The sequence below is a fragment of the Bactrocera dorsalis genome, chromosome 3 (assembly GCF_023373825.1).
Source record: "Bactrocera dorsalis isolate Fly_Bdor chromosome 3, ASM2337382v1, whole genome shotgun sequence".
NCBI classification, from domain to species: domain Eukaryota; kingdom Metazoa; phylum Arthropoda; class Insecta; order Diptera; family Tephritidae; genus Bactrocera; species Bactrocera dorsalis.
This window is the reverse complement of record NC_064305.1, coordinates 41,049,342-41,337,699: the sequence shown is the minus strand read 5'-3', so window position 1 is coordinate 41,337,699 and position 288,358 is coordinate 41,049,342. Positions and strand designations below refer to the sequence as shown.

The window sequence follows — 288,358 nt, the reverse complement described above, 5'->3', positions numbered from 1 at the left end:
ATGGCTATCATACCCAGTGTTATAAACTTTTTACAGCGTTTAAAATACCATCTGATTTTGGAAGACAAATTCAAATTGGTACAGAAAGTGAGCAGGCACGTGTTAATGTACCAGAACTTTCTGGAGAGAGTCTCGAGATATCTACTCCTAGCACTTTCATAATAGGGGCTGTTGATACAATAGACGAGTAAGTGTTAATGTAATAGATTATTTATTATATTGTATTAAATTGTGATGTTGAAAAAAAATTATTCCTTTCATTCTATGTATCTATATAAATAAAAATGAATCGCCAAAATGTATGTACGCTCATAATTTTCATACGACTGAACCAATATTGATGAAATTTTAAGAGGTTGTTCGTAGTGGATTGGGGAAGGTTTAAAAATAAAGAACCTATATGTCTTTCATGAGGAAAAGTCGGAAAATTTAACAATTCCAAAAAGTTAATTTTTTCCATACAAATGTTTTTATTCAATTTTTTTGTTTTGTTCTTCAATTATTTAAATCTTTCAAATTTGGCGTTTGCTTCAAAAATTTTTGAAAATTATTCCGTGAAAATGTTATGTGTTTTTCACACAAAGTGATCAATTACAGCTTTAATGAAAATCAATAAGGTTCATGGACCTTGCGGACACCACAACCCCACTTCGGTTAAGAGACATTTTTGGAGAAAATTAAATTTGGTACGGCTTTTATTGTCAAATATACACGATTTATCCATATTTTCAACATAACGCCAAATATTTAAAATCTTTATTTCTTTTCATTTTAAAAGTCTCACAATAATTTTCAGAGCGGGTCCATCAACCAACCCTGAACCATACTCGGATGATTTTGATGATCCGTCAGATGCGGATGAGCAGGTCACGAATGAAGATTTGCTATTAAGGGAGTGTTTTATTTGCAACAAATCACGGAAACGCCGTCTTGGCCGCGTTGAGCCATTGGCGGTTAATAAAATACGGACAATTGAATTGTTAAAAAGTGCAGCTACAGAGCACAGCGATATTGAAATGTTGGAAAAAATCAGTTCTTTCGCGGATACTTCTACAATTCCATATCATAAATGCTGTAAGGATGTTTACTTGCGAGAAATTAACAAAAAAGCAGAAAGCGATTTCGTTAAAAAACGAAAGGCTTCAAATACAGCTTACGAATTGTTATGTGAAATGTTGGAAGAATACGTTGTGAAGAAAAACGAATGTCTGTTTTTTCATCACGTTAAAAAAGAATATCAAAAACTATTGATTGAACAATGTAAGTTATTATCAGACTCTATAAGCAGCACTTCATTTTCAGATCGCCACTTAGAAAGTAAAATCATGGACACTTTCTCAAAGACCATCAAGATTATTTATGCTGAAAAAAGGAAATTTCTTGCTCCGATTTCAGCTGATATTGTGGCGTACACTGATTTATTTAAAATCATGTCTATGAAAGAGACAATTCGCTCAGTTGCAGCACAACTTCGAGAAGAAATTTTAAATTGTACGACAACAAAACTGCCTGACGATTGCACTGCTGAAGATTTGATAAAAGGTGAATTAGATTACGTGCCAGAGCTTTTAACCTGTTTCTTGGAAACATTTGTTATGGGTGATGTTTCGCATTTATCCAGGAAAAAACGTCAAATGAGGAAAACAAATAACGATCTTACGCTTTTTTCAATTGGACAGGATATGATCTACGCTGCTTCAAACCATAAAATCAAAACTTCCAAGCATACTACTTTGGGTCTAGCAGTCAAAAGCTTATGTAACAGCAAAAAAATAATAAACTTGCTGTCCAGATATGGGCACTGTTGTTCATATACTGCATTAGAAGAATTGGAGACTGAGTTAACTTTTTCAACGGCTAACAGTAATTACGTGTGCCCCGAAGATATTCTACGTCGTCCGGACTTAAATACGGCAGTTGCCTTCGATAACTTTGATCGCTTCGTTGAAAAACTGAATAGAAAAGATACTCTTCATGACACGGTGGGGATAATTTTTCAAAACATTACTCCAAATGAGGATACCTTTAGCTGCTAATGAAATCGAAAATCTACCTCCTAGTCAAACTGTATCCAGCAATACTTCAGAATCTACGCTTTCGACGTCGAGAAATCGAAAACGCCGAACTTTTGAAGAAATAACTTTCGAAATGCATCCATTCACAAAAAAATTAAAAATAGCAACTTGGCATCAGCTTGACATTTCTGCACTCAACAAAGTTCCTGGAAGTTTAATTACATCAAAGCAATTGGATGTAATGTGGATGTTATCGCATAAGCTCAATGTACGTGATACTCCAAAGTGGGTTGGATATAATAGTAAAATTGTTATTGACAATTCACCTGTCCCAAAAATTTCGTATTTGACTCCCATAATCGAGTCTCCCACTAAGCATTCCACCGTTTTGAAAACTTTAGAATTGTGTCAAGAAGTTGCAAACGAATGTAATGCTCCATACATTCAGGTTACATACGATTTAGCAATAGCTCGAACAGGTTATTGCATTCAAACTCAAGAATCGATAACATTTTTATTCACTTGGGAACTTTCCATATCGAGATGCCTTTTTTTAAAGCAGTTGGCACTTTTATTGAAGAATGCGGACTCACTAATATCATGACAGAATCCGACCTAATTGCTGAAGGATCAGTTTCAGGTTTTATTACCAGAAAAAATTATAATAGGTGTAAAAGATTACACTCTATAATAGCGTTATCGCTGCAAATATTTCACTTTAATTCTTTTATGTTAAACACAAATTTCACTGTTGAAGATACCGTAATTGATTATCTTACTGTCTTGTCGCAACTGGAATATAACTCGCCTCAAATACAGCACCCTGAAACACAAAATCTTCTCCACTTATATGATCAATATACAGCAGAAACATTACAAGGCAGGCACGGCAAAACGGCCCAATTTTATGCTATGTATATTGATTTCATTAATCTTTACCATTTATTTATCAGAAGTATAAGAATTGGAGACTTAGACCTGTACATTTATGTTCTTGGGAAAATAGTGAATTTATTTTTCTATTTTAATCAGCAAAATTACAGCCGGTGGCTAGTGTTTTATTTAAATCAACTTCAACACATCAGCGATACACATCCTGGCCTGCGAGAGGAAATTGCTAAAGGATCGTTTGGTATTAGGAGAACCCAAAAACCTTTCTCGCGGATCCCAGTTGATTTAACGTTGGAGCAAACTATAAATGGTGAAGCAGCACGTCGGCTCACAGGAATCGTGAATCTCACAAATTCTATTTCTGCCAGACAACGTTGGGCACGAAATCACGGAGCTCGAACTAAAATTATTTCGCACGTTTTAAAACGTGCAGGGATGAGTAACAATAGGGAAGACGTCGCCGCAGATCTACATCCAGATAGACTTAAAGAACATGAAAAACAAATCGAAGCTTTCATGCTTAGCATCGAGCAGACCACAAATCCATTCACTTTCTCGATAGATAAAGATCACCTGTACCAATATCTCTACTGGCCAGGCTACTACCCCACAAATTGCTAATTGCTTGCTAAACGCTGTTTCGCCTGGAATGTTTCTTCGCGATCAGTTTATAACGGAATGTAATATGAATCCGGATAGATTTCACAAATCTCTAAAGAAAAATCCGATACTTATTTTTGCAAGTTTAAAGAAGAAGAAAATTATGAAGATTGGACAAAAAGTTCATGAGGTCAAACTGCAGCGGGATTTATTCGGTAGATTATTAGCTCTGTCTCTGATTACTAACTTGGATCTTGAAAAAGTACTGTGTTTTCCAATAACACCAGTCCCGTTATCGCTATGTCATATAGATGGTTCTTTTAATAAGACTACAAAATTAGTCCTAGTTCAAGAACTCGAAAAAAAAAATTGAAAAAATGGATCAACCGCCACTTCAGATAGACTGTGTAATTGTAGATGGATTCTTCTTTTTAAACACCTTCCAACAAATGCCACGCAATTTTAGAGACTTATCAAAGAAAATTTTACAAACACTTGTAAAATATTCAGCAGATAGTGTAGCCATTATATTTGATCGTTACTTCATACCTTCGATCAAAGATTGTGAACATGCTCTCCGACGCAATGTAGATGACAAAGATTTTTATATTGCTGGTCCTCAACAAAGTAGAACTTCTGATTTCGCTAAAGATTTAAAAAACATAAAGTTTAAAGAAGCATTAGTAAAATTTTTAATCGAGCATTGGGCTGACCAGGAGATGAAATCGATAAGTGGTAACAAGAAAATATTCCTAATTCATGATTTGTGTTACGTATACTCTGTTGATAATAAAGTATCACGCATGATTGATCATGGACTATCATGTCCCGTTCATGAAGAAGCGGATACGAAAGCTGTATTTTTTGCTTGTCAAATGAAAGAAGACTCTACTGTTACCATTAGGACTTCCGATACAGACATCATTGTTATTATGTTAGCCAATATGGAACATATGAAGTCTTCGGTAAAAGTCTGGTTTGATCTCGGAGTAGGTAATGCATGCCGATATATCGACATTTCCACTCTTTTTGAGAAATAAGGCCCACTTGTGTCACAGGCACTACCAGCTCTGCATGTACTGACGGGATGTGATTACAACCCAGCTTCTTACAGGCGAGGAAAAAAAAGACCTTTTGATATTTTAATGGGATCTATAACTTTGCAAAAACGCATTTGCAAATTTGGGTTCTACAGATTATGATATTGAAGCATTATTTCCTACTGTAGAATCTTTCATCTGTCATTTGTACGGATTAAAAAAGCTATCTGATGTCAATGGTGCTAGAATGGAAATTTTTCATAAAACCTACAAGGTAACTGATACGTCTCAACCCTTCTCATTAAATGTGCGTAACTATGACGCTTGTAACTTACCACCCTGCCGGTCAGAGCTACAACAACATTTACTGCGAACGAAATATATTGCGTGTTTGTGGAGGAACGCGCACAATCGTATTCTCACGGAGTTGTCGCCAACAGATTACGGATGGAAAAACGTGGATGGAAAGTTGGAGCCGACGTGGTTTGTTGGAAACCAACTTCCTGAAGCGTACGAGGACATCGTCATAACACCTAATATTTTAGGAGATACTTCTGATGCAGGTAAGACTTTTTTGAAGATAAAAAAAGTTTTTTGTCATAAAAGAAGTAAAAAATTGTAAATTCAAATTTTTTCTTGGTTACAGAAATGCAAAATTTCGAGGAAGCTCAAGAAGTGGAAACCAACTTCGACGATGACTCGAATGACGAAAATTGACATATTTTTTTGTATTTTATGTTTTCTATTTTCATATTAATAAATTATTAAATTTTCTATACATATATATGTAAACAGAATTCTTCCACTTTTAAATCGTCAGATTAACGATATGCCTCTATATAATTGTCAGATTATCTTTTGGGAAGACTCTGACATCAAGTTCATCCCACTGTATAAAAATCTGACGCGCTCGAGTATCTCAAGGTCACCTTTTTTTTTTACAAGTTTTAAAATCAATAAATGACCTTTGTCCACGTCGAAATTGTCAGAATATTAAATGGTACACTTTTTAGAGGTTCATTAACATTCGCTTAGAAAATCTGACGCGCTCGAGTAACTTATTTTTTTTTTTTTTTTTAACCTGTCATTACGGCCTTCAACCCTGACTTGATTGTCAGATTAATATATATCGACTATCAGAAATACAATGCGCGTATATACCATAAATTACTGACGCGCTCGAGTATTTTCATGTGACTGTTTTTTTTTACATTTTTGACACCAATTTCCCGCTCTTATCCCCACTAAAATGGAAAACTTCACATAGACTTTCTTTTTTTTTTAATGTTATCTTGACAATCTAGTAAGTCTCCATGACGCTCCAGTAACTGCAAATTTAGCACTCCGGCTACTATTACGTACAAATACAAAAGTTCGAATAAATTGTTTAAACTGATTTTATCTTTCACCTGTTGGAGACAATGCAGTATCAATAATGGGAAAAATTAAATTAATTTTAAAATTTTGCTTAGCATCACGAACACGTTTTTCTTCCCCGTCATAATTGAATTATATTTTCTGATTTCTAACCTGATTCTGCTACTATTAATAATGTTTGCAATTTGTATAAGAATACGAATACTATGATTTTTGTATGTATGTATATATTAGGTTGTCAAAAAAATCTTGCGGTATTTTTATTGATTTTTATTTTTTATTTTGAAATAGAAATGAATTTTTGATGACTCATGCCCAGCTCTTGACCGATGCTACGGCTGCTACTACGCCGACCTCTTTCGACCAATTCAACGATTTTATCGCAATTTTCGACGACAGGCCTTCCGGAGCGTGGCGCATCTGCGACCACCTCTACAGAACGAAAACGTTGAAACCATCGTTGTGCGGTGGAAATAAAAACTGTATCGGGTCCATAAACTGCACAAATTTTATTGGCGGCTTGAGAAGCATTTTGCATATGCCGTATTTTCTCTTTAATTTGCTCCATGTTTGCGATGCTATAACTCACGAACGACTTAAAAGAAACGAAAATCAATCAAATACGTGTTAGCGCGTGAAATGAGCATGACCCGATGCGACGAATAAAACTAGAACTACGCGCCAACTAGCGAAAATGCCGCAAAACTTTTGTGACAACCTAATATAAAAATGAATCGCAAAATGTGTTGCTAAGCGCATAACTCAACAACACCTTGACTAACTTGGCCACTTCTTTTTCCTATATGTTCGCTGAGGCTCAAAGATGGTTTTTACGGCGAGAAAAATTCGAATAATTGATGGAAAACCCCTAAAAACAGCCCTTTTCTTTTTCCCATACAAAAATATTTGTTTGTTAGTATCGGCTCGAGAACGGCCGAACCAATCTTGATATGTTCAGAGGTTGTTCGCTGTGGATCGGGGAAGGTTTAGAAATAAAAAAATCGTAAGATTTTCTTGAGGAAAAGTCGGAAAATTGGACAATTCCAAAAAGTAATTTTTTTTCATAGAACATTTTTTTAAATTTTTTTGTTTTGGTTTTTAATTGTTTGAATCGTTCAAAATTGTCGTTTACTTTCTTTATTCCGGCTATTCAAAAAAAAATATTGAAAATTATTCAGTGAAAACGTTATGTGTGTTTCACACAAAGTAATCAATTACAGATTAAAATTTGTTACGATGCCACAAAGATGTCGCTCTAATATCGGTCGGCGTTCTTTTTGGGATCAACATACATTAGCAAATGAAGGCACATGACCGAGTACTCCCAGGATGCGATGATATGTGGAATTATGACTTTTGACGATTTGACGACTTTTCAAAAAACAGTTACGATGTTCTTCTTTGGATGGTGGTTACACCAGATCAAATTGATGAAATCATTTCTGCGGAAATTCCTGATCCAGTTTTATTCAAAATGATGAAAACCAATATGGTTCATGAACCTTGCGAGCACCACAATCCCTTTTCGGTTTGTATATCTGACAATAAATGTACGAAATACTATCCACGTGCTTTTCTTTCGGAAACACAAACTGGAAATGATAGATATCCACTCTATCGGCGTTGCTCACCAAACAACAATGGTAGAACATTCAGCATTCAATTTAGAAGAGTGAATATCGAAGTTGACAACAAAGGGATCGTACTATATTCACCATTACTGTCTAATTCACATTCAAAACTCATATCAATGTTGAGTATTGCAGTTTGGTGAAATCGATAAAATACGTTTGTAAGTACGTCACCAAAAGAAGCAACATGAAGGTCTTGAACGATACGGTGCGTAGTGTGAATGGTACCGAGTGTTCAACTTTACAATTGCTGGAACATGATAATCATTGGAATCAAACGATGGACGTTGCGATAGCTACTTCGAATGCAAGTGAAGTTCGCACACTTTTCGAGAAGATCATTTTAACATATTAGCCTTCAAATCCGCGTCAATTATGGGATACAAAACACATTGGCATGGTCGAAGACATTTTACATCGTATTCGCTAAGAACATTGTGATAGTAAAAAAAAAAGACAAGACCAAATTCGACGGTTTCTCCCTATTTCGGAATCGAACTGCATCATTACTTTTTTGAGTTACAATCATGGTTTCATAAAAATTTTTGTTGAAATTTTTCATCAAAGTGGCCCATTGTAAGAGAAAGGCACATTTTTCTTCGGTCTCTAACTTTTTTAATGTTGTTTTTTTGGTGAACTTTCTTTGGCAAAGCTTCTCAGAATAAGTCCGTCTTTAAGTTCTTGGATGACTGTAAACCCCAAAATCAATGTTTTTTGTGTCCTTATAGCCAATATGTAGAAAAAACTGAAATTTAATCCATTTTTTAATGTTTTTTTCGCTCAAGTTTCGTCAATATTTTAATTTACCCTTTGATACTTATACATTAAGTGACATCTTGTAATAGTAAGAAACTTAAGCAGAGACAACGTTCTGAGCAAACTAACCATTAGAAAAAAAACTTAACAAAATTTGTGTTTTTTAAAAAAGCTACACTAACTATGTTTGTGTGCTGTTTTATTTTTTTGTATCTTATAAGTGTTATCAATAAGTATCATAAATTTGTACACAATATTTAAATTAAATTTAATAAGACTCATCTATCAATGTCCAACACAAATCAGCAAGCAACGAGTCAAGCTTTTAACCACTGCACTGATAATAAATAACAACAAGTAACGTTTGAAAGAAACGTTAAATGCTTGCCTAAGAGTCAAAATTTAAGCATAGATTGCAGTAGTTAATATGACTTTGACATCGCGGAAAGAACATTGTTTTAGTGCCTTGTATATTAAGAAAATAAATTAAAATGAATAAGTGTCCAATTGGCCTATCGTTGTTCTGCTACGTATGTGGAAAATTTACAAGCCATCGGAGTAGACGCAAAATACCTTCGGGAACTGTCGGCATCTACGAGGAATATTTCGATTTGCCCATTATAAGAGACGTAGATTGGGTGCCAAATACCATTTGCACGCAATGCAACAACAACCTGTATAACTGGTCAAAAAGACTGTGCCTAAAAATGGGGTTCGGCATCCCAATGATTTGGATAGATCCACAAGGGCATCATACTCGTAATTGCTACGCGGGCAAGAACTCAACAAAAAAACACAGTTTACAAAAGTGTTCAATCTGCACAGTTACCAGTATCTCACTCAGAAAATGTTCCGATACCAAGATGTCCAAGTCCAACTGACAGATATATTTCGCCAACATTTTCCACCGAGCCTACAGATCTACTCTCAATGTATAACCCAACCGAAGTTGAAAGCCCATGTCGTCACTTGGAGATTTCCCAAGCCCGTTTGAATACGATGGTACGACAGCTGAAATTATCGCAAAGACAAGCGATTTGCCTAGCACATCATCTTCGATCGGTAAATATATTGTCTAAAGATGTGAAGGTGTATGGATACCGCAAAAGACAGGAGGAGCTTTTAGATTTCTTTGAGGTTAATGGCGACAATACTTTTTCGTATTGTAAAAATATTCCTGGTCTTATGCAATACATGAACTGTGAGTACAAACCAGAGCAATGGCGCTTGTTTATTGACTCGTCGAAAAATAGTTTAAAAGCAGTATTGCTGTATGTGGATAACACAAAAAATCCGGTTCCAATCGCCATAAGCTCCAACACAAAGGAAACATACGAAGCAATGAAATTAATTTTGGACAGAGTTCAGTATCAGCAGCATCAATGGAAGATATGTGCGGATTTAAAAGTTATCGCCTTGCTTACTGGTTTGCAGACAGGATACACAAAAAATATGTGCTTCATTTGTCATTGGGACACAAGGTACCGCGGAAACCAATATAGAATGCGTGATTGGAAGCTTCGCACAGAATTTCATTTAAATGTGGCAAATGTTATCCATATTCCGCTGATACCAGCTAATAACATTTTGCTACCACCACTGCACATAAAATTGCGAATTGTCAAAAATTTCATAAAAGCAATAAATCGAGATGTCGAAGCTTTTAAATGTTTGACAGAAATATTTCCAAGACTAAGTGTTGCGAAAATAAAAGAAGGTATTTTAAGTCGTTTAATAGAACTAAGGCCAAATGAAAAAATTGCCTGGAACTCCGTTATGACCGTTATAAACCATCGCTTAGGAGTGCACCGGTCTGAAGATTGGAAAAAATATTTGGATGACATGGTAGACGCTTTTGAAGAAATAGGTGTGAATATGTCCTTAAAATTCATTTCCTTCACCATCACAAGGACCATTTTGAGCAGCAAGTTCCGACTGAATCCGATGAGCATGGAGAAAGATTTCACCAAGTCGCCGCCCCCTTTGAGCATTGGTACAGTGGCAAAAAGCTTGACTCGTTGCTTGCTGATTTGTGTTGTACATTGATAGATGAGTCTTATTAAATTTAATTTAAATATTGTGCACAAATTTATGATACTTATTGATAACACTTATAAGATATAAAAAAAAAAACAAAACAGCACACAAACATACATAGTTAGTGTAGCTTTTTTAAAAAATACAAATTTTGTTAAGTTTTTTCTAATGGTTAGTTTGCTCAGAACGTTGTCTTTGCTTAAGTTTCTTACTATTACAAGATGTCACTTAATGTATAAGTATCAAAGGGTAAATTAAAATATTGACGAAACGTCAGGGAAAAATATTAAAAAAAATGGATTAAATTTCAGTTTTTTCGACATATTGGCTATAAGGACACAAAAAACATTGATTTTGGGGTTTACAGTCATCTAAGAACTTAAAGACGGTTTTATTCTGAGAAGCTTTGCCAAAGAAAGTTTACCAAAAAAGTCAACATTAAAAAAGTTAGAGACCGAAGAAAAATGTGCCTTTCTCTTACAATGGGCCACTTTGATGAAAAATTTCAACAAAAATTTTTGTATGAAACCATGATTGTAACTCAAATGCAGTTCGATTCGCAGGATCCGAAATAGGGGGAAACCGTCGAATTTGGTCTTGTCTTTTTTTTTTTTGAAAAAAGCTATCACAGTGGAATTGGTAACGGGTCAGTTCCGATTGATATTTCCGGTGGTTTGATATCAATTCAATCCTCTGTTTATCAATTCACGAAAGATGAATTCATCACGAATGTTCGGACATTGGCCAAATTATCGTAATTGTTATTCCTTGAGTGCAGGCACACTTTTAGCTACCAAAAATACCGATGTTGTTGACTTAAACTGCAAGATTCAAAGTCAAATTCCAGGAGACTTGCACTCATACAAATCAATCGATCGTCTTGACAATGAAGACGATGCCGTGCATTATGCAGTGGAATTTTTAAATTCTTTGGAGGCTCTTGGTATGCCACCACATCATTTGCGTCTCAAAGTTGGATCTGTAGTTTTTATGTTTCGCAATCTTCATGCGCCGAAACTGTGTAATGGAACCCGACTGACAGCTATCGAAGAGAAGGGGGCAGAATGCTTGATTCTACGAATTCCTTTGAGTTCCAACGAATTGCCATTTCAGTTCAAAAGTAGTCCGTTTCCAGTGAAAATTGCGTTTAAGATGACAATCAACAGGACACAACGATAGTCGCTAAAAGTGTGTGGCATAAATTTGGAAGTGCCATGTTTTTTACACGGCCAGATATACGTGGCGTGCTCACGATTTGGAAAACCATCTTTTTTGTACATTTGCGCATCGGAACAGAAACTAAAAAAAGTTGTTTATCAAACTGCGTTACATTAAAAAAAATTAAACGATAAATTCAATTTTGTTTTCATTTCAAAACATATAATTTTACGCAGGAAAATGGTTGCGGGGTCAGCTAGTTAGATATATAAATGAGTAAAGTAATTTTGTAAATTATTTTATTTAAATGAAACATAAACAAATAAAAAAGAGTTAGCGTATTAATTTAAGGGATAACCAATTTCTCACACTTCAAGATATACATAAGTACATACATAATGCAATTGAGAATCTGGTGCAAATGGTCTTGCATCTTTTCAATTGCAATTTAGCGGGCATATTTTTGCTTTTACACTAACAAAATGTATAGCGATGCACCTGATACACCTTTGCAAATAACCATCACTACAACGATGTATTGTTTGCAACACTGGTTTGCAAATTATCAGCCGCTATCAAAAATAAAATCATTGTAAACAAAGAGAAGAAATAGAGCAAACCGGTTTGAATAAAACAAGGCTAAAACACGAAAAGCCGAATAAAAACTGGATTTCTTGGAGGAAGCTCTAGAAGTAAAAGTGAAATTTGTGCTAAGTGCCGCATAAAAATATTTCTTACCTTCAATGTCCATAATTTCTTCAGCAGCTACATCAAATAAAGCGTCAGTTTATTTTTCCCTAAAACTTTTTTTCGGCATATTTTCCAATTTGTGCGAAAATTTTGTTTACAAACAATGGTTTTCTTCACCGATCAGCGGTGAATTAATGGTCTTTGCCAGGGTTACGCAGAAACCACAAAAAAAACGTTCATTGTCGATGGCAAATATTTGCAATTGCATAATTTTGCAAACTCAGATGCACAAGATTTTTTATACTTTTGCAACCAGTTGCTACGTAGTATTATTTTTGTTCAGGTAACGGTTGTACGTATCACCTAAAACTAATCGAGATACATAGGTTTAGGGTTATATACTATATATAAATGATCATGAATGATCAGGATGACGGGAAAAAGTTGAAATCCGTCCGTGCTAGCTGTAACTGACTAAAAATTAAGATATCTTGATGCAACTTGGTATACAGGTTCCTCAGTACAAAAAAATGGAGTTCATAGGTTGGCGTAATCGAACCACTGCCACGTCCATAAATCGCCATTAACCTAAAACCTATAAAGTGCTATAACTAAGCACTAAAGTAAGATATAAAACTGTAATTGGCACAGGAGATTGTAGTAGCCAGGTCCACATGGGGGCAAATAATTAAAAAAAAAGTGGGCGTGTCCCCGCCCTCTAATAAGATTAATGTATACATCTCCTAAACGACTAAAGCTACAACAACAACATTTTGCCAAGCATGAATATTACAAGAACGCCTACCGATAGTGTCGGATGAAAACTCCACTCACTCCTTATATAACGGTACTGTTCAAAACTACTAAAGGCGCGATAAATCAACAACTAAATGCGCAATAAACGTAAGAATTTGCGCCGGGATGGTATGATAAAGCTTTATAGGAGCTGGGATAAAAATTGAACGATGGGCATGGTACCGCACACTTTTTGATGAAATCCCATACCTCTGGACCCTACTGTTCGGTTTCGACAAAATTTGATAGGTAACATTGTTTTCATATTCCTATAACGTTGTGAAAATGAGCGCAATCGAAATAATTACACGTACTTCTCATATAGGAAAAATTCAAATTTCACTTGATTCTTCTACTTTCCAGTACACAAATCAAGAACTAATTAGTATAACGGGATTAAACTTTGCACCATTAATGCCTTTAGTGAATGCCACCTTATGACCAAAAATTGTTCAAAATCCAACAAAACATGTTCAACCCCCTAGGTACCGAATATTTGGTCCCCAGTACTTATAGTTGAGTTCCTGAGATATATAATTCAGGGATAGTACTTCTCTGATCATGGTATGTCCATATGTCAAAAATGGTTTGAATCGGACTAATACTTCTCTTAGCCGTCATATACCTAATATGAAGATAATGCAACTTCCGGGTGACTTTGTACCGCATACATACATACATCGTCCAATATGTGAGTTGTCTCAATGAAAATTACGTAGTTTGTTTTGATTATAACAGTGACATCAGAATTTTCGAACATCCGGCTGACTTTACTCTATGTTGATAGTATGTGGTATTAGAGGGGATTTTTTGTTTGTCAATCACTAACGTTTGAGAGGGTAAGAGTTGAAATAAAAATGTAAAAAAAAATTTTGAAGTACCCTAATCAACATAATTAAATTTTGCAATAAAGACAAATCAAAATATACCCTTTGCTTTTGAATTGCTGTTTTCAATTTCAATAATGTTTGGTATTGAGCCTCATTGGCATATATTTTCTTCGATAGAATGCACGATTAATTTTCGATGGGATTATGCCCCAACTTGTTGCAGTTCATTCCAATACAACAATGTCATTGTTTTCCAATCATGGAAAGTCCACGTTTCACACCATAATTTGTCACTAAACTCCTCGTACACCTTATCCAGAAGTTCTATGTACTTTTATGAGTTTATTATGTAGGACGCAAAACAAATTGCACTCTTTCCATGATGCCCAAATGCAGCCCACATCATAAGTGATCGTCCGTGAAAGTTTCTAGGGAATCGGATTTCTTTCTTACTACGAATATAACGGTAATAATATTAAAGTCCATATAAATTAACCTTACTCTTGTCACTAATAAATATAGTTTAAAAGCAAAAAAATACGGTTTTAAAGCACATCAAACTAAAAAGTGAAAAATAATTATTAGCATAAGCTAACAATTAATGAACCAAAACTTCGTGTATTATTGTGGAAATGGCGTGGGATGCTCGATATATGAAAAATATGTCACAAAGCACCCCACGCTTTTCATACAATAATCCACAAATTGTTGGTTCGTTATTATTGTTAATTATGCTCAGAATTATTTTTCACATTTTAGTTTGATGTGAGAAACCCCAAATTAGTTAAAATATTAACTATGACATGTTGTAAAGTTAAAGAAAATCGATAATTATTTAATCCTTACTCTGAACCTTTCAGTGACTAATTGTTATATTATTTGCGAACAACTTCTATTGACAATTTTATGAATTCTTACTTCTTAATCGAACCATTTCTTCAAGTGGGGTTTTACTTGTCAACGTTAAGCAGTTAAGTTCTTCAAGTCGAATACCACCCAAAGATCTACAACGAGTAGGTGCTACATAAGTTTCTCCAGCAACAAACAGTCGAGAACCCTGATAAATTCCTGCATGATCGACTGTAGTACAACCTTGCATCTCTTGTATATAATATATACTTATAGATGTGAGGTTTTTTTTTATTGTTTTTATTATTATTGTTTTTTTTTTTTGTTTTGAAAAAATTAAATATTCAAATGATTCCTACAAACATGAATTTTGAACAAATACTTATTATTTGAAATAAAATTTTTGTATTTATGAGTTGTATTAAATTTTGACATAAAGAAATAAAGGGAGTCCTATGTCCTTCCCCTGGTTCTAAGCTACCTCCCCACCAATTTCAGTCAAATCGGTTCAGCCGTTCTAAAATGTTATACATACAAGTACATATGAGTTATAAATGGTTTAACTAACACAATTTTCTTTTTTATATATATGTAGATATAAATAGAAATTCAACGTTTTGCTATAACTGGCGCATCTTCAAAAAATTTTCTCGATACAAAAAGACCTCTTTTGCATTATTCAGTTTCCATGCCACTTCTTACGGTATCATATGATGCATTAATATCATATGATACAAAGCAATACTCGTAGAATACGATGAGCGACAGGAGTGGAGGATGCGGTATAAAAGCTAGCAGATCCGTCAGGCCCGTAGCCAGCTTTTCATTTCGGGGGGGGGGGCTGAAGTAAAAACATATATAAACTTTAAATTTTCTGTTTATTAAAAAAAAACAATATAAATTCATATACATATTACTTAAATGATTTGGTAGTTGTAACTTAAATAAGTAATATTTTTCTTTTCTTCTTCTTTGCCATATCATTAATTACTTCATCTGGATCTATTTTAATATCCCAGTGCACTGCAATAACAGCAAATGCACTCAGCCGCTCATTGCCCATCACACTGCGTGGTAAAATTTTTATTCTTTTTAAGGTTGAAAAAGTTCTTTCAACGGAAGCGGTCGTCACTGGAAGAGTTGCTAAAATTGTAAGCAGGTAGTGAATATTTTTAAAATACGTTGCATCGCAATGTTGCAGTAATTTCAACACTTCTATGGTTGGATCTATTGTTGATAAGCTGGCACACCACAATCGATACTCTGATTTTAATGCTGTCATTGATATTTGCTCCTCGAAGTAAATAGTTAAATTTTTTAATTCTTCGGCATTATCAATTGCAGCAAAACCTGGGAGTAGAATTTGAAATGACGAGAGTATATCCTCATTCACTAATAAACGTTCTGTCATGTTTTGAATCAGAGCACCAACGCATGGAATAAATATTGCAACTCTGAAGTGGCTTTCAGGGCTTGTGCAAGGTGGATTAGCACGAGTAGTTTGACGCGAAGCCACTCTAGGAAATACAAGATGTATGTCCAAAAGATCTTTAGACATTTTTGATGCTGTTTGGAAAATATAGTTGAAGAAACCATAAGCTGTTTCTCTTATCTGGTGCAGAGTTCTTATAAATTCTTTGGCTCGGTTCATTGCTGATATAAAATCCAAAGATTTTTCTTGGAGTTGCACAGACAGTGGCAGCGTTAAGCTGAACAATTGCTCACAGACGAATAGACTAAGCAAAAAATCGTTTTTCTCTACCGCTGCTAAGAAGGCTGATGCTTTAGACGAAATGGACCATGTCTTACTCGAAATTATTTCCAAACTTAGTACAATGAATTTGAAAAGCTCCACAAAGCTTATAATGCTTTCATGCCTTTCTATAAACCTTGTTTCACAAAGGCGAACAAGTCGTCTTTTTTTGCTTTCTGGTGCGTGCTTCTGTATAACATCCTGGAAAGTTGTGTTTGCATTTGAATGGTTTCTAAATAAATTTGCTATTTGCTAAAAGTTGACCCAATTTATTGGGGAATACCAATCACTGTATCTTGAAGGTTAATTGGCACTCACACTCGCGCGAGTCTTTAAAAAGAAAAGATGTATTTGAAAATTTAGATGTACAATTTATTTTAAAATGATCTTTTGTTTAAAGTACAATAGTTTAATTAGTAGTGTTGGATCGCTGTAAGTCGGCGCGGGTGGAACGGTGTTGATCGAAGCAAGTGCGGCACAGGGTCGAAAAGGAAAGTCCAAAAAAGATGCTGATGTGCGAAAATGTAAAAACCGAATGTGTCCGCTTTCCCTTTTACCCATCCTTTTAGTTGAGTGGGTTGATTGATGTAGAGGAGTGGTGAGTTGTGTTGAGTGGTAATGCATTAATATGGTGTCATCAGATGGTGAATGGAGCTGTCTTTTATTAGAGTGCGCCAGTTGTCCCGGATAGAGTGGGGGCAGGCTGAACTCATTTAAACATCCTGGGCCCCCTAGGCGAATATTTTGCCTAGTATTCTGTATTTTGGCGTACTGCTGTTTGAGTAGCCGAGGCGCAGAATACATTCTGACAGCAGAGGTATTTGATGATGGAATTTTAATATACTCTCGTTTATCCGGGTGTGCAGACAACGGATTTTGATTTAAACATAACACATGTATTTTGGATGCATTTTAATTTGCGTGCAGGTATTTGAGAAAAGCAACTTTATTTTGAGTTTGCGGTTTTGACTCATTATTATAGCAAACAAAAGTATGCGTTGTTTGCTTTTGTTTATTTCATTAGCGGTTATTTGACAATTGTTTATTATTTGTCTGTTCTTTACTATCGGCTTATGAAGGATAGTAACCCCACGCCTGGCTCAGATATGGCCAGAATGGGTACTCCCTAGCCCTGGAGTTAGGGCTGTGCCAATAGAGGGATCTTGCGAGAGAGTGGCCGGTAATTGCGAACGGCTTCATTAGAATTAAAATTTTTTAAGTGGGATGTTCACAACAGATTCTTATGTAGGGGCGATAAGAGCGATATCTGCTGTTTTTAGTTTATTTTCTATTTTACAATTTAGGCAATATTGTATGAAAAGTGTCGATTTTTTTTGTGTTTTTACTTTTGAGACACTTTTGCTATATTTTATGTTTAAGTGCTTATGCACTAATTTGGCGTTTAGTAGCCCGCCACCGCTCTAGGATTTTTTCTCATTGGCGAAAGCCATCCTGCGGGGCCGAAAAGTTGTATGTGCTTTTAATAATTTGAACTGTCAGAGGTAACTCTGACTTTGTTTTTTGTACCAATTTGTGGAGTATTGGAAAATTGTGGCTCTAGTGGTAGTCGTACGACGTACCGGCCATTATTCGATTGAGCATTTATGGGGGGAAGTTTCCTTATATTTTGATATTTCCTTAATTGTGAATTAAGGTATTTGTTTTTATTATACTCAACTTGAGTTGGTATGGTGGTGACCAGTTCTGTAACTAGTCCATTTTGTATTGTACTGTGTAGCGTTTGAACTTTTTGAGCCTTTGAGCAACATGGTGTCTCTTGGCTATTTTTAGAATTTTGTTTTTCGGAATTTGCTTTTGCAATTAAACCCGTGGTTCTTGATTTATAAGCGCTTTTATGGGGTGGTATGTTATATGTGCTGTAATGAAGCATTGAGTGATGTCTTTTATGACAATATATGCAATTGAATTTGCTTTTGCAATTTTTATATGTGTGCGCATGTGACAAGCAATTTGTGCATAATTTTTTTGATCTCACGAAATTGTTTCTTTCATTAATTTTAAGTTTTTTAAACTTCTCGCAAGATATCAGTTTATGCCCTCTTGTGCATAGTTCGCATGACGTTTGTTTCTTTTGTTCTGATATGAACGTTTGCGTTTTGTAAAAGCTTTTGATTAAATTTTTGTTGCTTCTAGCTTGGGGTCTATTTAAGCTTCTGTTCTGGTCGTGTTTGTTCTTAGTTTTGAGTATTTTTTCTTCTAACCTTTCCGCAATTTCATATTGGGTGGTGAGAAAATCTTTCATTTGTTGCCACGTTGGGCACTTTCTTCGTGATGAGAGCGATTGCTCCCATAGAAGTAACGACTTTTCTGGTAATGCGGCGGTGCAAATGTTTACCAGAATTGGGTCCCAGCTGTCTGTGGGAATATTTAATGTCGATAGAATCGACAAACAATTTGAAACAGTGGATTGTAGTGTTACAAATTCTTCACTTGTTTCTTTCTTGATTTTAGGCAAGTTTAATAATGTCGTTACTTGCTTATCGACCAGTATTCTTTGGTTTTCATATCTCGCTTTTAGAGCTTCCCAAGCAAAATTGAAATTATCGTCATTAAGAGCGAACTGTTTTACTATAACGCCTGCTTGACCTTTAGTTTTGTATCTGAGGTGATACAATTTTTGTGCTTGTGATAGTTCTGGATGGTTGATGTAAACGGCTGTAAACATGTCCCGGAAGGACGGCCATTCTTCATAACCTCCATAGAATGTTTCTGTGTCACATGGCGGCAACTCGAGGTGGATGCCGGAACTTGCCTTTTGACTTTCTATTTGTGGCAGCTCTACTCCACTGTGGGGAGTAGGTGCAATTGCTTTAATGAGTTTTAATTGATCGAAGATCATCGCTTTTGTTTCTTCGTACTGGTCTAAGCAGTTTTCGTATATTGCGTAAGCCGAGGATTTGAAATTGTGTGTATCTGAATCGTCAGAATCTAGAATGGCGTCATGAGCCACTTGGAGCCGAGTCCAAAAGTTTTCAAGATTTTGAATTTTGATTTCTAATAACGATTCAGAGTTTTCATTAATCGGCAAAGAGGCAAATCTAGTGCAGTATCTTAATAAACTGTCACTTTGTGAAATGAATTTAACAACCTGTTTTGAGCGTGTAGCTTCTACAGGTGTATTTTGATTTGTGTCGTTATGAACCATTTTTGCAAAATAATATTATTTAGTTATATTTTAGTTCGAAAATATATTTGAATTGTTAATTGGTATTCAAAACCGCGCTTTTTATTAATTAAAATGTTTGATGTCCGAATTATTTATTTTTAGGTACACCCTAATAATTGGATTGTATGTACTTGTTATTGTGCAATTGAGAGCTCGTCGCAGAGATCAATATGCTTTGTACATAAGTATGCACGAATTGTTTGTGCTTATGAGTATGCTTCTGTTCTTAAGCAATTGAGAGCTCGTTAGAGAGATCAATTAGCTTTTTGTCCACAATCCTGCTTGTTTTTGTTTGCCAAAGAACAAGAGGTATTGCTGGATAATTGCAAATGTGGACTTTGAACTTTTGGTTTTTTTTTGGAGATTTTGTTTTGCGTCACAGGCAGATTTTGCCGTATGATTATATGTACAAATATATTTATATATGTAAGTTCGAATGTATATTGTTTAAATTTATAATTTTTTTTGTTTATTGTATACCCAAGCTTTTGGTATGGTTGTGTTCACAAACTTATATTTATTTTGTGAAACTGTTTTTTGTTGTTTTATTCGTTTCAATAAACGTATTCGGTGAGTTTTACTTTACCGGATTGTTTAATTATTTAAGAAATATAACGATCACCTTTTTATGAAAATTATTTACAATTTTACATAAAGGACCCAGTGTAGGGTATAAATTCAAAGGTGGTCTCTTTGAAGAAAATGAGCGCGAAAACGGATTCGGTAAACCAGATGTTTTCCGTATGCACTATTATATGTATATACTTATGTTTATATGTTAATAAGCAATTTAATATGAGTTCTAATATGTATGCTAGTACCAAGTAGAGATGCTTATACATATGTATGTTTGTATGCAAGTCTGTTTTTTTTTTTTTGTGTTGCTTTTTATGTTATTCTTTTAATTTTTGCCTTCGCTTACAAATTTAAAGCAATCCTGCTTATTACTTGATTAAAGAGGTGTTGGCGGATACTAGTGCAACTAAAATCTTAAATATTTATTTTGGTGGAAGGTTTATTGTGTTTGGAATACACGAACGTAAGCATACTTATTTAGGCATTTAATTTAACACTTATTATGTGCAATTATGTGTATACTGTAATATTAGTCATGCATATTTGCATAGTTGTATATTAAATTAGGATGACCATAATACGCTCACTTGGTACTTCATATATGCATGTGCATATGTTGCCTTAATGACTTCTTCTTGGTTGTTCCCCGTCTTGTGCTCCAGCTCGCTACCTCCTTGTGTTGTTGTTTTATTGTAAATATATTTGTTTTAATGCTCGCGACCGTTTTTCCCGTTTTTGTGTATTTTTGTTGAATTTTATTGTTTTATTGTATTTTTGTTGTGTTTTATTGTTTTAGGCATTTTTAGATTTCGCGCCCGATTTTTGTTTTGTTTTTAAGTTTCGCGCGTTTATTTATGTTTTTTTTGTGTTTGTACAGTTTTGTATATTTTGTTTTTGTCACTACAGTTTTGGTTTTTGCACATTTGCACTTTTGACTCTTTGTTTTTGTTATATTTACGAATTGTTTTGTTTTGTTTTTTTTCTCAATATTTTTTCTGCTTCTAATAGCACTTAACATGAATTAAATAATAAATCTATATTTTATTTGAATTTAAATCAAATTCACATTTTTGTTTTTAGCATTCTAGTTTACTGTTCGTAACAATTTACATATATGTATGCATATATTTTTGGAGTCACCACTTTTTTTTTGTTTTGTTCCACTACACTTTTTTGTTTTCTGTCTGTTTGTTGTATATGTTACAATGTATGTAAAGTTATTAGTTATTATTTTTATCACTTCACCGCACTGCACCGGTTTTTGTTTTGTTTTAGTTTGTGGTTTGTTTTACCTTTTTTTTTAATTTTGTCAGCACGATTTTAATGTATATTTTGTTTTCTTGGACGAAACCAATAGTGCCATTCGGAATGGCTCGAAGGACCATGAATAAAAGTTGACCCAATTTATTGGGGAATACCAATCACTGTGTCTTGAAGGTTAATTGGCACTCACACTCGCGCGAGTCTTTAAAAAGAAAAGATGTATTTGAAAATTTAGATGTACAATTTATTTTAAAATGATCTTTTGTTTAAAGTACAATAGTTTAATTAGTAGTGTTGGATCGCTGTAAGTCGGCGCGGGTGGAACGGTGTTGATCGAAGCAAGTGCGGCACAGGGTCGAAAAGGAAAGTCCAAAAAAGATGCTGATGTGCGAAAACGTAACAACCGAATGTGTCCGCTGTCCCTTGTACCCATCCTTTTAGTTGAGTGGGTTGATTGATGTAGAGGAGTGGTGAGTTGTGTTGAGTGGTAATGCATTAATATGGTGTCATCAGATGGTGAATGGAGCTGTCTTTTATTAGAGTGCGCCAGTTGTCCCGGATAGAGTGGGGGCAGGCTGAACTCATTTAAACAACTGACAATACCAAGGCAGCTCCATATTGAAGGTAATGACATAGTATTAGAAAGCGCAAGGTTCAATCGGTGACTAGCGCAATGAACATATCGTGCTTTTGAATACAGTTGTCTTATCCTGGTTTGCACTTCACTTAAATGCCCTGACATGTTTGCTGCCATATCAAGATGGAGATCTGTACAACGCTTAAGTATGACTTTTAATAAGTTTTCAGTCACGGTCTAGTGTAGTTGCGTACGACTGTTATAGGTTTGACCTGAGTTGTGTATAAGAGTTTCAAAAGATTCAGTCAGTGATAAATCTTTTTTATTTGCGATTTATTTAAAAAAAATTCCTTATTTCGCCTCTTAGAAATATGTGTCCCCCCTCAACACGCATAGGCGTGATGAGTAATACAAAAATCCAGGCGCGACGGAACCATAGTGGACGGCTCCCTGGTCAGCGTCTGTTCACCAGGTTAGGTGCGGCTGTTAAAAATCTTAAGTTGACCGGTACACAGCGTGGCGCACTGGGAGTCCCTTGAAACCTTAACAACGACTTCTCTGTTGTTAGTGTGAAAAGGGTGATGTGAGCTTGCTCTACCGAGGTGTTAGCCACGCTGTCTACCTGTAACCAGCCCCTTCGGGCTCTGGTCAAGAAGTGTGCATTGGGCGTAGGATTAGTAGCCTGCGTTGCCCCGGGCGAGCGCCGGTCCGTCCGTGTTTTCCGGGACTGGTAAAGCGAAGGACAGGCCTCAGGGAACTGGGGTAGGGGTAGTGTCCCCGAGGGTACACCCGTTCCTGTCTATTTCGGCCCGCCCCCCTGCACACGATGCGCTGGTAAAATAAACATATGGAGCTTAATACGAGAAACAAAAACAACAGTAACAACAACAGCAGCAACATCGCTGGAATAATAGGAAACCTGAGCGAAAATAATAATAACGTGCAAAATTCTTCCCAGAATACGACGATAATGGATACAGACCCCTTTAAGAGGGCACCAAAACTGGGTAGGTCCCCGGTAAAAAACCTTGGTGTTGAAAAACCTCTGAGAGCGAGGTCATCACCACCAGCGTTAGGCGACACCACTCCCTTGGCAAAGGCGATACAACCTCCTGGAGACTGTATGGCTGAACTAGGGAATGCGATCAAGAAGCTGATTGCAACAATGCACCCACCCCAGCGGACTATCAACAACACCATGAGGGATCTTCTCGGTGTGATAGCGAAACTATATGCAAGTGCTCAGGAAGAGTGCACTGCAATTATCATGCCAACAACCGGAGAGAATACACCTAAGAGGCCTCGCGACGAAGTTCAACCAAAGCGAAGAACACCGCCGAAGAAGAATAAAATCACCCATAGAGAATGGCCGAGCAAACCTGAAGTTCCCCTGAAAGAAACAAAGAGTGATAACCCCATAAAAGACAATAATAAAGACATGGGAAAACAAGATGGTTGGATCACAGTCAAACGGAAGCAACAAAAGAAGGCACCATATAAGCCGCCACCTCGACCTGAAAGCACCAATGTGCCCAGCACTACTGAAAACCGTTGTGCAGACCTTATTCCCCGCACAGCCCCCAGAGAACCGAACGCTTAGCGTGCAAGAATCTGCTGAAGCAGAAGAAACAATAGTCACTGATGTGGAGGCTATAGAAACAGCAGAGAGATTTGGCAATGCCAAAGCGCCAGGCGTGGATGGTATTCCAAATAAGGCATTAAAGATTGCTATTAAACACAATGCGAAACCCTTTGCTGAATTGTATACGCGGTGCTTACAAAAAGGTGTCTTCCCGAAAATCTGGAAAAAGCAAAGACTGGTCTTATTGCAGAAGCCAAATAAACCAGCAGGAGAGCCCAATTCATATCGACCGCTCTGCATGCTGGATACGGCCGGCAAGATACTAGAGCGGATAATCTGTGCACGATTAGAGCTGCATCTAGAAAAGGAAGGAGAAAAAGGTCTGTCTGACAACCAATATGGATTCCGCTAACAGAGATCCACCACTGATGCGATTAAAAAGCTTACTGACATAGCTAACAAGGCAATAGAGGGTAAAAGATGGCTGTATGGCACTAAAGAATACTGCGCAGTAGTCACGTTTGACGTTAAAAACGCGTTCAACTCGGCGTACTGGCCACATATTATAAGAGCACTAGAGCGTAACAAAACCCCGGCTTATCTGGTTAGGATCATATCCAGCTACTTGTCTGACCGGTTGTTACTGTACGACACGGATGACGGACAAAAAACATATAGGGTAACGGGCGGAGTTCCACAAGGTTCCGTGCTTGGCCCATTGTTGTGGAACGTTCTGTACGACGAGGTGCTGCGTCTCCCTCTACCGAAGCAGGTACAGATAATCGGGTACGCGGATGATATTGCCATAACAGTGGTAGGAAAAGAACTGGGACAACTTGAGTACCTCTGCAATCAAGCGGCGTTAACGATCAAAGAGTGGCTCACGGCAACAAAACTTCAACTCGCTGGGCAAAAAACTGAAGCTGTCCTGATCACTAGCAGGAAAAAGCTCGAAGACATAAAATTAAATATTGACGGCCACAGTATAATGACCCAGAAGGCACTAAAGTACCTAGGAGTGCTTATCGACAATAGACTTAGCTACAAGACGCACATCGAAAAGGTATGTGAGAAAGCAGCACGTGTAACGGCCGCCCTATCAAGAATGATGGCCAACATTGGTGGACCAAGCCAAAATAGACGAGCACTATTGGCCAAGGTGAGCCAATCAATTCTGATGTACGCAGCGCCCATATGGGGACCAGCACTACAGCAAAAGACGTATGCTAAGAAAGCGAAATTTTCAATGCGGCTCAGTGCCATAAGGGTCACGTGTGCATTTCGTACCGTATCCCACGAAGCGGTTGGGGTTTTAGCAGGCATCATGCCGCCAGAGATAATGGCCATGGAACTCAAAAGAGTATATGACAGGTCTACAAGACTGGGTAGGCGACTAACAGCTGAAGAGCGGAAGGAAGAGAGGCAAACAAGCCTCAATGAATGGCAAAGACGGTGGGATGCAGCCACGACGGGGAGATGGACCCACATGCTAATAAGAAATGTACAAGCATGGGTAGAAAGGAAACACGGGGAAACAGATTTTTACCTGACTCAATTTTTGACGGGACATGGGTGTTTTAGAGAGTATCTCTATAAATATGGACACGACGACGGGACGAATTGTTCCTTCTGCGGCAGCAGCGGAGAAAACGCACTGCACATCTTCTTTTTCTGCCGACGCTATGAAAAGGAGAGAGTCGATCTACAAAAACTGACAACGGAACAAGTGACACCGGATAATATAGTGCGGTTTATGACTGAGTCAAAACAAGTGTGGGATAGTGTGAGAGCGTGGTGTGCTATAGTTCTGAAAGAATTAAGAAGGAAAGAGTGGCAACGCAGTGAAAGCAGAAGGATGAATGAGGAGTAGGTTTGAATGACGTGACTGACGAGCCGAATGGCTAAGCTTGGCCCCACTATGTAACGCATAACAGCAGTTCCGTGGGGAAAATAAACAAGCAAAGACAATGGAGTTAAGGGTTTAGTACGTAGGCGTATTGGCCAATGGTTTCAGCGGTCAATACGAATCGTGCATACCGTCCGGAAAAATGACGGTATCTTTTGAAGATTCCCCCTCCAAAATCAAAAAAAAAAAAAAAAAAAAAAAAAAAGAATACGAGTACTACACAATCTATAAATCGCTGAGAGTGCGACACGTGTAGTGGGAAGCGCAGCATCAACAAACTCCATACTCGTTGCAGCGGCAAACGTAGGTTTAGAGTTACATAAGTGTAATTAATTGTAAAATGTAGTTCTTAAACAGAATTCAGTAAAGAGCATCGCTCCCAAATAAAGGAGTATACATAACTCCCATAAAATATTTTTTTATAAAAAACTAAATACAATTTTTTAACTGGCCCCCGAGCAGGGACCAACGCGCGAATGTAGTTAACAGTATGAAAACCCAAAAGTAAGGCTACGCGAGTGGCGAATGACGAACGGTATCAATTGTGAAATTAAAGCATAAACAAAATACACGAACGCGAAACGCAATAAAAAAGCCTGAAAACAAAAAAGTAAGGCTACGCGTGTGAGAACTAATAACAAATACTATGCTGACGAGTGGCTACAACGCAATACCACGTGGGATTTGTCCAAGTATCATGAGAACAAAAGACAACCCCGGAAAGTCTTAAAAAAATCCTATGGAAAGCTAGAAACCACTTCTGTCAACTTTAACATTTCTTATTTATTTTCTATTACTAAAGAAGGTGCTTTACAAAGAAAAATAAATTTAATTAATTGACATAAAAGTAAAAGGAAAGAAATCGAGTGCTATTATAAATTAAAATAAATTTATTTAATTGACATAAAAATAAAAAGTTTAATATAATGCCAGACACTGCTAAGGAATTGATTGAACAACTAAACCAGATGAGGTTAGATTATGGGCAAACCACCCATCCTTTAAACCCTCCCACCCCTTACCCCACTTTAATAACAACAATAGTTCGGGAAGTACTCGAACGAATGAATAAGCAGACTATAACTGATTTAACCGAACCCGACCACAGCGTTACACTGAACACAAACAATATAAACGAATTAGACAAGATTCTGGACATGGTTAAATGCCTTAGAGAATTTTCGGAGGAAAAGCGTCGACAGAATTTTTAAAGCATATGAGAAAGTCAAGAATACCCTTAAGTACTTCGCGATACTCCATACGATCAGGCATAAAATAATTGGCGATGCCGACACCGCTTTGGAATTGTACAATACTCCACTTGATTGGAGTCAAATCCGAAAATGCCTTATGATGCATTATTCGTATAAAAGGGACATAGTTAACCTCATATACCAGATGACCACTCTGGTCCAACCCCACGATGACATTCCAACCTTCTTATTATATATTAGACAAAATTTCATGTCTTGAATTAAGCGATGAGTCCATACGGACTATGACCAATTCATATAGTGTTAAAGCCCTTGACACATTCATTAGAGGGCTAAATGGCAATTTATCTCATCTTCTCAGCATGAGAGAATCGACAACCTTGCCCCAAGCTCTACATTTATGTCAAAAACTTGACAACATTACATATAGAATTAATCTTGCGAATAATACACACAAAGCCAAGCCAAAGCCACCACCACAACCTCCCCGAAATAATATTTTTATAACAATAAAGCTTTTTACACCGAACTAATACGGGGTATGACAATTAAGTAGTGAGACTGATTCCATAAAAACCGTATATTTGAAAATTATTCTACGACTCTGCCATCACCTTCAAAGTAGTCCCCTTGGGCAGCTATTCAGCGATTCAGCGCGTTTTCCATGCTTCCTAACATTTCTGGCCCCGTCACGGCCGCCTGGATGTCCGTAATCGACCCAAAATAGGTTCCTTTGACCACCGATTTTGTTTTAGGAAACAAAAGAAAGTTACAGGGTGACATGTCGGGCTAATAAGGCGGCTGTTGCAACACGGCGATTCCTTTAGAGGCCAAATACTGGGACACGCTGAGGGCGGTGTGGCACGGCGCGTTGTCGTGATGAAGGATCCAGTTACGAGCGAAGTCTGGGCGCACCCTGATGACTCGTTTTCGCAATCTTTTGAGTACTTGGCAATAGTAGACTTGATTCACAGTTTTCCCGGTGGAACGAATTCTTTGTGGACGATTCCACGACTATCAAAAAAAGCATTTACACTGTGATAGTCAAAAAAAAAAGACAAGACCAAATTCGACGATCGAACTGCATCATTACTTTTTTGAGTTACAATCATGGTTTCATACAAAAATTTTTGTTGAAGTTTTTCATCAAAGTGGCCCATTGTAAGAGAAAGGCACATTTTTCTTCGGTATCTAACTTTTTTAATGTTGACTTTTTTGGTAAACTTTCTTTGGCAAAGCTTCTCAGAATAAGTCCGTCTTTAAGTTCTTAGATGACTGTAAACCTGTAATCAATGTTTTTTGTGTCCTTAAAGCCAATATGTCGAAAAAACTGAAATTTAATCCATTTTTTTAATGTTTTTTCCCTCACGCTTCGTCAATATGTTAATTTACCCTTTGATACTTATACATTAAGTGACATATTGTAATAGTAAAAAAATTAAGCAAAGACAACGTTCTGAGCAAACTAACCATTAGAAAAAAAACTTAACAAAATTTGTATTTTTTAAAAAAGCTACACTAACTATGTTTGTGTGCTGTTTTATTTTTTTTGTATCTTATAAGTGTTATCAATAAGTATCATAAATTTGTACACAATACTTAATTAAATTTAATAAGACTCATCTATCAATGTCCAACACAAATCAGCAAGTAACGAGTCAAGCTTTTAACCACTGCACTGATAATAAATAACAACAAGTAACGTTTGAAAGAAACGTTAAATGCTTGCCTAAAAGTCAAAATTTAAGCATAGATTGCAGTAGTTAATTTGACTTTGACTTCGCGGAAAGAACATTGTTTTAGTGCCTTGTATATTAAGAAAATAAATTAAAATGAATAAGTGTCCAATTGGCCTATCGTTGTTCTGCTACGTATGTGGAAAATTTACAAGCCTTCGGAGTAGACGCAAAATACCTTCGGGAACTGTCGGCATCTACGAGGAATATTTCGATTTGCCCATTATAAGAGACGTAGATTGGGTGCCAAATACCATTTGTACGCAATGCAACAACAACCTGCATAACTGGTCAAAAAGACTGTGCCTAAAAATGGGGTTCGGCATTCCAATGATTTGGATAGATCCACAAGGGCATCATACTGGTAACTGCTACACGTGCAAGAACAAAACAAGACTCAACAAAAAAACACAGTTTACAAAAGTGTTCAATCTGCACAGCTACCAGTATCTCATTCAGAAAATGTTCCGATACCAAGATGTCCAAGTCCAACCGACAGATATATTTTGCCAACATTTTCCACCGAGCCTACAAATCTACTCTCAATGTATAACCCAACCGAAGTTGAAAGCCCATGTCGTCACTTGGAGATTTCCCAAGCCCGTTTGAATACGATGGTACGACAGCTGAAATTATCGCAAAGACATGCGATTTGCCTAGCACATCATCTTCGATCGGTAAATATATTGTCTTAAGATGTGAAGGTGTATGGATACCGCAAAAGACAGGAGGAGCTTTTAGATTTCTTTGAGGTTAATGGCGACAATACTTTTCGTATTGTAAAAATATTCCTGGTCTTATGCAATACATGAACTGTGAGTACAAACCAGAGCAATGGCGAGTGTTTATTGACTCGTCGAAAAATAGTTTAAAAGCAGTATTGCTGTATGTGGATAACACAAAAAATCCGGTTCCAATCGCCATAAGCTCCAACACAAAAGAAACATACGAAGCAATGAAATTAATTTTGGACAGAGTTCAGTATCAGCAGCATCAATGGAAGATATGTGCGGATTTAAAAGTTATCGCCTTGCTTACTGGTTTGCAGACAGGATACACAAAAAATATGTGCTTCATTTGTCATTGGGACACAAGGTACCGCGGAAACCAATATATAATGCGTGATTGGAAGCTTCGCACAGAATTTCATTTAAATGTGGCAAATGTTATCCATATTCCGCTGATACCAGATAATAACATTTTGCTACCACTACTGCACATAAAATTGGGAATTGTCAAAAATTTCATAAAAGCAATAAATCGAGATGTCGAAGCTTTTAAATGTTTGACAGAAATATTTCCAAGACTAAGTGTTGCGAAAATAAAAGAAGGTATTTTAAGTCGTTTAATAGAACTAAGGCCAAATGAAAAAATTGCCTGGAACTCCGTTATGACCGTTATAAACCATCGCTTAGGAGTGCACCGGTCTGAAGATTGGAAAAAATATGTGGATGACATGGTAGATGCTTTTGAAGAAATAGGTGTGAATATGTCCTTAAAAATTCATTTCCTTCACCATCACAAGGACCATTTTGAGCAGCATGTTCCGACATGAATTAAAGCAGGCTCTCCCCTTAAGCAATGCGTTTCATCATTTCCGATAATCCCTTTATCCCTGGTGGGGTACAGGGGCGGATCCACAGTTTCTCTGTCCGTAGTTCCAACCCCCAGCCCAAATAATTGCAATCCAATTCACTACACTGAAATTGATATATATTAATATATTAATTCTATATAGTAATTTATGTATGGAAAACAAACAAGTTACAATGAATTCAATAATACATACCAATTGTAATACTGGATATTTTTTTTTAATTTTTGAAGGCATCTTTTCCACCAACCCCATCGATATTGTACACCAAAACTACTGGATTGGTTTTAATATTTAGAACATTTCTTAAAATTCTCACATTAATTATAATGTATTTTATATTTGATCACTATATGTGAACAAAATTATTAAGAATTTTAATTAAAAGATTAATTATTTATTTGCCTATTTAAAACATTCAGACGCTCACGATGTGAATAGGAAACCTGCAGACCACCTTGAATTTAAATAATCAATAACACACTCAACTCTAAAGGAACGGGCTTGTTTGGTAAGTTCGAACACTATCTTCTCAAGGCACTCGATAGTATTACCACACTTATTGCTTGATTTTTTATCTAAAAATTAAGAGATTGTTGCACTTTTCCCTAATTTGCAGGTGCTAAAAAACTCCAGTTGTTTAGTTTTTCTGTGTATGCTATTCGACATACATACATATGTATGTATTTCATTTTATTTATTATATAAAATTCGTTTATTACAATACAGTGGTTCTCCAGTATAACAAACGCCGATATAACGAATGTTCAATATAACGAAAGCTGGAAATTGGATGAACTCGATATTACGAATGTATGGTTTTGGTTGTATTACAACAAAAAACAATGCAGGCAGTTAAATACCCGTTAGTTCTTGTTATTATTGAACTATTTTTTTAAAGAATTCTTTTTATTTTTTTATGCACGCTTCATTGCGCGAAATACATATCAGTTTTGAGTTCAAAGTGGTAAAGTGAGGATAACGCATAAATTATTTAAAAATGCCTTCAATTCGGAAACGGCTTTGCTTGGGTGACAAATTAAAAATAATTGACGAAAATAAAAAAGGGAAAACCCTGAAACAAATCTCTTGGAAATATGGTATTCCAAAATCGAGTGTTTGCACAATTTTAAAAAAGGTACACATGCTGGCACATTGAGACTTCAACATAGATGATTTGGAAGCATGGAACAGTGTAGACAATGTACTTGTAGAAGAGAACTCGAGTGCTGAAAATGAACTAGCTATAGAAATTTCAGAAGAGGAGGAAGGTGATACCGCTACAGTTGTAGCTGTGCCGCCAATAAAGCATCCTGATGCCATCGATTGCTTTGAGAAGTGTATCAAATAGTCTGAAGAAAACAACGAGGAACAGGAAAAAATATTTTTATTGAAAAGCCTACATCAAAAGGCACAGGATCTCAAAATTTCTCGCCCACAAAAGCAAATGAGCATAACAAATTTCTTTTCAGTTGAATAATGCTCATATTTTTGTTATAAAATTCAACTTTTATTAATTTTATTGTATGCATTTTCCATTGTATATGTATTTATTTCAACCAATGCTTATGAATTCATGAATAAATAGTTATTTTTAAACATATATGTACCAATATTAATTTAATTTTCGTTTCCGATATAACGAATATTTCAGTTTAACGAACGGTCCCAACATTATATCATTCGTTATATTGGAGTACCACTGTATATGAATATTATACATTTCTAGTCCTAATTTATTTAATTTCACTCACTTGATAAAATAGTACTTGCTCTGCTTCTCCGAGTCAACTGAAATTCTGACAAAAAATTCGCCAACCGGCAGCTGCGCTTGAGCATTGCGAAAATTTTGCCTATGGCCTTTGCACAAAATAACAAAAGCAAATCTGATGCTTGACCCTTACTTTTCGCGTTTGATTTCATGCGCATCCATTTAACATCTTACAAGACCAACGGCCAGCAGGATGTATTGAAACGTAGTCGACGAAATTTCAGACGTGACAGAACACTGCAGTCCGTAAAATGTCATGATGACTCCTAACGTCTTCCTTTCAACACCTGTATTAGATTAGATTAGATTTATAAATGAGGAAAACACCGCGAACTTGGGTCTGTTGTGCCCTCTCCTAAATCACAAAAACTCACATAACCCCATCATATTGATAAAGTCCAATATTCTGCTGGGTGCTAGTGAGGCGATGCGATCTCTATTCGGAAACATGGATTCAAGGGCCTTAATCCTGCGTCTACAGACTGTGTATAGAAACAACACGTTACCTGGCCCTACAGATTTCGATGACAGCTATCCTTGAGCCTTGCAACCGAAACTGAGATTACACAACCTTTACTTATTATCAATATCAGTGATTCGGATTCTGCAGAGGTCGCATTGTCGTTACAACAGGATTCTGTATCCATGTATTCTGCAGATGTGTTAAACAATAAGATGTAGTGAAATGATTTCAGCCTGAATATAACACTACACTTCAGTCAATTGGAAGGGAATCTCTCCTCTCAAATAACTCTCTCAAATAACCACTTAACGAACGAATCATATCTGGATAGACTCTAAATCTTAAACCAAGAGGCGATTTATACCATCAGAAAGTGCTGGCGTAACACTATGAAATAAGAAATAATTCTTCTTTGGGAGATTTAATTTAATTTATTAATACTAAGCGAGCTATTTATAGTAATGGCATTATAACAGCGTCTGCTTAAGAAACTGAATACATTCATACATTTATTTAGGCTCTATCTTTGTAATACATTTAAAAATACGTCTTACAAGAAATTATATGTCTCTAGAACTTTTCGTTACATTTCTGTCGCTTGGTTATAATTTACATAAACACAGGTAGAGAACAATTATCATTTACTAGTTATGGTGAATTTTTTAAACATATGGTTATCTTTAGTATAAATATGCACACACATATTTTAATTTCTTTTTAAAATATCCATACCATAAAACAACAATCGACGATTTCTTGACATAAGTTCATGTCTATATTTAATGGAAATGTAACAATTCATCAGTATTTGACTTATCTTTTTAAAAGATACATACATACATATGTATATGAATAAGTATATCTCATCATTCTCATAAAATAGATGCATTTGTAATTGTTATGTTCGAGAAAGAAAGAATGGATAAATAAGAAGTAGTTCATTTTAAGATAATTTATGACCTTAAAATAATAATGTCGTTTGCAACTGAGAGACCTTCGATCCTAAACCTTCATTTTATTATAGTAATTTAGATATTATGTTGTTTAATTTTCTATTTATTACACAAGTATTTATAAACCAAAAAATAAAACTATGGACGAATCAGGATAAGAGGCCGTGAATATTATTGCAACAAAATATGAACTTTATACTATTTTTACTGTTTTCACGTTGGTCGACTACTTAGACTTAACTCCAATGAGATGGATTCGTTCATTCTGTTGTTTTGATTTGTTCGAAATGAAATATTATTTCTTTACCATTTGTTTATATTAACTCTTTTGTACAAATCAAAAGAACATGAATTATAATGTATCAATTAAGAAGGGATATTGTAAGATATTTCAAATAAGTTCTTATAATATTGACACTTTCTATTTATCAGCTCTTTGCGTTCAATATTACTAAAAATCTCCAGAATATGTAAGAATGAATGTATTTAAAGAACATCAATGTCTTATCTATGTATGTGAATAGGTTTTCTTTAATGAATAAAACCTCTCTTTCAAATCTTAGGTCTAATTCCATGGTTAGTAAAAGAAGTTTTAAAGATATATATTTTTTTAATTTTGTGTCGGTAACACAAATTTCTCTATCCAAATTGTCCTAATGGAACTCCATGGTTATCATGTTATTGATTTTCCTTTATCTTTCGGACAAACAATATTGATAATAACAATGGAAGATATGTGGTTAGGTTAATTTTACCCAATTTTATTAAAATAATAATGTTATACTATATAAAAAAATAATAATAATTCAAGTTGTAGTTATACCCTAATTATTTGCACTTAGTTAGAACTAATTTCTAATATAATTTTATAAATGTATATTAAGTGTGCGTTATTGTAACTACTGTAAAACTTAAAAAAATTTCGTACTAATTCAAAAATTAATATCAAAGTTGCGCAATATATTAGTGAACTTCGCTTAACTCTATCAGTTATATACATAGAAAGTATATCGGTAAACAAATTTGAGATCAACTCAACCTCAATAACATAGAAGATAAACCAAATCTCAGTTATATGTCAAACCTGCTGTGGTTAAGTATATAGAAGCTGTTTGCCAAATATGGCGGTACAACAAATATCAAATGCATTCTCATCGAACTGCTTACAATTTGACGAAATATATTTAGAAATTTTAGATCCGCAATAATGCTTTATCTTAACTTGAACTAATCGTCACCTGCCATGGATATTGTTGGTCATCTGAGCCTTTGCCTGTTTACCACCAGTGGATGAAGATGCGTTAGCATTAGGCCCACCGTTTTCACTGCCTCGATCACGGTCTCGTTCCCGTTCACCACGATAATGGTGGTGATGTTGCTGATGACGCCTACCACCTCTATAATGGCGGCGATTGTGATGATAATTGTTGTTAGTGGGTTCACTACTCATTCTATTTGTGTCATGGGTAACGGTTTCACAACTTGTAGTGCCTGAAGATTTAGAACAAGTTGGTTCCTGCAAAATAGAACACTTTAATATCTCCTTAAGGTATAACTAATTATATAAGTACTGATAACATAATGATTTATTCACTTTCCTACTTAAGGTATTATTTTTGTGTTTCTTTAAATTGGCTTGTTCATCGAACTTTTTACACTTTCAGTGATATTTTAAGAATATAATTTTTTTGTAAAACATATTTCTAAAATTATTTGAGACAACTTACCCTTTGATCAGAAAACAATGATTTTGTAGAAATATTCTTACGCCCTCCAACGGCTCCACTTCCTTCAATGTTTAGTACATCTTTTTCTGCAGAAATGTTCTCAGTGTTACTTTTATCGTCAAATGTTTTTTTACTTTGTAATCGCATTCTAATCTCGTCCTCACTTTCGATAGATATCACTGTTCCACTTTCCGCATCTACGTCTATAATCCCACCTTTATTTTTTTGCTTTAAAAATAAAGCCGACATGCGTTGTTGAAGATCCCGAAGTTCGTGTGTTAACTTGAATTCCGGGGCTTTTTCCAATTCCGATGGAGGCATGGCACAACGCAAACTATCCTCTTCATCTTTAATGGGCTCTCTGCATACGGGACATAGAGCTTGAAATGGATCGACAGTTTTTTGGAGCCAACTTGGCAACTTGTCGTATTCTTCTTTATATGTTCGTCGTAATGAATTTAAATGTCGTCCCAAACAATAACTATGTAAGTAATGAAAACATTCTGTGCGAGTAAATTCATCACCGTCACTAAATCCATATAGACAAACAACGCATTGCCCACTGGGTAAGTTACTTCCAGTTAAATGCTCCCGAACAACTTCAATTAAATCAAAAACTACCGGAAAACCAACAGATTCTTCCAATTTTTCGTTACATGCATGTTTAATTTCTTCCAAACGTTCATCATCTAAGCCTCGTGGCCTTAATAGTTTATAATGGGGACTTGTTTCAGGATAATCCGATGATGGGCTAACTTGAAGTGTCACACAGATGTATTGTTCAGCGTCGTCTCCAACTTGGGGAAATACAGTAGTTTCAATAAGTTCTGGCAGACCGCTGAAAATGTATTTTTATTTGGTTCAAGATCCTAAATACATATAAAGTGTAAGAATAAAATTAAACTCAGTACCTTTCTGAATTCCTTGTTATTTTCACATCATCCATTAATATAGCTTCTAGAGATTCTACTTCATCTATTAACCTGAAAGTTATATTATATATAAAAAAAACTACTTCATACACTTGCTGTTGAATTTTTTCTTTACTTACGCATCCATTTCAAACTTCTACTGACTTCTTTAGACTGAAAGAAGAGCCTTTTCACCAGCTTTCTTAACAAAATCGATACCTATCAAATCTATTATTTGAACGTGTACCCCTCAAATTACCGAAAAAAGGATATCTGAATTTAACCCCATAAAAATGAGACAGTGAAGTAGATTAACGGTGTTGCCACAGTAACAAAAACTTTTTCGATGATAGAACACTGCAAATTCTAGATAAGGCTGTGTGCTAAACGGAAGAAGAAGAAAATTCTGACAGTCAGAATTTTATAACACGCCCCTGCAAGACATAGGTAACAGATTGCACAAACACATTGAAACATTTTCAGCTGTTCACTAACACTGTTACATTTTCTGCAATTTTCAATTGCATGGCAGAATACGTAAGTAAGATAGAGAACAACTATCGACATTCTAAGCATATTGCAATGTTAACTTATTGGAATAGGAAAGACGAATACTAAATTTTTCAAGAAGAAGAAAACGAAAAGCGCAGTTTATTTTGGATTTTAAAGAGGTAAGTACGTTGCTTGAGAATTTGATATTTTATAACTAATTTCTATTATATACATACATATATATATATATATTATTAATTTCTTTTATATAGAGAAAACGAAAAAGCTTGGAGAAAAAGATAAGCATTGAATTGAATCATCACAAATTGTGGTACCGTCACTATCGCCGGAACGCACGTGCGCTTCGTGGAAGACAATCTTTCACAAAAGGAAAGCACGGATGCTATGGTAAATATTTCGTTTTTAAATATTATGCGATTGTATTTTAATTTAATGTAATTTGTTTTTTACAGATGCGGCTAATATTGAAATCAAAGGGCGCAAAAGGTAGTGTGGACAGTATGTTTTCTGACGATCTAATATACCACTACAATTTACAGGGGCGCAAGGAGAAGGAATCCCTACTAAAGCTAAAGTGCGTAGGGTTAGTTTTTGGTAGGTCTTTTTACTGATATATATTTGAATTCCTTAACTTATAACTTTACATTTTAGAAATATTTCCTGACAAAGACAAAGACGCTATCTGTGGAGAGCTCTGGAGATTTGTGACCTTTGGCCACAATCGTTTTTAACAAAAAAAAAAACATAAACTTAAGGCTAAATGAATATAAGTTTTCTTATTATTAATTACATATACATATATATTAGCTTTAAGTTTTAAATATTAGTTTTAAGTTGAACATTAGTTCTAAGTTGTACATATTAGTCTTAAGTTGATGTTTCTAATATCACTTTTAAAAATATGAATTATTATAATTTAAATTTTTATACTGAAATAACCTTAATCTAATGTTTAAGTAAATGTTTATTATTAAATAAAACGAAATAATAAAAAAACTGAATTTTATTTAAAAGAATTAAATTTGCTAGAAGTAACAAATGGGAACAGATAGCGTTGTTACTGCTTGTTCTTACTAACATGCTTATATTGTTACGAATTTACTCTTGCTAGTTTACTTTGTTAGGTTCGTATCTCTGGATTGACAAATAAAATCAACACTGTTTAATTTAATTCAACAACTCTTTATTTCACAACTCGTCTACACTATAGCAGTTTACTCTTAGCACTGATTGATTACGTTGGCGCTGCCACGGCTTATATAGCCACGCACTTCTCGCTGATGCCGACGTGTCCTTCTAGAATATGGCGTCTGGAAATTACCAGAACATACGGCTATACGGCGCCAGACGTAAGCAGACAGTCGCGGCGCCAGACTCAGCAATTGTTTACCTAGACAAGCAGACAGTGCGGCGCCAGATGTCTATTGTTTCGACAAGCAGACAGCCGTGGCGCCAGATGTCTACAACAAGACAAATGCTATTCCATATACCTACAGCTATTGTTCATAATCAGGGATGCATATAGCAATACAAATAAAACTTAATACTACTTTTTGTAACAATATGTTAAAGGTAACAAACTGATAACCAAAATAATAACACTAACAGATATTCGGGTAACAAATTCTTTTTGTTATCAATAACATATAGGTAAGCTATGCGCTAACAAAATAATTTGTTACCCGTAACATACTGTGAAGAGATTTGCTAACAAATGTGTGTCTTCTGTTAGAATAAGGCAGCATGCGATATTTGCCATTGGTTAGAGCGAGATAACCATTGAAAATCAAATAGCTATGTGTTACTTTTTTCCCACTCTCTGAACAAAAGTAACAAATATTTTAACGAATGCAAAAGTGAACAATAACAAGTCGCTTACACGTTTGGTAACAGCTACCCGTCTTGCAGGGTAGGCTGTGTGCCAAAGGTAGAAAAATAAAAGTTCTGACCGCTAAAAGTGAAATTTTGATATTTTTCGGTGAATCCGGATACCTAGGCAAAATTTGACAACTATAAATAAGTATACATACATATACGCATATAAGTTTCCTGCAAGACAGGTATCTGTTAGCTGCTTGATATTCACTTTTGCATAAGATAAAATATTTGTTACTTTTGTAAAGAGAGTGGGAAAACAAACACATCGTCATTTGAAGTTCAATGGTTATCTTGCTGTAACCAATGGCAAATACACATTTGTTATCAAATTGAAAGGTGAATTTTGTCCATTTCATCTCCTTCAAAGTAATCCCCTACCGCGGCAATACACCTATGCCAACGAATTTTCCAGTCATCATAGCACTTGGAAAAATCCTCCGTCGTGAATGCCATCAGAGCACTCTTAGGATCTTTTATATCCTTAATTGAGTCAAAACGATGTCCTCGGAGTGGTCATGTGAATTTGCTAAATAGCCAGAAGTTACACGAAGGTAAATCAGGCCAATGATCACGAATAACCAATGCAGTATGAGATGGAGCACTATTACACTTCTTAGTTCAATTAATTCAGACATAGTAAAAAACGAAGAATTCACTTTTAGAGCCTCACAAATCGACGCGTATCTTCAATACTAATGAATATATAGACGTGTAATTTAGCATAGATGTTACTAACAGTACTAAAAACTTATAGAAAAAAATTTACCGATTCGAAAACACGCGAAGTATAAATTAAGAATGCACCTTTCAATTTGATCACAGTAGTATATTAGTTCTAAGTTGTACATATTAGTTTTATGTTGTAGTTTCTAGTTTTAATTTTATACAAATCTGAATTTTTAGTATTATAATTTTCATACCGAAATAAAGTTAATCTTGTATTATATTTTTTATTTTGGTTTAAATAATAATTTGAATTGACATTTTCTACCGAACGTATTAATAATAAGCAAATTATTTTTTATTTTAAATTTGTTGCTTAAGAATTCCAATGTTTTATTTTCAACTTAGTTTTTTAATGTTAAATGTCGTTAAATGTAACGAAATGCTAACTAAAATAAGAACGCTAACAGAAATTTGAGTAACAAATACTTTTGTTAGGGCATAGCTTACCTATGTGTTATGCATAACCAAAAATATTTGTTACACGTAACAAACAATTTGATCACAGTAGTATAAAACTTAAAAGTAATATGCACAACTTAAAACTAATCTATACAACTTTCAACTAACATATTATATATGTATAAGTAATAATAAGAAAATCTGTACTACTTTAACCTTAATTTTATGTTTTTTATTGTTTAAATCTCCGGAGCTTCTCACAAATTGTATTTTTGTCCTTGTCAGGAAAAATTTCCAAAAGAAAACGTTATAAGTTAAGACATTCAAATATATTGGTTTGTCAAAAAAGTCTTGCGGTATTTTTATTGTTTTTTTTTTTTATTGAAATTGAAATGAATTTTTGATAACTCATGCCCAGCTCTTCACCGATGCTACCTACGGCTGCTACTGTGCCGGTCTCTTTCGACTAGAGATGAGCGATATTGCGATTTTTAAATCACTGTGATTTTATATTGCTATTGCGATCGCAACTAAGTCGACGTTCGAACGTCGTTGTTGTTGTTGTAGCGGCAGATTCTGCCAATTTGACACTGTTCGACCGAATAAAAGTCCGAGTCTGTTCCACTTACGTAGACCCGACTGTCATTGGAACGACGGAAACATTTTGTCGTTATTGGCGGCAAATTCTCTTTTGGCTCCTGTAACTCGAGTCAAGTTTTTCCGCCTTTCTTTCCACTACATTTTCGCAAATGTTGGAGTGGTTCGGCTACCTGACACTTAGAGCGTATTGCATAGTTCATTTATATGTTGGTATGATGGTTTCACACATTTCTTAGAAGGAATTACCATTAGTGTGGTTAATAATTTGTTTGTTTAGTATACCCGCTTTTAATATTTTCAAGACCAAATAATTAACGCGAGTTTCCTAATCTTTGGGAAAATATTAAAAACGCGTAATTTTTTTATTCCATCATTTTTTCTGAAATTAATTAGTTACAATTCTTGTTTTCATCACAAAAAGCTTTCAAATTTGGTTTTAACAATAAGTAAAATTAAAAATTTTATGAAAACAAATTAAAATATTCCATTTTGATTATATTTCATCTACCACTTCAAACATCACACTTCACTTCTTTTCCTTGATACATTTCCTGCCATTATTAAAAATTATAAGAACGTTACACTCAAAACTTCAAACCGCTATGACGAAAAATAGCATATACGATATATACAATACCCTGAAGAAAGTTGTTACTTTTCTGCTATTTGCTATTGTGGTCGTAATTCACAGGTTCGAACTGCTATCGTAAATCACAGGTTCACAGGTGAAATATCGCTCATCACTACTTTCGACCAATTCAGCGATTTTATCGCAATTTTCGACGACAGGCCTTCCGGAACGTGGCGCATCTTCGACCACCTCTACACCAGAACAAAAACGTTGAAACCATCATTGTGCGGTGGAAATGGAAACTGTATCGGGTCCATAAACTACACAAATATTATTGGCGGCTTGAGATGCATTTTTGCCTTTATCGTAGTAGTACTGTAAAATATGCCGTATTTTCTCTTTATTTTGCTCCATGTTTGCGACGCTATAACTCACGACCGACTTAAAAGAAACGACAATCAATCAAACACGTGTTAGCGCGTGAAATGAGCTTTCCAAAAAGGTATAGCATGACCCGATGCGACGAATAAAACTAGAACTACGCGCTTTCAGCGCCAACTAGTACCGCAAGACTTTTTGACATGATGGAGTCATGTGTAGAAGTTCACGCAAGTGAGGAAAGTTCTCTGATCGCCATTCACTTGGGAGTGGCCAGAAACGATTCTTTTACATATGACTCAAGCAGCTCACGACTTCCGGCCTTTGACCAATTATCCTCTGGGTAGCCTAAGAACATCCGTTTGAAGGCGAGCTAAAGTGAGAAGGCGAAATATCCCCCCTACTTAGGGTTGTGCGCTGGGTTTGGGCCCGCCACGTAAAAAACACCCCCATGAAAATCAACTATAAGCCTCGGATGAGAGACCCCCCTTTTGATGACGGACCATGGCAAACGAAATAAGGACTACGAACTAAGGGCATGCACCTGGAATGTCCGGTCCCTTAATTGGGAAGGTGCCGCTGCCCAGCTGCTTGATGTCCTCGTCAAAATAAAGGGTGACATCACCGCCGTCCAAGAAATGCGATGGACGGGACAAGGACAAGATCGAGTAGGCCCTTGTGACATCTACTACAGTGGCCATATAAAGGAGCGCAAGTTTGGTGTTGGATTCGTGGTGGGAGAGAGACTCCGTCGCCGACTACTATCATTCACTCCGGAGAATGAACGTCTAGCCACAATACGCATCAAAGCGAGGTTCTTCAACATATTGCTGATTTGCGCTCACGCCCCGATGGAAGAGAAGGACGATGTGACCAAAGATGCCTCTTATGAGTGCTTGGAGCGCACTTATAAGAGATGCCCTCGCCACGATGTCAAAATCGTGTTTGGCGACTTCAACGCCAGGGTGGGGAAAGAAGGTATCTTTGGCACTACGGTCGGTAAATTTAGCATCCACGATGAAACATCCCCAAATTCGTTGAGGCTGATCGACTTCGACGGGGCCCGAAGTATGGTTATCTGTAGTAGTAGATTCCAGCATAAGATACATCAAGTTACCTGGCTGTCTCCGGATCGAAAATCAACAAACCAGATCGATCATGTTGTGTTAGACGGAAGACACGTCTCCATTGTTTTAGATGTGCGTGCGCTCCTTTACGTACAGCTGCAACCGAAACCATTGGTTTTCGGAAAGTGCAAAAGAACAGCTGGTACGACGAGGAGTGCCGTGTCGCAGCGGAGAGAAAACAGGCTGCCTACCTCGCAACGTTACGATCGACCACAACACGTGCGGGATGGGATAGATACCGAGAGTTGAAGAGGGAAGCGAGACGCATTTGCAGACAGAAAAAGAAAGAGGCCGAAATGCGTGAGTACGAAGAGCTTGATAAGCTGGCCGACAGGGGTAATGCTCGAAAATTCTACGAAAAAATGCGGCGGCTTACAGAAGGTTTCAAGACCGGAGCATACTCTTGTAGAACCCCAAAAGTGATCTAGTCACCGATGCCCAGAGCATACTTAAATTATGGAGGGAACACTTCTCCAGCCTGCTGAATGGCAGTGAACGCACAACACCAGGAGAAGGCGAACCCGATTCCCCAATCGATGACGATGGAGCAGACGTTCCATTACCCGACCATGAAGAAGTTCGAATAGCACTTACCCGCATGAAGAATAACAAAGCGGCGGGGCCGATATATTGCCGGCCGAGCTATTCAAACACGGCGGCGAAGAACTGATAAGAAACATGCATCAGCTTCTATGTAAAATATGGTCGGACAAAAGCATGCCCAACGATTGGAATTTAAGCGTGCTCTGCCCAATCCATAAAATGGGAGGCCCCACATTCTGCGCCAACTACCGTCGGATAAGCCTCCTCAACATCGCGTATAAAATTCTATCAAGCGTACTGTGTGAAAGATTAAAGCCCAGCGTCAACAAACTGATTGGACCATATCAGTGTGACTTTACACCTGGCAAATCAACAACCGACCGGATAGTCACCATGCGCAATATCTTGGAAAAGACCCGTGAAAGGAGAATCGATACACACCACCTATTCGCCGATTTTAAAGCTGCTTTCGACAGCACGAAAAGGAGCTGCCTTTATACCGCGATGTCTGAATTTGGTATCCCCGCAAAACTAATACGGCTGTGGAAACTGACGTTGAGCAACACCAAAAGCTCCATCAGGATCGGGAAGAAACTCTCCGAGCCGTTCGATACCAAACGAAGTTTCAGTCAAGGCGACTCCCTATCGTGCGACTTTTTCAACCTGCTGCTGGAGAAAATAATTCGAGCTGCAGAACAAAATAGAGAAGATAAAATCTTTTATAAGAGTGTACAGCTGCTGGCGTATGCCGATGATATTGATATCATCGCCTCAACACCCACGCCGTTACTTCTGCTTTCTCCAGACTGGACAAGGAAGCAAAGCAAATGGGTCTGGCAGTGAACGAGGGCAAGACGAAATATCTCCTGTCATCAAACAAACAGTCGTCGCACTCGCGACTTGGCAGTAAAACACCACCAACAATGTCAGCCTAGAAATCCAAAGCAGGATAACTCTTGCCAACAGGTGCTACTTCGGACTAAGTAGGCAATTGAGAAGCAAAGTCCTCTATCGACATACAAAAACCTTAGTCTATAAGTCTCTCATATTCCCCGTCCTGCTATATGGTGCAGAGGCTTGGACGATGTCAACAGCGGATGAGTCGACGTTGTGAGTTTTCGAGAGAAATATTCCGCGAAAGATTTATGGTCCTTTACGTGTTGGCCACGACGAATAACGCATTCGATGGAATGATGAGCTGTACGAGATATATGACGATATTGACATAGTTCAGCGAATTAAGAGACAGCGGCTACGCTGGCTAGGTCATGTTGTCCGAATGGATGCTCCAGCTCTGAGAGTATTCGACGCAGTACCCACCGGAGAAGCAGTGGAAGAGGAAGACCTCCACGCTGTTGGAAAGACCAAGTGAAGAAGGACCTGGCTATACTTGGAATCTCCAATTGGCGCCAAATAGCGAAAAGGAGGAACGACTGGCGTGCTTTTGTAAACTCGACTATAACCGCATAAGCGATGTTTACGCCAATAAAGAAGAAGAAGCTTAATTCTAATATTAAGACTAACTGTACGGACATTCTTTGTACATATGTATGCTTATAGTTTAGTTGACGTTCACATAACAGGAATACGCTCACTCTCAACTCAATTTAGCTGAATTTGGAACGTATATACATATTATTATGCTAGTACAATATTAAGCACTTACTATATTTATAATTACGACGTGTTTAGACTCGGCTATAATCGCATAAGCGGTGTCTACGCCAATTAAGAAGAAGAAGACGTGTTTAGAGTATGGGAATGTAACTCGCGGGTCTTCTTTCCTGTACATGCTTTTGTAACAGTTTTCTAAGATCATTTTCGTCATGTAACTCATGGAGAAGAGTCGGTGCTGACTCAAAGTACTTAGCGGCATTGTCTGCATGCTCGTTCCCAGCAATTCCGACGTGGCCTGGTTCCCAGAGAAAAGCTATTTTTCGTTTGTTTTTGATGCATATTTCTCGAATTTTTGATATTATTGTAGTGTTATTGCGTATATTACGGATTGCATTTAAACAAGAAAAGCTGTCAGAGCAGATTACGAACTTGCCTTTTTGTCGGGTGGTATATTCTAAAGCTTTGTGGATGGCAAAAGCCTCGGCAGTGAAAACAGATGAATGAGAAGGAAGAATTCCGCCGGTAATGATTGTCCCATTGGATGTTGCAACTCCGAAAGCTGTATTTGTTGCTTTGGAGCCATCAGTATAAATAGCCGAAAATTTTTTACACTTGTATTTGTTAGCGATTTCAAGAAAATATTGTTGGAAGGAGGCATTATTGGTTTTCAATTTTTTTAAATTATGCAATGAGGTAATTATAGTGACTTCGTTTATTAGCCATTCCGGTTGAATGTTGATTTTGCTCGTCTTGGATGGTAGAAGTATGTTTATGGCTGTGCCATACCCAAGGCAGCGTTGAAGCGTGGACTTAAGCTGGAATTTTTTTTTGAGTCTTGCGGCTTTTCTAAGCATTTTATGAAGATCAGCGTTCGGTGAATTTAGCAGTTTTGGAAGTAGTTGGGCCGTCGTTTCGTAAACTCTCTCTTTTATTGATGGTAGACCACTTTCACCCAAGATGCTTTTTACTGGTGATGTAGGAAACGCATTTATGCTACGGCGAATCGCAGCATGGTATGGAGCTTCCAATTGCTTTATATTTGTGTTGTCACACCATCCATAAATCGGTAAGCCATAATCGACTTTAGAGAGTATTATAGCTCTTGTAATATTAATTAGAGTATTTGTATGTATAAATGAACGCTTACTAGATAAGTATTTAATTATATTGAGCCTTTTGAAAAGGTTTTTTCGAAGACTAAGGCATTGGTATTTAAAATTGAATTTGTTGTCAAAAAAGATTCTATTGCAGTGTTATCAAATATAAGTTGAGGATAATTACAATTTTTCTTTTTGCAAATATGTAGTAATTTACATTTTGAAATGGAGATAGATGCTCCGGTGCGGGCACCCTATTTTTTTAATTCTAAAAATATTTTTTGAAAAAGCTTCGTTAATTTTCAGTGGGTCTTTTAAATTAGTATAAATAATAGCGTCATCCGCGTACAAAGTTAGCTTAATGTTCTTAATATTTAAACAAATGTCGGTAAGTTTATCAAAAGCAACGCTTTTTCGAAATCGATGGACAAGATTGTGGCATGGTTTTTGGTTGCAACAGTGTTAGAAACAAAATGCTGTAGCTGGATAAGTGAGTCAATAGTACTGCGCTTGTTCCTAAATGCGGTTTGATTTTGCTTGATGTGCTTGTTTTTTGTAACGAACCAAATTAATCTTTTTGCAATGATTTTTTCGAAAATTTTGCTGAGCAAATTGGTCTGTATGAGGAAGGCAAGTCGGCAGGCTTATTTGGTTTAATAATGGGTATGACCGTCGCTATTCGCCAAGAGTGTGGGTATGAACCTTTTTCAAGAATGCTATTATATAGTGAAAGTAGTCCTTGTTTGGCTATTGGGGGCAGATTTGAGAGCATGGGGTACGATATGCGATCGATACCCGGCGTTTTGCCTTTTGCGTGTTGAAGTGCTGATATCAATTCACAGAGTGTGATTTTATTTTCTACGCAAGCCGCAGACAAAGACAGACCTTGTGGAGCGTACACCATGGAAAGCCAGTGTTGCTTTTCCCTGACATATTCCTCACAAAAATTGTCATCGTTGGAGTATCGAGCCCAAAGTTGAGCGAATGTATCAGCGATTTCTTCAGAGTTGGTCAGGACTTTATTATTTGTTTGGATAGCTGTGACAGGAGTGTGGGGAATGCCAGTTATACGTTTTATGTCAGACCAAATCCTTTTTGGGATTGAAGAAGGATTAATTTGTGAGGTAAAAGCTTCGAAACTTCTCCTCTTTGCAGCCTTAACCGCTCTTTTAAAACACGCGTTAGACTTTTTGTAGTTGGTAAGGTTAGTGTCGGACATAGAATTTTTGAAAATCTTCCAATATTTATTTTTCTGGTCACGCACATACAGTGACTCACAAAATTGATCACGGTATCAATACGTACCTAAGCGATGATAAAAAACTCGTAAATGATTTGATATTTTCGAAATTTTTTATGTTTATTTTAAAGATATAATATGAAAGAATAAAACACAAGTAATATTTCATTAAGCAACAACAAATAAAAGCAATAAAGAAACTAAATATAGAATATTTCAGTGTGATCAATTTTGTGACTTAATATTAACAGGGTTAAAAATTAATAATAATACTTCGTATAACCACCTTTGGCATCTATCACGGCTGTGATTCTACTTGGCATACTTATACACAAATTTGCGCATGTTTCTGACGAAATAGAATCCCACGCCTGCTGCACCTTAGGCCATAATTCGCTCAATGAGCCGACTTCGCCGGCGACCGATTTTTTTAATATAGCCCACAGGTGCTCGATAGGGTTAAGGTCCGGAGATTGCGGAGGCCAATCTAGTGTACTAATACTATTGTCCTGGAGCCATTTGCGAGTCGAGTCCCCATACGGTAATGGAGACTCCTCCAAACTTCAGCGTAGACTTAACGTGGTGTGCCTGTAATTTCGCACCCTTGCTTCTCCAGGCCCATTCGCGCCCATCCGATCCTAAACGATTTATTTTGGTCTCATCCGGCCACAAGACCTTCTCCCAGTCACTTTCATTCCTGGTCTTTTATTTTTTGGCAAAATTTAGCCACAACTTCTCGTGTCTATCAGAAAATAGAGATGTTTTTTGACTTTGCATGGATTTTTAGACCAGCATTTCGTAATTTTCTGCAAATTTTCTCTAAATAAATCTTTAAATTATTATTCTTTTCTGGGCTGTGGCAACTTCAACGCCATTTTCGCATTCGCCACTTCTTATAGTCCCAACAACGTCCCGTTTCTAAACTGAGCTAAGAATTCTTTTACGGCCTGCTTTATTTTTAATGAATAAATCTGCAAATTTGCTGCGAATTTTACTCACAATGCCAACGGAGATTTTCAGCCTTCGAGAAATTTCGCGATGAGTCACACCATCAATCAACAATTTTTTCACCTCGCCTTTTTCCCATGTCTGCCAAAGATATAAGCAACTATAGCGGCGGAAAAACGTATGCATATTTTCTCTTACCTTTTATATCTACATTTTTCAAATAATTCAAAATATTCTAGTTTATGAATTCACTTTTTTGCGCACGTCCGAACACTTCGAGCGAAAGTCTCAAAATTGATCACGCTTGCCTTCTGCGCATTGTTCAAATTTTACTTTACCGCTAATTTTGGTGGCGACGTAAAACATATAGATAACGGTACATCAAACGCCAAGCAACATATGTATTCAGTCGGATTTGTGTTTGAGTGCATATGCAAGACGGAATGAAAGAAGAAATGAATATTCAACTGAAGCGTGATCAATTTTGTGAGTCACTGTATTTAAGATCGGCGTTCCACCAAATTGGAAAGGCCTTAGCAAGCTTCTTTTTAGATTGGGGTATCGATTTGTTGGCTGCAGAGCGTATGATTTTGGTAATAGAGGCACTTTCTTGATTGATATTGTCAATTAGAGAGCTTTTTATATTTTTTGTGATCTCTGCTTGAACTACATCCCACTTAGCGAAGTCTGTTTTGAATATAGGGCAGTGGTTATATTTGATAGGGTGGAGGTTGGTTTGAACAGTGATAGAGATGGAGAAATGGTCGCTGCCTTTCAGATCAGTGGAAATATCCCATTTAATTCTGGGAGAAAGTTGAGGGGAAGCTAAAGACAAGTCGACGTGAGTTAATGTTGAATGGGTTGAAAAATGAGTAGGGGATCCATTATTTAATAACACCAAGTGATGATTTAATATGAAATTTTCAATTATTGATCCTCTGGCATTAGATTTTTGTGAGCCCCTCAGATAGTTCCAGGCCTTAAAGTCGCCAGTCCACAAAATGGGGGTGGGTAATTGCTGAAATAAGTTTCTTTCACTGAAAACTTGTTGGGGGTGGATGTATGTACTTGCTATACGAAATGGCAAGTTCAGATTTAATTTTAGTGCTATGGTTGATAGAGGTGAAGTTATATTTATAACTTCATGTGGAATGTGTCTTTTTATTAGGATACCAACACCTTGTTTGTTAGTTTGGATGTTATTTAAGTTAGAGAAATAGCCTAAGTATTGTTTGGGATAAAAGGGATTGGATATTGGTGCTTTTCTCTTTGATAAGCAATTGCAGCTCGTGATAGTTGTTGGAATACCCGTTTATATTCCACTGGAGAATTTTTAACGTCATAAAACTTAATCAAAGTAAAAGGAGAGGCAAATATGTATTTATTAGTGTTTATTAGTTGTTGTTTTTCTTTTTATTCCATTTCATTATCAGACGTATTCTGGTTTATAGTAGAAGCTAATACTTGGGGGAGTGATTGGAATTGTGGGGAAGAGGAATGTGAATTGAAAGAAGAGAAATGATTGCTATTGTAGTTAGTATGTGTCTCGATACGATCAGTGAGATTAAGTTGGAATTCGGAAGTCGGAGAGTTAAAAGTTACATAAGTTGTGTTTGTTAGTATTTTGTGTTGTGGGAATATTATCGTTTGCTTTTGCTGTTTTGTTTGATTTAACTAAGTATATGGGAGTCAGAATAATTAATTTGTTCAAGGGGGGCAATTTGATTGGAAGAGGAATTGGAATTTTCAATACTCGTGTCTATGGTTGCTTCTTCGTAGTTTTTGTTGTTGATACTATTTGAGTTTTTAATGCTCTGTGAGTAAGTAGGAGAACTTTTATTGTTTGTTGTAGCTGCTGTCATTATTATATTTGTTTTGCTAGTATTTGCGCTCGATGCAATGCCGGCGTAGGAGTAACTGGGTGAATTTGTTATATTTAGTTATTGTTTGTGCTTTTTTATAGCTTCTCTCATTGAGCATTTGTCTATCGTTTTTATTTTTATTATCTCTTTGGCTTGTAGAAATTTTGGACATTCTTTAGAAGAGGAGGGATGTGGCTGTGCGCAGTTAACACAGAAAGTGCGTTCACAGTCAGATGGGGAATGGGGAGGTAGGGAACAATTTGCACAAAGAGGTGACCATTTACAATTGTTTTTCGTATGCCCAAGGAGCTGGCAAGATTTGCAGCGCATGGGGAGTGGTATATATTGGCGAACCAAAACTTTGCACCAAGCAATGTCGATCTTACTGGGAAGATGGTAAAGATTAAATGTGAGTAACACGACTCCGGAGGGGTGAAAGTTACCGTCGAAAGTTTTTTTAAACTTGTATGCTGCTACAACTCCTTGGGAGCTTAATTCCTTAACAATTTCTTCTTCAGCTATTGTTAAGAAATGGGGCAAACACTGTTCCTTTTACGTAGTTTAGCGATTCGTGTAGCTTGGCTGAGATAGAGCACACATTTTCGAGTTGTTTTGCTTTTATAAACTTTTCGGCGATTTTATTGCTTTTTACAAGGATAAGTAGTTTTCCATCACGAAGAGTAGAAATGGAGTGCACCTCACTACTAATTTGTTTGATACCACGATGAATTGCAAAGCACGAATAAGATGAAATAGGCTTGGAGGGATCAATTGATTCAATCACGACAAATTTTGGATCATTCACTTTAGTTTCAGGCAGAAAGGGAAAATCGGTTTGAAAGGCAATTGAATCACTTTGGTTTTTCTTTCTTTTTGGTCCAGTATCTAATAACGCAAATCGATTTGCGTTAATGTTTGGTGGCCCCGGGGCCATGGTGCACGTGTTTTTAAAGTTCACGTAAACAAAAGTATGCGTATGCACAGAAATAGAAAAAAAGAGAAAAAGCGGATAGGATGAGCTGAGAAAGAAAGAAATCCAAAAAACTCCGTGCGCGCAAAAACAAACGTCTATTTGGCAAGAGAGTTAGTCTTAAAAATGTATATTTATTTAACATAGAGTAGCGTGAGTATGCCAAATGATGTTTTTGTTGTTAAATAAAATGTAATCAAATAGAGAGTAGTTTTATTGCTACATTTGTAAAGATAAAGAAAAAGATAAATTTAACTGTTGCCATTGTTAAATACATATGTAACTCGTGTGAGTTAGCATCGTAAAACTCATGAAACGATGTTTCAACGCGTAACGTTTCCGTTACGTTTGATACGAATTTGATTAAGCTCTGGAAGCTGTGATACTTTAGCCATTCGCGGCAAAGATCATCAGGTAATGTTGAGTCCCAAGAGAGACCGGCAGACCACTGTCGCTAAAAGATTATTTTTCCAGTTACGATAACAGGTGATAACAATCCAGTAGGATTAAAGAGTCGTCTCCGCTATGTCGTAGACCGATGCGAAAGAATATCTGATCCGACCCATCTTAAGTTCAAAACAGAAGCGTCACCAGGATGTAAAATATAACTAAAAAAAGACGGCTCATTGGACTGACTATTGTTTGTTGTATGTCAGGAACCAAAGCACTTGTCTGAATATTTCCTTTATGCCCGCTGTTATCACCACAGGATAGCGACGAAAACGTAGAAGTATACTACTCAACGAATACTGAAATGTTTGGACCTACCAGTTGAACATCGTGTTGGTAGGTGTTGAAGCGTTGAGTACTACGCGAAACTTTGTGACCGTATGATGAGGACTGCAGTAGCTATTGGTGTGATTGTAAGGTAGTTGTGCTTTCTCCATGTGTCCGAGTACTGCACATTCCCTCATAAATAAAATGTAGCTTTTTGTAACTGTATAAGGAATCTTACGACGCTTTAGCCTTTGAAATCGCAGTAATGCCAGTGTGTAGGAGTCACCCAGTTCCGTTGCCTTTCGTTCGTGGCAAGAGTAGCTGTACAATATAACGGCCGTCTGAGGTACGCCGACTGGTCTTGAAAATCTGCTCACACTCGTTTTCTGGCAGATCGTCAACCACCGCTATTTTCTCCATTTGCCAACATTTGGACACTAGTTCCTTCAACTAGTGGTCCTCCCTGTCTAGCAAAATGGTGAGTGTGAGCAATGATTCCTTTGCAGGTAAGGTCAATGCTGTTGGACCAAACACCACCCATTCGAAGCGGGTACGCTGGGAAAAAGGTTCTCCTGTTCTTCCACCGATGACTTCACCTTCTATGAGACGCCTCCACACATCCACGCTGATAATTCCAGGCGTACCAAGCCGGTTGCCCGTCAAATCCATGACTCTCTACTATGGCCATTGGTTCATGTCAACAATTATTGCTGGTGACGGTGAAGTAGTGCACGATAAATCGAAGGCGTCAATTCGCATTAGTTGTTGTTGATATCAGAGTGAACGTAACGCTGCCTTTCATAGGATATTCTACCATCTTCTACCATCATGCAACATTTTTGTTTTGTTGTTAAACTTGTCTCAGAGTTGTATTATTTTGTGCTTGCGACCAGCGTTTTAAAACTACGCTACTCCCGTAGCATTTCATTTTACTCTTGCTACCGCTCTCACTTTGTCGGGAGCCACAGCATAGCCTTAGCATAACAATTTAAAAGAAGTGCTCTACTCTGCTTCGAGTTTTGTTAGGTAAAAAACTATAGCTGGAGCGGGAGCAAAAAATTGAATTCTGCGCCAGGGTTCTCATTTACTACTCCGTAGCAGCAAAATTTCTAGAATTATTGCTATGCTATCGCTACCGCTCTCACTTTTCCGGGAGCCACAGCATAGTCTTAGCATAACAATGTAAAAGAAGTGCTCTACTCTGCTCCGAGTTTTGTTAGGTAAAAAACCATAGCTGGAGCGGTAGCAAAAAATTAAATTCTACGCTATGCTCTGGCGTAGCGGTAGCAAAAAATTTGGAGCGGTAGCATAGCAGAGCTAATGAAAATTTTCATGTGCTACAACTTCCGCATGTGTTTGTTGTTTTTTTTTTATTTTCTTTGCTATTTTCTGTCGTAATATTTGAATTAATTGAATAATTCAAACAAAAAAATGTTCTCTACGAAAGTGGCCAGAGTAACAAAGTCGAAACTCACATCGGCGAGGTATTACGGGGCTCTAAACTTGTTTTTTGCAAGAAATTCGCATTCGCTCGAAATGTGAAGAAGAAGTGTGAACAATTCTGAGAAACATGCGTCTAAAGTCAAGCGATGCCTTAAAATACCTCTGATCTGTAGGAATTTAAAGATAAAAAATCAGGATTGTCGTGTATTTTCTATGGACAATTTTACATGCCTTGGTCCAGTTTTTAATGTTAATATTTAGGGCTAAACATTTCAAGGAAGTTTTTGTATGGTATATCCAAGGAAATTTTATGACGGGACTGAAAAAAATTAATAGTTAAAAAAAACACCCTAATGTATATAAAAAAGGCGAAAGGAATGTAGTTAAAATTAATTTCGAAAATTCATAGTAATTGAGTATTGTAATACATTTGGAATAGATGATGTTTTTGGTAATATAAAAATGGTAAATATTTTCCATAATAAAAAAAATATATATAATTTATTCAATTATTATCTAATTGACTTTATTAATATATTTCTTAAAATATTTGATTTTAGATTTATAAAGTCACTTGACGCAACAAGTGCCAAAATGATTTGCATAACATTTTTTTGTTTGAAATATTCAATTAATTCAAATATTACGACAGAAAATAGTAAAGAAAAGAAAAAAAAAACAACAAACACATGCGGGAGTTGTAGCACATGAAAATTTTCATTAGCTCTGCTGTGCTACCGCTCCCAATTTTTTGCTACCGCTACGCCAGAGCATAGCGCAGAATTTAATTTTTTGCTATCGCTCCAGCTATAGTTTTTTACCTAACAAAACTCGGAGCAGAGTAAAGCACTTCTTTTACATTATTATGCTAAGGCTATGCTGTGGCTCCCGACAAAGTGAGAGCGGTAGCAAGAGTAAAATGAAATGCTACGGGAGTAGCGTAGTTTTTCAAACGTTGTTCTGCGCTATGCTCTGGCGTAGCGGTAGCAAAAAATTGGGAGCGGTAGCACAGCAGAGCTAATGAAAATTTTCATGTGCTACAACTCCCGCATGTGTTTGTTTTTGAAGTAAAACTTCTTTAGGCGCGCTTGGCTTGGGGAGTAAACTAACGAACGCGTGACGAAAAGTGTGATCAGGCGAGGCGAACGCAGAGAACGTATAATATAGAGAAGGCTCACCGCGTTGCCAAATTTACGACATTTCATTTAACATATGTACATATTAAAAGACCAAGCGGTCGCGCATATTCACGTACATACATATGTAATTATGTGTGCATGTAAACAAATTTGCAAGAATCAGAGAACTTAAAAGTATAGACAGAGAACATAAAATGTGTTAACATTGTATGTATGGTCGGAATTCGCCTCGAAATTTTAACATTGTTTACAATTCTCTCACATATTCTAACCGAGAATATGAAGAGACAGAAATATATGTATTTACGGCATATGATGACAAGGCATATATGTATGCCGAAGAAGAGAATAGGAAGAGACTCCCAACGAAGAATTTCGTTTTGCTTGTTTATATTCTTACAAAATTAGTATTAAGTTGTATTTGTATTGCTATATGCATCCCGTATTATGAACAATAGTTGTAGGTATATGGAATAGCATTTGTCTTGTTATAGACATCTGGCGCCGCACTGTCTGCTTGTCGAAACAATAGACATCTGGCGCCACAGCCGTCTGCTTGAACAATTGCAGAGTCTGCCGCCGCGGCTGTCTGCTTGTCTGCATTTGGCGCCGTATAGCATTATGTTCTGGTAATTTCCAGACGCAATATTCTAGAAGGACACGTCGGCATCAGCGAGAAGTGCGTGGCTATGTAAGCCGTGGCAGCGCCAACATAATCAATCAGTGCTAAGAGTAAACTGTTATAGTGTAGACAAGTTGTAAAATAAAGAGTTGTTGAATTGAATTAAACAGTTTTTGGTTTTATTCGTCAATCCAGAGATACGAACCTAGTAAAGTAAAACTAGCAAGGAGTAAATTCGTAACAATATTTTGTTTCATTTTGACACCGAAAATGTGTCCAAAATACATTATGTTCTCTGTCTCACATACGCAAGAATATGAAGAGACATAAATAACTATATGTATGCATGAATATGTATATGAAGACATGAACACATGCATGCATGCTCCTTATCCAAGTTCATACATATGCATACATATTTAAGCATGTTGGAAGGCGAAGCTGTTACAGCGGCAAAGGAAGCGGTAACAATCGGCGATCGTTTGTTAGTTTCTTTCGCGTCTCGTCGCGTCAATGCTTCGACAGATTGATGTGCTGAACACATAGAACGCGACAGACTGCAAGCGCCATCTGAATCTGATACTGAAATACACACATTCTTAAGGACACAGTTATTTAGACAGCTGCACAACTACATAACTGTGTCCATAAGAACGTGTGTATTTTAATATTTGACAGATGTCGCTTGCAGCCTTTTTCGCTTGCAGCCTGCCCCGCTCTATGTGTTCCGGGCGTGACTCTTTGAGTTTCGCATTGATTGTCCGTGACAGCGGAGATGCGAAAGATGCGTGCGACACTTGTTATTATGAATGTATGTACATATGTACATATGTATGTGGCTCGCATTTGTTTTCGTAACATACAGACAAATGTGCCAAAGAAATAATATACATATGTATGTATATATATGCCATAGAAATTTTATTGGTACAATATGGAAATGATAACGAAATAATGCGAATATGCACATTTCATGAAGGTCATCAATTTTCTTTGAAGAAATGAAGTTCATTTTGCACATCTTCACTTTGTAATAGTGGAAATAAATATAATTTATTTGAAATATTACTTTATTTAAATAAAAATAAAGAGAAATAAAATTAAAATAATTTTTCCTAATTTTTCCGGGTTTTGGACGATGGAACAAACTTCATAATGGTAGTTGTTTACATGTCGCCCAATAACACAGTTAATAATATCATAAAGTTTATATACAGAAGACTTATGATTTATGGTCGAGTAGGTTCTGAAGAACTAGGAGAAAACTATCATACGTTGCCACTAATCTTAGCAAGAGATTTCAATATCAATTTCGCATCCGAAGATGGACAACTCTTGAGAAACTTTCTACGAGATAAATTAGAATTACAAATGAATAATGACCGTAATGAGCCAACTACAAGACATGGAACAACAATCGATGCAGTTTTTTCTAGATTTCTGTCTAATTTTAATTCTAAAATATATGTGTCATATTTCTCGTATCATAAGCCTATTGTCTCGGTTTTACAATCAATCAGTAATTTCTGATGTACCTAATAATGAAAATAACGAATAAAACAATGAAAAAAATAAAAGATCTATGCAAAAATATTAATTTACTAATGAAAACATAAAATAAATTTAAATATTTGTAGGAAATAAATATATGTACATATATGTGCTTACATGTATATATTGCACACACACATTCATATATGTATATACATATAGATAGGGAGAAAGAAGTTTTACACTCTCTTTTTTTTTTCTTTTTTGCTATTTTCTAAAAACAAATATTTTAAGAAATACATATATTAATAAAGTCAATTCGATTTTTTTTTTTTTGCGGGTGAGGGGGTGGAAAATGCCTTCCGCATCATCGGTGCTATCGTCACGGCAGTGGTATGTGTCACTTGCAGGTCACTAAAAACCCCCCCTCTAAGGAACCGTCGCCCACCGTGGGACCGCGTTTGCATTACTTAAGGGTGACTTTCCATTTTTCTCATTGAGAGATTAACATCTGCGCATCTGCGTCCAGGTCCCGCTTTTTGATGCGTAGCAGGATTGCTGCGTATTTCTTAATAATCCCCCAGTGTGCTTCACTCTCCAGCATGATGCTGATTATATTGTCAGCGGTTATTAGCCCGACCAGGTCTTCTACTGCGGTGCATTCTCCTTGCCAGCGCTGACATGCAAAGAATGTGTGTTCAGCATCGTCTTCTGTCGTTGTATAGGTATGACGGCTCTTGAACTTTTTCAATTCTGTGGATGTACTTTTTGAAGTATCCATGATCGGATAACAGCTGAGTGGTGTAAAAGTCGGCTTCCCAGAATTTACGACTTGTCCATAAATCTAAATCTTTTATTAGCCTGGCCGTCCATCTGCTGCGACTTCATTCTCCCATCTTTGTTGTCATGATGTTATGGTATCTTTCCTTATTTGTTGTATTACGCTCTTGTTATTGCCGAGTGATTTCTTTAGCTCCCACAGCTTTTTCCTTTCATCTGCCAGTAGGTCAATTGGAGCATTACCGCTTATAACTTATGTTGCATCGCCTGATGCTGTTCGGTGGAGGATGGAGTCATGTGTAGAAGTTCACGCAAGTGAGGAAAGTTCTCTGATTGCCATTCACTTGGGAGTGGCCAGAAAACGATTCTTTTACATGTGACTCAAGCAGCTCACGACTTCCGGTCTTTGACCAAGTATCCTCTGGGTAGCCTAAGAACATCCGTTTGAAGGCGAGCTAACGTGAGAAGGCGAAACATCCCCTGCATAGGGTTGTGCGCTGGGTTTGGGACCCACCACGTAAAAAAACACCCCCAATGAAATTCAACTATAAGCCTCGGATGAGAAACCCCCCTTTCGATGACGACCATGGCAAACGAAATAAGGACTACGATTTGAGGGCATGCACCTGGAATGTCCGGTCCCTTAATTGGGAAGGTGCCCCTGCCCAGCTGGTTGATGTCCTCGTGAAAATAAAGGCTGACATCACCGCCGTCCAAGAAATGCGATGGACGGGACAAGGACAGAGACGAGTAGGTCCTTGTGACATCTACTACAGTGGCCATATAAAGGAGCGCAAGTTTGGTGTTGGATTCGTGGTTGGAGAGAGACTCCGTCGCCGAGTACTATCACTCAGTCCGGAGAATGAACATCTAGCCACAATCCGCATCAAAGCGAGGTTCTTCAACATATCGTTGATTTGCGCCCACGCCCCGACGGAAGAGAAGGACGATGTGACCAAAGATGCCTTTTATGAGTGCTTGGAGCGCACTTATGAGAGATGCCCCCGCCACGATGTCAAAATCGTGCTTGGCGACTTCAACGCTAGGGTGGGCAAAGAAGGTATCTTTGGCACTACGGTCGGTAAATTCAGCCTCCACGAGGAAACATCCCCAAATGGGTTGAGGCTGATCGACTTCGCCGGGGCCCGAAATATGGTTATCTGTAGTACTAGATTCCAGCATAAGAAGATACATCAAGCTACCTGGCTGTCTCCGGATCGAAAAACTACCAACCAGATCGATCATGTTGTGATAGACGGAAGACACGTTTCCAGTGTTTTAGATGTGCGTGCGCTCCGAGGTCCTAACATCGACTCGGACCACTATATTGTTGCAGCCAAAATTCGCACCCGCCTCTGTGCAGCAAAAAACGCACGCCAACAAACACAAGGAAGGTTCGACGTCGAGAAGCTGCAATCACAACAGACAGCCGAACGATTTTCTACTCGACTTGCGCTCCTGCTCTCTAAGAGCACTCGTCAACAACTCGGTATAAGGGAATTGTGGAACGGCATTTTTAGCTCCTTACGGACAGCTGCAACCGAAACCATTGGTTTTCGAAAAATGCAAAAGAACAGCTGGTACGACGAGGAGTGCCGTGTCGCAGCGGAGAGAAAACAGGCTGCCTACCTCGCAACGTTACGATCGACCACAACACGTGCGGGATGGGATAGATACCGAGAGTTGAAGAGGGAAGCGAGACGCATTTGCAGACAGAAAACAAAGACGCCGAAATGCGTGAGTATAAAAAGCTTGATAAGCTGACCGACAGGAGTAATGCTCGAAAATTCTACGAAAAAATGCGGCGACTAACAGAAGGCTTCAAGACCGGAGCATACTCTTGTAGAACCCAAGGAGGTGACCTAGTAACCGATTCCCAGAGCATACTTAAATTATGGAGGGAACACTTCACCAGCCTGCTGAATGGCAGTGAATGCACAACGCCAGGAGAAGACGTTCCATTGCCCGACCATAAATAAGTTCGATTAGCAATCAACCGTCTGAAGAACATCAAAGCGGCGGGGGCTCTTGATGACAGCCAAGCGATTCAAACACGTTGGCGAACAGCTGTGATAAGGAGCATGCATTAGCTTCTTTGTAAAATGTGGTCGGATGAAAGCATGCATTGGAATTAAAATGTGCTCTGCCCAATCCACAAAAAGGGAGACTGCACAATTTGCGCAAACTACCGTGGGATAAGACTGCTCAACATCGCGTCTAAGGTTCTATCGAGCGTAATTGTGTGAAAGATTAAAGCCCACCGTCAACAAAACTGATCGGGATTTATCCAGTGTGGCTTTGGGCCTGGTAAACCAAGATAATTCTTATTCTTCTTCTTTACTGACGTAGATACGATTACCAGATATTCACCATGCGACACACACCAACCTCTTCGTCGATTTCAAAGCTATCTTTGACAGCACGAAAAGGAGCTCCTTTTATGCCGCAATTTCTGAATTTGGTATCCCCTAAAAACTAATACAGTTTGTGTAAACTGACGTTGAGCAACATTAAAAGCTCCGTCAGGATCGGGAAGGACCATTCCGAGCCATTCGATACCAAACGAGGTTTCAGACAAGATGACTCTCTTTCATGTGACTTCTTCAAACGTTTTCTGGAGAAAATAATTCAAGTAGTAGATTCTAACCCGAGAAGGTACAATCTTCTATAAGAGTATACTGCTGCTGGAGTATGCTGATGATATTGACATCAGTGGCCTTAACAACCGCGCCGTTAGTTGTGGTTTCTCCAGAGTGTATAAGGCAGGGAAGCAAATGAGTCTGCTGGTGAACGGGAGCAAGACGAAATATCTCCTGTCATCAAACAAACAGTCGTCGCACTCGCAACTAGGCACCCACGTCACTGTTAAAGTTGAGTTGTAGATAATTTCGTCTATTTAGAAACAGCATCAACACCAACAGCAATGTCAGCCTGGAAATTCAACACAGGATATCTCTTGCCAACAGGTGCTACTACGGACTAAGTAATGTAATTGAGAAGTAAAGTCCTCTCTCGACGAACAAAAACCAAACTCTATAAGTTCACTCATAATTCCTGTCCTGCTATATGGTGCAGAGTCTTGGACGATGACAACAACTGATGAGTCGACGCACAGTGTATCGTTTAATACAAGCTAGGGGGACAAAATATTTTAGTTTGAAATTTAACTGTTTTGGTCGTGTTGATTAATGATTTTAAGTTTCATTGAAAAATTAATATATTTTTTTTTAGATTTACGAATAGAAAACAAAAAATTGTGCAAAAAATATATTTAATTAATTATTTTTAAATTCCAGAACATACAACAACATTTACTTGGATGTATAAAATACGTACTAATACATAAGTCCATTACATTACAACTAATGAAAAACGCGATATTTAGTAAGGGATTTTTTAACAACAGACATAACAGTAATATAAAAATAACAATAACACACAACAACAAAATGTTTAATACTATATACTATATCATTACTAATTGAATGACTCATCATCACTGTTGGATTCATTTGAATCAGATACTAGATAATCTTTATCGTCATGGTCATATGTTACCTGACGTGGTATTTTTGATGGTTACGAGTATTGAAGGCGGGACAATTAAATTTAGAACTTCCTCCGGTAATTTATCTGCTCTCTTTCTAGGAACTTTTCTGAGTGAGTTGATTATCGGATCGGATGTTATTAAAAGCATATGTAGTAAATCTATATCATGTTTTATCAAAATTTGAGAACCGCCATTATCACAAAGTGTTGGAAGAAGTTGAGATACTTCGTCCAAAACCTGTTAGTTTCTGATATAGTAAAATCAGTTATTTCCTTTGAAGATGCGTCTGCTTAGATGTGCTCGCCTTTTTTTCATTTTATGCAGTGAGCCAGTTTCTGCGGTAGCTCTTTATGACGTCGAAGAGTTCGTCTAGCTGTACCGTTCTATTCTTGACGTCCATGCTGACATTCTTTTCTTACCTCTGATCTGTAGGAATTTAAAGATAAAAAATCAGGATTGTCGTGTATTTTCTGTGGACAATTTTTACATGCCTTGGTCCAGTTCTTAATGTTAATATTTAGGGCTAAACATTTCACGGAAGTTTTTGTATGGTATTTCCAAGGAAATTTCGTGACGGGACTGAAAAAAATTAATAGTTCAAAAAAAAAAACACCCTAATGTATATAAAAAAGGGGAAAGTAATGTAGTTAAAATTAATTTCGAAAATGCATAGTAATTGAGTATTGTAATACATTTGGAATAGATGATGTTTTTGGTAATATAAAAATGGTAAATATTTTCCATAATAAAAAAATATATATAATTTATTCAATTATTATCTAATTGACTTTATTAATATATTTCTTAAAATATTTGATTTTAGATTTATAAAGACACTTGACGCAACAAGTGCCAAAATGATTTGCATAACATTTTTTTGTTTGAATTATTCAATTAATTCAAATATTATGACAGAAAATAGCAAAAAAAAAACAACAAACACATGTGGGAGTTGTAGCACATGAAAATTTTCAATAGCTCTGCTGTGCTACCGCTCCCAATTTTTTGCTACCGCTACGCCAGAGCATAGCGCAGAATTTAAATTTTTGCTCCCGCTCCAGCTATAGTGTTTTACCTAAAAAAACTCGGAGCAGAGTAGAGCACTTCTTTTACATTGTTATGCTAAGACTATGCTGTGGCTCCCGGAAAAGTGAGAGCGGTAGCGATAGCATAGCAATAATTCTAGAAATTTTGCTGCTACGGAGTAGTAAATGAGAACCCTGCTTGCGACCACAATTTCGACAATTACCAGACGAACACTGTCGATAAGAATGAAGCGGGTATGTTGGGCAGTTGTAACACAATTTCAAGCTCGTAAGGGTGCTCGATACTAAGAGCCAATATTGCAGAGCACCTTTCCAATTCGTTGCGCTAACCCATAATGAGCGCACATACGCTCTCAGTGGCCGTTGCTGACGGCAAGCCATTAATGAGACCGATGCTTCAGGAACCAGGCTATGAGTACGTCGTAGTAGATCTTCTAATTGTGGTATATCTGTATTGGAGCACCTCATACCCAGTCCACGCTTAGTTACCGCTGGAAGCTTAGCCGCCACGATTGGTACATCTAACTCATTCCACTGATTTATAGGGATATCCATAATACGCAATGCACGCAGCGACCCAAGAACCGTATCCCCAATAATCAGTAATGGTTGTGATGACTCATAACAAAACATCCCCTGCATAGGGTTGTGCGCTGGGTTTGGGACCCGCTACGTAAAAAAACAAACCCAATGAAAACTAGCAACCAGCTTCAGATGAGAAACCATCCTTTTGATGACGACCATGGCAAACGAAATAAGGGCTACGAATTGAGGCCATGCACCTGGAATGTCCGGTCCCTTAACTGGGAAGGTACCGCTGCCCAGCTGGTTGATGTCCTCGTTAGAGTCATGGCTGACATCACCGCCGTCCAAAAATGCGATGGACGGGACAAGGACAGAGACATCAAAGCGTGGTTCTTCAACATATCGCTGATATGCGCCCACGCCCCGACGAAAGAGAAGGACGATGTGACCAAAGATGCCTTTTATGAGTGCTTGGAGCGCACTTATGAGAGATGCCCCCGCCACGATGTCAAAATCGTGCTTGGCGAATTTAATGCCAGGGTGGGTAAAGAAGGTATCTTTGGCACTACGGTCGGTAAATTCAGCATCCACGAGGAAACATCCCCAAATGGGTTGAGGCTGATCGACTTCGCCGGGGCCCAAAATATGGTTACCTGTAGTACTAGGTTCCACCATAAGAAGATTCATCAAGCTACCTGGCTGTCGCCGCAATCAAAAGCCACCAACCAGATCGATCATGATGTGATAGATGGAAGACACGTCTCCAGAGTTCTCGACTCGGACCACTATCTTGTTGCAGCCAAGATTCGCACCGCACCGAGACGCATTTGCAGACAGAAAATAGAGGCCGAAATGCGTGAGTATGAAGAGCTTGATAAGCTGGCCGACAGGGCTAATGCTCGAAAATTATACGAAGCACACAGCTTACAGAAAAAATGGAACCGGGCCAATCGGGGCAGTTTCGCCATCTGTCACCCTGTTGCCAATACCAGCTCCGGAACTTCTCGTCTCGCACCCACAGAATTATTTCGCTTTATAACCGCCAGATTAAAATTTCCTCGACATCTCGTCCCCCCATCTTATCAGATTGTTTAAACTCTGGTTCCATGACTCGCTGGTGCGGGTTGACCTTCTGGAGAATGTCTCTCCAACATAACTACAACATCAAAGCGCCAACCACCGCTTACACAGTTATAGTTGAGTTAACAACAGCACGTCAGACGTTTCATCTTTTCGCTGTTTGGCGCCAAGTCGACACAACAAGTGAAACCAGGTGCTCTCCACCTGATCTCTCCAACGGAGTAGAGGTCTTCCTCTGCTTCCCTCGGCGGGCACTGAATCGAAAACTTTCCGCAGAACATGACCTAGCCAGCGCAGTCGCGTATAGCTCATCATTCCATCGACTGCGAAACTCGCCGTTGCCAATGCGCAATGGACCAAAAATCATCCGCAAACCCTTTCTCCCGAAGACTTCTAAAGCCGTCTCAACAGATGATGTCATTGTCCATGCCTCCGCAGTGCATGATGATGTCCTTCAGAGTTTGGCCTTTATTTGACAAGAGAGGACTTTAGTTTTCAATTGCCTACTCAGTCCAAAGTAGCACCTGTTGATAAGAGTGATTTTATATGGGAGGCTGTTATTGCTGTTGGTGTTGATGCTGGTTCCTAGATAGAGGAAATTATCTACGACTTCAAAGTTATGACTGTCAACCGTGACGTGCGAGCAAAGTCGCGAATGCGATGACTGTTTGTTTAATGTCTGGAATCGGGTAATAGAACATGTATTCCATCGTCATCATTGCCGCTTAGCCAGCTGAAGAAGTGTTTCCTCCATAACTTATGCTCTAAGCATCATCTACTAGATCACGACTTTGGGTCATATGCTCGAGACCACTCTCCAGTGTACACAGAGCTCAAAAGTCGCTTCTAGCTTATCCTCAGTTTGACACCTAATAGTCTTCCTTCACTCAAAGTTCTCGCTAGAAACCACCACCAAGAGTCCCAAACACGAATACGCCAAGCCTTATTTCATCTAAAGTGAAGTAAAGGTTCTTCTTCTCCAAAAAACTTTGAAGATCTCAGTTCCTTTGTTGCTGAAGACGAACAGCAGACTAAAATTTTCTACTCTCATTTGTGGAAAAATATCACAGCCTCAATTAAAAACAAGGACTAGCCAACATCTTCGCTCAGTTCCCCAAAAAACCAATGCTCTTTTCCTGCCAAACCGCGAAAAATTATTTTTATCAGGATCTTTCGGAAACGGAATCTTCGCTTCCCAATACACGGATGATGACGCTTTTCTGTATGTCTTTCCTAATATTAACTATTTTAACTGCTCCCAACAAATTCATCTCTACCGTCCTGGTACTGGTAGTGCAGATTCGACATCAACACAACCGAATCAGAAGCAATCTCCGCACGAAAGCCTACACAAATTTTTGCAAATAAGTTTCCCATCAACTGGAGTCCTTCCGGGAAATAACTCGGAGTTGTCTTCGACAGCCGGCTGATGGGCGAAGTAAATCGCTGCAGTTAGAAGCAAAACCAACGTCGCCTTCAGCGCAACGAAACCGTTTCTCGCCAACCAAAGAGTTTCCTTAAGCACCAAAAAACGGCCATTCAGTTCCATCATCAGAAATATTTGCTCTTACGCCATTCCCAATTGGGGAACAGCCCCTCCTCGACAAATATCGAAGCTTCAAGTAACATACAACCGTCTCCTAAGGTCAACACTGAACTTGTCTTGGTTTGTTATTGTAATAAATATACAGTTAGACGAGTGATAATAACAGAGAGCCAGCAAATTCCACCAAACCAGAGTAGCTATATTAGGATAGTGTGAAGAGAATAAAGCCGTAATAAATTGTGAAATACGTCTTGATGAATATATTGGCAAAAGCGACATATCGAGTAAAATTAATGCATGGACCAAGGAACTAGAGACAAACCATTAAAAGGAGGCTATACAACGCATTCTTAGATACTCAACCATTTTTGATAAAGGCGATTCCAAACCAGGAATAACCAAAGTTGTGAAACATTTTATTAACACAGGTGACGCAGGACCAATCCTCCGTCTCCTCGAAGCGTTCCACTAGCAGAACGTGAAGTTGTAAGTCAAAACATATGAGAAATGAGCGAAAGCGGCGTAATCGAACCTTCAGCGGGTCCATGGAGCTCATCTGTGGTACTTGTGAAGAAGAAAAATGTAGGATAGTAGAAGGTTAAATAATGTAACGCACAAAGGCAGTTATCAACTAAATGAAGAGGACTGCTTTAAGGGTTGGAGAGGGTAATGCCCTTTGTATTCTGTAGCACTCCTGCTACCTAAGAGAGACTTGTGGACTAGATATTAAAATGATTGCATTGGAAGACCTTTTAACTTTTTATTTTATTAATATATTGCAACTTCTTCTTCTTAATTGGCGTAGAAACCGCTTACGCGAATATAGAAGAGTTAATAACCGCGCGCCAGTCGTTTCTTCTTTTCGCTACGTGGCGCCAATTGGATATTCCAAGCGAAGCCAGGTCCTTCTCCCCTTGGTCCTTCCAGCGGAGTGGAAGTCTTCCTCTGCTTCCCCCGGCGGGTACTGCGTCGAATACTTTCAGAGCTGGAGTGTTTTCGTCCAACCGGACAACATGACCTAGCTAGCGTAGCCGCTGTATTTTAATTCGCTGAACTATGTCAATGTCATCGTATATCTGGTACAGCTCATCGTTCCATCGAATGCGATATTCGCCGTGGCCAATACGCAAAGGACCATAAATCTTTCGCAGAACTTTTCTCTCGAAGACTCGCAACGTCGACTCATCCGCGGTTGACATCGTCCAAGACTCTGCACCATATAGCAGGACGGGAATTATGAGCGACTTATAGAGTTTGGCTTTTGTTCGTCGAGAGAGGACTTTACTTTTCAATTGCCTACTCAGTCCGAAGTAGCTAGAGTAATTCTGCGTTGGATTTCGAGGCTGACATTGTTGGTGGTGTTTATACTAGTTCCTAAATAGACGAAATTATCTACGATTTCGAAGTTATGATTGTCAACAGTGACGTGGGAGGTAAGTCGCGAGTGCGACGACTGTTTGTTTGATGGTAGGAGATATTTCGTCTTGCCCTAGTTCACTGCCAGACTCATCTGGTTCGCTTCCTTATCCAGTCAAAGCAGAACTAACGGCGCGGCGTTGAGGCCAATGATATCAATATGATCGGCCTACGCCAGCAGCTGTACACTCTTATAAAAGATTGTACCTGCTCGATTAAGTTCTGAAGCCCGAATAATTTTCTCCAGCAGCAGATTAAAGAAATCGCACGATAGGGAGTCGCCTTTTCTGAAACCTCGTCTGGTATCGAAGGGCTCGGAGAAGTCGTTCCCGATTCTGACGGAGCTTTTAGTGTTATTCAACGTCAGTGTTATTCAACGTCAGTTGACACAGCCCTAAAAGTTTTGCGGGGATACCAAATTCAGACATAGCGGCATAAAGGCTCCTTTTCGTGCTGACATAAACAGCTTTAAAATCAACGAAGAGGTGAAGTCTTTTCCAAGATTTAGCGCATGGTGAATATCTGGTCGGTTGTTGATTTGCCAGGTCTAAAGCCACACTGAAGGTCCAATCAGTTTGCTGACGATGGGCTTTATTTAATCTTTCACACAATACGCTCGATAGAACCTTATATGCGATGTTCAGGAGGCTAATTCCACGGTAGCTGGAGCAGATCTGTTCCATAGTCATCGAATGGGGAATCGGGGCTACCTTCTCCTGCTGTTATGCTTTCACAGCGATTCAGGAGGCTGGAGAAATGTTCTCTCCCCAAATTCAATATGCTCTGTGCGTCAGTCACTACATCACCTCTGGGGGTTCTACAAGAGTATGCTCCGATCTTGAAACCTTCTGTAAGCCGCGGCATTTTTTCGTAGAATTTTCGGCGCATTACCCCTGTCGGCCAGCTTATCAAGCTATTCGTACTCACGCATTTCGGCCTCTTTCTTTTTCCGACTCTCGGTATCTATCCCATCCCGCACGTGTTGTGGTCGATCGTAACGTTGCGAGGTAGGCAGCCTGTTTTCTCTCCGCTGCTAAATGGCACTCCTCGTCGTATCAGCTGTTCTTTTTCACGTTCCGAAAACCAATGGTTTCGGTTGCAGCTGTACGTAAAGAGTTTGAAATGCCGTCCCACAGTTCCCTTATACCGCGTTGTTGACGAGTGCTCTCAGAGAGCAGGAATGCAAGCCTAGTAGAAAATCGTTCGGCTGTCTGTTGTGATTGCAGCTTCTCGACGTCTCACCTTCCTTGTGTTTGTTGATATGTGTTTTTTCGCTGCACAGAAGCGGGTGTGTATCTTGGCTGCAACAAGATAGTGGTCCGAGTCAATGTTAGGATCTCGGAGAGTACGCACGTCTAAAACACTGGAGACGTTTCTTCCGTCTATCACAACATGATCGATATGGTTGGTAGTTTTTCGATTTGGAGACAGCCAGGTAGCTTGATGAATTTTTCTTTGCTTGAATCCAGTACTACAGATAATCATATTTCGGGCCCCGGCGAAGTCGATCAGCCTCAACCCATTTGGAGATGTTTCATCATGGAAGCTGAACTTACCGACCGTTGTGCCAAAGTACCTTCTATGCCCTCCCTGGCGTTAAAGTCGCCAAACACGATTTTGACATCGAGACGGGGGCAACTCTCATACTTGCGCTCCAAGCACTCATAAAAGGCATCTTTGGTCACATCGTCCTTCTCTTCCGTCGGGGCGTGGGCGCAAATACGCGAAGATGTTGAAGAACCTCCTTTGATGCGGATTGTGGCTAGACGTTCTCTCCCACCACGAATCTCACACCAAACTTACGCTCCTTTATATGGCCACGGTAGTAAATGCCACAAGGACCTACTCGATCTTGTCCTTGTCTCGTCCATTGCACTTCTTGGACGGCGGTGATATCAGCTTTTACTTGTACGAGTACATCAACCAGCTGGCCAGCGGTACCTCCTCAATTAAGGAACTGGACATTCCAGGTGCATGCCCTCATTTCGTAGTCCTTATTTCGTTTGCCATGGTCGTCATCAAAAGAGGGGTCTCTCATTCGAGGCTGTTTACACTTTTTCATTGGGTTTGTTTTTTTACGTAGCGGGTCCCAAACCCAGCGCACAACCCTATGCAGGGGATGTTTCGCCTTCTCACTTTAGCTCGGCTTCAAATGGGTGTTCCTAGGCTACCCAGAGGATACTTGGTCAAAGACGGGAAGTCGTGAGCTGCTTGAGTCATATGTAAAAGAATCGTTTCTAGCCACTCCCAAGTGAATGGCGATCAGAGAACTTTCCTCACTTGCGTGAACTTCTACACATGACTTCATACTGCAATTAGTTCATATAAAAGAAAGGACTAGCAAGCAACTACAAAACTACTATGAGAGAATTGTGTAATTTGAAAGATAGCAGGGCTCGAGGCGATTGAGTTGTCTTGGTGGTCCATCTATAGAAGTTAACATTGCTACTTCTTCGATACAATGCTGTAACAATCTTGCACTATGTGCTGCTGCAATTTTTAATATATATACTTATCTGCGTTTTCTGAATTTACGCCTAGATCTCGCTATATCAGCACATCTACAGTACCAAGACGCTTTGAGAATTAGTTTTAGTACTTTGATTTGAAATTGTTGGATGACTTTCTTATTATTTGCGTTAGTTCATATCCAGAGTTGTACACCATAGCTCCATATCGGTCGAGGTATTTGTTTGTAGATAAAAAACTTATTTTCGATAGGCACACTGATTTATTACCAATTAATATTTTTGAGTCGCATGTCCAGCTCTTTCCGTGAACTTTCCACCGTAGGGTAGAGTCAAACGTCATTCCTAAGTATTTACCGGAGTTAAAGTACGGTATTCTTGCACCGTCTATGAAAGTTTTATTTATTTATTAGGAGAAATATACAAAGTTGTATTACCTTGTAGAGAGTACGAACTATTAAGGGGCTATACCAGTGTGACGCATGAAAAATTAGCCGATTTTCGAGATTTGTTGTTAAGAGAAAGTACGCGATTGAATATTTCGAACTTCTTTGAACGTAATAAGGTATATTTTCAGCTATATTTTACGATTTTTTATAAAAATGTTGAAAAATAACGGAGTTATGGGCTGTCTTCGGAGGTGCCAAAAAAAAGTGCCCAAACTGCTGGCATGATTCCGGTCAAATGAGTAGCTGAAACAAAAAAAATTGAAAAGTTCATTAAACTTAAAGATATTTCCTATACAATGACCTACGATCTTTGAAAAATATCAAAAATTAACAAAATGGCGTAATTTTGAAAAATCGTTTTTTAGGTAAAAAAAATTTCGTTTTTTTAATGAAAAACTGACAGTTTTCAACCAATCAAAAAGATCTTAGTTCATTGTATAGTAAATGTGTTCAATAATACTCAGTTTTAATTTGAAGTCGACCGGTCTATTTCTCGTTGAGTTATGACGCCAGCAATTTTGAAAAATTTCATTTCGAGAAAAACGCGTTTAAAGTTTGCACCTCCGAGCGGTCGCTCTTTAGAACGCTGCCATCCAAAAACTATTCAAGATACCAGACCTGAACAGATCAGACTTTACCGATTTCAGAGGATATTTATGGAAATACATATAAACTATCGAAAAAGCAAATAAACATTTTTTATTTGAAAGTGTCACACTGGTTTAGCCCCTTAAAGCCGTCGACACTGAACAATCAAATATCTTAGTACCAGCTAAATATAGTTATATTTTATTTTGTAGGTTACAGTCGCGCAATGCGCCAAATCTTGGAAAAGACCCGTGAAAGGAGAATCGGCACTCACCACCTATTCGTCGATTTCAAAGCTGCTTTCGACAGCACGAAAAGGAGCTGCCTTTATGCCGCGATGTCTGAATTTGGTATCCCCGCAAAACTAATACGGCTGTGTAAACTGACGTTGAGCAACACGAAAAGCTCCGTCAGGATCGGGAAGGACCTCTCCGAGCCGTTCGATACCAAACGAGGTTTCAGACAAGGCGACTACTGGAGAAAATTATTAGAGCTGCAGAACTAAATCGAGCAGGTACAATCTTTTATAAGAGGCGTATGCCGATGATATTGATATCATCGGTCTCAACACCCGCGCCGTTAGTTCTGCTTTCTCCAGACTGAACAAGGAAGCAACGCAAATGGGTCTGGCATTGAACGAGGGCAAGACGAACGAGGGCAAACAAACAGTCGTCGCACTCGCGTCTTGGCACTCACGTCACTGTTGACAGTCATAACTTTGAAGTTGTAGATAATTTCGTCTATCTTGGAACCAGCGTAAACACCATCAACAATGTCAGCCTGGAAATCCAAGGCAGGATTACTCTTGCCAACAGGTGCTACTTCGGACTGAGTAGGCAATTGAAAAGTAAAGTCCTCTCTCGACGAACAAAAGCCAAACTCTATAAGTCGCTCATAATTCCCGTCCTGCTATATGGTGCAGAGGCTTGGACGATGACAACAACCGATGAGTCGACGTTGCGAGTTTTCGAGAGAAAAGTTCTGCGAAAGATTTATGGTCCTTTGCGCGTTGGCCACGGCGAATATCGCATTCGATATCCGCATTCGATATTCGTACGAAATATACGACGACATTGACATAGTTCAGCGAATTAAAAGACTGCGGCTACGCTGGCTAGGTCATGTTGTCCGGATAGATGAAAACACTCCAGCTCTGAAAGTATTCGACGCAGTACCCGCCGCGGGAAGCAGAGGAAGACCTCCACTCCGGTGGAAGGACCAAGTGGAAAAGGACCTGGCCTCGCTTGGAATATCCGATTGGCGCCACGTAGTAGACTCGGCTATAATTGCGTAAGCGGTGTCTACGCCAGTAAAGAAGAAGAAGGTTACAGTCGGTAATAAAGTTATAACTGCTTATAATATTTGCAAACGAAGGAAGTTTTAACAATTCTTGATAGTTTGAAAAAACAGTGTGCTTTTGCCGAATACTCGCTAAAGCGGAACATTCGTTAAAGAAGTGATAAAGCGTGCTTGCGCAGAGAGGGCAAGATGGTTTTCCTTTGCCAGTAAGAAGATTCTGATGTGTGAGTTGTGTGTGGCCAATCCTTAGACGTGTGAAGATGGTAGCTTGTGGGCGAGATATATTCCTAGCAAATACAACTTTTGGCCTTGTGAGATTAAAGGTTGAGTACCGATGGTCGAAACATTTCCTGTGTTTAAATTCGAGAACGTAGGGATCCAGCGTATTACAGGGGCATTTCTGGCATGTGGCTCATATTGTAAGGTTGGCGCTGATGTAAATATCTGAGCTGCGTGGTCTGCATGTTCATTTCCCATAATACCAGAGTACCAGAGTAGTTCAACTTTATGACTGTATTTAAGCACAGGGCACGAATATTCGATATATGTAAGGGAGGCAGTGTTGCGGATATTACAAACAGCAGATAGACAAGAAAAGCTGTCTGAGCAAATAACAAATTTGCCTTTGCTATGTATCGCATATTCTAGTGCTTGAAACGACAAAAGCCTCGGCTGTAAATATCGACGAGTAACAAGGAAGAATCCCGCCTGTAATAAATTCTCCATTTAGTTTGGTGAGACAAAACCTGTGTTTACCAGTCCAATTGTTTTCTTGATAGGTTTTCATTAACTCTAAGAAGAGTTTCTGAAATACTAAATTACTGATGTTGCTCTGTTTGAAGGTGTGAAGGAACATGTCATAGTTTCCTTTTTTAACAACCACTCCGGCTGTTTGTTGACCCTCTTGTACCTTTGGGGTGGATATATGTTTAAGTCTTTTCCGTATTTGATACAACGGCGTAAAGTGAATTTTAGCCTGAAGTTCCGTTTATGTCGTGACGCGTAAATTATCGTTATATGTAAGCTGGCATTAGGAGAGTATATCAGTTTTGGAATTTGGTGCATCATTCGTTCGTATACCCTTTCCTTTATTGTTGGTAGGCTACATTCAGCCAAGATACACTCAGTAGGTGATGTAGGGAAAACTTTTATACTTCGACGGCTCGCTGTATGGTAAGGAGGTTCCAACAGTTCGAGATTAGAGTTTGCGCACCATCCAAAAATAGGTAAACCGTAGTCGATTTAAGCGAGTATTAAAGCTCTTGTAGCATTCATTACAGATTTGGGATGATAAAGATATATGTATTTAATTAAAAGACCACATTTTTGTTAAGTTATTTCTTAGGTTAAGATATTGATACTAGAAATGAAGTCTTTTATCAAAATATACTCCTAAAATATGTAAATTGCTTACGAATTCTATTACAATATTTTTTAAAAACTAACTGTGGGGGATGGAATCTTGTTTAGAAGTTCACGCAAGTGAGGAAAGTTCTCTGATCCCAATATACTTGGGAATGGCCAGAAACGATTTTTTTATATATGGCTCAAGCAGCTCAAGACTTCCGGTTTTAGACCAAGTATCACTGGGTAGCCTAAGAACATCCGTTCGAAGGCAAGCTGAAGTGAGAAGGCGAAATATCCCCAACGCAGGGTCGTGCGCTGGGTTTCAGATCCGCCACGTAAAAAACGCACCCAATGAAAATATACCAACTGCCTCGGATGAGAGACCCCCTTCTTGATGACGATCATGACAAACGCACTAAGGATAGCGATTTAAAGGCATGCACCTGGAATGACGGGTCCCTTAATTAGAAAGGTGCCGCTGCCCAGCTGGTTGATGTCCTCGTTGGAGTCATGGCTGACATCACCGCCGTCCAAGAAATGCGATGGAAGGGCCAAAGACTGAGACGATTAGGTCCTTGCGTCATTTACTACTATGGCCATATAGTGTAGGATTCGTGGTGGGAGAGGGACTCCGTCGCCAAGTACCATCATTCACTCCGGTGGATAGACGTCTAGCCACAATCCACATCAATGTGAGATTTTTCTACATATCGCTGATTTGCGTCCACGCCTCGACGGAAGAGAAGGACGATGTGACCAAAGATGCCTTCTATGAGCGCTTGGAGCGCACCTATGAGAGCCGCCACGATGTCAAAATTGTGTTTGGCGACTACAACGCCAGGAAAGAAGGTGTCTTTGGCGCAACAGTCGGTAAATTCAGCCTCCACGAAGAAACATCCCCAAATGGGTTGAGGCTGATCGACTTCGCTGGGGCCCGAAATATGGTTATCTGTAGTACTAGATTCCAGCACAAGAAAATACATCAAGCTACCACCAACCAGATCGATCATGATGTGATAGATAGAAGACGCGTCTCCAGTGTTCTAGATGTGCGAACACTTCGAGGTCCTATCATCGACTCGAACCATATCCTGTTGCAGCCAAGATTCGCACCCGCCTCCGTTCAGCAAAAACGCACATCAACAAACACAAGGAAGGTTCGACGTCGAGAAGGTGCATTTACAACTGACAGCCGAACGATTTTACACTCGGCTTGCACTTCTGCTTTCTGAGAGCACTCGTCAACAACTCGGTGGGGAATTGTGGGACGGCATTCTAAACTCCTTACGTACAGCTGCAGTCGAAACCATTGGTTTTCGGAAAATGCAAAAGAACAGCTGGTACGACAAGGAGAGCCGTGCGGATTGGCTACCTCGCAACGTTACGATCGACCACAACACGTGCGGGATGGGATAGATACCGAGAGTTAAAGAGGGAAGCGATACGCATTTGCAGACAGAAAAAGAAACAGGCCGAAATGCGTGCGTATGAAGAGCTTGATAAGCTGGCCGACAGGGGTAACGCTCGAAAACTCTACGAAAAAATGCGGCGGCTTACAGAAGGTTTCAAGACCGTAGCATACTCTTGTAGAACCCAAGGAGGTGATCTAGTAACCAATGCCCAGAGCATACTTAAATTATGACGGGAACACTTCTCCAGCCAGTTGAATGGCAGTGAATGCACAACGCCAGGAGAAGACGTTCCATTGCCCGACCATAAATAAGTTCGATTAGCAATCAACCGTCTGAAGAACATCAAAGCGGCGGGGGCTCTTGGATTGACAGCCAAGCGATTCAAACACGTTGGCGAACAGCTGATAAGGAGCATGCATTAGCTTCTTTGTAAAATGTGGTCGGATGAAAGCATGCATTGGAATTAAAATGTGCTCTGCCCAATCCACAAAAAGGGAGACTGCACAATTTGCGCAAACTACCGTAGGATAAGACTGCTCAACATCGCGTCTAAGGTTCTATCGAGCGTATTGTGTGAAAGATTAAAGCCCACCGTCAACAAACTGATCGGGATTTATCAGTGTGGCTTTGGGCCTGGTAAACCAGATAATCTTCTTCTTCTTCTTTACTGGCGTAGATACCGCTTACCAGATATTCACCATGCGACACATACCACCTCTTCGTCGATTTCAAAGCTATCTTTGACAGCACGAAAAGGAGCTCCTTTTATGCCGCAATTTCTGAATTTGGTATCCCCTAAAAACTAATACAGTTGTGTAAACTGACGTTGAGCAACATTAAAAGCTCCGTCAGGATCGGGAAGGACCATTCCGAGCCATTCGATACCAAACGAGGTTTCAGACAAGATGACTCTCTTTCATGTGACTTCTTCAACCGTTTTCTGGAGAAAATAATTCAAGTAGTAGATCTAACCCGAGAAGGTACAATCTTCTATAAGAGTATACTGCTGCTGGAGTATGCTGATGATATTGACATCAGTGGCCTTAATAACCGCGCCGTTAGTTGTGGTTTCTCCAGAGTGTATAAGGCAGGGAAGCAAATGAGTCTGCTGGTGAACGGGGGCAAGACGAAATATCTCCTGTCATCAAACAAACAGTCGTCGCACTCGCAACTAGGCACCCACGTCACTGTTAAAGTTGAGTTATAGATAATTTCGTCTATTTAGAAACCAGCATCAACACCAACAGCAATGTCAGCCTGGAAATTCAACACAGGATATCTCTTGCCAACAGGTGCTACTACGGACTAAGTAAGTAATTGAGAAGTAAAGTCCTCTCTCGACGAACAAAAACCAAACTCTATAAGTCACTCATAATTCCTGTCCTGCTATATGGTGCAGAGTCTTGGACGATGACAACAACTGATGAGTCGACGCACAGTGTATCGTTTAATACAAGCTAGGGGGACAAAAATATTTTAGTTTGAAATTTAACTGTTTTGGTCGTGTTGATTAATGATTTTAAGTTTCATTGAAAAATTAATATATTTTTTTTAGATTTACGAATAGAAAACAAAAAATTGTGCAAAAAATATATTTAATTATTTTTTTAAATTCCAGAACATACAATAACATTTACTTGGATGTATAAAATACGTACTAATACATAAGTCCATTACATTACAACTAATGAAAAACGCGATATTTAGTAAGGGATTTTTTACCAACAGACATAACAGTAATATAAAAATAACAATAACACACAACAACAAAATGTTTAATACTATATACTATATCATTACTCATTGAATGACTCATCATCACTGTTAGATTCATTTGAATCAGATACTAGATAATCTTTTTCGTCATGGTCATATGTTACCTGACGTGGTACTTTTGATGGTACAAGTATTGAAGGCGGGACAATTAAATTTAGAACTTCCTCCGGTAATTTATCTGTTCTCTTTCTAGGAACTTCTCTGAGTGAGTTGATTACCGGATCGGATGTTATTAAAAGCATATGTAGTAAATCTATATTATGTTTTAGCAAAATTTGAGAACCGCGATTATCACAAAGTGTTGGAAGAAGTTGAGATACTTCTTCCAAAACCTTGTTAGTTTCTGATATAGTAAAATCAGTTATTTCCTTTGAAGATGCGTCTGCTTAGATGTGCTCGCCTTTTTTCATTTTATGCAGTGAGCCAGTTTCTGCGGTAGCTCTTTATGACGTCGAAGAGTTCGTCTAGCTGTACCGTTCTATTCTTGACGTCCATGCTGACATTCTTTTCTTACCTCTGATCTGTAGGAATTTAAAGATAAAAAATCAGGATTGTCGTGTATTTTCTGTGGACAATTTTTACATGCCTTGGTCCAGTTCTTAATGTTAATATTGAGGGCTCAACATTTCACGGACGTTTTTGTATGGTATTTCCAAGTAAATTTCGTGACGGAACTGAAATTAATAGTTCAAAAAAAAAACACCCTAATGTATATAAAAAAGGGGAAAGTAATGTAGTTAAAATTAATTTCGAAAATGCATAGTAATTGAGTATTGTAATACATTTGGAATAGATGATGTTTTTGGTAATATAAAAATGGTAAATATTTTCCATAATAAAAAAATATATATAATTTATTCAATTATTATCTAATTGACTTTATTAATATATTTCTTAAAATATTTGATTTTAGATTTATAAAGACACTTGATGCAACAAGTGCCAAAATGATTTGCATAACATTTTTTTGTTTGAATTATTCAATTAATTCAAATATTATGACAGAAAATAGCAAAAAAAAAACAACAAGCACATGAGGGAGTTGTAGCACATGAAAATTTTGATTAGCTCTGCTGTGCTACCGCTGCCAATTTTTTGCTACGGCTACGCCAGAGCATAGCGCAGAATTTAATTTTTTGCTCCCGCTCCAGCTATAGTGTTTTACCTAACAAAACTCGGAGAAGAGTAGAGCACTTCTTTTACATTGTTATGCTAAGGCTAGGCTGTGGCTCTCGAAAAAGTGAGAGCGGTAGCGATAGCATAGCAATAATTCTAGAAATTTTGCTGCTAGGGAGTAGTAAATGAGAACCCTGCTTATGACCACAATTTCGACAATTACCAGACGAACACTGTCGATAAGAATGAAGCGGGTATGTTGGGCAGTTGTAACACAATTTCAAGCTCGTAAGGGTGCTCGATACTAAGAGCCAATATTGCAGAGCACCTTTCCAATTCGTTGCGCTAACCCATAATGAGCGCACATACGCTCTCAGTGGCCGTTGCCCGCTGCCCAGCTGGATGATGTCCTCGTTAGAGTCATGGCTGACATCACCGCCGTCCAAAAATGCGATGGACGGGACAAGGACAGAGACATCAAAGCGTGGTTCTTCAACATATCGCTGATATGCGCCCACGCCCCGACGAAAGAGAAGGACGATGTGACCAAAGATGCCTTTTATGAGTGCTTGGAGCGCACTTATGAGAGATGCCCCCGCCACGATGTCAAAATCGTGCTTGGCGAATTTAATGCCAGGGTGGGTAAAGAAGGTATCTTTGGCACTACGGTCGGTAAATTCAGCATCCACGAGGAAACATCCCCAAATGGGTTGAGGCTGATCGACTTCGCCGGGGCCCAAAATATGGTTACCTGTAGTACTAGGTTCCACCATAAGAAGATTCATCAAGCTACCTGGCTGTCGCCGCAATCAAAAGCCACCAACCAGATCGATCATGATGTGATAGATGGAAGACACGTCTCCAGAGTTCTCGACTCGGACCACTATCTTGTTGCAGCCAAGATTCGCACCGCACCGAGACGCATTTGCAGACAGAAAAAAGAGGCCGAAATGCGTGAGTATGAAGAGCTTGATAAGCTGGCCGACAGGGCTAATGCTCGAAAATTATACGAAGCACACAGCTTACAGAAAAAATGGAACCGGGCCAATCGGGGCAGTTTCGCCATCTGTCACCCTGTTGCCAATACCAGCTCCGGAACTTCTCGTCTCGCACCCACAGAATTATTTCGCTTTATAACCGCCAGATTAAAATTTCCTCGACATCTCGTCCCCCCATCTTATCAGATTGTTTAAACTCTGGTTCCATGACTCGCTGGTGCGGGTTGACCTTCTGGAGAATGTCTCTCCAACATAACTACAACATCAAAGCGCCAACCACCGCTTATACAGTTATAGTTGAGTTAACAACAGCACGTCAGACGTTTCATCTTTTCGCTGTTTGGCGCCAAGTCGACACAACAAGTGAAACCAGGTGCTCTCCACCTGATCTCTCCAACGGAGTAGAGGTCTTCCTCTGCTTCCCTCGGCGGGCACTGAATCGAAAACCTTCCGCAGAACATGACCTAGCCAGCGCAGTCGCGTATAGCTCATCATTCCATCGACTGCGAAACTCGCCGTTGCCAATGCGCAATGGACCAAAAATCATCCGCAAACCCTTTCTCCCGAAGACTTCTAAAGCCGTCTCAACAGATGATGTCATTGTCCATGCCTCCGCAGTGCATGATGATGTCCTTCAGAGTTTGGCCTTTATTTGACAAGAGAGGACTTTAGTTTTCAATTGCCTACTCAGTCCAAAGTAGCACCTGTTGATAAGAGTGATTTTATATGGGAGGCTGTTATTGCTGTTGGTGTTGATGCTGGTTCCTAGATAGAGGAAATTATCTACGACTTCAAAGTTATGACTGTCAACCGTGACGTGCGAGCAAAGTCGCGAATGCGATGACTGTTTGTTTAATGTCTGGAATCGGGTAATAGAACATGTATTCCATCGTCATCATTGCCGCTTAGCCAGCTGAAGAAGTGTTTCCTCCATAACTTATGCTCTAAGCATCATCTACTAGATCACGACTTTGGGTCATATGCTCGAGACCACTCTCCAGTGTACACAGAGCTCAAAAGTCGCTTCTAGCTTATCCTCAGTTTGACACCTAATAGTCTTCCTTCACTCAAAGTTCTCGCTAGAAACCACCACCAAGAGTCCCAAACACGAATACGCCAAGCCTTATTTCATCTAAAGTGAAGTAAAGGTTCTTCTTCTCCAAAAAACTTTGAAGATCTCAGTTCCTTTGTTGCTGAAGACGAACAGCAGACTAAAATTTTCTACTCTCATTTGTGGAAAAATATCACAGCCTCAATTAAAAACAAGGACTAGCCAACATCTTCGCTCAGTTCCTTAAAAACCAATGCTCTTTCCTGCCAAACCGCGAAAAATTCCCTATTTTTATCAGGATCTTTCGGAAACGGAATCTTCGCTTCCCAATACACGGATGATGACGCTTTTCTGTATGTCTTTCCTAATATTAACTATTTTAACTGCTCCCAACAAATTCATCTCTACCGTCCTGGTACTGGTAGTGCAGATTCGACATCAACACAACCGAATCAGAAGCAATCTTCGCACGAAAGCCTACACAAATTTTTGCAAATAAGTTTCCCATCAACTGGAGTCCTTCCGGGAAATAACTCGGAGTTGTCTTCGACAGCCGGCTGATGGGCGAAGTACGAGGGCTGTCCGATAAATAACCGACCTCAACGTGAAGCTAGCGGCACATCTGAAAAAAAAAGTTTCTACTTCAAATTGTGCATATTATAATAGCTACTCGCCAAAATTTCAGAAATTTATCTTGCGCAATTATCTGTTGACAGTCGTTTTTGTGAGTCTATTTCGGTGATTTCCCCAAAATGGAAAAAATTGAATATCGAGCTGTAATTAAATTTTTATTTTTGAAAGGCAATACGCCTTCACAAATCAAAGATGAGTTGGACTCTGTGTATGGTGACTCTGCACCATCGTTTACCACCGTAAAATTTTGGGCAGCTGAATTTAAACGTGGTCGCAGGAGCTTGGAAGATGATGAACGTCCTGGGCGTCCAAAAACTGTAACCACTAACGATAACATCGCTAAAGTTCATCAATTGGTACTAGACGACCGCCGGATTAAAGTTAGAGATATAGCTGAGATCATGAAGATGTCAAAAGAAACTGTTTGTCACATATTAAACCAAGATTTGGGCATGAGAAAGCTGTCCGCGCGTTGGGTGCCGCGTTTGCTTACGCTAGACCACAAACGTGCGCGCATGAACATTTCCAGCGCTCTGTTGGCTCAGTTTAGAGGCAATAAGACCGAGTTTTGGCGCCGATTGATAACTGTAGACAAAACTTGGATTCATCATTATACGCCCGAAACAAAAAACCAATCTAAACAGTGGATTGAAAAGGGGGAACCAGCCCCAAAAAACCTAAAGCTATGTATTCGGCTGGGAAAGTGATGGCGAGTTTTTTTTGGGACAGCCATGGAATTATTTTTATCGACTATCTTGAAAAAGGAAAAACTATAACAGGAGCATACTACGCATCATTATTGGACAAGCTAAAGGAAGAAATTTCGAAAAATCGGCCACATTTGCAAAAAAAGAAAGTCTTGTTCCACCAAGACAACGCACCATCTCACACCTCAACAGTCGCCATGGCGAAAATCCACGAATTGCGGTTCGAACTGCTTGACCATCCACCTTATTCACCGGATCTAGCACCAAGCGACTTTTTTTTTGTTTCCTCAACTTAAAACTGCGCTCGGCGGCCAGAGATTTTCGTCAAATGAGGAGGCAATCTCTTTCGTGAACTCGTATTTTGCAGACAAAGACGCCAAGTACTATTTGGAAGGGTTGCAGAGATGGGAGCATCGCTGGGAGAAGTGTGTGGAGTTACAAGGAGACTATGTAGAAAAATAAAAAAAAAAAATTTGAAAAAGTCGCGTGCATCATGGTTAGGTCGGTTATTTATCGGACAGCCCTCGTAAATCGCTGCAGTTAGAAGCAAAACCAACGTCGCCTTCAGCGCAACGAAACCGTTTCTCGCCAACCAAAGAGTTTCCTTAAGCACCAAAAAACGGCCATTCAGTTCCATCATCAGAAATATTTGCTCTTACGCCATTCCCAATTGGGGAACAGCCCCTCCTCGACAAATATCGAAGCTTCAAGTAACATACAACCGTCTCCTAAGGTCAACACTGAACTTGTCTTGGTTTGTTATTGTAATAAATATACAGTTAGACGAGTGATAATAACAGAGAGCCAGCAAATTCCACCAAACCAGAGTAGCTATATTAGGATAGTGTGAAGAGAATAAAGCCGTAATAAATTGTGAAATACGTCTTGATGAATATATTGGCAAAAGCGACATATCGAGTAAAATTAATGCATGGACCAAGGAACTAGAGACAAACCATTAAAAGGAGGCTATACAACGCATTCTTAGATACTCAACCATTTTTGATAAAGGCGATTCCAAACCAGGAATAACCAAAGTTGTGAAACATTTTATTAACACAGGTGACGCAGGACCAATCCTCCGTCTCCTCGAAGCGTTCCACTAGCAGAACGTGAAGTTGTAAGTCAAAACATATGAGAAATGAGCGAAAGCGGCGTAATCGAACCTTCAGCGGGTCCATGGAGCTCATCTGTGGTACTTGTGAAGAAGAAAAATGTAGGATAGTAGAAGGTTAAATAATGTAACGCACAAAGTCAGTTATCAACTAAATGAAGAGGACTGCTTTAAGGGTTGGAGAGGGTAATGCCCTTTGTATTCTGTAGCACTCCTGCTACCTAAGAGAGACTTGTGGACTAGATATTAAAATGATTGCATTGGAAGACCTTTTAACTTTTTATTTTATTAATATATTGCAACTTCTTCTTCTTAATTGGCGTAGAAACCGCTTACGCGAATATAGAAGAGTTAATAACCGCGCGCCAGTCGTTTCTTCTTTTCGCTACGTGGCGCCAATTGGATATTCCAAGCGAAGCCAGGTCCTTCTCCCCTTGGTCCTTCCAGCGGAGTGGAAGTCTTCCTCTGCTTCCCCCGGCGGGTACTGCGTCGAATACTTTCAGAGCTGGAGTGTTTTCGTCCAACCGGACAACATGACCTAGCTAGCGTAGCCGCTGTCTCTTAATTCACTGAACTATGTCAATCGTAAAACTCATAGAGCTCATCGTTCCATAGAATATGATATTCGCCGTGGCCAACACGCAAAGGACCATAAATCTTTCGCAAAACCTTTCTCTCGAATACTCATAACGTCAACTCATCCGCGGTTGACATCGTCCAAGACTCTGCACCATATAGCAGGACGGGAATTATGAGCGACTTATAGAGTTTGGCTTTTGTTCGTCGAGAGAGGACTTTACTTTTCAATTGCCTACTCAGTCCGAAGTAGCTAGAGTCATTCTGCGTTGGATTTCCAGGCTGACATTGTTGGTGGTGTTTACGCTAGTTCCAAGATAGACGAAATTATCTACAAATTCGAAGTTATGACTGTCAACAGTGACGTGGAGTTTAGTCGCGAGTGCAACGACTATTTGTTTGATGACAGGAGATATTTCGTCTTGCTTTCGTTCACTACCAGACTCATTTGCTTCACTTCCTTATTCATTCTGGAGAAAGCAGAACTAACGGCGTGTTGTTGAGGACAGTGATATCAATGTCATCGGCATACGCTAGCAGTTGTACACTCTTATAAAAGATTGTACCTGCTCGATTAAGTTCTGAAGCCCGAATTATTTTCTCCAGCGGTAGGTTGAAAAAGTCGCACGATATTGTGTCGCCTTTTCTGAAACCTCATTTAATATCGAACGGTTTGGAGAGGTCCTTCCCGATTCTGACGGAGCTTTTAGTGTTATTCAACGTCAGTGTTATTCAACGTCAGTTTACACAGCCGCATTAGTTTTGCGGGGATACCAAATTCAGACATAGCGGCATAAAGGCTCCTTTTCGTGCTGACATAAACAGCTTTAAAATCAACGAAGAGGTGAAGTCTTTTCCAAGATTTAGCGCATGGTGAATATCTGGTCGGTTGTTGATTTGCCAGGTCTAAAGCCACACTGAAGGTCCAATCAGTTTGCTGACGATGGGCTTTATTTAATCTTTCACACAATACGCTCGATAGAACCTTATATGCGATGTTCAGGAGGCTAATTCCACGGTAGCTGGAGCAGATCTGTTCCATAGTCATCGAATGGGGAATCGGGGTTACCTTCTCCTGCTGTTATGCTTTCACAGCCATTCAGCAGGCTGGAGAAATGTTCCCTCCATAATCTAAGTATGCTCTGGGCATCAGTGGCTAGATCACCTTTGGGGGTTCTACAGGAGTATGCTCCGGTCTTGAAACCTTCTGTAAGCCGCGGCATTTTTTCGTAGAATTTTCGGCGCATTACCCCTGTCGGCCAGCTTATCAAGCTATTCGTACTCACGCATTTCGGCCTCTTTCTTTTTCCGACTCTCGGTATCTATCCCATCCCGCACGTGTTGTGGTCGATCGTAACGTTGCGAGGTAGGCAGCCTGTTTTCTCTCCGCTGCTAAATGGCACTCCTCGTCGTATCAGCTGTTCTTTTTCACGTTCCGAAAACCAATGGTTTCGGTTGCAGCTGTACGTAAAGAGTTTGAAATGCCGTCCCACAGTTCCCTTATACCGCGTTGTTGACGAGTGCTCTCAGAGAGCAGGAATGCAAGCCTAGTAGAAAATCGTTCGGCTGTCTGTTGTGATTGCAGCTTCTCGACGTCTCACCTTCCTTGTGTTTGTTGATATGTGTTTTTTCGCTGCACAGAAGCGGGTGCGTATCTTGGCTGCAACAAGATAGTGGTCCGAGTCAATGTTAGGATCTCGGAGAGTACGCACGTCTAAAACACTGGAGACGTTTCTTCCGTCTATAACAACATAATCGATCTGGTTGGTAGTTTTTCGATTTGGAGACAACCAGGTAACTTGATGAATTTTCCTATGCTAAAATCTAGTACTACAGATAGCCATATTTCGAACGCAGGCGAAGTCGATCAACCTCAAACCATTTGGAGATATTTCATTATGGAGGCTGAACTTACCGACCGTTGTGCCAAAGTACCTTCTATGCCCTCCCTGGCGTTAAAGTCGCCAAACACGAATTTGACATCGTGACGGGGGCAACTCTCATACTTGCGCTCCAAGCACTCATAAAAGGCATCTTTGGTCAGATCGTCCTTCTTTTCCATCGGGGCGTGGGCGCAAATACGCGAAGATGTTGAAGAACCTCCTTTGATGCGGATTGTGGCTAGACGTTCATTCACCGCAGTAAATGACAGTAGTCGGCGACGGAGTCTCTCTCCCACCTCGAATCCCACACCGAATTTGCAATCCTTTATATCGTCCCTTTAGTAAATGCCACAAGTACCTACTCAGTTTAGTCCTTGTCCCGTCCATCCCCGCTATCTTAGACGGAGGTGATGTCAGCCTTTACTCTGACGAGGACATCAACCAGCTGGACAGCGGTACATTACAAAATAAGAGACCGGATATTTCAGGTGCATGCCCTCATTTCGTAGTCCTTATTTCGTTTGCCATGGTCGTCATCAAAAGTGGAGTCTCTCATTCGAGGCTCTTTACACTTTTTCATTGGGGGTGTTTTTTTACGTGGCGGGTCCCAAACCCAGCGCACAACCCTATGCAGGGGATGTTTCGCCTTCTCACTTTAGCTCGGCTTCAAATGGGTGTTCCTAGGCTACCCAGAGGATACTTGGTCAAAGACCGGAAGTCGTGAGCTGCTTGAGTCATATGTAAAAGAATCGTTTCTAGCCATTCCCAAATTAATGGCGATCAGAGAACTTTCCTCACTTGCGTGAACTTCTACACATGACTCCATACTGCAATTAGTTCATATAAAAGAAAGGACTAGCAAGCAACTACAAAACTACTATGAGAGAATTGTGTAATTTGAAAGATAGCAGGGCTCGAGGCGCTTGAGTTGTCTTGGTGGTCCATCTATAGAAGTTAACATTGCTACTTCTTCGATACAATGCTGTAACAATCTTGCACTATGTGCTGCTGCAATTTTTAATATACTTATCTGCGTTTTCTGAATTTACGCCTAGATCTCGCTATATCAGCACATCTACAGTACCAAGACGCTTTGAGAATTAGTTTTAGTACTTTGATTTGAAATTGTTGGATGACTTTCTTATTATTTGCGTTAGTTCATATCCAGAGTTGTACACCATAGCTCCATATCGGTCGAGGTATTTGTTTGTAGATAAAAAACTTATTTTCGATAGGCACACTGATTTATTACCAATTAATATTTTTGAGTCGCATGTCCAGCTCTTTCCGTGAACTTTCCACCGTAGGGTAGAGTCAAACGTCATTCCTAAGTATTTACCGGAGTTAAAGTACGGTATTCTTGCACCGTCTATGAAAGTTTTATTTATTTATTAGGAGAAATATACAAAGTTGTATTACCTTGTAGAGAGTACGAACTATTAAGGGGCTATACCAGTGTGACGCATGAAAAATTAGCCGATTTTCGAGATTTGTTGTTAAGAGAAAGTACGCGATTGAATATTTCGAACTTCTTTGAACGTAATAAGGTATATTTTCAGCTATATTTTACGATTTTTTATAAAAATGTTGAAAAATAACGGAGTTATGGGCTGTCTTCGGAGGTGCCAAAAAAAAGTGCCCAAACTGCTGGCATGATTCCGGTCAAATGAGTAGCTGAAACAAAAAAAATTTGAAAAGTTCATTAAACTTAAAGATATTTCCTATACAATGACCTACGATCTTTGAAAAATATCAAAAATTAACAAAATGGCGTAATTTTGAAAAATCGTTTTTTAGGTAAAAAAAATTTCGTTTTTTTAATGAAAAACTGACAGTTTTCAACCAATCAAAAAGATCTTAGTTCATTGTATAGTAAATGTGTTCAATAATACTCAGTTTTAATTTGAAGTCGACCGGTCAATATCTCGTTGAGTTATGACGCCAGCAATTTTGAAAAATTTCATTTCGAGAAAAACGCGTTTAAAGTTTGCACCTCCGAGCGGTCGCTCTTTAGAACGCTGCCATCCAAAAACTATTCAAGATACCAGACCTGAACAGATCAGACTTTACCGATTTCAGAGGATATTTATGGAAATACATATAAACTATCAAAAAAGCAAATAAACATTTTTTATTTGAAAGTGTCACACTGGTTTAGCCCCTTAAAGCCGTCGACACTGAACAATCAAATATCTTAGTACCAGCTAAATATAGTTATATTTTATTTTGTAGGTTACAGTCGCGCAATGCGCCAAATCTTGGAAAAGACCCGTGAAAGTGAAAAATCGACACTCACCACCTATTCGTCGATTTCAAAGCTGCTTTTGATAGCACAAAAAGGAGCTGCCTTTATGCCGCGATGTCTCGATTTGTTACCCCCGCAAAACTAGTACAGCTGTGTAAACTGATGTAGATCAACACCAAAAGTTCCGTCAGGATCGGAAACGACTTCTCTGAGCCGTTCTATACCAAACGAGGTTTCAGACAAGGCGACTACTGGAGAAAATTATTAGAGCTGCAGAACTAAATCGAGCAGGTACAATCTTTTATAAGAGGCGTATGCCGATGATATTGATATCATCGGTCTCAACACCCGCGCCGTTAGTTCTGCTTTCTCCAGACTGAACAAGGAAGCAACGCAAATGGGTCTGGCATTGAACGAGGGCAAGACGAACGAGGGCAAACAAACAGTCGTCGCACTCGCGTCTTGGCACTCACGTCACTGTTGACAGTCATAACTTTGAAGTTGTAGATAATTTCGTCTATCTTGGAACCAGCGTAAACACCATCAACAATGTCAGCCTGGAAATCCAAGGCAGGATTACTCTTGCCAACAGGTGCTACTTCGGACTGAGTAGGCAATTGAAAAGTAAAGTCCTCTCTCGACGAACAAAAGCCAAACTCTATAAGTCGCTCATAATTCCCGTCCTGCTATATGGTGCAGAGGCTTGGACGATGACAACAACCGATGAGTCGACGTTGCGAGTTTTCGAGAGAAAAGTTCTGCGAAAGATTTATGGTCCTTTGCGCGTTGGCCACGGCGAATATCGCATTCGATATCCGCATTCGATATTCGTTCGAAATATACGACGACATTGACATAGTTCAGCGAATTAAAAGACTGCGGCTACGCTGGCTAGGTCATGTTGTCCGGATAGATGAAAACACTCCAGCTCTGAAAGTATTCGACGCAGTACCCGCCGCGGGAAGCAGAGGAAGACCTCCACTCCGGTGGAAGGACCAAGTGGAAAAGGACCTGGCCTCGCTTGGAATATCCGATTGGCGCCACGTAGTAGACTCGGCTATAATTGCGTAAGCGGTGTCTACGCCAGTAAAGAAGAAGAAGGTTACAGTCGGTAATAAAGTTATAACTGCTTATAATATTTGCAAACGAAGGAAGTTTTAACAATTCTTGATAGTTTGAAAAAACAGTGTGCTTTTGCCGAATACTCGCTAAAGCGGAACATTCGTTAAAGAAGTGATAAAGCGTGCTTGCGCAGAGAGGGCAAGATGGTTTTCCTTTGCCAGTAAGAAGATTCTGATGTGTGAGTTGTGTGTGGCCAATCCTTAGACGTGTGAAGATGGTAGCTTGTGGGCGAGATATATTCCTAGCAAATACAACTTTTGGCCTTGTGAGATTAAAGGTTGAGTACCGATGGTCGAAACATTTCCTGTGTTTAAATTCGAGAACGTAGGGATCCAGCGTATTACAGGGGCATTTCTGGCATGTGGCTCATATTGTAAGGTTGGCGCTGATGTAAATATCTGAGCTGCGTGGTCTGCATGTTCATTTCCCATAATACCAGAGTACCAGAGTAGTTCAACTTTATGACTGTATTTAAGCACAGGGCACGAATATTCGATATATGTAAGGGAGGCAGTGTTGCGGATATTACAAACAGCAGATAGACAAGAAAAGCTGTCTGAGCAAATAACAAATTTGCCTTTGCTATGTATCGCATATTCTAGTGCTTGAAACGACAAAAGCCTCGGCTGTAAATATCGACGAGTAACAAGGAAGAATCCCGCCTGTAATAAATTCTCCATTTAGTTTGGTGAGACAAAACCTGTGTTTACCAGTCCAATTGTTTTCTTGATAGGTTTTCATTAACTCTAAGAAGAGTTTCTGAAATACTAAATTACTGATGTTGCTCTGTTTGAAGGTGTGAAGGAACATGTCATAGTTTCCTTTTTTAACAACCACTCCGGCTGTTTGTTGACCCTCTTGTACCTTTGGGGTGGATATATGTTTAAGTCTTTTCCGTATTTGATACAACGGCGTAAAGTGAATTTTAGCCTGAAGTTCCGTTTATGTCGTGACGCGTAAATTATCGTTATATGTAAGCTGGCATTTGGAGAGTATATCAGTTTTGGAATTTGGTGCATCATTCGTTCGTATACCCTTTCCTTTATTGTTGGTAGGCTACATTCAGCCAAGATACACTCAGTAGGTGATGTAGGGAAAACTTTTATACTTCGACGGCTCGCTGTATGGTAAGGAGGTTCCAACAGTTCGAGATTAGAGTTTGCGCACCATCCAAAAATAGGTAAACCGTAGTCGATTTAAGCGAGTATTAAAGCTCTTGTAGCATTCATTACAGATTTGGGATGATAAAGATATATGTATTTAATTAAAAGACCACATTTTTGTTAAGTTATTTCTTAGGTTAAGATATTGATACTAGAAATGAAGTCTTTTATCAAAATATACTCCTAAAATATGTAAATTGCTTACGAATTCTATTACAATATTTTTTAAAAACTAACTGTGGGGGATGGAATCTTGTTTAGAAGTTCACGCAAGTGAGGAAAGTTCTCTGATCCCAATATACTTGGGAATGGCCAGAAACGATTTTTTTATATATGGCTCAAGCAGCTCAAGACTTCCGGTTTTAGACCAAGTATCACTGGGTAGCCTAAGAACATCCGTTCGAAGGCAAGCTGAAGTGAGAAGGCGAAATATCCCCAACGCAGGGTCGTGCGCTGGGTTTCAGATCCGCCACGTAAAAAACGCACCCAATGAAAATATACCAACTGCCTCGGATGAGAGACCCCCTTCTTGATGACGATCATGACAAACGCACTAAGGATAGCGATTTAAAGGCATGCACCTGGAATGACGGGTCCCTTAATTAGAAAGGTGCCGCTGCCCAGCTGGTTGATGTCCTCGTTGGAGTCATGGCTGACATCACCGCCGTCCAAGAAATGCGATGGAAGGGCCAAAGACTGAGACGATTAGGTCCTTGCGTCATTTACTACGATGGCCATATAAACGAGCGCAAGTTTGGTGTAGGATTCGTGGTGGGAGAGGGACTCCGTCGCCAAGTACCATCATTCACTCCGGTGGATAGACGTCTAGCCACAATCCACATCAATGTGAGATTTTTCTACATATCGCTGATTTGCGTCCACGCCTCGACGGAAGAGAAGGACGATGTGACCAAAGATGCCTTCTATGAGCGCTTGGAGCGCACCTATGAGAGCCGCCACGATGTCAAAATTGTGTTTGGCGACTACAACGCCAGGAAAGAAGGTGTCTTTGGCGCAACAGTCGGTAAATTCAGCCTCCACGAAGAAACATCCCCAAATGGGTTGAGGCTGATCGACTTCGCTGGGGCCCGAAATATGGTTATCTGTAGTACTAGATTCCAGCACAAGAAAATACATCAAGCTACCACCAACCAGATCGATCATGATGTGATAGATAGAAGACGCGTCTCCAGTGTTCTAGATGTGCGAACACTTCGAGGTCCTATCATCGACTCGAACCATATCCTGTTGCAGCCAAGATTCGCACCCGCCTCCGTTCAGCAAAAACGCACATCAACAAACACAAGGAAGGTTCGACGTCGAGAAGGTGCATTTACAACTGACAGCCGAACGATTTTACACTCGGCTTGCACTTCTGCTTTCTGAGAGCACTCGTCAACAACTCGGTGGGGAATTGTGGGACGGCATTCTAAACTCCTTACGTACAGCTGCAGTCGAAACCATTGGTTTTCGGAAAATGCAAAAGAACAGCTGGTACGACAAGGAGAGCCGTGCGGATTGGCTACCTCGCAACGTTACGATCGACCACAACACGTGCGGGATGGGATAGATACCGAGAGTTAAAGAGGGAAGCGATACGCATTTGCAGACAGAAAAAGAAACAGGCCGAAATGCGTGCGTATGAAGAGCTTGATAAGCTGGCCGACAGGGGTAACGCTCGAAAACTCTACGAAAAAATGCGGCGGCTTACAGAAGGTTTCAAGACCGTAGCATACTCTTGTAGAACCCAAGGGGGTGATCTAGTAACCGATGCCCAGAGCATACTTAAATTATGACGGGAACACTTCTCCAGCCAGTTGAATGGCAGTGAATGCACAACGCCAGGAGAAGACGTTCCATTGCCCGACCATAAATAAGTTCGATTAGCAATCAACCGTCTGAAGAACATCAAAGCGGCGGGGGCTCTTGGATTGACAGCCAAGCGATTCAAACACGTTGGCGAACAGCTGATAAGGAGCATGCATTAGCTTCTTTGTAAAATGTGGTCGGATGAAAGCATGCATTGGAATTAAAATGTGCTCTGCCCAATCCACAAAAAGGGAGACTGCACAATTTGCGCAAACTACCGTAGGATAAGACTGCTCAACATCGCGTCTAAGGTTCTATCGAGCGTATTGTGTGAAAGATTAAAGCCCACCGTCAACAAACTGATCGGGATTTATCAGTGTGGCTTTGGGCCTGGTAAACCAGATAATCTTCTTCTTCTTCTTTACTGGCGTAGATACCGCTTACCAGATATTCACCATGCGACACACACCACCTCTTCGTCGATTTCAAAGCTATCTTTGACAGCACGAAAAGGAGCTCCTTTTATGCCGCAATTTCTGAATTTGGTATCCCCTAAAAACTAATACAGTTGTGTAAACTGACGTTGAGCAACATTAAAAGCTCCGTCAGGATCGGGAAGGACCATTCCGAGCCATTCGATACCAAACGAGGTTTCAGACAAGATGACTCTCTTTCATGTGACTTCTTCAACCGTTTTCTGGAGAAAATAATTCAAGTAGTAGATCTAACCCGAGAAGGTACAATCTTCTATAAGAGTATACTGCTGCTGGAGTATGCTGATGATATTGACATCAGTGGCCTTAACAACCGCGCCGTTAGTTGTGGTTTCTCCAGAGTGTATAAGGCAGGGAAGCAAATGAGTCTGCTGGTGAACGGGGGCAAGACGAAATATCTCCTGTCATCAAACAAACAGTCGTCGCACTCGCAACTAGGCACCCACGTCACTGTTAAAGTTGAGTTATAGATAATTTCGTCTATTTAGAAACCAGCATCAACACCAACAGCAATGTCAGCCTGGAAATTCAACACAGGATATCTCTTGCCAACAGGTGCTACTACGGACTAAGTAAGTAATTGAGAAGTAAAGTCCTCTCTCGACGAACAAAAACCAAACTCTATAAGTCACTCATAATTCCTGTCCTGCTATGTGGTGCAGAGTCTTGGACGATGACAACAACTGATGAGTCGACGCACAGTGTATCGTTTAATACAAGCTAGGGGGACAAAAATATTTTAGTTTGAAATTTAACTGTTTTGGTCGTGTTGATTAATGATTTTAAGTTTCATTGAAAAATTAATATATTTTTTTTAGATTTACGAATAGAAAACAAAAAATTGTGCAAAAAATATATTTAATTATTTTTTTAAATTCCAGAACATACAATAACATTTACTTGGATGTATAAAATACGTACTAATACATAAGTCCATTACATTACAACTAATGAAAAACGCGATATTTAGTAAGGGATTTTTTACCAACAGACATAACAGTAATATAAAAATAACAATAACACACAACAACAAAATGTTTAATACTATATACTATATCATTACTCATTGAATGACTCATCATCACTGTTAGATTCATTTGAATCAGATACTAGATAATCTTTTTCGTCATGGTCATATGTTACCTGACGTGGTACTTTTGATGGTACAAGTATTGAAGGCGGGACAATTAAATTTAGAACTTCCTCCGGTAATTTATCTGTTCTCTTTCTAGGAACTTCTCTGAGTGAGTTGATTACCGGATCGGATGTTATTAAAAGCATATGTAGTAAATCTATATTATGTTTTAGCAAAATTTGAGAACCGCGATTATCACAAAGTGTTGGAAGAAGTTGAGATACTTCTTCCAAAACCTTGTTAGTTTCTGATATAGTAAAATCAGTTATTTCCTTTGAAAAAATAAGCTTAAGTGGGCGACAATAGAGTGTGCCATAAAATATTTTGGCTGGCATCGTAACTCATCTCAATGGGACAATAGCAAAAGCAAACAGATAGGTACTCATCAGTAGCATCGCAGTTCTCAAATTTCTGTTTATAAGCGCTATGGCCGGAGCTTCCGTCACATCGCCATTTGCTGATTAGTGTGAATGACGACTTAGAAGATACATTTGCTTTGAAAACTTCACACTGTGCTTTAATTAAACGTTTAACGGTTTTATACAAAATGGTTTGAAGTTTAATTTCGGCGCGCGTTTCTGTTACCAAGATATGGTCATCTACAGGGTACTCGTAACACAAATTTTTAGACTTACGTAAACTAAAATAGGATAGGACTTTATGTCCCGCCTTCAACTTGTGCACTTAGAATCCACATAATAAGCGAATGCCTCATCACTTGTCAATTGCCTGCCTTCGCATGTGGTATTACCAGACATCTTTTTTTCTGTAGATTTCAAACTTTAATCGAAGTATCTATGTTTCTATTGCCCTCTAAGCGATTTGCTATTTTAGCGGCTACGGTCAACTCGATGGCACTTCGCGATTCTAGTAAGTCTTCGACCCTTGGTTTTTTCGTTTTAAAAGACGACTCTTCAAAATTTTTTTTTGGTCTACCTTCAGGTCGATTGCTTGCAGTTGATGAGGTAGGACAGGGATGTTCCATTTGTAGGTAAAATTGTAAATCTGCTCCTTCTAACCAGCTGCGATTTTTATTTAAAAAACGTTCAATCTTCATATTTGTTTCAGTCCATTTTTTCGAAAATTTTGACGAAATACTCGAAATTTTTGACTTTATCTCCTTCTGTGTATCAGGTGATACATTTGTTGCACTAAATTTTGTCAAAACATAATTAACTAACTGGGAATTTCGTTCTATTCTACATTTTCGCCATTCTTCAAATAACTCCATTTTTGAAATAGAGCAAACTCGATCTGGAAAAAAATAATTAAAAATTATGGGGGAAAAATGGGGTACTCGACCAAAGGTCATTGTATAGCTTAAGGTTGCCGTTATACAATATTCAAACATTAGCTTGGATAAATGTGGATAAAAAAAGTTGCATACTTTTAAAACTTGAAAATAAAAAGAACACAAACATTTTTATATGAGTTTTCAAAACCCCGTACAACGTATTAGCTAAACGCAAACCAAGTATTAAATTGCATTAAATATACATACATACCTTCTAAATTATATTCCATTTCATTAACAGTCGTGTTTTCCTCTCCAAACCTTGTTAAATCACTATTTATATTGTATTTTTTATTTAAATTGAAAACATAAAAATGATAACACCGTATCACTTCGATTAAACTTGTTGTAGTTAACCGTATTAGAATATTTTGCACAATTCTTACTTAAAATTGTGACATATCAAGGGTTGCTATAATCAGAGTACTATCATTTATTTGCCTACAATGCCTACAATGATCCAGGCGAATCACTGTGTGACGTTGCGAGTTTTCGAGAGAAAAGTTCTGCGAAAGATTTATGGTCCTTTGCTCGTTGGCCACGGCGAATATCGCATTCGATGGAACGATGAATTAGAAGACAGCGGCTACGCTGCTAGATCATGTTGTCCGAATGGAGGAAATCACTCCAGCTCTGAAAGTATTCGACGCTGTACCCGCCGGGAAGCAGAGGAAGGGGAAGACCTCCAGTCCATTGGAGGAACTAGGTGGAGAAGGAAGGAAGGTGGCTTCGTTTGCAATTACGCCACGTAGCGAAGAGAAGAAACGACTGGCGCGCTGTTGTAAACTTGGCTATAACCGCGTATGCAGTTTCCACGCCAGTAAAAAAAAAAACTGTGGATATATACATTTTACAAATATGTAGTAATTTACTTTTTGGAATGGAAATTGTTTCACCAGATTTCATGCCCCATTTCTTAAACTCTGTTAGTATTTTCTTAAAAATATTGTTAGCTCTTTGGGGATCTTTTATATTGCAATAAATAATAGCGTCGCCCGCGTACATAGTGAGTTTAATGCCTTTGGTTTTAAAGCATATCTCAGTTAATTTATCAAAAGGTATAATATAAAGCATCACCGATAGTGGCGAGCCTTGCGGTATACCATTTTTGAAAGGATGTAAACTAGACATTGTTTATGCGAACCTGAAATTTTCTTAGGATCATAAAAGCTTTTACTATTCTAAAAACTTTTCGACCTGTCGAAGCTGCTAATCGGCTTAACACTGCATGAATTCCTATGCGATCAAAAGCTTTCACGAAATCAGTGACTAGGAGAGTGGCATGGTTTTTGGTGGAGAGAGTGTTAGATACATAGTGTTGGAGTTGAATAAGTGAATCCGTTATACTGTGCTGATGTTTGAAATCCGTTTGGTTGTGATTTAAAAATTATTTTTTGTAGGAAACCATGAAAGTCGCCTAGCAATAATTTTTTTTTTGTCACGCATATGACCAAGATCTTTTTTCCACCAGATCGGAAAATCTTTTGAAGACCTGCGTTTGGTTTCAGGAATCGACTTATTTGCCGTAGAACGAATCAGTGAATGCAGATGTGGCTTGGTTGATGTTGTCGATTGGTGTGGTGGGTAAACTTTTTAAAACTTCTCTTTGAAATATATTCCAGTTTGCGCGTGAAATAATAAATTTTGTGAGATGCTTTTATTTTTCAAAGCGGAAGTTTGTTTGAAGTGAGATCGATATAAGAAAGTGGTCACTACCTCTGAGAATAGAGGAAGCTTCCCAACCTATTCTAGCTAGTTAGAAAATAGGGAAAGGTCGACGCTCGTTAGGGAAGAGTGGGTAGAAAAATGTGTGGTGGCGCCAGTGTTAAGAAGGATTAGGTTGCTGTTAAGAAATTCTTTATGATTGCAGCCTTTGTGTTTGATTTTCGCGAGTATTCCACGCGTTGAAGTCTCCTGTCCACAAAACCGGTGGGAATAGTTAGGAAAGTAAATCTTTCAAATCAGTTTCTTTAAAAACTTGTTGGAGTGGTATATACGTGTTAATGGTAATAAAGCTAAAATTTATATTGGGTTTAAGAAGTATTGTTGATAGCGTGGAATTTAAATCGATAATTTCATGTGATATGGTTTTTTTTATTAAAATGCAAACGCCTTGCTTATTGCTTTGGATGTTATGTAAATTCGAAAAATAACCGCTGTATTGTCTAGGACAGGAAACGTTGTTACTGGGAGTAACTAAGATATGTGTTTCTTGAATACAAATAATGTCTGAGTTTTGCTCTTTTATGAGTAATAAGAGTTCTTCATAATTGTTGTTGTACCCCTTTATATATTTTACTGGATGATTTTAAGCGTCTTTAATAAAGCAGAGAGAAAAGAAATATTTTGTTTATCTGTGTATGTATATGTAGTATGTTCATATATCGTTTGTATTAAATTTCATCTTCGGACGTAATTAATTTTTGAGTGTTGGAAAGTACTTGAGAAAGGGATGGAAGAGGCTCGAAAGGTAGGGATTGGAATTGAGAAGACGGAGGGAATGGACCCCACCATTGGTAGTGTGAAGTCATTTGAGTAAATGGCTTGTATTGAGATAAAGGTAGGCTATTATTAGTGGTGAGGTTAGAGGTGAAATCATTATAGGCAGAGAGTCTTGGTGGGCTATCAGAGTTTATGGAGCGGTGAGACAGGTTAGTTCCGTTTGTCCGTAGAGTCGATGAAATCAAATCTTTCTAATCCTTGAGTGGATTCCACTAAGGGCGATTTGGAAATATTGGTTTGCTTTTAAGGAGAAATGCTTTTAGACTGAGTGCTATTTTTGATGATTTTTGGTGAATTTGATCTTTGAGTGTTGCTGCGAAAATTAATGTTGTTGGTGTTTATAGTGGTTTAAGAGTCAATGATAGTGTTTGTGGTTTCGATATTTTCGTTGGAGTTGGACGCTATTGAATTGGATATGGATAGAAAAGCTGGTGTTGTTTGTTCCTTATGTGTTTTTATTGCTTCGCGCATTGAACATTTGTTGGTTGTTTTGATTTTTATTATCTCTCTTGCTTGTAAGAATTTGGTACAGTCTTTAGAGGATGATGCGTGTTGTTGGAAGCATTTGATGCAAAAATGTGTTCGCAATCAGATGGGCATAGGGAGAGCGTGAATAACTAACACAAAGAGGGGAACGATTACAGTGCTTTGCTGTATGACCAAGAAGTTGGCAATTTTTGCAGTGTATTGGCGAAGGAATATATTGAAGTACCAAAAGTTTACACCAGGCAACGTCAATTTTATTTGGTAACTTGTGGAAGTTGAAAGTTAGTAACAAAACCTCCACGGGGTGCGCTTTTCCTTCAATAAACTTATTAAATTTAAACACTGACACGGCCCCTTGAGAGCTGAGCTCATTTACTATCTTTTTGGATGTATCTCAAGCTTTGACAAAGTTTGGCATACGGGTCTACTGCTCAAGTTGAAATACATGCTACCCAAACAATTTTGTGAAATGTACTTCATACCTAAAATATAGATACTTCCGCATTAAACAAGAGGATTTCAAACTTGCAACCGATAGAAGCATGTGTTCCGCAAGGAAGCGTGTTGGGGCCAATGCTTTATTTGCTTTTTACCAGTGACCTCCCATCTGATTCTAGTTATATAATAGCGACATTTGCGGATGGCATTTGTTAGCAGCTGGAGAGACAACTTCAGTATCTAGTCGACAAGTGCAAACATCACTTAACGCAGTTACTAAGTGGGCATCTAAGTGGCGCATAAAATTAAACGATAACAAATCAGTTCATGTCGACTTTACCTTGAAAAAGCCGACATATTGCCCAATTTATATAAATAACATTCCTATACCACATCATAACAGTGCTAAGTACCTAGGTATCACCTTAGATGCTAAGCTCCGCTGGAAAGAGCATGTCAAAAAAAGGAGCGAGCTTGATATGAAATTTGGCAAACTTTACCATCTAGTTGGCAGGATATCCACGCTATCAATTCAAAACAAACTGTTATTATATAATCAAGTTCTAAAGCTAGTTTGGGCCTACGGAGCTCAACTATGGAGTTGCTCAAGTCAAAGCTGTATTGCCAGCATTCAGCGCTTTCAAAGTAAGGTACTAAGGACTTTAGTTAATGCTCCTTGGTACATTAGATCTGCTGACCCACACTGTGATCTAGGCGTGAATTCAGTGGTAAATGAAATATCCAAGCTAGCAAAGTCTCACGAACTGAGGCTTAGACATCGAAACTGTTGGGCGAGAAATCAGGTTAAAACGCAAGAAGCCTTCCGACCTAGTAAGACAACAGTAGCACCAAATATATCTCTCTTAATTAATTAGACTAGAATTGTTGTTAGTATTTTATTTTTATATACTAGGTACAATGTAAAATAATAATAAAAAAATTACTATCTCCTCCTCTCAAACGTTGTTTAGAAATTAAGCAAATATCGTTCCTTTTACGTGGCTGAGAGACTCGTGTAGAGTGGCTGATATTGAACATATGTTGGGAAGTTCTTTTACTTTCAGGAATTTTTTGCAATATATTCTTGACAAGCAGAAGTAGTTTACCATCTCGAATGGTAGATATTGACTAATTTGCTTAATGGTACGATAAATGGCAACGCAGGAATAGTAGGAAAGGGGTTTGACAGTACCTCCTATTACTACGAATTTGGGGTCGTCAACTTTTATATCCGGAATTCTGGAAAATTCATAACCGAAACACTTCTACCAGTTTTACGTTTTTTTACCAGGTCTTGTATCGAATACGGCGAAACGATCCGCCTCGATAGCTTGAGACATTAGTACTTAGTGGCCTCGTGTTAACTACTACCAACAGCGAGAAACGCGGTATCTTCTGCAAATGTGGCTGGCAGGTCATGCGTGAATACAACATAAAGAAGAGGGTTCAACACACTATCTTGCGGAACTCCTGCTTTTATTTCCGAAAGAATATAATACTTGTCTCCTTGCCTAACGCGGAAGTAGCGACTTGATAAATATTTTTTGTGATGTCATAATGCTATTTCGGTAAAATCAGTTTCTGTTTCGAATGCAGTCCTTTGTGATAAACTTTATCGAATGCTTTTGCAACATCCAAAAACACGGTAGAACAGAAATTTTTTTCCTCAAAGGCGTTTTCAATAATATGTATGATTTAATCAATCATAGAATGGTTTTATTGAGACGTTTTATGAGAATTTTCTCAAAAAGCTTCGATGTTATCGGTAGAAGTGATGTGGGCCCTGGTTTTCATGGCTTTTGAATAATGATAACTTCAGCAGTTTTGTTTGTTTACACCTTTTTAAGATGAAAAGCCGCGTTAATAATGTTGGTAATTTTTAATACACTTATTATTATTACTAATCTTTTCTTTCTAGCCTCGGTAGTAATCAGGACATAACCGGGGAATTGTTTGTTTTTCAGTTTATAAATATGCTCACTGCTTTGGAGGATGGAGTCATGTCTAGAAGTTCACGCAAGTGAGGAAAGTTCTCTGATCGCCATTAATTTGGGAATGGCTAGAAACGATTCTTTTACATATGACTCAAGCAGCTCACGACTTCCGGTCTTTGACCAAGTATCCTCTGGGTAGCCTAAGAACATACATTTGAAGGCGAGCTAAAGTGAGAAGGCAAAACATCCCCTGCATAGGGTTGTGCGCTGGGTTTGGGACCCGCCACGTAAAAAAACATCCCCAATGAAAAGTGTAAACAGCCTCGGATGAGAAACCCCCCTTTTGATTACGACCATGGCAAGCAAAATAAGGACTATGATTTGAGGGCATGCACCTGGAATGTCCGGTCCCTTAATTGGGAACGTGCCGCTGCCCAGCTGGTTGATGTCCTCGTGAAAATAAAGGCTGACATCACCGCCGTCCAAGAAATGCGATGGACGGGACAAGGACAGAGGCGAGTAGGTCCTTGTGGCATTTACTACAGTGGCCATATAAAGGAGCGTAAGTTTGGTGTTGGATTCGTGGTGGGAGAGAGACTCCGTCTCCGAGTACTATCATTAACTCCAGTGAATGAACGTCTAGCCACAATCCCCATCAAAGCGAGGTTCTTCAACATATCGCTGATTTGCGCCCACGCCCCGACGGAAGAGAAGGACGATGTTACCAAAGATGCCTTTTATGAGTGCTTGACGACTTTAACGCCAAGGTGGGCAAAGAAGGTATCTTTGGCACTACGGTCGGTAAATTCAGCCTCCACGAGGAAACATCCCCAAATGGGTTGAGGCTGATCGACTTCGCCGGGGCCCGAAATATGGTTATCTGTAGTACCAGACTCCAGCCTAAGAAGATTCATCAAGCTACCTGGCTGTCTCCGGATCGAAAAACTACCAACCAGATCGATCATGTTGTGATAGACGGAAGACAGGTCTCTAGTGTTTTAGAAGTGTGTACGCTCCGAGGTCCTAACATAGACTCGGACCACTATCAGGTTGCAGCCAAGGTACCCAACCGCCTCTGTGCAGCAAAAAACGCACGCCAACAAACACAAGGAAGGTTCGACGTCGAGAAGCTGCTCTCTGAGAGCACTCGTCAACAACTCGGTATAAGGGACGGCATTTCAAACTCCTTACGTGCAGTTGCAACCGAAACCATTGGTTTTCGGAACGTGAAAAAGAACAGCTGGTACGACGAGGAGTGCTATTTAGCAGCGGAGAGAAAACAGGCTGCCTACCTCGCAACGTGACGAGTGACCACATCACGTGCGGAATGGGATAGATACCGAGAGTTAAAGAGGGAAGCAAGACGCATTTGTAGACAGAAAAAGAAAGAGGCCGAAATGCGTGAGTACGAACAGCTTGATAAGCTGGCCGACAGGGGTATCGCTCGAAAATTCTACGAAAAAATGCGGCGGCTTACAGAAGGTTTCAAGACCGGAGCATACTCTTGTAGAACCCCCAAAGGTGATCTAGTTACCGATGCCCAGAGCATACTTAAATTATGGAGGGAACACTTCTCCAGCCTGCTGAATGGCAGTGAAAGCACAACACCGGGAGAAGGCGAACCCGATTCCCCAATCGATGACGATGGAGCAGACGTTCCATTGCCCGACCATGAAAAAGTTCGAATAACAATTACCCGCCTGAAGAAGAACAAATCGGCGGGTTCCGATGTATTGCCGACCGAGCTATTCAAATACGGCGGCGAGGAACTGATAAGAAGCATGCATCAGCTTCTTTGTAAAAATGATCGGATGAAAGCATGCCCAACGATTGGAATTTAAGTGTGCTATACCCAATCCATAAAAAAGGAGACCCCACAATCTGCGCCGACTTCCGTGGGATAAGCCTTCTCACCATCGCACATAAGGTTCTATTGAGCGTATTGTTTGAGAGATTAAAGACCATGGTCAACAACTGATTGGATCTTATTAGTAAAGCTTTAGACCTGGAAAATCAACAACCGACCAGATATTCACCATGCGCCAATTTTTGGAAAAGACCCAGGAGAGGAGAATCGACACACACCACCTCTTCGTCTCTTTTAAAGCTGCTTTGGAGTTTGCTGCCTTTATGCAGCGATGCCTGAATTTGGTATCCCCGCAAAACTAATACGGCTGCGTAAACTGACGTTGAGCAACACGAAAAGCTCCGTCAGGATCGGGAAAGACCTCTCCGAGCCGTTCGATACCAACCGAGGTTTCAGACAAGGCGACTCCCTATCGTGCGACTTCTTCAATCTGCTGCTGGAGAAAATAGTTCGAGCTGCAGAATTTAATCGAACAAGTACAATCTTTTATAAGAGTGTAAGTGATATTGATATCATCGGCCTCAACACCCGCGCCGATAGTTCTGCTTTATCCAGACTGGACAAGGAAGCAAAACAAATGGGTCTGGCAGTGAACGAGGAAAAGACGAAATATCTCCTGTCATCAAACAAACAGTCGTTGCACTCGCGACTTGGCTCCAACGTCACTGTTGACAGTCATAACTTTGAAGTAAACACCACCAACAATGTCAGCCTGGAAATCCAACGCAGGATATCTGTTGCCAACAGGTGCTACTTCGGACTGAGTAGACAATTGAAAAGTAAAGTCCTTTCTCGACGAACAAAGAGTTTGGTGGCACTTATGTCGTAGCTTTCTCTTTAATTAAATTATTTCTCTTATATCATTGAGATATTGAGAATTTACAGCAATTGTCCTTATTCCCGGTGTATTTTCTTAAGCTGTATTTTGCATACTTTTGTAAAATGTAAAATTTCAGATTCCAACTGGCTTGTATTTAATATAGAGTCATATTTACTTTAAAAACATTTCTAGATCTTTAGAATTGGAGAATGATCCGAGTTAATGTCATAACCTTAATTGATCCACTATTTTTCGGGGATATTTCGTCGACAATGAAAAAATTTATTAGGTCTGACATCTTTTGTTTATTTGATGGCCATTAGGATGGTAAGCTCGTAGAGAATTGGTTGACTGCAATGCTTTATAGAGTTCTCTCCAAGATATATTCCTACTCGAAAGTACTTTTGATATTTTTATATTCCATTATTTAAAAGTTTGATGGTAAAATTGTTTTTTGCTTCAGATTTTGCAATAATATATAACCGTTGAGAGAATACTCAACTTTTCGTTTATTAGCTGGTCTTTTTTTAATCCATCTAGTTTCTCAAGATTAAAAAAGATTGGGATACACAAATATCCTTGTCCTTGATGGCTTATTGGTTTGCTGTACACGAAACAACGGGGCAGACTCTAGCAAGGGTAATTTTTGGTAATGATCGTCGGTTACCAATTCGTTTGAAATTTGAAATTAACGCCACAGTGCAGCAGACACAGTTCTAATTAGAGTGTTGGTTAGACAAGAGATAGTTATAAGTAAGAAGTTGTTAACTCGAATGGCGAATAATAAGCGTTAAGTTGTTGGAATAATAAATAAAGATACGTGTATTGCCGTTCAATTGGGACTTTTAATTAACAATCCAGTGACGGACTCTTAAGTGAGTTACAAGGTAAACGAAGTAAAGAGCCATATCAATGGAAAAATTGTATATCCGGGAAATGTTTTACGGATTGTTCTGAACAACTTTGTCTAACTATCGATTCGACAGTTAAATTGGTTTTTATTTGTTTGTATCTGATACTATCTATCTACATAAGAATATTCAATCAACTGTATAACTTTTCTTTACCTCTTTTATTTCAGGGTATGGTAAATTTATAAATACATATTGTATATGCAAACACATTTATACCTCTAGTATTAGTAGTTCTATAAAAGATTATAATTCTCTATTAGCTGTATATTCTTGTTTAAGTATAAACTTTAATTTTTAATATTTAAAGTTACACATATTATGTATATAAGTATATACAGTTTTTTCTATAAAATCGCATGTGCGTGAAATGGATTACGCATCATTTTGAACAACTTTGTCCTGGTGTCCTTAGCATTACTTCCTCGAAACTTCAAATCAATCTGTAATCTAAATTAAAATAAAGATTTTGGAGGATCACATAAACGAGGAAATGATTTTTTTTACATATAAGTCAAGCAGCTCACGACTTTCGGGCCTTAGACCAAGTATACTCTGGTTAGACAAAAAACAGTATGAAGGGAGACAAATTGAGAAGGCGAGCCATCCCTTTTCAGAGTTGTGTGTTGGGTTTAGGACCCGCCAAAAGAAAAATTCATCAAGGTACCTGGCTGTCTCCGGATCAAAAAGCCACCAACCACATCGGCCACCTTGTGATGGACGGAAAATAAGTACATATCCAGTGTTTTAGTCGTGCGTACGCTCCGAGGTCCTAACATTGATTCGGACCACTATCTTGTTGCAGCGAAGATGCGCACCCTCCTCTGTGCAGCAAAAAATCACTCGAAGTCGTAGATAATTTCGTCTATCTTGGAAACAGTATTAACACCAAAAACAATGTCAGCCTCGAAATCTAACGTATAAAAACTCTTACCAACAGGTGTTACTCCAAACTCTATACGTCACTCATTATTCCCATAAGTTTGAAAACACCATCCTGCTATATTGTTCAGAGGCATGAACGATGACATCACCTGATGACTGCAATACGACGACATTGTCATAGTTCATCGACTTAAGAGACAGCGACTACGTACGCTAGATTATGTCGTCCGTAAGAACGAAAACATTCCAGCTCTGAAAGTATCCGACGCAGTACCCGCCAAGCAGCAGAGGAAGATCTCCACTCCGTTGGAGCGATCAGGTGGAGCAGAACCTGACTGCACTTGGTAAGAAGAAATGACTGGCGCGCTGTTGTTTACTCGGCTATTATCGCGTAGTCGGTATTTACGCCATAAAAGAAGAAGAAGCCCGGTTAACTATCAGGAACAAGGATATATGTGTATCCCTATCTTTTTGATACTTTCCTCAAATATTCTTCTCTTGGTTAGAATGTAATTCTATTGAATCAGCGTATCTCGATACCCAATTGGTAATGAACACCTCCCCACTGTTTCGGTTTCTTGGTTAAGAGTTGCGTATTCCTCGGACGATTTGCTGAAGTAGTCCATGGACTACCAAAATATGTGGATAATCTCTTAACCTGCGGTAAAATAAAAATATAAAGAAATGTAAATTATACATTATTCCAATTCTGCATGTTCACATATTCGTCTATATGTACATAATAATTGACTCGAAAACGCTGGCCATAAAGCTACTTATAAAAATGTTTCATGCACTTTATCAACGCCAGTAATTCCCTCCGAGTTACACAATAATTTCTCTCTGGTTTTCTTATTGTCTGACTAAAATACGCCACCATTTTATGGTGATTGAGAGATTGGCGCAGTACTTCACCGATTCTTCAGAGTTTGGAAAGCTACTTCATGACTGTGTTCTTTTTCGAGAGTACATGTAGACTACTAGCTTCGCTGGTAAAATTTTAAACGAATAAAATCATATTATAATTAAATAACAAGTACTCAGTCTGAAGAAACTCCTTAATGCATGTAAATTTTTAGGAGTGAGCCTATATTTTACTGCTTCTATCCTTTCTTTACAAATACCGACCGTTGTCATTTTGTTATTTTGTATCTTAAAGATATTTTTAAATTATAAAATATAATCTTATTAATTAGTAAAGCTTCATTTAATAATATTACTATATACATATATGCACTTGATCTGCTTTTGCACAGTTAACTTGGACTGTAAATATTCGATTTTCATGTAAAAATTTTTAAACGGGTAAGAAAAATGTCATTTTATATGCAATTCTATCTATTCGTACAGTGAAAATTTACACAATTAAAACGCTGTAGATTTTTATGGTATTATACTTATATACATACAATATGTAACTACAATCAGCTAAATTCAATTCATACACTCCATTTTTACATGTAAAAACATTGTTTTGTACTAAACTGGCAGCCCGCCCCGGGTTCGCAGGGGCATTAGCAAACATTTCAAAAGTTATAATTTTGTACACACTCGTATTTGCGTGCGGTCATTAAAAATGAGTCAAATGTAGGAAATTCGAACATGAAAGTACATTTTTTGTATTATTATAATATAATTTTTTTTTTATTTTTTAAAAAGCCTTTGCTATAAAATTTACTTTCTCTGCTCCTGAAAAATAATTTATTTGGACAGATCTTCCCTATAAAAGATAGTTGATGTTAATTTATTTCGTGGCAGCAATGTAAATTGATTTTGAGGACCTCCTACCTGCGATAGACCGACATGCAGTTGACCTTGAGTAAAACATTTTTTTCGCAGGTCTATCACTACTAATTCGAAAGTTTGGATTTGGGACTTGTTTATATTTAGAGCGAAAGATGTTTTCACCGGAAATTGAAGTCGTTTAAATGGGATTGGAAGATCACTTGAGATCATTGGAATCCTCGGTATATGAGGTGGTTGACTAGCTGCTCGGACGGTGATAATGGTTGCTATAATTAAATTGTCCTTCAATTCCTTAATAAGCAGCCTAGTCCCGTTGCACATTTTTGGAAGGCTTACATTCCTCAAAAGCATAATTGGAATTCCAATTTGTAAAACCAATTCATGTGGTGGTTTAATGGATTTAAAAACTCCTGGATATAATTGGCTGCGTCTTTAATATATGTAAGTCGCATTGTCTATCGATTTGAATTTTTGAATAATTAGGTCGTTTATTTCGTTGACACTATAATTCCTGGGTGACACTAAGGCAATAACACAACCAATAATATTAATTTTTGTGCAAATTCTCGATGTCAGGTATGTGTCGGATCTGTGCTAGGGCTGAGCATTCACAGAGAAAGTGGAAAATTGTTTCCTTCTTCCCTGCTATTCCGCAGCCTCGACAGATGTTGTTGTAGGGCAAACCCATTTTGGCCCCATGTTCCCCAAATGGCCTGTGCCCGTTTGTGGTAGCTGTTACTCTGTGGATACTTTTCCTTGACCTATTTAATAAGTCTTTGGTTCAACTCCGCAGGCTTTTTCTATGCCCAGTATTTCCGCTTGGAAGATGCTAGCCGTGTTCGGTAGAAATAAGTATAGAGAGACAAATGCCTACATCAGCGGAGAATACCCCCGTGCCTACTCCACAGTCCATTTTGGACCCATCGGTATAGACTTTTCCATTCTCGTCTAGATGGTATCCTCACCTGAATGTAGTCTGATTTATTGATGGTGAGCTTATTTAACCCTCGTCGAGACCAACGGGTCTGGCCAGGCATATTTTGTTTTTAAATGTTATTTAAATATATTTAGAGTGTAGCAAACGACTTGCGCTTCCAGGTAGCTTCCTAGAATTTTATTGTCTATAGAATTCAGAAAAAAAAATTTAAGGATATCGTATCGAAAAGGACGAAAAAAAGATATTATAATATTACACCTTAGTCGAGACCAATGGTGCTTGGCTAGACCCCATATACATATTTTGTATGAAAATATATGAACTTTGGAATGTTTCTATCACTTCGCACGGTTGATTTATCTGTTTTCATGTTCGTTACATGTCCAAATTGGTTTGTATGTTTATCTAGCACTCATATAAACATACTCACATGCATAAATATGTTCATTCGGGTCTATAGCGAGCTCTTTGCGCTCGACTTGTTCGTGCGAAAGAAGAGAAAAAGAGGGAAACAGTACAGCTACAGTATTCTTCTTCTCTCTCTCTCTAATGAATCCGTTTTCTGTATTCTTTTGATGACAGATAGTTGAACACAGCACATATTACTGTGAAAATATGCATATTTCGCGCCAGTTCTCATCTTGTTTTTTATTATTCTGTTCGCTTTGGTTATAATAATGAATGATGACGTGGAATATTTGTATAATACACGGTTACGTTCTAGAAACATCAGTGCAGATTTTTATGATCGCTTAACATCAGCATTGGTAAATGACATTCAAAATGAAAATAATGATGTTGTGCGTGAAGAAGTGGATCCATTCGAAAGAGATGACGATGATAGAGATGTCGATTATGTGCCATTTGAAGATGCATCGGATATTGAAAATGAAATCGAAATCGAGCCGAATGAAATATTAGATAGCGGCGAAGAGGAAGTAATCGATGGTGTAGAAGAAGAATAGCGTGAAACTCCAGCTGCTACTGAAACTTCTTACTACGGTAAAGATGGGACAGAATGGAAAAAAGAGCCTAATGAAGCAATTCGTACTCGTACACACAATATTATGCGCTTTAGGCCTGGACCGAAGCAACAAAACTCTGTTCCCATTGAGGTATTCAAATAGTTTTTTACTACCAATATTTCATTCATTATCATCAGTCAAACAAATCGCTATGGAAGAGACCAATTTGCAAAATGGAATGCAGAAAATCTAACCTCAAAACCTAAAGTTTTGGTGGATTTCACCAGCACCCAACGTGATGCATTTATTGGCATTCTCATTGCTTATGGTGCAACGCACAATAATATGCAGTATGCACCACTTTTGTGGCAAACAGATGCTCTTCCCATCTTTCGAGCGGCGATGCCACTCAAACGATTCAAGTTATTGACGCGATATATCCGTTTCGATGATGGCCGCACACGTTCATTCCGACTACAATCTGATAAGGCTGCCGCAATTCGCGATATATGGAATTTTTTAAATGAAAACCTCGCCAGAAACTATGAGCCGCATGAAAATGTAACGATTGATGAGCAATTGTTTCCGTATCGTGGCAAGACAAAGTTTACGCAGTTTATACCATCGAAACCAGCCAAATACGGTGTGAAAATCTGGTGGGCATGTGACTCACAAACAAAATACCCATTGCAAGGTATATTGTACCAGGGGAAAAAGGATGGCGGAGAGCGTGAAGTGAACCAAAGAGAAAATGTATTGCTCAAACTTGTGAAACGGTACGAAAACACCGGCAGAACAATAGTAGCTGACAACTTTTTCACAACACTGACAGGAGCCAAACGATTGGCTACCATTGGACTTGCTTTCGTCGGTACTATTCGCGCCAATAAAAAGTTTTTACCCGAAGAATTGAAAAAAAAATCCGTCTCTTCCTTTGCTTTCTACTCTTTTCGGGTTTCACGATAGTCTCGTTTCGATTTGTAGCTATGTTCCGAAAAAGAACAAGGCAGTCAATTTGATTTCAACCCTACACTACACAAAGGATTGTGAAGGTGAAGCCAAAAAACCGGAAGCAATTTTATATTATAATTCAACAAAGGCCGGCGTTGACTGCATGGATCAGATGGTTACCCATTACACTACAAAACGGCCAACGAAACGATGGACATTTGCCTTTTTTTGCAACTTGTTGGATGTGATGGGATTCGCTGCTTTCGTAGTTTGCAAAGAAATCGACCATCTAGATAAAAAAGGATGCACGACGCACTTTTCTTTACAATTTATCGAGAACATTGGCAACGCCCAATATCGAAAATCGTATGAACAATCCCAATGTCATCAAACATCTATCTTGTCGTTTGGCTTTTGAATCCTTTTTCGGTCGTTCACTCAACATCCCATCACGATTAGTAGCTTCAACATCAAAAGGTGCTGACACACTCAAAGGAAGGAGAGATTGCAGACTTTGTTTGCAAGAAAGCGATAAATTGCGTCGTAAAACTCGATTTTTCTGTTCTAAATGTTCAAATCCAGTTTGTCAACAGCATTCGAAAATTGATTATATATGTTTTTTTGTATTCCTCAGAACACATCATCATAAAATAAATTGAAAAATCGCTCAAAAATGATTCATATGCTCCTAAATAAATCAAAAAATGAACGAAAAGGAATGCGTTGTATTTCATTTTAAAAGCCGCATACGAGTTTCATTTTTCTTTTTCAGGTAGTTCAGAGTATGCCCAAACCAAATCGAGAGGTAAGAAATTTCAAAAATGTATCTATATTGTACATATATGAGCGTAAATACAACACGTATTTCCATACAAATGTATGTAAGCACATAGGGGCCTAGCCAAGTACCATTGGTCTCGACGAGGGTTAAGATTATACAATGTCCGTAGTTCTGCTGGTTCCAACCACGCAGGTCTTTTATTCTTAAAGCCGCAAATGCTGCTGTTTTGTGAATAAAGATATTCATGGGTAGTTGATGTCGGACATGGCCTGATTGCACCAGGAACACCCGCACATGCTGCTCTTTGTATTCCATTTAATTTTCTAATGTTGTATTGTTTGCTTAGCGCTGGGCACCATACCAGAGCTCCACATGTAAGTATAGGTCTTATGACAGCCGTATACATCCACATGAATATGCTAGGTTTGAGGCCCCAATTCTTGCAGACGATTCTCTTGCAAGTATAACGTCCGGTGTGTTTTACGTGGGTACCTGCTGACGACAACCTTACTCCACGGCGCTCAAAAGCACAGCGGATCAAATCAATGCGTTGATCAGCGCCCTGAGAATGCTAAGCATTTTCAGTACCAATTGGCAGTGTGGAATGGACACACTAACCACCTTGGTCGGGTTCGAGGCCCATCTAAAACCTCTGCCGTGCTTTGGGTCTGGCACCCGGTTTCAATGCAACTCCACATTCAACTGGCAAAGTCAGTTCCTCCCGCGATTTGGGTTTCAACCACAACCACCACGATACTCCCCGAGGGGCCAGTCCGCATGAGCAGGTTGAGTTACCTCCAAGGGTTCCTGCTCCCCGTGGTACCAGAATTAAGTCTCCGGTCAGACTTCGTAGCCGAAACTACTACCAGTTGAGCTTCCATACTGCTCCGGACTGGTGGCCAGCAAAGAAGGTGAGGTTGGACCCCACTAACACATAAAATACCCACAACGCAAACACTCAACACTCATGCAAAAAACTAAAACCCTAATTTCCAACTAACCGCCTTCGCCACTTAAATAATTCACGCGCAAACAACCCTAACTGTTCGGTATTCCGACTAGTGGATCTTGCAAGTATAGTAGGCCATATATGCTTTATTTATTCTTTTTTCTATATTTATTTTCCAGGACAGTTTGTTGTCAATCTCCACGCCCAAGTATTTAGCTGTGGGTAATAGAGTGAGTGTTGTACCGTTTAGTACCGGAAGTTGAAACTGAGGGATTTTGGTCTTGCTTGTGAATAGCATCAATTCTGTTTTGTTCGGGCGATGTGAGGTATACTGCTATTAAAATTTCTAAACTATGGACTGTTTGACCAAGAGACTCATCCAGAAGAATATTACAATTATTGCTTAAGTTTGGAGTGTAAAAAAATTCCTTCTCCAAGTTTAAACAGTTGTTGGGGAAAATCACCATCAGTGATTCCATGAAGATGAGTCAGTAATTTTATATTTTGCTTATATGATATCTGCTCGCGTACCTTTGTAAATGACAGGAAGAGTCTGCTGGAAATCTCAATCAAATACAAAAGTTAACCCGCCCATGAAAGCAGAGAAGTTTTTAAGGTCAATAAAGTTAATCAATGAGGCGTTTTGCAATAGAACATATTAATTTTTGTTTAAGATTTACGAATAGCGGAAGTTTAAAGGATAAATGAGCAGTTTTTCCAACCTTTAAAAAAGTTGCAGCAATTCCTGATGAAGCAACTGCTATCGCTATCTTCCCTGATTGTCTTATTTTAGCAAGAAACGTCTTTTCAGGCACATAAAAAAGCCCGTTTTGTTATTATTCACGCTATCGACGATAATTTCAAAAGCATATCTTTGATCTGGGACTAATTTGGAAAATTTTTGTTGACAAAAGCAGTAAAATTATTTGTATTATAGTGATTGTCATTGTAGCTCTATTTTCTGTACGAACTGAAGAAGGCAATCCAAAATCGCTAAGGTTTTTGGTATAAACCATTTTTAAATTATCTTGCTTATTTCTAACACAATTCTAAACTTTACGAATATATGTACATGACTCATGCAATTATTTCTCTATGCCATTTTCCTGTTTGTACAATTTGGTAACAAAATATTTTGCTTCACAGGAGCCTCAACCTCATTTTACTACATTGTAAAGTTCTGTTGAGCTTCATTTTTGTGAAATCACCACATCTAATTCACATTTCCAGAATGCGTCATATTGAAATTTACGTAAATTATATCATTATCCTCGAGTTTATCACAAATGTAACGGGAAATCTATATGGGTGCCAAATCTGTACGAACTGGATGTCAAAAATGTAAACAGAGAGAGACATGTCTCACTTGGTATTGTACATTTTGCTCGAACCTTTCAGAATTTACTCGCCTTTATCAGTGTGTTGTAGCTTAAATAACATTCTCATCTAAAGTGATGATTTTTTTGAGTTTGTGCTCGTAAGTCGGTTAAAAATGAACATTTTCTGTTTTTTTTTTTTATAAACCATCCTCATTGGATTCCCTGCAAAATGGTTCAGGCCATTTTTCATTTCATGCAACGGTTTGGTCTGCTATAGCGAACAGACAAAAAACCCACTTATTTTTATATATAAGATAAACTAAACGATAGTCTGCAAACTCACTATTTGTAAAAATTACCGTTAGCTAAAGTAAATATTTCAATTTCCCGAAATAAAGGCGGTATTATTTTGTCATAAATTAGGTATAATTTTTAATTTGGTCGTCAACGAGAAATGGTTTATATAAAATGGACAGAAAAGATTTCCGAATCTTAATGATATTCTAGATTTGGCTTTAAAAATGCATTAAGGCGGAAAATCTTTACGGGAAATTGGAAAGGTAATACACCGTAGCCACGCAACAGTTCAGTATATAATTAATACATTTAAAAAGTACAAAATAGTAAAAAGAAGGAGCCGAAATGAATGTAAAAACAAACTTTGACGCAGAAATGTTTCATTTTTAGTGAAAGAGGTACGTAAATATCCAACAATTTCGGCACCAAAGATACTTAGCTGAATTCCAAGGCGTGACGGTAACAGCGCAAACCGTTCGTAACACTTTTCGGAAACTAAAAATAGAGAGCAGATTCGCTGCAAGAAAACCTTACATAAATGCAACGAACAGAATGAAGAGTTTAAAATTTGCCAGAATGTACAAAAATAAAGATTTACGATTCTGGAGACGTGTAATATTAACAGATGAATACAAATTTATTATTAAATATAATGAGGGAAGGGTAAAAGTATGGCGCGATAAAAATAAACGTCTTCATCCCAATAAACAATTGCGTAAATGTTTCGTAAATCTGCGCTAAAATAAACTTATCTACAAACATTTGAGTAAACTTACTTACAAATGTGAGAAATAAGTTTAATTATAAGTTTACTTATCTTATATTTCTAAGTTTAAAATAAATGCGTTGAAAAAACGTTTACTTACAAACATAAATGTAAACTTGTGATGCAACATTGCAAATCAGTTTACATGTAAACCAGCGTTGTCCACGGCCTATGCGCACGGACAGTGCCAGACACCTCGCACCAACATGTCGCGACAAGTGTCTGTGAAAACACTATCGCGCAACTGTATTCAACTTCGTAGGCAAGCAAAGCAGAATTTAGCGCTCAGTTGACGCTAGAATAACCAACACAAGCATAATGTGCACACAGTCACGTTGGACAACACTGATGTAAACACAAAAAGTAAACCAACCGTTTACCATTTCCCGTTAGTTTTTTCGCCGACTCTCTGGCGACTGTTTTTCCTTTTTTGAGTGATCGCAGTTCATAATTACTGAATTTGTGAGATGTAAAGTGCGTTTTAAATAAAACAGTGGAAAAGTTAATAACTAAAAATAATTAATTGAAAAATTACTTACATATAAGTATTATTTAGATTTGAAACATCCATCAACCAAAACGGAAATAACCACATCATAGTCGAAAAAGCAGAAACAATTAATAGCTATACACTGGATCCCACATTTTTAGAAGGTAGTCAATATCAATTATTTATTTGAAAATTTTTTTTTAATGAAAACGTTTTTTTTTTTTTTTGCAGCAATTCAAAGCACCATTGATGCAGCTGTATCCAAATCTATGGGAAGAATCGTCGAGGAGGTAAGAAGCTTGCGGCGAGATATCGCAGAGTTGAGGAATAGCAGAGACAATGTTCCATCGAAAAAAGATTATGCCAGCCGAACCTTTAAACACAGTGGAGCAATTTATGGAATTGGAGAGTTTACTCCAGAAGGATGAAGAATATGCTAAATTTGTAAGTAAATATTTATTGACTGTTTGAAAGCCAATTTTACAATTTTCTTTTTTTTTGAAGAAATCGGAACTTATGCAAAATATTAAATACACAGGAGCGAAATTCGTCAGAACAGCTTGGCGCTCATTGGTATCCGATGAATGTGCTCAACATTTTGCTTGGAGTAGAACGTCAGACAAAAAACCTGTCCGCGTCTTAAAAGTATCTATGGCTATCCGAGGTACTTAATAATAAAACTTAATAAACTTTATATTTACATGTGTACTTATATACTTATATATATTTTTAATTTAAATTTCATCTGTCTTCTTACATGCAGTGAAGGGCAATGACACTGAATATATAAGTGGCACCAAGACGATTTTTCAGTTTGCCAAAAATACACAAAAACATATGTATATATAATAAATAATATTAAATGAATTAAAACTAATAAAGAAAATAATTATATATCTTTAAAAATATATCATGCGATTTATTTTACTACCATTACATAAAATCATTACAACACGTTTACAAATACATTTGAAAATAAACTTACAAGCGGTTGGATATTAATTTAATAAATGCTTACTTTTAAGTTTAAAAATAAGCGATTTCACAAGTATGTGAAAAAGCCCAAAGTAATGTAACCTTTTAGTTCTTCTGGGATCATATAAACCTTTTCCCCACATTTAAACATAGTGGATGTTCCGTCATATTCTGGGGATATTTTGTTGCAGATGGAGTAGGAAATCTTGTCCCCATCACCGGAAAAATTAATGACAAGAAATGCATTGATATTTTAAAAGAAAATTTGAATCAAAGTGTGTTAAACCGAAATTGGCGGGTCGATATCTGCTTCAACAAGCAAACATACTGCGCTTGATACTCGCCTTTAGATCTTGTACAAATGTCCACTTTATCTAAAAACACCACCGCAAAGCGCAGGTATAAAGCCCATTGAAAATTAATGGTGTACGTTAAAAAAGGGTTTGAAAAATAACAAAATTAGGAATGAGAAACAACTAAAAGTAGCAAAAGGAACAGAATAAGATATCTCCAATACTAACGAAAAAGTTGGTCGATTGCACGCCTTCTAAACAAAAAGGATAATGCAACTATCCTTTTTTTCACTAAATACTAATTTTAATTTATGCTATTGATTGTACATATGTATGTTTTAATTAGGGGTATATGTATGAATACGAATTTTGCGTTTGTTAATATTATACTTTTATTATTTACTTTCATCTTATACATATATAAAAATTAATCGCAGAATGTGTTGCTAAGCGCATAACTCAACAACGCCTGGACTAATTTTGCCAATTCTTTTTCCTACATGTTCGCTGAGGCTCCAAGATGGTTTTTACGGCGAGAAAAATTCGAATAATTGATGGAAAACCCCTAAAAACAGCCCTTTTCTTTTTCCCATACAAATGAATGAATATTTGTTTGTTAGTAACGGCTCGAGAACTGCCGAACCAATCTTGATGACATGTTCAGAGGTTTTTCGCTGTGGATCGGGGAAGATTTAGACATAAAAAATACCGTAAGATTTTCTTAAGGAAAAGTCGGAAAATTGTGCAATTCCAAAAAGTAACTTTTTTTCATTCAAAATTCATTTTTTAAATTTTTTTGTTTTGGTTTTTAATTATTTGAATCGTTCAAATTTGTCGTTTGCTTTCTTTATTCCGGCTATTCAATAAAAACAATTTATTGAAAATTATTCAGGGAAAACTTTATGTGTGTTTCACACAAAGTGATCAATTACAGATTGAAATTTGTTACGATGCCACAAAGAGGTCGCTCTAATATCGGTCGGCGTTCTTTTTGGCACCAACATTCATTGGCAGCCCAAAGCACACAACTGAGTACTCCCAGGATGCGATGATATGTGGAACAAGCGATCGTCACGATGTCACACCACGACTTTTCAAACAACAGTTACGATGTTCTTCTTTGGATGGTGCGTAGTGGTTCCACCAGATCAAATTGATGAAATAATTTCTGCTGAAATTCCTTATGCAGAGAAAGATCCGGTATTATACGAAGTGATGAAAATCAATATGGTTCATGGACCTTGCGGGCACCACAATCCCACTTCGGTTTGTATGTCTGACAATAAATGCATGAAACACTATCCACGTGCTTTTCTTTCAGAAACACAAACTGGAAACGAAGGATATCCACTCTATCAGTGTCGCCCACCAGACGACACTGGCAGAACATTCAGCATTCAATTTAGAAGAGTGAATATCGAAGTTGACAACAAAGGGATCGTACTATATTCACCATTATTGTCTAATTCACATTCAAAAATTATATCAATGTTGAGTATTGCAGTTTGGTGAAATCGATAAAATACGTTTGTAAGTACGTCACCTAAGGAAGCAACATGGCGGTCTTGAACGATACGGTGCGTAGTGTGAATGGTACCGAGTGTGCAACTTTACAATTGCTGGAACATGATAATCACTGGAATCAAACGATGGACGATGCGATAGCTACTTCGAATGCAAATGAAGTTCGCACACTTTTCGAGAAGATCATTTTAACATATTAGCCTTCAAATCCGCGTCAATTATGGGATACAAAACACATTGGCATGGCCGAAGACATTTTATATCGTATTCGCTAAGAATTGGTAACGGGTCAGTTCCGATTGATATTTCCGGTGGTTTGATATCAATTCCATCCTCTGTTTATCAATTCACGAAAGATGAATTTATCACGAATGTTCGGACATTGGCCAAATTATCGTAATTGTTATTCCTTGAGTGGAGGCACACTTTTAGCTGCCAAAAATACCGATGTTGTTGACTTAAACTGCAAGATTCAAAGTCAAATTCCAGGAGACTTGCGCTCATACAAATCGATCGATCGTCTTGACAATGAAGACGACGCCGTGAATTATGCAGTGGAATTTTTAAAGTCTTTGGAAGCTCTTGGTATGCCACCACATCATTTGCGTCTCAAAGTTGGATCTGTAGTTTTTAAGTTTCGCAATCTTCATGCGCCGAAACTGTGTAATGGAACCCGACTGATTGTGACGCAGCTATCGAATAGAAGGGGGCAGAATGCTTGATTCTACGAATTCCTTTGAATTCTAACGATTTGCCATTTTAGTTTAAACCTACTCAGTTTCCAGGGAAAATTGCATTTGAGATGACAAAGGACACAACGATAGTCGCTAGAAGTGTGTGGCATAAATTTGAAAATGTTATGTTTTTCACACGTGGTCACGAGTTGGAAAACCATCTTTTTTGTATATTTCCGCACCGGAACAGAAAGCAAAAAATGTTGTTTATCAAGCTGCGTTACATGGAAAAATGTTAAATTCAATTTTGTTTTCATTTCAAAACACATAATTTCACGCTGGACAACGGCTGCGGGGTCAGCTAGTATAATATGAAAGTCAATACATTTGACATACTGCATTAATTTTCCATCCAAATCTAGTTTTTCATTTATGAATTTTCTGACCGAATTTTATTACCGTTAAAAAGGAACAAACAAAATGAATGACTAAATACATAAATAATAATAACATTCATTTCATTTAAATATTTACGTCTATAGTTTAAAAAATCGTCATTAATCTGTGTCTTTGCCTTTACTTACGACTCACGGTAGCATTCTACCCGCTATGCCGTAAATGTGAAGTTAAACCGTTTTGAGTGCTAATTTTTTCACATGTGGGTACATCGAAAAACATAACATCGAAAAGAAAAATACACCATCGACGCGCTGAAGGACTTCAGGAGGGTAATGGTAGAATCATCGATGATTATATTTTTTTAATAAATTCAGAAAAATAAGCAAAAATGTATACTTACTTAGCTTAGGGAAATCTTTGGCAAACGTGTACCGACCATGCAACCGTTGCTGGTTACCAGTGACGTTACTTTCTTGGCTTCGCCCCTGCTGTGTCCAGCGAGTTCTGCACCAGAATTTGAAAATTAGGTTTTGGAAGCTTCTTCAATCATCAAATTAAAAATTTTATTTCTCGTTACCTTTTTGCAATTTGTTTTGTTTGTTCATTTACTCATTCACAATATTTATTATAACAGTGATTCACGTTTACGTTCAAATCTTGAAACTAATGAAACTAATTTCTTTTATATTTTTAATTGGATTCTTAGCTGATCTCTCAATTTATTTACTTTAATAGCATACTTTCCTTACTATAATAATTAAACATTTTGGGAAAATATTCTATGTTTATATTAGGTTGTCAAAAAAGTCTTGCGGTATTTTTATACTCTCGCAACAAAGTTGCTAAAGAGAGTATTATAAGGGGTGATTTTTTAAGAGCTTGATAACTTTTTTTTAAAAAAAAACGCATAAAATTTGCAAAATTTCATCGGTTCTTTATTTGAAACGTTAGATTGGTTCATGACATTTACTTTTTGAAGATAATTTCATTTAAATGTTGACCGCGGCTGCGTCTTAGGTGGTCCATTCGGAAAGTCCAATTTTGGGCAACTTTTTCGAGCATTTCGGCCGGAATAGCCCGAATTTCTTCGGAAATGTTGTCTTCCAAAGCTGGAATAGTTGCTGGCTTATTTCTGTAGACTTTAGACTTGACGTAGCCCCACAAAAAATAGTCTAAAGGCGTTAAATCGCATGATCTTGGTGGCCAACTTACGGGTCCATTTCTTGAGATGAATTGTTGTCCGAAGTTTTCCCTCAAAATGGCCATAGAATCGCGAGCTGTGTGGCATGTAGCGCCATCTTGTTGAAACCACATGTCAACCAAGTTCAGTTCTTCCATTTTTGGCAACAAAAAGTTTGTTAGCATCGAACGATAGCGATCGCCATTCACCGTAACGTTGCGTCCAACAGCATCTTTGAAAAAATACGGTCCAATGATTCCACCAGCGTACAAACCACACCAAACAGTGCATTTTTCGGGATGCATGGGCAGTTCTTGAATGGCTTCTGGTTGCTCTTCACCCCAAATGCGGCAATTTTGCTTATTTACGTAGCCATTCAACCAGAAATGAGCCTCATCGCTGAACAAAACACGCGCGCGAAACACATTTCGAACCGAACACTGATTTTGGTAATAAAATTCAATGATTTGCAAGCGTTGCTCGTTAGTAAGTCTATTCATGATGAAATGTCAAAGCATACTGAGCATCTTTCTCTTTGACACCATGTCTGAAATCCCACGTGATCTGTCAAATACTAATGCATGAAAATCCTAACCTCAAAAAAATCACCCGTTAGTTTTGTTCACATAACGGTTGTTTGTAAGTCCTAAAACTAAAAGAGTCAGATATAGGGTTATATATACCAAAGTGATCAGGGTGACGAGTAGAGTTGGAATCCGGATGTCTGTCTGTCCGTCCGTCCGTGCAAGCTGTAACTTGAGTAAAAATTGAGATATCATAATGAAACTTGGTACACGCATTTCTTGGCTCCATAAGAAGGTTAAGTTCGAAGATGGGCAAAATCGGTCCACTGCCACGCCCACAAAATGGCGGAAACCGAAAACCTATAAAATGTCATAACTAAGCCATAAATAAAGATATTAAAGTGAAATTTGGCACAAAGGATCACATTAGGGAGGAGCATATTTGGAAGTAATTTTTTTGGAAAAGTGGGCGTGGCCCCGCCCCCTATTAAGTTTTTTGTACATATCTCGGAAACTACTATAGCTATGTCAACCAAACTCTACATAATCGTTTCCTTCAGACATTTCTATATACAGTTCAAAAATGGAAGAAATCGGATAATAACCACGCCCACCTCCCATACAAAGGTTATGTTGAAAATCACTAAAAGTGCGTCAACCGACTAACAAAAAACGTCAGAAACACAAAATTTTACGGAAGAAATGACAGAAGGAAGCTGCACCCAGACTTTTTGTAAAAATTGAAAATGGGCGTGGCGTCGCCCACTTATGGACCAAAAAACATATCTCAGGAACTCCTCGACCGATTTCAATGAAATTCGGTATATAATATTTCCTTAACACCCTGATGACATGTACGAAATATTGGTGAAATCGGTTCACAACCACGCCTTCTTCCAATATAATAAAACTTTACACAAATACGGTATTTGAGCTGAGGTATCCCTTGTGGAAAAATTGTCGTGATCGGACTATAACTTTTCAAGGTCCCTGATATCGAACACGAAGAACTCAGTGCCTAACCTAACCTAACCTAATTTTTCACCGAAAATATCGGTAAATCTCCCAGAATTTATTTGTAATTAATTTTACAGCAAAATAAAAAAATATGTAAATGACGGATAATGAAATCTCGATTATCACTTTATCATGCGAGAGTATAAAAAGTTTGGTGACACCCGAACTTAGCCCTTCCTTACTTGTTATTATTTATTTTTTTATTTTATTTTCATGCCCAGTTCTTGACCGATGCTACGGCTGCTACCGGTCTCTTTCGACCAATTCAGCGATTTTATCGCAATTTTCGATTTTGGAAACTGTATCGGGTCCATAAACTGCACAAATTTTATTGGCGGCTTGAGATGCATTTTTGCCTTTATCGTAGTAGTACTGTAAAATATGCCGTATTATCTCTTTATTTTGCTCCATGTTTACGACGCTATAACTCACGAACGACTTAAAAGAAACGACAATCAATCAAACACGTGTTAGCGCGTGAAATGAGCTTTCCAAAAAGGTATAGCATGACCCGATGCGACGAATAGAACTAGAACTACGCGCTCTCAGCGCCAACTAGCGAAAATACCGCAAGACTTTTTTGACAACCTATTATGTTTATTAAATTTCCCTTTTTATGCGCATTTAACAAATATGATAAACACACATTCAAATACTCGTACACCTACGCTAATGCTTACTTCATGGTGGCATACCATGTAAATAAAGACGACAAATATACTTGTATATACATACATACAACCGAGCTCGCATATATACTGACGCCGAATTGTGCGCATAGTCGCATAGTTGACAAAATTTGTGTCAATCGACAATCTTGGCCATGTTGTCATGTTTGTCCTTTTTGCAGATCTTAGTTATTGAAACTTTCTTATGCTGTTTTTGAAGTGATGTAATAACCGATATTATATAAATTTTATAATTTAATGCCATATATAATGCACAATTTGATATAAATCAAACTAATATAATATTTTAAGTCGCTTATAGGCCATGTTGCCAATTATCCTTTCTGAAGGGAACATCAGACAAATTCTTTAATTTCTGATTTTTAGCATCGTTGAGAGGAAGCATCTTGTGGGCATCATGTAAAAGCGAGGGGACGGACGGATTTTCAGATGTTTCAATAGTAAAATTGAGATTTTGGCTGATTTGTACAATTTTACAGAAATCCCATTTCCGTTTTGTTTAAATTTTTTTTTGTCATATTCGCGCATTTGCGAGGAGGAATCCCATATGAAAACCAATTTTGGTTGACCAGGCGCACAGAAAAAACAGTCCAACACAGAATTATGAACGAGCGCACTTTACTTTGTAGCAGATGCGTTTTCCTTATGAATGAAGTTGTTGTCGTTGTAATATGAAATACCTGCTCGAATGTGCTTTTTTGCCGCTTTCACGAAGTTTGAAGTTTTACAAACGGCATACATACGAACTGAGTTTGGTTATTATTTTATTTATTTGTTTTATTTATGTTGCACCTGTTGAGTTACCTTACAGAGCTGGATCTTAAATCGAAATGAACTTAAAACTAAGCTTAAAGCGAAGCTATTGCATACGCGGCGGTGTCCGGTATGGATAGCCATACTGAGTGTTGTAGATCTTGTCGTTAGCTTCCTTTTTATGTCATCAATGTATTTTGGATACTTGATGTTCAACTTTTGTAGGTAAGGTAGACTCAGAATCTCTTGATGGTCGGTGATATTCAATAACGCTGATGTCGCCCAGCCGGGGTTTTATCTAACAATATTCTTCGAGAAGAATATTATAATAATTAATATTATAAAAAATTCTTTAGCATCGTTTCGATGGCTGTATGTGATGCGAAATATACTTTCACAGCAGTTAGTATTGGCAGCTATGGAAGTCAAAGTGACGGAGGTACTGTATATTAAATTGTTTAACATTCGAGTATAATGCATTTCTGTTATTATTTTTACAGGAATCTTTCAACTTACTCCATTTGGTCATGCATTAATCCAAAACACTCTGCCTTTGCCAAAACCTGTGCCACTGTACGAAGTTTGACAATTAAGTAATAAGACTGATTTTATTGCCGCGCTTGTGGTAAACCTGTGACCTTGAATTGAATTCCCTTTCTCTTTTTCCAGCATCCTTCCACTCTCAATTGATATATGTACTATCGCTCTAGCTTGTTTAGTTCGCCTGCTGCGTCAAGTTGCGTAGACGTGTGTTTGTAGTGCTCGTCACGAAAATGGGAAAAGAAAATCAACAGAAACGCGTCGTGATAAAATTTTGGACTGGTTGGAACAAGTAGAAAACGATCCCACGCTGCTTGATCGAGTTATTACAGGCGATGAGAGCTGGTTTTTCCAATACGACCCGGAAACCAAACGCCAAAGCTCACAATGGTTGTCTCCGCGCCCGAAAAAAGCTCGCATGAGCAAGTCGAAGGCGAAAACCATGATTATTTCCTTTTTTGATAGCCGTGGAATCGTCCACAAAGAATTCGTTCCACCGGGGAAAACTGTGAATCAAGTCTACTATTGCCAAGTACTCGAAAGATTGCGAAAAGGAGTCAACAGGGTGCGCCCAGACATCGCTCGTAACTGGATCCTTCACCACGACAACGCGCCGTGCCACACCGCCCTCAGCGTGTCCCAGTATTTGGCCTCTAAAGGGATCGCCGTGTTGCAACAGCCGCCTTTTCCGCCCGACATGTCACACTGTGACATTTTTTTTCCTAAAACAAAATCGGTGGTCAAAGGAACCCATTTTGAGACATCCAGGTGGCCGTGATAGAGTCATAGAAGATTCCTTTGGTATATTGACTGCTGGGTAGACAATTTTGAAACAATGATTGAATGTAATCCAGAAAATCGTGAAAAATTGTGTTGGCTTGCATAGCCTTACACAATTTTATAATGCTGAACGATCACAAGCGCTGGTATTGTCCGGAGAACTATGTAGATCGAGTGGAAGGACATAACATTGTTCATGTCGGTGATTGGCGTTGCGAAAATGATAATAACTTTTCCTTACGGGAAAAGCTTGCTAACTATTGGGTTGTCAAAAAAGTCTTGCGGCATTTTCGCTAGTTGGCGCTGAAAGCGCGTAGTTCTAGTTTTATTCGTCGCATCGGGTCATGCTATACCTTTTTGGAAAGCTCATTTCACGCGCTAACACGTGTTTGATTGATTGTTGTTTCTTTTAAGTCGTTCGTGAGTTATAGCGTCGCAAACATGGAGCAAAATAAAGAGAAAATACGGCATTTTTTACAGTACTATTACGATAAAGGCAAAAATGCATTTCAACCCGCCAATAAAATTTGTGCAGTTTATGGACCCGATACAGTTTCCATTTCCACCGCACAACGATGGTTTCAACGTTTTCGTTCTGGTGTAGAGGTGGTCCAAGATGCGCCACGCTCCGGAAGGCCTGTCGTCGAAAATTGCGATAAAATCGCTGAATTGGTCGAAAGAGACCGGCATAGTAGTCATCAAACCGTTATAAACCATTTGAAGAAGCTTGGATTCACTAAGAAGCTCGATGTATGGGTGCCACACGAATTAATTCAATAAAAATACCGCCAGACTTTTTTGACAACCCAATATTTTATCAATGAAGGAGCTGTACCATTCCGGAACAATTTAGGTGATATTACAGGAGGACCATATCTTTCACCTGATTAGAAATAATTACCAATTTTTTTTTTTACTTCATGAATTCATTTATTTAATTTTTTTTTAATTCAAAACAAAAACATATAAATAAAACTAAAATAATAATTTAAAAATAACGAATTCATAACTGTATTAAATTTAATTTTACATCTACTTATGAACTACTACGGCTATTGTTGCACTTCAAATGCTGCTTGCAACATTTTCTGCATTGCCCTGGATTGCTTCTCTTCGCTCATTTTGCATAAAATGGAAACCATTAAATTGCTAAAGGACTGTATAGGCAGGTTTGCAGATTGTTGTTGTTGGGTTTGCTATTTTTGAACAACTCGATGGCTTCGATCATTTTTTTGTCAACCTTCATTTTCTACCCTTCTACACCTGCGTAGAGTAAGACGCTGAAGGCAGCGAGGTTGATGTGGAAGGAATTTCTCCACAAAGGTTGATGGTTTCTCCACAACGCTTTGCATCACTGAGAAAGGAGGCGATGGTGACGGCAGCGATATTGATATGAGGCTTAATGGCGACAAAGGCCATAACGGTGATGGCGCTTCCCCCTCGTGCGCATGTCCTTGTGGTAGCAATTGAGCTGCGTCAGCTGGTGATTGCAATTCACTCTGATCACCGACAGCGGGTAGCACTGGAGACAGGTTTCACAAATATTTTCATTTAAGTTTTTATTACAAATTTAACTAAATACAAGTATATATATTCAATTAAAGAATTCCATTCCGTTGCCTGAGGGGGCGTTAGCCTTTAGCACTTCCCTCCCGTATCTATCCCGAAACGTTAGCCATCTACGGCAACACTTTTCTCCTTTATAAATATAATTATTTATTACACTGTGATAGCTTTTTTCAAAAAAAAAAAGACCAAGACGGTTTCCTCCAATTTCGGGTCCTACGAATCGAACTGCATCATTACTTTTTTGAGTTACAATCATGGTTTCATACAAACATTTTTGTTGAAGTTTTTCATCAAAGTTGCCCATTGTAAGAGAAAGGCACATTTTCTTCGGTCTCTAACTTTTTCAATGTTGACTTTTTTGGTAAACTTTCTTTGGAAAAGCTTCTCAGAATAAGTCCGTCTTTAAGTTCTTAGATGACTATAAACCCCAAAATCAATGTTTTTTGTGTCCTTATAGCCAATATGTCGAAAAACTGAAATTTAATTCATTTTTTTAATGTTTTTAATACGCTTTTATTAGCTTCACTTGTATGTATGTATGTATGTATGTTTGTAACTTTTTTAAGCGGTACTGAAACCTAGAATATTTGAGCGACACTGTAGGAAGGCGATAGTAAGTTTAAGCAGCTCACCAAAAAGATGCGCTTAAAAGTATGCAACATCTATATACAACTAGTTTTAGTGACATTTAAATAGCATACTGATTTGGGCGTCGACCGTTCATAAGATGCAAGGTTGTACAGTAGAACATGCAGTAATTTATCTGGGCTCTCGACTGTTTGCTGCTGGACAAGCTTATGTAGCACTCAGTCGTTGTAGATCTTTGGACTGTATTCCAATTGAAGAACTGGACTGTTCAAAGTTGCCAGGTAAAACCCCATGTAACAGGGGTGCTTTGTGACATATTTTTCATATATCGAGCATGCCACGCTTTTCTCACAATAATGCAGGAATTTTTCCTTCATTATTATTGTTAGTTTATACAAAGAATTATTTTTCACTTTTTTGTTTGATATGCTTTAAAAGCGTGTTTTTTAGTTTTTTTAAACTATATTTATTTCCCTCACGTTTCGTCAATATTTTAATTTACCTTTTGATACATGATTATTGTGTACAAATCAGCAAGCAACGAGTCAAGCTTTTTGCCACTGTACCAATGTTCAAGGGGGGCGGCGACTTGGTGAAATCTTTCTCCATGCTCATCGGATTCAGTCGGAACTTGCTGCTCAAAATGGTCCTTGTGATGGTGAAGGAAATGAATTTTTAAGGACATATTCACACCTATTTCTTCAAAAGCGTCCACCATGTCATCCACATAGCAATGGTTTATAACGGTCATAACGGAGTTCCAGGCAATTTTTTCATTTGGCCTTAGAAGTTCTCCGAATTTTGCGTTTTTCATAAGTTTTCTTATATCGGGGCCATGTTGGAGCTTATGGCAATTGGATTGTGTTATCCACATACAGCAATCCTGCTTTTAAACTAATTTTCGACGAGTCAATAAACAAGGGCCATTGCTCTGGTTTGTACTCACAGTTCATGTATTGAATAAGACCAGGAATATTTTTACAATACGAAAAAGTATTGTCGCCATTAACCTCAAAGAAATCTAAAAGCTCCTGCTGTCTTTTGCGGTATCCATACACCTTCACATCTTTAGACAATATATTTACCGATCGAAGATGATGTGCTAGGCAAATCGCTTGTCTTTGCGATAATTTCAGCTGTCGTACCATCGTATTCAAACGGGCTTGGGAAATCTCCAAGTGACAACATGGGCTTTCAACTTCGGTTGGGTTATACATTGAGAGTAGATCTGTAGGCTCGGTGGAAAATGTTGGCGAAATATATCTGTCAGTTGGACTTGGACATCTTGGTATCGGAACATTTTGTGAGTGAGATACTGGTAGCTGTGCAGATTGAACACTTTTGTAAACTGTGTTTTTTTTTAGTCTTGCAAATTTGTTCTTGCACGCGTAGCAGTTACCAGTATGATGCCCTTGTGGATCTATCCAAATCATTGGGATGCCGAACCCCATTTTTAGGCACAGTCTTTTTGACCAGTTATGCAGGTTGTTGTTGCATTGCGTGCAAATGGTATTTGGCACCCAATCTACGTCTCTTATAACGGGCAAATCGAACTATTCCTCGTAGATGCCGGCAGTTCCCGAAGATATTTTGCATCTACTCCGAGGGCTTGTAAATTTTCCACATAAGTACGTAGCAAAACTACGATAGGCCAATTGGAGACTTATTCATTTTAATTTATTTTCTTAATATACAAGGCCCTAAAACAATGTTCTTTCCGCGAAGTCAAAGTCAAATTAACTACTGCAATCTATGCTTAAATTTTGACTCTTAGGCAAGCATTTAACGTTTCTTTCAAACGTTACTTGTTGTTATTTCTTATCAGTGCAGTGGTTAAAAGCTTGACTCGTTGCTTGCTGATTTGTGTTGGACATTGATAGATGAGTCTTATTAAATTTAATTTAAATATTGTGTACAAATTTATGATACTTATTGATAACACTTATAAGATACAAAAAAAAATAAAACAGCACACAAACATAGTTAGTGTAGCTTTTTTAAAAAATACAAATTTTGTTAAGTTTCTTTTCTAATGGTTAGTTTGCTCAGAACGTTGTCTTTGCTTAAGTTTCTTACTATTACAAGATGTCACTTAATGTATAAGTGTCAAAGCGTAAATTAAAATATTGACGAAACGTGAGGGAAAAAACATTAAAAAAAATGGATTAAATTTCAGTTTTTTCGACATATTGGCTATAAGGACACAAAAAACATTGATTTTGGGGGTTACAGTCATCTAAGAACTTAAAGACGGACTTATTCTGAGAAGCTTTGCCAAAGAAAGTTTACCAAAAAAGTCAACATTAAAAAAGTTAGAGACCGAAGAAAATGTGCCTTTCTCTTACAATGGGCAACTTTGATGAAAAACTTCAACAAAAATGTTTGTATGAAACCATGATTGTAACTCAAAAAAGTAATGATGCAGTTCGATTCGTAGGACCCGAAATGGGGGGAAACCGTCGAATTTGGTCTTGTCTTTTTTTTTTTTGACTATCACAGTGTTATTAACAATATAAACAATTGTAAATAACAAAACAACTTACCACTTGCGTTCATTTCTTTCCCGATTTCTTGCCACAAAGCATCTTTTCGAGACTGCAGTTTGGACTACTTTAGTTGTATATCTCATTTTTAGCTTCAATAAGAGCTCGTAATCCATTGTAAAATTCTCGCACACACGTCTTTTATGAATAGATATTTCTATTAAATTTTTGATTTGCCGATTGTTTTAATGGCGCTTGTTTACATTTGAACAAGGTTGTCATTGCTCAATACGCATATATAGTTTTGTACATGGTTTTTTATACTCACGCAACAAAGTTAGGAAGGAGAGTATTATAGTTTTGTTCACATAACGGTTGTTTGTAAGTCATAAAACTAAAAGAGTCAGATATAGGGTTATATATTCCAAAGTGATCAGGGTGACGAGTAGAGTTGAAATCCGGATGTCTGTCTGTCCGTCCGTCCGTGCAAGCTGTAACTTGAGTAAAAATTGAGATATCATAATGAAACTTGGTGCACGTATTTCTTGGCTCCCTAAGAAGGTTAAGTTCGAAGATGGGCAAAATCGGCCCACTGCCACGCCCACAAAATGGCGAAAACCGAAAACATATAAAGTGTGATAACTAAGCCATAAATAAAGATATTAAAGTGAAATTTGGCACAAAGGATCGCTTTAGGGAGGGGCATATTTTGACGTAATTTTTTTGGAAAAGTGGGAGTGGCCCCGCCCCCAACTAAGTTTTTTGTACATATCTACTACTATAAACTACTATAGGTATGTCAACCAAACTCTATAGAGTCGTCTCCTTCAGGCATTTCCATATACAGTTCAAAAATGGAAGAAATTGGATAATAACCACGCCCACGTCCCATACAAAGGTAATGTTGAAAATCACTAAAAGTGCGTTAACCGACTAACAAAAAATAATATCTTAATATATAAAAATCACGTGTCACATTGTTTGTTTGCGATGGACTCCTAAACTACTGAACCGATTTTAATGAAATTTTTAACACTGTGTGAGAACTAAATATCTTATAGAATTTAGTCCACACAAAGGCTCACCCTATTCTTCACAAGCATATATACGCAGCGGTAAAACCACGCCACGAAGATGGAGAAACCAGACATGCAGATAAAAGGACAACAAGAATGCATACGCAGCGGTAAAATCACGCCACCGCCAGCAACACACGCCATCCCAGCAACACACGCCATCCCAACGCAACATGTTGCGAATGTGCTAGCACGCAACACAGGCTTGGTGGGTAGTTAGATGGCGGATGATCAGTCAGTCAGCACGGGACTGTGACAGCGTACGCACATCCGGGCATCAGACTATGCAGTGAGTTTATCCTCTGGCTAGTCTTGGTATCCTGACTTGTGAACGCCGTATGTTAAGGGTGAGCTCGGTAGTGAGTTTATCCTCTGACCGACTCAACCGTTAACATCGCGGTCGCTAAGACAGTCATCCGTGATCCGGGATCTTTAAAGCGTGTGATTTAAGTCGTCAAGTGAGTGACACCTACGCGAGCGTCGGCAGAAGTAGCCGAGCGTAGTCAGCAGAAGCAGCAGCGTGTGATTTAAGTCGTCAAGTGAGTGACACCTACGCGAGCGTCGGCAGAAGTAGCCGAGCGTAGTCAGCAGAAGCAGCAGCGTGTGATTTAAGTCGTCAAGTGAGTGACACCTACGCGAGCGTCGGCAGAAGTAGCCGAGCGTAGTCAGCAGAAGCAGCAGCGTTTGATTTAAGTCGTCAAGTGAGTGATACCTACGCGAGCGTCGGCAGAAGTAGCCGAGCGTAGTCGGCAGAAGCAGCAGTGCGTGATTTAAGTCGTCTAGCACCCAGGAGCACAGCAGAGCGGGGAAACGGTATTGCCCTAACGGGGCACATCGAACCGTTACCCTAACAGCGCCGTCCTCGGGCGACGACTGTACAACGTAGGAGACGTGGATTAATATATTATATTAGGTATGAATATAAGATAGAAGAAATAAAGAACGATTCGCAGAAGAGCCCCAACATTTACAAATTTATTGTAACGAACCCTGGACACGGCGAGTATACCTCAGCAATTATACTTGTAAGAAGCAGGGGCAGCAAAAAGCTTCGTTACAATTGGCGCCCGAGCAGGGACCCTGCGGATCGTATATTATCAGGAAAACGACATTTAGTAAGGAGATGGCAGATCTCATGTGGTTAGACAACGTGTCCAAGGAGCAACTAATCTCCTTCGCACAGAGTCTGGGAGTTGACCACATAGGCACCACGCGGGAGATTCGTAAGCGCATAACTACATTGGCAGCCAAGGCGCACGGAGACCCGAAAGTAGAAGAACAATTTTTAAAAATGGAAGCTGCATACAAAGCAGGTGAGATCGCTTCACGAGACGAAGGCGATCAGAAGACAACCTTCCCAGCCGATCAAGACAGAGGGACCGCGAGCACTTTCGCGGAATCATCACGGCTACAGCCGCCACAAATCAACAGGTTACTTCAACAGAACCACATTGTTACATTCGCACCCATCATCGACCAGGTGGGGAAGTGGTCCGTGAAATACGACGGCGGGCGAGACCCATTAGCGTTTGTCGAGAGATTAGAAGAGCTCTCCGAAGTGTACATGGTGAATATGGACATTCTTCCAACAGCCATGCCCGAATTATTGTGCGGTACCGCTCTCCAATGGTATCGCAACAATAACGAACATTGGGAGAGTTGGACAACCTTCAAAAAGGACTTTCTGCGCTTCTTCCTACCAGCACGTTACTTCGAACGCCTCGAAGATAACATACGGCAGCGAAGACAACACGTTCGAGAAAAATACAAGGACTACGTTCTAGCTATGCAGAGCTTAATGCGACACGTTGGGTATAAACCGGAAGAGCGACTGGAAAGAATTTTTCGGAATAGTCACACCGATTATTTGCTCTACATTCAGCGGCGAGATTTCGAGACGCTGGCCGAACTCATCACACTGACAGAAGAGTACGAAGGGATATATGAAGGACAACGACGAGGAGTAGAGCCACCTCGACGCGAGATGACGAGACACATCACAGGTGACCACGAGGTGAGAAATGTAAGTAGGCCGTTACCACGTCCACCACAACACCACGCAACGGTAGAGGCGCATCGCCAGCAACCATCTACGAGTAGAACCTTTAGCCCTGGAAATATATGCTTCAGATGCGGTCAGGAAGGTCACTATGCTAGGAAATGCCGTAATCCCAAGAAATTGTGTTGCAGGGAGTGTGGCCGAGCGGATGTGCTAACGAAAGAATGTTGTCATAAACAACAGGGAAACGACCAAGGGTTTCGCCAAAGACAAGGCGCGGCGAACCCACGGGACTCAGCGCCGAACAACCAATAATTATGCATCAGGAACGCGGCCGGCTATACGCCCTAATCACGCTGGGCGGAGAACCGGCGGAAGCCGTCATCGACACCGGCGCTTCGAAAAGTTTTATATCACCACGAGTTGCAGAACATATGGACGCAACCGGGAACAGTAAGAAGGTGACCGTAGCTATCGAGATACAAATGGCCGATGGCACCACCAGCAAGATTTTCGACGCCGTGGAGACCACCATTCAACTCGGACAGACATCGCTAAAAGCAGTGTTACACGTGATGCCCGGAGCGATTGACGACGTCATACTTGGATTGGATACACTGGGGAACATGGGAGCTATAGTATCCTGCGGAGGCCATCAGGTAGTGCTGAAAGCGTCGGATGCGCAGCAATCAACGGCAGCCCGCACCATGTTATCCAAAGCCGTAAGCAACGTAACCCTTACTACGCCAGACACACGCCTGCTAAAGCGCAGGATGACGAAGAAAACCAGACGAAAACTTAAGTGCAGGAGGGTCAATCGACTCGGGACTTCATCGGCCGTCAACCAGAGAAACGAAGCGGCCCGTATACGTGATTTTTTAGACGAAGAACTTCGAAAATTTGAAAGCATGAGTGGAGTGACGACTGTGGCGGAACATAAAATCACTATGACCGACAGCCGACCAATCAAGCAACGATATTTTCCGCGGAATCCAGCGATGCAGGCCATCATCAACGCCGAGATCGACGAGCTGCTGGCGAAGAAATGTATTGAGCCGTCTCACAGCCCACACAGCGCGCCGATTGTGTTGGCACGGAAGAAGAACGGTAAGTGGCGTTTATGCGTGGATTATCGGCAACTCAACGCCCGATCTGTACCCGACGCATACCCCTTACCTAGGATACAACATATACTTGACAAGTTACGAAGAGCAAGGTACATTAGTAGTCTGGATCTCAAGAACGGCTACTGGCAGATACCTTTGGAGCAAGGCAGCCGCCCGTATACCGCCTTTACCGTACCTGGGCGTGGCCTATTTCAATGGCGCGTGATGCCATTCGGCTTACATTCGGCACCAGCGACGTTCCAGAGAGTACTCGACCAGGTCATAGGCCCGGAGATGGAACCACACGCCTTCGCCTACCTGGACGATATTATCGTCATATTCTCTACATTCGAGGAACACATACGGAATTTGCGAAAGGTACTGCAGAGACTACAGCAGAACAACCTTCGAATTAACCCTGAAAAGTGCGAGTTTTTTAAGAAGGAACTCCGATACTTAGGTCATGTGATTAGTGACAAAGGCATCCACACCGACCCCGAGAAAGTTGCAGCAATCCAGGAGCTGAAGCCCCCAACTAACGTGAAAGAAGTCCGTCAGTATCTTGGGATAGCCTCTTGGTATCGCCGCTTTGTGCCAGATTTCGCGACCATGAGCCAGCCGCTCACAGCTCTCTTGAAGAAAGGGAAACACTGGAAATGGGGACCTGAGCAACAATCAGCATTTGAAAGCATCAAGCAAAAGTTAACGGAGGCTCCCGTCCTGGCATGTCCGGATTTCAGCCAGGCATTCACTTTGCAGACGGACGCCAGCAACATCGGCCTTGGAGCCGTACTGACGCAGAATCTGGAAGGAGGAGAACGCGTAATAGCCTACGCCAGCCGAAAATTAAATGAGGCAGAGAAAAACTATTCAGCTACCGAAAAGGAGTGCCTCGCCATAGTCTGGGGAATTCGGAAAATGAGACCCTATCTAGAAGGATATCGATTTAAGGTGATAACCGATCACATGTCACTGAAGTGGCTGAATTCCATAGAGAGCCCTTCCGGTCGTATAGCACGATGGGCTTTAGAATTACAGCAGCATACTTTCGACATCGAATATCGTAAAGGGAAACTCAACCAAGTAGCAGACGCACTGTCCCGACAGCCGCTAGAGACCATAAGGCAAGCGACGACGATGGCTCCACAATGCAAATGGTGGCGAAAGCGAGTAGAAGAAGTTCGCGCAAACCCAGAGAAGTACGCAGATTATATGGAGAAGGATGGCCAACTTTACCGCCACATTCCGTGTAGATCTCAGGATGAAGAGGCTGTACCCTGGAAGCTATGTGTGCCTAAACCCCTCCGAATAAGGGTGCTACAAGAGAATCACGATATACCTAGTGCAGGACACATGGGCATACGCCGGACAGTAGCCCGAGTCGCCAACAGATATTACTGGCCAGGAATGTTCCGCGACATTAGCCAGTACGTACGCCAGTGTGAGTCCTGCCAGAAATACAAGGAAGGACAGCAGAGACCAGCAGGGAAGATGCTCTCACAGTTTGCACCGACTTCATCGGACCCTTACCGCGATCAACCCATGGCAATACAATGCTACTGGTGTTTTTCGACCGCTTCAGCAAATGGGTTGAATTGGTCCCCATGAGGCGCGCTACAGCTGAAGGACTTCGTCGCGCATTTAGAGAGAGAATCCTCGCGAGATTTGGCGTTCCGAAGATCCTTATTTCGGACAATGGTGTTCAGTTCACGAGTACATTATGGCAACACTATCTAAAGGAATTAGGGGTACGCCAGCAATTCACGGCGCCGTATACACCTCAAGAAAATCCCACGGAAAGAGTAAACCGCACGATCAAGCGAATTATTGCACAACTCAGCAAATCACGACACCAGCAATGGGACGATTTTCTCCCAGAGATTGAGCTGGCAGTAAATTCCAGCATCTCGGCCTCCACAGGGTATAGCCCGGCATTTCTCGTACAAGGACGAGAACCGCGACTGCCAAAGGCCCTTTTCGACGAAGTTAATATCGGCACAGGTATGATACCCCCGACGGCTGAAGAAAAGTACGACAGGATGCAGGAAGCCTTCAGAATCGTTCGACAAAACATGGAGAGAGCATCCATGGACCAAGCCCGCCACTATAATTTGAGGCGTAGAAAATGGACCCCCGCGATCGGAGAGCTAGTTCTGGCGAAGGAACATCATCTCTCTAAAGCCGCAGACGGTTTCGCCGCAAAGTTAGCCCCGAAGTACGACGGTCCTTATAAAATTCTAAGATACATTTCACCAGTGATCGTACATGTCCAGAAGATCGACGGTGGCAAGGAGAAAACAGTGAACATCAGCGAATTGAAGCTGTACAACAGTTTTGCGGCAGTGTAAAGAAAAAAAAAAAAATAAATAAATAAATAAAAATTACAAGTTTAAAAATGACAAATTTAAAAATTACAAACGTAAAAATTACAAATTTAAAAAAATGAAAATAAAAATAAATATAAATCCTTACTCAAACGAGCATGTCTACCGACCAAAACGAGTACCAAACGAGTAGATCGAAATCATTCGACCGTGAGCCGTCAGTAAGATTAGACATCACAAGAATTTTTCTAAGATAAATACATACAAGATGAACGACAACGATAAATGGACGCAGAGCGTAAAGCGATTCCGCGAGCGAATGGCGGAGGAGCAAAGGAAGCTCCCCAGGATGCAGCCACTAGAGGCAGCGGGCACTTCAGACACTAGAAGTGCCAGATCAGCACGCGCAGAGGCTCTGCAAGCAGCGGCGCAACATCTGGCGCGACGCACAGGGGTAGCAACGGCTAGCCACAGAACCAACGCTTGCGCGGCCAACGTACCCGACGCCGCCACATCGCACCAGGTCAACGCCGCCACCACTGTGTACACCACCGACCGTAACGCCAGGGCAGTTTCCGCAAAGGCTCGTAAGGCGCAAACTGCCATGAGGCGCTCTATCGCAGCGCACGTAAGCACGACGCGTCGAGCTTCTTGGGCTGCAGCGTCGCAGAGAACCAACCTGGCCGCGGTGCCATGCGGCAGGATCAGTAGCAGCGAAACGTCTACCTCTGACGATTCCACCGTCCCATGGAGATCGCCGGTGATCGAACTTTCGTCCGAAAATGAAGATACACTACCCGAGAACAAGAAGGCGGAACTTACCTTCCCAGCGGGGCCAAATGGAGTCTGCCTATACCAAGCAGACTTACAATCTCTGGAGGACGGATGTTGGCTCACAGACACGGTCATTGATGCGTACGCGAAGCACTTGGAAACTGAATTTGGTCCGAAAGGTACAGTTCTTAGCCCATTCGTGGTCTGGCAGCTGAACCAGTCAGGAAGACGCGATGAAAACTTCCGCCGCATTCACCGCTGGATTCGCAACATTGACATATTTGGACAGAGGGTAGTACTAGCACCACACAATACCGAGCACCACTGGTACCTTCTCGCCCTATCCAACCGCGAGCTCACGCACCACGTCACGGACACAGTCTGCTACTACCAACACCAGATATGGACAGCAGATTCCTGGATGAGGGGTAAGGTCACCCACGCAACCACGGCCTGGCGCGAATTCCTCCAGTGGGAATACAAGGAAAGAGGCGGAGAAGGAGAATTTGAGTATCGGGAGCTGCGGCTAGACGTACCCCAGCAAGAAAACACGAATGATTGCGGTATATACGTGCTGGAGACAATAGAACGGGTTATGCGACACGTCGGACGAAACGAAGGGGCGCTCGGTTGTATCTCCGAACCCTTCACGGCGAAGCTGGCAGCTGAAAAGCGAGCCCAAGTATTGGCCACCTTCAGACGACACCAAACCACACCCGCGCCCATCGTTGAAATACCAGCACCATCATCTGCGGAAGTAGAGCTGCCACCCGAAGGTATAAAAATCCCTATCGCCGAAGCAAACGGAACAGCATTGGAGGCTTTCCCGGAAATTGCGGATAGAATCCGCAGAGGCCTCAAGGACCTCTCAGACGGCATGGGGAAGCACCGGCTAAAATTTAATACAGCCAAGCTCAAAGTGTTCATGTACCGGTGGGGCGTCCACATCACAGCAAAAGCCACAACAACAACCACGGCAACTAAAGGATCCTAAGGGGACAATTTTTTCTAACTTTTGTAACTAAATTTAAGTTATATTAATGATTTTTAAAGTATACGTATATATATATATATAAAAACAAAAAAAAAAAAAATGAATGATGAATTTATATGAAAAAAATAAGGGAAACAAATTTTTGGAAAGAAGAAAAAATTTAACAAAAAAAAAAAACACAACTTGCATAAGTGTATATAAAAAAAAAAAAAAAGAACGAAAATATATAGGATATAAGATATAAAATATGTATGTGTCAATCTTAGAGTTTTTCGTGAAGCCAAATGACGATTGTAACTACATATATATATATACTTTTAGGCGTAAATCTTAAATTTTTTTTTTTTCTCCTATATCAAATCACCATTGTAAGTTAGCAATACTATTTTTTTTTTAAATTTTTTTAAGAAACCTTTGTAATTTAACAATAGAATTTATTGAATTTTGCATGGAATGCAAAACCCTCCGAAGTGGGGGGGGAGTGTGAGAACTAAATATCTTATAGAATTTAGTCCACACAAAGGCCCACCCTATTGTTCACAAGCATATATACGCAGCGGTAAAACCACGCCACGAAGATGGAGAAACCAGACATGCAGATAAAAGGACAACAAGAATGCATACGCAGCGGTAAAATCACGCCACCGCCAGCAACACACGCCATCCCAGCAACACACGCCATCCCAACGCAACATGTTGCGAATGTGCTAGCACGCAACACAGGCTTGGTGGGTAGTTAGATGGCGGATGATCAGTCAGTCAGCACGGGACTGTGACAGCGTACGCACATCCGGGCATCAGACTATGCAGTGAGTTTATCCTCTGGCTAGTCTTGGTATCCTGACTTGTGAACGCCGTATGTTAAGGGTGAGCTCGGTAGTGAGTTTATCCTCTGACCGACTCAACCGTTAACATCGCGGTCGCTAAGACAGTCATCCGTGATCCGGGATCTTTAAAGCGTGTGATTTAAGTCGTCAAGTGAGTGACACCTACGCGAGCGTCGGCAGAAGTAGCCGAGCGTAGTCAGCAGAAGCAGCAGCGTTTGATTTAAGTCGTCAAGTGAGTGATACCTACGCGAGCGTCGGCAGAAGTAGCCGAGCGTAGTCGGCAGAAGCAGCAGTGCGTGATTTAAGTCGTCTAGCACCCAGGAGCACAGCAGAGCGGGGAAACGGTATTGCCCTAACGGGGCACATCGAACCGTTACCCTAACAGCGCCGTCCTCGGGCGACGATTGTACAACGTAGGAGACGTGGATTAATATATTATATTAGGTATGAATATAAGATTGAAGAAATAAAGAACGATTCGCAGAAGAGCCCCAACATTTACAAATTTATTGTAACGAACCCTGGACACGGCGAGTATACCTCAGCAATTATACTTGTAAGAAGCAGGGGCAGCAAAAAGCTTCGTTACAACTGTGTGCAGTTTGGTCCAACTTAAAAGATAGGATAGTTTATAATTCTCCTTATAGTCGCATTATTTATTTATTGCAAATTATTTGTTTATTATTAGCAAAGAGCTATCCACCAGTTGGTGGCGCTAAGTGCGGTATTGAGTGCGGTATGTTACAGTAGATGGCGCTACAAACATTAAATGAAAATGCGTTGTTTGAAGTTTATATTATTTGTGGTAAAGTTATACGAGTCTATGACTTCCAAAAAAAAAATAAAAATTGGGCGGGGCGAAGTTCGCCGGGTCAGCTAGTAAATGTATATAAATGACGGATAATGAAATCTCGATTATCACTTTATCAAGCGAGAGTATAAAATGTTCGGTGACACCCGAACTTAGCCCTTCCTTACTTGTTTCAATTACAATTTTTCAGGCAATATGACGATTCTTTTGGCGCCGCGATTTGATGATACGGATGGATAGAGGGGGTCCTCAGGATTAAAAAATGTATACACAACAGAGAGCTGCAACGATCACAATTTTTTCAATCATACCCGATCATTGACTCAGATTTTTTGTGACGGAAAACTTTGCTTCAACAAAAATGAATGATCGTAAGCGAGCGTGTTCAAAGCGAACATTCAGTTCCCATCACAGTTGCGTGTTTCGTCATGATTTTTCTCGATCTAAAGCCTTGTGTGAGCAGCAAAGAATGTTCGAGAATGCCGCTTGCATTCCGATCGATCACAATCATACCGTTTGGTCATACCGGGTGGTTCCTGCCAAGAAATAGGCTCGGACCATGTTCAGTTGAAAGCTTATTTTTTTTAAATTCATTTTATAAAAGTTTTAGCGAATAAGATTGAAACCAGAAAATAAACCGTTTTTAATTTTAAGTTTTTGTGGATCTCAATGAAGAAGTGATTAAAATTAGAAATTTGTGTTTCCTAAGCATTACCTTTGTTTATTAATTTTAAGCATTAATTGAATTTTAGTTTTAGGCGTTAAAAATTAAGAAATATATGCAGTATTGCTTTGGTTAATTTTATGCATCGCAACTTGTTTCCGTTAAAACACACAAATATGTACATACAAATTATGCACATACATACGTACATATTCGCATGGCAATTCTCGATCTGATTGGTTCAATCACAATCAATTCAAACGCACAGTTGATCGATATCTGAGTTTTCGTGCATCTTTGGACTTGATCGTCTTTTTCTGAACAATCATTTCCAATCATCATACCGGAACCAACCAATCAGTTTCAATCAGTAAGCAGAGCAATCAAATCAACTGATCGAACTCCTTCGTTTTGAGCATGAAACTCGATCGAACAATTTTGTAACGAACCGCTGTGCTGAGTTTGACCGTTTTGAACGTGGATCAAACCGAATGGATCATACTCAATGCAGGTCTCTGATACACAAATACCCTCCTCAGACTCATAGTTTTCGATATATTTCTGTTTAAAGTTCAAAAATTTGTAAAAACAATGCTCGTTATTATGTTCAACCCACTTTTTACACATTTTTCAATTAGTATATATTTAATTACACTGTACATACACATTCAAATATTTCAAAAGTTTACACTAATTGTGTATTTTTTAAGAAAATAAATATATTTTAAAAACTATTTTGCACATTCAAACCTTCATAAGATTTGTGTGTTTACATTTATGACAATTAGCAGTGTTGCCATACTTTGTGTTCTGAAAATATAATCAAAAATTATTCTGTTTCATAGAGATATAAATGATTCAAAATGAACTATTGTTTCATATATTTATATGGATTATATAACATATATTATTTAAAAAAATATTATTGTACAACAGTAAGTAATTCGACACAAAGGAACTATGAACACCCCGGTGTTGGACCGACCAGGGTCATTTTTTTTGAAGGCCGCCAGTGCAGAAAGTAGTTCGACACAAAGGAACTATGAACACCCCATTTTCTCTATATACAATATATTAAACAGAAAATTGTTTAATTTTTTCAAAACACAATATGTGGCAACACTAATATTTGTTATGTCATGTAAATACGAGTAAAAATATAATGAGAGTGAATTGCATATAAAATTGTGGAACTTTAAATACAAATATCTCGTAAACTATAAGTCTGAGAAGGGTATATGCGTATATATTTTTTACTCCAGAGATCATCCTCTTTCAGAATATACCATCAAATCGCGGCACCAAAAGAATCGTAATCGTGCCATTTTTCATAATATAAAATATCCAAACTGAAAACAAACTATTAAAAATAGTTTATATATTTATAAATAACAGCATTCGACTCTGATTTTGAGTTAGTTTAAGAAAATTCCAAACATATTGAAGACAATTTTTATAATTACTACAGTATATCGAGACTGGCAACCCTGCGTTGTGAGAGAGCAGTCAGGTTACATGTTTCTACGGCAAAAATGCAAATGCCGTGGAAATCTACGGTAAAGTGAGAGGTAGAAGCGGTGTTGGCTGATCATTGCGCTCCCATAAGATAGGTCGTATCAGTTGATTAGGGCCACGATTTTGCGGAACTCGCTTTTAACGGTTCTAGCTGACTAGAGTGTACTTGTTGTGCGCATGTTGTTAAGGGTAATTATTTGTAGAAAGTCTTGGTGAGCGTGTCGGAGCAGTTTTCAATTGACAGGATTGTATCACACAATTTGTGACGTTATTGCCTTCAGCGAAATAGAGTAATGCTGGAAAGTAAAAATGGCTATATTTCTACAAACTAAGCTCAGTTTAGGATATTTAATTATAAAATGTACAAAATTAGTATCTAATAATACTTTGACATATGATACTATCATTAAATCGGTTATTGCCACTCTTGTAGAGTTCTCGTTTAATAATTTTTCCAAATCTTTAAAATCTAGAATAGCAAGATTAACCACGGTTCCCAAGCTTCTGTTGAAGATTCTTTATACAGAGGCTTAAGTTTATTGCCTAACCTCTTAGCTCCTATCATAAGTACTTTAACACCTACCTTCTGTTCGTCTTGTCTCTGTAGTTGTATATTTTGCTTCAATATATGTGACCTGGTCTACGGAAAGGGGGTTTAGGTGTCAAAAAATCAATTTTCACTTTTTAGTTGATTCGGATTGAAGAGAGAGATGCTTTTTCACGTGATAGAATCCAAAAAATCATAACTTGTTTGAAAGTTCCCTAAAAATGTAGAGAAAGAAAAGTAAAAATACGAAAAAATACATATAATTTTTTTGTAATGAACAAAATACATTGAATTATAAGCTATAAAGACATGATTATACACTAGAAAAACATATTATGGGCCAAAAATAATAATGCTGAGTAGTTTATGTATTTTTCTTTGTTGTCGTTTTCCTTGAGATCTTTTTACGTGTTGATCCTGAGGAAGATGGACCTGGTTCCTCGTCTGGTTTGAGAACATCTTCACTAGTTTTTGCCTTCCGTTTCTTCGATGGCAAATCTTTCGGCAATGGAGCCACAATATCTACTTTAGATATATCCGAAACTAAGCTGCGAAGATTGTGATAGATGTACCACTGACGTTCCAAAGATAAACCTGCTGGTTGTATAACTTTCGGCATTTCAGGATCGATAGGTTTTAACAGAAGCTTAAAGGACTGCACTTCTTCACTGTCTGCGAATTTCTTTGTTTCTACACAATCTGTAGAGATTATGAAATGATGGAATTGTGTTATTCCAACAAGTGACTTGTACAGTGGTTTAAAATAGCTGTCCCATTCATACCAGACGACTTTTTCAGGCGATACAGCTTTATTATAACCCCCAGGTGATGATGCCTCAACACGCTGCAGTAAATCTGCATACGTGTCGATGTTACTGACAGCATACTTACTTTTGAAAATACCGAAGTAACGATCAGGCGCGAACTTAGTGTGCCCTGTAAGTAGAAATTTTAATAAAAAATAGTTTTGTTAAGACCTCGAGACAAACGCCATTGCAGATATGATAGCACAGTGTTATTCTTATTCTCTTGATCATTTTCCGTGGTATCAGTGTATGACATTTATTATTACAACAATCTTTTGGCAGAAATTTTGTTACCAGCTCCTCCTCCTTTACTTCAACAACAGACAGGTCAATCTTAACAAAAGTTTGTTCGGTATCATCTTCTGCCTGAGATACACACACTCCGTCTTCATCATAATCGCTCTCTTCATTGTTTTCATCATCCTTTTCATGGAAATATTGTCCGTATACGGCACTGAACTCCTCATTAACACTCATGTTTCATTTCATGCGAAATGCGAAGATGATAATCAACAGAAACACTTACACAAATGTGATAACAGAACATCCGGAAAGAGAGACGAATGAAAACAAGACAACAGCAGCTGCGCGGTATTAGCGTAAACGTCACTTCTTCAGTGTTACTTTTTTAAATGTTTCACACTAGCAACTTACACGATGAACTATAATAATATTCCGACCAAAAACAACACTTACTGGACGTCCTTGAAGCCTCTGGAAAGGAGAACAATTAATGAGATAACGAGAAACTGACGAAACGAGTTGTTTATTTTTAACAGCTGTTTCCCAGAAAACTAGTTTTCGCACGTTAGCTCCCTTTTCGTAGACCAGGTCACATATTATAAGTCAATTGGCGCACAACGTGGGGCCATGCTAATGCAATAACACGGTGTTATGTAACGCGAAAAAATAGTGAAAATTTACGAATCAGAAAATTTAAAATTAAAAAAGGTGATTTTTAAGTCCTGAGTGCAAAATATATTAAACACATTAATAACGATATAGAGAGTAATTGGGGAGAAGTAAAACCTCTAGTGTCAATAAAGAAGATGGCAACAAGACAAGGCAGATTAAATTAAATATAAAAGATTACTATTTTGCGGCTATTGTGAGGGCGCTTATGATACGAGTATTAGGATGAGTCCAAAAAAACATCAATAAATGACAAAAGAATAAAAAGGATATTATTCGGATATATATCTATTATAAATTGTACCCGTGTTACTATAATACTTGTATATATAATATGTCCGGTATTACAAAATACAATCTTAAAACATAAGTAAAGGGTCGTCCAGCCATATAACAAAAATATATTGAAAAAGCGGTTAACCACTGAAAGGCGTTAACACCAAACACTTCAGAATAAAAGAGTCTTTCCTAGAAGATTCTATATTTAGTTTATCTAATTATAAATTAAAGATCAAAACGCTAATACATAAATTAGGCTTGTACAGACAATAAATTAAAATAAAAAAAAAATTATAATTCAAGTAAAGTCACCCGGATGTTATTTGACTGTTATATGGGGGCTACATCAAGTTTTCACCTAATTTTATCTATTTTAGGCACAAAGATAGAGTAAATTTTTGAATAGCATCGCCCGACTTCAGGGTTAAAATGGGTATGTACAGATAGATATATGTATAATTGCCGCTGACTTATAGCTTTTGAGATATTTGCATTTAAAGTTAAAAAATTTAACTATTTAAAATGCGTGATTCTTCGATTTATAATGAATTTTACACTAATATTTTTAACTTTAATATCCAGCAACACTTCACAAATTCGGTTCTATATATTTGTTTTGTATTCCTCCTCTATTCGTACATACCCATTTTAACCCCGAAATTTATGGGATGCTATTTTAAATCCCAGCGCAAAAATATACTTTTATCAGTAAAACACGCTCTTTCATTTTCATAGAGATAACTCACATGTTGGTCAATATATGCGGTATAAGGTCACCCAGAAGTTTGAAAATCGTTGGGTTGGGTATATGGGAGCTAAAGGAAGTATTGAAACGGTTCAACCCATATTTGACACACAGATATGTCATTGTAAGGAAAATATTATTCCTGAACTTCAATTATACTATATATCTCACATATTGATCGATATTTTCTTTCAAAATTCAACTATATATACTGGAGTCCACATTCATATTGAAAAGTTTTGGTTTTAATTTTTTAACGAAAAAGTAAGTGGAAAGTGAAAGAATCAAATGGAATTTAAAATTGTGTTATATGGGAAGTAAGCGTGGTTGTATTCCGATTTTGCCCATTTTCGCACTGTGACATAGGAATATGAGAAGAATGCCATATATTTGCGCCAAGCATATTTTGTTGTTGTTGTTTTAGTGGTTTAGGAGATATGTATGTTCATTAAACTTATTAGAGGGCTCCTTAAATTTTTTCCCACGGTTACTCCTTGCTATCCCCTGTGCCAAATTAGAGTTTTATTTTTTAAATGCTTAGTTATGGCACTTTATAGGTTTTCAGTTAATGGCATTTTGTGGGTTTGGCAGTGGTTCTATTACGCCCATCTACAAACTCGTAATTTATTTTTTACTAAGAAACGCGCATACCACGTTTCATCAAGATACTCAAGTTACAGCTTGCACGGATGGACGGACAGACAAACAGACAGTCACTCGGATTTCAACTCGCCTCGTCTTCCTGATATCGTGATAGATTCACGACAAATTTAAGTGGATACGTATAGGGGTTCTCAATACGGCACTGTTAAAGTAGACAGATAGGAACAGTAAACGACGTCATATTTTTTCCCGCTCTTTATACATTTCTTTTCAGTATGGTTTGCCATGTCAACGTGAAAGATATTCGATTTAACACCGAATTTTCCACTGAAATTCGAAGTCAGTGGCCTCAACTTTAAGAGCGCTACAATTTTTTTTAAATAAAGCTAAAACGGTTTGGGATATAAATGAAATTCTGGCACAATTCATATTTCTTTGGCGCCGCGATTTGAAGGTACCGTTGGAAAGAGGAAGTCCTCCTGATTAAAAAACATAGGGTCATAGGGTCCGCAAACGCTTAGTTTAGGAGATATTCGGCCTTAAAGTTCGAAAATTCGCCAAATTGAACAATTTCAAGAAGCTATTTCAGCACATTAAACACACTTTATTCACATTTTTTTCTTCAAATTAATTAAATTACACTATAATCTTTTAAATGAATCCACATTTTACACTTTAGCAGGTTTTTTAACTAAAAAATCTTTATTTTAAAAATTACATTTTACACTCGTTTGAACTTCATTACGACGAAATGGAGGGCTGCCATGTGATGATAAGGCAATTCGCTGAAATTGCTCTATTCATGCATATGGATATTTTCTTTTTTAAATTTATTAAGTAAATAAGTAATATTATATACATGTATTAGCAATATTATATAATAATATTACGTAATAAAGTGTAAAGTATACAGTACAGTACGAAAACTCAAATTTTCTTTCAATATGAGTGCATGATAACCGAAAAATATAACCATTTCATACCCAAAACTCATATTTTAAATATAATAATATATATATCGTCGCCTAAAATACAAACCAATGTATCGTCAAAAATAAATGGAAATCGCTGACAGATAAAATAACCAAAATTTACCATTTTATAACGAAAACTTAAATTTTGAGTGCATGATAACAATAAATTATAACCACTTTATAACAAAAAGTCAATAAATATTTTTTATTTTTAACGCAGAAAGGGGTACTACGCGAAAGTAATTTAGTCACCCCGGGTATGCGCTCGGCCAGGGTTATTTTTTTAGAGCGCGGCCGAAGGCCGCCAGCACAGAAAGGAGTACTACGCGAAAGTATTTCAGTCACCCAGGGTATTCGCTCGGCCAGGGTTATTTTTTTAGAGCGGGAGCCGAAGGCCGCCAACGCAGAAAGGAGTACTATGCGGAAGTACTATTATTCATATATTCATATATGTATATATGTATGTATAATATGTATATGCAAAAGTGTTCACATATTCAATTTTAGCTTGAAAAATATTCTTTATAGTTTTTTATAGTTAATAATGAAAAAAGAATCACTTGAAAGTACAAACAAAGAAAACGCTGTGAAACCCTAAAAAATTCTTCACTTTTGGTTTTTAAGGTGTGGCAACGCTGGTTTTCCTCGTAAATATAAACACTCTAAACTTTTCAGCCATAAATTTGATAAGTGATTTTAAATTACTAAATTTGGAAAAAATTTACAAAATAAAAGTGAAAAGTGAACTTATTTCAATATTAAGAGTGTATATTTAAATATAGTGGAGTAATAACACGTGTTCTTAGGGCAATTTTTGAATTTTTAAACGTGAATATTTTTAAAAATATTAGCTATTTTTACATAAATTTTGGGGATTCCTCCTCTGGAGAAGCTCCCCTATCCGTACATACCCCATTTATACGGAAATTCGGTTTTTTTACCCCTCCGCCAAAGTAATCGGAGTCGTGCCGAAAATCTTTATTCCTGTGAAAGTACATTCATACGTACTCCATTAGTAACCAGTATATTCCGAAAAAATTACGGTTTGATGCTGTTTATGGGCCGGGGGCATCATGGGGCCATACTTTTTTCGTGATGATCAAGACCGGCAGGTTACTGTGAATGGAAATCGTTACCGCTCAATGATAACCGAAAATTTTTGGCCCGAATTGGATGATATGGGATTGGACAATATGTGGCTCCAACAGGACGGCGCCACCAGCTACACACCAAATGTCACAATCGATTTATTAAAAACCAAATCTAGTGAACGTGAAATGGCCCAGCCAATTGAGGAAAGGATTTTGTCTGAATTTCAATTATATATTTTACACATTATATTTTCGGTCAACAGTCAACTATATATATTGGGGACCACATATTCGGTACCTAGGGCCTTGAACAGTCTTGTTTGCATTTAGAAAATTTTTGGTGATATGGTGGCATACTTTAAAGGAATTATTAGTGCGATTAGTGGAAAGTGAAAGAATTAAATTGGAATTTAAAATTGTGTTACATGGAAAAGAGGCCTTGTTGTAGTCCGAATTCGACCATTTTTGTCTTACGAAATAAATTTAGAACAAATTGGTCGGTTGGGTGTTGAGATATGCAATTTCACCACAAAGTAGGCGGTGCCACGCCCATTGTTAAATTTTCACACCGGCTCCCAAAAGTCTTTTTAGACCATTTCATTTTGTATAACGTTTCTTACGAAATTAGTTATTAGGTCTAATTATTGAGTCCGCATCGAAATCGAATTTGTTGCGGAAAGAATTTTCGATCGAAAATGTTCATGCGATCATTGATACCGTCGATAACCTGCTTTACCATACCTTAACTAAACTGTGTTATCAACAAATTTGACAAGTTTGAAATATTAAAAATTGTCTCAGCTTTTTGGTTCGTTTTTACAAATATTTAAAATGGATACAATTGCATTATATTTAAGTGATAGTGATGATAAAAATAGTGTAAAGTTTCGTCGTGAGCGCAGAAATTTGAGGAATATTTCATAAGACATGTTGGAAATGTATGACTGTAAGTGAGTTGAACTATTTAAGCTAACAAACGCAGTTTCATCAAAAATTTTCGGATCAACAAATGGGCGTTTATATACATTTTAGGGGAATGCGAAGATGAACTTGGAAATGACAAAAGACTAGCTTATCTTTCTCCAAAAATAAAACTTGCTGCATATCTACGTTTCTTAGCCACCGTCATTTCAATATAAATATGGTCGAATCGACATTTTTTATTGTCTTAGATGAAGTACTCAACATTTTTGAGTACAGGCTATGTTCAAGATGGACTTCCATTGGCATGACCGCCAACGAGAAATTGGAAGCAAAAATATATTTTTTTGCAAATCAAAAATTCTTGATGTGGCAATGGCAGTTGATAGAAATCACGTAAAGATAATTGCGCCGACAAGAGATAAACACCCGTATTTTATCCGCACAGGATTCTCAAGTCTGAATGTTATGGTTTTTAGGCTTTTTCCAAATTAACTTTTTACTGAGTATTCTATTTATACACCCTGTCAAGAAAGTATCGGGAATTCTTTATTTCCCTGCCTTGGTTGGTACAACTGTGCTTAATTATGATGCCAAAAATTAGCGCGATCTATCAACCAGCTGTTTATGTCAGTCGAACTCACTAGTGTGTGTTGAATTTTACAAAATTTTTTAACGTTTTTTTGCTAAATTTTAGCTCCAAGTGACTTCATGCTATTCTTGTAACTCAAAAAACCGTTTTCATTTAATTATGGTTTTTAGGCTTTTTCCAAATTAACTTTTTACTGAGTATTCTATTTATACACCCTGTCAAGAAAGTATCGGGAATTCTTTATTTCCCTGCCTTGGTTGGTACAACTGTGCTTAATTATGATGCCAAAAATTAGCGCGATCTATCAACCAGCTGTTTATGTCAGTCGAACTCACTAGTGTGTGTTGAATTTTACAAAATTTTTTAACGTTTTTTTGCTAAATTTTAGCTCCAAGTGACTTCATGCTATTCTTGTAACTCAAAAAACCGTTTTCATTTAATTGAAGACATCAAAACAAATTCTACGCGAGAGCTGAGGTCCACTGACATAAACAGCTGTTGTAAACACACTTGTTGACAGATCGGGCTAATTTTTGACATCATAATTAAGGACAGTTGTACCAACCTAGGTAAAAAAAATTTACATGTCTTTCATATAAGCGAGAGATTTAAATGAAGAATTCCCGTTACTAGACAGGCAAATTACTTTCTGACCAGCAAATTAAGCTATTAGTTTATTTTGTATGAAAGACTTAGCCAACATAATTATGTTGGGTTGTCATAAGCTATCATAGTTTGTATATTGGACTAGAGGCATTGCCAGTTCATCGGCTTTTTTCATTCACAATAGCTATGATTTTTCAAAAAAAAAAAAAAAAATAGTTGGCAATAACGGTAAAGTTAATTTTGACAGATGCAAATGTAAACAAACCAAAAATACAAAATTCTGTGGTTTGTATAAGTTAAAATTAATTCAAATCTGAATATTTTTTATATTTTTTCTGTATTAATATCATCAAATGAACAAAATAAATATATTCATATAGTAATTTAGTATACCGTTTACAAATTGAAGAATTCAAACTAGCCTTTTCTCCACATCAGACATTTTGAAACAAATTGAATATCAAATGACTGTTCCCACCCGCATTGCCAACACATTTAGTTTTTAAGCGAAAATATGAAATAAGCTAAATGCGTTTTATTTGCTATTAGCTTTTGATAGTCAAATAAAACACGGCTATAGATGATATGCCTACCGACAAAGCAAATAGAATTAGAGATAGTTTTTTGTATAAGTTAATAGCATGTATTCATATATAAATTATTTAAATAAGCATAAAAATTCATTCAACGAATTATTAGAAAGCAAAAATAAAAACTTTTGGCTTATTTATATATTGAAGTTTAAGCTTTAAATTCTTTTGTTTCTAATTTATCAATGAATATTTTTTCCATCACAGTATTATGTCGCTTCATTTCCTTAAATTTACCTTTTTCAATTTCATAGAGTTTTCCAATCCATCTGTTTGTTTCAGACTATTCTTGTGTATGTTCGTTCTGTTGCTTCATAAGCGTGTTTAGAACTTTTGAAACATTGCCCTCCATTTTTTTGAATATTTATTTGCCCCTCAAGTATACCCATTTTGTTTATTTTCTGTTTCTTGTGCGATGGACAATGGGTCAGGTGGTCAGTTTCTACATTTGCAGGTCAGGTGATAAAAATGGTATTTCGTTTTGCATTTGGAGCTAGGAAGAAATGTCGTCAAGAAGATACCTTACTTGTACTAGGGATGTCATCTGAAACATTTGTTGATGTTCCAAAACTTTGTATACCTTTCAATCCGTATATTGATGTATTAAGGGAAAGTATAGCGCTGACCTCATCTTCGAGGGAACTTAAATTTACTTGGTTGAAGGGCCCACCTCCGGTTCCAGAAATTTGCTTTTTATTTTTAACCATTTTCCTTTTAATTGCAAATTTAAAATCAGTCCAAACCTATAAATAAACCAATATAAACCGATAATATAAACGCGTAATGCTTTTTATACACTAGTACTTCAAATTGATTTTTGTTGGTGTGTTTTTGTTTCTTGGCTCTAAACCATACATTTAAAACATATAGGGGTTTCACATAGTCTCATAAAGTTATAAGTTATAACGACCCGAAAACATAGCGGTGAGAGTTGTATTTGCGTAAACTTATTTTAGTTTGCAACCCAACAACGAATTTTTTAAACTAGTATAAAAATTTATGATTTTATGATTTTACGCATGTGAGTACCCCAATAATGTAATGAGTCCTCAGCTATTACATAAATACCTACAAATGCTCCATTTTTTTCAATTACCGCAGTTCACTCATCCACAGATAGATTTCGACGAATATTTTCGATTTTGCGGAATTAGTGCCATCTATTAGCCACGGAAAATATTTTATCGAGTCTGCAAGAAAGTTCAACTGCATCGAAAACTTCATACGATACGGTTTCAATGATTTCAACGTAATAATTTTCGATCGAATTGTGAAGTTTTTCGATCGAAACGGATTCAATAATGAGACTCATTGATTTATTGTGCTTTTAGTAGTTTTGAACAGTACCGTTATAAGGGGAGGGAGCGGGGTTATAATCCGCCTTTATATATTTTCGCACCGTCGGTAGGAGTTCTTATCTTTACACTCAATACATTTGATTTTGTAGTTTTAGTAGTTTGGAGATATGTACATTAAACTTATTAGACAGGGGTGCCACCCCACTCTTTCCAATTTTTCCTTACTGCTGCAAAATCCTGTGTCAAATTGCAGTGCGTAGTAATGACGCTTTATAGGTTTTCGTTTAATGCCGTTATTTAGACGTGGTAGTGGCCCGATTACGCCGATCTACGAACTCGTATTTTTTTGGTACTAAGGAGCCTACATACCTAGTTTCTTCAAGATATCTCAATAGGTTCAGATACGTCAAATACTAACTGTTTTTATTCGACAAAAAACTGCAAAATTTTCGGTCTATATAAAGGAAAAAATTGCTCAAACGTATTCAGTCATGCTTCCTATTTCTCCCTGGAGAAATAATTTATAAAAAAGTAAGAGGGGAAAGAAACAAATTAAAACCTAGGTATAAAAGACTGCAAATTAAGGAAAACTTAGAGAATAATATAATAATTAATAATAAAAATAAAATTATTCATAAAGATAATATAACATCACAATTACTTATAGGTTTCTAATAAGATCATTTTGCTTTTGGCAACACAAATCAGCTCAGTAGCCGCTTTTATAATAGACTACACTCGGCAAGACTATGTACATTAGGGCGATTCAAAAAAAAATTTTTTTGTTTTTTTCGATTGGTACTCGAAAAAATGGGTTCCTAGACACCTCTAAGAAATCTTCTCCAAATATGAGTTTTTAATTGTAACGGGAAGGTCCTCCGCCTAACGGTTTTCTATTTTTTCTTATTATCAGATAGAAAAATTTATATCTCGCTTCCAACTACTTGAAAAAATATCTTGTTAATTAGGTTTTGTAGGAAATTGAATGCTCTAAAATATGGTCTCTAATGAATTTTTCGTAAACCCAACCGTTTAAAAGATATTAACAGTTAAAGTTTGATTATTTTTGGTAAAATTTTTTATTTCTTATAAATTTTATAACTCAATGAAAAAAAATTCTTATGAATAGGTTTTTGGAGAGGATTTATTAGAGGTGTCTAGGAACCTATTTTTCAGAGTACCAAACGAAAAAAAAAAATTTTTTTTTTTGATCCACCCTAATTTGCATTGATGTTTGACGATGAATATCTCGTAAACGCTTAACTTAATCGAAAAATCATAGTAGACCATTTTTATAGAGCAGTAAATTTCCTACAAAACTATGTGTTTCATCATTCATAATAATTTTTTTTTCATTGAGTTATAAAATTTATAAGAAATAAAAAATTTTACCAAAAATAATCAAACTTTAACTGTTAATATCTTTTAAACGGTTGGGTTTACGAAAAAATCATAAGAGACCATATTTTAGAGCATTCAATTTCCTACAAAACCTAATTAACAAGATATTTTTTCAAGTAGTTGGAAGCGAGATATAAATTTTTCTATCTGATAATAAGAAAAAATAGAAAACCGTTAGGCGGAGGACCTTCCCGTTACAATTAAAAACTCATATTTGGAGAGGATTTCTTAGGGGTGTCTAGGAACCGATTTTTCCGAGTACCAATCGAAAAAAAAAAAATTTTTTTTTTGAATCACCCTAATGTACATACTAATTGAAAATGGGGATGTTTCCATTTATGAGGAATATGCGGACTTATTCCACCTTACTAATCTATCTATCTTATTTTGGGAATATTATAACAAAGGAAAATGGAAATTTGTGCAGCAATTTACTTTATAATGAAAATATTAATGACAACCTAAGAACTACTACACAAAAAACGTTATTTTCGTGATTGAAACATTATTAGAACAATTAAAACAAAACCATGTTAGGCAGAAAAAGAGAATAAATGAATTATTAGGAACACTTCGAAAATGGTTAGCAGGAAGAGCCGACCATGATGAGTTTATAAAAATTAGCGACAAATTGGGCGAACTAGTAATAAATAACAATAAACAATTCACTAAAACTCTGTAAATAATATTAAAACAGTAACAGTTGGTAAAATTGGAATTTATAATTCTATGTTGCATTTAGAAGAATTGAAAAAATATATAACAAATAATCAGCACTAATTGTCATAGTTCAATTATGCTACATATATACATATGTATAAGATGTCCAAAAATAGAATTAACATGTAGGTATTATGAGGTATGATCTATTGTACAATTAAACGGTAAGTTTATAATTGAACAAAGTATAACCAACTGTAATAATAAATTTCATAACGTTCAAGATTGTAAAAACGAAATTGCCAAAACATATTGTAAGTTAATTAAGCAAAAAACATGCCTATCAGAGATTCTAAATATGTAAAAGTAATGGAAAGTGTAAAAAATTAAAAGAAAGAAATTATCAACCTGAAATAATAAAACCGGGAGCAATATTGTTTTCTGAAAAAAATTATGGTAGAAAACGAAACACTTTTTGTAACCTACTTAGTGACATTTGAAAATAATATTGTAAAAAATAATTACACGTATTGAAACAAAAATCTGGAAATATTTAAGTCATAATCACATTAATAGTTTGAAATATTAGAATACACAAAACAAATAATTTTTTTTTTTTTTTTTTTTTTTTTGTAAACTTGTAAATATCAATATTTTGGGTGAAAGAATCAAAACCATTTCATTTTTTCGGGCATTAGGAAGGGGAGAGTTAACGGTAAATAAAATTACTTCTTTTGGATTTCATCGCGTTTCTGCACACTTTGCATTTACGAAATTAAAATCCATCCTAAATCAATATTTACATAAGGAAATTAATAAAAAATCGATATCTTCTTTCTTCTTCGTTTTGATAATACATCTTTTGTTTTGATAAACAATAAAGTAAGATTCCACGCTTTGGAATTTCATCCCAAAACCAAAGCCCTGTGATGAAATTTGCTTTAAAATTAAGAGTTGTAAATGTATAAATGTAAGTTCTTATAGAAATAAAGAGCAGAACTTGATTTCCACTTAAACTAAGACGTGCGTTTTATTGGAGTCCGCGTTTTCCGATTTTTTAATAATTCCCTAATTTGTATGTGTATGAAGCATAGGCAATTTCATTTAAAACAAGTATGCAACGATTACTTGTTGCAACATTAAATATTGTGCATAATTTTCAAGTCCCTTCACATATGTTTGTATATTTTTTTATTTTTATAAATCGTTTTTATTACATGATTTACGTTTTTATAACATTATCATTATTTATAATTTTTACCATAAGTCAATTCATTTTCTTTTTTATATTATTGCTTAATAATTTAATTTTCCTTAATTTTTAATGTTTCTGGAAAATGTAAACTCAGCGTTTTCATGTATAGTTGCTATTCTGTTTCCGTAGCCAACGCAAGCATTATGCCAACTATTGTCCAATAGTCTTCTGCAATGGGATGTTAATTGAGACTAAACAGTTTAGTTCACTTTATTTATTATTGAAAGCTCAAAACCCGGTTTATTTTAAAATGCCACAATGGTTTTGTTAGATTTGCTGTACTCGTACTTTTTAATACATCATCAGCTTTCTATAATTGCGAATATTCACAATTAATAAACAAAAATCCCTCTTCTATTACAATTTGGTTTACAACGAAATTTGTGCTTCTTCTTTGAATTTGAATATATACATATGTACCTATGTTAATGACGAGTTGTAAGCGCAATTTTGAATAAAGTGTTCCTGTAATTTGGAATTTACTATTATTATTTTAAAGAGGAAAATCAACAGGTTATGGACTCTGTATAATATACAGTGTATATGCCTTGACCAGTAATGCCCAAACACAGTACAGTAACGAAACATTGTACCCTTTTGCGGCGAAAATTACTCAATCTAGAAGTTTCACGTGTGAACACATTTGGCTGAGATAGGCTCCTTAAAGGTTGTAGACGGGGTTACGCCGGATGATCCTGATGACGCCTGGCTAAAACCCGAAATTAATACAAAAAAAACTATTTAATTCCTAAATTTTCTTTGTTTTGTAAGCAACGAAAGTAGGGATAAACAAATTTTCACAAATTTGGATACGACATATGAAAGAAAAAGTTTAGCAACCCAGTTATCTGTACGAAAGAAGTTAGTTATTTTTTTTTGATGATTTGATAGTTTCGGGAGCTAAGATCGACGAAATAGATAAAGTATCATATTTGCTACTTACTTTACCATTGTTTTATGATGGTGTTATACTCGTAAACGCGATTGAAACGTTATCTGAAGACAAATTAACATTGGCTTTTGTGAAAAATCGATTACTCGATCATGAAACAAAAATAGAAAGCGTTGGAAACCAGGAAACCTTTCACAAAACGTTAACAAATATACAGCAAATAATTTTAAAAACAAATACAACCAGAAATATTTTTAAAGTAATTTTAAAAATAGGTTAAAGTGCCATCATTGTTGGAAAATAGGCCACATAAAAAAGGACTGCTCACGTATAAAGAGTGTATAAATAAAAAAAAGTTCGGAAGTAGCAGAAACCGTTCAAATTGCAACTGCGCAGCAGGACAGGACATTTACGGACTTATTTTCCAGATTAGCTGATTGTAACTCTCATTATTATTTTGTGTGAATCCACCTACACACCTTTCCAATAAATTTACATTGCTAAGGTTTTCATAAATTGGATATATAGCTTTGGCAACATCAGCCAAGCTGGATAATCATGAGTGTAAGATACATCTATCTATCTATTGCGCTTGCTGCCAGGTACACCATGAACCTTCTCCACCTGGGCACATTTCGTGTTGAGGATTCTCATCGGTCGAGCAACAGTGATAATAAGTTCCCCAAATTGCATTATACATACTGTCCACAGAATCATAATTTCTTTTTATTGCCAAACCGTAATAAACTGTCAGCTTATCTATTAGCTTAGCTGTGAGCTTACCATTCCCAGAAAGTACTTTTTTATTAATTGTTTTTCCGTCTTTTTCCATTGGTTCAGTCGTATTTTTTACTAGGTTGCGGAGTCGTGAGCCCATCCTCTTTTGAACATGTCCGATACATTCTTATTTAACAATTTCATAGTTATTATAAAGAGCAGCTTTCAGTAACCCAGAATATGTTTTTGAATCGCCATCACCTATATAGGTTTTATAACGAACTTGGAATTTCTCGATAGAACGCTTGAACATTTCAATAGCAGAATCGACTTCCATTTTACCTGCAGAGCCCTTGTGATTTGCAACACAAGTTTTTTTATGTTCATCGTACCACTCAGTATACTCTTCAGTATCTTTTTACTGCTTACAGTAAGAACTTTTCACAACTATATCAATGATTTTTCCGGTATAATATCCAATTAATGATGTCACTCCATATAAAGAAGAATACCCTCGCTTCTTCCAGGTTCCGTCACCCGAAACTGTTAATTCTGCATCATTTTGGTCACCTTGGTTTCCAGGAGTCGCTTCTTTTTCCTCCGTACAGACTTTTTCAAACAGTTTTTCAGCTGCTACTTTCACACAAGAATGAATGTTCTCAATAATCAACTCATAAGTGTTTTGTGTTAAAAAGCAGGCAAATGCATCAAACCACAAAATTTAGCTGCGCCTTTTAATCCTAATCCCAGAGTTCTCATCACAAATATAAATCTTATGTTTATTTCGTAAGAATGCTTGACAAAAGGACTGGAGTTTATCACACGATTCTCACACTTATCACACAGTACAACGATTTTAAAACCGAGTCCATGGGTAAAAGCAGTTTCAACTTTTAGTTTCCCTTACAAAACTTACATTGCACAAAATCATTTATCGCAGCAAATAAGTGAAACTAAAATGACTTTCTGCATTTTGAATTGATTAAAAGTCTGTGTTCTCTTCTTTCTTTTAGATATTTGGACATTTTCGGTATTTCTACGATATCTCCGACATTTACGAGGCATTTAAAAAAAAAAATAAAATTCACAATAAAACACAAAATGCAAAAGTAAGTTTGAACTGAACGCACGACTTTACAACGTAGCAGGACAATTTAGACTGACGAAACACTTCTTTTAGGTTATAATATAACTGGATGTGATCTTCAAGTCTTTAGTATACCTAACTATTATACTCGTATTCTACAAGAAAACAATAGAATAAAGGGTCTCAGGTAGCGCGCCTTATGCGTGCATCTGCTCGTCCAGTTCTTACTGGCCCAACTTTCTAAAGCTCTGATGTGGCCTTACAAATTCAGGTATATCTCCGAAAGCATTTATTGGATAGACCTCAAATTTTCAGAAAATATACTCAAATATACATATGTCCATTCCTAAAATGAAATAAAAAAAAAACATTTTTTGAAAATTCTAACTGCGTATAACCCTTTAAATAAAATGGGTTTTTTGAATTCGACAGTGTATCTTGGCGTTTCTATTCTTGACGAAGTGGACTTACAGTAGAAACTCGTTTATCCGGCCCTCAGTTATACGGATTCGCGATTATCCGGACTACCAATCGCGACCAATTTATATGTACCTACGTAGAAATTATGGAATCATGAACGTGTCGGAACTTGCATATTCCGCTCGCGCAGTGTGGGGTCGCTGCCGCTGCCCCGCGCGTTTCATTATTGTTTTAGTTCATTTTCAATTGTGACTCCGCTCTGACGTGCGTGTCACGTCTACATATTTAAACCTGCCAAAGCGAAAGACAATTTAACGACGCTATATGACTTTATGTAAAAAGTCAGCTAAAACAGGGTTGCAATTATATTTTTCCATGACATTGCACGCAAATATACATGGTTTTTGGTCTGACATATTTTACAGCCCTTGCAAATAATTTTCTGCGTGTGTTTGTTGTTGTGTTGGTGCACCGAGAGGAAATATATGCAATTCTTGCACCGTGCAAGGGATTTGCAAGAGCGAGAGAATACCCCTAGGGTGATACTGTGAGTCTACTACAACTGAAACGAATTCGTGACATAGCAGCAATGAAGAGAAAAATTTTAAACCAAATTAAACTTATTACCTACCTACTTACTTCATGATTACCAAATGCAAATTACCAAATACATATTGTAGACAAATTATTCGTACGTACGTACCTAAATATTTTATTGTATTTCATGATTAATGCTGCAGTTTAGTATTACGTATGTAGAGTAATCTAAGAAAATATGTACATACATACATATATAAGTAAGTGTTCATTTCTTAATACATTGATTTTCGTTGCAGGATATGAATATCTATTTGTTTTTCTTCATACTGTTACGAATTTGCTCTTGCTAGTTTACTTTGTTAGGTTCGTATCTCTGGATTGACAAATAAAATCAACACTGTTTAATTTAATTCAACAACTCTTTATTTCACAACTCGTCTACACTATAGCAGTTTACTCTTAGCACTGATTGATTACGTTGGCGCTGCCCCGGCTTATATAGCCACGCACTTCTCGCTGATGCCGACGTGTCCTTCTAGAATATTGCGTCTGGAAATTACCAGAACATAATGCTATACGGCGCCAGACGCAAGCAGACAGTCGCGGCGCCAGACTCAGCAATTGTTTAACTAGACAAGCAGACAGTGCGGCGCCAGATGTCTATTGTTTCGACAAGCAGACAGTCGTGGCGCCAGATGTCTACAACAAGACAAATGCTATTCCATATACCTACAGCTATTGTTCATAATCAGGGATGCATATAGTAATACAAATACAACTTAATACTACTTTTGTAACACTGCCCTCCACTAAAGCCTAATCGTCCCGATTAGGCACAAATCCTCTTGAACCAAATGGGGCGAGCCTCTCCAAATGTACTACTTTCATTTTACATAGTGCTTTTCCATTTCTTTGTATGCGGTATACCACGTCATTAAGTCGTTTCATCACCATATAGGGTCCTTCCCAGGCTGTCTGCAGTTTCGGGGACAAGCCTTTCTTTCGAAGTGGATTGTACAACAGGACCAGATCACCTTCTTCAAAACCTTTGAATTTGCCGCTTGATCGAACCGGTCCTTCATCTTATTGCTCATCAGATGCGTATGCTGTCTTACCATTAGATGCAATTCATTCATTTCTTCCTTTAAGGCAGAACAATAATCTCCATCATTTCTTACAGCTGTAGGATTCGTTCCAAACTTAAGATCAGCAGGGAGTCGCAGATCAGATCCGAAAATAATCTTTGCTGGCGTGTAACCAGTTGTCTCGTGCTTCGCTGAACGATACGCCAGCAGGAACATCTGGATGCACTTGTCCCAATTCCGTTGGTCTTTATCAACGATTTTCCGCAGATGTTCTTCGAGCGTTCGGTTGAATCTCTCTACCATCCCATCTGATTGTGGGTGTAACGCTGTTGTCCGTGTCTTGTGGATGCCCAATAATGTACAGACTTCTTGGAAAATGGAAGATTCGAAATTCCTGCCTTGATCTGAGTGTAATTCGACGGGCACTCCGAACCTTGTTATCCAATTTTCTACAAACGCTTCGGCTACTGTCTTCGCTTCCTGATTTGGTAAGGCATATACTTCTGGCCATTTACTGAAATAGTCCATGACAACCAGTAGATATTTGTTTCCGGCCGTACTGGTTGGGAACGGACCTGCAATATCCATTGCGACTCGTTCAAATGGTGATCCCACGTTGTACTGTTGTAGCCTACCGCGACTTTTGGCTTTAGGACCTTTAGCTGCCATGCACTCTACCCAATTACTTATCCATTCTGCTATGGAATCTCGACAACCGATCCAGTAGAACCGTTGTTTAATCTTCTCTATAGTTTTTGTAATTCCAAGGTGCCCTCCACTAGGTCCATTGTGATATTCTTTCAATACTTTTGGGATCATGGACTTCGGTACTATGATCAGCAGACGAGACTGTTTGCCATCTTCGCTTTCCCAGGTACGATGAAGGTATCCATTAACGAGGTTTATGCTGTTCCATTGGGCCCAATATGCTTTTGCCGTTGGACTCTCGTTACTTTTTTGTTCCTTTGGTGGTCGTACCCCATTTTCTTTGGCCATTACCAGCTTTGTAAGATCAGGGTCCTCCAGCTGATTGATTCTGATGCGATGAGAAGTCCAATCATCTTCAGGTTCTATATTCAGTAATCGCACGTCGATTATACCTTCTTTTCCCTCTGATTTGGAGCAATGTTTACATTCCAGTGGACAAGGGCGACGTGATAATGCATCCGCATTTTTGTGGTGAATCCCCTTTCGGTGTTCTGTTTCGAAGTCGTAATTCTGTAATCTTTCAATCCATCGTGCAATTTGGCCTACCGGATTCTTAAACTGTAATAACCATTTTAGTACTGCATGATCAGTCCTCAGCAAGAATCGTTGTCCATACAAATACTTGTGGAAATGTTTTACGCATTCCACCACAGCTAGTAGTTCTTTTCGCGTCACACAGTAGTTTTTCTCTGGTTTCCCGAGCACTCTACTGTAATACCCAATTACTCTTTCTTGCCCGTCGATGAGCTGAGACAGGACACCTCCAATTCCATAAGCGCTCGCATCTGTATCCAGGATGAATTTCTTTCCAGGTATTGGATAAGCCAACATCGGCGCCGTACAAAGTAGTTCTTTAAGCTGCTCAAACGCTTTTTCTTGTTCCAACTGCCATACAAACAGGCGATTCTTCTTTGTTAAATCATGTAAACTTCTAGCCACGTTCGCAAAACAAAAAGGTACAAAACGACGGTAATACGTGCATAAGCCGAGGAAGCTGCGGAGTTCGTGTATGTTGGTGGGTTGAGGCCAATCTTTAACTGCTTTTATTTTTCCCTCCTCGGTGTGAATCCCCTCAGTTGACACTTTATGTCCGAGATATGTGACCTGCTTCTTCCATAATGAACACTTTTTGGGATTCAAGCGTAATCCGGCTGATGCTATTCGCTGAAAGACTTCCTCTAGATTTTTCAGATGATCATCAAAACTTTTTCCCATGATGATAATGTCATCAAGATACACCAAACATGTCTTCCAGTTGAGTCCTTTTAACACATGTTCCATCAGTCGCTCGAACGTTGCAGGCGCATTACATAACCCAAATGGCATCACAGAGAATTCCCATACTGAAAAGCGGTGTTTTCACGGTGACATTCATCGATCTCGACTTGCCAATATCCACTTTGTAGATCTAATGTAGAAAACCATTTCGCTCCAGACAAGGTGTCTAATGTATCGTCGATTCTTGGTAGAGGATAACTGTCTTTCTTTGTGACATCATTCAACTTCCTATAATCTACGCAGAAACGGGTGCTACCATCTTTCTTTTTAACTAAGACGATAGGTGAGCTCCATGGACTTATTGAAGGTTCGATTACACAGTTTTTGTGCATGTCTTCGATAATTTTGTTAGCATCCTCACGTTTTGCTAGTGGAACCCTACGCGGAGCTTGTCGGATTGGTTTAGCGTCTCCGGTATTTATGCGATGTTTGACAATGCCGGTTCTTCCTGTGTTTCCTTCGTTTGCAAATATGGATGCGTATTTTTCTAATAGTTTTTCTGCTTTTAATTTTTCATTTCCATGCAGTTCGTTCAGCAAATTATTTAGGAGTGTAGGACTTATCTGCTGTGGCTCAATAGTAGGCTTCTGTTGTGACCGTTCGCATCGTGCTATTGCACTTATATTCTGGCACTGTCCAATTACTGCTCCTTTCTTCAGACTTATAGGCGTGTTGAATTCATTCACTACTCTGACTGGAATGGTGGCGTCTTCTCTAGTTTTCACAAGCGTTCTTCCTACCAATATAGGTGTATCTATTTTTGTTGGTTCCACAATCCACAACTCTTCAGTCCCACCTCCTCCATTCACTTTAGCCCATACAATCGCCTCAGATTTTGGTGGAATACTCTGATTATCATCAACAATCACCCTCTTACTTTCAACGTTGGTCACATATCCGATGTTTATAGGCATCTCCATGTTCTGGCAAAACAGCATTTGCTTGTTTAAATCCAAAGTAACCCCGTGATCAATCATGAAATCTACTCCCATTATAATTTCATCCGTGATTTCTGCTACGATGAAGGTGTGATTAACTTCCAGGGTACCAATCATCACTTCGCAAAACACTTTTCCCGTGACAGCTGCTTCCTCCCCGGTGGCCGTTCGAAGCTTGCAACCGACTAATGGTTCAACCGTTCCTCTTACCACATCCGGTCGGATAATTGAATGTGTGACACCAGTATCCAAAGTAAGCGTTGACAGTCGTCCATTTACGATGCCGTTGATAGTAAGATTGTTGTCATGGCGACCTATTTGTGATATCGAGATGGCGGGGCAAATAGTTGTGGGAACCAGCTCACGCCCCTTTGAACTGTTCCGTTTTAGTTTAACGACTTGTGAGATGTGGATGCTCCGTCCTCGTTATCTGTTGGTTGTTTCCGTTTTGATGGGTTTACTTTTATATTGCAATTTCGGGCAAAGTGACCCGCTTTTCCACAGTTGAAACATCTTCCTGTTGTATTTACTCGCGGTGCAGCAATTGTCTTCAGAGTCTTCAATATTTCTTCCATCAGCGCCGGTTGTTCCATTTCAACCCTTTGTACTTTGTGTGCTGGTTTACTTAGTAGGGAAGCTGTTTCCTGTGTGAGGGCGTGCGAAACCGTTTCAGCAAACGTTCTTTTTGGCAATGCATATGTGGCGCGTTTGGTGTCCACATCACGAATTCCATTTATGAAACATTGAATTTTTACCCTCTCAATGTAATCCACAGGTGCATCTGCATTTGCCAAATGAGCCAGTCGTTCTATTTCAGTTGCGAACTCTTGCAATGACTCGTTCATTTTCTGACCCCTATTTTGCAGTTCGATCTGGTATATTTGTTTCCGGTGCTCACTACCATATCGTCTTTCTATCGCACTCATCAATGCCTCATAGTTGTCCCGTTCACAGTCTGGAATAGTCTGAAGGATTTCAATGATACAAACAAGGACGCCACTTTGTCCGCTGCATTCCAGTTATTGGCCATTGCTGTCTTTTCAAACTGAAGTTTGAAAATTTGAAATGGAATACTTCCATCGAATGTGGGTGCCTTCAATCTTTGATTATTTGTTGATGGTGCAGGGCCATGTAGTTGCAGTTCTCGCACACGATTACTTAACTGAAGAACTTCTGATTTTAAATTTTCTTCGTCATTTTTTAAAGTGCTTAATTCGTCTTCAAATTTTGAAAATTTCTCTTGCACTTGTGTATTATTTTCTGTAATCTGTTGTGCCAAACGCTTTTCTAACTGCGTATTATTTTCAGTCATTTGTTGTGTAAGGCGAGACTCTAACTGTGATGTATTTTCAGCTATTTGCGTTATTTGCTGTGCCAGACGATTTTCTGTTTGCACTACATTCTCGGCTATTTGCTGTGCCAGACGATTTTCTGTTTGCACTGCATTTTCTGTTATTTGTGATATATTTTCAGCTATTATTTGCATAAAAGCCACTAACAGCATGTTCATGTCTGCACTTGATGATGTTCGTTGTTCTTCTACTTTTTCTTCTACCTTTGTAGAAGTTTCTGGCCCATCAAATTCGAACTCGTCCACATTAATTCCATCCGCTTCCATTGCTTCACGTAATCGTGCCTGCAGATCCGCCTTTTGCCCGCTTATCGGCAATTTACGCTCCTCCAGTTCCTTTTTCAATTGCTGAATTCTCAATTCTCCGAATTTAACCATCTTGAATTTGGATTATTTGACAATCCCACTTCTGACACCAATTGTTACGAATTTACTCTTGCTAGTTTACTTTGTTAGGTTCGTATCTCTGGATTGACAAATAAAATCAACACTGTTTAATTTAATTCAACAACTCTTTATTTCACAACTCGTCTACACTATAGCAGTTTACTCTTAGCACTGATTGATTACGTTGGCGCTGCCACGGCTTATATAGCCACGCACTTCTCGCTGATGCCGACTAATAGCAGGGTGACGTTCCGACAGCTTTCGGATCGCTTCAACATTGCAAAAGGAACATCACACCGTGTATTTAACAAAGCAATCCAAGCCATTTGTAATCTTAAAAGCGAAATAAAATGGCCGTCTATTGACCGTCAGCAAGAGGTCATGACAAATTTTGAAAATAGCAGAGAAAATCCCTTTCCTTTTGTTATAGGATGTTTAGATGGAACGCATTTTAATATACCTACCCCAAGTGTAGATGCGATTAGTTATTATGATCGCAAAGGAAACCACTCAGTATCCATGCAGGTTTGATTTACATGCTTCCACCTCATTATTTTTATCACATTAATTTATTACCTTCCAGGCTATATGCGACAGCCAATATCGTTTCCTAGATGTGTTTATTGGATATCCAGGGAGCTGCCACGCCAATGTTTGGACAAATAGCCCAATATTTCAAGCAATAACATCTGGCGAGTTACAGCTGGCACCAAGTGCTGTTATATTGGGGGGACTCTGCGTACCCCATATCGAAATTTCTAATGGTACCTCACAGAGACAATGGGCATCTCAGTAGGGAACAGAAGACTTTCAATACCCGTTTAAGCTCAACGCGAGTATTTATTGAACAAACTTTCGGGATTTTTAAGAAACAGTTCAAAATTTTAAATTATATTGAAGCTTCGAGCATTAAAGCCACATCTAATGTAATACTCGCTTGTTATTCTGAACATATTAACTATACAATAACACATGCCGATATGGAAACCAACAATGAAATCCAAGGAATTCAAGATGACCCCATTCGCCGTGTTGATTCAGATGATATCAATGGATTCGATAGAAGAAACTATTTTACCACTCTGTTTTCATCATAAAAAATTTACTTTACCTCACCTTCCTTTATTTGAATAATTTTTTTATTACTTTTTCTGATGAACTTCATTTTAATTTTTATTGTTTTCATTAAAAAGAAAAAACATTTATTTAACTAAACCTAGTTTCAATAAAAAAAAATAAGCTGAGCTTCTTACACATATAAAAAATAAGGTACATTTCAGTTCTCTACCACAGGCCAAATACTTAACTATTCATATTAACACTATTTTTTTAAATAATCTGCCAACACCGATTTCATGTCTAGTAGAGCTTTTATTCTTTCTTTTTCTAGAGCCAGCTTGTCCCTCTCCAAAGCCATGACCTCGTTATGTCGAGCTTCTTCTTTAACCGCCTCTGCTTCGAAAAACTTTAAAATGTCTTTGTTAGACGTCGTTCGAGGACGAGTGGCTCTCTGACTGCTAGTCGGTGGAGAATCTGGCGACTCAATATTTATTTCGTTTGAAGATGTGGGCGACAGTACCAAATCCAAAGAGGCTTGCAAATTTGCTATTGGAGGAGTAATTGAGTGCCTTGTACCATAAACTTCGTCGAACTCCTCAAAATACCTCCAGGATGTAGCTTCTCTACCGGAAGAATTATTTCTTTTCTTAATGCGCTTGTACGTTGCCAATAGATTTAAGAATTTTCTCTGCGCTGTGGTGCTGTCCAATCTTATATGTGGATTTACATTTTTGACTTCGGTCACAACTTTCTTCCACAATACATTTTTTTTCTTTCTACCAGATTTAAACTCGTCCTCCATACTCAACCGTACTCTCAGCAATAACTGTGTCTCCGCATTACTAAGATTTTCACTGAAAATTTAAAAATAATAATTTATACAATTATTATTAACATAATTTAACTAAATTTCAATATAAAAATTAAAATAAAACAGTTTTGCACTTACTTTTCGTCAGACATCGTAGTTAAATGCAGTAAACAATTTTTTGATAGTGAAACTGATAGAAAAAGTACTAGCGATATTTATTTATTTTTATTTTTTATTTGAACCCCGCTTAATTAGTTGGAATACAAGAAAATTCTGTAGCTGCTTCATCGATTGAAGCAGAATATATGGCATTATTTCAGGCTGTGAGGGAAGCTTTATGGTTGAAATCATTGTTGAAAGGTGTAAAGATTGAGTTGCTGGAACCAATAAAAATTTGTGATGATAATCATCGTTTTATATACGGGCCATTCCATCAATTGGCGACATGGTTTTGTACCCGTATTCTAATCAAACAAAAAGTTTTAAAAAAGTGTTCTCGTAATTTATTTTTGAATTTGGCTATTATTATTTTAAAGAGAAAAATCAACATGTTTAAATGGTTACTCGATATACAAGGTGCGTTTCAAAGTAAACAGGACTTAAAAAAAAAACAGAACAAATGGTGTTTTCGGTAAAATCAATTAATTTTATTGAAAATAGTCTCCGTCTGCTTCAAAAGCATGTCGAACGAGTGTTTTGGCTCATTGGCCGGTATGGCCGCCAGTATGCCGGTGGAAGCCTATTGAATGGCCTCTACGTCTCCATAACGCTTCCCCCCTTCCCTTCAAATGCGTTTTTCTGAAAAGGAAGAAGTCGCCATATCAGGTGAATACGGGAAGTGGCTAATTGATAAAATGTGATTTTTGATCAAATAATCGTCCTTCGAATGTTGGATTCTGAGCAAATTTTGGTCGTCAGTCATTTTTTGCGGGTCAAACCGTGCACACACCTTTCGTAAGCCCACATGTTCGGTCAAAATGTGATAAATCGATGTTTTGGAGATGCTCAATTTCATTTCCCTGAATTTCATTGATGATTTCGGCTGATTTTTGATGAATTCACGCACAGTTTCGATGGAATTTCCGGTTATCACGGATTTTGATTGGCCCACATGCTGATTGTCATTTATGTCCTCACGACCACTTTGAAAACATTGAAACCACTCGTGCACTCTGCTACGGGATAGGCACTCATCGCCATAAAATTGTTTCATCACTTGAAACGTTTCTTCTTGTAGAAAGTCTACTGTTAATAAGGAAAGATAGAATAAAAATGCAGGACTAAGCTTAATATAGCGGAAGGCAAACTTAACTGAAAAAGGGCATACTCTTTTCCACGATCACAGATTTCATATTTTCAAAACCAAAGTACGATTAGCTATGGATATAGAATAGCTATACAAACATCGGGTTCCAATTTGAATATACGTATTTGAAAGCATACTTACATATTTTTTTGAATAAACAGTAATTTAGTATATCTAAATAGTATGAAGAAAATGTAAATTCAACACACAAAAATATGTATTTAAAATTTTAAGACGTACATTAAAATAAACCTTTACCACCGCCATTACATTTGAATTCCATTTGTTACATTTGGTTTTTATTACAGTTTTTTTAATGTCCCTACTAATAAATCAATTTATCATATTCAGGGGAGTATAAATACCACAAAAAAAAAGAAAAATGCATTTGCCCATGAAAGGAAAGCGTTATGTAGTCGTTGTGGCCATTCAAAAGGCTTGCACCAGCATACTGGCGGCCATACCGGCCAACGAGCTAAAACACTCGTTCGACACGCTATTGGACCGTACAAAAAGCTGTATTGAAGCAAAAGGAGACTATTTTGAATAAAATAAATTGATTTTGTTGAAAACCCATTTGTTCTGTTTTTTTTTTAAGTCCTGTTTACTTTGAAACGCACCTTGTAGAACTCATTCGGTACACACAGTAACTCTCAGTATCCGCAGCAAGAAAATATAGATAGTTGGATACGAACATGAATATTTGTATGCAGGCCATTCTCAATAAATTTGAGAATTGAATAAAGAATAAATTTAAATTTTAATAATGTGTAGTGTACCCTTCACATTTAAATTTCTTAAGAGATTACATGGGTTTCCTCAAGTAAAATACCGTATATTTTCGATAATTATTTCTCATATAAAAAGTTAAATACTTTATTTAAACTTTTATTATTCCAAAGATACATATTTTAAAAAGATTTTGTAAAATGTTCAAATATTTAAAACTCGGCCAATGCACGATTTCTCGATCTTTCTTAAAAAGAGTACTAATTGGAACAAAAAATCCTTCGTTCGAGGCCTTGTACATTATAATTTCAATAAGATTTGTTGAATAATTCGCGGCAATTTGGGCAACCGACTTTGAAAAGACAATTTCGAGCAAAACGCAGTGACTACATAGCTGACCTCGGCACACTTCTTTTGAAGGATGTATCTCCAAATCTATAATTCGGATCATCTTGCGCATTTAAAACATTCTACAGATGATATAGCATTAAATAAGGCAATAAAAATAATTTTTTATGCCGTGAAACCCATGCAAAGGTCAAATCTGAATTTTTGTGTAAAAACTAAAATTTTTTCACAGTATTTATGTTTTTAATATACCAGTCCATCGTGGAAAATACTACAATATAAAACTTTTAATACATTAGCTAATTCAGATATTAAAACCATCACCTTATATTTTTAATATGGTAAAAATATTTTTAAATAGTAAAAAAAATTAACTATGTTAGACATTCAAGTTTTAAATCTCCAAAATTTAACAAATTATGTACTACTACCACGTATAGGGTACCACAACGGACCTGCGTTATAAGCTGTTATAAGTGAGATCTCTCTCAGGACCGACTTCTTAACTTAACCTAACTATGAGTATGTATAATTAAGTACTTTAATATTTAACTGAATATCCAACCCCTGGATCGACCTCAAAAGCCTTGGATCAATATTTTCCCCATACTTACCCGTTTTTTCCATTCGCTAAATTCGTTAAAATTTCTCGTTCAACGTGTTATAAAAATTAGTTGATAATATTCCCCCAAACACCCCAAAAGAGTATACATACATAGGTAAGTATATTACAGTCAAGAGAAAGTTGTACGCTCTGCAAACAACAATGATTAAGTGCGCAATGCATACAATTTATTCTCTTACCACATTAGATTGAACATTTTGATTCAATACGTGGACAATATGTACGTAAACGAGAATGAACCCGGTAGTGAAATCAATTAGTTATATGTATGCTACTTTCCCATATGTATGAACCATTTGTCAAATTAGTCTGCCGATTGTCTTTTTCTATATAATTAACTGTTATTACTAGATCTTTTTTCATGTCCTATGGATTGTCAGTGCCCTATTTTTGTCAGAAACAATAGCTTTATACTAGTTCCAACAGATATACAATATAACCAATTGATGTTCTGAAGAACGTTTTGATATAGATTCCACCATGTTATGTATATTTAACTCGCGAACAAATATGTATTAACATAAAAGTTTTCTAACTAGTCCGATTTTAATCAAAAAAATTATTTTGTGAACTGGTATTTCTGACTGATTTGGTAATTGACTATGGGGATGAAAGGTTTATTCTAGTAACGAACTTCAACCCTATTGGCATTCAATAAAAGTGAGATGTTGAACTTGCAGACAACACGTGCTTTTATGTTATGAGAATATATCCACACTTCAAATGTACGTACATATGTATCCTAAATTAGTAGTACTTTCGGCTTGCACATAATTACATATTAAAAAAATTGTATTGTCATTTTATGCACTTAACTTTACACTATTTCCATTAAATACTCTGTGTGTAAAATAAAGGATGTTCATGCACATTGTTATGTATACTTATATTCTACAAGGGATTTTTTTTACAGTTTAGTTTGAGCTTTTAAGGGTAATACATACATCCATATGTACTTTTAAGTACTTATTCAAAGTACATACATATGTATGTATATGGTCTTCAAAAATATTGTTAGAATATTGTTTGAACGTGTATCATTTAGGGGTGTGTATTGGGCACGAAAAGCTTTTGGAAAATATTCAATACACAAGTAGAATGGCATAAAGCTGTTTGCAAGGACTTTTGCCATCGCGTCACTGCAGCTGGCGCTCGTGGCCCTACAGCTGCTTCATGAAGCTCGTTTCGCCGTTTGGGAGCGTAAGTTTCTCACATTCGAAAGCAAACTCACATCAACATTGAAACTTATGTATAAATATTCTTAAATTTATATACATATGTAGTATATGTTCATACCTGTGTACGAAGCGTACTCTGATGACAGTACCAGCGTGATAGCTTTTTTCCTTTATTCCGATTCAGTTTACAACGGAAAGTTTTAAAAGACAGTCGTGAATCGCGGGTAATTATTGATAATAAACGGTTAATGGAAAGTAACTTTCCTTTGCCCCATATTTATGAAATCAAAATCTCCAAAAAGGCATTGAAATCTAAAATAGTTGCGAAAAGATAAATATACGACTATACTTGTAAATTGGGTTTAAACTACAACATAGGTATATACACATATGTATGCGATTTTTATGGAAACAACTGCATCGTAACTTTTATATTCCATTTAACTAAAATTATTTAAATATTAAACAGACATGTGCAACTGAAAAATATTTTTCAATGAATTTTGAAAATTACTGGCTAATATTTTTATGTGCAAATAAATTAAAGAAATTTGTGCAAATTCTTTTTTGGTATAAATTTGCGAGCACTATCATGTATTTTTCAAGTCAATGAGTATAAAAATTGGAAGAATGGTAAGAAACTATTGAAACCGCATGATATTTATTTACGCCGCAATTTATATTGACGTCTGGAAACATGCGAAAACGCTAAAAAAATATTTCGGTTGGTTATGAAAACTGCTTGCAATGCATATTATACATATGTATGTATGAATGTATATGTATGTATGTATATGAGCATGAAAGTGCATTATATACTTCGGTGTTCATATGTGAAATTGTTTGCATAAGTGTATATTGTGCAATGGATGTATATGGCATGCTTAAGGCCATGTTTATCTGTATATGTATCTACAAGCAATTGTACAATTGGAAATACTTTGGGTATATTATTTGTTTGCTTTTTCATTGAAATTTTAATGCTCCTTTCTGAATTCTTCAAACATTTAAAAAGGTATAGAAATATGAACGCAAATAAATTTGCACCTATGTATATACAATACATATACATACATACATACTTATGTATGTACATACATATTCTTTATACACTTTTAGATATATACATACATATGTATATGCATTTACAAGTATGTATCAGAAAATCTTCAAATTAGAACAAATGATAAGACCAAATACAAATAAATTCATCTACATTAATACTTAAGTATGTTACATCAAATTGACGTTTTCCCATCTTTCGGCGCCCACAACTGGGTAGATGACAGTTTTTAGGGTAAATGATGCCATTGGGCATTGACGTATTCAGTTGAGGCTGGCAATGGCTCTGTGATTAAGCAAATACGAATTATGTGAGGTTGTGTGGGTGTCACGTTAAATGCATGGTGAGGTGGGAAGCTTACTTGCTATCCCCTAAATGTAGAAGGGTAGGTTGTGACGTTATAATACAAAGCCTGTGGCAAAGTGTGACGCGGTACGCACGGGCATCTTGAAATCAGAGAAAAATCAATTTTCTTTTTATATAACTGAAGAATATTATAAACAATCATGCTGTGTGGTATTTATGAAGGCGCGTGCATAAGGAGGCGTATATTGTACATAAGTACACATATGGTATGCTCTTCATTGATTCTAATTTATTGCGAACGATAGATACATTTTTTGTATTATTTTCTGTAATTTATTAACATAAGTACTTATAACCACCGCTGAATACTCATAAGGATAAGTATTTTGTTTAATGAAATTGGTACAAAATATTTGCATCTTTAACCGAGTTAAAAAAAGTTTTTTGGCCCTGTCTAAAATTGAGAATTTAAAAGGAAAGTTGACTATATTTTTATATTGCTGAATATTTAAGCTATTATAACGGTAACTTTTAACATCACTTTTGGTTGAAATCAGTGGACGATTTGTTTAGCTTTTGTTCTTCAAAGTTTCCACTGAAAATGAACGTAATCATTGCTCCGTTATAACTCCTCGATCAAAATGCAAGACAATTATAAAACTCATTCTTATGTAATCAACATGCATATGCATCGAAAAAACTTTGCTATGCAAAACAAGGTAAAGTCTTATGGGGCATTTTCAGATTTTAAAGGCGATTGTATCAATCTGAATTTTGTTTAGTATAGGGAAATTATGGAAAATGGGAGGAATCAGTTATCAATGTTACTCGTCATGTACATATGTCAAATGAATTGTTAAAGTGTCAAGAACGAAGTATTCGACTTATATAGAGGGATTACTTATAGTAATCCTGAAGTTAAGTGTAAACTGGAGAATAATTTTTATATTGAGTGTGGCTATATTATAGTTAAAAGAATTATATTTTGCTTCATTGAAGACACAGATAGAGTAAGTTCGGCATATATGGACCACCCTTAACGTTTTTGTTAATAAAACTGTGGTTTCTACGATTTTTCATTTATTTGTTTTTTTTTTTAAGCTTTAAAAATCATATCAATTCAGTCTGTAATTAACAATAGTAAAAAAAAATAACACAAATAAAAAATATAATTGAAAAATGAAAGGAACCTCAATTTAGCACTTTAAAAAATGTGCGTTTAATATGGACCTTGATGTGTTTAATATGGGTCCATATTTAACGTCATTTAAGAGCCGCAAAAATCACAGATGAAGTATGTTTTTTCGTTTACAGAACATAGTTCATGTGCCCACATTGCACATATAACACATTGCATCCATGGTTCTTCTCCTTTATCATCAGAAAATAGACCGGCACAATAGATGCATTTTGCGCCTTCCTGATTAGATCTATCTGGACTAAGATCCGGCGAGTCATTTACCACGAAGTTGTCGTCACTTTCTGATGAAGTGTTTTCTTCTACACTTTGAAGTTTCTTCTGAAAAACACAGTTGGAGTCAATATTTTAAAAATTATTTTGTAGTTTCTATCTAAGTACTCGTACCTTCTTTTTTAAAATGTTTTCTTTTCGAGTGCGCTTTGCCACTTGGCTTAAGTTTCTTGACATGCGTCTCAGTCTTTGTTTTCTTCAGAGATTCTTCTAGAGCCTGCTTGTATGGTGACGATGAAATTAGTTCAGATTTTCCCGATTTTCGTCCGCGGTTTGAAGTTTTTTTGGTACGGACCGGTATCGGAGAAATGTCTTGAGGCTTTATGTAAGATCTTGATTGCATACCTAAGGACGTAGAAGGTTCGAAAGAAATCGGTTCTTCGAAATTAGAACGGTGTTCTGATTGCAAAATTTCAGAAGTTTGTACAGTCGGTATTGAGGACGGAACTGTATTCACCATGCTTTCTACCGGTGCGTCAATTTCTTCTGCAGCTAAAAAGTCGTCATCGCTAAAAATATTCCTATTGAAGGGGCGTATTCCGGTTGAAGAAAACCCTTTGACATCAATTTCTCCAGTTTGCATTTTCATGTATGATCGACCAAATAATTCAATAATGTCAAAATCTGTCAATGCTTTTGCATTATTTATCACCCAGCACCTTATTTCCTCGGTCAAATATTTTTTCAACGGCCCCATAAAAGTAGAATTTTATGGATTGAATGCGAAGGAATTGAAAGAATGGGACCGTGGTTGTTTCTAGCTAGCTCAATGATATCAATATTTCTTGTATGACTGGCATGTCCGTCTAAAATGAGCAACACAGGTGATGATTCAGAAAGTTTTACCGTAGCAAGGAAGTGCTTGAACCATTTAGTAAACAAATTGGTTTGAACCCATCCAGAGGGATGATTAGCAAGTATCGATCCCGGAGGTGCTCCTTTCATAAGAAGAAGATTTTCCCTCTTTCTAGGGAAAATGAACATTGGTGTTACGAATGATCCACCTGCACTCATACACAAAATAGCAGTAATTAAGGATCCTCTTTCAGCTGAAGCAAGAGCTCCTATCTGTCTCCGGCCTTTCATAGCCAAAACCTTCGGCATTTTGTTTGGCACAACGGATATTCCAGTTTCGTCTACATTGTAGATGTTATTTGGAGTAAATTTGTATTTTACCATCTCCTTTTCGAACAAATCCAAAAAAACTGCTACGTTTTCCTTTGAAAACCCTCTAGCACGGGCTATAGAGTTGCTGGTTGGTTGACGGAACGACAGAGATGGGTGACGTTTAAGGAATAAACGCAACCAATCCCTTTCTGCTGTTTCTTTTATCATTGGAAATGGGTTTGGTAAATTATTTTTGACACTCAATTGAAATGCTAAGGATCTTATATCATTCCGTGTTAGTCCAAACAGTTTCGCTTCCATAAGGAGTATATACTCCACAAGGGAATCTTCGAGTTCAGGAGGGAAAACCGGTTTCTTCCCAAGTTTAGCCGCCACTACTACCTCTACAGGTCTTCCCTCATCTGCCACTAAACGTTTCTACGTGGTTTTTGGTACATTATACTGCTTAGATCCCTTCAAAAATCCCATTTTTTTAGTCTTAACTGCAGAAATTGCTTCCATCATATTTTCTTTGCGCCACGTCTGTCGTTGTTTTGGAGCTGGGCTTGTTTTTGAAGCCATTATTATCCTTCAAAAAAAAAGAATTTAGTATTGTAAACTTTGAATGAAACACGTGTCAAATATGACCCACTGGTCCATATTATCAACATCTAAGTGGGCCATATTGCCCACACCACACACTTTTCACTTTTTTCTTTATTTATGCATACTTCACTAGTTATTTATTAAAGTTAGATTCCACTTCAAGAAAACAGGTTCAATCACTGTATATTTAACACTCCCAAACATATTTTTCAATTAAAATTTAACAAAAAAACACCTTAAGAAAACGTACCAAAATAGTATAAAATTACCACAAAAAATATGTTTCGGGCTATACTGCGCACGTCTGGCTCACCACACTCGTCAAACAACACTGCTTTGGTAAAATATGAGCGAAATGAAGTCAGTGTGTGATGTCTTTGTTTTGTGGTACTTTGTGACCTTTTTAGTCGTGTCCTGCTCAACAAAACAAAAAATGGTCCCCAAATATAATCGGTGGCATCAAACTAACCCTTCTTCATCTTGGGTTAAACGTTACTATAGATATCCTAATGAACAACTGTCGCGCCCACGAAATGACACTAAGCTAAAAAAATTTAAAGTGCTATAACTAAGCCAAAAATTAAGATAAAAAACTTTAATTTGGCACTAATCATCTGTATTTCAGTAACTTCTTCTTCTTCTTTACTGGCGTAGACACCGCCTACGCGATTATAGTCGAGTTAACGACAACACACCTACCATTATGACAATTTTAAATTCCATATCTTTCTTTCCCTTTAGAAAGCTATACAGCTATACTAAGATATCGGGATAATGTAAAAAAAATATAGACAAAGAAATGATGAAAATCGGTTAATAATGATTTAAGCTCCCGGAAACAAAATAGTTAGACCCATCGGTTATGGTTGACATTTTACCAAAAATATCAGTCAATCTGTGAGGTATGTTATTGAAATTGAGAGAGCATCTTTATCTGAAAATAATTTGCATTGCGTCGAAAATAATAATAAGTAAGATATCTTGGCAAAATTCGCCGAACAACGAACATTGAATTTTTACGCAAATTTTTTTTAGTATAAAGTTTTGCAATACCTGAAAGTATTTATCCGCTTTTGACCTTTCCAACATATACATTTATTTATATAAATTATAATAATTTTAATAATATTATATATACAATTTTAATTATAATATTCGGTTTCACCCGAATTTTTCCAAACCTTTCGATTTCGTTCAACATATACACGGAATATTGATCAAACAATCGCAGGCAGTGGCATGCAAGCCAGAATTAGTGTTTGTAAAACATAACGCATAGGCATGTACTGATAGGTTTTTTCAAATACCGTTTTCATTATTTACTATTCGTCTTTTTGAATAAAATACCTAATAAATACTGTTACAACTTACAAATATGGAATAATAATAAAAACAATTTAACATTCGCTGCATACGTTATTTTTTTGTACTCTTATTACAAGTTTGTTTTACTCACCTAACGGTTGTTTGTACCGCATAAAGCTAATCGAGATAGTAATAGGGTTATGCATATGTAGTATATAAATGATCAGGATTACAAGACGAGTTGAATTCCGAGTTTTTTTTGTTTCAATATCTTTTTATTTATTGAATCTGCTTTTTGTTTTGAAAGCCTAACAATAAGTAATAAAATCTTAAACCTATTTAAAAATTAGACACGCTCAAGCAAATGATTGAGCTGTTTTGGTGATACATTGCTCCTCAGTACGCGGGCATATCTCTTCTTTTAAGGCGTATTTGATCGCAGGAATGTACCAAAGCATTAGCCAAAGGGTTTGGATGATCACGGAGTTTAGATATATATTTAATTCTGCAGTCTTCTACTTCTTTCCTTACCATAGAAATACCAAGGTCTTTATGGATATTTTCATTACGCATGTACCATGGTGAACACGTGATAGATCTAAGCGTTTTTGATTGGAACCTTTGTATTATGTCTATATTAGTTGCACAGGTCGTACCCCACAGTTGAATGCCATACATCCAAATCGGCTTTATGACCGCATTATATAAAAGCACTTTGTTGTCTAGGCTAAGTTTGGAGTTTAATTTAACACTTAGAGCCCAGCGTGCCCACCGGTGGTCATTATTTTTCTGCACCGGTGGACCGCATGCTGACGAAGGGTTGTGCTTTAGTTGACAAGCTGGTTTGGTTGTTTTTGTTTTATTGATTGTTTACTTAGTTTTATTGGCTTTTTGTGATTGAGGTGACTTTGTGATATTTATTTTGGATAAACCAAATGCATTTTTGTTATTTTTTTTCCTTTTTTTTGTGACCACCGGTGGTCACATTGTCCCACAATGAAAATCCACCAATGTCCACGGGTGGTCACATTGTCCCAAATCGTCAAAACATAAATGTCCACCGGTGGTACACGCGGGGCTCTAAGTGTTAATAGCCAATTTAAATTTGCAGCTCTTACCTTCATGCAAGTTATTTTACTAGATATATGTTTTTTCCACGTAAGTCTTCTATCTAGGTGAATACCAAGATAGGTTACTTCATTCGCTTGGGGTACTAAAATATTGTTAATTTTTATTGCCGGACACATTTTTGGTCTAAGCGAAAATGTAACATGCTTACACTTTTGTTTATTTACCTTTATACGCCAGTTAGCTAGCCATTCTTCGACAAACTTTAAGTGCTCGGCTAATATTCTTGATGCTATTATGTGGCATTTGTTACGGCTCTGTCGTCCGCAAAAGTAGAAGTTAATACATTGTTAGCTGTTGGAAGATCTGCTGTATATATGATGTATAGTGGTGGGGCTAGACCACTGCCCTGGGGTACACCAGCCCTTATCTGTCTTTCATCAGATATGAAATCTCCTACTTTTACCATAAATTTTCTATTTTTTAAATACGATTCCAATGTTTTATATAATTTTGAAGGTAGAATATTTTTAATATGTGAGATATTTTATTCAATTGTGGGGAAAGCGTATCTTTCATCAAGACATATTATTATCACGAAAAGACCTTCTCTGAAATTATTTACCTGAAAAAACTTGTGCAGAGATATGTTTTAACTTAGAAGGTACTTTTCTCTTAAACTATTTCAGCTTTTAAGACGCAGAGTTATCATACAATATTAGAATTTTAAGTATTTTTCGTTTTTTATAAAAATGTGAACGATTGATTTAATTTTGACGTTAACGATTGCAAAAAACTAAAACATCTTATTTGAGCGGACAAAAAAATTTTACACTTACCTTGGTAACAATTTAAATGCAATTATCAAATAGGTACAGTTATTTTTGTCTGATTTTGGAGCTATACACCACGAAAAAATCCACACTTATCGAAGAGTTCGTTTGCGGAATGTTTGCTATATTTTTAAGAGTACAAATATACATATCCACAGTGATATCGGATTTTGCTGGTCGTCGATTTGTATGGCGTAAGGAAGGCTATGCGATAAAAAATAATAAAAAAAAAATTAAATATTGTGATAACAACGCGAAGCATTCTGTTTCAGTGGTTAAATAACGCATGTTGGAAAACGTGAAAAAGTGATGTAACATCCTCCAAAGAGTTCATATCTTAATCCTACTGAAGCGGAAAGTTAGTAGCAACAAGTAAGAAAGGCTAAGTTCGGGAGCAACTTGCAAGAATCAAAGACTGGAAAATACTTAAGATGTAAAACGTAAAACAGAGGACCGGAATCTAAGCAATTTTATATATATTACTTACACTCTATATAACTCATACATATAGAGCGACAAATTCAGCATAAGATTTGTTAGCGAAACGAAAATCATTATATGTACGTATTATATGAGAGTTGGGGTATTATCAACCCGATATATTATATAAACTATACTAATGCGGCATACAAAAAAAGTTCCTTCGGTTTCATTAAGGTAACTCACATACAATCACTAACCATATGGAGCAAAGTCCGAAAATTCGAAAATACTGATAATAGTTATATGGGGGCTATGCTAAGGTTTCGTTAATTGTATTTATTTTAAATACAAAGATATACTGTTATGTGTTAAAGACGTGTAAAAGACGTTCTGTAAATTTCAATGAGATAAATCAAATATTGGCCGATATATCAGTATAAAGTCACCTGGGAGCTCGAAGATTTGTATATTAGGTATATGGGGGATCAACGAAGTATTGGCCCGATTCAACACATTTTTGATACACAGAATTACTATTGTCAGAAAAGAATTAACTTTGAATTTCAATTGTAAATCTCTCGCAATGGCCGTTATTATAACTACTTATTGATTTGTTTAGTACAAGGTGAAAGAGTCAAATGGAATTTAAAAATGTGTTATGAAAGAAGTAGGCGTGGCCATTTTCGCACCGTGTCATAGGAATAACAGAGGAATGCTACGTACTAAGTTAAGTCGAAATCGGTGAGTCGGGTCCCGAGATATGTGATTTCACCAGAAAGTGAGCGGTGCCACACCGATCGTCCAATTTTCCCACCGGCTGCAATAAAACTTTACTATACCATCTTGGAGGTAAAATGTAGTGTGTTTGGCGTGTTGCGTTATTGATTTATTGCGCTTTTAGTAGTTTTGAATGGAACCGATATATGGGGAGAGAACGAGGTCATCTTCCGATTTCATCCATTTTCACACTGTCGGTACAAGTTCTTATAATATTTGCGCTGAACAAATTTGTTAGTTGTTCAGGAGATATGTACATTAAATTTATTAGAGGACGAGGTCACGCCCCCTCTTTCAAATTTTCTGCCCACAAGTACTCCTTGCTATCGCGATCCCTTCCTCCAAATTACAATTTTATATCTTAATTGAGTTACTTTGGATTTTTTAATTTTTTGAAGAAAACTGGATTTTTAAAAATAAATTTCATTTCTTCTTCTTTACTGACGTAGATACCGCTTACGCTATTATAGCCGAGTTAACAACAGCGCGTCAGTCGTTTCTTCTCTTCGCAACGTGGCGCCAGTTGGATATTCCAAGCGAAGCCAGGTCCTTCTACACTTGGTCCTCCCAACGGAGTGGAGGTCTTCCTCTTCCTCTGCTTCCCCCGGCGGGTTCTGCGTCGAATACTTTCACAGCTGGAGTGTTTTCATCCATCCGGACAACATGACCTAGCCAGCGTAGTCGCTGTCTTTTAATTCGCTGAACTATGCCAATGTCGTCGTATATCTCGTACAGCTCACCGTTCCATCGAATGCGATACTCGCCGTGACCAATGCGCAAAGGACCATAAATCTTTCGCAGAATATTTCTCTTGAAAACTCGCAACTTCGACTCAGCGGTTGTTGTCATCGTCTAAGCCTCTGTACCATATAGCAGGACGGGAACTATGAGTGACTTATAGAGTTTGGTTTTTGTTTGTTGATAGAGGACTTTGCTTCTCAATTGCCAACTCAGTCCGAAGTAGCACCTGTTGGCAAGATTTATCCTGCGTTGGACTTCCAGGCTGACATTGTTGGTGGTGTTTACGTTGGTTCCAAGATAGACGAAATTATCTACGACTTCAAAGTTATAACTGTCAACAGTGAGGTGAGAGCCAAGTCGCGAGTGCGACGACTGTTTGTTTGATGACAGGAGATATTTCATCGTGCCCTCGTTCACTGCCAGACCCATTTGTTTTGCTTCCTTGTCCAGTCTGGAGAACGCAGAACTAACGGCGCGGGTACGCCAGCAGCTGTACACTCTTATAAAAGATTGTACCTGTTCGATTAAGTTCTGCAGCTCTAATAATTTTCTCCAGCAGCAGATTGAAGAAGTCGCACGATAGGAAGTCGCCTTGTCTGAAACCTCGTTTGGTATCGAACGGCTCGGAGAGGTCCTTCCCGATCCTGGCGGGGCTTTTCGTGTTGCTCAACGTCAGTTTACACGGCCGTACTAGTTTTGCGAGGATACTAAATTCAGACATCGCGGCATAAAGGCAGCTCCTTTTCGTGCTGTCGAAAGCAGCTTTGAAATCGACGAAGAGGTGGTGTGTGTCGATTCTCTTTTCACGGGTCTTTTCCAAGATTTGGCGCATGGTGAATTTCTGGTCGGTTGTTGATTTGCCAGGTCTAAAGCCACACTGATAAGGTCCAATCAGTTTGTTGACGGTGGGCTTTAATCTTTTACACAATACGCTGGATAGAACCTTATATGCGATGTTGAGGAGGCTTATCCCACGGTAGTTGGGGCTCCTTTTTTATGGATTGGGCATAGCACACTTAAATTCCAATCGTTGGGCATGCTTTCGTCCCACAAAAATTTTGCAAAGAAGCTGATGCATGCTCCTTATCAGTTCTTCGCCGCCGTGTTTGAATAGCTCGGCCGGCAATCCATCGGCCCCCGCCGCTTTGTTGTTCTTCAGGCGGGTAATTGCTACTCGAACTTCTTCATGTTCAGGCAATGGAGTTGTGCGTTCACTGCCATTCAGCAGGCATCGGTGACTGGATTTCATTTACAATACGAAAATTAATAAAACTGCCTTTTTTGTCACTTGTAAATGCAAGAAAAGTTTTAATAGTTTCGGGGAAAAGTCACTTCAAAGTCAAACCATCTCCCTGTACACATTTTTTTAGTTTCTGTGTACAGTATCGAAATCCTTTATTTGATAGTTATAATTATGAATTATTGACTTTTTTACCGAAAAGTTGTGACAAAGGTCCTTTATTATCAGCATTTTTTTAATTATCCCATTCATTGATACTGAGATTCATTCGGTATATGGAGAACCTTCTTCATATACTATACGTATATATTAGGGTGTGTCATTCTGAGACAACCTTTTTTTTCAACGGAAAAACAGGCTCAAAACTTTCGAAAATGTGTAAAAAAAATTCACTCAAAAGATGAGCTCTTAATATTAATATTAAGAGGTGCCTATTTCAAATTTTCTGTTTTCCATATAAATTACATGGAAAAAAATCAGTTTTTTTTGTGGTGGTTATTGTGCGGAGGTTTTATATGTGCCCCGATAGCTGCCAGTAGGGACGGTAAACTCGACTCCGATTCTACTCGAAAATCGAGTTTTCTCGTAAAATAATCGATTTTTAAAAATCGATTTTCAGTAGTCGAAGTGGATTAAGAATCGGTTCTTGACATTCGAAATCGAAATTGTTACAAACAAGCGTTAGCGCTTGCAGTATAAAAAGCAATTTAGGAACCAGTAACCTTTTTCTGTGGAAAACATAAGAACTATATTCGAGTTGTTTACCAATCACTCATGCAACTCGTAAATGTAGTTGGTTTTCTTATTGAAATATAGTTCATTTCTCTTTATGCAGCCAAAATATTATTATTTTATATTACTATATCTATTGGACTTATTTAAAATTAAACTGATTAAGAGAAATATAATTCATATTAGTGCTAAACAAAACTTATTTCACTCAAGTTAGATGCCGATACAATCAGTTGTTATTGCATGTATCACCTAAAACTAAGCGAGATAAATATAAGGTTATATACTATATATGGGGTATTCCATACCAAATCGACCACTTTTGAACCCGACCCCCTTAGATTTTGCTGAAACTTATCCATCCTTTTCTACCCTTTGAAAAACATTTTTGAGATTTTTTTTCAAAATTTTTTGTCCAACTTCAAACAAGTTATGAATTTTTCAAAAAAATGGCCTTTTTTATTTTCAAATAGCCATAACTTTTGTAGAAATTGACTTTTGGGGACCTTTTTTTAAATATTTGTTTTTGAATGAACTTTTCGAAAAAATACACAAAAAAAAATTTAACACGATCAATTATATAAAATAATCGGTTTTTTAAGTAAAATCGTCATTTTGGAAATTTGACAACTATCCCTGCTGATCCCGAAGTGGGTCGATTTTTTTTCTATTTATTAAAAAAAATTGTCAAATTTTCAAAAATGAAAAAAACTTTTTTCTGAAAACTTTTTTTCTATCATATAAAAAATATAATTAACAATTCTCAATTTATAGACTTAATTTACGAATATAATCAGCAAGATTAAAATTTTTAGCTATTAGTAAGGTCGATAAACTAGGGTTGGGCAATTATAGACTTACCTATAGTCAGTATACTAGATTATATGATTATATTCGTAAATTAAGTCTATAAATTGAGAATATTATATCATATTTTTTTTATTTTTTCATTTTTGAGAATTTGAAAATTTTAAAAACAAATAAAAAAATATAAAAAAAATTGACCCACTCCGGGATTAGCAGAGATAGTTGTCAAATTAATTGCAGTTTTTTTTGAGAAAAAAAATGGCGAACTTCCATAAAATGACAGTTTTACTTAAAAAGGCCGATTATTTTATATAATTGATCGTGTTAAACTTTTTTTCGCGTATTTTTTCGAAAAGTTCATTCAAAAACAAAAATTTTTACCAAAAAGGGTCCACAAAAGTCAATTTCTACAAAAAATTATGACTATTTGAAAATAAAATAGCGATTTTTTTTTTGGAAAATTCATAACCTTTTTGAAGCTGGACAAACAATTTTGGAAAAAATCTCAAAAATGTTTTTCAAAGGGTAGAAAAGGATGAATAAGTTTCAGCAAAATCTAAAAGGCTCGGGTTCAAAAGTGGTCGATTTGGTATGGAATACCCCATCAGGATGACGAGAAAAGTTGAAATCCGGTCTGTCCGTCCGTGCAAGCTGTAAAATTGAGATATCTTGATGAAACTTGGTATGTGGGTTCCTTAGTACAAATAAATATCATAGATGGGCGTAATCGGACCACCGTCACACCCACAAATCGCCATAAACCGAAAACATATAAAGTTCCATAACTAAACACTAAATGAAGATATAAAGCGGCATCTGTGGGCAAAACTTTTTGAAAAAGTGGGCGTTACCACGCCTTCCAATATGTTTAATGTACAAATCTCATAAACCACTTAAGCTACACAACCAAATTAGCCGAGTACAAATCTTATAAGAACTTCTACCGACAGTGTGAAAATGGAATCGGTGGATAACCCCGCTCATTCTCCATATTACGGTACTGTTAAAAACTACTAAAAGCGCGATAAAGCAAAAACTAAATACGCCAGAAACATTAAATTTCATCACCGATATGGTATGAAAAAACTTTATGGGAGCCCGGTGAAAATTGGATGATGAACGTGGCACCGCCCACTCTTTGGTGAAATCTTATTTCTTATATCACAATGTGTAAATGGGCGAGAGCGAACGACAACCACGCCTACTTGCCAAATAGCACAATTTTAAATTCCACTTGATTCGTTTAGTTTCCATTACACAAATCAAGAAGCAATTAATATAACGGGATAGCACTTTGCACGAATGATGTCTTAAGTGTGTGCCACCTTATGACCAAAAATTGTTTAAATCCAATGAAAACAGTTTACGCCCCTAGGTACTGTATATTTAGACCCCGGTACCTATAGTTGACTTTTCATAGAAAATATGGGTCAATGTGTGTAAAATGTAACTAAAAGTAAGGGATAATCCTTCTCTTATAAAGTTATGTCTGTATGTCAAAAATGGGTTGAATCGGACAAATACTTCCCTTAGCCCCCTTAGTCAAAAACCTAATGTAAAGATTTTGGAACTTTGGGGAGACTTTGTAGCGCATAAATCAGACAATATGTGATTTGTGCCAATGAAAATACGAGAGCGTGTTTTATTCATAACAGTGTATCTTTGTGCCCAAAATAGATAAATTTATATAAATCTCCGAATACACTTTATGTACTTCAGATATACGAACGTATGATAAGCACAAATTATTATTTAATGGTAAATTTGGCACAGATATCACTGACAGTCATACCAACATATAATAAAATATTGCGACAATTTCGCATAGTCTTACTATTTTTAGCTCATAGTAGTACTTACATATATAAAATATAAGGGAAACGGTCAAAACTCTAAAATTAAAATTCTGAAGTCAAAATTCCGGAATCGAAATTCTTGGTCCACAAAATTCTGGAAATCGGAATTCCGTAAATCCTTCGCTTTTTTTGGCTGCATTTCAAAATTCTGGTTTTTCATAATTCCGGAATTTAAGTTTTCCAGAATTAATTCTGGAAATTTTTTGCCCAAAATTTTAGCCAAATCGTGTATTTTATATAAATTTGCTTATACATACATAATAATATAACATAAACAAAACATAACCTCCAAAACAATTCCAAAATTCAAACATGTTTATCGGAAAGACAAAAAACAACATTATTAACAAATAAAGATCAAATAGATACTACATTAATGTCATGTTTGAAGCAATACGCTTTAAATACGCTAAGTGACTTATGTCTAATCTTTTTTTCATTACTCTTGGAATTTGTTGTTTTTTTCCACGAATTTTCTGTTTATTTTAATTTTTTCGCCGTCTTTTACTTTTTGTACTTGTGTTTCAGCATAAATAAGCTCCCTTTGTAAGTCAGATATCAATTTGTACAACGTCGCACGACTTTTTCCAACTATGACTTAAGGTGGCGATGCCAAGCTTCCACACTGTTTTGCGTTCTTGGGAAAACTTTCGATCTAGGGTCATCGAACACGGACCAAAATTGTGTTAAATATTTGGGCTGTGACTTTTTACCAAACACATGATTTTTTCAAACCATTTTGAAAGTTTTTGCAAATTGCTGTCGTCAAATGAATTACGCAAACTTGTGTAATACTCTGAGATTTCGCTATGAGGAACCAGTGCTAAGCTTTTAAGCATTCGTACTTGGATTGAAAACTGCTCGCTGCTGCCATATTTGCGGCTTAGTCTGAAAATATTTAATAATCACTATATCTTAAATGCAGGAAGCTGCGGTTATGCAATAAATTTACCCTTCCAAAACATAAAGTGATAAAGGAATGTCTATTTCTTTAACACAAGTTGGGTCTTTAAAACATTTCAAACTGTTCTGTTGTCTTCTAATTTTTAACTTAAGGGCATTTCTTGATGGCAGATAATCTCTAATATGTTTTTCTGTCATAGATACCGAACGCTGAATTATTTGGCACGAGCGGGCCATATTTTTTACCAGATTATTTGTTTTTGCTACCGATTTTTTATGCGCACATGGATCATGAGAATGTTCATTTCTTTTTTTTCGTATAACATGTTCACAGCCATCAAATTGTGTGACAATACGCACGGTACAGAACAAGTCCAGTTAAATGTTTTCTTATTTTTTCGTTCCAAATAGAAGAAGTAGCCGTCGACGTTTAACATGTCTTTTCCTTTATTGGACCTCACAACAGTTATATTTTCCATCATTTCACAAAAATATTTAGCACGTGTTTATTAATGAAATTGCAGTAACAGCTTAGTCAGTACATATGTATATGTATATGTGGGTACATAGTAAACTAAATCATTATGGTAGTACAAAAAAGTAAATGAACAACAACAAACAAAGCAATAACAATAACAAATACAATCATGCAATTGTAAAAAACTACTTACTAGGCAATAAAACATATGATTACAGAATTTTGCCATTCAGAGTTTTGCAATTTAGAATTTCGTTATCCAGAATTTTGGATTCCAGAGTATTGACTTCCATAACTTTGATTCCCGGTGTTCCGACTTCCGGAATTATGAATGCAGAATTTCCAAAAAAGCAGAATTTTGACCCCAACCCAAAATATAATGTATAGTGAAAAGTCAATTGCAAGCGGGAACAATTGATTTGTACCACATTTTTTTACGACATCTTAATTTATATTCCAGTTATCGCTTGTACGGGAGATTTTTTATTTACACTTACTCGTATGTATACTATATATTATTCGATAAAATATTTGTGCTTCACTAATGTTAATCTGAGTATAACACCTAAAGCAATTTAATTTACCCATATGAGATAACAATTAAAATAAATTTGTAAGTGAGCAACATGTTTGGTAACCCATATCGAATATACTCGTATAGTAAACATCATATTTTCTCAAACATTATAAATGCATTTATTTATGATTATTTAATATTCCGCAGAATCGCATTAATAAATACTAGACTATCGGTATTTTGTTGATGGCTGCAACCAAAATTATAGATGCTCCAAGAAATGGACATGAAATGGCGCCATTAAATACTCGAGCGCGGGGCGATGGTACTCATGGAGTAACAATTGTTCTTACTGCTTCTCAGCGAAATTCGGTAAGCTCAGTGGAGGTACCGGGTGGCGAGCCCGATCGTGCAGCATGGTCTGGAAAAATGCAGTTTTTCCTCAGTATAATCGGATATTCTGTTGGTCTGGGAAACATTTGGCGATTTCCGTATTTGTGCCAACAGAATGGTGGAGGTAAGTATATTAAATTCATTTAATGTATACTAGAAGACCCATCCACGTTTTACTGTGGCTGATACATAGATAATACTACTACTATCATTTCTATTAGTTAGATCATAGCTATTAGTTAAGGAGATATAGCATTTGTGTTAGTTTACAAAAAAATTAATCAAAAACCATTTCGTATGTTAACAAACCATTTGTTTTTTTTGGAGGCTGGCAAGGTTATCGCGTTTGTTATGGAGGCATTTGCGTCCTTCGCCCAAAATCTAGCAAAGTAACCGCAATGCCTTGACGACGAAAATGTTAATGCCATTTTTTGTTTTGATATTAAATAAATCTGACGGGTTTGTCCTAAAAAAACTGCCTGGTTCAAGAGCACACCACGGGTGTACCGTCACATAAACTTCAATTGAAACTAAATGTACCAGTAATGCTTATGGAAAATCTAGATGCTCCTCTGCTATGTAATGGAACAAAGCTTCCGATAACAAAATTGGGACAGAGCATATTTGGTGCTACTATTTTAACAGGTGTCGGTAAGGGAAATAGTGTTATAATACCTCGGATACCAATTGTTCCCACTGACTTTCCATTAAAATTTAAAAGGGTTCAGTTTCCCGTCAAGCTTAGCTTTGCTGTTACTATAAAGAAGGCACAAGGACAAGCATTACAGGTAGCAGGAGTGCATTTAGAAAACCCATGCTTCTCTCATAGTCAACTTTATGTAGCCTGTTCACGTGTATCTAATGCCCAGAATTTGCACATATTTGCACCCGACGGGAAAACTTATAACATGGTCTACAAAAATATACTTGATTAACACTCTGTATTTTATTTTTTTAAATTGTTAGAATTCAGAATTATTTATTTTTGTTACGGTGAAATATATTTTAAAATTTTTTGTTGCATTTCAATACGCATATTTTAAGGTGTTGAAACTTCATTGTCTGTAGTAATTTTTAAAAATTGTTGATCTCAGCCAAGCAATAAAATTTAGTTATCATTTTGACTCATTTCTATTATTATACCCTTACCCTTTATCTCTCATAATGGCTCCACTGCGGGCGAAGCCGCGGGTAAAGAGCTAGTAATATATCTGTGCCGTTTTACCATAACATCTTAAGTCTTAAAATTGATGTTGCGTCAAGCGACAAGATATATATGTATATTTAAACCTGAAATTAAAATTAAGAAAAATGAATCATAAAAAATTATAAAATATTGAATTATTTAAATTATTGTATACTTACCTTAATTATGCATTCATTCTACTAATCTACTACTTACCTTAATACTTACCATAATCTATTACAATAGTTAACGAAAAGTTGAAGATAATTATATTTACCCCTTTTTTATACATATGAACATTACCACTAGTTTAAGCCGTTAGTTTAAGATTTAGGCTAAGCAACTAAATGAAATTAAATAAAGAAGTATTGTATTAAGAACCATCGAATCGACCGGACGCGTTTTTATTTATTATCGCATTTATTTTCGAGACAGGCAATTAGGCTTCTTGTTTTATTCGCGCATTTCCCAAGTTTATATTTTCTCTTCTCAAAAACGCTTGAGATTTTTCATGGCGCCCGAGCAGGGACTTAGTGCGTGAACTAAGAATATTTTATTTAACTTTCGTTTTCGGTTTTAATAACCATATCGTTTCTAATTGCCTGTTAATCGTTCGGTTTTCGGTCATCGGTAATGTGAAGTGAAGACAAGTGTAACTACATAAAAGATACAAAGACAAAACATAAAAAAAGTATATACATGAAAAAAAATTATACAAAATACATAGTTAACTAAAAATACATATACATATCAATATAGTGGAAGTGCCAGGTGTGCAGTGATAGTGATACCTAACTACATGAAAAATAAGAAATAAAACATAAAATATAAAATATAAAACACAAACCTAAAGTGAAAATAAAAAGAAAAAGTGGCGGGAAATGTGTTAATACTAACGTGAATACTTGACAAAAACAAATATACAGTGGCCAAATATAAACGCAAATATACATATATGTGAAACAGAAAAAATTTAAACATAATATAAAAAACAAAAAGAATACATATATACATACGTGACGAGTGGAAATCTGTAAAAAATAATATACATATTTACATTCATACATACAGTGTAAAGTGCAGTGCTGAAATACTTACCCGTATACTTACCTCAGTGTAAAAATCAAAAAAAAAAAGAAAAGAAAAGGGAAGTATTGTGGAGTGTGTGCGAATACGTAGACATAGTGTAAAGTGAGAAATAACTAAAGAATATCAAAAGTTACAAGTGCACGAGGTGAATTAGTTATGCGGTACAGTGGTGGGCGCAAATAAAAGAACAAAAAGTTTCTGCCCTAACAAAAATATATATACATATATATACATATATATATACTTATATATATATTAAGTGACAGTTTTAAAAACAGTTTTCTAAACTGTTTAGAGTGCCGCAAAATTAAAAAACCGGTAAGCCCAAAAACCGTTGCTATCATCCGTTGCTGCCAATCCGTTGCTGCGGTAATTACTTTGTTGCCATCACTTCGCTGTTTTCGCACCGCTGCTGCCAACGTCGCCGCTACTCTCAAGCCGCTGCCACCATCACGCCGCTGCGGCCATCAATCGCTGCTGACACAACGTCGCTACCATCAAGTCGCTGCTGCCATCATTCGCTGCTACAAACACTTCGCTGACATCAACCGCCGCTGCCATCACGTCGCTGCTGCCCTCACTCGCTGCTGCCGTCAAACCGCCGCTGCCATCAAACCGCCGCTGCCGTCGTGGGAATGAGCTGCCGCTGCATCCTGTGCCAAAGGGACGTAAGCGCCGGCAAACAGCCGACGCACCAGGTAACGAGTGCGATTTACTGAAAGCAGTGCAAAAGAAAAAAAGCAAACATCAAACAAGTGCACTTTCAGTTTTTGGCTCTCCCTTTTCACTTTATACATATTATATTTTATTACTAGTATATATATATGGTTATACTCGTACATATATATACATACTTATTATTGCGTATATTGTGATTTACATATACGAATTCAAAGTGAACAAGGGATTCTGGGATCTTGCGGTAGCCCTTTATTTTGAAATAAAGGTGAAAAAATTATTCATTGCAAAATTAAAGTATATCGTTTTTCGCAATTTTTTCGATCCGCGTTTGCAATTATCGGTCGTTTTTTCGCAATTTTTGTCGATTTTCGTTCGGACATTTTCCGATTAAATTACTTTTTTGTGCTATTGCTCATTTTGCGCATTTATCGGTTTGGCTTTCGTATACTTGGGAATCGATATTATTTATTTCTCGTTTTCGTCACCGATTCCAAATATATTTGTTGCCAACTTTTATTGCGATTAGTTTGGCTTTCGTATATTTGGGAATCGACATTTATTTTTCGTTTTCGTTATCGATTCTTAGTATATCTGTTGCCAACCGTTATAGTCTTTTTTCGTAAATTTAATTTAAACAAGCAAAATGAGCAAGCCAAAGCCAACTCTCGCAAGCCTGTCTCCAAGTAAGGAGTTGACGGACTTAAAATCGTTAAGACGTCAAAGAACGGTTGCGAAGAGTAGTATTTTGCGCATTAAAACGGGCCTTCTTGAAAAGACAATGTCTTTAGATCCAATCGAATTGGAATGTCGTCTAGATATATTAAATTCACATAGTGAAAAATTAATGAAGTGCCAATCAAAGATTGAAGAAATTGATGAAGACGACATGGCCCGAGGGGAGTTAGAGGACATAATCGTTGAAACGAAGTCCATAATAAAATCAATTTTAGCGAAAAATAGAACTTCACTTGCCGAAACATCTTTTGTAGCTTCTCACAGCTCAAGGCTCCCTAAAATGAATTTGCCGAAATTCAAGGGAGAATATTCAGAATTTAAAAACTTTATGAGTTTGTTTGAGAGCTTGGTTCATAATGATCCAAATATCCCAGATATAGAAAAATTTAACCATTTGGTAAATTGTCTATCTGGAGAGGCGTTGGGAACAGTTAAAGCGTTTCAGATGTCGGATGAAAATTATCCGAAAGCGTTGGCAAGTCTCAAAAAGGTTTATGATAATAAATGTTTGATATTTTTCAATACAATATCTAAACTTTTTGAGCTGCCAACAATCCCAAAGCCTTCTGCGCCTTCCCTGCGTTCAATGATTGACGAAGTGTCCGCGGTATATGATTCATTGCTATCGCTGGGCGATGAAAAACAAATAACGAACGCAATAATCATACATATTGTAATGACAAAGGTTGACCCTGCCACCCGATCCAAATGGGAAGAAGCGCTGGACTATGACAAACTGCCACTGTGGAAGGACTGTGAGGCCACCTTAAATCGAAGATACCAGCAGCTGTCAGCGGAAGGAGCATCACACTCTAGGACGAAGCCCATACCTACAAGCAGTGCGCATCATGGAAAGCAACAACATATGGATAGGACCAAATCGGCGCTAGTTGCTGCAAATACGAGGCAGCCTCTTTGCCAACAGTGCAAATCGAGGGATCACCATTTGACTGCCTGCCCCACCTTCAAAGCGCTTCCGGTGCAGCAGAGGTTCGAGTTCGTGAAATCGGTGCCCTTATGCATAAATTGTTTGCGTAAGGGTCACACGGTTTCCAAATGCAGAGCGGATCGTTGCCGTATATGCAATCGATCCCATCACTCGCTGTTGCACCAGTATCCAGTGTCCTTCCCCGCTGTACCTCATCCGCAACCATCAACCACACATGCCATGCATACAGCCAGTATGCCGGATCGGGTCATGTTGGCAACAGCAGTAATTCTAGTGAGGACCAGCTGCGGAGATTACCTGCCTGCGAGAGCCTTGCTGGACTCAGGCTCCCAGGTCAACTTTATGACGGAGGACTTGGCACAAAAGTTGCGGATTCGACGTCAGCATAAAACATTAAGCGTAATTGGAATTGGCAATTCCAATACAAAAGTGGGGTCAAAACTAAACGCGTTTGTCAAGTCCCGGTTAAATAATTTTGAATTTTCGGCGGAATTCTGGGTAATGCGATGCATTTCGGCAAATCATCCAGACCATAACATCAATGTTAGTGGCTGGAAAATTCCGCACAATATTGAATTGGCGGATCCAGAATTCCACAAATCTAAAAAAGTGGATATCCTATTGGGTGCTGAAACATTTTTCGACCTTTTAGCTGTTGGCCAAATTAAAAATGGTCCTAACCAACCAACACTTCAGAAAACCCTTTTAGGATGGATTGTGTCTGGCAAATACGCCAGTAATATAAGTTCTCCTCCCAGATTACATAGCACATTATGCCAAGCTGAAGAAGACTTAACGTCAATCGATTCAGTAGTCCAAAAATTTTGGGCGTTAGAAGAACTACCTTCAGAATCAAATGGCATCAAATTCACACCAGAACAACAACAGTGTGAAAACTTTTTCGTTAATACTACTCAAGTATTGCCTTCAGGACGGCTTCAAGTCAGAATGCCCTTTAAAGCTGACCGTAAGTTACTCGGTCACTCATATGAAACCGCAGTTCGGCGGTTTCAGGCCCTGGAGAGAAGGACATTAAAAGATCCAGAACTTCGCAAAATGTATCTGGACTTTATGAATGAGTATAGAGCATTGGGTCACATGAGCCCAACGAACAATAAGATCCCGAGTGAGCCACACTACTTCATTCCGCATCAATGCGTTTTAAGGCCCGAGAGCACAACAACCAAATTACGTGTTGTATTTGATGCCTCGAGTCGATCTTCAACTCAAATAGCGTTGAATGAACTTTTGATGGTAGGTCCAACCATCCAAGAAGAATTATATTCAACTCTTCTTCGTTTTCGATTACATAAGTATGCACTAACAGCGGACATTACTAAAATGTACCGTCAAATAATGATGCATGAAGAAGACAGAAATTGTCAACTTATTGTGTGGAGAGAGCATCCTTCTGAGCAAATTCAAATTTTTCGTCTTAACACCGTAACATACGGCACTGCGCCTGCTCCATTTCTCGCAACACGGTGTTTGCAAATGCTCAGTGATGCCAATACAATGAAATATCCACTCGGTTCATTGGCCATCAAAAGAGACTTTTATGTTGATGATTTATTAACAGGGTCCGAAAGTTTTGAGTCTCTAGATCTTTTGAGAAGTGAGGTAATTAAAATATTAAACTCGGCAGGATTCTCCTTAACGAAGTGGTTTTCGAACCACCCTAAATTTTTCGACAGTGATTGCACTGAAAAGTCATTAAGCTTCAATGACAAAAGTTCCACTAAAACGTTAGGAATCCATTGGTTGCCGAAAGAGGATTTGTTTCGATTTGTTTTAGATGACAATTTTAATGATCTGCGAGCCACCAAACGAAACATATTGTCAGTTTCTGCTCGCCTTTTCGATCCTCTTGGATTACTAGCCCCACTAGTTACCAAAGCAAAAATCTTATTGCAAGAGCTTTGGATCCAAAAACTAGATTGGGATGAGTCGATTCCATTGCGCCTAGACACTAGCTGGCAGAACTTTAAAGCCAACCTAATGCAGCTCTCATCTATAAGCATTCCTCGTTACGTAAACGTTGAGTCGAGTGCCATCTGCCAAATACATGGCTTCTCCGACGCCTCAATAAGGGCGTACGGATGCTGCATATACATACGAAGCCAATCTGCTAGTGGTATTAAATGCATGCTGCTTACTGCAAAGTCTAGAGTGGCTCCGCTGAAGACCAAATCTCTTCCGCGTCTTGAGCTCTCGGCAGCACATCTTCTTTCGAAATTATGGTCAAGAGTAGCGCCTATGTTGAGTCGACATTTCGAAAATATTACATTTTGGACAGACTCTGAAATCGTTTTACATTGGATTAAAACACATCCATCTTCACTACAAACCTTCGTCGCAAACAGAGTGTCCGAAATCCAAGAGTTGACTGACAAAGTACATTGGCGACATGTGCCAACGAAACAAAATCCTGCGGATCAAGTGTCTCGGGGTTGTAACGTGGACGAATTGAATACTTCAATATGGTTTGGCGGTCCACAGTTCCTCCTAGAAGACCCTGCATTATGGCCAATTAATAACCACTTCCAGCTCTCACCAGAAGACGAAGCATTAGAGAAGAAGAAAAATACATTTACATTACTTTCGACTACTGAGAAAAATTCAATATTGGACCTTATTGAAAAATTTTCTTCTCATAAAAAATTGCTTCGTGTGGTCGCATATATATTACGATGGATCAGGCGACCACCAAATTCCTCCAAGATCTGACTTCAGAAGAGCTAAACTTGAGCTTTCTAAAAATTGCACAGGTGGTCCAACATTCAGAATTTTCGGATGTTATTCAAAAATTGCATAAAGGCACCACCCTACCCGCAAACTTGCAAAAACTCAACCCGTTTTTGCATGAATACTCGGATAAGTCGCTGTCGTTCAAATTAATCCGAGTAGGAGGTCGCTTATTAAATGCACCTCTCCCATACGATGCCAAATTTCCGCTTTTATTAAATAAAAGTTCGCACTTCGTTACAACGTATTTACGGTTCCTGCACATTCGAAATCACCACGCTGGGGCTAAAGCGTTGGTTGCGCTTCTTCGAGAACGCATATGGCTAATTAATGCCCGAGAAGCTTGCAGTAGAACCGTAAGAAACTGTATACATTGTTTTCATTACAAGCCGAAGTTGCAAAACCAAATAATGGGAAATTTGCCAGTCGAAAGACTTCGAGCACTACGGGCCTTTCTTATATGTGGCGTAGATTTTTGTGGTCCGATATACACAACTTTAAAAATACGCGGTCGACCACCCGTAAAAACATATATTGCGGTTTTCGTTTGCTTTACGTCCAAAGCAATACATTTAGAATTAGTTTCAGACCTGTCAACTAATTCATTTATTCTCGCCCTAAAAAGGTTCATTGGACGCCGAGGAATTCCGACGAAGATATTCAGCGACAACGCCACCTATTTCGTCGGCGCCGATCGCAAGCTGCGCGATTTGAAGGAGGCGTTTCTAGCAATGGGTCCAGAACTGAAGAGATTCGCAGCAGACGAAGGGTGCAACTTCATCTTTATACCACCGCGGGCGCCGCACTTCGGCGGATTATGGGAAGCCGCGGTGAAGTCCGCCAAACACCACATCGTTCGGGTAACCGGCAGCGCGCTACTCACAGCAGAGGAGTTAGCAACAGTGTTGGCCGAAGTGGAGGCCATCCTCAACTCTCGCCCCCTAGTACCTCTGAGCCAAGATCCCAACGACGGCGAGGCGTTAACACCAGCGCATCTATTAATAGGATGCTCCCTGCGGGCATTACCCCCAGAGAAGGTGCCAGTGGACCCAGTTCGTTGTTGCGAGAGATGGCAACTTGTTTGCTGTCTCAAGCAACAGTTCTGGCGACAGTGGTCCAAAGTATACCTGACGGGCCTTCAGGAGCGCAACAAGTGGCTGCACCCCAAACGCAATATGCAGCTCAACGACCTCGTTCTCGTTCACGAGGACAACGTGCCGCCGCAGCAGTGGGTACTAGGGCGCGTCGTCGCAACCGTCGAAGGGCAAGACGGCAAGGTGCGAGTCGCAGAAGTAGCAACCAAGACGGGCACGATTAAGCGCCCCATCCACAAACTGGCTGTCCTTCCACTGGATATTGAAGGAATCTGATCCTGTCAAGGTGGCCGGTGTTGCGTCAAGCGACAAGATATATATGTATATTTAAACCTGAAATTAAAATTAAGAAAAATGAATCATAAAAAATTATAAAATATTGAATTATTTAAATTATTGTATACTTACCTTAATTATGCATTCATTCTACTAATCTACTACTTACCTTAATACTTACCATAATCTATTACAATAGTTAACGAAAAGTTGAAGATAATTATATTTACCCCTTTTTTATACATATGAACATTACCACTAGTTTAAGCCGTTAGTTTAAGATTTAGGCTAAGCAACTAAATGAAATTAAATAAAGAAGTATTGTATTAAGAACCATCGAATCGACCGGACGCGTTTTTATTTATTATCGCATTTATTTTCGAGACAGGCAATTAGGCTTCTTGTTTTATTCGCGCATTTCCCAAGTTTATATTTTCTGTTCTCAAAAACGCTTGAGATTTTTCAATTGAGTTTTGAGATATTGGCGATTTCCTCTAAAATCTATTGTGTTGAAATTTAATGAGTTATTTTTAATCAAGGAAAAAGTAAAACTATTTCTTAAAACATTATGTGCCGATTTTGAAAAAAATTTTAGTAAGAAGTATGTTTTATTCGTTGTTTAGTACATAAGATATTTTAAAAAACGAAAAGTTAAGAAAAATCAAATCTTAATTTGACTTAAGATATTTTGTCAAAATGAATACTTCAGTTGGATAATACTTAAGTTGACATAAGAGCTTTTGCTAAAACTGAAACAAATAACTCATTGGATATAAGATTTTTATATTTGTTTATTTTTAAAACAAAAAATTTATTCATAACAAAAATATACAGCTTCATGTATTGTTTCTTAAATCATCTTAATAAGTTCAACTCATAGTATAAAAAATCTGGTTTCAAAGCAAATTAAAGCATTAATTATTCATTAGTTTCATCAGATTCTGTAAGATCTGGATGACAATCTAACTGCTCTTCTGTTGCTAAGTTTATATAAAATGGCTTATACACTTCATCCACAAGAGGTAACATATCTAAAAGATCTTGTTTCTTTTTTGTGCCAATTTTTATTGGTGCGTCGTAGCATATTTTTAAATCTGTCATTCTCACGCAGTTTATTCCTCGTTTAGATATGTCTATCAATTTAAAAGGTTCTTCTTCATTTAAGGATTTATTAAAATAAACATTTCCAGTTTCTTTGGTATATCTTAGCCATTTAATGTCGATCCAGCTATACTTTTCACCACTGTCATCTACTTTTCTCCATGTAAATAAATTCTTTGATGCATGTGCAAAGTCATATATTTTTTTGTTACGCCAATTGTTCTGATAAACTGGTACCAATCACGGGGATGGTGAATTTTGGTTGAAGTTAGTTTTTTCCTTTTTTCTATCAAAGCATGGTCGCTATCACACTCCATGTGAGTATGACTAGGGACCAAGAATTTATGATCTATAATGTCTACATTATTTTTAAATTGCATAAAAATTGCAAACATAGTTGCAATGAATGAATTTTTATTTTGTCCTGGACATGAATCACTGTATAAAACAACGTGCTTTGCATTCGTATTTAATGTTAATAAATAATCAAACACGCACGATGCTATTTCATTACCCCCTCTTTTTGCTATTGCTTCATGCCACATGTAGCATGAGGCCTGATTACTCGCACAATCATGCATAGTAAGATTAAAAGTCCACAAAGGCCTTTTGTAAAAAGAAAGTGAGGTTCTTAATAATGGTGTAGGAAGACACTGCTGTAGGTCAAAACACAACACTTTAAGTGTAGCATCCGCTAAAGCTCTCTGCTTATCATTTTGTTTAGCATCATAAGCTTTTTCTGCTAAATTTACATGTTTAGATTGCTCTAGTTGTAAAGAGTCCAATTCTTCGGGCTTAGCAACTTGTATTTTGCATTGGAGCAAATCACACTTATGACAAGTGTCAATTTTAGGTTTTTTAAATTTCAAGTTGAGTGTGCTAAACAATTGCGAAAATTTTGAAATTGAAACGGAATAAGCGTATTTTTCACAATAGAGACGATGCATTTCATTCACAGATAAATCACTTGGCAAATAACGTTTTGATGTGTCCCTTCGAGTATAATGCGACTCATACGATGGGAAGCTTTTAATAAAATCTAAAATTTCATTCTCTTTTGCGATAGAAAGTTTTTTAGTGCATTTATGTTTTCCACGTCCATCGCCGATTACACGCCCATCAAGTTTTGCACTCACAACCGTTTTTATAGATTGTTCTGTCTCGGATAATGTGAATGTAAAGCATTTTTTGCGTACTGCGATTTTATTACTACCAACTTCCAGGAAATAATTGTTTGTATAAGGTCTTATCCTTGGTTTTAAGTCATGTTTAGCTTTTTTTACAGTTTTTGTTTCTTCAACTTCAATTAAGCCACCAAGAAATGTTTTGCGTAAATTGTATGAGCCTAGTTCCCAGTACTGTGTGTGCATATCTGCGCATTTCTTTCTGCACGGTTCCAACCTGCGCACTGCACGTGCCTGAACAACCTTACCAGCGCTTGAGGTGTAACTTTGCCCTTTATTCCTGGAATCTTTTGCCTCTTTCTTTGAATATTTTTTTGTTTCCACTTTATTTGCAACACTTATAGAGTTTTCCTAATATTAAATTTTTATTAAAATCACTTTATATATGCAATCACTATAAAACTTACATCATTATTTTCGGAACTGGAACTTGCTGCAGTACATCCACTTATATTAAAATTTGGATCAATAATGGAATCATCACTATCGAAATCTACATTGCTTATATTATTCAATAAATCACTTTCCATTTTTGAAGTTATTAGCACAACGACTTCTTTTCAACTGATCGCTTATGTGCGCAATAATGCGTTGTGAGCACGCATCCAAACAAACTTATGTTCGAACCGAATTATTGCATAACATTTTAAGTAGACTTAAGATGTTTTGCAAAATGTAAAAAGTTCTCTCTTTGACTATTCGAGTTTTTTCAAAACAACTTATGTCCATTTAAGTGAAGAAATTATAAGAATATAAGTTTAACATATTAGCGTAAGAGGACATAAGATGTTTTATAGAATACATATTTTTAATTTTTTTTTAATATTAATAGAGCTTAAGTTGACATAAGTTTAAATGAAGAAACCTTTAACAACCAATAAAGCATCTCATAAAATTTAAGTTTACTTAAGATGTTTTAATGTATGTAATATTTTCAAAAATAAAGATAAGAAAAATATAAAAGGCGATAACTTTCTTTAAAATTGGAATTTTTTAAATCGGATTGGACACAAATATGGACTATGAATAGGAGAACTAGAATATGACCTTTACTCGATTTTGACTTAAGTCGACTTAAGATGTTATGGTAAAACGACACAGATATATAGATGTGAGGTTTTTCTATTGTTTTTAATATTGTAATTTTTTTTGAAGAAATGAAATATTCAAATGATTCCTACAAACATGAATTTTGAACAAATTCTTATGATTTTAAATATAATTTTTGCATTTATGAATTGTATTGAATTTTAACATAAAGACTTAAAAAGTATCCTAAGTCCTTACCCTGGTTCTAAGCTACCTCATCACCAATTTTCAGCCAAATCGGTTCAGACGTTCTTGAGTTATAAATAATAAATGGTGCAACTAACACGACTTTTTATTATATATATATATATACATACACATACATAATTTAGTATATAATGTCACATATAATGCAAAATAACGTAGCAGCACTTTTCATAAGTTTACTCTTATTAAAACAAAAAATTTATTTTGGCTGTAACATCCCTATATTTGATAGCAGCAGCTATTTTGAACATATGTACTTATATATTAGTTTTTTTTATTTATTATTTTACATTACACCTAGTATATAAAAATAAAATACTAGCAACAATGCTGGTCTAAATAATTAGGAGAGATACTTAAATGCTAAATGTTAAGAAATACATTTGCTGCTACTGTTGTCTTACTAGGTCGGAAGGCTTCTTGCGTTTCAACCTGATTTCTCGCCCAGCAGTTTCGATGTCTAAGCCTCAGTTCGTGAGACTTTGCTAACTTGGAAATTTCATTTACCACTGAATTCACGTCTAGATCACGGTGCAGGTCAGCAGATCTAATGTACCAGAGCATTAACCAAAGTCCTTAGTACCTTACTTTGAAAACGCTGAATGCTGGCAATACAGCTTTGACACTTGAGCAACCCCATAGTTGGGCTCCGTGTTTGTTTTGTATTGATAGCTTGGATTTCCTGCCAACTAGGTGGTAAAGTTTGCCAAACTTAATATCAAGCTCGCTCCTTTTTTTTGACATGCTCTTTCCAGCGTAGATTAGCATCTAAGGTGATACCTATGTAGGTCTTAGCACTGTTATGGTGTGGTATAGGAATGTTATTTATATAAATTTGACAATGTGTCGGCTTTTTCAAGGTAAAGGCGACATGAATTGATTTGGTGTCGGTTAATTTTATGCGCCACTTAGATGCCCACTTAGTAATTGTGTTGAGTGATGTCGTCGGCTAAATATTGAAGTTGTCTCTCCAGCTGCATATAACTAGAATCAGATGGGAAGTCACTGATAAAAAGAAAATAAAGCATTGGCCCACACATGCTTCCTTGGGGAACACCGGCTTCTATCAGTTGCAAGTTTGAATACGCAACCTCTTGATTAATGCGGAGGTATCTGTCTTTTAAGTATGAAGCAATTATTTCGCAAAATTGTTTGGGTAGCATGTACATATTTCAATTTGAGCAGTAGACCCGTATGCCAAACTTTGTCAAAAGCTTGAGACACGTCCAAAAAGGCCGCTGTACAAACGTTTTTTTATCGATTATATTTTTAACGAAATTAACGATTCCGTGTACCTCGCCAATTGTTGAATGGTGGTCACGGAAGCCAAACTGATTTTGGTATTAGTTGTTTCTGTGCGATTATTGGTTTGAGCCTATTTATGAGTGCATTCTCAACAATTTTAGGTAACGCTGGCAGCAGCGAAATTGGTCTGTATGATGTAACATCGTGTACTGGCTTACCCGGATTAGGTATCATTATGACTTCAGATACTTTCCAAAGCGATGGCACGTACCTTAGGCATAAAGCACTGTTTATACAGTTTACAAGTTTTTTTTATACAATTATTTGGTATATTGCGTAATATTTATCCAGTTATTAAATCGTATCGAGGTGCTTTTTTGAGTCTTGTGTTCCCGATAAGATTTTTAATTTCTTTAATAGTAACAGGAAAAATCTTGATGTGTGGATCCAACCAACTATTTTCACAGTTTATCTCACACCCATAGTTAGGCGTAAATGTCTTTCTCAAATGATTTGCAAATACGGCAGCTTTCTGTTCATTCGTTTTGGCCCATGCAGTTTATTTGTTTATTAATATTTCTTGCAGCTTTCCGGAGCGAATAGTCGGTGGATTTATCAGCTGTGAGTTTAGCCAGATAAGTTTTGAAGGAAAAATTTTTAAACTTATTAATTTGTGCTCTTAGTTTCGCTGTACATTTATTAAGCTCAGTTTTGAGAGCAATTAGTGTGTTTAACGTTGGCTTGACGGCCGGAGCACCGGAGAATGGTTAGAGCTTAGGTCTGAGCAATCTTTAATGCATAAATAGAGTTTCGGTATTTTATTGATAATAAAGAAGTCCAGAAGGTCTGGCAATTTCTGTCTATCTGTAGGCCAATAACTGGGTTTTCCTGTAGAAAGAAAATTGCATCCAACTACTTGTATAGCTTTGAGAAGTTCTCGACCTTTGGTTGTAGTTAAACGAGATCCCCAATGAGTGTGTTTTGCGTTAAAGTCGCCACCAATGATATACCTTCCGTCATATTTTTTTTTAAATTCATATACGTTTCTATTTTTATATTATGTCTAGGTGGACTATACAGAGCAATAAGATACAATGGGTGATTGTGGAATTTAACTGAAATTGTTGTAGCTTGAATTTCTTCCATCTTAATCGGATTTTCCTCACAATGTTCAATATTGCTTTTGATAATTATAGCGCTCCGTCCTCATGCTGAGTTACCGGGGTTTGCGGGGTGTGTGACATCTTTATATATAAAAGAAAGTGATGTTAGTTACTACGCTTATAACTGGAGAACGCCTGGACCACTTTCCGTGATTACCACCAATTCGGACAGGTCTCCGTCCAAACAAGGAGAATACTTAAGAAAATTCTGGAAAATTTTCCGAAAAAAATTATGAAGAAAATAAATTTTCAAATACGATTTTAAATCTATATATATAAAAGAAAGTTGTTGTTAGTTACACCATTTATAACTCAAGAACGGCTGAACCGATTTGGCTGAAAATTGGTGGGGAGGTAGCTTAGAACCAGGGTAAGGACATAAGATACTTTTAAATTTAATACAGCTCATAAATACAAAAATTAAATTTCAAATCATAACCATTTGTTCAAAATTCATGTTTGTAGGAATCATTTGAATATATGCGTACAGTTTTGAACACATTCTTCCTCAAAATAATAGAATTGCTAAGTATTTGGAATAGTAAAGAAGAGGAAGAAGAACTGGCTTAGTAATCAGTCATTGAGTATGTTTTATACCACGTGCATCCCAAAAGACTGATGTCATAACCTTTCCAGTCACCTTTTTCGTCTTTCCACGCCTGAGAACCGGTTCATCATGAGCACTCCACTAGAATGACTGTCGATTGGACTCCAGTGGGAAATGATGGAGCAATGTTTCTTCTTCTCTTCTTTACTGGCGTAGACACCGCTTACGCGATTAAAGCCGAGTCAACAACAGCGCGCCAATCGTTTCTTCTCTTCGCTACGTGGCGCCAATTGGATATTCCAAGCGAGGCCAGGTCCTTCTCCACTTGAGGTCCTTCCACCGGAGTGGAGGTCTTCCTCTTCCTCTGCTTCCCGCGGCGTGTACTGCGTTCGAATACTTTCAGAGCTGGGAGTGTTTTCATCCATCCGGACAACATGACCTAGCCAGCGTAGCCGCTGTCTTTTAATTCGCTGAACTATGTCGATGTCGTCGTATATCTCGTACAGCTCATCGTTCCATCGGATGCGGTATTCGCCGTGGTCAACGCGAAAAGGACCATAAATCTTCCGCAGAACTTTTCTCTCGAAAACTCGCAACGTCGACTCATCGGTTGTTGTCATCGTCCAAGCCTCTGCACCATATAGCAGGACGGGAATTATGAGCGACTTATAGAGTTTGGTTTTTGTTCGTCGAGAGAGGACTTTACTTTTCAATTGCCTACTCAGTCCGAAGTAGCACCTGTTGGCAAGAGTAATCCTGCGTTGGATTTCTAGGCTGACATTGTTGGTGGTGTTAATGGCTGGTTCCTAAATAGACGAAATTATCTACAAACTTCAAAGTTATGACTGTCAACAGTGACGTGAGTGCCAAGTCGCGAGTGCGACGACTGTTTGTTTGATGACAGGAGATATTTCGTCTTGCCCTCGTTCACTGCCAGACCCATTTGCGTTGCTTCCTTGTTCAGTCTGGAGAAAGCAGAACTAACGGCGCGGGTGTTGAGACCGATGATATCAATATCATCGGCATACGACAGCAGCTGTACACTCTTATAGAAGATTGTATCTTCTCGGTTTTAGTTCTGCAGCTCTAATAATTTTCTCCAGCAGCAGATTGAAAAAGTCGCACGAAAGAGAGTCGCCTTGTCTGAAAACTCGTTTGGTATCGAACGGCTGGGAGAGGTCCTTCTCGATCATGACGGAACTTTTGGTATTGCGCAACGTCAGTTTACACAGCCGTATTAGTTTTGCGGGGATACCAAATTCAGACATTGCGGCATAAAGGCAGCTCCTTTTCGTGCTATCGAAAGCAGCTTTGAAATCGACGAATAGGTGGTGCGTGTCGATTCTCCTTTCACGGGTCTTTTCCAAGATTGGCGCATGGTGAATATCTGGTCGGTTGTTGATTTTCCAAATCTGAAGCTAAACTGATAAGGTCCAATCAGTTTGTTGACGGTGGGCTTTAATCTTTCACACAATACGCTCGATAGAACCTTGTACGCGATGTTGAGGAGGCTAATCCCACGGTAGTTGGCGCAGATTGTGGGGTCTCCTTTTTTATGGATTGGGCATAGCACACTTAAATTCCAATCGTTGGGCATGCTCTCATCCGACCATATTTTGCAAAGAAGCTGATGCATGCTCCTTATCAGTTCTTCGCCGCCGTGTTTGAATAGCTCGGCCGGCAATCCGTCTGCCCCTGCCGCTTTGTTGTTTTTCAGGCGGGCAACTGCTATTCGAACTTCGTCATGGTCGGGCAATGGAACGTCTGCTCCATCGTCGTCGATTGGGGTGTCTCATCCGAGGCTGTGTTTGCTTTTTCATTGGGGGTGTTTTTTTTTACGTGGCGGGTCCCAAACCCAGCGCACAACCCTATGCAGGGGATGTTTCGCCTTCTCACGTTAGCTCGCCTTCAAACGGATGTTCTTAGGCTACCCAGAGGATACTTGGTCAAAGACCGGAAGTCGTGAGCTGCTTGAGTCATATGTAAAAGAATCGTTTCTGGCCACTCCCAAGTGAATGGCGATCAGAGAACTTTCCTCACTTGCGTGAACTTCTACACATAACTCCATCCTCCATGTTTCTATCACCGACGCAAAAATTCGGGTTTATTCCGATTAGAGAGCACTCAAATACTTCTCAGAATCAGTTATTCGTTGTTTTTGTTAGATTATGAAGTTGCGAGGCACCCACTTTGCACAGAGCTTTCGCCTCTTTAAGCTTAGCAAGTATTTTTTCCTGGGTGGATTTCCCTGAGCCCAAATTCAGCAGTATTTTCCTCCAAACGCAATGAAGCACACGAAATGCTCTATGATCTATTTTTTTGTAAACTAACACAAGTTGCTTCACAGAAATGCTATATCTCATTAACTAATAATTATAATCCAAATAATAGAAATCATATAAACGGTAGTAGTAGTATCAGCCACAGTGAAGCGTGGACGGGTCCTCTAGTAATTCATAATTTTTAAATTTTAAAAATGATTGGTTCGTAAAATGCGTTTCAGATAATAGACATAATATATGTCGTGTAGAATAACTTTTAATTCATTTTTACTTTTGGAAAGACCATTAGCGGTCCATAGCATTATTCTCAAATAGTTACTGTTCATCAATAAATTGTAGATGGTACTCAAGAGAGCTGAGCCGCTGATTAAAGGACTTAAATAGTTTCCCTTGCTCATTTAGTTTATACAAGATTTGGGATAACGGACTACTTTTTTGAATTGTATTTGTATGGCCTTGTTTAGCTATTTGCGCAAATGAAACTTTAGAACCGGAAGGAAGGGATTTTACTTCTCCTGTATTCACAACTGGCTTGTTCGTCCGAGCATTGACATTCTCCTCAACTGAATTACCATTCTTTTTATCTCTAAGTTTTTGCGACGACACAACCACGGTAGCTTGCAGGATAAGAATCGCCGCAGTTGCAACATTTAGCAGGGTCTTTTTCAGTTTTTCGGCATTCAATAGTAGGATGTTTGCCTCCACATTTCACACACCTCGATGGCTTACCACAGAAGTTTTTTGTATGTCCAAAAGCTTGACAGTTTTTGCACTGTGGAATTAATTTAGATGCTTTAATAGGTTCAACTTTGACAACGGTACTAAAAATGGTTTTGATCTGGTGAATTTTCTTAATGTCTTCGGTGGCATCAAATACTACTAAAAACATATCTAGCGGTTCTTTAGTCTTCCATTTAAGCTTATTAATTGCATTTATGATCTTAAAACCTTGAGATTTTAGATCATTTAAAATGGATTGTGTATCGCATGAGTGGTGTAAATTTTTTATCATTACCTTTATTGGCCTACTAGCTGACCCCGCAGCCGTTTTCCTGCGTGAAATTACATATGTGTTTTGAAATGAAAAGAAAGTTAAATTTATCATTTCTTTTATTTTCAATGTACCGCAGTTTGATAAACAACATTTTTTGGTTTCTGTTCCGGTGCGTAAATGTACAGAGAAGATAGTTTTCCAACTCAAGCAGCAGCTCAAAATTTATGCCATACTTCTAGCGACTATCCTTGTGTCCTGATGATTGTCATCTCAAATGCTATTTTTACTGGAAACGGAATCCGTTTGAACTGAAATGGCAAATCGTGAGAACTCAAACAAATTCGTAGAACCAAGCATTCTGCCCCCTTGTATTCGATAGCTGCTTGTTAACTAGAATGTTAGAGTAGTAGAGTTTATAGCTGCCAAAGTTTTTACTGCGCCATGTGACGTAAGCAATTGTATGTTTAGTATAACGGACCTGCGCAATGCGTAATCTCTTTTCTATCATTCTTGCTGTAGAATGGCTTGGCGTACAGTCTCGTGTGATACAACTACGTCACATTCCTGTTTAAGGGTACGTGGGTTACGTCGGGTGAAAATCAGTATTTTTTCAACAAATTGTTTCTCACATAAAAAATTAAATATTTTATTACAATTAAATATTTTATTACAATTTTTTATTGCTACAAACCTAAACTATTAACTATTTAACTCGGCCATTGAGATGACATTTCCGGTGACCCCTTGGAAAAAAGATGCGGCCGCGATGGTAGGATAAGGATTGTAAGGAGGATCCTTACAAGATCATCTAAAGTGAAAAAAAACGTTTTAGTTAAAGCCTTTACTTTGACAATAGAAAAAAACTTGAAAATTGAATTTTTAGCAGACATTTTTACAAAAAATTAAAATTTAGCTACATTTTTTCCATATATGTAATTGTAACCGAAGAAGAAAAATTCTTCGTCTGAATCTTTAAGAAGTTTTTTCTCATGAATAAGCGGTCTGCCGTTTGTCAATTTTTCTCCTGCGGCCACCTAGACTCTTTGCTTCTATTCTGACGTCGCGATGTATGACATTATAAATAGTTTATCGGGATACAGGGAACATTTCAACCAACTCCGCTACAGATTTGCCCAATTGGTGATTGTAGAAAACCAATTGTACTATCTCAAATGTTAATCTTTTACCAAACATTTTAAAGCTGCAGTTAGTCACGATTAAGGTATGCTCTCACCAAAACACACATCACAATCAAATTAAAAGAACGGTTAATTAATGTTTCTGTTTAAAACGAGAATAAGAAAAATATTGTGTAAAGAGTTTCTTGACAGTGTCAAAAATGGTCAAATTTAGTTGTTGTTATTTTGTCGCCGCATGTTAATGGATTTGTTTAATTTTTTATTAGTATACATATTTCATTAAAAAATTTCTTAAAACTAAACAAAAGTATCCAAGTAAAAGTAACCCCGTTAATCGAAAACCTTTAAAGTGCCATAACTAAAGTGTCCAATAAGATTCAAATATTTCTCTGCAAGATGGGTAGCTGTTAGCAAATGTGTAAGCGACTTGTTATTGTTCACTTTTGCATACGTCAAAATATTTGTTACATTTGTTCAGAGGGTGGGAAAAAAGTAACACATCACCATTTGATGTTCAATGGTTTTCTCGCTTTAACCAATGACAAATATGCAGCATGCGATATTGTTCTAACAGAATACATACTACATTTGTTAGCAAATCTCTTTACAGTCTGTTACGCGTAACAAATACTTTTGTTAGCGCATAGCTTACCTATGTATGTGTTATGCATAACAAAAAGTATTTGTTACCCAAATATCTGTTAGTTTTATTATTTTTGTTAGCAGTTTGTTACCTTTAATTTATGAACATGTTAGCAGAAACAAGCAGTTACGAGCATATCTGTTACCCATTTGTTCTCTTCTTCTTAATTGGCGTAGAAACCGCTTACGCGATTATAGCCGAGTTAACAACCGCCCGAGGCTGTTTACACTTTTTCATTGGGGGTGTTTTTTTACGTGGCGGGTCCCAAACCCAGCGCACAACCCTATGCAGGGGATGATATTTGTTACTTCTAGCAAATTCAATCCTTTTAAATAAAATTCAGTGTTTTTTATATAATTTTGCTTTATTAAAATCATATTTACTTAAACTAATAATTTGTAATTGAAAAGAAAATGTCAATTTGTTATTAAAATCAAATATAATACAAGATTATGTTTACTTCTACATAAAAATTATAATTATGAAAATTCACTCTTGTATAAGAAAGTAAAACTAGAAACTACAACTTAAAATTAATATGTGCAATTATAACTAATATATGCAACTTAAAACTAATATGTAAAACTTTTAACTAATATGTACATATGGAATATGTACGTTCCTTTTGTGAAAGTTTGTCTTCCACGAAGCGCACGTGCTCCTCGATGACATGAGCAGTTTCGAAGAGAGCTCCACATAATGCTCGTCCTCGAAGTCACCGATAATGCGGCTAATTGAATAGTGTGTCTTTACTGCTATGACACGACATTCGCGCAATAGCTTACTTTGTGCCTACACCTCGGCCTTTTCTGGCATCTAGAAAATTAAAATATAAAAATTACCTTCTGTTTTATTTTGAGCTTTTTTAGAGCCTTTTCAGTGGCAGTGAGATGATCATCAACACCACTTATGAGTTATATCTGAAATACATAAATGTATTTTTTTCAAAGCAAATACTAATATATTTAATACATTATACCTGTGTGGTCGCCAGAAGATGGTGACGGGACAATTTTTGAAGGTTCATCTGAAGAAGCACAAACGAGATTATAACAATTTTTTTTATACACTTTATCTGTAAAAAAATATTATTAAAAAATGCAAAATATTTATGTTCAATACAACCTCTATGGGGGCTCAACGGTTGTGAGCATTTCACTTCGGAATCCATTTTTTCCACAAGGTCATCGAAATTCATTCTATGAAAAATTATAAAAAAGTTGATAAATGAGTGGAACTAAAAGAAACTTATCATCTATAGGTATGGAAAAATACTGATATTAAATATCTAACCTACTTAAAACTACCTCATTTTCTGAAACTTTATCTACAAGTATACCTATATATCGTCATTACGCTTCACTACTTCAAATTACATACATACATAAAATTACATAATATGTTCAACATCTTCAAGTTCTGCGGTCAGATATAAACCAGTTTTAACCAATATTAAAAATCTGTTTCACTCATGTTCCATTTTATTTCGTGTTTCAATCATGTACCTGTAAATTTCAGAAAATGTTGTTACGTTATTTTGCATTTCAGGTGACGATATATAAGTATATTTAATATTAAACTTATTGTTCAATTATATTTATTTAACGTCAACTAAAGGATTGCAATATTGATCTGGAAACCTCCTCTATCCGACCATATCGGTTTTATTCCCGAAATTATTAACGGTGTTCTAAATACAGCCCAATTACAATTGTAACCGCACAATTCGTTTCAATTTTGATTTAAAATTGTTTACATTTACACATATACATATGTAGATATAATGCACACATTACATGTATGTATATTTCACACAAATGCACAATCTAAAACAGAACCTTTTGAATTAAATATACATTAATTGCATTTATTTAAAGTATAGTTAGTAATTTATAACTTACTCACATGAAATGTTGGTAATTCACAATATTATATTTAAATTCTGCAAATGGTCCAAATGCTCCAAATGCTTTTCTGTAATATTAAAATTTTAATTATAAAGACAACATACAAATGACAATGCTTACCTTTTTTTCTCCTCCTTCAGCTTTTCCGTTTTCTATAAATAATTATATAACAGAAATTAATTATAAAATATGAAATCATCAAGGTACGAACTTACCTCTTTAAAATACAAACGAAACTGCGCTCTTCGCTTTTTGTTCTTCTTGAAAAGTTAGGGATTCGTCTTTCCTTTTTCTCTTTCTTACATACGTATTCACGTAAATATCTACCAAATCACTTAAGCTAAAACTATCAAGATTGATGAGATCAAATCCTTTCGACATCTCCTCAGACAGCTTGAAAATTGATGAAATCGGTAATAACCCACTAGTCATATAGCGGCTACTGAAAGTGCTAACTAATGCCTCACCAAAATTGGACAATAGGAGTGGCGCTGCCGAATATATCGGCACCAGTGTCTATAGCTGACACAAAATATCACTTAATGTGTGAAAAATATTATTGAAAATCGAAGATAATTTACTACCTTTCTACCTTTCCGTCTAAAATGGATAAAATTTCCCTAGCCCCCATATATCATATACATATTTATACAGATGGTCAAAATTCCGGTTGACTTTATACCGTATATATCGACATAAGGCTGGGTTAATACTGCCCCTATCCCTCTTATACTCATATATGTATGTATGTACATCGGTGAACCTCTAAGGAATCTTAGTAAAACTCAATGAACGTATAATATGCATATACATATACATGTAAATTATACTGGTAGACACACAATTTGTGACATGAAAATGCTTAGGTATTTCTAATGCAGTTTGATACCCTGAAAGCGAAATTTTCTATAACCTACAGATATTCCTTAACCTGCGGCTTGAAATTTTACAATACGTAATATTTCATTATATTGCAACATCTCATATTTTCATACGATCAGGGATTTATCCGGTTTAGACCGATTTTGCCAGCTTGTTTGAAGTAAACAGCGTATTTTACGATCATTTTGTTTTACAAAATTTATCAGTAGACTTACGGTGTCCGAATCGGTTACATGTTCTATGTTTGGATAGCAAAACGTTTTTGAGTTTACATTTTTTTCCGTTTTTGAAAATGCTATGTTTAAGATTTTTGGTGTAATGCTGAGGCAGTGCGTAAATGGTACCAACAGTTTGTTTGTTATGTGTGTCGGAGGACTAACTTGTAAATCGCAAAAAGGTACTTTTACTCCGCTTGTACTAAAAGCTACGACCTGTATTTTGGTGATAAATTTGGGGACCAAGACAAATCATTGGCCCCTCATATCTGTTGTAAAACTTGTGTATTAAAGGTAGTGGACCAAAGTCTAAACATACGAAGTCTAAAGTACTGTAATTTGCCATCAGCTTGCGTATCTTGGTTGCAACAAGATGGTAGTCTGAGTCGAAGTTAGGGCTTCAAAGCGTACACACGTCTAAAACACTGGACGTGTCTTCCGTTTGTCACAACATAATCGATCTGGTTGGTGGCTTTTCGATCTGGAGTCAGTCAGGTAGGTTTGTGAATTTTCCTATGCTGGAATAGTTCTAGAGAACTAAAGATAACCATATTTCGTCCCCGGTGAAGTCGGTCAGCCTCAACCCATTTGAGTACGTTTCGTCATAGAGGCTGAAATTACCGACTGTTGTTCAAAAGATACCTTCTTTGCTCGTTAAAGTCGCCAAGCACGTTTTTGACATCTTTAGTCACATCGTCCTGCTCTTCCATCGTGAAGTTAAAGAGGGAAGAGAGACGCACTTGCAGACAAAAAAATGATCAGCCGAAATTCGTGAGTATGAAGAGCTTGCCAAGCTGGCCGACAAGGTAAATGTTCGAAAAATCCACAAAAAAATGGCGACTAAAAGAAGGTTGTAAGACCGGGACATGCACTTGTAGAACCCAAAGAGGTGATATAGTGACTGATGCCTAGAGCATATTATAATTACGGAAGGAACCTTCTCCAGCCTGCTAAATGGCAGTGAAAAGACCAGGTGGAGAAGGATCTTGATTCGCTTGGAATCTCCAATTGGTGCGAAATTGGTGAAAGAACAACCAACTGGCGCCCTGTTATTAGCTCGTCTATAACCGTGTAAACGGTGTCTACCGCAGTAAAGAAGAATCATCGAAAATCGCTCTATTGGTTTTCAAAATACTCTCCATTAAGATCTATACACTTTTGCATGGGTTTGAACACTGATTGAGGTATCTCCAAAACAGTTCTTTTGAAGGCATCAAATGCCTCTTCTGATATCGAAAATCGTTGATCTCTTAGTTTATTTTTTACGAACGGTAATTCGCTGCCAAGTCAAGACTACATGGAGGATGACTCATCAAATCGATGTTTTGAGTACTCAAAAATGCAGTTGTTTCAGTCGATGTGCAAGAGTTAGCATTATTGTGGTGAAGGGTGATCTGTCTTCGGGGTTGGTTTTCCTGATTTTGTGAAGACAACTGGCAAACAAATGATTGCATACCACTCAGATTTTACTATTCTGCGCTTTTGCTTTTATAAATATATTCATAGTCCCATGTCAATGCAATGCATTAACAAAAATTGATGTTATGCGATGTATCTTATAAAAACATCGTTGCATCGAAAGTAGTAATTTTACAGAAGGTAATAAAAAATTTAGTTGAAAACATTAAAAATGCAAAGTAAGTTACATTTGTTTATGAAATATACTTATGCGAGTTTTAAAATAATATAATTACGAAAACTTTGCTAAATATTCTAAGTTTTAAGTTTATCCGCTTTTATTAAAAGATTTAGAAATTATGGTATTCAGTAACGTAAATTTATAAAAATAATCTAAACTTGTTCTGTGTAAATTTTAGTTAGTTTTTACAAACCCAAATGTTTTTTTCGTAGGCTTTGCAAAAATTGAAATTTATTCTATTTCTTTGTTTACTCACTGTCTGACCAGCTTTCGAAAATAAACGTTCTGTAATTTTTATTGAGCTAACTCATATGTTGGCCGATATATGCAGTATTAAGTCACATGGAAGTTCGAAAATCTTTATATTAATTATATGGGGGCTCAGGGAAGTATTGACCCGATTCAACCCATTCTTATACACAGAAATACTATTGTTAGGAATGGATTCTCTCTGAAAATCAGATTTCAGTTGTATACGAATATCTCACGCATTGACCGATATTTTCGGATATATTATAGATACTGGATTCAAAATATTCGGTACAAGGTGGCATATTTTAAAGGAATTCTTAATGCAAAAGTGTATACTGTTATATTAATTACTTCCTGATTTGTAGGCATGATTGTAGTTCGATTTCGCCCATTCTCGCACCTTGACATAGGAATATGAGAATAATGCTGTGTTTAAATTTAGTCGGAATCGATCGGTCGGTCATGATATTTCCGATTCCACCAAAAAGTGGGCGTTTCCCCATTTACACACCGACTCCCATTAAACCCTAACACCACCTTGGTGGTGAAATTTAATGTCACTGTTTATTGATTTAAGTTTTGTTTTGAACAGTTCCATTATATGGGAAGTGACCGGGGTTATCTTCCAATTTAATTTTTTCACACTGTCGGTAGGTGTTCTTATAACATTTGCGCTAAATTACTGTGGTTGTTGTACCTTTAGTAGTTTAGCAGATATGTACATTAAACTAATTAGACGGCGGAACCACTTTTTCAAATTTTTTTGCTCACTTTTTTTTGCGGCACTTTACAGGTTTTCGGTTATTGGCGTTTTGTGAAATATGTGTACGAAGTTTGGTCACAATTTATTAAAGTTTACTCAAGTTATCGTTTCCACAGACAGACATATAGATAACAATCACAATGCATGGTATCTTATTAACTTATATTGAAGATCATGTATCATTAGTTGTATTCACATATTTTCATCGTTTCTAAAGAAATTACTTTAAATGAGAAATATGTGATATAAACTCTACCGCAGAGATGAAATGTAAATGAGTTGAGGTGGTAAATTAAAGAGTCGAAATTCTTTATATTAGGGATATAAAGCTTAGACAAATTCCATTAATATTCAGTGGTAAACCACATAATTTAATTTTGTTAAAATATCTCACATTTAGAGCAACCTCACGGTATAGTCAGTTGGAAAGTCAGAAGATATTTTATATATATGCTATATTAAGTTTTATCTATGTATTTTTGAAAAAAGTACATTTTATTAAGATGCCACTTACTAATAATTTGCTCATTTCATTAAGGTACACTTACCATCACCGATAAACATATAATAAAGTCAGCCGGTTGTTATATGAGTTATATGAGGGTTAGGGCAAGTTTTCACATTTTAGGTACATATATACATTGTATTAGTAAACAACGATTTTTGTTTAAATTTTTAATCAGATATATTCATTGATTCGGTAGCGTGCGTTCCTAGCTAACGAACAAGCGGCTGGTCATTTGCCTCCGAGCACCTAGAGACTCAGGACCAACATTTTCGCGCGACGTGTTTCTGTGAGTGGTGCAAGCCGAAAATCAGAGATAAGGAGATGTTTAACTCCTCTCTCACTGGAAGTGAGAGAGAAATTGCTAAACGTCAAAACCTACTGAACTTTGACAGCTAATCGAGTTCAGTAGGTTCTGACGTTTAGCAATTGGAGCAATGGCCAGATTGAAATCTTACCAAATAAATATGTAAACGGAGGGATTTGTTGCATCGTTTAAGACCACTTATAAAAAATGTTAAACAATGAAAATTAAATAAATTTGTGAAATTTAAAGGTATTTGATGAAACGTTTTGTAATTTGAAGACTCATAGTATTATTTTCAATGGAAAATGATTAAAAACATTTAATGATTAAGAGCTAAAAGGCTTAAATCCTTTTATTGGGTATTGAAAGTTCAAAAGTCAATTGTTCTAATTTACTTTAAAAAGATTTAAATAGTTTCTCCATATAATAAATAACCACTACATAGTAATTTTTATTCGTACTAAATGTTGGGTGTTTTAATTTAAAATGCCCAAAAATTCTTATTTTGTTCGATCTGGCCATAATGGAAAATGTTACAAAAAACGCTTATTTTGAGGCGCTCTCACACTGGAATAAGTTTAACATCCCTTTATCCCTGCCGAAAATGCAGCGTTCGTTAGAGCAGAGGTACGCGATTAAATTCTGTGTGAAACTGGGTAAATCTGCGACAGGGACGTTTAATGTGATCTAGCAGGCTTACACAGATGTTGCTTTAGAAAGAAGTGGTGTGTTTCGGTAGCACCAGTTCTATTTGGAGGGCCGGGAAGAAGTCGCTCATCAATACCGGAAGAATGAGCAAATCGAAAGTGAAAACGATGATCATTAAGGAGTAATATCAATCGGATGTTTCAAAATATTGATATATGTATTTCGAATTTAGACACAGAGATGCTTCGTTAAAAGAAAAATACGTTCTCTAAATTTAACTAAGATAATTCATATATTGGCCAATGTTTGGGATATAAAGTCAGCCGGAAGTTTGAAAAATGTTCAATTAGGTATATGAGGGCTAAGGTGTATATGATTACTTGAGCCATACCATTGTAAGAAAGGATTATCCCTGAATTTCAATTATATATACATTAGCCGCTATTTTCGAAAATAATTAAGCAATAGACTGTGGGGTCCATATTTCCGGCATCAGGGGATGAAATAGTTTTAGTTCGATTTGGAAAATTTTTAATCAGTAAGGGGCAATATTCAAACAAAGTTTTTCCGGCAATATTGAGTGGTTCTTGATTCTTATACTACGAAAAGAATGAATCAGATGGTATTTAAAATTTTCAGGGTCGCTAAGGAGAATCGAAGTTATATACGTGCGACTCGTGTTCATGTATTTATATAAAATCGCGTGTCTCACATAGTGTTTCTGCCTCGTGTCGATCGAGTTAGCTTATGTGCTACTGTCGAAACATCGTACAACTACGGAATAAGGTAAAGAACGTTCTCTCTGAACCGTATTTTGACAGTATTACAGTGGGGTCGTTCTTTTTACTTGGAGAGTTGTCAGTCTGTCATTAAAGGTATTTTCTTTCGAAGAACGAACCTCGGACCTTGACCAAACAAGTTACGTGTATATTCATTCGCGTCTTTTAAATTTTGTTTCCCCTCAACCCCTAACTATGTCTTTACACGGTATACATTGATAATTCTCACAAAAGGGAAATGACGAGACGAGTTGAAATCCGAGAGACTGTCTGCGTCCATGCAAGCGATAACTTGAGTAAACTTAATGGAACTTGGTACGTTTATTCCTTGGAACCAAGGAAGGTTGATATAGTAGATTGGTGGGTTCGGACCATTACCACAAAACACTATTAGTCGAATATTATAAAGTGATATAACCAGTGCCGGATTAAACTAGCGCGGGGCCTGTAGCAAATTATGTCAAGGGGCCTTTGATTTGCTATATGTTCTCAAGTTTAGGGTAATAAATAAAACAAAATTGTTACAAATAAAGTTTTCAGGATTTATTATGGGCAAATTCATTCTTCTTTAAGCAAGTCATGCTTTATATTCAACAAAGTGAGATGATTAAGACGTTCTTTGCCCATCGTGTTCCTTAATTAATTTTTAATACGTTTTAATGATAAAAAAGAACGTTCGTCACTGCAGTTAGTGATCATGAGAGATAAGTAAATTCGCAAAGCAAGTTCTAAGTTTGGGACACACGATTCTACCGAATTTTTTAATTAAAATTTATAATATTACTGTTCCAGAGCCTCCTGTTGCTTGCTGTCAAGTAAGATTCCGTTCCACGTAATTGTCATTATTCCCGTTTCTAACTTATTCATCGTTGAAAGTAGTCCGTAAGCTTTATTACGGCACTTTGATCCACGTTATTGAAAATGAGTTCCAATACTTACTTAATAGTGACCACGTAAAAAGTGCCTTCATAGCATCAGCTCCGGCTGAGCACCTAGTGTTCGATAACCGTTTCAAAATCGGAATTTTTTAAGTAGAATCTTTGAGTGCGTTCGTAAGACGGCCCCATCGATAGGTAGAAGCTGAAAAAAATGTAAAGAGGACTTCAATGAAATCGAAGAAAAGTAATGCTTCTGTACAGCAGTTTGAAGCGCACTTAGCAACCAAATTTAATAAATTTGCAAGATAGGGAATGTATTCTGCATACTTATTTATTTTCTTAATTCGGGCTTGTAAGCCGATGTATTTCCCACTCATATTGCTGGCATTATCGTAGCTTTGATATTAATGCCACACTCACTCAAGAAATGTACCTATGTACATTCTGTGAAGAAAGTATCGGGAATAATTTATTTTATTTCCCCCTCTCATCTCCCGCTTATGGAAGACAGGTATATTTTTTTTCTGGATTGGTATAACTTCAAATTCGACGCGAGAGTTGAAGGCCATCCCGAAAAGTGCCTATAACAAAATGCTTTGACGATTGGGGAAGCGTTGGCCAGGCCCGTAGCCAGCTTTTCATTTCGGGGAGGGCTGAAGTAAAAACATATATAATCTTTAAATTTTCTGTTTATTAAAAAAAAAACAATATAAATTCATATACATATTACTTAAATTATTTGGTAGTTGTAACTTAAATAAGTAATATTTTTCTTTTCTTCTTGTCTGCCATATCATTAATTACTTCATCTGGATCTATTTTAATATCCGAGTGCACTGCAATAACAGCAAGTGCACTCAGCCGCTCATTGCCCATCACACTGCGTTGTAAAGTTTTTATTCTTTTTTAGTTTGAAAAAGTTCTTTCAACGGAAGCGGTCGTCACTGGAAGAGTTGCTAAAATTGTAAGCAGGTAGTGAATATTTTTAAAATACGTTGCATCGCAATGTTGCAGTAATTTCAACACTTCTATGGTTGGATCTATTGATGATAAGCTGGCACACCACAATCGATACTCTGATTTTAATGCTGTCATTGATATTTGCTCCTCGAAGTAAATAGTTAAACTTTTTAATTCTTCGGCATTGTCAATTGCAGCAAAACCTGGGAGTAGAATTTGAAATGGCGAGAGTATATCCTCATTCACTAATAAACGTTCTGTCATGTTTTGAATCAGAGCATCAACGCATGGAATAAATATTGTAACTCTGAAGTGGCTTTCAGGGCTTGTGCAAGGTGGATTAGCACTAGTAGTTTGACGCGAAATCACTCTAGGCACTACAAGATCTGTGTCAAAAAGATCTTTAGACATTTGTGATGCTGTTTGGAAAATATCGTTGAAAAAACCATCCGCTGTTTCTCTTATCTGGTGCAGAGTTCTTATTAATTCTTTGGCTCGGTTCATTGCTGATACAAAATCCATAGATTTTTCTTGGAGTTGCACAGACAGTGGCAGCGTTAAGCTGAACAATTGCTCACAGACGAATAGACTAAGCAAAAAATCGCTTTTCTCTACCGCTGCTAAGAAGGCTGATGCTTTAGACGAAATGGACCACAAAGCTTATAATGCTTTCATGCCTTTCTATAAACCTTGTTTCACAAAGGCGAACAAGTCGTCTTTTTTTGCTTTCTGGTGCGTGCTTCTGTATAACGTCCTGGAAAATTGTGTTTGCATTTGAATGGTTTCTAAATAAATTTGCTATTTCATTGACAATACCAAGGCAGTTCTGTATTGAAGGTAATGACATAGTATTAGAAAGCGTAAGGTTCAATCGGTGACTAGCGCAATGAACATATCGTGCTTTTGGATACAGTTGTCTTATCCTGGTTTGCACTCCACTTAAATGCCCTGACAAGTTTGCTGCTCCGTCATATCCCTGTCCAACCAACTTCACCATATCAAGATGAAGATCTGTACAACACTTAAGTATGACTTTTGATAAGTTTTCAGTCACCGTCTAGTGTAGTTGCGTCCTACTGTTATAGGTTTGAACTGAGTTGTGTATAAGAGTTTCTAAAGATTCAGTCAGTGATAAATCTTTTTTATTTGCGATTTATTTAAAAAATTTCCTTATTTCGGGGGGGGCTTCAGCCCTCTAGCCCCCCCCCTGGCTACGTGCCTGGCGTTGGCACATGTGCATCGCTTCAAATGGATGTTACTTCGAAGGCGATAAAATAAATTTGGATGATGATTGAAAAAATTTTCTTTTTATTTATAAATTCCCGATACTTTTTTGACAGAATGTAGATACTAGTCTAAATATATCGATTATAATATTTATAATTAAAAATTAGAACATTAAAGTAAAGAAGTTCGTAAAATGCCTACTTATTTTTACGATTTAACGTGACAAAATGTAGTTTTAGATTTTCAGGTGGAAGTGAAGCATAGCCTAAGCACACCGTGTTTAAAGCATGCAAAAATCTTTTACGCTCCATCTAAATTGATATTTTTTTCATTATGGTCAGTTGGAGCGCGGGGCCCTTAGTATTTGCTACTCTTACTACGTGGCTAATCCGGCACTGGCTATAACTAAGCTCCAAATTAAAATACTTAACTTTAAATTGGTAACAACCACTTATATAAATTTAATGTGCATATCTCCTCAACTAAATTTGCTGAGGGGTAAATATTTTTGGCATCCCTACTCACCCTGTGAAAATGGTTGATTTCGGATTCATTCGATTTTGTTAAAAATACTAAAAATTAATTTTATTTGGTTTAATTTTTGCGAAATTCGTTGATATCACGAATTTAGAGGAATTTCCTATTTGTGTTTATAAGCCAGTTTACTGGTCACGTAGCATTGAAAATGACGTGACGTATAATTGTGTAAATACGCATTATCCCTAGAACACACACCCGGGTACAAATGTATCCACTTTCAACTTTGAAGTGTTATAACTTTTGAACCGCTATACCTCTATACCGCTAACTTCGGATCTAAGAAGATTATTTAGTTTTGAGTTCAAATTCAAAATTTGAACCAGATCGGACCATTGCACAGTGGTCGGTCTTGTATGGAATCAGCGGCCAAAAATACTTTCACTGCCTATATTAAAGTGAAACTTTTGCCAAAGCTTTTTAAAATCTCCCTCTCCCGTATCCCACTCCGCCACCCCCCGATGGCAACAAATTTTAATTAAATATATTAAATTAAAAAAGTTGATTAACGAAAAAAGGAATTTTTTGAATATTATTCAGCTAAATCAAAAACTGATTCTAATAAAATTGATTTACTTTTGCATGATAGTTTCTTTGACTGGTAATGAAAGGATCTAAGCTCAAAAGCAATCGGCTTAGCAAGTCCTAATTTGTTCTTTCGGGTATGATGGAGTCGATATATCTTCACGTCCTTATTGCTTGACTCAGCAGATTCTTATGAGAGTTCTCCAATTGAAACTGGTGCGTTTTGAATAACAGCGGGAACGATGTTATGACTGAGGAAGGAAGATAATATCAGGACTATTTTGAAGTTAATCTAGCACAAATCTAGTGTATTTAGGGTTTGATTCCTTTTGCAATAGCGGGTGGACGAAGATCTGCAGTTTTTCTAAATTTGTATGTGCTCTTCATCATTTTGCGATTTTATTATCAATTGTACAGGGACATATGTCGTGACAAATTATTATTTTCAAATTTCTGCTTATATTTGCTCTGACCAGAATTGTCATCAAAGTCACATATTCCTATTGATAATAGGTAATTAGGGGTCTCATTCCGTTCATTAATTACATTTGTGAGGCAATAATTTTTTTATCTCAACTTCAACATCAGATTCTGAGGCCTTTATTTGCTCAGAAAAACTGTTTTTCCTTTAAAATGTTATCGTATTGTAAAAAGTTAATATCAAGTTTTTTGTTATCGAAACTTCTAATAAGTAGATACTGAAGCTTTATTAAATTTGCTTCGGTGATAAGTGATATTTCTTCACATATTTGCTAAACACCAAATATATAATCTGATATGATGTGTCTAAATAAAAGTACGTATAAAACAAATATTTGATAAAAGTGAGAAAATGATCAAATTAACACCAAAGCTCAATATGTATTTGTATACATATATGTATGATGAAAAAAACATAAAAAACAATAAAATATGCACACGTAAATACAAGAAATTATAAAAAAACACACACAAAAAATCGCATGCCTGGTAGAATAACATGAATAACAAAGAAAGTTGCAGGTGAAGTCAATAGCATAGATTTAGAAAATATTAAATAATATAAAAAAACTTCACAGTTTGTTTGCTTAGTAAATCTCTGTTTTATTATTATACCGCATATCGTTTTTCCTACAAGTGTTTTCTAAACAAGTGAATCGAGTGTGTAGATATAATAATCATGGCCCCCGGGCCACCCAACCTCGGGAGTAACAGGTTTGCTTTGCTTGCCTCGGAATCCCATCCAAAAAGAAAGAAACCCTCATACACGCCCCTTAATTTTCCCGACTTGCCTCAGTCTAGGAAAGAAAACCCTAAATTTATTATTGTTAGTGCTTCCGATTCAACGAAACCTATCTCTAATTATTCTTGTTTCGCCGTACATAAAGCATTAGAAATTATTTCGATTTCTGAATTACGTGCTGGCAATCTTCTACTGCTTGTGAAAAACAACCAAATTGCCCAAAGGTTCATTTCAACTAAAAAGCTACATGGTGTGTGCGAAATTGTTGTAAAATATCATGACAATCTTAATAGCGTAAAAGGTACAATCTATGCACCCTGCCTAAACAATGTCAGTGAAAAAGAAATAATTGAAAATATGAGTAACCAAGGCGTAGTCGGAGTGTACAAATTTTCGAAAACTGCGGAAGGAGTTTCACAATTCACTGGAGTTGTGCTACTTACTTTTGATCTGTTCGAGCTACCAGATAAAGTTGACGTTTCTTGGCGTAGCGCTAAAGTGAAACCCTACTACCCTAACCCAATGCGGTGCAAAACTTGTCAACGGCTTGGTCATACCGCCGAACACTGCAAAAATGCGGCCGTATGTATGTCATGCAATCTTCCCCCCCATCCTCCCCCATGCTCTCGCACGCTCTGTGCAAACTGCTCTGGTAACCACCCGTCATCTGCCAACACGTGCCCGAAATACATGCAAACGAAAGAAATACTTAAAATAAAATATCAAATGTTCCATGCGCGAAGCACTTAAGCTTTACAAAGCACAAACACCATCGATGCTTAACTCCTCTTTCGCCGAGGCAGCTAAAGAAGCACATAAATCAAATAACCCTACTCAAAGCTCCAAATCTCTAATCTCACCACCCATCTCATTAAACAAATCACCGATTACTACTTCATCTGAAATTTCTTCTATTAACCCACCTCAAATAATTTCTTCTTTACCTAACCACTCACCACAAAACAACAACTATCAACAACCTAACAATGCCTTAGTTTCCTCTTTTACACCTCTTCCGCAGACTCTATTACACACTCCCTTCAATCTCGAATCTACACTCGCAAACATCATTTCGCAAGCTAACGCTTACCAAAACAAAACAGAAGCAGACGCTTCCATGAAAGAGACAGCTGACACCTCAATTGTCAATCTCTCTTTAAACCAGTGTTGTCCAACGTGACTGTGTGCACGTTATGTTTGTGTTGGTTATTCTAGCGTCAACTGATCGCAAAATTCTGCTTTGATTGCCTACGAAGTTGAATACTGTAGCACAATCGTGCTTTCACAGACACTTGTCGCGACATGTTGGTGTGAGGTGTCTGGCACTGTCCGTGCGCTATTGTGCGCATAGGCCGTGGACAATGCTGCTTTAAACCAAACTATACCTCAACATAATGAAAACAACTCGAAAGAGCAATTTATGTCTATAGACAAATGCAATTATCAACATACATACATATTTGTTATCATAGCATATTAATTTTGTGACAATCCCTCTCCCGCTCTCAATGTTTAAGATCCTACAGTGGAATATGCACGGTTACCTCAACAATTACACGCAACTAGAACTTCTGTTGAAAGAACATTCGCCAAACGTTGTCTGTCTCCAAGAGACTAATATTGCTGCTGATAAGTCAGCAGCTTCGCCCCATCAGTACCAAAGCTATTTTTACAACTTGCCTCAAAACAAAACTAACAAGCAAGGCATTGCAGTTTTGATAAAAAAATCGATACCTCATAGACAAGTTCCCATTACTTCAAATATTGCCACAATTGCAATAGAAGTTTCACTTTCTTTCAAATTTACTATCGTGGCCCTCTATATACCACCTCTACAAAACTTCACATGCAGCGAACTTAGAAACATTTTGCGATCAGTTTCTACTTCATTCGTTATAGTTGGGGACTTTAACGCCTGGAGTCCCCTTTGGGGATCAACTCTTTGCAACAATCGAGGTGCTATCATAGAAGATATGATATTTTCAGAAAACCTCACTTTACTTAACGACAACAAACCGTCTCACTTTTCCACACACAAAACTTTTACCTCTGTTGACCTTACATTATGTTCCTCCAACATCGCCCCTAAACTAACTAGCAATACCCTTCCCCACCTCCACGGCAGCGATCACTTCCCTATTCTTACTATTTTACGCACTCCGTCAGTCTTTAAGGCCCAACCCATTCCAAAGTTCCTAACAGATATAGTGAACTGGGAAAAGTTTCAACATACTGCCAGCGACCTTTGCGAAAAATACCCCTATTCGGACAATATTAACAAAGAAGTCGCCACAATTACAAAAATTATTCGGACTTCTGCTCACCTTTCCATTCCACAATCCAGTAATAAAATCTTTACTAAAACTGTGCCGTACTGGTCTCCTGAGCTATCACAATTAAGAAATGTAAAGCGCTTTTATTGGTCGGAATATAAACGGACAAGATCAAACCAAAATTTAATTATGTATAAAATAGCTAACGCGATGTTTCGTAGGAAAGCAAAACAATCTAAAAGGGACAGCTTAAACAAATTCTCGGAATCTATCAATCATAAAACAAACCCGAAAAAGCATGGTGCGATATTAAAAAATTATCTGGAATATACCCGCAATCCCAGTTGATCTCCATAAGTAATGCTAATGGGCCTATCGTCAACGCAAAACAGCTATCTAACTACTTCGCAGCATACTGGTCAGAATACTCACAGGACTCAAACTTTCATGCCACTTTCATTTCAGACAAAAACAAATATCTCAGTACTTCCCCTTATACGTTGTCTAACATCACAGATTGCAATATAGAACATATTGAACTACAGTCTACACTATCCTCTTTCTCAGGCAAAACCCCGGGTGCCGACAGAATATCGTACCCCATGTTGCAACATCTACCTTCATGTTTGATGGCCAGATTAATTAAGTTATACAACAACATTCTAAATAAAGGTATTTACTCCCAAACCTGGAAAAACGCTATTATTATCCCCATTCCTAAGTCAAGTAGTCCTGCAACAGAAACTTCAGGTTTCAGACCCATTTCACTGCTTAGCTGTTTAGGTAAACTTTTCGAAAAAATTAAAGCTCATCGTATTTCGTGGTATGCCATAAACAATAACTCCATTAGTTCAAAGCAAGTGGCTTTTAAAGAGGGGCATGGCACCATTGATGCCTTGCTCCTCTTCGAAAGCTATGCTTCTACTGCTCTTTCCAATAGAAACCACCTTTCCGTGCTAAGTATAGACTTCGAGAAAGCCTTTGACCGCGTGGGAGCTCATGTAGTTTTACGTCAGTTGGTAAAATGGAACCTTGGTGGAAAAATCCTTAAAATTATCCAGTCTTTTCTCACTAATCGCAGATTTGTTTCCAAAGTAACTAACACCTTTTCGGATTATTTCTCTTTACATAATGGTATTCCCCAAGGTTCCCCGCTATCTGTCATTTTGTTTACTCCTGCATTCAATGAAGTTTGTCACATAATTGATAAGTATAAAAATATTTTTTATATATGCTATGCTGATGATTTATTATTGGTCTCTAAACTAAATGACCTAAACCTTGTTAAACAAGATTTTACTAATATATTAGCTGATTTAAGTATATGGTCCGAATCATCTGGAGCCAACGTATCTTTAAACAAATGTAAGAATTTCCATGTTTGCCGCAAACACAAATGTAATTACTTTACATTAGTTTATAACAATATTCCAGTTGTAAATGCTAATAAACTTAAGTTTCTAGGTTTAATTTTTGATAAAAAATTAACTTTCAAAGAACATTGTTTATATTTAAGAAAGCAGCTGGCTGCTAGGCTTAACATTATTAAATATTTATCATCCAAACACTGCTTAATTAACTCGTCAACACTAATAAATGTAACCAGAGCTCTTACATATATTATCGAAGATAGACTATGGCCTACCCATCTATGGCAACTGCGCGAAAAGTGTCATCAAGTTACTGTATTCCCCATACCACATGGCTGTGCGCAGAAGTCTTCGCGCTTTTCCGACATCGCCAACACAATTCATACTTGTGGAAGCGGGGCTACCCACAATCGAAGAAAGATTTACACTTAACCTAAAAAAACTCATACCGAAGCTGTTTCTTTGTCACAATAATATTCTTTACGAAACAGTGTTATCCGAGCTGCAACGGAAAAAGTCTTCAAGTCGTAAGTCGTCAATATTCCTCTGCATCGAATACGCCAGAGAGCTTGATATCACATTCCCTTCTCTCCGTCAAAAAGTATCTTCTCCGCCTTGGATGATAAACAAATCATGTTTCATGCTAAACTTGGAGAAATACGGAAAAAGTAGTACCTCCCCTACAGTATTTCAACGCCTTTTCGCGGAATATACAACTCCACTGCTCCCAAACTGGAAATTCGTTTTAACAGATGGTTCAAAAACCGACATTAGCACAACATTCGCCGTCGTTGACTCCGAGGGAAGAACAATTACAGCAGGAATACTTCCCAGCTACGCCTCGGTTTTCACAGCTGAAGCTGTCGCTATCTTCAACGCAATCATCTTCGTCGAAAAATCTAATTTTAAAGCAGTTATCTGCACTGATAGCAAGTCAACCATACACTCGGTAATAAATACAAACAACAAGTCCTACTTAATTTCCTGTATTCGGAGCAAATTAATCGAGAATAACAATCGCCTGAAACTAATGTGGGTTCCAGGACATGCAGGCATAAAAGGAAACAATCTGGCAGACGAACGGGCTAAACTCGCAGCAAAAGAACCACTAATAACTTTTGACTATATGTATTATGAAAAAAGACTTGTATAAGTGTATATCGCAGCTCCAATATAGCTCACATATGGAGACTTGGAGATCTATCCAGCACCAATATACTGCGAATAACCCGAACAGGATAAAACCAAGCTATCCCTCCTGCTGCCGGTGCAACGACATCAAAGCATTTATCCGATTACGCCTAGGACACACAATTGCCACACATGCGCACCTCCTAAATCGCTCTAGTCCACCAGTTTGCCAACACTGCCCGTCGTTAGCTTTAACAGCCTATCATTTACTCGACGACTGCCCACATTTCGCAGCGATTAAAAAAAATATCTCCACTTTTCGAAATTAAAAATACCATACTTCTTTCTCTCGATAAATAAAACCGTAACAACTGTTTATAACGTATTTTAAATCTTAGTTGTTGACATTTTTTATTCTGTAGCTGAGCAGTGTTAGATCCCGACGCTTAAATATTTACATGTATATATACTAGAAATTCGGAAGAAACCTTTCTGATAATAGTATGCTTGTATGTAAAAAATATGTTGAATCGACTCAATAATCACTTTGGCCACATATCTCTAATACCGGGTTTGTCCGGAAAGTAATAGGACTGAGTCGTTCAAAAAAATGTATTGAACCAATCGTTACGATTCTTCAAAAACTTTCAAAATATGCAGAAGGAGCGCTACCAGCGCCATTTCTGATCATTAAAGGCATCACCGGAGGCATTCTCCGGAATAGCCTAGAGAGTCGAGTTGCATGCTGCTTGGATCCCCTTTCATCGGGCTTTCAGGCAAGGAAAGACCCACAACTGGGCTGATGGCGGCTGCAGAAGCGTTGGGATCCCGGCCTTGGTTAGGTAGCTGTTCACAAGAAAGGCGGCGTGAGCCGGGGCGTTGTCCTGGTGCAACATCCAATCGGCTGTGATGTCTTGTCGGACCCGATTGACCCTTTGTTTTATAATATTTTCAATGAAAATAGATACATATAATATAAACATCGCGGTTATTAGCCGCTTAATTTTTATAAAACCATATTTTATTACAAAAACATATCAACAGGTTAACATAACATAACATCATAACATAAAAATTCATGTTTTATTATTGAAAATTTGAAAAACAGCTGTCAGTGTTGGTTATTTTTCATTCACAATAGATTAAAATTGGCCATTTTTAACGATGTTGCCAACGAAAATGTAGCTAATTCACTAAAATTATGAGGATTACATGGAAATTAGAAACGGAGTTATCTTCACTAACTCCTGAACTAATCAGGACTAACGTTGCCGTCTATTAATGCTATAAGCGAACATTTTTATTTATCACAATTTGTCGTAGTGAGAATTTTGAACAAATTCTCTCTAGTCAGCTATAATACATATCTACATACTTGTATATCAGTAAATATATGAGGTTGAGTGAGTTTTTCTGAACATACATATTTTAATTAAATGTGAAAAATAGTCCCAGATGTCCCTATAAAGCTCTTTTAACAAATGTAAAGATTTGCGTTCTTTAAGCTGACTTTATAGCATATATTATTTAATGAAATTGAGGGAATATCTTCAGAACATTACAATTTCAGCAAAAAACTTGCAAATTTCGCACTGTCTCTTCCACTTCAACTGCATCCATCATCTTGTTCTAACAGATTGTTCAATATATGTTTTTCAGGTGCTTTTCTAATACCGTTCATGGTGATGTTGATACTGGAAGGTGTGCCGTTGTTTTTAATAGAACTGGGTATTGGACAACGTATGAGACTTGGCGCACTTGGTGTTTGGAACACTATACACCCTTGGCTGGGTGGTATTGGAATATCATCCTGTATCGTAACACTGTTTGTAGCCTTATATTATAATGTTATAATAACCTGGGTATTCTTCTATTTATTCAACAGTTTTCGGGTGAGTTAATGATTAATAGAAAAGTCACAATTTAAATACACGTGAATTCATGTCTTCCTTTTATAGTATCCTTTACCCTGGGCTACCTGTCCTACAAATGGCACAGTTGAAGTAGAAGAATGTGCCCGTTCATCAGAAACTGCGTACTTTTGGTATAGGACAACTTTAGATGCCGCACCATCGATGGATGAACCAGGCGGCTTAAAGTGGTGGATTGTCCTCTGTTTGTTCCTATCTTGGACAATCGTATTTTTTATTGTAATGAAAGGCATTCAAAGTTCCGGCAAGGTTGTGTACTTCACATCGCTTTTCCCGTATATTGTGTTGACAATTTTTTTTATACGAGGAATTACATTAAGAGGTGCTAGTGCTGGTCTTATACACATGTATACACCGAAAGTGGAGAAATTGGCCGATCCGACAGTATGGTTGGATGCAGCGACACAAGTTTTCTACTCTTTTGGTCTAGCTTTTGGATCGCTCATAGCATTTGGAAGTTACAATCCGCCCAAAAATAATTGTGTACGTGATGTCCTTTTAGTGTCGGTGTGCAATGCTATCACCGCCATATACGCAAGCGTCGTAATTTTTGCCATTCTCGGATTCAAGGCAACGGTCAATGTGGATCGTTGTATCGAACTGTAAGTGTCACCAGAAAACGTTGGTTCCATCTGGTTTTTGCAATTACATTTTTTAATACAACCGTATTCGCAGTTCACAACCATTTCGAGCTCGTTATAATTATTTGTTGTAGCTGCACATCCATTATAGAAATAATAGACATGTGGAGAATGGAAGAGTGTATTGTGAATAAATCATATCAATAGAGCTTTGATTCTTCAATTAAATGACAAAGCAGTGTATAATTGAAGCAATTGAAATGCACCAATTGTTTATTCCCAAAGAATGCACATTAGGGTCGTGTATCCAACATCAATTTTAGTATTTTGCAATGTTTTCTCAAACTTTAAACTTCGATAGGAAACTTTTTAATCTATTTTTTTCTATGTACTTGTTTATACAAGATTCTTTCGAGTTAGTATATTTACATTTAAATAGAATAGAAACATATGTTATTTGACTTTATTACAAATAGACACATTTATGACTATGTTTCCACCTGTAATGGTTTTGTAATAGCATTTATATATAAATCTATATAAATGTTTGTGTGTCCGTTATTTTCCAAGTTGATTTGTTTTGTACAAATTTCCCCTGAAGTTTCCGATTTTGCTTCTTCCCGCATAAAAAAATCAACTTACAACTTTGAAGAACAGATATTATAATATAAAAATTCCTACTTTACGTCAAAAAAAAAATATTCTTTTACATTATACGCAATTAAAATCATACAGGCGCTTGTAAAAATAATTAGCTTAAATAGCACAAAATAAGAGATTCTTGAACATAAATAGAAACTTGTTGGCCACATTGAAATTACACCTTTGGTTTTTCCAGTCCATATGCATATTGGGAGATCCACATATATGTATGAGTGTACATTATGATATTATGGGTTCAATAATCTTAACGCGTTGAGTTTTGATTTGATATCTTACATATTGGCATTGAAATATTACTTCCGTATTCACATGTATGTACATTGCTTATAGTAGGGGAGCCCGGTGTGCTAAATTTGCAGTTACTGGAGCGTCATGGAGACTTACTAGATTGTTAAGATAACGTTTAAATAAAAAGAAAGTCTAGGTGAAGTTTTCCATTTTAGTGGGGAGAAGAGCGGGAAATTGGTGTCAAAAATGTAAAAAAAAACAGTCACATGAAAATACTCAAGCGCGTCAGTCATTTATGGTATATACGCGCATTGTATTTCTGATAGTCGATATATATTAATCTGACAATCAAGTCAGGGTTGAAGGCCGTAATGACAGGTAAAAAAAAAAAAATAATGAGTTACTCGAGCGCGTCAGATTTTCTAAGCGAATGTTAATGAACCTCTAAAAAGTGTACCATGTAATATTCTGACAATTTCGACGTGGACAAAGGTCATTTATTGATTTTAAAACTTGTAAAAAAAAAGGTGACCTTGAGATACTCGAGCGCGTCAGATTTTTATACAGTGGGATGAACTTGATGTCAGAGTCTTCCCAAAAGATAATCTGACAATTATATAGAGGCATATCGTTAATCTGACGATTTAAAAGTGGAAGAATTCTGTTTGGTTCCTTTTTTTGTTACAGGATGTAATAAAAACAGTGTATACATATGTATATATGTATATGTATATGTATACAATATTATATGTATTATGTATATTGTATGCATATACATATGTATATGTACATATAGAAAATTGAATAATTTATTAATATGAAAATAGATCTAAATATTAATAAAAAAAAATTTAGAGTTTGTGGAATAAACTTTTTTTTTCATACGTTTCTTCGCCACAGTAAACACATTTGACACTAATGTCACTCATTTTTACAATGGATGTAAAACTGATCGCTGTAAACGAACGAAACAAACAAAAGTGTCAAGCGTTTACTAACAACAACCACGCTATGGTGATTAGTACGCTTGACCTTTTATCGACGATTTTACCTGTATCGCCCCACGGAAATTGTCAGATTATATGATTTTCGTGATTCTGACAGAATTACCTTTAAAATTAAAAAAAAATCTATCGCGCTCGAGTATTTCAAGGTGACGTTTTTTTTTACAGATTTGTCACCCTGCTATTTCTCTAAGCCACCCTTAAACTGTCAGAATATTGAAATATACACTCGTCTTCATGCATTTAACATACCATCTCTTAATCTGACGCGCTCGAGTTTCCCGAAGGATCGATTTTTTTTCTCTAATCTGACGAACCCCTCCCAACGCACGCCTCCATATTAAGGGCTCATATTTGGTAGGGGTACATAAAAGGGTACAATGTTTCTCCCCATATAGTTTTCTGACACGCTTAAGTAACTGCAAAAATCCCCTCTTGGGCTCCCCTACTATTATGCGTTTATGTGGCTACTACAAGCTATAATCAGTAAAACATAGGACTGGATTGTCACAACTAAATTTTTCTGTGGATGTCCTATAATTTTTGAGTAAAACCCGAAGCTTACGTTCGTTTAAATTATTTATTATAATATGGAGAAAAAAATACTAAAAAAAATTAAATTTTGCACTTCTTATACTCTTATCGTATAATGGTAATAAAATAATTGTTTACCTAACGATTGGCTGTATCACTTAAATTAATCGAGTTAGATATTGCGTTATATGAACCTATTTCCTAAACTGCTGAAGATGAATTCGAATTATAACCCCTCCACTCCTCATATAACTGTTTTGTTAAAAACGACTAAAAGTGCTAGAAATAAATAAAAAATGCGTCATGGATATAAAATTTTGCACCCGAGATGATATGCGAAGACTTTATAAGAGCCGCAGACAAAATTTTAGTTGAAAACGCTTTTCACTAGACCAAATCAAATTCGATAAGCAGTATTATTACAACATTTCTATATTGCGGCGCGAAAATGGATACAACCATATCTACTCCCCATATTAAAATTCAAAAATCCATCTGATTCCTTTACTTTCCAGTATACAAATAAAGCACTAATGAATATACTTATAGCTTATGACATGTCGCAACAATTTTTATACTCCTGCAACATGTTGCTACAGAATATAATAGTTTTGTTTACTTAACGGCTGTATGTATCACCTAAAACTAATTGAATTACATAGATATGGAGTTATATATGTATGTATAAGTGATCAGGATGATGAGACGAGTTGAAATCCGACTGTGTGACTGTAGATCTTGAGTAACTTTCTTCTTCTTCTTTACTGGCGTAGACACCGCTTACGCCATTATAGTTTTGCTATGTGGCGCCAATTGGATACTCCAAGCGAAGCCAGGTCCTTTCAACAGAGTGAAGCTCTTCCACTTCTTCTGCTTCCCCCGGCGGGTACTTCATCGAATACTTTCAAAGCTGGAGTCCTTTCGTTCATTCGGACAACATGACCTAGCCAGCGTAGCCGCTGTCTTTTAATTCGCTGCACAATACCAATTCCATCATATATCTCATACAGCTCATCGTTCCATCGAATGCGATATTCGCCGTGGTCAACGCGCAAAGGACCATAAATCTTTCGCAGAACTTTTCTCTCGAAAACTCGCAACGCCGGCTCATCAGTTGTTGCCATCGTCCGAGCACCATATTGCAGGACGGGAATTATGAGTGACTTATAGAGTTTGATTTTTGTTCGTCGAGAGAGGACTTTACTTCTTAATTGCCTACTCAGTCCAAAGTAGCACCTGTTGGCAAGAATTATCCTGCGTTGGATTTCCAGGCTGACATTGTTGGTGGTGTTTACACTGGTTCCAAAATAGACGAAATTATCTACGACTTCAAAGTTATGACTGTCAACAGTGACGTGAAAGCCATGTCACGACTGCTACGACTGTTTGTGTGATGACAGGAGATATTTCGTCTTGCCCTCATTCACTGCCAGACCCATTTGCTTTGCTTCCTTGTCCAGTCTGGAGAAAGCAGAACTAACGGCGCTGGTGTTGGTTATATCAATATCATCGGCATTCGCCAGCAGCTGTACACTCTTATAAAAGATTGTGCCTGCTCGAATTATTTTCTCCAGCAACAGGTTGAAGAAGTTGCACGATAGGGAGTCGCCTTGTCTTAAACCTCGTTTGGTATCGAAGGGCTCGGAGAGGTCCTTCTCGACCCTGACGGAGCGTTTGATGTTGCTGAAGTTCTTCGCCACTGTGTTTGAATAGCTCGGCCGGCAATCCATCGGCATACGCTGCTTTGTTGTTCTTCAGACGAGTAATTGCTATTCGAACTTCTTCGGGTCGGGCAATGGAACGTCCGCTCCATTGTCATCCATTGGGGAATCGAGTTCGCTTTCTCTTGGCGTTGTACGTTCACTGCCATTCAGCAGGCTAGAGAAGTGTTTCCTCCATAATTTTAGTATGCTCTGAGCATCGCTCACTAGATCACTTTTGGGGTTTCTACAAGAGTATGCTCCGATCTTGAAACCTTCTGTTAGCCGCCACATTTTTTCGTAGAATTTCCGAGCAGCTTATCAAGCTTTTCATACTCACGTATTTCGGCCTCTTTTTTCTGCCTGCAAATGCGTCTCGCTTCCCTCTTCAACTCTCTGTATCTATCCCATCCCGCACGTGTTGTGGTCGATCGTAACGTTGCGAGGTAGGTAGCCTGTTTTCTCTCCACTGCAGCACAGCATTCCTCGTTATGTCAGCTGTTCTGTTGAATTTTCCGAAAACCAATGGTTTTGGTTGCAGCTGTATGTTAGGAGCTTGAAATGCCGTCCCACAGATCCCTTATATCGAGTTGTTGACGAATGCTCTCAGAGAGCAGAAGTGCAAGCCGAGTAGAAAATCGTTCGGCTATCTGTTGTGATTGCAGCTTCTCGACATCAAAGCTTGTAAGGATGTCTGAGTGTTCAGAAACACGCTCCTTTAGGAACCCAGATTCCCTGAGCCTAATCGCCACTTTTGCGCCATACACCTTCCGGCAATGTCAGCGGGCGTTATGTTCAAAATTGCATTAAGTGCCATGGTTGGGGTGGACCTTAATGCACCGCACATGCTGATGAGCGCAGCAACGTTCAACGTTTTCGAGTTTCTTAGCAAGTGTGATCCTCTGTAAAGCCCTCCACCACATAAAGACTCCATAGAACATTATAGGCTTTACTATGGTGTCATAGAGCCAGAGGACCACCTTTGGTGAGAGGCCCCACCTTTTGCCGATAGCTCCTTTACAGCAGTATAGGGCAATCGATGCCTTTTTGGCTCTCTCCTCGATATTCGGCTTCCATGAAAGCTTCTTATCCAGGATGAGCCCTAGATACTTCACTGTATCTGCCGGTTGTAGGCAAATACCTCCCATTTGCGGCAACGGTGCGACTAGGATCTTATATCTTCTGCTAAATAAAACCATTTCTGTTTTATTCGGGTTTATGGCGAGTCCACTTCCGACCGCCCATTTTGTTACAACGCCGAGATATCCCTGCGTCAGCTCGTATACGGTGCTAAGGAATTTTCCTTTGACCGTAAGTGCAACATCGTCTGCATAGGCAATCACCCCACAGCTCAGATCCTCTAGTTTCTTAAGAAGGTCGTTAACGACCAGGATCCATAGAAGAGGAGAAAGAACCCCGTCCTGAGGGGTTCCCCTGCTCACATTTCGCCGCGCGCGCGCTGCCCCATTCTGTTTCGACCACTCTGTCTCACAGAAGACTGAAGATGAGGTGCTTGAGGTTCGATTCAACCCCAAGACCATCTAGAGCAGTTATGACTGTCTCCGGCAAGACATTGTTGAAAGCTCCCTCAATATCAAGAAAGGTCCCAACAGCGAAATCTTTAGCCAGTGTGTTCATCCCCGGTGCACGTGGAAGAGTTTGTCGAAGCCTCCTTCGGTAGCCTTCCCAGTCCGTGTTCCTAGGATTTCTAAATGATTTCCTAGGCGGACCTTCTCCGACTAGACTAAAACCGATATACCTGTGATCGGAAAATGAATGATCATCGAGGGCCCTCCAGTTTGAGATCAGCGAGGCAATCGCATGAGAGGCTAGGGTAAGGTCGAGAACCTCCTCCCTGCATGCGGTCACAAAAGTTGGAGAATTTCCCCTATTACAAATGCGACGATTTTCGCTTACAATAAAATCAAAAAGCGACTCACCTCTATTATTTGTATCCGAGCTGCCCCAGATCGAGTGTCGCGAGTTGGCGTCCGAGCCGATGATAACGTCGGCACCATTCCGGGACGCTTCCGCCAAGGTCTTCCTTAGCAATACGGGAGGCGGTTCCACCGCATCATCATGCAGCATATATGCAGAGATAATCCAGACATTTCCGGTATCGCACTCCAGTTTTGCTGTTACTATGTCAGCATTGCTAAAATTAGGTAAAAGAAATACCGTTAATTCATTTCTGACCAGCATACAGGCTCTGTTTCTACCTGAATCGTTGGTCGCCAGCAGCTTATGACTCTTCGTCCTCAAGCCATAGATCCCGCTACTAGTCATCCACGGTTCCTGGATCAGGACGACATCGGCTTCGTCTTGCTCCAGACGAAGCAGTAGATTGACGGAGGCCGCCTTTGAGTGTTGGAGGTTAATCTGGAGGAATTTCATCCCTCAGACCCTCCTCTAGGAGCGCTAGTTCAGCGCTCATGTCGTGATCGACTCTCACCTCCTCAAACAGCTGTTCAAGGCTGAAGACGGAGTCGCCAATCGACGAACCGCCTCCAAAACTCGCCACGTCCGAGAGTTTGGGTCATTTTCCATGGTCGCTTGACCATCGCTAACGCCGTCTGCCCTCTCCCCTGCATCTGCAGCTTGGGTGCCATCCGCTCTGGTGTTCGTTGGGAGTACCTTTAGCACCACCATTTCGAAACCATAGCTGATGGCTCCCTAGGTTTTAGTGAGAGGACCGATGGACTCCTCGTTAAGCATTATTAATGCCTGCCGATATGGTTCATCGGTTCTCTCCAGCCTTATAACCCTCCAGTCATGCGTGGGAAGTGACGGGTTGCAGTACTTGAGGATTTCCTCAATCTCATTTGCAGTGGAAGGTTCAGCCGGCAGCCAGACGAAGAGGAAGGTCCGCTTTGTCTACGGCCTCCAGTCTGGCTCCCTTCCAAACCTCCCCCACCTGAGATACTGCCTCCTTATATAAGATGGCCGATCTTTCATCGGCACACCTTGTCAGCTTGTGCAGCCCATGGTGCCAACCGGCACTTACACATTTTGGGGGTGGCCCCGGGTTTCCCTTAACCACCTTGAGGAAGACTGAAGAGATAGCCGCCGCTACTCTCTTCCACTCTTCGTGGGAGATGGCACCGTCCTCCCTGCTACGGTCGAGCACACCAAGTACTCTGGCGCCAGCGCTTTTAGCGATTTCGCTAAAAGTTGGCGCAGACCCCCCGTTCGCGGTTTCTTACCAAGGGAGGTTTCTCCCTCATGCGACCTTGGCCACTTAACCGCTGGTTCAGGTACCTTCGTTTCGAGTCGTGACCTATCGGTCTCGCTCTCACTCAGAATCCTCTTGGCCCATTCGAGCGTGTTTGCATGCTGCTCTGATACCTGACCAGCATGCTTGCCACCGTAGCGTTCTACAATTTTTGCCGCTAGTCGACGGTCCGACTTCAGCTTCCTAGCTAAAGCTCCCCTGCTAGTGGCCCCCGTGGACCCCTTCATAATTCTAGCAGAAGTTCCTCTGCTAGTGCTAGCGATTCCGCAATGCACGAAGGCTCCACCCTTCACTACCTCTTTAGCCGGTGGTTTTGCGCCGGCTCCTCCCGTTCTTCCGCCTGATGAGGAGACTACTATCGAGGTCTTTGTCTTGTTGCTGCAGCTACTCAGCGACGGTTTCGTCGCCACAAGAGCAGCAGCCCGGCCTGGAACGAATCCGGGTGTCGAATTCGACATCACTTCATCTCCCTTCGTCGCCTTTCCGTTTGTTGTGTTTGTTAATGACTTGTCCATGTTAAGAGGGTCCCCACTCAGAGCCGCTATCCGTCCCCCAGAAGGTAGTCGCGACGAGGTCAAGGCGAGGGTTGACGTACGCCCTTATGAGGCAATACGTTCAGAGCCGACCAGCGTAAAGAAGGAGTAATCTCAACTTACACCTACCACGCCAACTTAACGACGACGGAGCGACATTAGCCCAGTAGCCATTTCTGATGGGTGTCACCCCATCATACTTAGGTGCCAGAATGTTGCCACCACCAGCCCAGGGTTCTACCAGATCCAAATAAGATTACCTACTCTACAAAAAAAAAAAACAGTTCAGTGCCAAAGTCGTCAGGGAGTTGTCAGGCCGTGTAGGCCGCAGGCCATTTAGCGTTACCCAGGATGCACCAGCGTGGAGGCGACCTGCCCTACATCCCTACTTACTTGTAGCATTACATTAAATTTTTCGGATGACTGTCGGCGTTGGTCCTATTACTACTGCTAGATATTTAAGAATCCCGCCTTAGTATAGAATATATTTATTTCCTAGTACAAACACGGCGAACTACACAAGTACCTGTAGTTACTAATGAGTACGTTTGATGACGACTATAATGCTAAAGTTCGAAAAAATTAGAGCTATTATAGCTCGACTGATATCTGCAAAAAAATGTATAATGACTTCAAGTTGAACCTTAACAATTAATTTTTAAAAACCTTTTTCGCATAAGTTCGTAGTTGAGTAAACATATACTCGTATAAGGACAAAAGAAACGTTCATCACTTTAATATTATTGAATGGAAAGTATGTGCTCGTACTGATACTTCGACTATCGCTCTAATCTTTTGCGTTCTAAATTTCGCAATAACCAATAGGAGCCAACAATTGTAGGTTTCTATTATTTCTTTATAAAATTACCCAAAAAATTAATATAACAAGAGATAAATATATTTTAAAGTTAAACTTTTTTCACTTTTCACAGCGTAAATAGATTATTATTGTATACATAAAATACATTGGGTACATTGAAAGGCGTAAACCACGGATGCACCTGTTTATCCGCTATAAAAACTACACTATTCTTTCTACGAGAATAGGTCCTTTGCGATTGTGGTGTCAATAGACGATGAGGAGTACAAAAACATCTCTCGAGTATTGAACGATAACATATATAGAATATTTTATTTTTATTGAAACGTAATAAATGATGGTTTTTCATTTCATTGAAATTGCAACTATGTAGTGATAAATGAAAACTAAAAGCAAGATTTTTCTCAATTTATGAAGTAAAACAATAAAAGCTGTAATAAAAAGCTTTTCTGTTTTAAACTAAATTTAATAACTAAATATAATGATATTTGTTATTTTCTTAGTTTCTTAATAGATCATGAAACGTTGTTCTTTTCAGTTTGCGCCTGCTACTTCTAGTCTCTCCTAGTTGTCGGGTTTTAGTGTTTATATGATTTTGTAACCTTTTTGCATGCTTCGATGCTGTTTCACGAATGACTTCCCGAACCATTTTTAAATGAAGATCACGATGTAGATCCGAATTGCGTATGTACCACGGGGCATTTACCAGAATTTTGTTTTGGAATCTTTGGACCGTTTCGTTATATTACGGGGCAGCGCATCCCCATAGTTGAATTCCATATTAAATAGTTTTCAAAGTTTGAATGTGGACTAGGATTTTTATGTTTTTAATGGTGATTTATTGACGATCAACCAGTTTATTTTGTGGTATTTTAGTTTAAATTCTGAAACTATTTTTTTGTATATGCTCCCTCCAATTCAACTTTGCATCCAACGTCATACCAAGATATATCACCAAGGTGGAATACGGGATTACTTCATTTTCAATATGTACGGGGATGTACGTAGCACTTTTGTTAGTGAAGTTTATATAGATACTAGAGGACCCGTCCACGTTTTACTGTGGCTGTTACATAGGTAGTACTACTAATACCATCTATAAGATTTCTATTACTTAGATTATAAGTATTAGTTAAGGAACAACCGCATTTTTGATGAAGCAACAAAAATGAATCAAAAAGCATTTCGTGCGTTAAGAAAGAATTGTTTTTTTGGGTAAAAATACTATTGAATTTGGGCTGTGCATCAGTGAAATCAATCGAGTCCAATCGATTGTCAGCCTAGTGGACTGCATATTAAGAAACGGTTCTCAAGCGTGGATGACAAAAAAATCGGCTGTTTAATGCACGTTTACGCCCATTTAAGGTTTGAATATTGGATACTGCGATGGTGGCGCCATCTATCGGTCAAACATTTCAAAATTAACAATTGATTAAAAATGAAAAAATAATTTAAAAAACATTTTCCAGTGGACCAAATTGTAAATCTAAACCATTCCCGAATCTCCTTGCACATACACACAAAATTTCATCAAAATCGGTACATCCGTTTAGGAGCAGTTCAAATGCAAACACACGGTCAGAAGATTTATATATATAAAGATGTACATATAATTCAACTCGTTTAAAGTTATGTACCATTTCCGTGTACATTCTACAATTTGATTTAGTGAAGATTGCATTCTGTGCGACGACTCAACTTCATTTTTGCCGATTGTAATGATGCAGGTATCATCTGCAAAAGTGGCGATTGCACAGTTTGGCGGCGCAGGCATGTCGCTAATAAACAAAATGTATAAGATTGGTCCCAGAACACTTCCTTGGGGTACACCTCTTTTTATCGGCTGTAACGTATTATATGCTTGTCCCTGCTTGATCCTGAAGTAGCGGTTGCTCAGGTAAGAGTCAACTAGTTCAGTTAGATACTGAGGAAAGTGAAGTCTTAATTTATGAAGTAATCCATGGTGCCATACTCTATCGAACGCTTGCGATACGTCAAGAAAACAGCTGTGCAATTGTGCTTTTTTTTCATCGCATCTTCAATTATGCTCGTTTTTCGATGAACTTGATCGATTGTGGATGTGTGGATCTAAATCCAAATTGAGGAATTGGCATAAGTCCCTTTTATTCAATTATGTTCTTCTTATGATTACAGCTTCAAGTAGTTTGGACAAAATAGACAACAGTGAGATTGGACGATATGACGAGGCTTCATGTGTGCTTTTGCCAGGTTTTTGTACCATAATGATTTCACATACTTTCCATGACAGTGGGACGTATCTGAAATTTAAGCAAGCGTTTATTTTCATCGTAAGCTTTGCTATTGCTTTTCGCGTTAAATTTTTTAGTACATTAGCAGTCACTAAGTCGAAGCCGGGAGCCTCTTTTGGTTTAAATACTAGTAATAATATTTTCTACTTCTCTATTTTTTGATGGTTGGATTTCAACCATGTATTGCGATTCTTCCAATGTTTCATATATAGATTATCAAAAATAAAATAAAAGGTGGAAATTATGATTTTTTACTACTGTTGGAAATAAATAAGACTAATAGTTAAGCCATAATTCCCTTTGAAATTTTGAAAATGCTGCTATAATTAGTTAATTATTTTATGACATTTTTTATTATCAACAGTAATAAGGACATCTTAATCAAACATGATTTACTTCATTACAAGAATGCAACATTTGAAGAATACGAATCAGTGATGGCAAAAGTTAACGGTAGCGAGTCCATCAACTTGGAACTTGAAGAATGTAGCCTATCAAAACAACTGGACAATGTATGTCTGCATTTATGTTTATATGAGTTAAATAATTTTTAAAAATGTATTTTGCAGGCTGCAGAGGGCACTGGATTAGCGTTTATTGTTATTACTCAGGCTATTGTGGAGTTACCTGGTGCCCCATTCTGGGCAGTTCTGTTCTTTACAATGTTACTTTCTTTAGGCCTGGGATCTCAAATTGGCATACTGGAGGGAATGCTTTGTACACTTTTTGACATTGATATCATTAAACGGGTTAAGAAACAACATGTGACAGGGGTGGTATGTCTATTCTGCTTCATTGTCGGTTTCATCTTCTGTACAGGTGCCGGTGAATATTGGCTCAAAATGTTTGACTCATTTGCGGGCACCATTGGTTTGGTTGTGGTCGCATTGATGGAAACAATTGCAGTGGTATACGTCTACGGACACGAGAGGTAAATATTTTATAGTTTATTTGAAATGCTAATAAAACTTAACACTCTCTTTAAAATGCAAATTTTCTTATTACTCACGTTATATGCTCATACTAAATTTTTTGTGAAAAAATATTATTATTATTTTTGTTAAAATAACTTGATTCAAAGTAATAAATTTACGGCTCTATCTTTGATTGAATATTATATTTACATACAGAACTTTTCTGATTTCAGTCTATTCAATTACAAATATTGTATATGTATGTATCATGTAGATTTACAGAAGATATTTATCAGATGACTGGTTACCGACCCGGTATATACTGGCAATTAACTTGGCGTTATATTGGCCCAGTCATTATGGTGGCCATTCTGGTTTCCTCCGTCGTGTTCATGGTCATCAAAAATCCAACGTATGGAGCCTGGAATGCACAACTCGTAACAAACTTATTATACGTGAATTAATTATTTTTATTTATTCCAAATAATTTTTAGGGAGCTGTTCAACAATCTAATTATCCAACATGGGTAATGGGAGTCGCATTAGCAATGATTCTTGCTGGTGTTTTGCCAATGCCCATTGTGTTTTTGATGCGAAGCTTCCAATGCCTAAAAGTGGATCTAGACATCCATCAGGGCTCAATAAGGAGAAATGAGACTACAGCGTCGACAAAGGAAATGATCGATAATGATGACGATGAGGTGATTTTAAAACAACTATTCAATCCATTTACCATATATTTCTTTACATCTACTTATAACTAAAGCTATTTTATATACGAAACAATTTTGCTTCAGTTTTGTATAGTTTATTGTTGTTTTTTTTTTTGTCAATCGGATATTACTTACTGTTTCAGTTCACCCATATTTATTGCCTTTATCACGTAATGTTATCGTTGTGGATAACCCATTTCAAAAAGTGACTAATGTATGTTTGAACATTTTTAAAATTAGGTTATGAGTCCTGATATGCCTCCTCAGAACTTACTTGCAGCGACAAGGTTCACTATTGGAGACTTTGATGTAAGTTAATAGGTATACTCCGACTAATAAAACAGTGTTTTTATCCGGTATTTGGCGAATGGTAATTTAGTTAGCCTCCCCAAATTCAATTTATGGAAATCTATAAACTAGTATTACTATTAAAGACTGGATCTAAAATTTACTAAAAGTCATTGCTTTTGTTATAAGCGTATTGGCTTTTTATGATGAGAAACAAGATTTAAGTTATAATGGTTTAGAAGTGTAATTTGAAGAACAAACGGAAGGCTATAGCAAAATATGAGAAAAGTAATGATATGTATTGCCTTAAAAAATTGCATCCCAAAATCCTTAAAATTTTGTTGACCTGTGTGGGACTTGTTTAAACAGAAAGCGCTTTATAATTTATCTTTTTAAAAAATAGAATGACGGAAATAAACATTCTAATTACAATACATTTTTTGAAGATTTTCATTTGCATGATCTATGAAAGAAGTGTTCTTAATTCTTTTCATAAGTTAGCCGACCAATTTTTTCAGTGATCAGTCTTAAAGACGTTATGTATCGAAAGTTAGGAAAGCTCAGCCAATGCAGCAAATCTGAAGATTTTTTTCTTATTTTATACGATCTCCACTTTGACTATTATGAAATATTTAAAGAAACTTTTGAAATCAGAAGAAAATAATAGCATTTATGTCGTTTTTAAATGCAGGATAATGTCGAACTGAGTTTTCTGACCAGTTGAAATGGTTTAAAAACGCTGTTTTATTAATTTATGTCTTCAGGTTACGACAACACAACTTTTTCAAATACTTTCATAACGAAGCTTTCTTAAAAAATTTTTCACAGAATTAAACTGCACATGAACAAATGCAAATCCATTAAAAATAACTTACCTTACTGATAATTGAAATTTAAAGTAATAATATTAAACGGAATTAACTTAAATAAAAAGGCAACTGTTACCTCCAAATAATTTGTATTAAATGAGCGTTTTACTGAACTAAGTTTATTCATCAAATATTATAATAGGAAAAAATTAAATAAACTTAGAAAAAGGAAGACGCCCAAGTTATAAATAGAAGCTGGTAATGCAGATACATGTTTAATAATAAAAACAATGTTTAATATAAAATGTATATAAAAAAAAATGTAATCATCGTGCAGCAACGCGCCTCCACAAAACTAATACTCGTACCACTAACGCTTGTTCATTAAACTTATCGAAGAAGCAAAAACAAAAAAAGCAATCAACGTCAAAACAAATAAAAAAATGCTTTCACCACTGTTGAGGCCTTTTAACTACGAAACGTAATCTTTTATCATAATCGAAAATCGCTCAACTTTAAGGCACCGAAAAACTGAATGTAAATCTTCAAAATACAAATATCTATTGGCACGAATAACAGCATCTAGCAAAGCGACGACACTAAATGCTTTTATAGCCGCACTGTCATGTTTATTTTAGTGTACTAATCGTAACAAACAATTTGTGTGGGCTTCATGTATGGATCTGTAAATAACAAGATAGATAAAAGATCGGCGGAAACGGAAATGGAATGTATGTATGTGTCCATGCTTGCACTCATTAGTTAAAAAAAGTAGATATATGCCTTTTAAGGGACATTGTTGGTTCAAGTGTGTATGTCCAATACATATAATACATTTTAACCACAAAGCAAGTCTTACATGTAAAATAAAAGACGAAGAGACGATAAGCTTAAAGTTCAAATATTTACAATTGTAAAATCGATTTACGGCTTAGCTTATAATTAATATTAAAAAAATAATAAATGCCTTTGGTGAAAGGACAACAGGATCAAAATTTCTATAACCGTTTCGAATATTTTGTCAATTGCTCTGAAACTTGGAATATTCTAACTCTAACACTGGTGATTGCCTCTTTGCATAATGTTGAAGAAACTCTCGTTACTAAACACCTTTGTGTGAATAAAATATTAGAAGACACTGCATATTAAAGGTAAATTTGCAATTTATTGAACGCTTTGATATTACAAATTATACTGTATATTAAATACACTCGTGGCCACGCAAACCTTACCACTCAAAATTTTCAAGTAGTGTGAATATTTAACTACATTTTATAGCGGTACTTTTTGCGGTATAGAAATTTTTTATTTCGAAATAAGTTATTGACATGTTATTAAACAAAAATATTAAAAACTAAAAACAAACACATTCAGCTATAGATAGATCAATTGTCAGCTTTACAAAATGAGCTCGAAATGTAAGAGACTGTCCAGCGATAAAAAATGATATTCTGTATTTTTTTAATTTAATTTCATTTACACTATATTTGAAATTAATAATTTATATTTTATTTTATTTTTTTAATAGAAACACGAAGTTTAGTAGGTGTACCAATAATAAATTAAAAACTATAATTATAATTAGATAATATAATTAAGTTTACTTATGATTACTAAAAACAGAAAAAAAAACAAAATTGAAGAAAATCCCGACCGAACGAAAAAGTCCAAAAAAAATTTGAAGAAAGTATAGTGGTAAGGTTTGCGTGGCCACAAGTGTATATATATTACCCACATGTTTACAAAAATGTGTGTCATATTGTGTTAACAACTTCACATACTCTAAATATAATTTCTTATTATGTAAATAAAAAGAATTCATTTCTGCATGGTAGATTCAAAGATCAGTTGATTTTAATGAATCGAAATTATATAAAACTTTAAGTGGCAACTAGGTCAGTTGTAAAATGCTTAATGCATGATTGTTTTTAACACAAATGCGAACGAAAAGGCGTTATTGTAAAATAATTTCATATTATTGTTCTTTCTTTTTCATTTCTTTTGATTTAATTTCTAAATAGTAAGTATTACCAAAATAAATGTCAAATCGTAATTATAAGTAACTATTACAAGATAAGCACGATCTTACCTAGATTCGCGTGGAGGAGGACAACGCCATTGATCGATTACGTCCCTAACACATTTCCAAATACACCACAAACGTTATTCTCCCGAAATCACTTTTTACAATCACACTGAATATCCGTTTTCGATTTTCATTCAATCCTACTTTCTACGAATTTTTTATTAAAAGGGAAAGGCAACATTAAAGTTATCCTGTTAAATTCAATTCAGCAAATATTTGATGTAGTACAGTGTGCTAACTTCCTTCTATTCTATTACCATTATTATATGCCACAGAGTACAATAGTTTTGTTCACCTAACGATTGTATGTATTACTGAAAACTAAGCCAGATATGGCTATATGTGTATATACTCGTATAAATGATCAGGATGACGAGAAAAGTCCGTCCCTGCCAGCTGTAACTTGAGTTCGTCATTAACCGTAAACCTATAAAGTGCCATAACTAAGCACTAAATTAAGACTGTAATTTGGTACAGAAGATCGCAGTAACAGGAGGCATCTGTGGCCTCTAATAAGTCTAATATACATATGTATCTCCTAAGCAACTAAAGCTACAACAACCAAATTTACTGAGGGCAAATAATATAAGAACTCCTACCAACAGTGTAAAAATTGATGGAATCGAAGGAGAACCCCACTTACTTCCCATATAATGGTACTGTTAAAAATACTAAACGCGTAATATGGCAATCACTTATTACGCCAGAAACGTCAAATTTTACTTCCGAGAGAGCCAGTGTGAAAATTGGACAATGGGCGTGGCACCGCCCACTTTTTGGTTAAATCACATATCTCGGGAATAGACCCACCGATTTCGACTAAACTTTGTACGTGGCATTTTTCTCATGCATATTCCTATGTCACAGTGTGAAAATGGGAGAAATCGGACCACAACCACGCCTACTTCCCATATAACACAATTTTAATTTTCATTTGATTATTTCACATAAAGTACACAAATCAAGAATTAATATTATGGGATAAGATTTTGCACTAATAATTTCTTTAAAGTATACCACTATATGACCAAAAATTGTCCAAATCCAACCAAAACAATTTAAGCCCCTATATATCGAATAGGTGGACCCCAGTATATAAGTAGTATTGACTTCTGTGTAACAAAAATGGGTTTTATCAATACTTCCTTAAGTCCCCATATACCTAATATAAGGATTTTCGAACTTCCAGGTGACTTTATACAGGATATATTTGAGTTATCTCAATGCAAATTACAGAACGTGTTTTACTCATAGCATTATATCTTTGTGCTTAAAAGAGAAACAATTGGGTTAAAACTTTACTATTACTAAAATCAGGATTTTTGGACATCCGGATATCTTTGCTCCAATCATAACATTTTACTCTTTGTGGAGGAAACTCTCCCTCATTCAATTTTGAATTGAACCGGTCTTCAATCCCGGAAAGACGAAAAAGTCGAGATGCACGTGGTATAATATTCATAGACTGATTACTGAGCCAGTTATAATCCATTGCACTGTGTATTTGGTCGCGGTTCTATTCTACTATTCCAAATATTTAGTAGTTGTATTATTTTTTAGGAAGGATCAGTTTGAAATAGTAGGCATATACTTCATCGTTTCCGTTTAAATATTCCTCGCTAAAGACCGATAGTAAAACGTTGTTAATTCAAAATGCTATAGGGAGAACCACGGCCTCCGACGCGCTATTTATAGGCACGACAAACTAATGTTATCATGAGATATCCATAAGAGATATACATCTACCATCCCGAAGTTTTCTGTAGACCTTTTCAATGGGTACAATACATGGTACATTATTTTAATAAATTTCATAGGGTTCAGCCTACGTTAGCAGCGCAAGCGAAAAAAATTTAATTATTTACAACGTCGTATTAGAAAACTCAAAAAAAAGTATTTCTTCACTATTTATTGAAGGTTATTATACGTACATATAAACCGTCCTCTTCAATCACTTTATTTATTAAAAAAAAAACCCGCATCAAAATTCGTTGCATAGTTTTAAAGATTTAAGCATACAAGGGACATAGAAATTCAGAAATCAGATAGAAATTTCTATAGGTATATTCATGAATTTTTATTTCAGGATGACGAAGATGATTATAGTGGTCCCTCCTTGGGGGGGCCCGTTAGAACACGAAGCGACTCTTCGGATGATGAAGATGATGACGACCGGCCTGTGACAATGCGAAATTCCAATCTTCGCTCCAAACTGGCTGTACCAATTCATCTAAATGTGCCAACAAGTAAACGCTCATTTAAAATGGAAGTTTTTGATCTGTAATATACTTAAGTTTGGAAGTAATTAGTAATTAAGATGTTATGCTTGATTGTTTACTTTGAACTTTAAACTATAATAATTTTAATTTGTCATTAACTCCGAATCTAAATAATTTAATTGAAATAAGGATAGTTTTTTCATTACATGCATAGTTAACACCATTTAAAATTAAAAAATATATACACTATTGACGCTCAGAGTAAAATCAATGTTTAAATGTATGAATATATACATATATATGTACATACCCCTACACTCGTGACCACGCAAAACTTATCACACAAAATGTTCTAGTAGTGTGCATATTTAACTACATTTTATAGGTTATTAATCAGCTATAGATAAATCAATTGAAAGATAGTGAGCTTTACAAAATGAGCTCGAATTGTAAGGAACTGTCCAGCGAAGAAAAAATTATATTTTTTATTTTAATTTCATTTGCACTATATTTGAAATTAATATTTTATTTAATTTTTTGAATTGAAACACGAAGTTTAGTAGGTGCATCACTTTAAAACAAAAAAATCTACCGCTTTTGTATAAGCACAGAAAAGCTATTTTGTGTTTTACTCATTAAACGTAATAAATTAAAAACTTTAATTATAGTTAGATAATATAATTTAGTTTACTTATGATTACTAAAAACATAAAAAAGCAAAATTGAAAAAAAGCCCGAAAGAACGAAAAAGTCCAAAAAAAAAAATTTAAGAAAGTATAGTAGTAAGGCTTACGTGGCCACGCGTGTAAAAGAAATGACAATGAAAATATGCATGTGCACACATGTATGTCCATATGTATTTATCTAAGTCTGTGTTAAAAAATACTTAATTAAGTACATACACCCTGACTCACTTGAATAGGTACATATTTCATTTTTAAGATTCCAGCATATGTATGTCTCTTCATTTAGACATCGCAAACGGCTCCGTTTTAGCTTGGAGCTTGGACTTGTTGAACAAGTCAAAAAATATGTTTTATTTGAATACGTTCATATTGTGATGCGCTATTGAGAAAGCTGGTCCGTTTAGGAGAAATTAATAAAATTCAGGTCTTTTTAGTGAATATGGGACTAGCAGATGCCATTTCTGATGTCGAAAAGACCAAATTTGAAGCTTTTGCGGATCAAAGCCTTTCTGCGCTAACGATTGCTTCTAAAATTAATAGAAGTGCAAATATCGTTGTTTTTACGGTTCGATGCCTTATCAGAAAATATGAAAGGAAGTCAAGTCGAGTGACTTTGTAGCAAAAATAAAAGCGAAAAGTTGTTTCCGTGCCAGTATTTCCACTGTGAGAAGAATAACAAAAAGTTTTCAGCATCTGGTGCTCAAAAAACCAAAACCTAAATGCTTAACGGAAGGATACAAGGCTACAGTTTTGGAGCATGTCACATGTGTTGGAAAAATGAATCGAAATCGGTCATCAACGGTTCCGACAGATTTAATTTTTATTTCGGGGTAGATGTTCCACAAGATTTAGGATAGATAGATTTCTGACTAGAATTTTATTAATTACCCTAAATTTTATTAATTATGCTAAATACTAAAGTGATTAATTTGAAAACCTATAAAACATTTACACTTGTAAGTCATGGAAATTAAAATCACATTTTTTGAGTTATTCAATAAAATACTCCATATAAGCAAAATTTTGAAAGGTATATTATTCATCTTCACAACATTTGTTCAAAATAGATCCATCTTTAAAACCAAGTTAAGGCAGAGCTTCTCTTTAAATCAAGAGATAAAGACTCGTATTTTAAAAATAAAATATGCAATTATTCAAGTGGATCGGAGTATATGTACATACATACAAACTACAATAGTGATTTATTTACTAGAAAAAGTAAATAATAGCGGGTTTCGGTGCGCCAAGGGTTGAACTTGCGGTACAACCTTGCACTAACATGCTTTCTGACGCATGTGCAATTGCTCCTTTGGCGGGGAGAACTTTATTCCGCGTTATAAAAGTATTATTTGTTATTCGTTATATAGTATACCTTTATGTTACTAATTATTTACTCATGTATACAAACTTGTGCACTGTTAAATATGCACAAGTGTCGAATACTGTTTAGACGAACTTTATAACAAGGCTGAAAGCAGTGAGCAAAGATAGCGACCAATGAAATTATGAATTGGAAACAGATATTCGGCCCTATTCCCGTTTCCAAGTTGTTTTCGATGTTATCGTCGCTTCATTCCTAAATATCGTAACGTCAAAGAAGAGTTATCGAAAATTTTAAATTAAAATTAAGCGTATGACAATGTCCAACATCGACGCTATATTTAAAGTTGTTATTTTTTGTTTTGCAGAAAATATTTCAACCATTTTGTAAATTTAATGTCCGGTTTTACTTTACCACTATTTCCCATAGGTGCTCCGACTCGCTAACGGTGAAGTTCGGGGTTCTTTTGTTTTTCATCCCTTTTCGATATAAATTTCCTCTCAAATTTATGTATTGTCTGTTATAATTTAAATATTTCAAACGTATTTTTATGGATGAGATTTGTAAAACATGGGCAACATATGTGCAGTTTATCATAATAAAATTTTATAAAAATAAGCAATGACTGTGAAACGGACTACTCAGTCTGCAGCAATGCTAAGCGAAGACTTTATTTGGGCACAACTTAAGTATGGACTGTGAAACCGGGCATAAGTATAATAAGACTTCTGTTGCCATAGTTACAGATTTATTTTCATTTATTTTTATTTTGAATTTTAATGAATAATTGTTAGGTATTACAATTTGAGTACCTAAAAGACAAGAATATATGACACAAAACAGTATAATACATATAATATGTAAGTATACGAATTGGTGTGGGATTTTATTTAACGCAGTCTTAATTAAATCGTTTTTGTGGCATTTTAATAATTTTTTCCATATTTTATATAGTAACAAAACTTTAAATTGCAATAACGAGAAATTTTAATTAAGCAAAGTAGTTAGTAACCGAACGAGAGACAGGGGCTCAAGGTTAATTCTCAAGACAACCGGTTCTATGTTATTTCACTGTTATTTCGGCGAACTAACCCTGTTTCAATCGATGTGTTTTTGGTTATGATTTCCCTCAGTAAAGCAATTCCTAGCAACAGGGTTGCTCCGCATCCTTCTGATCCGTACTGGCATTGAGTACAATCCGAGCCCGGAAGAATTTTGCAGCTGCGTTTGCGCTAAAAGGCTCCATCAAAACTAAACCTCGGTTAGAAGTAATATATGCAATGGATGGAACCATCTTAAGACCTGCTCAGGCCTTAAGAAACAGAAGGAGTAGACCACAAGTGACCCCATTGTGACAACTTTCTCACTCCCAGGATTATCCACAGACACCCATGACAAACCCGATTACTACAAATCAACTGTGACAGACTCCAGAGTAAGATCGAGGAGATAGTTGCATTCATGAGCTGGGAATGAGTTGAGTCTTGATAGCTGCGGTCTAAATATCCAAATAAAATAGCCGCTCAGATCTTCTAAGTTGTTCAGGTTTCAACGTTATATGTAAGGATTGCGACCGAGATACTGGTGTAGGCCTAGCCATCATAATGCACAACATCGTCGCATCGATGGCGACATTCACCTCAGGGATACTACCCTTGAATATCAGGCGATAGCTGTCCGGACAGGCGATGTCAAGCCCAAAATATTTAATATATACATCATCCTGGATATCACCCGAATAGAATTATGGTCACATTGCTAGTGGTGGTCTGATAAATAGCATAACTTGGCGACCTTTGGACTACTGTCAAGGCCTTGTCTAATCCGAGACCCCAAAGAAGTACTCGAAATTTTTTAGATATGGTTATTGATACTCTCATTGAATTTAAATTCTAAATGAGAAAATTCTACACATTCATATACATAGTTACATACTTAGAATTATATATTTTATATATACGAAAAGAAATAAAATGCGGCTAACAAATATTTGAGCACTATAATTCATGGTTGCAAGTTTGCTAAAAGTCGATTTTTCCTAACGTTTTATGAACGGCTGTCGGAATTATTAGAAGCTATTCTCGCGGCTGTTGAAAAACTTTGAGATTATTCGAAAATATTCGGGGTTCGCAGAATAGTGGTTTCCAATAGTGGTGTATCTAAAAATATCAAATCTTGTAAATCAATTTTCCGCTATTATTATTAACTAATTTTTACTACATATGTATGACATATACGATAATTTTCAAATTTAAAAAAGAACATTTTATATTCCGAGCTTTGGGATACCTCTTAAGATTAACTATTATTTTATTAGATTTTAATTAGTATATATATTTATTGTTCTCCGGTTTTTATGATATTTTCATTTCTTATATTTTGATCAATCATTGATTGTACAATAATACAATTTCAAATAATAGTAACAATTTTTTCCAGTCATTCTTAATTAAGGCTACATTTTTGAATAATTTATTAAGTTATTGAGAGCACAAATATATTCTAAATCGATCTTATATGCCATAGATATAAGATAACAACTGCTTTGCTATCTAGTGTTTTTTTAATTTTCAAAAAAGCCTACTTAAAGAACTTATTTTATTTTAAGATTTTTGAGAAACAATCAGAAATCAACAACCCGAAGAAACTTTATCACTAGTATTAGTTTAATGCTAGGTTAGAAAATAAGTACAGGAGGTTCGAATTTCTGATTGTCATAGAACGCTGTTGTGAAAACGAAGAAAGAAGTAATACCCTATCAGGCGAACGCGACAAAAGAGATATAAACATTTCCAAACATAGACAACACCTTTAACAGATATTTGCTAGATATTTGCACAAGATACATAACACAAGAACTCAATAAATCCATAAAAGGGTTAGATTTCGAAAGACAGTTTTAAAATAATTTTATTTATTATTTTTAGTATTTGTAACACTGTGCACTGTGTTATTATATATACTATATATATATATGGTGTATACATATGCGAAAGTAAATAAAATGTGTAGATTTGTATAGATTTTCGAGGTTTGTTGAAAAACCTGGCTTTAAACTGGCTATACGAGTGTGTATGCTGGCATTACGAATTTTAGATTGTTTTAGTCAGATTTGCTCGAAAGGATGAGTAATGTTGAGAAAGTATGTTAGGGGTGTATGGGTTATTAATGGCACTCACTAGTTATTTCACAAAAAACTTATTATAGACTTTTTGATCATCTTAAATAGGTCCTCGAACCTTGAAATTGTACTGGTACCGTGAAAGATACCGTAAAGTTAAGGATGTGTTCTATACGTACAATGATACAAGACTATTACTTGTATAACATTGTTAATGAAGCAAAAAATACGAACATCTAATTTTTTCAGCACACATCACCATATTAAAATTAGAAATAAAAGCTTAGTTTTTTAGGATGTCAGTTAATTACGACATAAATGTGTGATATACAGGTATTAAATGATATTCGCTAAAAAATAAATAGGATGTAAATATTTCAAACGAATACAGTAATTAACGCAACGCTTAAGCGATATAAATACAAAACTAGAATTAGCTAACATAAAATGCTTGTGTTAAGCCTACTGAAGAATGTTAATCTTCTACTTACATACTATATATGTATTTGCTGTAAATATTTTTATGTAGCAATACAAACGTTTTGGTTTAAGTTTCGTTTAGCCAATATGAACCCATTAAGTTAAAAAATGCCAACAATCAACAAAGCTTCATGTATGGTATTGTTAAATATTGTCAACTATGCTGCTTTTATTTTTGCATTCAGTAGTAACAATACACACTTATATAAAACACTGAGAATTAATACATACAAGTATGCATAGTATTTGTTTAATTAGAAATGTAAGTTGTAGGAGCATTGAAATAAGGTTTTTAAGTTTTTTTCTCTTTGAATTTTTATTACAATTAAACTTTATAAGATTGTGTCGTGAGAAGATAAGCAAAAATTTGTCATAAGTGTTTTCACTCGTAATGTTAAAATCATGTGTTTGCTTTCAACAATACTACTGATGGTCAAATTGAAAGGTGAATTTTTAATTTATATTTCGCGTGTTTTTCGAATCGGTAAATTTGTTTTTCTGTAAGTTGGTAGTACTGTAGTGGCATCTATTCTAAATTTCACGTCAAAAAAATTCCTTAGTACATATTTGAGATACGCGTCGTTTTGTGAAGTTCTAAAAGTGAATTCTTCGATTTTTACTATGTCTGAATTCATTGAACAAAGAAGTGCGATAATGCGATGGATCTCATAGTGCATTGGTTATTCGTGATCATTTCGCCACATTTTCAACTAAAATCGTGCCGTGTAACTTCTGGCTATTCAGCAAATTCATATGACCACTCCGAGGACACCGTTTGGACTCAATTGAGCTGAAATCGAAGAAGGCTCTGATGGCCATCATGACGGAGGACTTTTTCAAGTGCTATGATGACTGGAAAATTCATTGGCATAAGTGTATTGCAGCAGGAGGGGATTACTTTGAAGGAGATGAAATGGACAAAATTCAACTTTCAATTTGATCACAGTAGTATAAAACTTTCCAGCGATTTTGATTTATGAGAGATCAAAAGACAAACAAAAAACACATAAAAGTTTATTTGTCATTGACGATTAAAGCTGGAAACACACTCTCTAGTAATACAACCTTATATAATTGAATCATGGTACTTTCTAAAGGACGTTATATGAGAATAAAAGCTGTGCCACGAAAATTAGGTTTTCATTTTGAGTCATGTTCTTTTCTTTAAAAAATACTTAGCCTTCCAAATAAAATACTATATAGTTACTAATAACTTAAAGAGGTTTTTTAAATGCCTTACCGCAGGTGCGGGAATTTAAAGACCTTTCATGAGTGAAAAATGTTTATGCTCTTGCAACCAGTTGCTACAGGGTATTATAGTTACCACCTAAAACTAAGCGAGATAGATATAAGGATATGTATATATAAATGATTAGGGTGACGAAGAGTTGAAATCCGGTTGATTGTCAGTCTCTCCGTCCGTCCGTCAAGCTGAAACTTGAGTAAAAATGAAGATATCTTGAAGAAACTTGGTAGGTGGGTTCCTTAGTACAAAAAAAAATCGAGTTCGTAGATGGGTATTACCGGACCACTGCCACGCCCACAAATCACCATTAACCGAAAACATATAAAGTGCCATAACTAAGGAATAAATTAAGCTATGAAGCTCTAATTTGGCACAGGGCATCGCAGTAGTCAGGGGCACATGTAGGCAAATATTTTTGAAAAAGTGGGCGTGGCCCCGCCCTCTAATAAATTTGTTCATTAAACTCTCCTAAACCAATAAATCTACAATAACCACACTCACCCGGCTCAAATATTATAAAAACTCCTACCGACAGTGTGAAAATGAATGAAATCGGAAGATAACCGCTCACACTCCACATATAACGGTTTCGTTAAAAACTACTAAAAGCGCGATAAATCAATAACTGAATAAGCCAGAAACATTAAATTTTAACAGCCAGTTGTTATGAGAGAGCTTTATTGGAACCGGTATAAAAATTGAACCGTGGCACCGCCCACATTTTGGTGAAACCTCGTTCGATTTCGACAAAATTTTGTACGTGATATTCTTTTCATATTACTATGTCACAGGGCGAAATCGGAGTACAACCTCACTCCATATAGCAAAATTTCAGATTCCACAAATCAAGAAGAAATTAATATAACGCGGTGAAACTTTGCAAGAATAATGCCGTTAGTGTATGCCATGTTATGATCAAAATGGGTTGAATCTGGCCAATACTTTCCTTAACCCCCATACACCTGATATAAAGATTTTCGAACTTCCGGGAGACTCTGTACAGCATATATCGGCCAATATGTGAGTTATCCGAATGAAAATATGAGAGCGTGTTTTATTCATAACAGTGTATCTAGATAAATTTAAGCGGAAACTTGGCTTAGCCCCTATATAACTAACATCAGGATTTTCTAACATCCGACTGACTTTACTCTATATTATTGGTTATATACTATATAAAGTATTTCCCTGGCTTTGGTTCTTGTAAGTTGAAAGAGTATACAATTTTCGGTTGCATCCGAACTTAGCCCTTCCTTACTTGTTCATAATGTCTTTATTATTGATTTGCTTGTATTTTTATCAAATTTTTTAAATCTAGCTTATCTAATTAAATGCATATGTACGTTTTACTATGTATGTTGACACACATGGAACATGAGGTTGATTTTAATTGTGCAACTCAATGCATGTGCGTGTGTCTGTTCGTATGTATATTGTGTCATATGAATTATTTTCAATTGTACATATTTATAATGCCTAAATGTATTTTTAGAAGCATTATTTTATCAGTGCATATATTTATTTATGTCTGAATGAAGTCATGACAAATATTTTATTAATTTTAAATTAGATTTCGCATTTATAACGGTAGTTTATAATTTTATTTTTAATATGACTTGCTCTCTTGCAAAAATATCCAAAATGCGATATATTTTTCAAAATTGAGGCAGAAGTTGTCAATTAATTTTTCATCAAACGTTCTCGAAAAACAATTACATTATGACAAAAACATTATGCTGTATGCTGTATGCTGTATGCTTATTGGGATAATTCTATTTTAAAAAATCTTTTTATGAGTTATATCGTAATTCTATAACTAAAAGTTAAATATACGTTTTAAGAATACTATTATTGAATAAAAACAGTTATTTGAGACAGCAGACATAAGTAAAAACAAACGAGTTTCTATTTTAAATCAATAAGACAAATTTTAGCGAATATATGTCTTTATTTAACTATTCGAAATTCTAGAACAATTTTCACTTATACGTATGTTCATAAGTAAGTATGCAAATTTATGTACAGTAGAAACTCGATTAACCGGACTAATTGTTGTCGATAGGCATTCGGATAATCGAATGTATGAAGAAAAACAAATAGATATTCATATCCTGCAACGAAAATCAATGAATTAAGAAATGAACACTTACTTATGTATGTATGTATGTACATATTTTCTTAGATTACTCTACATACGTAATACTAAACTGCAGCATTAATCATGAAATACAATAAAATATTTAGGTACGTACGTACGAATAATTTGTCTACAATATGTATTTGGTAATTTGCATTTGGTAATCATGAAGTAAGTAGGTAGGTAATAAGTTTAATTTGGTTTAAAATATTTGGTAATTGTCATTTGACGTAAGCAACTTTTTCTCTTCATTGCTGCTATATCACGAATTCGTTTCAGTTGTAGTAGACTCACAGTATCACCCTAGGGGTATTCTCTCGCTCTTGCAAATCCCTTGCACGGTGCAAGAATTGCATATATTTCCTCTCGGTGCACCAACACAACAACAAACACACGCAGAAAATTATTTGCAAGGGCTGTAAAATATGTCAGACCAAAAACCATGTATATTTGCGTGCAATGTCATGGAAAAATATAATTGCAACCCTGTTTTAGCTGACTTTTTATATAAAGTCATATAGCGTCGTTAAATTGACTTTCGCTTTGGCAGGTTTAAATATGTAGACGTGACACGCACGTCAGAGCGGAGTCACAATTGAAAATGAACTAAAACAATAATGAAACGCGCGGGGCAGCGGCAGCGACCGAATAATCGCGAATCCGTATAACTGAGGGCCGGATAAACGAGTTTCTACTGTATATTTAAAATGTTCAAGTTTTTCTACAAATAATGATATTTACTTTTTAATACCAAACACTTATTTAAAACAAAGCTATGGGTCTCATAGTTATTACCAAAAGCCAATAAAAAATACTTATTTATGACACATAGTGTGTACAAGTAATATTAAAACCTGATGTATTTTTTTAAACAAAGAAAAATTGATCGCATACAATAAACTTTAGTGAGTAGTCGAAAGAACAAGGTGCGGTCCAAAATAAACAGGATTTTTTGAATCTAGCGCCCCCTGGTGGCGCCATCCATATGTCGACTGATGCGTTAGAACCTGCTATCTTTATCGATTATCCAGTGAGTTATCGCGTTTTAAGTGTCGGTATGTTTGTGTTATCGGTGCGAAAATTAGCTTCGAACAAAGAGCCAATATGTTTAAAATTGGTAAAACCTTTACCGAAACGTTTCAATTGATGAAACAAGTTTATGGCGATGATTGCCCATCCCGTAGCAGAGTGCACGAGTGGTTTCAACGTTTTCAAAGTGGTCGTGGCCGGAAATTCCGTTGAAACTATGCGTGAATTCATCAAAAATCAGTCGAAATCATCATTGAAATGCACGGAAATTGAATATCTCCAAAACATCGATTTATCACATTTTGACCGAACCTTTGGACTTACGAAAGGTGTGTGCACGGTTTGTTCCGCACCGATTGACTGACGACCAAAAATTGCTCAGAATCCGTCTCATCGATCGACACTTGTGACCGATTGTTTGACCAAAAACTTTTTAACCATTAACCACTCACCGTATTCACCTGATATGATACCGTGCGACTCTTCCTTTTTGGAAAAAAGCATTTGACCATGAATGGAAAGCGTTATGCAGACGTTAAGGCCATTCAAAAGCTTGCACCGGCATACTGGCAGCCATACCGGCCAACGAGCTAAAACACTCGTTCGACATGCTTTTGCACCATGCAAAAAGCTGTATTTTTGGGGTTTGGGGTAGTAAGAGCCACAAAAAAATGAGAATTTTCAGTATTTTTTTGCTATTAAATCGTGTTATTTTACAAAAGTACATAGTAATATGGCATTATTATAGAATGTGTAAAGGCACAAAAATTTCAAAAAAAAAAAATTAATTTCTTAAGTTATAGTTCTTTGTGTTGACCCAGTTCAAAAAAAGGTACTTGTGGTGACAACCATAAGTCCTTGGAGATTCATCTAAAATCAATCGGGCAAAAGAAAATTAGTTTTATAAATAGATAATCCTGAGCCTGATGGAAGGATTTTTTGTTTTTTCAAAAATTAACAAAATGGCGGCCTCAGAAATTTTTTTCTAAATTTTTGGGAAAAAATCAACAGTTAATTGGTCTTAAAAAATCGAAATTTTCGAAAAAATAAAAACCTTTCGATAAGGCCGAGTTTGTTATGTATTCTAAAAGGTGTATAAATTTCATTAAAATCTACTGAGCGGTTTTCGAGTTACAGTTTTCACGGGTTCAAAAAACATAGTTTTGAGAAAAACGCGTTTAAAGTTTCACACTAGCACTTTGAAGTGCCCGAGCACTCTTTGTTATTTTTCGAATAACTCAAAAACTAATTATCGATCAACGTGAAATTTTCAGGGAATATTTTTAAGATAATACACTTAACGAAATAGCAAAATAAAAATTATTTTTTGAAGATTCTGACTAAACCTAACCCCTTAAAGCAGAAGGAGACTATTTTAAATAAAATAAAATAGACTTTGTCCAAAAAAACATTTGTTCACGGGTTGCACATACTTTATTTTTGTTGCTTTTATACCTAAAAATAAGAATGAGATAAAAAAGTTTTGAATTTGATTTTATGTATAAAAAAGATGAAGCTCTAAGATATCTAAGTCGAGTTCTAGATAAGGTCGGACATAAGCAGAGTAGCGGTTCCAGCGTCTCTCTCATGCCTACCTCACCGCAATTTCTATATGTGTTATCGTTAAGAATGTATACATATATGGCTCGCATATAAAGCAAGTAAGTTGTGACCTGTGACTAGCTTTGCAATTTTTTATATGCACTAAATACGTCCTTATAATGCGTCTACGTGCTCCGATGTTGGAGGGCAGCGATGAGATACTATTTATTACAAATTTTCGTAAATGTGACGGTCCCTTCCTTTAATTCAGAAATAGAATCACGTATCTCGAGTCTATTTAATTTTTCTCTTACTATTTTTCTGTACAAATCCCAGTTAGTGTTGTCAGGATTTCTTAGGCTGAAAATTTTACATGAAATCTTACATACCTATGGTCAGGAAACCAGTGAGTTCGAAGTACCTCCCAATCTTCAACCTTGATAATTGTACTAGTGATAAAGGTAGAAACCAAGTATAGTAGTATATTGGCTCATCAGTATAAAATTTAATAATGACTCACCCCTATTATTGTCTAGCAGTAATACGATGTGGTGCGTGTTGGCGTCAGTACCTATCAACAGCGGAAATCCGCTGGCGGCGCTTCGCTCATTATGATTTAAGATAAATTTAGTTCAATGTATGAATGCATACTTTTCCCTACGGGTATAACAGACACCACCGTCGGATCAAATAAAAATACATTTATAACAGTTCTTAGTTTCTTTATAGCACTCGGGATGATCCGACGGTGGCGGTCCATGGTTCCTGAACTGAGCCGTATCCTAGCCGATCCCCTCTAGGTTGAGAAGGAGCTCGACAGAGGCGACCTTGCTTTTATGCAGGTTTTAAAGAACCTTTACTAGAACCAAAATGAAAAAATTGAACTCAATAAAATTGCACAAATGTTTTTCACATAAATCGTTTATAATAATATCATTAAAACCGATCATTTATTTAGGGCTAGATATTTTAAAACAGATTCAAAATGTCTAAATATGAATAGTTGTACTTTTCTGTCTTGTTCTCTAGAAACTTTTGTTATTAACACCCCAATTTTGTCTCCCATAATGGCTTCAGTATACTGGCCCTGGTAGCATTTGTTAAATTTCATACATTCATGATGATTAATTACTTGAACTCAGTTTCTACTTAGAAGTTTTGTCCTCTCCGCTGGAAAATTTTAAACAGAAACATTTATATGCAGATATTTTAAGTAAAGATTAAAACTCAGAAACTTGCTGAATGTCATGGGACTCGATTTTTATAACGAAAAGGCAAATTGCTAACATTAAAAAATGTTAACTATGTGGCGCAAAATATCTATTTAGCAAAGAAAAATAAACGAAAAGCTTTTAATTAAATTTACATACTATAACAGTATTTTTTTAAGAATATTAAAATTATTAACTAATGATCAATTTATAAAAAATCAGTGTAGTTTTTCGCAAACCAAGCAGCTGAGTGAAGTTAGCAAGTAACGAAAAAACTATCATGCTTGCCAATCTGGTACTTCGTCATTCGGTAAAACGGTAATATGTTAAGTTTACAAAAACAAAACGTACGTAAAAAACTACCAAGTAACGACTAACAAATTAGTAAAGCTGGTCTGAATACCCCTATAATGTTGATGGTAATCGATAATATACCCAAAATGTCTAAAGGTTTTTATTATGTTTTAACAAAATTTAAATTTGTTAAAGATTTACTTTGTTTATTAAACACTCGTAGAAGTGTCCATCTCGGAATACCAAAGTCATCCCAATGGCGACATAATGTACTTAGGAACTTTGATGAGAGCCGTTTCAACGAAATGATTCGTGTTCGCCCGGACGAGTTTCGCCGCATACTAGACTATAAAAAGAACGATAGTATATTTAACAAAAATTCTAGTGGAGCGCAACTTCCTTTAGATTTACAATTAAAAATAGTGCTAGTTAGGTTGGGATCTTGGGAATTTAAGTTTAGAATGATAAATGAGCAAAATAAAAAAGAATGCAATGAGTGGATCATGGTATGCTGCATTCTCCATAACATGCTAATCAATTTCCAAACTGAAAACGAAGAAAGCGTTGAAATTAACCCACCTCAATATAGCTTACCACCAGAAAGTAGCACAAGATCTACCTTTCTTGACTTCATACAAAATCATGTCTCCGAATGAGTGAGAGTTAGTTGAGCATCGACCACACTCCGAGGCGGACGTGTGACGGCAGCGGCGGACGTTCTTTATATATGTTTTTTTTTATCATCATTAAAATACAATTGTTGTTTGTTATAAGCGCTTCACTTTTGAATTCGGGGAAAAACGGTCGGGTTACAACTCAGAAGTGGGATTTTATCTAAAGCCTACAAAGGATTCGTAGAATTTGCCAAAAACTGCGCCCATAGCAACGCAGCTAGTGCGTGACAAAACTACAAAAGTTTCCCGAAAATTCGTTCAAACGATAATAGAACGAAAGAAGAGGGAAAGAAGAGGGAAAGAGACGCGAGTGTACAAAAGAAATACTGCAAAGACAATTTGTCTCTAAAAGTATACCGGCGGCAAATGTAACAGGCAGTGAGGCAAAACACAAAGCGTTGAAGGCGAACGAGAGCGTCGACAAAGAAAAGTTGATGCAATTGAAATAAATTACGAATGGTAAAAAGAAGAAGGAAAACAGACGCCAGCAAGAACGGAGGTGTTTATGGAAAACAAAATGGTCTTGGTAAAAATTAAAATTTTGAAAGTTGAACAGCTAAACCGGGTGCTAAAAAGTTAAAACGTTACGGTGGTCGGCAATAAGGCGCTAAAGGTAGCAAAAGTTAGCGAAATATAGGCGCAGATGAGGTCGACTCGGAGGAGCTTGAAGTTGGAGGCGATGGAGACAACGGTCAACAACAGATGGATGAATTGCGCAACGCTATTCTGGAATTAACGAAAACTGTCGGTGAACTCACAGCATCGCGCAGAAGGTACAGTTACGGCTGAGGGTCCGCGAATGACGTCAAGGCCAGCACATATGAACGAGGTGGTCACATCGGCACAAAGGCCAAGGGTGGCAGGATAAGGAAGGGCTAGCGGTTTGCAGGAAATTTGTGGGTTGATGCCAGAGTACGACCAATTAAAGGGCACGTTAAGCAGTGCAGTGTTCATAGAGAAGACGGTACAGTTGCGTAGCGCATATGAATTGACGGAGCGGGAAATATTGGTAGCAGCACAATCAAAGCTAAGAGGGGTCGCAAAAGAATGGCTAGACGCCCAACAAGTATTCCAAACGTGGGCTGAATTCGTTGCAGCCTTTGAACGAGATTTCCCAGCTACAATGGTATCAGCACAGGTGCACCGTGAGATGGCGCAACGAAAGCGGCAATCACGTGACATTTGAAGAATATTATTATGCCATGTTAAGTATTGGGCGACGGCGGATAGACGAGGAGTCCATTAACTCGTACATCATCACGGGTCTAAACGACGCATCACTAACGCGCACGTTGTTGGCTCTAAAGGTGCCGACATGCAACGATCTTCTACAATCCATTAAGGGGTTGGTCACCATGCCAACTACCACGAAGGTAAACATGACAGACTATGGGACTCCAAGCGAGATGGCCAACAAAACAACGGTCGAGAGGAAGCAGATCAAATGCTATAATTGCAACTAGTTTGGGCACATTGCGGCTAAATGTCCTCAACCTCCACGAAAACCCAAATGTGCTCGGTGTAACAAGGTGGGGCATGAAGCCAAAGCATGTCCCGCCGAACGACCAACAGTGGTCGTTCAGGTCAACGACGAAGTCATCGTTGCAGTCAACCCAGCAAGCAAAGAAGTCATGGTCAACGGGGAGCAATACAGTGGTTTCATCGACACGGGTAGTGACTTCTCACTTATTGCGTCATCTAAAGTGCCGCATGACGCAGAGCGTCGAACTTCAGTAAAACGTCTTCTAGGATTCGGCGGAGCGGTGGTGAACAGCACAGAACTAGCTAACATCAACATCGTAATTGATGGAATTACGATCTCGACAGCCTGTCAGATCGTTCCAGATAAGTTTATACCATACGATATTATTATTGGTAGCGACATTTTATGCAAAGAAGGTTGCAGGTTGCATCGACTCTGGGGTCATTCGAGTGCATATGTGCCAGACTAATACGTTTAACATCGACGAAGCACTCAATCCAGATGAAGTTAAAGAAGTCACCAGAGTGCTACATAAGTACGAGAGCTGCTTTACGGAGACGTTGGCGAATCTAGGGAGATGCAGAACAACCGAAATGGAAATCTCTATCGGTAGCGATCAACCAGTCATCGGTAGGCGCTATCAAGTGGCGTTAAGTCAACGAAAATCATCGACGAGCTGCTTAAGTACGATATCATCAGGCCAAGTTCATCACCACATTCGGCTCCAGTTATCTTGGTAAAAAAAATCGAATGGTGAAGACAGGATGTGTATCGATTATCGGGCACTCAACGCAGTGACATTAAAGAAACACTTCCCAATGCCTATCGTCGAGGAGCAGTTGTTAAAGCTCGCCAATAACCATGTATTTACCATATTAGATATGACGGCTGGTTACTACCAGATCCCGTTAACAGAAGACAGCAAACAGCGTTCTTGACACCAGACGGGTTGTACGAGCACAACGTGATGCCAGAAATGGTAACAAAGCTGGTAAGAGGGATACGTCATGGTGACCAAATAATAAGCTACGTGGATGAAGTCATCATCGCTACGAAAACGGTGGCAGGAAGCATCGAGGTACTCAATGAATTTTTACAAGAGTAAAAGAAGCCGGACTTACTTTGAGGCCGTCCAAATGTATCTTCATGGCAACGCGTATACAGTTCCTTGGTCATGTCATCAGCGCAGAGGGCATCCAGCCGGGCGAAGAGAAAACAAAGTGCATAAACGACTTTCCGCAACCACGCACGCCAACGGAGGTGCGACAGTTTCTGGGTCTAGCCGGATTCTTCCGGAAATTCGTCAAAGGGTATAGCATCATAGCCAAGCCATTAGCCTCCTTACTCAAGAAGGAAGCAACGTTTGTATGGGCCGAGGAACAGCAACAGGCATTTACGAATCTGAAGCAAGCTCTAACTACGCAACCAGTTCTTGTCATGTTTGATCCGACGAAGGAACATTAGGTGCACACAGATGCGAGTGCAGCCGGTGTCTCGGGTGTTATGCTGCAGCAAGAGGGTGGCTGGAAACCGGTTCAATACTACAGCCGGCAGTGCAGTACAGCAGAATCCAGGTATCCGAGTCACGAATTGGAAATCTTGGCTGTTGTGGAATCGATGGAGAGATTCCGTGTGTTCTTACTGGGCACTCATTTTGTAGTTTGCAACGACTGCAACGCAGTGGTTACAACCAAAGAAGTTACTCCGTTGAGGCCACGCATCGCTAGGTGGTGGCTGCGGTTGCAAGAATTTGATTTTACGTGCAAATATCGTGCCGGTGTTCAGATCCAACACGTTGATGCATTGAGCAGAGCTCCAGGTGAGCCACCCACGCAGCCGGAAGCAGTTGCAGATTATGTGTTAGCAGTTGGTCACGTCAGGGCGCCAGACGATTGGGTATATGCGATGCAGATTCAGGATGAGTCGCTGAAGAGAATTTGTGAGGTACTTCAAGGCAGAACTGGAGAAACCAACGAAGCTACAGTCAAGCAACTAAACACGGACTACGAACTCCGCAATGGTCGGTTATTCTGCAAGGTCAATAAGGAAGTCAGGCTGGTGGTGCCACACGCAGTTAGGTGGCGCGCTACTAAGGCATGCCACGATGATGTCGGTCATTTTGCGTCAGAGAAGACACTGGACAGGTTGATGAAGCATTTTTGGTTTCCTCGAATGCGTCGGTATGTTAAATCCTACATCGCTGCCTGTGATGAGTGCTGTCTTAACAAGGTCGCAGGTGGCAAAAAGCAAAGTCAACTTCATGTTGCGGAGGTGCTACCGATACCATTCCGGCATATTTACCTTGATCATGTAGGTTCATTTCCAAAAAGCACTTCCGGTCAGGCGTATGTCCTCGTCATGGTATGTGGGTTCAGCTAATATTCCTTACTGAAAGCTGTACGAAATACCGGAAGCACATCAGTAATAAAGGCGCTAGCAGATATGATGGCAATGTTTGGTCAACCGCTACGTATCACCTTTGACCCAGGAACCGCATTCACATCAAAGCAGTTTGAAGCATTCACCCACAAGGATGATATTCAACATACGAAGACAGCGGTATGGACCCGGAGAGCAAATGGTCAGGCAGAGCGAGTGAACAAAACGCTCTTAACTGCACTGAAATGTATGACTGTCGAGACTAGGGCTTGGGACTTATCACTGCCAGCACTCCAGTGGAGTCTTAATTCGCAGAAAAATGAGGTAACACAGTATACACCTAATGAGCTAGTCTTCTTCTTTAATTCTAGGGACGTAACCGGTAACCGAATCATTCAAGCTTTGCACGACGAGGTCACCGAGATGTCAGACATCGATATAAAAAGAGGCGAGGCAGCACAGAATATCATGAATCAGCGGAACAAATGGAAGGAGAGGTATGATCAACGTCACCGGAAGCCTCGGAAATATCAAGTCGGGGACCTGATTGTAGTCAATTACCATACATGGTAACGAAGGTGCTGGACTACGACCGATACATCATCGAAGATTTACCAGATGCCACAGTGACACAGCGCAGGTATTGCAACGTCATGTCGGTGGACCACCTCAAGCCATGGTGTTCGTCCAGTCCCGAACTAGACAGCGATAACTCGTCTTGGGATGACGAAATGTCAGGAGAGGCCGAGCTGTCACCGAATGAGTGAGAGTTAGTTGAGCATAGACCACACTCCGAGGCGGACGTGTGACGGCAGCGACGGACGTTCTTTATATATGTTTTTTTGATCATCATTAAAATACAATTGTTGTTTGTTATAAGCGCTTCACTTTTGAATTTGGGGAAAGACTGTCGGGTTACAATCATAGATTAACTTAAAATGCATCATTATGTAAACGTATATTTACTATTCATTAGTATTAGTATTCATATATAAAAATATGTTTTTTTTTTTTTAATTTAAAAATTAACATAAAAAGTAATTATAAAAAATAAACTTCTGGTACATTAATTCATTTCAGGTAATTTAAAATTCTCTTGCACCACTTCTTCCAATTCTTCCACTTATTTGTATTTGTGCTTCAATTCTTCCATTGCCAATCTTTCTTTCAATTGACTCGTTGAGGTCTACAGTAGAACTCCAATTATCCGAACTCCGACTATCCGAATCGCCGATTATCCGAATCACAAAAAATTGTCCAAAAAAAGTCTGAGTGCGCTATTATTCTGAATGCTGAAGATGAAGAATTGGTTTTGACAAATCATAGCAAAATAAATTTAAAGGACTTTTTACATGGTAGCGGAAGCTTGAAGTTTGGTTACGCCAGTGACGTTAAGACGTGCGTGGAATAAACTGAAAGGCCTACCGTTGTACAGAAGTAAGTGCTGAAGATGTAGGAGAGTGGATGGCTTGTGACACGTCTGACCCTGGTTTTCAAATTCTCAATGACGATGAAATTGTTGTAAGTGTGAGAGAAGATGTTGAAGTGGAAGTGGAAGAAAAACTTTCTGCTGATGTTGAAGTAGACGGACCATCAGCTAGTGAAGCATTTGCCGGCTTCGAGACTGCTTTGAAGTGGATGGAGCGTCAGCCCGAGTGTGACCACTTGCAACTGCTCACCGTCAAGCGAATGCGTGACCTGGCTGCCCGAAAACGGTTGAAGACCGCAAAACAGCTTACATTGACGGAGATGTTTAAAAAACAATGATTTTTATTTCTAAACTTGTACATAAGTACATTTTATTCATATTTAAAACATGTGAAAACATGTTTCTTTCATTTAATTCAATAAAAAAATAGTGCAATATCAAAACGTAGCTCTTATTCTCTCCAATGGGTATTTAAAAAAAAAAAATCCGATTATCCGAATGGGTCCCGGTCCCCATTAATTCGGATAATTGGAGTTCTACTGTACTTCCGAATAGTTTTCGCTGTTCTCCAAACTGTCGTTTATTACTGCTGACTCAACCACTCTACTGCCGAAAATTTCTTCCATTTCATAAAAAAACGTTCACATTTTAAGTAAAGTGGCTGAAATAAAAATGTCTAGTTATTCCAAGTAAGTGTAGAAGAATGAATAACATTTAAATTCTCAAGTTCTGATGCGATTTACTAGTTGTTCCGCTTCATTTTATGGTTTGAACCATTTACACAAATTCGCAATTGTCCTCAATACTATTTGCTTCACTTCTATACGCACGCAGAAACCGTGAAATTTTTGTTTTATTTACAAAACAAAATTTTACCCTTCATAGTTTCGCCTTCCATACCCCCTGCACCCGTCGAGCCTTCCCATGCTTTTGCTTTGTTATATGTTGTACGCATATAACGAATCTTGGAGCGTGTCACCTTCCAGTCCACCGCAATGTTGCTCTCCTTTGAAAATCGTCCATAATACATTTGAGACGTTGGCTTCTATAATTAAAATGGGAAGGATTTAGTATACCATCCCAGGATTTCGGGAATAAAGAAAAATTCTCTAGATCAAGAATATATATAGTTATAGCCGCAGGAAGCTTATAGTTTTCGAGATATTCGCGTTTAAAGTTGAAAATTACCACTATTTGAAGTACGTATTTTCTCGATATAAAATTAGTTTTGCACTTATACTTTGCACTTTCATATCTACAGCACTTCACTAACGCACTTTGTTTTTGTCTAAAAGCGGATTTAATTAATTAAATTGTATTTACTCATATTATGCATTTTTATATTACCTGTGTAACATTATATTGCTCCATTATTCCGAAAACCCTCCAGAAAAGAAATTTGAAAGAAATTTAAATTTAAACACAAATGCAACCACAAGACAAAAGAAAACTGATGTAAACAGAAATCAGCTGAAGAGTTGTATTTGCATAAACTTATTTTAGTATGCAATCCAACAACAATTTTTTTACACTAGCATAAAAACTTATGATTTCATGATGCTTTAAGACACATACATACATATGTATTATTGCGTTCGATGGTAAATTTTTTAGCGAACTTTGTACAGAAATCCTGAAATGAAATGCAAATGTATGTCTTAAAACCAATTTAGCACACAGTTAGAAAAAATGAGTAGAATAGGAATTAATTAATTGTACGTTTGTCGTAAAGTTTGCCATTTTAAAGCATATGAATAATTATTTAGACACAATTATTACAATAACAAACCTTAGTTCAACCATATTGGTGATAGACAATGTAAATTATTTAAAACTTTTAACAAAAAAAGAGTGGAAGTAAATATTAGAAACTACGTTCACGCATATTCAAAAGATTAGATGGGCATGGCTAAACCGCTCGTCACGCTGATTAAAGAATTTCCTTCTTTTGACTCGCTTTGAAGGAAAATCTGCATAAATAAAGCGAATGAAGTAAAACTGTCAATGGCTTGAATCTAATATTTAGGTGGCAACAAGCCCTCTTAAGTTGGGGTGTAACCGAAAATGTTATGCAAAGAGGAGAAATGTTTTCAGGTGTTGATAAAACTTTTAATTGAAAAATTTTGCCAATGAATTATCTAATTACATCATGTATTTGTAGTTGCATTAAGCTTAGTACGCAGCTCTCAAGAAACGTAAAAACTTCATATAAAAAAACGCTTAAGAAACGGTCAAGAAACTTTCCTGCGATAAATTTACTTGTGCTAGTACGCAGCTCTCAAGAAATCTAGTACTAATTTTTAATACTTTTTTTTCAATAAAATGTGAATATAGCAAACCTGGTTTTGCGAAGAAACATCAAATCAACAATTGTTTCTTGAAGGAAATTCGAAGTAATCGTCAAATTCCTCCTAAATTAGTTGAAATCATTATTATGAAATATATTCCATTTTGAAATGTTGTATAAAACCTACCAATCATCAACAACATTCCTTAAATCTCAATGAAAATATTTATGTTACCATACACATACATACATACATACATAATACGCACAAAGTTTGTTTACTTTGTTTATTCTCTCTTGCTCTTCTAATGTGGATCATTCACAATGCGTAACCAGCTGTCAAAATCACTTGAGAAATAATGTATTTTTTTTCTTGAGCAATTACTTGAGAGCTGCGTACCAACCTTTATAATCCTATTTGTTATCTTATTTACTTTTACTATAAGGTGTAGTTACTTAGTTTGTTTTACTAAATTTTGCTTAATATCTGAGATATTTATATTAAAATCAATTTAAATAATATTAGTGCTGTTGAGATATGAGCTCAAAGTAATTATTAGAATCAAGCATTCTGCCCCCTTGTATTCGATAGCGCAGATTGCGGAACATAATAACGACAGATCCAACTTTGAGACGCAAATGATGCGGTGGCATACTACCAACCCCTTCCAAAAAATTCAGAAATTCCACTCGATATTTCACGGCGTCGTCTTCATTGTCAAAGCGATAGATCGATTTGTATGAGCGCAAGTCTCCCGGAATTTGACTTTTTCTTTCGTGAATTGATAAGCGGCGAATGGAATTGATATCAAGTTCAAAGTTTTAACGAAGACGATGTAAAATGACTTCGGCAATGTTATTTTTGTTCGCATCCCATAATAGGTGCGGATTTGAAGGCTGATATGTCGAAATGATTATCGCGAAAAGTGTGCGAACTTCATTTTCATTCCAGTGATTGACTTACTTCTCCAAAACTCGCAGACACCGTACCATTCACAGTTCACAATGACTCAAATGAAGTTAAACCGCGTTCATTAATCAATAGCAACCGAAGGTAGAAACAATCGTCGTTTTTCGGGTAGATTGTGTAAATTCGTCCTAATGCATTAGTTGATAACACACCTGGATGCCCATCTACTGGTTGGCCTTGCTTAGAGCAATGTTCCTGCAAACGGATCACAAAGTTTAGAAAAAACTCGTAAATGTTAATTTTGTTGCTGGTGGTGTTTCTACTGGCTGTACTGTATTCTCTGGATTGAAATACACTCTTCGGCCATTCTCCTAATCAAATGCGAGACGCACAACAGTCGGAAAACGTTCATGAATTGCAAAAGTAAATATCGACCGTATCGTATTGCTTCTTTTGGTGACGTACTTGCAAACGCATTTTATCGATTTCACCAAACTGCAATACTCAACATTTATATGACTTTTGAATGTGAATTAAACAACAGTGGGGAATATAGTACGATCCATGTGTTGTCAGCTTCGATATTCACTCTTCTAAATTGAATGCTGAATGTTCTGGCATTGTTATCTGGTGAGCGATGCCGATAGAGTGGATATTTTCAGTTTGTGTTTCCGAGAGAAAAGCACATGGATAGTGTTTCGTGCATTTATTGTCAGATATACAAACCGAAAAGGGATTGTAGTGGATGCAAGGTCCATGAACCATATTGGTTTCCACCACTTCGTATAATACTGGATCTTTCTCTGGATCAGGAATTTCCGCAAAAATGGTTTCATCAATTTATGCGTGCGGCAAACCTCTCTTTTGTGTACATCTAGCATCTAACAGCACTACATATACGTTGCTTCAAGATAAAGACCATCAAACATCATAGCTGTTGTTTGAAAAGTTGTGGTATGACATCGTGACGATTGATTGCTAATTGACCGCGATCCATAATACCGCACGTATGGCATCGCATCCTGGGAGTACTCGGTCATGTGCGTTGGGCTGCTAATGTAAATTGATGCCAAAAAGAACGCCGACCGTAGCAAATTTCAATCTGTAATTGATCACTTTGTGTACAACACACATAACATTTTCACTGAATAATTTTCAAAAAATTTTGAAGCAAACGACAAATTTGAACGATTCAAATAATTGAAAAACAAAACCAAAAAAATAAAAAAAAAAATTTATGGAAAAAATTAACTTTTTGAAATAATCCAATTTTCTGACTTTTCCGTTTTTTTATTTCTAAACCTTCCTCGATTCACACAGAACATTCTCTGAAAATTTCATCAAGATTGGTTCAGTCGTTCCCTTAGCGTTACTAATAAACAAACATTCATTCGTTTGTATGGGAAAAAGAAAAGAAAGCCGTAAAAATTATCCTTGAGCCTCAACGAACATTTAAAAAAAGAATTGGCAAAATTGGTCCAGGCGTTTTTGAGTTATGCGCTTACCAACACATTTTGCTATTCATTTTTATATACATACTAGCTGACCCCGCAGCCGTTGTCCTGCGTGAAATTATATGCTTTGAAATGAAAAGAAATTTGAAATGAAAATTCATATTGTGTTGATATCATTTAATTGAGATTTTTCTACATTTTTTTCAATGTAACGCAGCTTGATAAACAACATTTTTTGGTTTCTGTCCCGGTGCGTTAATGTACAGAGAAGATGGTTTTCCAACTCGTGTGCACGCCACTTATATCTGGCCGTGTGAAAAACATAGCATTTTCAAATTTATGTCACCCACTATGCGACTATCCTGTTGATCGTCATCTCAAATTCAATTTTCACTGGAAACGGAATACATTTGAGCTGAAATGGCAAATCGTTAGAACTCAAAGGAATTCGTACAATCAAGCATTCTGCGCCCTTGTTTTCGATGGGTGCTTCACAATCAGTCGGGTTTCATTACACAGTTTCGGTGCATGAAGATTGCGAAACATAATAATGACAGGTCCAACTTTGAGACGCACAGGATGCGGTGGCATACCAAGCCTCTCCAAAGAATTTAGAAATTTCACTGGATAATTGACGGCGTCGTCGTCATTGTCAAGATGATCGATTGATTTGTATGAACGCAAGTCTCCCGGAATTTGACTTTGAATCTTCCAGTTTAAGTCATCAACATCGGTATTTTTGGCAGCTAACATTGCGCGTGCACTTAAGGAATCGTAGTTACGATAATTTGGCCAATGTCCGAACATTCGTGATGAGTTCATCTTTCGTGAATTGATAAAGGGAAGATGGAATTGATATCGAACCACCGGAAGTATCAACCGTTATTGTACCATTTCCAATTTTTAGCGAAGACGATGTAAAATGTCTTTGACAATCTTTATATCGAAAAGTATGCGAACTTCATTTTCATTCCAGTGATTAACGTGTTCCAGCATTTGTAATTGCTGGCTTACTTCTCCAAAACTTTCACATATTCCCATATACCATTCACAGTAAACAATGACTCAAATAAAGTTGAACCGCGTACCTTAATCAATAGCAACCGAAGGTAGAAACAATCGTTGTTTTTCGGGTGGATTGTGTAAATTCGTCCTAATGCATTAGCTAATAAGACACCTGGATGTCAATCTACTGGTTGGCCTTGCTTTCTGCGTAACTATTTCTTCGACGATGCATCCCAATTATAATATCAAAGTATTTCCGAATGTCCTTGCAAATGGATCACTGACGAAAGTTGTGCTTCCTTTGGTCACGTATTTCCAAACGTATTTTATCGATTTCACCAAACTGCAATACTAAACACTGATATGAGTTTTGAATGTGAATTAGACAATAATGGTGAATACAGTACGATCCATGTGTTGTCAACTTCGATATTCACTCTTCTAAGTTGAATGCTGAACGTTCTGTTATCTGGTGAGCGACGCCGATAGAGTTGATATCTACCATTTCTAGTTTGTGCTTCCGAAAGAAAAGCAGAGTGAATAGTGTTTCGTGCATTTATTGTCAGACATACAAACCGAAGTGGGATTGTAATGTCCGCAAGGTCCATGAATCATATTATGGTGTAACCATCATCCAAAGAAGAATGTGTGCATGCAAAATAGAGGTTTTTGCCACTCAACAAAGTACATCTCATCCAACAGCACCACATATACGTTGCTTCAAGATAAAGACAATCAAACATCGTAACTGTTGTAGGAAAAGTCGTGCTGTAACATCGTGACGATCACTTGCTGATTGACCGCGAATTATAATTCCGAACGTATGTCTCCGCATCCTGGGAGTACTTCTTGCCTTGCCTTGCCTTGGCCTGCCATACTTTGTTGGCAAAAAGAACACCGACCGATATTAGGTCGACCTCTTGGTGGCTTCGTAACAAATTTCAATCTGCAATTGACCTCTTTGTGTGAAACACACGTAAAGTTTTCACTGAATAAAAAAAAAAATATACGAAAAAAAAGCAAGCGACCGAAATTGAACGAATCAAATAATTTACAAATCAAAATATTGAAAAACAAAATAAACAAAAATTGAAAAAAAAATGTGTATGGAAAAAATTTACTTTTTAGAAATGTCCAATTTTCCGACTTTTCCTCATAATGATATATATCCAACGATATCGCCTTTTACTTTGGCATCGTTTTGTTTCATACACGTTTACGCCAATTTAAGGTTTGAATATTGGATACTGCGATGGTAGCGCCATCTATCGATCAAACATTACAAAATTAAAAATTGATTAAAAATGAAAAAATTATTTAAAAAACATTTTCCAGTGGACCAAATTGTAAACATAAACCTTTCCCGAATCTCCTTGAACGTACAGACAAAATTTCATCAAAATCGGCCCATCCGTTTAGGAGCAATCTCAAGGCAAACACACGGTCAGAAGATTTATATATATAAAGATAAGTCTGTAGCGGTGAATTTCCAGAAGCGCCTTGAAAAAAAGTGGAACATTAAAACTCGTTCCCGGATCATCTGAAACAAACAAATTGATATGCGTTTTAAATGTCATGTATGTATGTATTTCTCGAGGTAATCAGAAAGATTTTTTTCTATTTTTTGCAGCACTTGGAAGTAAAAAGCGCGATTAAAAAAAAAATTTAAGAAAGATAAAAAAAATGTTTGTCAAAAAATAGTCAAATTTAGCTACTTCAACGCCATCTAGCATTACAGTAATGAAGTCTCAACCATGAATACTGTAATACCGTCCCACTGTATTAACGGCGGTGACGACAATAGCTAATTCAATTTAATATACATATTTTCAACTTTTTCTAATTTTTCTATATTTATTGATATTTTCTTCTGTCGTTACTGTGTAAAACTACATATTAAAATTTTTGAGGTAATCCGTAATTTTTGTGGTCATTTTATTATTTTAGATCTTACTCGCTGATCTTAGAAAATGCCTTTTAAATTCACTTGTACTATCGGGTGTACCGTCACATAAACTTCAATTGAAACTAAATGCACCAGTAATGTTTATGCGAAATCTAGATGCTCCTCGGCTATGTAATGGAACAAAGCTTCGGATAACAAAATTGGGGCAGAACATACTTGATGATAATATTTTAACAGGTGTCGGTAAGGGAAATAGTGTTATAATACCTCGGATACCAATTATTCCCACTGACCTTCCATTCAAATTTAAAAGGGTTCACTTTCCCGTCAAGCCTAGCTTTGCTGTTACTATAAACAAGGCACAAGGACAAACATTACAGGTAGTAGGAGTGCATTTAGAAAACCCATGCTTCTCTCATAGTCAACTTTATGTAGCCTGTTCACGTGTATCTAATGCCCAGAATTTACACATATTTGCACCCGACGGGAAAACTTATAACATTGTCTACAAAAATATCCTAGAATAATACTTTGTATTTTATTTTTTTAATTGTTAGAATTTATTTTTGTTACTGTGAAATATATTTTAACATTTGTTTTTGCGTTTCAATACGCATATTTTAAGATGTTGAATCTTCATTGTCTGTTGTAATTTTTAAAAATTTCTGATCTCAGCCAAGCAATAAAATTTTGTTATCATTTTGACTCATTTCTATGATTATACCCTTACCCTTTATCTCTCATACTTACTTAATGGCTCCACTACAGGCGAAGCTGCGGGTAAAAAGCTAGTTTGTTAATAAAAATAGAAAAAAATGAAAAAAAGCTCCATACGAAATTCCTCATCTCAAATTCGGGAAGATGAAAATAAAAAAACGAAATTCAAACAAAACGTACCAACCCGCAAATTCATTCAGTTTTACAATTTACCACTGGAAATCCTTCCATCCTGGATGTTTCCAGAAGCTGCTACCTCTCGAAGATGCTAAAAACCGGAAATTGAAAAGTTTTCTGACAATTTCAGAAATGAAAAGTGGCAACGTTGACCATGGTGAATCACAATATTTTTAGTTTTATTTTTCTTATATTTATTATATTATAACTTTTTTATAAAAGTGAAGTTTGTATGAGCTCATTTATTACTTCTATGTATACTTGTATGTTCGAAACATACTTCATATAGTGCTTTTTATGTTATGTTTGCTTATTTTCATTTTTTCATAGTTTTTCGATTTACCTACTTTATATAAGTAGGCTTTTTAATATTATGAAAAAAATATTTTTATACTATACGCACTGATTCGACCGTAAAAACAATAAATTATCAACACGATACTTTACGAATGATTTCGTCAATGACAGCGTGTAAACAAGTGGTTAGATTTCATGCGCCAGGTGTGCACTCCGAGCGCTCCGAACGTCGAGCGGTATTATTAATTTTGGGCCTTTTTCGAAACCTTCCAATGGTAAAGTGGGTTTCTACATTAATTCTAAGGGTATAAGGAAACAGAAAATGCAAAAAAAAAAAAAAATGAAAAAAGATTACCCGACTAACCCCTTAAATAAGTATGTGATATTTACTGTGAAACTTTGATTACATAATAAATGATACGAAATGCAAATGTTCTTATATGAGTTAACATCAGTATATGCATAAACTTTATTTTAAATGACTAATACTATATTGGTTTTCTCATTAACCGTATTAATTAATTATCGTTTTATAATTTCTAATTTAAATTCTATATTTAAAAGTAAGTCATATCCGATATATTTATTTTTTTCCTATTATATTTTTTATATTGATTAATACAAGTACATTCATTATACTCTTACAACTAGTTGTTACAAAGTATAATAGTTTTGTTCACCTAATGGTTGTACGTATCACTTAAAACTAATCGATATATATATAGGGTTAAATATACTCGTATATAAATGATCATGGTGACGAAAAAACCTTAAACCCGGTTGGCTGTCTGTCTGTCCGTCCGTGCAAGCTGTAACTTGAGTAAAAATTGAGATATCTTTATGAAACTTGGTATTCAGGTTTCTTAGTTATCGTACTATTGCCACGCCCATAAATCGATATTAATCGAAAACCATAACTAAGCACTAAATCATATTTGACACAAGGGATTGCAGTAGCCCGGGGCACCTGTGGGAAAAAATTTTGAAAAAGTGGGCGTCGTCACGCCCTCTAATATGATTATTTTGCATATCTCCTAAACCACTAAAGCTACAACAACCAATTTTCTAAGCTCGAATATTATAAGAGCTCCTTTTGACAGTGTGAAAATGGATGAAATCGGATGAAACCCCCGTTCACTCCTCATATAACGGTACTGTTCAAAATTACTAAAAGCGCAATAAATAAATAACGAAATGTGCCAGGGACGCACAAATTTGTCGTCGAGATGATACAATAAGGCTTTTTAGGGACTAGGGAAAAACTTGGACGTTGGGCGAGGCACTGTCTACTTTTTGGTGAAATCCCATATCTCGGGATCCGACTAACCGATTTCGACAAAATTTGGTATGTAGTATTTTGTTCATATTTCTATGTCACGCTGAAAATGAGCAAAATCGGGCAATAACAACGCCTACTTACCATTTAGCACAATTTTAAATTTCTTTTACTTTCCAATACAATGCCGTTAATATTGTATATTCCACCTTACGATCAAAAATTGTTCAAATCCAACAAAACCTGTTCAAACCCCTAGGTACCGAATGTTAGAATCTCAGTAGATACCAGTATCATGTTTACTCTTAACAGTGTATTTTTGTGCCTAAAATAGATAAATTTGAGCAAAAACTTTACCTAGCCCTTATATAACTAATATCAGGATTTTCGAGCGTCTAGCTGCCTTTACTCTATTTGATTAGTTTTTTAGTATGTGACATATTAATAGTATGTGGTATTGGGCAAAATAGATAAAATCTGGTCGATACTACCCCAACTGCCATATACGAGTATGTACTACATATAACGGTTTTCGTATTTCTAACAAACCTTATGTATCTGTCAGTATAGGACAGACAGTTATATATATGTATAAATAAAAATATATGGATTTCGATCCCTGGCTTTATCATGTAAGTTGCAAGAGTATAGTATGTTCGGTTGCAACCGAACTTAGCACTTCCTTACTTGTTTTATTATTCATTCATCAATTTATTTCGATTTCTTTTGCATGGCCACTACGCGTGCGTTTTCAGAAGTCCTGATGCTGAACCCATGTTTTGGCGGATTTCAAGCATAAATCGACCGATAAGCTACAATTTCACGTTCTTTATTCGTACGAAGTTCATTTCTTTTATACAAGGTCCGTTCCAAAGCAAACAGGTGGCGCCATCTACAATATATGTCGACTGGTGCATTATAATCTGTTATCTTTATCGAATGTCCAGTGAGAATTTCATGACATTTCATTAACTGGAAGTGAAGTTATTGCATTTTAAGTGTCAGTATGTTTACGTTATCGGTGAGCTTCGAACAAAGAGCCAACATTAAATTTTGTTTTAAAATTGGTAAAACTTTTAGCGAAATGTTTCAATTGATGAAACAAGTTTATGGCGATGATTGCCTATCCCGTAGCCGAGTGCACAAGTGGTTTCAACGTTTTCCAAGAGGTCATGAGGACATAAATGACGATCAACATGTGGGCCAATAAAAATCCGTGATCGCCGGGAATTCCATCGAAACTGTGCGTGAATTCATCAAAAATCAGCCAAAACCATCATTGAAATTCATGGAAACATCGATTTATCGCATTTTACCGAACATTTGGCCTTACGAAAGGTGTGTGCACGGTTTGTTCCGCACAAATTGACTGACGACCAAAAATTGCTCAGAATCCGTCTCATCGACCGTCACTTGTGACCGATTATTTGACCAAAAATCACATTTTAACCATTAACCACTTCCCGTATTCACTTAATATGGCACCGTGCGACTTCTTCCTTTTCGGAAAAATGCATTTTCTAATGAAAGTAACGCGTTATGCAGACGTAGAGGTCATTCAAAAGCCTTGCACCGGAATACTGGCGGCCATACCGGCCAATGACATGCTTTTGGACCGTGCAAAAAGCTGTATTGAAGCAGAAGGAGACTACGATTCGTATTTTGAATAAAATAAATTGATTTTGTTCTGTTTTTTTAACTGCTCTGTCTAGAAGAGTTTTTAAAGTCCTGCTTACTTTGGAACGCACCTTGTAGTAGGGGTAAGCATCGAAAGCCGGAGTGCGGAACTTTAATCCGCTAAACTTAACCTACTCCCAACTCAAGACTTTCCCACGGAACCACCAGTTAAATATTTCTTCGTGGGAGGGCCAAGACAGTTAAGTTTCTTCTATTGTACGGACTGACGGACGACTAATCTGCTCAGAAAGTCTCAAAATTGTCATTATGGATGCTGATGCTTCGCTGACAGCTTTCCATTTATCAGTCGACTGACACATGAGCGTCATTATCGACCGTAAAACTACCACCGAGTGTGGTTTTTAGTTATTCTCATGTATTTGAAAATCGAGGGCAATAAAATACTATGTTCAGAGTCTTCTATATACTCTGTACACGTCGGACAGTTCGGACTAATGTCATTGTGGAATCTTAAAAGGTAGCTTCTAAAGCACCCACATCCACTAAGTATTTGGGTCAGATATAAATCTAGGTCCCTATGTCGTCTGTTTATTCACGAGTGGATGTCCGGTATAAGTCGATAGGCCCAGCGCCATTTGGATGAGAAATTCCACCGTTCCTGCCACATTTTAGTCCTCTTGTTTCTCTTCTCTGCCCTTGCCGATACTGTTTTAGGCGCTGATAGCTGATATAAACGCTCGAGTTCATCTCCCTAGAAGCCAATGGGCGGCATACTGGCTAATACTTCAGCAGCGTCGGTTGATATAGTCCGGAAAGCACTTATTACCCGAATTGCAGAAAGCCTGTGTACTGCAATTATTTGTTTAGCATACGCTTTTATATCCATATCCTGTATCCATATTGATCCTGTATCCATACTGATGTCGCATACAGTATTACTCCTCTTCTTCTTAATTAGCGTAGACACCGCTTACGCGATTATAGCCGAGTTAACAACCGCGCGCCGGTCGTTTTTTCTTTTCGCTACGCGGCGCCAATTGGGTATTCCAAGCGAAGCCAGGTCCTTCTCCAATTGGTCCTTCCAACGGAGTGGTCCTCTGCTGCCCCCGGCGGGTACTGCGTCGAATACTTTCAGACCTAGCCAGCGTAGCCGCTGTCTTTTAATTCGCTGAACTATGTCAATGTCGTCGTATATCTCGTACAGCTCATCGTTCCATCGAATGCGATATTCGCCGTGGCCAACGCGCAAAGGACCATAAATCCGGACAACATGACCTAGCCAGCATAGCCGCTGTCTTTTAATTCGCTGAACTAATATTCGTCGTATATTTCGTACAGCTCATCGTTCCATCGAATGCGATATTCGCCGTGGCCAACGCGCAAAGGACCATAAATCCAGTATTACGGAACTCATTATTTTCGCTATTAAGAGTCTCCGGCTGGAACGCACACATCCTCTATTGGTCATCATATTCGATAGGGCATTATAAATTTTGTTTGCTTTACCGGAAGAATACCCCACGTGTTCCTTAAATTTTAATTTTGAATCCATTATTACTCCCAGATACTTCAGCTGCGGCTGTGAAGTAATCTCGCACTCCCCTATGGTGAGCTCTATTCGTTCTTCCACCTTCCTCGTTCTTATGAGTAAAACTTCAGTTTTTGCTCCGTCAGTTCCAGTCTCACAGAAGAGAACCAATGCTGTAAATCAGTGTTTTCAATCTGTGGGTCGCGACCCCTAAGGGGGTCGTGAACCCTTACTCGGGGGGTCGCCAGCTGAAAGAAAAAGTCGAGGTTCTTACACAACAAAAACAAAATTTTAATGAGAAAGATGTGCTTGTTTATTTTTCATTAGTTTATCAAATTGTGGTGGTATTTTTGAAACATTGATAATTAAATCATTTTCTAATTGCAGTCTATTTCTCTTTTTAGTTTTTGTCTACCATTGAAGAAAATGTCAGTTCACACAAGTATGAAGTGGCGAATGCCACTAATAATTTAAGAGCTTCCCTTGCCAGCTCTGGATATTCGTGTTTTCTTTTCATCCAAAATACGTCGACACTTTGCGAATAAAATTCCATTTTAAGCATGACATTAGCAGCTAATTCTAGAAGACATTCTTTCATTTCGTGTTGACATCAGCCAGATCTATTGATTTGTTCAAAAAAAGGGTTTAAGATCCATCTACGCCCATTGTCAGCTTCAGAGTGCAAGTCTGGAAGGTATGTCAAAAGTTTCTCTTGTAAATTATGCAAGCTTTGTGTTGCGTCATGCGACTTTATAAATCAAAAAATATATTTTAAGAACTTAATTTGTTAAAATAATTGTATGCATTATAAAATCTTTTACATTATGTAAAATACTTACGAATTTTGTAATATACAAGTATAACCATAATCTACTACTTATGTACTAGAATAATCTATTACAATGAATTTAAGATGCTGAATTGAATTAGAACTATATACTTACCCCTTTTTTGTATACATACTTACCTCTAGTCTAAGCCGTTAGGTTAAGATTTAGGCTAACTAATGAACTGTTGGAATAAAGATTATCATTGTATTAAAGATCATAACCGCGAACGGACGCTTTTCAATTTTTAATCGGAATTATTTAAATTCGAATTTAGCACAGGCAATTAGCTTTGAGTTACGCATCTTAGTGAGTCCATCGTGTTTAACTTCAATCTTAAAAACGCTTAAGATTTTTTCATGGCGCCCGAGCAGGGACTCAGTGCGTGGCTGTAAATAATTTTCGAAAAAAGTAATACCTATTAATTTAATTTCTAACGCGTGAGCAATTGCCTGTGAATTTTTAATTTCTTTCGGTTTCGGTCGAGTGCAAGTGACTAAAGTGACAAATACTAAAAATAAATGTCTGGACAAAGACATTAAAAATAAAAATAAAATATATCTACATAGATATACATACATATATGTATATATAAAAAATTCAAAAACAAATTTTTACATTAAAAAATATACATATCGCTCATTTGCTGCAAGACCGGCATAAATCAAAAAACGTGATTTTTGAGTTAATACTGCAGAATTGTTCGTTATATCATACTTCATGTTGAGTGAAAAATTCATATGAATACCTCTTATATGCTCCGCTTGAGAAGAGAATATGTTTCCTATTTTCCGTCAGTGGCTTGTGAAAAATATATAATAGTATAACACTTGGTGGATACATACATATATGTAAAATAATTGCGAAGTGCACACATATGGACACACACTGAAGTGAATAAAAACGAAGTGGTAAATCTAAACATAAAGAAAATAAAATACAAATTAACCATATTAAAAGTTTAAAAAAAATGCAACTGAGAGAAACGTTTTGTGAAGTGGGTGGTGAAAACACAATATAATACATACATACTATATGACATACGTGCGGTAAAATTCACCAGTCCAATAGTGCGCAAACACAAGGAAGAAAAGGAGAGAAACCAAAGGTGGATAAATCGGTTAAACGGCATACAGTGGAGTGTGAAAATAAAAGCAGTATTGAAATAAGCGTTTACATTTTTTCTGCTAAAGGTGGTTACACAGTTAGTGCATAATATTAAAAACTACCGCCAAAAACATAAAGTGCCGTTGCTAAACATAAGCAAAATAAAAAGAGTGTCGCGAGTGCCGCTAAAAAGTGCCGGAAAAGAGGTACAACCCGTTAAAAGAAAAGTGCCGTAAAACTAAAAACCGATAACTTTGGCCGTTAAAACGTTAGACTATTTGTGGTAACATCACGTCGGTACCGAACGGGCTTGCGTCAACACCATCGTCCCACCGCTGCTGCGTCAACGCGGATTCTCGCCGCTGCCAAGTCAACGTCAACAACACCGTCGCTGCTAACGTCGACGCCAGATCCGTCTCTTCGTGGGAATGAGCTGCAATTGCATTCTCTGCAAAAGGGAAGTGAACGCAGGCAAACCGCCTATGCATTCACAACAGGTAACGAGTGCGAATCACTGAAAGTGGTGCTAAAAAAAAAAAAAAAAAAAAAAAACGAAAATTAAAAAAAAAAGAGCAAGTGCACACTTTCAGTTTTTGGCTCTCCCTCTTTTCACATTTTTTCACATACGTATATTTTCTTATTGCATATATTCATATTTTAATATTCGCATACGTATATATACATACACATGTACATAAGCATTTATGCATCTATGCATCTATGCATCTACACAAGTGAAAGAGGGATCGTGGGATTTGCGGTAGCGTTCTTAATTGAACATTAAGGTGCGACATTTTATATCTTGCAGACAAAAATTTTTAAAATTTTAAACGAAATAAAGTTTTACGGTTCTTTGGAAAATTTTCTCGCTTAAAAACAAAAAAAAAACATTTTCAAGAACGTTCAATTGTGCTATTGCTTACTTTGCATACTTCATAGGTTCGGCTTTCGTATACTTGGGAATCGATATCATTTTTTCTCGTTCTCGTAACCGATTCCAAATATATTTGTTGCCAACCTTTATTGCTATTGGTCTGGCTTTCGTATATTTGGGAATCGCTATACATATATTTTTCGTTTTCGTTATCGATTCCTAATATATCTGTTGCCAACCTGTATAGTTTTTTTTTCCGGAAATTTAATTTAACAAGCAAAAATGAGCAAGCCAAAGCCAACTATCGATCGTCTTAAAATCATTAAAGCGTCAAAGGACGGTGGTGAAAAGTAGCATTTTGCGCATAAAAACGGGTCAAAACGATGTCATTAGATCCAATCGAATTGGAACGTCGTCTTGACATACTAAACTCACATAGTGAGAAATTGATGAAATGCCAATCTAAAATTGAAGAGATTGATGAAGACGACATGGCCCGAGGGGAGTTAGAGGACATAATTGTAGAAACAAAATCTATAATTAAAACAATTTTGGCCAAAAATAGAACATCTATTGCTGAAACATCATTCGTCACGTCTCACAGCTCAAGGCTCCCAAAAATGAATTTGCCGAAATTCAAGGGAGAATATTCGGAATTTAAAAATTTCATGAGTTTGTTTGAGAGTTTGGTTCACAATGATCCAAACATCCCAGATATTGAAAAATTTAACCATCTGGTTAATTGTCTATCTGGGGAGGCTCTAGGCACGGTAAAAGCGTTTCAAATGTCGGACGAAAACTATCCGAAGGCGTTGGCAAGTCTCAAAAAGGTTTATGACAATAAATGTTTGATTTTTTTTAATACGATTTCAAAACAAATCACAAATGCGATAATTATTCACATAGTCATGACAAAAGTTGACTCTGCCACCCGATCAAAGTGGGAAGAACAGCTGGATTACGACAAGTTACCATTGTGGAAGGATTGTTAAGCTATCTTAAATAGACGGTACCAGCACCTATCAGCTGAAGGCGCATCATCTACGAGGACGAGACCCATAGCAGCAGCCAGCGCGAACCACGTGAAGCAGCCTCACATGAATGGAACTAAATCCGCTTTAGTTGCAGCGAATACAAAGCAGCCAACATGCCAGCAGTGTAAATCGAAGGACCACTACTTAACAGCTTGCCCCATTTTTAAAACTCTCTCTGTTCAACAGAGATTTGAGTTTGTCAAATCAGTGCCCTTATGCATAAATTGTTTGCGTAAGGGACATACGGTATCCAAATGCAGAGCGGATCGATGTCGCGTGTGTAATCGGTCCCACCACACCTTACTGCACCAGTATCCTGTAGCCTTCGCTGCTGAGCCTCATCCGCAACCAACAACAACTAAACACGCAATGCATACAATAAGTGTGCCTGATCGGGTAATGTTGGCAACAGCAGTTATTCTGGTGAGATCAAGCTGTGGAGAGTACCTGCCCGCAAGAGCCTTGCTGGACTCGGGAAGTCAAGTCAACTTTATAACGGAGGATTTGGCCCAAAAACTGCGGATTCGACGCCAAAACAGGACTTTAAATATTATCGGGATTGGTAATTCAAGTACAAAAGTTGGGGCCAAATTAAGCGCATTTGTGAAATCGCGCGTAAATAATTATGAATTTTCGGCGGAATTCTGGATTATGCGATGTATTTCGGCTAATCATCCAGACCATACCATTAATATTAATGGTTGGAAAATTCCGCACAATATTAAATTGGCGGATCCAGAATTCCAAAAATCTCAAAAGATCGATATGTTATTAGGGGCGGAAACCTTTTTCGATTTATTAGCGGTTGGTCAAATTAAAAGTGGCCCTAATCAACCAACGCTACAGAAAACTCTTTTGGGATGGATTGTTTCTGGCAAATATGTCAGCAGTCTTAGTCCTCCTCCCGAAGTAAATAGCACATTATGCCAAACTGAAGAAGACTTAACGTCAATAGATTCAGTAGTCCAAAAATTCTGGGCTCTGGAGGAACTTCCTTCAGAAACAATTGGCAACAAATTCACACCTGAACAAAATGAATGTGAACAATTTTTCGTCAAAACAACTGAAGTATTACCTTCAGGAAGGCTTCAAGTCAGAATGCCCTTTAAAGCTGACCGTAAGTTACTCGGTCACTCCTATGAAATCGCAGTTCGGCGGTTTCAGGCCCTGGAGAGGAAAACATTGAAAGATCCAGAACTTCGTAAAATGTATCTGGACTTCATGAATGAGTATAAAGCGCTGGGTCACATGAGCCCAACAAATAATAAGATCCCGAGTGAACCACACTATTTCATTCCGCATCAGTGTGTTTTGAGGCCCGAAAGCACAACAACAAAATTACGAGTTGTCTTTGATGCGTCGAGTCGTACTTCTTCTCAAATTTCATTAAATGAACTTTTGATGGTAGGTCCAACCATCCAAGAAGAATTATATTCAACTCTTCTTCGTTTTCGCTTACATAAGTATGCACTAACAGCGGACATTACTAAAATGTACCGTCAAATAATTATGCATGAAGAAGACAGAAATTGTCAGCTTATTGTGTGGAGAGAGCATCCTTCTGAGCAAATTCAAATTTTTCGTCTTAACACCGTAACATACGGCACTGCGCCTGCTCCATTTCTCGCAACACGGTGTTTACAAATGCTCAGTGATGCTAATACAACTAAATACCCACTCGGTTCATTGGCCATTAAAAGAGACTTTTATGTTGATGACTTATTAACAGGATCTGAAAATTTTGAGTCTCTAGATCTTATAAGAAGTGAAGTAATTAAGATTAAACTCGGCCTGATTCACCTTAACAAAGTGATTTTCGAACCACCCTAAATTTTTCGACAGTAATTATACTGAAAAGTCATTAAGCTTCAATGACAAAAACTCAACTAAGATACTAAGAATCCATTGGTTGCCGAAAGAGGATTTGTTTCGGTTTGTTTTGGATGCCAATTTTCATGATCTGCGAGCTACTAAACGAAACATACTATCAGTCTCTGCTCGCCTTTTCGATCCTCTTGGATTATTAGCCCCACTAGTTACCAAAGCAAAAATCTTATTGCAAGAGCTTTGGATCCAAAAACTAGATTGGGATGAGTCGATTCCATTGCGTCTTGATACTAGCTGGCAGAATTTCAAAGCCAACCTACTGCAGCTGTCTTCAATTAGCATTCCTCGATACGTAAATCTAGAGTCGAGTGCTATCTGCCAAATACATGGCTTCTCCGACGCTTCAATAAGAGCGTACGGATGCTGCATATATATACGAAGCCAATCTGCTAGTGGTGTCAAATGTATGCTGCTTACTGCAAAATCTAGAGTGGCTCCGCTGAAGACCAAGTCTCTTCCGCGTCTCGAGCTCTCGGCAGCACATCTTCTTGCCAAATTATGGTCACGAATTGCGCCAATGTTGAATCGACAATTTGAAAAAATTATATTTTGGACAGACTCTGAAATCGTATTGCATTGGGTAAAAACGCATCCATCGTCATTACAAACCTTTGTTGCAAATAGAGTGTCTGAAATCCAAGAATGGACTGACAATATAAATTGGCGACATGTGCCAACAAAACAAAATCCTGCGGATCAAGTGTCTCGGGGTTGCAACGTGGATGAATTGAATAATTCAATATGGTTTGGCGGTCCACAGTTCCTCCTAGAAGACCCCGCTTTATGGCCAATTAACACTCACTTCCAGCTTTCCCCAGACGATGAAGCATTAGAGAAGAAGAAAAATACTTTCACACTAGCCATAAATGTGAAAGAGAATTCACTATTGAACCTTATCGAAAAATTCTCTTCTCATCAAAAATTGCTTCGTGTGGTTGCCTATCTATTACGGTGGATTAGACGACCAAAAATACCTACGGAGGGAAGGCACCTGACATCTGACGAATTACACTTGAGTTTTTTAAAAATTGTTCAGGTGATTCAACATTCGGAATTTGCGAATGAAATCCAAAAACTCACGAAAGGCACCACGCTACCCGCAAACTTGCAAAAACTAAATCCGTTTTTGCATGAGTACTCGGATATGTCGCTTTCATTCAAATTAATCCGAGTAGGAGGTCGCCTTTTAAATGCACCTCTCCCATACGATGCCAAATTCCCATTATTACTAAATAAGAATTCGCACTTCGTTATCAATTATTTACGGTTCCTGCACTTTCGAAATCACCACGCAGGGGCAAAAGCGTTGGTTGGGCTTCTTCGAGAACGCATATGGCTGATTAATGCAAGAGAAGCATGCAGTAGAACCGTAAGAAACTGTACACACTGCTTTCATTATAAGCCGAAGTTGCAAACCCAAATAATGGGAAATTTGCCAGTCGAAAGGCTTCGAGCGCTACGACCCTTTCTTATATGTGGCGTAGATTTTTGTGGTCCAATTTATACCACATTAAAAATACGCGGTCGACCACCCGTAAAAACCTATATCGCAGTTTTCGTTTGTTTCACGTCTAAAGCAGTACACTTAGAATTAGTCTCTGACTTATCAACTAATTCCTTTATTCTCGCCCTAAAAAGGTTCATTGGTCGCCGAGGGATGCCACAGACGATATACAGCGACAACGCAACGAACTTCGTCGGCGCCGATCGCAAGTTGCGCGAACTCAAAGAGGCGTTTCTGTCCCAGTCTCCGGAAGTACTGGAATTCGCCGCCGTAGAAGGGTTCAAATTCGCCTTTATACCACCGAGGGCGCCGCACTTCGGCGGGTTATGGGAGGCGGCAGTGAAGTCCGCCAAACACCTCGCCGTGCGCGCAATGGGCAACGTGCTGCTCACCGCCGAAGAGCTAGGAACACTGATAGCCGAAGTGGCCCCTCGCACCGTTGAGCCAGGATCCCAACGATGGCGAAGCATTGACTCCAGCACACCTGTTAATAGGGTGCTCCCTCCGAGCCTTACCACCGGCAGAAGTGTCAACGGACCGAGTTCGCTATTGCGAGAGATGGCAACTTGTTTGCTGTCTCAAGCAACAGTTTTGGCGAAAGTGGTCCAAAACGTACATTACCAGTCTTCAGCAGCGCAACAAATGGCTGCACCCGAAACGCAACCTGCAGCCCGGCGATCTCGTCCTCGTCCACGAAGACAACACGCCACCGCAGCAGTGGGCACTAGGACGAATCGCCGCAACCGTAGAAGGACGAGACGGAAAGGTGCGAGTGGCAGACGTGGCAACCAAGGCAGGCACCATTAAGCGCCCTATTCACAAGCTCGCCCTGCTGCCTGTCGAAGTTGAAGGATCATGATCCTGTCAAGGTGGCCGATGTTGCGTCATGCGACTTTATAAATCAAAAAATATATTTTAAGAACTTAATTTGTTAAAATAATTGTATGCATTATAAAATCTTTTACATTATGTAAAATACTTACGAATTTTGTAATATACAAGTATAACCATAATCTACTACTTATGTACTAGAATAATCTATTACAATGAATTTAAGATGCTGAATTGAATTAGAACTATATACTTACCCCTTTTTTGTATACATACTTACCTCTAGTCTAAGCCGTTAGGTTAAGATTTAGGCTAACTAATGAACTGTTGGAATAAAGATTATCATTGTATTAAAGATCATAACCGCGAACGGACGCTTTTCAATTTTTAATCGGAATTATTTAAATTCGAATTTAGCACAGGCAATTTGCTTTTAGTTACGCATCTTAGTGAGTCCATCGTGTTTAACTTCAATCTTAAAAACGCTTAAGATTTTTTCACTTTGTATCATGCAAGGGATATGAGCCGATACTGCAAAACTTTGGGCTGATGCATTATCTTCAACAATCTTCTGAACAAGACTCAAACATTTTGTTTTGCAGAGAGGTCGACCACAAACGAAGTTTTGCATTTTGTAAGAACATTAACAATTCAGCTCTCAGTTCCAGAACTCTTGTCAATACCTTTCCTTTGGATAGCCACCTGACCTCTGTGTGATAAAGGAGATTTTGATGAAGCGAGCCCATATCTTCACAAACGATTCTGAATAGCCGGGTTTGCAAAGCTTTACCTTTGATAGAATTCACAATTTTTATTACCTCCTTGAGCACGTCATTTAAATCAGAAGGTACTACCTTAGCAGCTAGAGCTTGTCGATGAAGAAAACAGTGTGTCCAGGATATGTTTGGTATTATCGATTTTAATTTTGCAATGAGTCCGCTATTTTTGCCAGTCATAGCCTTAGCGCCATCGCTACAAATAGCGATTCATTTTTTCCAATCAATATCGTAGTCGCAAGTGCTTTCTAAAAACATATCGTACAAACACTGGCCAGTAGTGTTTGCAGGAAGTGCTTTGCAAAATAAGATTTCTTCCGTAATACTGTCATCTGCCTCAAAACGCACAAACACTACAAACTGTGCACAGTCGGAAACATCTGTAGATTCATCGAAATGCAAAGCAAAATGTTGGCTATTCTTTAATTTATCGACTACTTGAATATCCTTGGCCATATCGTTTATTCTGCGTGAAATAGTATTGTCAGAAAGTGGTATTTTTCTTAATTTGTTTGCCTCCTGCTTACTGATCATAATTTCAACCATATCGAGTGCCACTGGCAAAATAAGATTTTCGGCAATTGTATGTGGTTAGTCGATATGCGACTATGTAGCTAGCTAATAATGTTGACTCGTTCACACTGGATGCCTGAAAATAAACCAAACAATATACAAGTGAACAGTCAATAAAAATTAAGGGAGCGGAATCTTTGCACACCGAAATTAAGTATAATCAAAAGTTGTATGCAAATAACAAAGAAATAAACACCAATGAAAAAAGGGTGGGGCGCTTTTTAAGAGCTGATTTATAGTGCACCCCCCCCTTTTTTTCATTATTTTCTTACTTACCTGAATTATAGTATTTTGCTGCTGACTAAGAGCTTTCAACTTTCGTTCAAAGAAATCCAACGGCTTATCAGCTTCTTTTTGATGCTTGGTTGTGAGATGTCGCATAAGCTTTGACGGTTTCACACTCTCACGTGATAAAACATCGCTGCAAATTACACATTGAGGTTTATTATTTATGACTGTGAACCCGTATTTCAAATAACTGTCATCGTAATGTCTATTTTTTTCGGATTCGATTCACCACCACCGCTATTGATACTCGTACCAGATGTTGAAGGGTGCGATCTTTTGAGAAATTTATCCATTTAATTCGCGCAGAGCAAGCGAAAAAACAAAAAAATGACGTCTGAACCAGTGGTCGGCATTTCATAGCAAAATTTTGCAAACTAACTTCACACGTACGCTTACGCTCTATCGTTCAGTCGTTGTCGAGCCGTCAACGAATTAACATCACATAAGACTATAGCGCGAAACCAAATATGCCCTGCGAGAAATACTTTATGATTCTAAATGCCTTTGGTGCCATGCAATGCCTTTTATGTTCCAAGTCTTTAAAAGATAATAGGGAATATATCCTGAAAAGTCATTTCGTTTTATTTATTATATTTTAAATTTTGCTTATAAAATTTGCTTAATTTAAATTCCAATTTCTCACTGGGCTACTGTTTTTTCGTGCTCACCAACGCAGTGACAGATCCTCTCATGCCGACCACTGGTCTGAACTCATCGGCGACTACGCTTAACTGAGAGATGAGAGTTGAAACAAAGGAACATTGCGGGTGGCGCGCGAGTTACCTTCTCTACCCTATTTGTACAGATGCTGAGAGTTTAAGATAAGAGAAGAGAGAATCACTAAGCATCTATTTTTTTTTTAGAAAGAATCGCGAAGCAGGTATGTTTTAGAGAGAATCACGAAGCGGCTATTTTTCTAATTCATTCGAGCGTGAACTTTGATCCGAAACAGAAGCAACAGCACTGCATTTCTAGATTTTATTTGAATAAATGAAGAGGCACCTACACAAAACTGGTAACTCGCGCAGGGCGCTTGCTGTTACCGCATCGACAATCATGCCGTGCGGTGTGGCAACGTCGCCGTCGCCGACGCAGTATGACCCGCGCGATTAAAAGATAAATTTGCCAAAATAGGAAAAACTTATTGCCTTTTTTAAAATTAAATTATTTCTTTGACTTATTATGACACAAGGGGGTCGCCAGAATATTTCAACCTGTAAAGGGGTCGCGAAGTCAAAAAGATTGAAAAACACTGCTGTAGATCATTTACGCACTCATTGCATTTGTTTCTTAGACTAAACCACTACTACCACCATGAGATCGTCCACATATGCTATTAGTTTCACATCTTTTGGTAGCTGTCTTCTTAGCACCCCGTCATACATGAAGTTCCATAATATCGAGCCTAATACTGATCTTTGAAGTATTCCGCTAGAGATAGAGTAGCTCTTAGTTCCTTCGTTCGTATTATAAATCAGCCTTCTATTTTTAAAATAACTCATTATAATGTTTATGAGGTATTCTGGGACGCGAGTTTTATTAAGGGCTTTGATTATGTGTCCCCATTTTACCGTGTTGAACGCATTCTTGACAATCCGGGGTAATCTGCGCGCAGTACTTTTTATGCCACCTTTCCATCAGTGTCGTATGAAGTTTATCAATCGACGCTGATTTGTTGGCATAGACCAATGACTTAACTGTCGCTACGCAAATAATCTAACAGCGTCAAATCGTACGAGGCGGTCAATTGGCTAGGCCATTTCGTGAGAACGTGTTAACGTTCACCAAACTTGGTTTTCAATAAATCGAATGCGACATTCGTTGTGGGGCTTGTGGTGCCATCTTATTGGAACCACATTTTGTCCAAGTCCATATCATCCAATTTGGGGCAAAAGTATTGGGTTATCATTGTCGTCGTTTATTGTCCCTATCGGTCTACATTTGTAGTGCCCTTTCAGATAAGGTTTTTTTTTACTTAGCTACGATTTTTTATCTTTTTATAAGGTTTTGTGAACTATTTTGCCGGATACGGTTACAATTGCTGAATTTCGATTTTCTTAAACTATTTCCTTTTTTATATCTTATCTTAAAGAAAATGTATTGCCATATCATTTATTAATTTTTATATAAATGGTTTGTCCAGTGTTATAAGTTTTAAATGGATTTGTATTTTTATTGTGAAGAATCAAATCTTGTTTCTGTTTCTGGCTAAGTCTGTGTATGTTTTTTTCTGCTTTTTCATATTACTTAGGGTTTGTACATTCATATTCTTCGTCCAAAAAATAATTCGATAGGTTTTTGTTCTGTAGTTGTACGTATAGAATAATTATATTCGTAAACTGCTCTGTCTAGAAGTGCTGGAAAGAATCTTTCTTATATTTTAAACATCTTAATATTTCTGATAAAGTGGAGTGGAAACGTTCAACTTGTCCGTTAGCTGTGCTGGTGTGTGGAGTTTTTTTTTACAAGTATGTACATTAATCCTAAGTTGGTCTTTTAACAAAAAAAGTATTGAATTAACATTTTTACCCACGGCTTCGCCCGCAGTAGAGCCATTAAATAAGTATGAGAGATAAAGGGTAAGGGTATAATCATAGAAACGCAAAAACAAATGTTAAAATATATTTCGCAGTAACAAAAATAAATTCTAACAATTAAAAAAATAAAATACAAAGTATTATTCTAGGATATTTTTGTAGACAATGTTATAAGTTTTCCCGTCGGGTGCAAATATGTGTAAATTCTGGGCATTAGATACACGTGAACAGGCTACATAAAGTTGACCATGAGAGAAGCATAGGTTTTTTAAATGCACTCCTACTACCTGTAATGTTTGTCCTTGTGCCTTGTTTATAGTAACAGCAAAGCTAAGCTTGACGGGAAACTGAACCCTTTTAAATTGGAATGGAAGGTCAGTGGGAATAATTGGTATCCGAGGTATTATAACACTATTTCCCTTACCGACACCTGTTAAAATATTATTATCAAGTATGTTCTGCCCCAATTTTGTTATCCGAAGCCTTGTTCCATTACATAGCCGAGGAGCATCTAGATTTCGCATAAACATTAGTGGTACATTTAGTTTCAATTGAAATTTATGTGACGGTACACCCGATAGTTCAAGTGAATTTAAAAACTCCACAGCATATAAAGTACTTAGATCCGTATCTATAATTGTATCTATTGACAAATATTCCTTCATTTCTCCTTTAACCTCGTTTAAAATGACAATGTTGATCCTATTAACAATTTCATTTCTTGGTGCTAATATTGCTCTTGCACAAATCCACTGATCACTACACAAATTTTGTTTTGTATATGCGTATGCGTTTTTATGTTTGCTTATTCTAGTATATATATACATATGATATTATATATGTTCCGTTCCCACGACAGTCGGGTCTACGTAATCGGAACGGACCCGGTTTTTTATCCGGCCAAGGACTGTCAACACGGCAGAATTCTGCCGCTATAACAACAACACAAATTTTGTTGCAATTCCGGAAAAAACATTAGCAATGAGATCCACATCACTTTCTACTAAATTACAAAATTGTTTTGACAGTAATATAAAGTATAGCCTTCAACGTCAACATCTAAACAACCATCACCAATTTTCAACAACATTTCTGCGTAAAGTCCTGAATCCACGTCATTATGAAGGTGCACTCTCATATTCGTTTTCAGGCGGAGTTTTTCAACTGTCGACCATACGGTATTAAAGTATTCATTCCATTTATTATTGAAGGGCAGTGTCGGATTAGCCACGTAGCAAGAGTAGCAAATGCTACGGGCCCCGCGCTCCAACTGACCGTAATTAAAAAAAATATCAATTTAGATGGAGCGTAAAATATCCATGCATGCTTTATGGCTTAGGCTATGCTTCCCTTCCACCTTCCACCTGAAAATCTAAAACTCGATTTCGTCACGTTGAATCGTAAAAATAAGTAGGCATTTTATGAACTCCTTAACTTTAATGTTCTAATGTTTAATTATAAATATTATAATCGATATATTTAGACTAGTATCTATACTAGGTACATTTCTACCCTTCAAGTGTACAGATTTTAATTTTTTTATTAATATCCATAAATTTTTTTCATCAAAATTAAGTTAAATTTCTGCCGAATTCCGCTATTGTGAATTTTTATTAATTAAATAAATATTTTCATAAGATAAAATAAAAAGAAAATCATTATCGATTATTTCTAGATTTTGTATGCTTCATGGGCGTCAAATGAAAATACATAAGCATAATTATTAAATTTTTACAATATTTTTATTGAAAATAACGGGTGATTTTTTTGAGGTTAGGATTTTCATGCATTAGTATTTGACAGATCACGTGGGATTTCAGACATGGTGTCAAAGAGAAAGATGCTCAGTATGCTTTGACATTTCATCATGAATAGACTTACTAACGAGCAACGCTTGCAAATCATTGAATTTTATTACCAAAATCAGTGTTCGGTTCGAAATGTGTTTCGCGCGAGTGTTTTGTTCAGCGATGAGGCTCATTACTGGTTGAATGGCTACGTAAAAAAAAGTTATCAAGCTCTTAAAAAATCACCCTTTAGTTGTTTAGCGATACTCTTGTGACCTTTCATATTATAAAAAAAACATTATTTTATATCATAAAACACCGTAATTAAAATGTTCTATCT

At 37.4% G+C, this 288,358-nt stretch overlaps 5 protein-coding genes and 2 long non-coding RNA genes across 8 annotated transcripts; 5 read left to right on the top strand and 2 right to left on the bottom strand.

Annotated features, from left to right (window-relative positions):
* The first annotated feature begins 2,609 nt into the window (after positions 1-2,609).
* On the top strand, positions 2,610-5,888 carry LOC125777151 (uncharacterized). The gene is made up of 2 exons (XM_049451405.1): positions 2,610-5,109; positions 5,193-5,888. The coding sequence occupies exon 1, from the start codon at positions 2,616-2,618 to the stop codon at positions 3,525-3,527; it is 912 nt and encodes a 303-aa protein (XP_049307362.1). The 5' UTR covers positions 2,610-2,615; the 3' UTR covers positions 3,528-5,109; positions 5,193-5,888.
* Positions 5,889-32,696: 26,808 nt separating this feature from the next.
* Positions 32,697-36,184, bottom strand: LOC105227811 (E3 ubiquitin-protein ligase RNF25). The gene is made up of 4 exons (XM_011207334.4): positions 36,023-36,184; positions 35,883-35,954; positions 34,972-35,809; positions 32,697-34,760 (listed from the first exon to the last, which is right to left on the bottom strand). Exons 1-4 carry the CDS (start codon positions 36,028-36,030, stop codon positions 34,479-34,481), a joined length of 1,200 nt encoding a protein of 399 aa, XP_011205636.2. The 5' UTR covers positions 36,031-36,184; the 3' UTR covers positions 32,697-34,478.
* A 137-nt stretch (positions 36,185-36,321) lies between these two features.
* LOC125777210 (uncharacterized) lies at positions 36,322-37,472 on the top strand. The gene is made up of 4 exons (XR_007422166.1): positions 36,322-36,553; positions 36,647-36,782; positions 36,848-36,989; positions 37,047-37,472. It is a non-coding gene; the product is annotated as an uncharacterized LOC125777210 (long non-coding RNA).
* An 89,735-nt stretch (positions 37,473-127,207) lies between these two features.
* LOC125777580 (uncharacterized) lies at positions 127,208-128,807 on the top strand. Its single transcript, XM_049452669.1, has one exon. The coding sequence runs from the start codon at positions 127,617-127,619 to the stop codon at positions 128,805-128,807; it is 1,191 nt and encodes a 396-aa protein (XP_049308626.1). The 5' UTR covers positions 127,208-127,616.
* Positions 128,808-166,421: 37,614 nt separating this feature from the next.
* LOC105228023 (sodium-dependent neutral amino acid transporter B(0)AT3) lies at positions 166,422-250,365 on the top strand. 2 transcript variants are annotated; one of them, XM_049451263.1, is made up of 10 exons: positions 166,422-166,624; positions 182,687-182,996; positions 222,901-223,133; positions 223,200-223,774; positions 235,102-235,249; positions 235,307-235,668; positions 235,926-236,088; positions 236,146-236,352; positions 236,605-236,673; positions 241,634-250,365. In XM_049451263.1, the coding sequence occupies exons 2-10, from the start codon at positions 182,726-182,728 to the stop codon at positions 241,829-241,831; spliced, it is 2,226 nt and encodes a 741-aa protein (XP_049307220.1). In that variant the 5' UTR covers positions 166,422-166,624; positions 182,687-182,725; the 3' UTR covers positions 241,832-250,365. The 2 variants fall into 2 exon arrangements, with proteins under 2 accessions (XP_049307220.1, XP_011205954.2); XM_011207652.4 differs by lacking the exon at positions 236,605-236,673.
* A 7,771-nt stretch (positions 250,366-258,136) lies between these two features.
* Positions 258,137-258,454, top strand: LOC125777579 (uncharacterized). The gene has a single exon (XM_049452668.1). It carries the CDS (start codon positions 258,137-258,139, stop codon positions 258,452-258,454), a length of 318 nt encoding a protein of 105 aa, XP_049308625.1.
* Positions 258,455-266,163: 7,709 nt separating this feature from the next.
* On the bottom strand, positions 266,164-268,416 carry LOC125777229 (uncharacterized). The gene is made up of 3 exons (XR_007422189.1): positions 267,027-268,416; positions 266,862-266,971; positions 266,164-266,805 (listed from the first exon to the last, which is right to left on the bottom strand). It is a non-coding gene; the product is annotated as an uncharacterized LOC125777229 (long non-coding RNA).
* Between the last annotated feature and the right edge of the window lie 19,942 nt (positions 268,417-288,358).

Coding starts and splice junctions, on each gene's coding strand:
- LOC125777151 (XM_049451405.1), top strand. CDS start 2,616: ATGACAGAATCCGACCTAATTGCTGAAGGATCAGTTTCAGGTTTTATT.
- LOC105227811 (XM_011207334.4), bottom strand. Junction 35,810..35,882: donor ATAACAAGGAATTCAGAAAG/GTACTGAGTTTA, acceptor ATACATTTTCAG/CGGTCTGCCAGAACTTATTG. Junction 34,761..34,971: donor CATTGTTTTCTGATCAAAGG/GTAAGTTGTCTC, acceptor TCTATTTTGCAG/GAACCAACTTGTTCTAAATC.
- LOC125777579 (XM_049452668.1), top strand. CDS start 258,137: ATGGCAACGCGTATACAGTTCCTTGGTCATGTCATCAGCGCAGAGGGC.
- LOC125777580 (XM_049452669.1), top strand. CDS start 127,617: ATGGCAGATCTCATGTGGTTAGACAACGTGTCCAAGGAGCAACTAATC.
- LOC105228023 (XM_049451263.1), top strand. CDS start 182,726: ATGGCTGCAACCAAAATTATAGATGCTCCAAGAAATGGACATGAAATG. Junction 223,775..235,101: donor GTGGATCGTTGTATCGAACT/GTAAGTGTCACC, acceptor TATTATCAACAG/TAATAAGGACATCTTAATCA. Junction 235,250..235,306: donor TATCAAAACAACTGGACAAT/GTATGTCTGCAT, acceptor TGTATTTTGCAG/GCTGCAGAGGGCACTGGATT.